This window comes from Heloderma suspectum, chromosome 3 (genome assembly GCF_057233095.1).
Source record: "Heloderma suspectum isolate Gila_16-S chromosome 3, 16-S_ref, whole genome shotgun sequence".
NCBI classification, from domain to species: Eukaryota; Metazoa; Chordata; class Lepidosauria; order Squamata; family Helodermatidae; genus Heloderma; species Heloderma suspectum.
The window spans coordinates 20727900-20970180 of record NC_139460.1 but is presented as its reverse complement, the minus strand read 5'-3'; the positions used below and the strand labels follow the sequence as shown (position 1 = coordinate 20970180).

General features: G+C 45.1%; 2 protein-coding genes and 1 non-coding gene across 4 annotated transcripts; 1 reads left to right on the top strand and 2 right to left on the bottom strand.

The window, feature by feature from the left end:
• The first annotated feature begins 24251 nt into the window (after window positions 1-24251).
• On the top strand, window positions 24252-138221 carry LOC146349396 (uncharacterized). Its single transcript, XM_084845409.1, has 4 exons — window positions 24252-24391; window positions 26649-26774; window positions 35507-35868; window positions 137240-138221. The coding sequence occupies exons 1-4, from the start codon at window positions 24252-24254 to the stop codon at window positions 137377-137379; spliced, it is 768 nt and encodes a 255-aa protein (XP_084701535.1). The 3' UTR covers window positions 137380-138221.
• Window positions 138222-151514: 13293 nt separating this feature from the next.
• Window positions 151515-151682, bottom strand: LOC146349395 (U1 spliceosomal RNA). Its single transcript, XR_014789773.1, has one exon. It is a non-coding gene; the product is annotated as a U1 spliceosomal RNA (small nuclear RNA).
• Window positions 151683-164498: 12816 nt separating this feature from the next.
• Window positions 164499-241316, bottom strand: DEUP1 (deuterosome assembly protein 1). 2 transcript variants are annotated; one of them, XM_084841612.1, is made up of 13 exons: window positions 241040-241316; window positions 239860-239920; window positions 230834-231005; window positions 227477-227572; window positions 225017-225151; window positions 223748-223861; window positions 212142-212396; window positions 202660-202805; window positions 199527-199632; window positions 198443-198640; window positions 184239-184438; window positions 168922-169210; window positions 164499-164898 (listed from the first exon to the last, which is right to left on the bottom strand). In XM_084841612.1, exons 2-13 carry the CDS (start codon window positions 239901-239903, stop codon window positions 164725-164727), a joined length of 1929 nt encoding a protein of 642 aa, XP_084697738.1. In that variant the 5' UTR covers window positions 239904-239920; window positions 241040-241316; the 3' UTR covers window positions 164499-164724. The 2 variants fall into 2 exon arrangements, with proteins under 2 accessions (XP_084697738.1, XP_084697739.1); XM_084841613.1 differs by lacking the exon at window positions 168922-169210 and having other exon boundaries at window positions 241040-241233.
• Window positions 241317-242281: the final 965 nt, after the last annotated feature.

Sequence of the window (242281 nt, the reverse complement as noted above, 5' to 3'; positions counted from 1 at the left end):
ATGGATTCACCACCCCACCGAAATCGGAGCCAGCAACCTCTCCTGGCTATAGCACTAACCAAGGAATTGATATGTATTTAAGGTGCTTCCTTGTTCGAAGAATGAAAAGCTCCTGCAAGTTAAGTCATTTCAAAATCCAGAAATTTCCTTTAGGCAGAGGTGGGGTCCCAGGACCTCATATTGGGAGCACTGCACAAACACAAAGGATGTGGCTTTTCAACGTGACCTTTCTTTGGTTTTGTCTTTACATCAATGCAAAAAGAAAGCTTATTAATCTTTTGCACTACCTTGGTGGCAGTTCTCCCACTGTTATGCCAGACAATATAGTTTTGATTGCTTTTGCTTCCTGCCAAGCCTTCCAACAGTAAAAAATGCATAATCTAAAATGAACAGAGGTGTCCAAAGATGAATGTATTGGAGGAGGTTAGGATAGAAAAATCTGGGGGTAATTAGGGACCTATAAAGGAAATAAAAGCTGGCTGGGGCATGCTGGAAGTTGTAGGCCTTTTTTCCGTCTAAATTTGCATAGGATTGCACTCTTAAGTTAGCAAAGGCGGAAACGATATGATGCAAACGGAGAGAGGGTTTCCATTGATATAAAGGCTCTAAGGAATCTTTTCGCCCAATGCCGAAACAAATGTAAAATATTTTCTGTAAAAGCTGTGGTAAATAGTAAGAGCACCTAAGCTGACTCTTTTCTGTTCCTGTGCCCTGTTGCTATAATGATTATTATGTGCTTTGATCTGTAGGTAATGAAGCAAGAAAGAGAGGCAGAGCCAGAAGTGAATGCCAATGACCACATTTATGATAAATTAAACAATAAGGAATGTTGTACTTGTTTTGTGATTTGTGTTGTTAAAAAAAGAAAAAAACATGGGAGTGCTTTCAAATGTGGAGTGGGCAATGGTTGATCCACCTCCCCCCACCGCCAAGTTGGATCTGCAAAGCAAGGTTGGGCCAGGAGCAGGGCTGTCCCAAGAAGTTTCACTGCCTGAGGCAAATGATGACAAGCTGGCATCCCACAGTTTATTTATTTATTTAAAACATTTGTATCCTGCCCTATATCATTAAGATCTCAGGGCAGCGTACAGATAAAAATCCATTTTAAAAAGTGTAAAACAATAAATAATTTAAATAGCTAAAGCTATATGACGCCATCAAGCTAACTAATACTAATTTAAAATCTAAAAAAATAAAACAGTGAAAACGGTGTGCAAACTCAGGGAATGCATTTAGCCCTCAAAGGCTTTGGTTAAAAAACCATGTTTTAACTTGGTGCTGAAATGAAACCACTGTCTGCATCAATCAGGCCTCCAAGGGGAGTGCATTCCACAACCGGGGTGCCACAGCATCCCATGTCCCACCATAGTGTATGTCTCCCGCTGGTGGGATGCAGAGGAGGGCTCCTCCAACAGATTTCAGTCCTCAGGCAGGCATATATAGGGGGAGGTGCTCCCTCAAATATCGAGGTCCCAAGCCACTTAGGGCTTTAAATGTCATCACCAGCACCTTGAGTTCCGACCGGAAACGTATTGTCAGGAGCGCCCTAGCGGCCTCTTTCAGTCTACTCCAATAGCCAACTCAAGACACAGACAAAAGGATTCTTTTCAAGGCTTTAATCCTTTTACAACTTAATGACTCTTTCAGATGCTAATCACCAGCGACTAAGCAATGAACAGCAGAGTAGCCTATGCTCCGGGCTAGGCAGTTGGTCCCCGTTTGAAGGAGAATCACTTGCAGACCCTGAACTTATGGGCTAGGGAGAGTTCCTCCCTCTTTCCCTTGGATCCTCGGGACATGACCATTGTTTGCGCGCCAAACAAGCACTACGCCTCCTTTCCGTGCCCTCCATCTGTCATTGCTCCCTGTGTCTGCGCTGAGCATCCAGCCAGCCCCCCTCCAGCGTTCTCTCACTGCCAGGGTCACTATCTATCCCAGGAATGCTGGCAGGAGGTATCTCTGCCAGCTGCTGTGCCTGTGAGAGATGAACGAGCTCCTCTCCCACGGATTGCTGTTCCTCCTAAGAATCAGAACTACTCTGGGGTTCTATGGGCTCAGTTTCCACCCTGACACGTATTGGCAGCCAGTGCAATTCCTTTAAGACCAGTGTTATGTGATCTTTACGTGATGTTCCAGTCAATAGTCTAGCTGCTGTATTTTGCACTAGCTGCTACTTCCGAGTTGTCTTCAAGGGCAGCCCCACGTAAAGTGCATTGCAGTAGTCTAACTGGGAGGTTACCAGCTCATACTGTGGCTAGATTATTCCTGTCCAGGAAAGACCGTAGCTGGTGGATCAGCTGAAACTGGCCCCAAGTACTCCGGGCCACGGAGTCCACCTGGGGCTCCAGTGACAGAGAGGGATCTAGGAGTACTCCCAAGGTGTGCACCTGCTCTTTCAAAAGGAGTGCAACCCCATCCAGGACAGGCCGCTTACCCAATTCCCAGACTTGGGAACTACCAATCCACAGAGCTTCCGTCTTGTCAGGATTCAGCTTCAGTTTATTGGTCCTCATCCAGCCCATTACAGCCTCCAGGCACTGGTCCAGCATCTTCACTGCCCCAGCTGACTCCGACGACAAGGAGAAGTAGAGCTGAGCATCGTGCTGAAAGGGCAGCAAAGCATTCCATAACATTCCAGTGATGTCTTCATTTTATGTGTTATATGTTCAGATGCTCTGTTTTGGCCCACTCTGATTTAGAAGCAGAATACGTAATTCCAGTATTGGGTGTACCAGTAATTGAGCTGGAATGGGATCTCAGAGATGCAGTCCAATACCCTGCCACAAAGGAATATTGATCGAGGGTTTTCAATTTGTGTTCTGGGTGGGCAGTGGTATAGCACAACCAGGGCTCACAGGGCTGAAGCAGCAGGAACGACCATCTGCCAACCCCTTGGGCTTCCTGGTTGCTCTCTGAGCTGAGCTGCAACCCCCAGCAACAATATGTTGTTGTGAGCTATCCCTGTTGTAATGCCAAGTATTATGGGGTGGCTTGATCTTGAATGGGCAATTAAGGGCGCAAGCCTATGGACTGCGCCCTCGCTGCTCGGAAGGCTCCAAACTCAGAGGCTTCTGAGATTCCTGTGCCCTGCTGGGCTGAAACCGACAGGGCGGGAGGAGAAGCAAAGACAATCTTTGCCTCCTTGTCTCCAATCTCCTTTATTTTTGCTGGATGGGCTTTACAGCCTGTCTAGTGAGGATGCTTTGGAGGGTGAGGGAAGGAGGCTGGAGGAAGCTGAGGATAAACCGTGTCCTGGCCTATCTGGTCTCCTCCCCTCCCTGCCCATCAGAACGCCCCCTTCCCCCCACCTCCGAGGTAGATTTTCTGACCTCGGAGAGGCAGCCTGCACAGTTCTCTCCACACCAGCTGAGAGGCGGCAGGGTCAGGGGTCGGATCTCCAACTCCCCCTTGCAAGGTTGGAGTGTTGTCTCCAACCTCGGAAGGGGTTTTCCGAGCTATCCTGTGGTCGCTGGGATGCTCACTCAGGGACCACGGGATTGCTCTCTAAGACCCTTTAGCTTTACAAAAGAGCTGCTCCTGTGGAGTTGAAAACTGCTAGAACTGGTTTGCTCATATGAATCAACACAGATGCCTGCATTTTGGGACTCTCATTGGGGACGTGGCTATGATGAGTGCCTGCACTTCAGATTTTATCCCTACACCACTGTGGATGGGACCAGAAGGGATGGAGCAGGATGGTCTGCCACTTTGACTTTTAAACCAGCAAATTATGGGCAATCCAACCATTCACTGAATCAGCAGAGCAAAACGAATAAAACATCAAGAGACTAATTGCAATCACAATATAATCATAAGTATGTAGTGATACAACTAGAAAACAGGTACTGGTGTCTAATTATCCTTATTATCCTATGCAGCAATTTCAGTTTGCAGAATGGGACTGACAAATCAAATGCTATTAATTGTAGAGACAACAAAACAACATGCTCTCATTAGTTCTCCTTTGTTTTTAACGTATACTTGCTGCCTTCAGAAACGAAGGCAGGTGAAGTTTGCTTGGCTATTGTGGCCACTTACCCATTGCCAAAGAACAGGAATTGCATTGCTAGCAAACAGGACAAACGAGGACACCAATTTGCAGACACACATTCATATGTGCAAATTTAGAAATAATAATTTCTAATAATATCTGTCCAGCTCAGGTGATACTGCTGAGATGATGGTAGCTTCCAGATGGAAAGCACCTTGTGATGCCAATCAAAAGGCGTTGTGCTGCTCTTCCAACTTTTTGTCCTTGATGGATTTTTTTCCTGGTAAGAAAAATGGCAGAAGATACTGTTGGAAAACACAGGAGGGCTACAGTTGGATGTTGTTGTGTGGGCCTCCCATAAATTCTGCAAATGAGGATGCTTCCAGGCTTTTATAATGCCATCGTCCTGCCTCCTTCACAGAATCTTACAGGGGGTCCGGATGACGTAGTATTCCACTCTTAACCCACCCATATTTTTTCCACTGCTTCTCCCATCTCTTTTCTTACCACAGAAAATCCACGAAGGAAAAAAAGATGAAATTGCTGCACAATGCCTTCTGATGGGTAGTGCTACAAGCCTTCCATCTGGAAGCACCCCGAGGGAGCAGAACTGTACAGTAAAAACCTTGTCTTGAAGTACTGTGTGTCACTTGAAGAATTGGTACATGAATTTGCTTATTTTTCTCTTCCCTCCCCATTCTTTTTTCCCTCTGCAATGTATCTATTAGATTGTGAGCCTCCAGGCAGAAACTGTGGGTGTTTTGCCAAGTGAGGTATTTATTGTGCAGTCACCTACCTCATTCATGGAATTTTACAAGAGGCTGAGAAGACCTGGATCACACATAACACTAACCCGCGATTTAAGCCATAGTTTGTTGAATTTTGAGTTGTCATGACATATGAACCCAGCCATATTAACCACAAGCCACCCAGACAGAGAACCCATGCTTTGTTGTTGGGTTGTGAACTCTGGGTTGTTTAAACCATGGGTTGTCATTACATGTGAGCCCAGAACCATATGTTGTTCATTGGCTGTTTCACCAAACTATAGAGGCAGTGGGCAAGAATGCTAAAAAAACCCAGCCACTCACATGCCAGTACTACAGCACCACAAAAGCATTCGGGATACAGGGAGGAAGCAGTTGAAGGAAGTGGGAACAAACAACCCTGGGATTAAGAAAAGGAACTGTGGTTTGTTTGATTGACTTCCAGACAAACCCTTCGGTAGGGCAAAAAACCATGGTCTAACCATGGGTTAAATGAACCATGAGTTAGCATTATGTGAGAACCAGGTCATTGTCTTCAACTTGTAGCCTTCCTGTGTTTTTCCACCACTTTGTCCATCTTTTTTCTTACCAGAAAAAAATTATGTTAAGGAGGAAAAGACAGGATAGTGGCACAATGTCTTTTGATTAGGAGGATTAGTAGCCCTCCATCTGGAAGCACTCTATCCTCTTCTATTATCTCTGTGCAGCGCTTAGTACATTTTAGGCAGTTTATAAGAGAATAATAATCATAATAATACTGTGCAGCTGTTAAAGTTTATATCAGTACTTAATGCCAGATAGAAATTCCTCTCCATTTTCCATGCTGAGGTGGGGCTATTGTATCCTTCAGTTCTTGCCTCTGGGAGACATAAATCATGAATCCAAACTCAAATAACTGACTTCTTTTTAATATAAATGTGGGATTAACTAACTGTTGTGCTCTCCCACTGAGTTCAATGCAGCTGAAGAATACTAAATAGGCAAGGAGCATGAAATAGTAACAATAGCCACTTGTAAACTTCTTGTTTGAACATCTGCCACCAGGCAGATAACCACAGATGATGGATCGATGAGTGCTACTTTCTCTTCTCGCATAGTGCTGTTAGCTGAAACATTTCCAGGTAATCCATTTACATGGCTATAATCAAAGTTGTGTGTGCAATGTTCTTTTTTAAAAGAGGAGGAGGAGGAAGGCACGACAATGGAACCAATTACCTGGGGAGGTGGTGGGCTCTCCCACACTGGAGGCGTTCAAGACGGGGCTGGACGGCCATCTGTCAGGGATGCTGTGACTTGGATTCCTGCATTGAGCGGGGGGTTGGACTTGATGGCCTTCCAACCCTACTATTGTATGATTCTATGAAGGTGCGTATTGGGGGTCAAAATTCAGCAGCAAGGAAAGTCAGGTTCCACACCAAACAAAGCTGAATCCTAGAATGTGTATAGATTATGCAAAACAGGGTTGCTTACACTGTATTTTTATTTATTTATTTATTTATTTATTTATTTATTTCATTTCTATACCGCCCAATAGCCGAAGCTCTCTGGGCGGTTCACAAAAATTAAAACCAAACAACACACAATAAAACAATTTAAAATATATAGAACATTAAAACCACAATATAACAATACACTGTATAGTACATTCTGCTATTCGTGGGGAGGGTAGCAGGGTTTTGTGGGGAAACCTCATTTACCTTATTTATTTATTGCATTTATATCCTACATTTCTTCCACCATGGAACTTGAGGCAGGCACACATGGATTCCAAGTGTCCTCTCATCCAGGCATACCTGCTTAGGTTCAGCAAGTTGGCTGCATCATGTGACCTCAAGAGAGCCCATTTATATTTAAATGATATCTTATTTATTTATTTATTTATTTATTTATTTAAATCAAAGCTGAGGAGCCAGAAGAATATGCAGCACTTGCATTTGCAATTCTGTTTTGTTTGCATGGCCTTGCTTTAAGCTGTGTCATTCTAGGTCAGTAGTTCGAGATGTATTTTCAATCCCTTTCACTCCTGTTGTATCTTATCTTTTTCTCCAAGCATGTCAGGCAAGTACACAGTATTGTCTGGGAGCCTGGACTAAGCGTCCTACTCAGATATGCCTCTTTCCTGAATTCCTTTCCAGCAAAGGTCAGATTTGCATGGTGATTTAGCTGTTACACTTTAACTAAACAGAACCAAATACTATATTTGGCTCCTAAAAACCGCCTGACTGTAAGGTTACAAATGAAGGCTATGGTTTTCCTTGCTGTGAACAGTACTTTGGGAGTTCAGTGCATCCGTCCTGTGGAAGAGGCAACGTTATTTACTGTACCTGAGAGCCAATCTCCACATTTACAAAACCCAGTGATACAGCCCTCCTGGGACTTCAGAATTCAGCAGGGGAATGGGGGAGCATTCAATCACACAACTGAGCTGAGGTGGTACTGTCCCAGATGGCTTATACCATGTGATTTTACAAAAATATAGATCACCCCTGACATATATTTTATTCATTCCTTGGAACTGGTAACTATCTAATCATTGTAGCTTGTTCTTTAGACTTCAAGTCTGATTCGTGCTTATTTCTTACTTCCCTGATTTCATATTCTCTCTTCTATGTTTTTTTTTCTGAAGAAACTCTTTCATTTATTTAAGAATATACTTTGATTTGGTGATTCAGAAGCGTTGACCTATGCCCATATAAACAGCACCACCTACTGCATGGTTGCTACGCTAGCTAGATACTAGATACTAGATACGCTAGCTAGATATCTTGATGAGACTGGACACTGGCTATGAAGACATCCCTGTGTTACAATCAGATAGGGTGTGTAGATGTCACAACAGTATTATTTCTAAACACATATTTATCCCGCCTCTTAGGACTTCGGGAGGGCTGATAAACCATTCGAATACAGTTGTTTTCCATCTCAGTGGAGGATGTAGATCCTCCACCTTCCGCATGTAGATCACCTAGCCCAAAACATATCAACAGACGTCCTCACCCTTGAAAATGAGGAGGGTGGCCAGACATCCTACTTTACAGAAGACAGTACTCTGTTGGAAGGTGTTCTCTATTTGATGGGCAGCCAAGTCAAATTCGGGTTTTAAGTCAAAGGACTATAAGAATGTTCTACCTTTAAAGGCAGCCTAAAATGATTTTTTTAAATAAAAATACATACAGTAAATAAGGAAGGGACGTAGGATCATAGGAAGCCACTTTATACTGTGTCAGACCATTGGTACATCTAGCTAGGGAGCCATCTAGCCATCTACCATCTAGGGTGGTGGTGGGCTCTCCCACACTGGAGGCATTCAAGATGAGGCTGGACAGCCATCTGCCGGGGATGCTCTGACTTGGTCTTGTAGGGACGCATTGAGCAGGGGGTTGGTCTCGATGGTCTTGTAGGCCCCTTCCAACCCTACTGTTCTATGATTCTGTGATTCTAGCCAAGTCTTGTCAATGCTCCAGGGTTTAAAGCAGGATTCTTTCCTAGTCTTACCTGGAGATGCTGGGGACTGAACCTTCTGCATACAAAGCAGGTACTCTGTCACTGAGCTACGGCCCTTCCAAGCAAAGCAGGGGTCTTGAACTTGCCTGTCAAGAGTCAGTACCAGGACAGCAGACTGAGCAGGTACCAGACAGGTCTTTGGGTCATGGTCTTCCCCGCTAGGGTGAGATGTATTGTATTTCTATGTAAATTATAGTCATTATTTCCATGTTTGCATTTGTGCATAGAAATTAGCATATGCCAATGTTATGCAAATGGTTGCCCTCACTCTTTTGCAGTGATCCATTTACTCTTTTTTTTGGCAATGCGTAAGTGGCCACCCTAACTTTGCCCCAGTGGCTGGGAGGGTGCAACCGGAGGTGACATGAGGCGATTCAAATCTCAGCCACTGGGGCAAAGTAAGAACCTAGTTTTCAACCCTGTGCTTGACACACATGCTAGAGAGCTATGCCAGTGAGGCAATACCCTTTGGTGTCACCCTCCAGTGATGGCTCAGCAGCTGCAGTGGGGCAAAGAGCAAGTCCTGGATGGAACCACACACACTCCGTCTCTGACCAATCAGGAAGAGGAGCAGAAAACAATGTTCATGTAAGGGTTGCTCCTGTTGCACATTTATTCTCACAGGCAGCTGGCTTTCATGTGAACAAGGTATCCTGGTTGTTTTGATGTTTATTTTATGTGATTTTTTTTTAAAAAAATTCACATTGCTGATTATTTTGTTTTTAAGATGTCATGAAGTCCACCTGGTGGAAAAAGTGGAATACAAGTTCATAAAAATAAAATAAAAATAAATGCCATAATCATATATTTAGATACAGATAGGTAAGGCAATGGCAACAGTTCTGAGTTTATGTGCCAGTGTGGATGTTTTACATCCTCTCTTGTGTATTAAAAGTCACCCAGTTGGGGCTGCCTTTACACTAAAGAAACCCCCCACAGTCCTGTTCTGGACCCTTTCCGCATTTATCGCGGGCTCCCAGACAGCGACCACATGACTGCTGAGAGGGAAAGCTTTTAATTTTCAATGTTCCATAGACCGCAATGAAACAGCACCATCTAGAGGCTGTTTTAATTGCATTACATTCCAAGTTTAAAAAATGGTTCATTAGTTCTGAATCTATTTGGGATGGAGAATCCAGGAAATACCTCTGGATGTGCCCAGGAGGTTGACAACATCATGAAAAGAACCCACAAAGGACTTCTGGTTGGAACTATTGTCACCCTCGCATCATCCCACGGAGTCTCTGCGGGATGCTATCTCAGACAGCTTTTTAAAAGGTTGAAAAACCTTTTCATCTCCCCCCTGGAATTAAAAGGGGGGGCAAGGCAGCAGCTGGATAACATCATGGAGAAAAGAAAAATACTCCCCATGAGGCAGTGGGGAGGGGGATTAACCATCGCAAAAAGCTGTGCTGAAACTCCTATTTAATATGAGAAAACAGGGCTGACGTGTTCCATTGTAATATATGGATTAAGAAATATCAACAACACCTGAGGGATGGTTTAAGAATATCAACAATATTTGAGAATATTTGAGGACCTGCAAGATTTGTTTGAAGAGAAACATGGCTACACTGAGGAGAAGGAAGGGGACTGCATCACCGCTCACTCCTCCACTACCTCCTTTGCCAAAAGCTCCAAGAACAGAAGATATAGGGGAATTATTTACTTTGATAAAAACTTTATCTTCGCAATTTGCAGAGCAAGTGAAGAGGTTGGATTTAATCCAAAATTCCATCACTGCCCTGCAAGGAGCTGTGGATTTAATTAATGCTTCCTGGCAAAAAATGGAGATGAAAGTTAACAAGCTACAAGATAGGCTCACAATGAATGAAATTACAACACAAGCTCTTTTCAAAAATATATCTTCCAGAATTTCCCAACTGGAGGCCTTCACATGCAGATCCAATGTACATATTATTGGGATTAAAAATCTGCCTACTGATGTAAATTTGCCTACTTTTGTGGACAAGCTTTTGCATGAGATACTCCCTGTACCATCTGATTATTTACTAGATATTGAGCAGGCATTTCATGTACCAAATGCTAAAGGGACTGATTATACCATCATAGTTCAATTTGCAAGAGTCTCCACAAAGAATTATATCCTGCGTTTGGCAAGAGAGAGTGGAAGTCTTTTTTGGAAACAAGATAAAGTTATGTTGTTTCCAGATTATATCACAGAGGTGGCGAATAAGAGAAGGCAATTCATCAAGGCGAAGAATATGGCAAAACAAATGAACATACAATATTATTTAAAATATCCTGCTACATTTTGCATTGTTTCTGAAGGTCAGATGAAGAAGTCCCTAAACCATGAAATGGTGGAGGCATGGCTGAACGTAAAAATGCGTGAGATCTCTGTTCCAGCCCCATGAACTGGAATTTTAAATAAGCTTTGTTAACTGTTTATGTTTAGTCTACATGATTCAGGCTAGGCCAGAAGATATCTGATTATACATATATTCGTTTACTTTCTTTCATTTTTCTTCTCTTTTTAATTTTTCTTTAAATTCTCTTTTTCCAAAATAGATATGATATGCTGTATTTAAATATATTGTTTGAGGGTGTATTGTGCACACTCATTTATATATCTAGTATAAAATATATCACTGGTTGTTGTAAGGTTGCTTTCAAGCTTTATTATTATATAACATTATAATTTCATCTTTTTAAAATCACTATTATTATTATTATTATTATCATTACTATAAGATTACTCAGTAAGATTTTTGGTTGGTTGAATTGTTAAGCTTCATTATTACTATTATATTTTAACTTAAGGGCAATATATGGTTACTGGGAATTAATTGTAGGCCTGCTTTCTTGTTATAAGATTGATGATATGATATTGAAATGTAAGGTTGATTATTAAATTGTAATACTGCTAGTGATATAGGTATAGTTTTTAAAATAGAATGGCATCTGAAGCCCGTGGGTATTGGAGTTTAAATTTAACCCTTTAAAAGAGGAGAGGGAAGAGAAGAGAGGGAAAAGGAAAATTTCTTTTTTTCCCCTCCCTTTCCTTTCCTTTCCCTTTCTTTTTCTTTTTGTTATTGTTGTGTCCTCATAAGAATATTGCATTGTTGGGAAACTGTAGTCATTGATCAGATTGTTGGTATTGTTTATTTCATTTATAAAGACAAAATAAATAAAAAGTATTTTCAAAAAAAAGAAAAAAAAGAAAAGAACCCACAAACTTCCGTGAGTGAGCAATCTCAATAGCAGGATAAAAGCTCTGTGTGAAGGAGCTCTGGGTCTGGGTTTAAGAAGTGTGTGCTGGCTCCCCTGATCCCATAACAGAGAGCAGATGTGATGCAATGGCTAGCGAACAGGGAGACTTGGGTTCAAATGCCTGGTAGACCACGAAGCTTACTGGGTTATGCTGGGCCATTCACTGTCTCACAGGGTTGTTGTGGGGACAAAAGGTGAGGAAATCTATATACATTACCCTGAGTTCCTTGGAGGAAATGTGGGATAACTGTAATAGTAAGTCTGTATACTGCTAGCAAACCCATCCTCCACTTACCAACACTTACGTTGCAAAAATGGCACCATCCACGCACAAGATGGTGGTATCAGTAGGATTGTAGTAATCCCAAGGTTTTCAGAAGTACAAAAAAGCTTGAGAAGAACCCCACCCCCCAGGGAGGGACCCTCAAAAACAGCCCAATCAGCATGCTCAGTAGCCATGAAACATTGAATGTCTGTTCGGGGTGGGGGCAATGGAATGGAATATCCAGGAAAAGGGTATGGCTGGCACCCTGAATAATAGCACTCAACACTGCAACATTTTGTTGAAGGTCCCACTTCTAGCAATTTAACAATAATCTATACACACTCCAGCCACACGCATTGATCAGGCCAAAGGTTGTTATCATGAGACCGTGTTGCGCCTGGAACCTCTCATTTTAGAAATGATGCACTGGTCTGGTTCCTTTCTAGCAAATCCTAGCGATGCCTCGTGACTTAAGCTACTGCCACATCCCTAACTTACATATATGATGGTGCAAATGGAACATGCCCAACAGTTGAGGATAATTGGTGGGAGGAGCTGTAGCTCAGTGGTAGAGCACCTGTTTTGCATGTGGAAGGTCCCAGATTCGATCCCTGGAATCTCCGGGTATGGTAGGAAAAACTCTTGCCTGAAACCCTGGAGAGCTGTTGCTGCCAGTCAGTGTCAAGAATACTGGGTTAGATGGACCAACGGTCTGCCTAAGCGTAAGGCAGCTTCTTATGATGCCTAAGAACAAAAGAAGAGCCCTGCTGGATCAGAGCAAGGGTCCATCTAGTCCAGCATTTTGTTCACACAGTGGCCAACTGGCTGTCGACCAGGGACCCACAAGCAGGACAAGAGTGCAACAGCGTCATACCTATGACACCTGTGGTGTACATAGACAGACAGACACACATTGCTTCCCTTCTGATAAATAATGAGCTATTGAGTGGCCTGTATTGCATGTAAGTGTGTGCATTGGTTATCAGGAAGATGCCGGATGCAGTGTGATCATTTTAAGGGGTTTGGTTTTATTGTTGTTGTTGTTGTTGTTCAGTCGTTCAGTCGTGTCCGACTCTTCGTGACCCCATGGACCATAGCACGCCAGGCCTTCCTGTCCTGCGCTCTCTCCCGGAGCATGCTCAAGTTCATATTCATTGCATCCGTGATGCTATCTAGCCATCTCATCCTCTGCCGTCCCCTTCTCCTTTTGCCTTCAGTCTTTCCCAGCATCAGGGTCTTTTCCAGAGAGTTTTCTCTTCGCAATAGGTGGCCAAAATACTGGAGCTTCAGTTTCATTATCTGTCCTTCCAATGAGCACTCAGGGTTGATTTCCTTTAGGATGGACTGATTTGACCTCCTTGCAGTCCAGGGGACTCGTAAGAGTCTTCTCCAGCACCACAGTTCGAAAGCATCAATTCTTCGGCGCTCAGCCTTCCTTATAGTCCAGCTCTCACAGCCATACATTACTACTGGGAAAACCATAGCTTTGATTAGACGGACCTTTGTCGGCAAGGTGATGTCTCTGCTTCTTACTATGCTGTCTAGGTTGGCCATAGCTTTCCTCCCAAGGAGCAAGCGTCTTTTAATTTCATGGCTACAGTCACCGTCTGTGGTGATCTTGGAGCCCAAGAAAGTAAAATCTGTCACTGCTTCCATTTCTTCCCCTTCTATATGCCAGGAAGTGATGGGGCCAGATGCCATGATCTTCGTTTTTTTAATGTTGAGTTTCAAACCAGCTTTTGCACTCTCCTCTTTCACCCTCAACAAGAGGCTCTTGAGATCCTCTTCGCTTTCTGCCATTAGGGTGGTATCGTCTGCATATCGGAGGTTGTTGATAATTCTCCCAGCAATCTTAATTCCAACCTCTGATTCATCCAACCCGGCATTTCTCATGATGTACTCTGCATATAAGTTAAATAAGCAGGGTGACAATATGCAGCCTTGTCGTACTCCTTTCCCAATTTTGAACCAATCGGTTGTTCCATGTCTGGTTCTTACTGTTGCTTCTTGACCCTCGTACAGGTTTCTCAGGAGACAGCTAAGGTGGTCTGGTACTCCCATCACTTTCAGAATTTGCCACAGTTTGTTGTGATCTACACAATCAAAGGCTTTAGCGTAGTCAAAGAAGCAGAAATAGACGTTTTTCTGGAATTCTCTTGCTTTCTCCATGATGCAGCGAATGTTGGCGATTTGATCTCTAGTTCCTCTGCCTCTTCGAAACCCAGCTTGTACTTCCGGTAGTTCTCGGTTCGCATACTGCTGAAGCCTAGCTTGTAGGATTTTGAGCATCACCTTGCTGGCATGTGAAATGAGCACAATTGTGCGGTAGTTTGAACACTCTTTGGCGTTGCCCTTCTTTGGAATTGGAATGTAAACTGACCTTTTCCAGTCTTGTGGCCACTGTTGAGTGTTCCAGATTTGTTGACATATTGAATGCAGCACTTTAACAGCATCATCTTTTAGGATTTTAAACAGCTCGGCTGGAATACTGTCATCTCCGCTAGCTTTGTTGTTACTAATGCTTCCTAAGGCCCACTTGACTTCACTCTCTAGGATGTCCGGCTCAAGTTCAGTGACTGCACTATCATGGCTATCAGGGACATTAAGATCTTTCCTGTACAGGTCTTCTGTGTATTCTTTCCACCTCTTCTTAATCTCTTCTGCTTCTGTTAGGTCCCTGCCTTCTTTGTCCTTTATCATGCCCGTCTTTGCACAAAACGTTCCCTTGAGATCTCCAATTTTCTTGAAGAGATCTCTAGTCTTTCCCATTCTGTTGTTTTCCTCGATTTCTTTGCATTGTTCATTTAAGAAGGCCTTCTTGTCTCTCCTTGCTATTCTCTGGAACTCTGCGTTCAGTTGGGTATATCTTCCCCTTTCTCCCTTGCTTTTCGCTTCCCTTCTTTCCTCAGCTACTTGTAAAGCCTCCTCAGACAGCCACTTTGCTTTCTTGCATTTCTTTTTCTTTGGGATGGATTGAGTTGCTGCCTCCTGAACAATGTTACGGATCTCCGTCCATAGTTCCTCAGGCACTCTGTCTATCAGGTCTAATCCCTGAAATCTATTCCTCACCTCCACTGTATATTCATCAGGGATATGATTTAGGTCATACCTGAAAGGTTTAGTGGTTTTCCCGACGTTCTTCAATTTAAGACGAAATTTTGCAAGAAGCAGCTCATGATCTGAGCCACAGTCAGCTCCAGGTCTTGTTTTTACTGACTGTATGGAGCTTCTCCATCTTTGGCTGCAAAGGACATAATCAATCTGATTTCAAAATTGACCATCTGGTGACGTCCATGTGTAGAGTCGCCTCTTGTGCTGTTGGAAAAGAGTGTTTGCTATGATCAGCATGTTCTCTTGGCAAAACTCTATTAGCTTTTGTCCTGCTTCATTTTGTACACCAAGGCCATGCTTGCCTGTTATCCCGGTGATTTCTTGACTTCCTACTTTAGCATTCCAATCCCCTATGATGAAGAGGACATCTTTTTTTGGTGTTAGTTCTAGAAGGTGTTGTAGGTCTTCATAGAACCGATCAACCTCAGCTTCTTTGGCCTCAGTGGTTGGGGCATAGACTTGAATTACTGTGATGTTGAATGGTTTGCCTTGGATTCGTACTGAGATCATTCTATCATTTTTAAGATTGTACCCCAGTACTGCTTTTCCCACCCTTTTGTTGACTATGAGTGCTACTCCATTTCTTCTAAGGGATTCTTGCCCACAATAGTAGATATGATGGTCACCTGAATTAAATTCGCCCATGCCTGTCCATTTTAGTTTGCTGATTCCCAAGATGTCGATGTTCAATCTTGCCATCTCATGTTTGACCACCTCCAGCTTACCTTGATTCATTGATCTGACATTCCAGGTTCCTAAACAATATTGTTCTTTACAGCATCGGATTTTCTTTTCACCACCAGACACAGCCACAGCTGAGTGTCCTTTCGGCTTTGGCCCAGCCGCTTCACTCTTTCTGGCGCTACTTGGAAATACCCTCTGCTCTTCCCCAGTAGCATATTGGACACCTTCCGACCTGAGGGGCTCATCTTCCGGCGTCATCTCTTTTAGCCTTGTGATACGTTCCATGGGGTTTTCTTGGCAAGAATACTGGAGTGGGTTGCCATTTCCTTCTCCAGTGGACCACATTTTGTCAGAACTCTCTGCCATGACCTGTCCGTCTTGGGTGGCCCTGCACGGCATAGCTTATGGCTTCACTGAGTTACGCAAGCCCCTTCGCCACAACAAGGCAGTGATCCATGAAGGGGTTGATTTTATTACAATTGATTAATTCATATGGGCTTACTGAATTTCCCTTTTAAAGTAATTGAACGCAGTGGGACTTTCTTCTGAGTGGACATGTGCTTAGGATAGGTTGTACAGTGGAACCCTATGCATGTCTACTTAGAGGTAAGTCCTATGAACTCCAGTGGGGCTTGCTCCCAGGTAAGTGGAGATACGATTGCAGCCGTAAGACAGCAAATTGTTCCTGGGGTGGGGAGGTGGAAGGTTAACGTCAATTTCACGGCTGAAGATTGACCCACAGTGTAAAGCAACGGCAAACACAGCCTCTGTGTGCTATGCATACAGGTTGGCCACTCTTCAACTCCTTTTCAGTTTTAGTGACAGTACAATTATATCTGTATAGCTCATTCAAATTTTCCATGACAACAGCCTGCACTTCACATCTAGCCAGTGGTGTTCCAGAAAACAAAACACGGAAGAATACAAAGAAACTCTCATAGCAACAGAACAACAGTAAGAATGTTAAAAAGGCAAAAATTAGGTAATGCACAAAGCAACAGAGCCTGTGCACGTAGATAATTGTATTAGCATCGACTCAGCGCAACAACATCGGCTCTGTAAACACAAATCCCTTGCATGGCTGGTTTCCCTGTGGGTGAGACACACTGCATTCGGTCTTTCTTGTTCGCTGAATTTTTAGAGAAGACAACTCCTACATGGATATGGGCAGTGAAACAAGTCCTAAGATTTTGAATGGTCATTTAGGAAGGAACCAGGCATAGTTGCAAAGTATAGGTTGGTACAGCCCTCCCCAACCTGGTGCCCTCCAGATGTTTTGGACTACAACTCCCATCAGCCTCAGCCAGCATGGCCAACTATCAGGTATTTTGTTTGCCTTGTCTGTATGCTTACCTCTGATTCTGTATTGGATATTTTGTTGAGCAAACCAGGTATTTTGAGTGGGGGAGTCATTTGTTAAATTGCTCCTAGACTGCATCTGCCCGACCCTGCCACCTGTGACACGCCCCTAAATGCCAGTCTCTACCCCCTGACATGTCGACCCCTTCTGGCTTCACCTCCTGATGTGCCACAAACTAATAGGCTCCACTTTCTGAGCTCCAACAAATGACATTTTGTAAATCACTTTTTAAAAAAAATTTGTAAAAGGGGCTGATAATTTCTTATTAGAAATGCAGAGCTGTTTTATGGAACTATGGAGATGATGGCTGTCTGAAATAGGTTTACATTTGTAGTGTAGGCAATGGATTGAATCAATGCTTAGCCGTGCTTAGAGTAGACCTATTGAAATCAATGGGTCTGCTATAAGCATGACTAAGCATGATGTATCCAAAGGTTTGTCTCCTCCCATGTGTACCTGCTGGACCCCAGTGGTCCTTGTCTCGAAGCCCCTGCCAATGGAAGTGAGGCAGATGGCTACCAAGAAGAGGGACTTTTCTGCTGTGGTACCCCAGTTGTGGAATGAGCTTCCCAGAAAGGCTCGCCTGGTGCCTATGCTGTGCTCTTTCTGGTGCCAGGTGAAGACCTTTTTATTGTCCCAGGCATTTTAGTCTTTTAGCTCTGTTGTTTTAAATTTATTATTGTGTTTTAAATCTCTGCATTGCTGCTAGGTTTTATTTGGGATAGTACTTTTATACTGTAGTTTTACACTTTTACATTTTATATTGTATTCTATGAGGTAACTTGTGCTTTTAATTGTTGCAAACTGCCCAGAGAGCTTCAGCTATTGGGCAGTATAGAAATGAAATAAATAAGTCTAGATTCAGCCCACAATCTATGTATAGTTATTATGGACCTGGACCGTAAGTTGCACTCTCATATGTAGGGTACATCCAGATAGCAATTTACAGGAATGGGAGACTGTAGCACATAGCCAGACACATAGGATATATGTGCTAACAAATGTTCAGGTAGCTTTGGTTCTGAGAGAACCCACTCCCCCAATGCTCACTTCAGGAAGGCAACCATATATGTATTCAGGGTCTGCACTGACCACAAGATTTGGCTCGGACCCCAATTTGGTGATTCAGAAAACAGCCCGATTCAGCTTGGCCTGAATCAGAGGCTGCCCACTTCTTTTCGGGCCCAAATCTGAATCTCAGTTCGGAAATCCAAATCTTCACACCTCCCATTGACTATCATTGGAAACCAACAAATTGCTATACCTTTTTCTGTTTGCCAGAATTTGATGAAATTGTTAGCCACAGTACTCCCTCATGAGGGGATTACACCTCTCTGATTTCAGACAAATAAGTGCAGGAGGATTTGCACTGTGAACCTTTGCATTTTTAAGGCAATAACTTTTTTTTAAAAATTTCTTGACAGAATTGGATGCAGCTTGCAGGGATAGTTGTCCCTTCTGAGGGGATCAAGCCCACCTAATTTCAGTTGAATAGGTTTAGGGATCTTTGTGCAAGAGCAACCTTTACAGTTTGGAGGTTTCCAAAAAACATGTGCTTATCCCCCACCCCTATTTTTTAAAAATAAACTGTTATGAAAATGGCATATAGCATAGAGGTGACCCTTGTTAAGAAACCTGAAAATTTTCAGAAAGATAGGTGCAACTTTTTTTTGTAGATGGGGATTGTTCAAATCTTTTAGAGTGTAAGACTTTTTTGTTTTCTGCTCAGTCGGCGCCGAAGTCAAAGGAAGTGTAATAGGACAGGAGTCTATGGGCATTTCTACACCAACCTAAAATCCTACATTTAAAACAGGGCTTTCTGCTTCCATTTTAAATGCAGGATCACAACAGACTCCATTTACACACACTCCCTTTCCCTCCCTCCCCTTCTCCCCTCCTTCTCTCTGTATCTGCGTCTTCCATTATCTTTCATTGATCTCGCTCCTCTTCTTGCTGCTTTAACTCCTTTCACAGAGGAAACTGAAATGGAACATAACGGGGTAATTTGATAGCTCATTATCTGCGATCTATTTAAAAATGGAACATTTTTAGTTTTAGTGCGTTTAGTGCGGGAGGGTCATGGTGTCATGTAAAGAGACCGCAAACTTCTGTGAAGGAGCAATCTCAGTCGCAGGATAAAAGCCTGGTGTGAAGGAGCCCTAAGGCTTCACGAGTGTTCAGATTCAGTCCACCTCAGAGGAGCCTTAATGCATCTGGAGGACACCAGTGTTGGGAAAGGCTGCCTGGAGAAACATCTCAGCCTTCCAGGACACTGAGTAACTGACCTTAAAACTAAGGAGGTTCAGTGGGAGACTGCAACGTGAAATTGCTGAATGATCATCTATCATGATGTTTAATTCTATCACCTGTGGCTTGAACTGAAATAAACATTTATTTAAATACCCACTCTAATGAGCTTAACAATCCCAGATTTGGTGATCTTCCACTAGTGGAGGCCGGTGGCTCTGATGTCAGTGTGGTGGTGAATCCACTCTGGGTTTCAGTCAGAACTTTAAAGGAGCTATCTCAGTGCCTTGGATAGCTCCTTTAGAGTTCTGACTGGTTTTGACTGAAACCTGGAGTGGATTCACCACCCCACTGACATCGGAGCCGCCAACCTCCACTGGCTTTCCACGGTTAACAACGTAGAGGGCTGGCTGAAGTCCTCCTGCTGCCGTGATGAGGTGGGTGGGGTATGAGCTGCTGGCACTGCCGTAAGGAGGAGGACGGGAGGAGCCTGCACTGCTTCTGGGGTGGGGGGAGGCAGGAGAAGCCCTGCCAGGGAGGTGGGGAGAGGAGCACTAGCTGCAGGACCTGCTGCCACCACCCTCCCCCTCTTTCCCTGTCTTCCTTTCAATACCTCACCCTGAGGTGTCCTTCCTGACAGCAAGGCTTTGGCAGGGAGGTGGTCTGGACCCCTCAGAGCAAGGCAATTGGGCTTTGTAGAGAGCCGCACCAGGAAGCTGCTGGTATGACTCCCCAGAGAGCCTACCTGTCAGGATTCCTTTAGCCCCCACTCTATTTCAGTGTCAAAAACAAACACAGACGAGAAGCTTCAGTCTACAGCTTTTAATCCATTACTTCACAGGGTCATACAGATGCAAATGCTCAGTGACTCTCAGTCTACAAAGGAATGCTTTCAGAGGAACTCAAATGGAAGTTTAGAGAGTTGCCCGCCATTTGAAGAGGAAGGCGGTCTCACTAGCCTAACTTAAGGGCGGGGAGGTACCTCTCCCTCGTGAAGCATCTGAACGCAGCTTCTCACGCAAGGCCAGTTGGGTAGACCATCTAAGTTCTGCCCCTGCCTTCTCTCTCTTGGCTCTGCGCCTGCGCCTGGCATCTATTAAATCAGTCTCTCCAACCCCACCCCCTCCTTCTGTTCGCTGTTTCCATCAGGGATGTGTGAAAAGGAATCCTCATCCTCAGCCAGTTGGGCATTTGTAACCTGAGCAGCTGGCCCAGTCATGTCTGAACTAGCCTGGGAAAACACCTCCCCCATGTCTGGCGAGAATCTGAACTGCTATCCCACTCCCTGCACTCAGAAACACCCGACGCTACCCGCCTGATGCCTCACTCTAGGGGTGTCCTCAGAGCGAGGCATCAGGTGACAGTGCTCTGGGGAGCCACTTCAGGCGCTCTTCCTCTGCAGCCTTTACTGCAGCGGAGGAGTAGGCCAGTGCACTTGTCTGGAGTGGCTGGCCACCTATGTAGGGATGTACGAATCCCTTACCTGGCTCCGTGCAGGGGCATCCGCAGTGGGGGGGAGGTGCTCCGTCCCTCCCCCCAGAATCCTGCCTGGCCGGCTCCGCTCCGCGGCCAAGCCACGGAGCCACTGCCCGGCTCTGGCCACCCACAGCTAGACATCCAGCTGCTGGGCAGCCCTGCAGGGACACAAATGGCGGCTGTCGTAGCTGCTGCCATTTGCGTCCCTGTATTGAGCCGTGATAGGCTATGTAAATATGTACGTAGCCTATCACGGGAGGGGGAAAAACCCCAGTGTACACAAATGGCGGTAGGTGCTTACATCCCTACACCTATGCCTCACTCAGAGCAAGGCATGGGGTGGGTGGGGATTGCACCAGCTGCTCCATGGAGCCACAATGGCTGCTTTCCTGCTACAGCATTTCCTGGAGCAGGAAGGTGGCCAGCAGGGCTCTCCAGAGCGGCCACCTGCCCTATGCCTCATTTTGACAGGCACAGGGTAACTGTGGCATTGAGACCCACAACCCTCCCACCACTAGGGTGTGCTAGATTCACCACCCTTCCAGATCTGCCGCCTGAGGCAGGGGATTTACCTTGCCTCATGGGAGGGCCAGCCCTGATGATATCATTCTTACTGTCTATTCCTTCTGCATTTCATTTCCCAAGGGCTGGCCCTACTATTAGGGAGGATGAGACAACTGCCTCAGGTGGCAGATGTTGGGGGACAGCAATGGCCGTCCCCCGGCCATTCCTGTTTCTTGGAGGACATCCTGCCTGCAGCCCCTAAACTAGCCTGCTGCCTTCAGGTGTAATGTGGATGCTGTCTTGTGAGTGCTGAATTAAGATTCACCTGCCAGTCACACGTCCGGTCGGGACTGATGTCGCTCTGGTAGCTTCCCACGGGGCTCCGTGGGAGCTTCCTCAAACAGCTTTTTAAAAGGTTGAAAAACCTTTTCATCTCCCCCCTGGAATAGAAAGCGGGGGCAAGGCAACAGTTTTGGACAACATCTTGGAGAAAGGTAACTCCCACGCAATAGTGGGGGGGATGGATTCCAGGATTACCTCTCCAGAGCTTTACCAACGCAAAAAGCTGTACTGAGACTCCTATTTTATAGGAGAAAACAGGGCTGATGTGTTCCATATGCTTTAAGAAATATCAACAACCTTTGAGGGATGATTTAAGAAATGTTAACAATATTTGAGAACATCTGAGGACCTGTAAGATCTGTGTGAGAGAAATATGTCTGAGCCGAGGAGAAGAAAGGAGCTGGCATCCACTCCCCCCGCATCCTCTGTGTCCAAAATGTCGAAGACAGAAGATATAGGGGAATTATTTACGCTGATAAAGACTTTATCTTCGCAATTTATGGAGCAGGTCAAGAGGCTGGATTTAATCCAAAATTCCATCACCGCCCTTGCAAGGAGCTGTAGATTTAATTAATGTGTCACAACAAAAAATGGAGACAAAATTAATGAGCTTGAAGACCGTGTAGCTGGAAATGAAACTACGACTCAAATCGATTTTAAAAACACCTCTGATAGAATTTCTCAACTGGAGGCTTTCACGAAGAGATCCAATGTACGTATTTTGGGAATTAAAAATTTGCCTAATGATGTAAAATTGTTCGTTTTTGTGAATAAGCTTTTGCATGAGATACTCCCTATTTCATCTGATTATTTACTTGATCTTGAGCAGGCATTTTGTGTGCCAAAAGCTAAAGGGACTGATTACACCATCATAGCTCAATTTGCAAAAGTCTCCACAAAGAATTATATCCTGCACTTGGCAAGAGAAGCTCAAAGTCTTTCCTGGAGACAAGATAAAGTTATGTTATTTCCTGACTACATCAAAGAGGTGGCAGATAAAAGAAGGCAATTTATCAAAGCAAAGAACTTGGCAAAACAAATGAACTTACAATACTACTTAAAATATCCTGCTACTCTTTGCATTATGTCTGAAGGTCAGATTAAGAAGTTTCAAAATCATGAAATGGCGGAGGCTTGGCTGAGCGTAAAAATGTGTGAGAATCTTGTTACAACTCCATGAACTGGAATTTTTAAACAAGCTTTGTTAATTGTTTCTATTTAGCCTATATGATCCAGGCTAACTCAGAAGATAAATGATTATAAAGACCCTGATGCTGGGAAAGACTGAAGGCAAAAGGAGAAGGGGACGGCAGAGGATGAGATGGCTAGATAGCATCACTGATGCAATGAATATGAACTTGAGCACGCTCCGGGAGAGAGCGCAGGACAGGAAGGCCTGGCGTGCTATGGTCCATGGGGTCACGAAGAGTCGGACACGACTGAACGACTGAACAACAACAATATATATATATATATATTTGCTTATTTTCTTTAATTTCTTTTTTCTTGTTTTTTCTTGCTTTTATTTTAAAATAGATAATATATCTAGTATAAAACATATTACTGAATGTTGAAGGTTTATATTGTTTTATTATTATAATATATATATATATATAATTTTATTATTATTATTATTACTAATAATACTAGGCTTTTGGGAATGAATTCTAGACCTCTTTCTTTGATATAAGATTGATGATATGACATAGAAATGTAAGGTTGTTTATTAAATTGTAAGATTGTTAAGGTTATAGATACAGTCTTTAAAATAGAATGACATTGGAGACCGGGGGAGTGTTAGAGCTTAAACTCAATTCTTTAGGGGGGAGGGAGAGGGAGGGGGGAGCGAGGGGGAAAGAATTTTTTTTCTTTTTTCTCCGCTTCCTTTCCTCCTCCCTTTTCCCTTTATTTTTTTTCTCTTTCTTTTTTCTTCTCTTTTTGTTACTGTGGTGTCCTCATCAGAATATTGTATTGCTGGGAAATTGAAGTACTGATAAGGTTGTTGGTAATTTTGGTACTGTTTATTTCATTTATATAAAAAAAAATAAAAATATATTCAAAAAAGAAAAGAAAAAAAGATTCACCCGCCAGTCCAGTTGGCTTCTGTATGGAGGAGGGACAGTGTTATCCTTTGCTACATGCAGCATACGCTCTTGGGCTGGCCATGCATTTCCCGCTGCCTTTACTGGGTTGTGTGCAATTAATCCCTCCTGCCAATAGGATGACTTCTGTCAGTGGAATAGTGATGGTGGCATTTCTTCTCCCCTGCAGCCTCCCATGTGCCCTCAAAAATCTGCTGTAGAGGGTTGGAGACCCCTCTGTACCAGATTTGAGGAAGAGGCACACAGGACTACAGGGACGGTATGGAAGGGAAAGTTCTGTAGTCCACAAAAGCTTCTGCCACAATACATTTGCTAGTCTTTAAGGTGCTAGGCACTTCGTTGTTCTTTCATGGAGAGAATTCTGGAGATTTGGGGTGTGCTTGCGATATTGGTTTCTTACAAATATAGAGAGTGAGCAGCAGAGAGGGAGCGAGCAGGCAATGCCAGTCCCAACGTAGTGTCAGTCCCCAGACACAAGACGATGCCTTTGCAGGCCCTCGAAGCTGCTTCTTGCCAGCGGCTACAAAAACCTCAATTTGTTTCACCCTTTGCCCAAATTCAAAGCTGCCTCTAACACAGGAATAGAGGAAGGTGCCTTATAGCAAGTCAGACTCCTGGTCCACCTAGCTCAGGGGTGCAGAATTACTTTTGGGCAGGGGCCTGGATGACCGGAGAGATTGGGCCCAGCACCTCTGCCAAGGCACCCCCAACAGACATGAGTGATTCAGAGGCTAAGGGAGAGGTGGTGGAGGGGTTTGCTGAAGTGCCAAGGCTGCGGGAGACGGCAGTCCCAGAGCGGAAGTCGTCTCGCTAAACAGCTGGAAAGTAGCTAGCCAGGGTCCTTTTCACCTGTGGGAATACCGGAGCAGGAGCGGGGGGAGTTAGAACTAACAGGTCCCAGGGTGAGATGTCAGACTAAGCGAGAGGAGCAACGGCAGCTCATAGGGCGCTCCAAAAGGCTGGCTGTGCTGGTAAGATCCCTCTGGAAAGTCCCACTCTAAGGGAGGGCTTGACGGGCCACTCAGGTTGTTGAAGAGACAGGTGCTGCCAGTTTTCATTGCAACTACGTAACGTAGTTCATTAACCAAAGGGAGTTGCTTGTAGCCTATGTGGTCCTGTATTATGCAAAGCTGTTTGGAGAGTTGATGGCTGTACATGGATTCCGATTGTAAGCTGAGACACTGCTAATCTAACTGTAGTTTGCATAATAAAAGCAACTGTTTCGCACTTTGACTTCTCTGTTGGATCACAAAGAAACCGGGCACTTGACAATGACTCCCCACCCAGCCCTCCATGGGCCACACACACCTGATATCATTTGCTCCCTGGCTTCTACCTGGCATGGGGGACAGGGACCAGGCTTTGCTGTGCATGGGCTTTCCTGGTTAGGGAAGACCTGCACGCAGCAAAGCCAAACCGGACTAGCCCCCGTCACTCCTCCGGAGACTAGGTCAGCTCTACCAAATCTTTGTGCACCCTGTCTCCTTCCTCCATTGCAGGAAGGAGTGGGGCATGCAAAAGAGAAGTGTCTGAGTCCTGTTTGCTTCTCCGAGGGCCGATCTACATTGTGCCCACCATTGCAATGAATTTGGTGTACCATCAGGTTAAACGCTCTTGCATTAAAACGTGATTATTCACACTCACCCATTTTCCCCGTTGCAGTGCTTCATCGAATGTGCAAGCTCAGTTCACACTCGAGTGCTGTGCTGTTTTCCTGCTGTTTTCACAACTTCGAAGCTTCGAACATCATGCCTCAATTAGAAAAAAAAACATCGCAGAGAAGCCCCGATTCTGTGAGGATAACGCCTTAATTTAAAAAAAGCAAACATCCGGAGCAGGGGATAGGAGGGAGTAAAACTTAATCTCATTTGAAGGGATACAACAACCTCCTGCTCAGTGCAGGAAGCCTGATTCCCAGGTGGTCTCCCATCCAAGCACTGATCAGGACCAACCCTGCTCAGCTTCTGAGATCAAACAAGCATGCACACATCCAGCCCTTTGCTTGTTGCTGAGGAAATGGGGGCTACTGAGGAAGCTGTGTGATCGGTAGCCGGAAGAAGACATAGGGCTGTCGAGAGCTGTGATTGGACAGGAAGGAAATACAAACACCGCCGCATATGGACAGGCGGGGGGGGGGGACTACGACTAGATATGGTAGCAAAGGCAGACAATCAGAGCACATTAAGGGGAAATACCAGGATATTAGGGTATTGAAAGCGGGAGCACGGAAGTGGGAAATTCCGGTTCCAATTCGAGGCGGCTACTGCGTAGTGTGAAAGGTGGGCAGTGAAACCTCATTGGAAGCGAAAAAAGGCGGTAAGTGTAGATCCAGCCTGACAGAGGGGCAGCAGGGACTCCACTGGCACTGTGCACCATTCTTCCTTCCCCCAGGAAGGAGTGGGGCACATGAAGGAGAAGCAGCTTTAATTTAATTTAATTTATTTACAATATTTGTATACCGCTCCATGTCCAAAACAGATTTTGGAGTGGTGAACACGAAAGATAAAACACCAAGAAAATAAAAAGATTACAACACCACCTTAAAATCATGCTTTTATAAAGACAGTCCTCTTTGCTTCTCCAACAGAGGAGCAAAGGGGACTCACTTGATTCACCAGCTCCGCCTCCTTCTCCTATTGCAAGACGGAGACTGGGCAGGCAGAAGGGGACTCACCCGCTGCTTTCCCCAGTGAGGGGAGGGCCCCGCACCGCCCCCCATCCCCACTGTTATCTCAGATTGGAGTTAACAGCAGGGATGAGGGCTGTTGGGACTCACCTGTAGGTGGGGAAAGCAGCTGCTTTCTCCAGCGTTGGCGAGTCCCAATGCCACCACCTCCAGCTATCCCCGACCAGAGATTGGAGATAACAGTGGGGGATGCCCTCCAAGGAGATGCCTCCAGTGGGTTGGGCTTGAAGCCTAAGCACCTGATCTAGCCCAGTATTGTTTACACTGACAACAAACTACTTTTATGATGATTTTTTTGGTGATGGCGGTTTCTGTGTGATGCCAAAGCCCTGTTCAGGCTTGAACACAAGAAGAACTCCCTTTCAGACCTTGCAGATTCAGCACAACAAGGTCTGCACTGAAGGAGGTGGAGGCGGGGGCAGCAGCACACCCCAAGACACACGTGTGGGGCCAGAGTGCACAGCTCAGACTCTCTAACCACTTAAACCCTGACACGGTCAGGTAAATCCGTGAACAAGGCTCAAGTTATGTGTATTCCAATTTACCAGTGTTACAACTCTTACCAGGTGGAGTGGCTTCAAAGGTCTAGAACCTGTTTTGTGACATCTCCCCCCTTTCTCCCCCCACCCTTCTCCTTCTCTTGCCTTCCTTGCCTTTTCCTTGCATGGGTTTTGATCGGATTTGCAAGCAGGAAATCTGTGATTTTTGAGGGAGGATGCTATTTTTTCTTGTACGCCCAGACAGCTGCACAGCTGTGAATAACCACACAATTTATTCTTAAACTTGCATTCCTGCACAGCTGCAAAGGTGCGCCTGTAGTTACTGGACTTGGGGAAAAAAGCATCCTGAAATGGCAGCATGACTTCCCCTCCCTCTCCCCCAGCCCGCCTTTCTCCTCCTCTTTCGTCACATGAATTTTGTTGGGATTTGCTGACAGGAGCTCCACAATTATTCTTTTTTTGCAGATTTTTTTTACTGCGCACCTACACAGCAGTGCTGCTGTGAATAACCACTTAATTTATGTTTAAATCTGCATTCCTCCACAGCTGCGAAGGCAAGCATGCAGTTACTGGACTTTAACAGCAGCAACGACAAAGCATCCTGAGACAGCAGCATGATCTACACTTCTCCCCCAATTGCCGCAGTATTCTGTGGCTTGTGGTATGTGCTCGTGCTATAAACACAAATGATAAAACACACGCGACATTTCAAACTCCTCCTACTTCCCCACAATTACAACACTAGGCATTGGGGAGTGACATTTCATCTGTGTGGCACACAGTGTGTATTGCACTTTATTAATAGACATGGGCCCACAGAGCAACAATTGTGTTTGAAAAACCATACCAGCACAAAGGAAAGGGGCTGCAATGTAGATCCTCCACCATCCTTCTTTATATTTCTCATCTTTTGCTCTGGGAACAAAGCAACAAGAGCTTTCTCTACACCAACCTCCTGATGAACATTGCCTCATAGAATGCAAACAATTCAGCTGGTATTCCGAGGAGGCCAGGGGAATTAAGTCTTTAATCATATATTTATTGTGGTTGGACACAGAGTGGAAAATCCTATTTGACCCTGTAGAGTGTTTGGTTAAGGGCCAGATGTGGATTTGTTTACATTTCATAATTGAGATTGCTCTGGTGACACACAGACTTGTTGACATAAAATCTATGCGGTCTTCACCTGAACGTTGAATGCGCAGCAATAAGGATTACAGGTCACCATAACAGCTGAAAATGAGAGAACTTACTCTCTCGCTGAGCAGCTTCAGCTGTTATTGGAGAACTGCACCTTTAATAAGGCCAAAAGCTTGTATTAATACCGAGCTGAGCTCAGCTCCATATTCACCAGAAATTGCACAGCAGAGTCCTTCTTGAACTGTACCATTTCAGACTGCAGGTGGAAAACTGCATCTTTAGAATGTTCTCCAAAACCAAAACAAAACTTCTTGCATCCCGAAATCAAGCACGTTAAGGCAGAATGGCTCTAGTTCAGCTCATCCCTAATGCGCTACTTTTCTACATGCAGGGAATGTTTCCTGAGGGGGTGGGGTGGCCGTGGCGAAGCAATGTAGCCAGAAGTGTTACAGTTCTACAAGGACTCTACTACGTGATTTTACTGAGGGTGTAAGTCAGTTTTTCTATGGCTTCACACATTATAGCATATAGGCTCCAGATGAATAGTAGCACAGCTACAAGAAGAACGCAGGAGCCCTGAAGAACGTAGGAACACAGGAAGCTGCGTTATACTGAATCTAGATTGGTCCATCTAGCCCAGTACCACTGACACTGACTGGAAGCTGCTCTCGGGATTTCAGGCCAGATCCTTTCCTAGCCCTACTTAGAGAAACCATGGATGGAATCTGGGATCTTTTGCATGCTAAGCGTGTGCTCTACCACTGAGCTAAATTCTGGGCCTCTTGCTCATTGCACCACATTTCCTGAAGCGGGCCCAGTTTTGTTTGAAGATCAAAGTGCTAACATATTCTAAGAAGATGCTGCTGCTAAGAAGATGCTGCAGTGGAAATTCCTCCACGGGGGACATGGGCAGAAGTTCTCTGTCCAAATATAGGGACATTATTCTTTCTGTGACTGAAGTTGAGTGCCATTGCTTACATAGCCAAAATGGTGCCACCCATTCACAAGAGGGAGGTATCTTAGTATCTGGGAAACCCCAAGGTTTGCAAAGAAAAAAAAGAGGGAAAAAACTCTTTTGAGAGGGGAACGCCCCCCAATGATTGATCACTGTCCATGGAATGTTGATTGTCTATTCTAGGGGGGATAGAAGAATTGAAGGGAGTATCTGGAATTCTGAACAGCAGCATTCCATACTGCAACATTTTGTTGCAGGTCCCACTTGTTTTACTCAACAACACAGGTCAATGCTGGAACATGTCACCAAGTAATAAAAGTGTACCCCTGTCTCCTAACCAACCACAACCCAAATGTATCTGCATACATCTGGGAATGGGCACAGGGCTTCCAGATCAGACTGTGTGGTTTGGGCCTTTGTCATTGGAAATAAGGGGCTATCTGCTATGTTTTCCTTTGACTTTGTAGGAAGGGATGTTTCAATGAAATAAAGGACCATTGGCTAACTAAAGGATGACTGGGAGGAGGGATCTGCAAAGAGGAGACTGAAATGAAGAAACTGGGAGCAGCAGGTGAAATGGAGGGGTTGGTTGGACAGCCTACTCTTATTATTTACGGGTCAGGTTAAGGGCGCAGTCCTGTGGGGACTTGGAGCCTCTGAACTTGGAGGCTTACGGCCATCCAAAGCGGAGCGGGAGGTGCAACAGTGGCGATCTTTTTTCCCCGCTCTGTATTTTCACTGGATGGGCTTTTTTGCCTGTCTTGCTGAAGCATCTGGGAGGGGGAGGGAAGGAGGCTGGGGAGGCCTGGGGATATGGCATAAATTGTCTCGGCCTCTTCCCGCCCCCGCCCAGCACATCCCCTTTGTGACCTTGGAGAGGTAGCAGGTGCAGTTCTCTCTACACTGGCTGGGAGGGGGAGGGGGAGGAATTCGGGTTCCTGGGTCCAGGGGAGGCCAGTGGCTCCAATTTTGGTGGGGTTGTGTTCAATTCTGGGTTTTAGTCAGAGCCAGCCAGAACTCTAAAGGACCTATCCAAGGTGCTGAACCCCAAATTGGGGGGGTTGACACTGGGTTCAGCACCTTGGATAGCTCCTTTAGAGTTCTGGTGGTTCTGACTAAAACCCAGGGTAGAATCACAGCCCCACCGAAATCAGAGCCACCAGCCTCCACTGCCTGGGTTCAGGAATCCCAACTATCCTCCCCCCCCCGCCCCCCGCCATAAGATTGCTCTCTAAATCTGTGTTGTTTCCCCCAGGGCTTTTGTTGGGATACAATCAGTGGTGTAGGGTAGATTTTGAAGTGGAGGTGCACATTTTGGCAGTCCCCAGAGCTATGCCCCCAGGAGAGTCCAAAATTGCAGGTCCCTGTGTTGATCCATATCAACAAACCAGTTCTAGTAGTTTTATCTCCACCAGGAGCATGTAAGCAGATGGGTCTTAACTGCCAATTCAAGACCAAGCCATTGCAAAACACTTTGCATTACAACAGGGAACAATATATTGTTGCTGGAAAAATCCATTTCCTCCCAGCTACTGTGAGAATTGCAGATAAGCTCAGAGGGAACAGGGAATTTGGAATGTCCCTGCCAATAAAAATGTTCCACCCCTGCATCCACTGCACCATTGGATATAATATGGAATTGCTCAGATCTTCGCCCATATGAATTGGGCATTAGAGAGGCCTTGCTCTGTATCCAATCTTTAGCGGGCATTCAGTTGGTGGGTACCAGGAACTGGGTCTTCTCAGTGGTAGCACTGCAGTTCTAGAATTCTCTCCCCAGGGTGATCTGACAAGCTCCCTTTCTTCCCATCTTTAGCTGGATGCTGAAATTTTGTTTCATTCTAGCAGGCATTTTATAGCTATGTTCTGCTGTTCTATCAGATAAGTTGTCTCATGCAACCACAATTTTTTCCTTACTATATTTTTAGTATGTTGTGTTGCTAGTATATTTTTATTTGTATGTACAAGCTGCTTAGGTAAAACAAGGGATATAAATAATTTGACATAAATAACATAGAAGTATTTTTAGTTCAAGTATTTTTAGTTACTTCAGCAAAGGAGATCGTTACCTTGTCGTGGTGCTGGAGCTTGAGCACCTCAATGACGTCATGAGCTAAACCATGAAGGGACACCCAAGACAGGAAGGTCATGGCAGAGAGGTCAGACTAAATATGATCCATGGGGAAGGAAACGGCAACCCACCCCAGTATTCTTGCCATGAAAACTAAATGGATCAGTAAAACAGAGATATGTTGGTATACCATCGGAAGATGGGACTCCCAGGTCGGAAGATGGTCAAAATGGTACTGGGGAGGAACAGAGGATAAGTTCAACTAGCCCCAGATATGATGACGTAGCTAGCTCAAAGCCGAAAGGATGGCTAGCAGCTGATGGTGCTGGTGGTGAACGACGAATCCGATGTTCTAAAGATCAACACACCATAGGAACCTGGAATGTAAGATCTATGAGCCAGGGCAAATTGGATGTGGTTATTGGGGAGATGTCAAGATTAAATATAGACATTTTGGGTATCAGTGAACTGCAATGGACCGGAATGGGCCACTTCACATCAAATGACCACCAGATCTACTACTGTGGACAAGAGGACCACAGAAGAAACGGAGTAGCCTTCATAATTAATAATCAAGTGGCTAAAGCAGTGCTTGGATACAATCCAAAAAATGACAGAATGATCACAATTCGAATTCAGGGTAAGCCATTTAACATCACAGTGATCCAAATATACGCCCCAACCACAGATGCTGATGAAGCAGAAGTAGATGAGTTCTATGAGGATCTGCAGCACCTACTGGATAGTACGCCAAACAAAGATGTTATTTTCATTACAGGAGACTGGAATGCTAAGGTGGGTAGTCAAACGACACCTGGAATTACAGGCAAGCATGGTCTGGGAGAACAAAATGAAGCAGGACATAGGCTGATAGAATTTTGCCAAGACAACTCACTGTGCATAACAAACACTCTCTTCCAACAACCTAAGAGACGACTTTATACATGGTCTTCACCAGACGGTCGACACTGAAATAAGATTGACTACATCCTTTGTAGCCAACGGTGGCGGACATCTATGCAGTTGGTAAAAACAAGACCTGGAGCTGATTGTAGTTCAGATCATTAACTTCTTATTGCACAATTTAGAATCAGACTAAAGAGAATAGGGAAGACCCACAGATCAGTTAGATATGAGCTCACGAATATTCCTCATGAATATGCAGTGGAGGTGAAGAATAGATTTAAGGGACTAGATTTAGTAGATAGGGTCCCAGAAGAACTATGGACAGAAGTTCGCAACATTGTTCAGGAGGCGGCAACAAAAAACGTCCCAAAGAAAAAGAAAACCAAGAAGGCAAGATGGCTGTCTGCTGAGACACTGGAAGCAGCCCAAGAAAGAAGGAAAGCAAAAGGCAAGAGTGATAGGGGGAGATATGCCCAATTAAATGCAAAATTCCAGAGGTTAGCCAGAAGAGATAAGGAATTATTTTTAAACAAGCAATGCACGGAAGAGGAAGAAGATAATAGAATAGGAAGGACAAGAGACCTCTTCCAAAAAATTAGAAACATCGGAGGTAAATTCCAGGCAAAAATGGGTATGATCAAAAACAAAGATGGCAAGGACCTAACAGAAGCAGAAGAGATCAAGAAAAGGTGGTGAGATTATACGGAAGATCTGTATAGGAAGGATAATAATATCGGGGATAGATTTGATGGTGTGGTCAGTGAGCTAGAGCCAGACATCCTGAAGAGTGAGGTTGAATGGGCCTTAAGAAGCATTGCTAATAACAAGGCAGCAGGAGACGATGGTATCCCAGCTGAACTGTTTAAAATCTTGCAAGATGATGCTGTCAAAGTGATGCAGACCATATGCCAGCAAATTTGGAAAACACAAGAATGGCCAACAGATTGGAAAAAATCAACCTATATCCCCAATCCCCATACCAAAAAACGGAAGCACCAAAGAATGTCCAAACTATCGAACAATGGCACTTATTTCACATGCCAGTAAGGTAATGCTCAAGATCTTGCAAGGTAGACTCCAACAATTCATGGAACAAGAATTGCCAGATTTACAAGCTGGGTTTAGAAAAGGCAGAGGAACTAGAGACCAAATTGCCAATATCCGCTGGATAATGGAGAAAGCCAGGGAGTTTCAGAAAAACATCTATTTCTGTTTTATTGACTATTCTAAAGCCTTTGACTGTGTGGATCATAACAAATTGTGGCAAGTTCTTGGTGGGATGGGGATACCAAGTCATCTTGTCTGCCTCCTGAAGTATCTGTATAGCGACCAAGTAGCAACGGTAAGAACAGACCACGGAACAGCGGACTGGTTTAAGATTGGGAAAGGAGTACGGCAGGGTTGTATACTCTCACCCTACCTATTCAACCTGTACGCAGAACACATCATGCGACGGGCTGGGCTTGATGAAGCCAAGGCTGGAGTTAAAATCGCTGGAAGAAACATTAACAATCTCAGATATGCAGATGATACCACTTTGATGGCTGAAAGCGAGGAGGAGCTGAGGAACGCATGACGAAGGTGAAAGAAGAAAGTGCAAAAGCTGGGTTGCAGTTAAACCTCAAAAAAAACCAAGATTATGGCAACCAGCCTGATTGATAACTGGCAAATAGAGGGAGAAAACGTGGAGGCAGTGACAGACTTTGTCTTTCTAGGCGCAAAGATTACTGCAGACGCTGACTGCAGCCAGGAAATCAGAAGACATTTACTTCTTGGGAGGACAGCAATGTCAAATCTTGATAAAATAGTTAAGAGCAGAGACATCACACTGACAACAAAGGTCTGCAGAGTGTGATGTCTCTGCAGACCTTTGCAGACCATAAAGCAATGGTATTCCCTGTAGTAACCTATGGCTGTGAGAGCTGGACCATAAGGAAGGCTGAGCGAAGGAAGATAGATGCATTTGAACTGTGGTGCTGGAGGAAAATTCTGAGAGTGCCTTGGACTGCAAGAAGATCAAACCAGTCCATCCTCCAGGAAATAAAGCCAGACTGCTAACTTGAGGGAAGGATATTAAAGGCAAAACTGAAGTACTTTGGCCACATAATGAGAAGACAGAATACCCTGGAGAAGATGCTGATGCTAGGGAAAGTGGAAGGCAAAAGGAAGAGGGGCTGAGCAAGGGCAAGGTGGATGGATGATATTCTGGAGGTGACGGACTCGACCTTGGGGGAGCTGGGGGTGGCGACGGCCGACAGGAAGCTCTGGCGTGGGCTGGTCCATGAAGTCACGAAGAGTCGGAAGCGACTGACCGAATGAACAACAAAAATGTTTAGTTGCCTGCTATCATGCAACGCCGCGTGTCTACAAGTTTCCTTTGTTCTTACATTTGTTCTATTTTAAAACTCTGTGTGTGTGTGTGTTTTTAAATCCTTTTATTTCTGATGTTCCGGTGTGAGTGCTGTTGCTTACATAGCCAAAATGCCACCATCCATGCACGAGAGGGAGGTATGGGATTCCAAAAGGTTTCCAAAATGCAGGGAAACCCTAAGGTTTGCAAAAGTATAAAAAAAACTTTAGGAAAAGAAAAGCCTAAGGAGCCCCCACCCTGACACCCGCCAGTCCAATAAAGACTGAGCGTGCTCTGTGGTCACAGAAGGCTAACTGCTGGGGATGGCGGAAAACCGGGTGAGAGGGGGAATGGAATGGCGTGTGGGCCTGGTTGATTAACTGGAACAGTGAACAGGAGCTCTCCACATACTGCAACATTTGTTGCAGGTCCCACTCATATATTTTACTCTTCAGTTTTAACATTCACATGAAAGCAGCCTTAAAAAGGATGGGCAGAAGGTAGCTCTCCAGATCTTTCAGCTTTCAGCTCCCAGAAGCCCGTCAGCTCCCAGAAGCCCCTGTCAGCATGGCCAATGGTCAAGAATGCAGGGAATTGAAGTCCAAAACTTCTGGAGATCTACTTTCTGCCCACGCCTGCCTTAAAAGACCAATGGCTGGGAAGGGGGTGGGATTAGAAAGGGTTTTATTAAATTAAAATTCATTTGGGTTTTCTCCATGCTTACCTCTTTCTTACACTAATTTTTAAACGGAAATTTATTTGTTTTTTAAATGAGAAGCGGTATATATATATTCGTACATAAACAAACAAATAAATGAGAGAGAGCCAGTGTGGTGTAGCGGCTAGTGTTGGGCTGGGAGTTGGGAGATCAGGGTTCTAGCCCCCACTCAGCCATGGAAGCTCACTGGGTGACTTTGGGCACAGACTCTCAGCTCAACAGGGTTGTTGTTGTGAGGATAAAATGGAAGAGAAGGAGGACTAGTGGGCTCTCCCGCACTGGAGGCGTTCAAGATGAGGCTGGACAGCCATCTGTCAGGGATGCTCTGACCTGGATTCCTGCACTGAGCAGGGGGTTGGACTCGATGGCCTTACAGGCCCCTTCCAACCCTACTATTCTATCATTCTATCATTCTATGTACGCTGCCTTGGGTTCCTCAAGGAGGAAAAAACGCGGGATATAAATGTAATAAACAAACAAACAAACAAACAAACTAGCAGCTGGCATTCTATGCATGTTTGCTCAGAAGTAAATCTCAGCGGCTCGCTCCCCGGGATGTTTTAGGATTTCAGGCTTTCTTTCTTTCTTTCTAGAAAAGAAAAGGAAAGGCAGCGGGCGGGCTGGCGGGGAATCTTTCTACGGCTGGCAACGCAACAGGAAGACAAGCCCGGCTTAGTCCGGGGAGGAGAAGCAGCCAGACGGGACCAGTTCACACGGCCCGTGAAGGACGCGGCGGAGTCGGCCGGGCAGCGGGTCCAGGCGGCCGTCGCTCGGCAGAGGGCGTCCCGCTCGCGGCTAGCGCGGAGCCGGGAGGAAGTTCCTGCGTGGCGCGGCTCCGCTCAGTCGAGGAGGGGCTGCTGTTGCCGCCGCCGCCTCTGCCACGTCCTCCGGGCTGAGCCGAGCCGAGCCGAGCCGAGCCGGGAAGCGGCAGGAGCGCGCCGGCACGTGTTCGCCGGTGAGTCAGTGCGGGGCTCCGGGCTGGGAAGTTGGAGGAGGGAGCGCGGAGCTCCCCACCCGGCCTCTCCAAAAGCCCAGGACAAATAGCCGAAGACTCCCGGACAGCGGCTCTTGCCGGGACCCCGTTGCCAGCTCCGGATCCCGGGGGAGGCGGGTGGAACAGACACGGCCGCTGCACCGCGTGCGTGCGTGCGTGCTTCCTCGCGAGTAAATGCATGTCGTCCGGCCGGGGTGTGCGCGCGGTGGTGGGTGGACGGACTTCCTCGCCTCCGCACGCCGGCCCTTTTGGCAACTCTCTTGACTCGAGAGCAGGTCCGGGCGCGCGCGAGCCGGGGCCGGGAAAAGTGCGCTCGGGATCGCGGCCGGCGTGGACGCGAAAGTGGGCTCGCCTCTGCGCGCGGGCGGGCGGGCGGGCGAGGGAGGGAGGGAGTGCGCGTGGGCTTCGCGTCGCTGGGACTTCGCCCCGCGTTTGCTGCGAGGGAGAGCCGCGCGGAGTTCGAGGGCGGAGAAGCTTCCTCCGGAGAGGAGCGCGCATGAGAGAGGGTCGCAGCCTTCAGTGTGTGGGGGAGGGCAAGGAAGGAGGGGGGGTAAGGGGTCGGAGGGGGCCATGCGTGGGGCTCGGGGGTCCCGGTGGGGAGGCAGAGAAGGGGAACTGGGGTAGGAAGGGGCCGCGGAGGCCTCTTTCGGTTGGCAAGGAAGGAGACCGGTACCCGATTGGGACTTCCGAAGTGGTCGGAAGAGGCGTGCGCGCGGCAAACTGAGAGGCGCGGGGACCAGGCCGGGGCGGGGGGGATCGGGGTTCAGCCCTGGCCGCGGCTGGGGGTGTGGAGCCAAGGAAAGGGGGGGGGTCGCAGTTTGGCCCTTGGGAAAGTGTTGGGGGGTGCGCTCCGACGGCCCCGCCTCTAAGCAGGGGAGGCTGGTGGCTCCTATTTCAGTGGGGCGGTGAATCCGCTCCGGGTTCAATCAGAACCAGCCAGACCTCCAAAGGAGCTATCCGAGGTGCCGAACCCTGTCCCCCAAATGGGCTCAGCTCCTTGGATAGCCGCTTAGAGTTCGGACTGACATCCAGAGCGGACATTGAGCCCCACTGAAATAGGAGCCGCCCGCCGTCGCTGCCCCCTCAGTCGCTTCCAGGCGCTCAGCTGCTCTGCTTTGTGAGCCCTCTGGGAACGGAAGCGGGTCGTAGACACACGTTTGCTAAGCGGGTCGAAGCGGAAGGCGCGTGGCACCAGAACTTCTTCCCGAGTCCCGGTCCCGCGGGAAAAACATCCGCACCCTAACATCTGCCCTGAACTAAAGGGAAACTAGTCTCCCCCCCCCCCCCAACCGAGGGCTAAAACAGACATGAGTTTAACTTGTGTCTAGCAACTATGATTCCGCTCCCATTTTTACTATACAGTAGGCGCAGGCGGGCCCATCGGGATTTTAAAAGCCCCTCTATCCCCCATGCTAGTGTCCTGATGCGCACTATTTCCCCCGCTATCGCCTTGGCCAGTTTTAGTGGAACGTGGGTGCAGGTTTTGGGAACAGGGGTTCATATGGAGGCGTGTGGATCATGCAGCCCCCCCCCCCCCCCGTACATGTTTTACTCGGAAGCAAGGCCGACGGTGTTCAGTGGGGCTTACTCCTAAGCGTGCAGCAGGAGATTTTGTACAAGTGTTGGGAGAAGGGAGCGCCGTGTTTCGGAGACCTTAGTTTAAAACGAGGCATTTGGACCTGTGTAAGGAATAGTGGCAGCAGGGTGAGAAGTGGGGCACTTCACTTCACTTTCTTCTTGGGGCTTTAAGAAATGTGAGGAAAGGGAGGCAGCCCTTATATAATGCCACAAGAAATTAATAGAATCATAGAATAGTAGGGTTGGAAGGGGCCTATAAGGCCATGGAGTCCAACCCCCTGCTCAGTGCAGGAATCTAAGTCAGAGCATCACTGACAGATGGCTGTCCAACCTCATCTTGAATGCCTCCGGTGTGGGAGAGCCCACCACCTCCCTAGGGAATTGGTTCCATGGTCGTATTGCTCTAACAGTCAAGACATTTTCCCTGATGTTCAGCTGGAATCTGTCTTCCTGTAACTTGAGCCCATTATTCCATGTCCTGCACTCTGGGATGATCCAGAAGAGATCCTGGCCTTCCTCTCTGTGACAACCTTTCAAGTACTTGAAGAGTGCTATCCTATCTCCCCTCAGTCTTCTCTTCTCAAGGCTAAACATGGCCAGTTCCCTCAGTCTCTCCTCATTGGGCTTTTTTTCCAGTCCCCTGATCATCTTCGTTGCCCTCCTCTGAATCCTCTCCAGTTCGTCTGCGTCCTTCTTAAAGTGTGGCGCCCAGAACTGGACACAGTACTCCAGATGAGGCCTAACCAGTGCTGAGAAGATGGGAACTAGTACTTCGCATGATTTGGAAGCTATACTTCTATTAATGCAGCCCAAATTCAGGATAATAGGAGGTGTATGGACAGCAGACTTTATTATTCTACCCACCCCTGCCACCTAATAATGGTGAAACTGGTTGCTACTTTTGTGCTATGAACATGACATTAGTTGTTCATTGCTTGCACATTTAGTTGGATAATATTATGCTCAAGACAACTTCTTATTATTTGCATTGATATTACACCTTTCCTCCAAGGAGCATAAGACGGCATATATGGTGTACCCTTCTTCTTTGTCCTTGCAACAACCCTGTGAGGTAGGTTAAGTTGAGAGATAGTGACTGGCGCATAGTCACCCTGTGGGTTTCATGGCTTCGTGGGAATTTGAACCTGGGTCTCCCCAGCCCTCTAACCACTATGTACACTGGTCAAGAAGGTGGCTATAGAAGAGAATGTGGGTGGGGGGCAGGTAGCTTGAAAAAAAAGCAGGGACCCAAGGGAACTTGCGCATTCCCATGTACCAAAGAGTTGTTTTGGTACTAAAATTTAGCACCAAAGAGTTAATAATGCTCTGCCATGTTGTACCATTTTTTCATTTGGAGAATTTGTATTCCAGCCTTTCCCAACCTCCTACCCTCTAGATGTTTTGGACTACAACTCCTATCAGCCCCAGCCAGCATTGCCACAGATCAGGGATGATGGGAGTTTTAGTCCCAAAAATCTGGAGGGCACCAAGTTGGGGGAGACTGCTGTATTCTCTGGTGCTCAGGGCTGGTTCCTGTTTTGGGAGCCCTTGTTTACATGCTCCTTGGGGGCCCTTTTCTTCCCCAAACAGCTCTGATGGTAGCAAGGAATGCCTGATGCCTCCATTCACTCACCTGCTCACTCAAGGCAGTGCGGCACAGAGGAGAGGGCCCCCAAATCTCCCAAGGGGGCCTATTTTGCTACCAGCAGCAGTGGCGGCGGCTGCTTCTCAGTCGCTAGTGGCCAAGAGTCAGGACCAGTGGGCCCTCCTGAGGCATTGGGGGGCCTTGGCAGCTGCCCAAGTGCACCGACATCTGGTGCCAGCCCAGGTTGTGCTTGTGATGATGGCAGGGAACTGTGGCAAGAAGGGGCGAATGAGAGAGGATTTTCTCGAGAAACTTCATAGTGCGAACAGCATTGGTAGGCTAGGCACCCTGCGGCCTGCAGGCCTAATTTGGCCTGTGGAGGTCACCCATCTGGCCTGCGGAGGCTTGGGTCGACAGAGTCGCCCATCCACCTCTTGAACTTCAGCACGGTTGCTGTATTGAAAGTTTCTAGAGTCTGACAACATGGCTGTGGTACCTTTAAGACCAATGTGGGCCTAAGCATTTTTGCTGACCTAGGCAAATTGAGATTTTGCTCCCTGCCCTGATTTTATTGGATGCTGAGCAGCCTAACAATAGCACGTTAAATGATCCAGAATTTAATGAAAGACTATTTTCTCACTTCTGTTTTTAATTTCAGTAATTCAACCAGTGCCCCATTGTGCTCCACATTACTGAGCCTGGAATAAGTGCTACCTTCAGATTTCTGGGCGCCATCAATTACATGGATTCAGAACTTGCTTTTCACTTACAAGCATGCATGGGAAAAAGCGGATACGTTTAAAAGCACAGGCAGGGGCTCTGTCCCAACGATATTTACATGGCTACAGCCAGCACTGCTGGCATTTTGGCAGCCCACGCAGTTGCATAGCTGGCCTCGATGGTTGGTCCGGCCTTGTTTAAGAGTTGCATATAAGGGGAAGTCTGTTGCTTCTGTGGTTATTGAACCATCTTGCGTTGTGGTGCTAAGGAGGCAAGGAGCGTCTGGAAGCAGTGGAGTATTTCACATATAGATTTTAACATACGAAGTGTCCATATACTGGATTGGATCCAGTGTTAGTTCTACTTCGAGTGGACCCATTGAAATAAAAGGGACTTGAGTTAGACAAAAAGTGGATGCAGCCCACTGGATGCAATTCACTGAATCAGATCATTGATCCCATGCTGGCTGGGAATGATGGGAGTTGTAGTCCAAGCCATCTGGAGGGCCCCATGTTGGGCAAGGCTGTTCCAGACAAAGTTGGCAAAGAATCCCGGTATTTTATTGCTGGCGACAAAGTTGCTAATCTGGAATGTGTATGCAGATTCCTTGTTTAACTATTTGGTGATTGTCTAAAAATAGTTCTAAACACTTTGAAGAGATTAATCCAGACTTACTCAAAGAGAGAGAAAGGAAAAAGAAAGAAAAGAAAACTCAATTGTTAAGCTTTAGGAATTAAACTCCCTAAATCTCCAGAATTGTTGTAATTGAAAAATAAAAAAAGATTATAAGGGTCTTTTAAAACAGCCTACCAAATAATGTTGGGAGAGTATTAAAACGAAACCCTAATAATTGGCAAGATAACCCATTTTAACTGTGAGTAATGCAGTCCTGCCTGAGTTTCCAGACACAGTTTGGCAGTTTGTTAGAGGGCACAGACGTGAACTGTTTGTTGAGCCAAATTTAATTTGCAGCTTTCTGTTCGGAGTTGACAAGTACCTGTAAAAGCTAATCTGTTCCTCCCCCTTTGCATTACAGATCAAGGGGAAGCACCCACCCACCCCAGTATATTTGACAAAAGCCACCAGGAAGCATTTGGCCTGTTGGATATGTGTGAGTCCTTGTGGCTGCTATTGTAACAGTTTCCAGCGGGTAGCCATGTTTGCAGCCAAAACAACACAGAGTCTTGTGGTACCTTAAAGACTAATGAATTTATTCTGGCATAAGCTTTCAGACTATAGTAAAGGTAAAGGTGTCCCCAACCAGTCGTGTCCGACTCTAGGGTGTGGTGCTCATCTCCATTTCTAAGGCGAAGAGCCAGCGCTGTCCGAAGATGCTTCTGTGGTCATGTGGCCGGCATGACTGAACACCGAGGTGCACGGAACACTGTTACCTTTCCCGCCGAAGCGGTACCTATTTATCTACTTGCAGTTTCTTGCTTTCGAACTGCTAGGTTGGCAGGAGCTGGGACTGAAGACGGGAGCTCACTCCGTCACGCAGCACTCGGGTCTCGAACTGCTGTCCTGCCGACCTTCTGGTCTGCAGTTCAGCATCTTTGCCACTAAGCCACTGCGGCCCCTAACTTCAGACTATAATGCAGTATTATGGAGAGTTTCAGGTTTATATACAGTATAAATGGTGGGGGACAGGTGGGAAAAATGATCAACAATGATGTCAGCTTTTAACAGTGAATGACCACTGTTCGTAATGTGTTTGTCACTGTTTACAATTCTTCCTCCACCCCCAATATGTACTGTATATAATAAACCTGAAACTCTCCTTAATCCTCCATGCATCTAATGAAGTGGGCTCTTGTCCAAAATCATGTGCCAGAAAAAATTCATTGGTGTTGTTCTTGTGGCCCCTAATGTCTCAAGTCGTGATATGGCCAGTACCAATTCCATCTGCTGTTGGATCATTCATTTGGACTGGTGGTTATGATACTCGGGCGATCAAGTGTCACTTGTACTCATCAGCTTGAGGGATGTGGCTCAGTGCCTTAGAACTGTAAAGGAAAACTGCTTTGGTCCATTTGGTTTACATATTGGAATAAACAGGCTTGCACAATTCCCCTCTCACCAAGCCAAATACGACCTGACAACTATTTATTGTTGCCTGCCAGGTGCTTGACTATTCCCCCACCCTTGAAGCAGCAAAAACACATCTCAGGTGGGCTGCATTCAACTGTGTATGTGTGTGTGTGAGAGAGAGAGAGACACTCAAAAGTTAGAAATCTGTATTTTCATATATACATTTCATATGTATGCATTGAAACTGATATATTCAAATCTATGTAGCCACACTTTCTGTCTGTCTGTCTGTTAGTCTGTCTGTTAGTCTGTCTGTCTGTCTTTTTTTCTTTCTTTCCTTTTGTTGAAATTTCATAACAAAGAATAAGTTTTTAAAAAGTTACGCAGGCCTGCCTCATCTAATTGAAGCTTGGTACCTCCTGCCCTATGACTCATTAAAGCACTCTTAGGTTGGAATCAGGGGCTGCCAACATACAAGAGGCCTCCGTTTTAAAAGGTCTGTGGAAAAGAACTTGATTGTCTGAAAAGCTGCTTCCTGATAATTAATGTAAGGGGTTGGATCCAGGATCTGCCTTCTGCTGACAGAAGGGCTCTGCTCACACCACCGTAGCTCACCTCTTTCAGCAGGGTCTTGACCCTCTGAGTAGCTGGAGGGGCAGAGGTGGGGAGGAGGTCTGGTGGGAGGGGCCATAGCTCAGTGCTGGAGCACCTGCTTTGCCTGCAGAAGGTTCCAGGTTCGATCCCTGGCATTTCCAGGGAGGGCTTGAACAATTCCTGCCTGAAGCTCTGGACAGCAGCTGGAAGTCAGCGTTGACAATACCGGGCTAGATGGACCCGTGGTCTGACTCAGTATATGACAGCTTCTCATGTTCCTCCATCTGGATCCAACCCAAGGAAGGATTTATCATCCTATTAAAATAGATTTGGGGAATTGGGAGGAGGAAAAGCTGTGGCCACCCTGTGTTATCATACAAGCACCACTTGATACGGTGCAGGATGGGTTCTGCCGAAAGTCAGTGAGGCTGTGCTTACTCACATTGCAGTTTCTTGATTTTTCTGGCAAGCGCCACCCATGTTGTTGTCTATAATAATAAAAGAGGATGAGTTCCTGTCTGTCTGTCTGTCCATCTGCCAGTGTTGTAGTACCAAGACCATGAAATCTAGACACCTGAAACTTGGCATGCATACTAAGTGGATCCTAGGGGTGTGCACTTCAGGGTTATTTTGTTTTTAGATCACATTAATTAATTTAAATTAAGTTAAACGTGTCCATGTGGTTGAAGCCTGCAGTAACATCTTCAGCCACTAAGGACAGATTTCTCTAACCAGCATTCAGCTTTGCAGTCCATACAGTCTGAAGCTGTGGGAAATTAGTAGACCGAAGGACAGAATTGTATGCCTGTCCTCTCCCTGCTTCTGTAGGGCAGGCCCCCTCAGGGGAATGGTGTGGACACACCCCTCCCTCAGTGGGCTATAGGGATGCACCATGACAGGGGCCTTGCCTAGGGGTGCTAGTGGGTGTGCCTTCGTTTGGAGAAGGCACAATATGTCCAGTTCTGTCAGCTGCATACATTTGCTTGAAGGCTTTGCTGTATCAAACTGAGGGCTATTCTAACCGGGGCAAAGCCAGCTCCATTCACTGGTGTGGTATATTTCAGCCTTCTGATGTTGTCCAATGTGTTGGACAACAACTCCCATCAACCCGAACCAACAACTGGTGTCCTATGTACACCAGTGGCTGGGGAACATGGGCGGGAGGGAGCCGTTGCATGTCTTGCTTGTGGGTTTCCCATCAACAGCTGTTTGGCCACTGTGTGAAGAGAATGCTGACTAGGTTGGCTCTTCTTGGGTTCTTAGCAGGCAAAGGCTGGTATATTGCCTCACGGGCTGAGGGCTGCACAAATCCAGTGCCTCGGACAAATCTTTTGCTGACATTATCTTTACTTTCCCATTCCAAGAGGGTCTTTTACTGTTCTTCCAAAGCTTCCTGGTGGAGTTCATAGAAGTGACTTGCATAACTAGAATTGCTTACATATGACTTGGTGCCTTCCAAGCCATATAAAACGGCCGTAGGTGTTTTCACTGGATAAATATTGGAGCTTTTGTAGAGTCTTGCAAAGAAGTTCCCTATAGTTAATAGCCTGCAAACAGTTTATTGACTAAGCTATGAAACAGGATATTCTTGATTTGAATTTAATTTCTTCCCTGAATTCATTGGGTGGTGTTAGGGAAGCCTTTCTCTTTCTTTCTCAGCACCCGCCTCCCCTGCTCCCATCTTCAACATGGGGATAATGCTAACCTAACAGGATTGTCGTAAGGATCACAACAAGATAATGCACGTGAAGCACTCTGAATACTCAAGAGCTCTATACAAATGCTAAGTATACATACCTACTTTTTTCATTTGTGAAATAGGGGAAAAAAGCTAATGTTTGTGTAGCTTTCTCTGCCTGGTCACCTGGAGGACGATGCTTGTTCGCCATAGGCAATGAGGCAAGCGGCTGTTTTTAAGCAAGGGTATGTATAATATGTTGCCCACCTCTTGGCCCATGTTCTACAAATTGGGGAATAGCCCCAGTCCTCGTAGCTTCCCTTCCTTGTGCTGCTTTTTGGTTTTACATCGCAATGTGCCCTACCCAAGCATTGGAGAGAGAAGACATAGGCTCGTGGGATGAGCTAATTTACCCTCCGAGTGCTTAATTGGGCACTGCTGGGTACGCTTTGAAATGCAGCAGCCATCATGTGGCAGTAGGAGCAAAACAAGAGGCAGACTAAGCAAGGTAATTACTTTTCCAAAACCGGCAGCCTGGGTGAGTTTGCTAGCAGTAATATACCCAGAAATGTTTGTCATGCATCAGGATATGAGACAGTGAAATGGAATCTTCTTGCATGTAGATGAAAGAGGCATGCAAATGAGGAGCTGTGTTCAGGTAGACCCAATGCAATGTAGTTCTGTCACTTTGCTGAAGGCAGCCTAGGAAAGGACAATATGCCCATTGCCCTGCGCCCTGCACCTGTAACAGGGCGACGGGCGTTTCAGCAAAGAGATGTGCTTGAATACAAGGAGGTCATAGGCAGTTAATTTGAGTTGGGTTTTCTTTAGTGTTTTGAACTTAGCCCCCTCTCCTAAAGTTAGCATGCCTCCCGGGCCTTTCTCTTTCCTGCACTCTGCATGGTCTGTGAACATGTGGAATAGCATGTATCCTACTTCTGCTATGGGAGGATCTGTGGATGGGGGCAAGCAAACGTTAAATATTATGAGTTGTATCCAATGATCATCCTACTTAGAGTAGACCTGTTGGAGTGAATGAGACTTAAGTCAGACTAATGTTGGATTCAGCCCTCTATTAGCAGGGTTGATACTTTTATCCCCTGCTGCTATTACCTATTCTCTTGTGGACTACGGGGCCCATGAGGTTGCTTCAGGCTAGCCTTCCCCAACCTGCTGCCTTCTAGATGTTTTGGACTAGTGGTCAGGGATGACAGGAGTTGTAGTCCAAAGCATCATGTTGGGGAAGGCTGCCTCCCCTGTGAGGTAGGTTAGGCTGAAAGGGAATGGCTGCCCAAGGTTACCTAGTGAACTTCATGTCTGAGTGTGGATTTGAATCCAGGTCTCCCAGTCCTAGCCCAATGTTGCTGCTGCTGCTGCTTGCCAGGTTCCTGCACAGGGTCTCAGAGAGGAGGAAGGGTGTGCATGTCCTGACCCACTGGATCCCTCCAGTTGCAGTGGATCCTCCAGTTGCAGTGGATCCCTCCAGCTGGTATATTCTGAACCCTGATGGTGTCCCAACCCGCAGTTTGGGAATCCAGGGACTATGGAAATAATGCACCAATTGGTGCCTGTGAAACAGAAATGATATTCCATGTTGTTTGCCTCTATTTGAGTCATTCATGCTATTTTTTATTTGATTTATACCCTCCTTTTTACCAAGGAAATGGCACTCAGTGTGGCTATAACCACAATAAAAACTGAAATATAAAGAGTGTTGGACTAGGAGCTGGGAGATCCGGGTTCTAGTCCCCACTCGGCCATGGAAGCTCACTGGGTGACTTTGGGCCAGTCACAGACTCTCAGCCCAACCCACCTCACAGGGTTGTTGTTGTGAGGATAAGATGGAGAGGAGGAGGATAATGTAAGCCGCCTTGGGTTCCTTGCGAGAGGAAGAAAGGTAGGGTATAAATGCAATAAATAAATAAATAATAAATAAATAAAACAATAATAAAACAAACACACTAAAATACAGCAATAAAGGAATAAAAACAGTACCCAGCTCAACAGACCAGCTTGCATGCCAAAAGCTTGCTTGAATAAAAAACGTCTTTGACCATCAGCTGAAGGACACTTTAGAGGGAGCCAACTCAGCCCCCTCGGCAGCAAGTTCCAAAGTGTGGGAGCAGCCACTGAGGAGGCCCTTGCTAGATCCTTCCAAAAGGGCTAATTGGTCCAGGATTCTGCTTCTATAAGTGGCCAGTCATATTATTATTAGTAGCAGTAGTATTAGTATTAGTATACTGTCTTTCCACAGATGCACTGTCAGTGGTTTTTATTTTATAATAGCATGCAAAGAGACAAGATACAAAAGGATAATCAGATGGGGAAGGGAAAACCAAGCAACTCAAGCCATTCATTTTAACATAGTGTTACACAATTGTTATAAGGACTTCACACAGTGCATGGTTAAACTATGGGATTCGCTACAAGTCTTGATGGCCATGTGCTACCTCTAGTACAAGAGGCAGTGAGCCTATGTGCACCAGTTTCAGGGGAACATGGGTGAGGGGGCACTGTTGCGCTCATGTGCTGCTTGTGGGTTCCTGGTCGACAGCTGGTTGGCCGCTGTGTGCACAGAATGCTGGACTAGATGGACCCTTGGTCTGGATCCAGCACAGTGTTCATGTTCTTATGACTGGGTGGAATGTCCACTGAGGGAGTCAGATCTGGGAGAAGACGAGCCAAAATGGCTTCACTGGGACCATGGCCATGTGTACTTCTGCAAACCTTTGGGTTCTCACGAGCATGCGGACTCTTCCCTCTTGCTTCTCAGTGGCCCTGCTTTGGCGACAGTCGTGTCAGCACTCGCCACCTGTGTTTGCTATTAGAAGGAGCAATGATACTACCTCTGTACATGGAGATGCCATTTAATTATCTTGGCTAATAGCTCTGGACAGACTAACTGTGCATGAGTCTCATGTAATCCTTTTTTATGATGATGATAATGATGATTAAAAAGCCACTAAACTAGTGGACATCGCCAACATTTACGGTAGTGAATTAGATAAGTTAATTAAGACCAACTTGGCCCACTTCTTAAGCAAGGCTGAGCTTTGGCCCTCTGTACTTTGCCAAAGTCTCTGTGGACATCTGGCTTTCTCATATCCTATCCCTTTTGCACAATTTGTCAGTCCTCAACTACTCTCCTCACCTCCTGTTTAGCGTAGATTGTAAACTCTCAGAGCAAGGGCAGAGAGCAGCCCTCCCGTATAATACGTAGGATTTAGTAGGCTTAATTAGATGCTGTGTAATAGCAGGCGATTCCCTTCCTCCCATGAGCCTTTTGATTGCTTAGATTCACATTCCTCTCTGTTGCAAGGACATTCCCTCTGCACTTTGCAGAGATCCTTGTGTGCAATTCTGGGATTCTGTGCCCAAACCGTTGTGCCTTGAGCTGTAGTGATTGCCTGCAGTGATGAGAGCTTCCAGATTGGCTTGAGCTTGTGAGTTATTTTGGAAATAAGTTAGTCTCTTGGTTGTTGTCACCCTGTCTATTGAAGAGCTAGCACAGAAGGCCCATCAGAGAGAGAGAGAGAGAGAGAGAGAGGAAAAGGACAAATAAGGACACACCTTGGCAAGTTTCTACCTCTGTGATAGACCAGGGGCTTCCTTATGCAGAGGATGTGAGCCTTTTGACTGTCATTAAAAACACACACATAAAGAGTACCTGGCTGGATCAGTCTGATTCTCCAGCAGTGGTCAGCTAGATCTGGGGAACCTCAGGCCTGGGGGCAAAATCCCAGACGGCCCTGCCCCCTTTCCCTGGCCCTGCCCCTTTTTCCCTGGCCCTATCCGCTTTCCCCCAAGCATCAGTAGTTTGGTGATTCCCTGCCTTTTATGCAGTTTTTTCCTCAATCTAAAAAGTAGAAATGTCTCTTTGAAGACTTAGTTTCTGGCAGTAAGAGGTTTAATCTAAAACATGCTGGTATTTTATATATTTTTTCCCATCCCTTTTGCACCACTGGAATGGGCCCTCCAAGAGCTTCTTCAAAACTGAATTTGGCCCTCAGGCTGAAAGACGTTCCCCAACCCTGAGCTAGATGCTTCTGGGAGCCCAGAAAGAAGGACTTGAGTGTGATGTCCCCAGCATCCAGTATTCATGGGGATACTGCCTCTGAAAGTGGAAGGCAAAAGGAAGAGGGGCCAACCAAGGGCAAGGTGGATGGATGATATTCTGGAGGTGACGGACTCGACCTTGGGGGAGCTGGGGGTGGCGACGGCCGACAGGAAGCTCTGGTGTGGGCTGGTCCATGAAGTCACGAAGAGTTGGAAGCGACTGAACGAATAAACAACTACCTCTGAACATGGAGGATCCATTTTAACTAAGCTGAGGGTCCAATCCTGTGCATGTTGAGACAGAAAACAGTCCTGCAACTCCCAGCATTCCCCAGCCAGTATGGCTGGCTGGGGAATGCTGGGAGTTATAGGACTTCTCTCTGTCTCAAAGTGCATAGGATTGGGCCCTAACAGACCTACCCTCTGTGAATTTGACCAGTTCAACTTAAAGTCATAGAAAAGAATTTCCATCACTGCATCTTGTGGCAGGGAATTCCACAGGCTCACTACCCAATGTCTCAAAATCTTCTGTTAGTCCTGAATCAACTGCCAGCAAGCTTCACTGATAAAAGGAAGGAGATTTCCACACACCCCCTCTGTCTCCACGCTGCTTCTAGTTTTATAAAACTTCTACTATATCACCTCCATGAGGGGCTGAAAGGGTTGCCAGAAGCAAAAGAGCCCTGTGGCAACACCAAGAATGGAGAGAAAAGGGGGCTGGGTCCAGGAATTGCCAGTAGGAGCTTGAAGCCAAAAGTTGGAGAGGCTGGGACAGCCTTGCCCAACATGGTGCCTCTGGATGTATTGGGACTGCAACTCCCATAATTCCCGGCCAGCATGGCCAATGGCAGCATGGCCATTGGCTAGCATAGCCTTGCCCAATGTGGCATCCTCCAGATGTCTTGGGATCTCAACATCCCAAGACATCTGGAGGGCAACATGTTGAGCAAGGCTGGGCCAGGAAGACTTAACTAGGCCAGAGGACAGAGGTCAGGGGCAGACTCGGTGGCTACTGAATATAAAGAAGTAAGCACTGGGTCCCAGGAAGTAGGTGGAAGCGGAGACGTTGGGGTAGTGGTGGTAGAGAGAGCGAGATAAAGAGAAGGCGCAAGAGCTACAGAGTGGGCAGACGGAAGAAGGCATGCAGGGTTAGGCTCTGTTCAGGTGTTGTAATCCCCCACGTGAGGGTTGGGGAATCGGTGGCCCTCTAGATGTTGAGTCCCAGCTCCCATGAGCCCCAGACAGTATGGTCAGTGGTCAGGGATGATGGGAGTCGGGAGTCCAACAACATCTGAAGGGCGGCGCCAGTTTCTCTCCCCTGCCCCACGTGATTAGAATCGCATGAGGAGAGTGGGGACTGAGCATGCTTGCTCCACCCTCTCTGCCGCCATCCCACGAGGCAGAGGAATTGTGGAGCCAGGGTGTGGATGGATGCCGCACCGGCACTTTTCTATTAGCAGGGGCGCTGAGGTCGTCCGCCACTCCCCTCGGAATTCCCTGTTCCCCCTGACCTCAGCTGCAGTTCTTGCAGTAGCTGTGGGGGTGGGTGGGGGAGGGAATGAATTTTCCCAGCAACAATATATTATTCCCCGTTGTAATGTAAAGTAATTTGGGGTGGCTTGGTCTCGGGAAGGCAATGGCAAACCACCCCGCTATAGTCTGCCATGAAAACGCCAGCGAAAGCAGCGTCCCTCTAGGAGTCAGCAATGACTCGGTGCTTGCACAGGAGGAACCTTTCCTTTCCTGGTCTCGGAATGGCCAACTAAGACCCATTTGCTTTACAAAAGACCTGTTCCGGGTGGAGATGAGAACGGCTAGGACTGCTTTTTGAAGTGGATCAGCACAACTGCCTGCAATTTTGGACTCTCCTTGGGGTGGCTCCGGGGACTGTCATGACGAGCGCCTGACCCTCACACTTTGCCATCACACCACTGCCCTGAAGGGCCCTAAACTGCGCCAAATGTTTGCCTGGGAAAGTACCGGTGGCAGCAGTGGAGGGGCTGGAGCCAGCATGGTCCTCCCCCCTGTTCTCCTTCGAATCGCGCAGGGGATTAGAACACCCAAACAGAGCTGCACTTTAGCCAAGACTAGAAGGCGGAAATGGGGAGAAAGAATACCTTCCCCCAGCCCAGTGCCCTTCAGATTTTTAGGACCACAGCTCCCAGCATTCCTGACTATTGGCTATGCTGGCTGGGGCTGATGGGATTTGAAGTCCCAAACATGTGGGAGGCAGCAGGGTAAGGAAAGCTAGATTTCTTGCCGTTGACGGGCAAGAGATAAAAGCAAGAGTCGCTTGGTGCCTAAGAGGAAGGTGCATTTCAGGACCTCCGATGAGTGTTGTGCAGAAACAGGGTGAGTCTAGCCAGCTTTCCCCAGCCTGGTGCCCTCCAGATGGGGCCATTATGGGACTTGTAGTCCAACACATTTGGAGGGCACCAAATTGGGGAAGGCTGGTCTGACCAAACCAGTGTTGGTTTTTCTGTACCAAAGTTGGATTGCGTGGTCCTCCAGATGTTGGATCACAACTCCCATCATCCACAACTATTGGCCATGATGGCTGGGGCTGATGGGAGGTGAAGTCCAAAGCATCTGAAGGGCACCAGGATGGGGAAGGCTGCTGTTTGCTAACAGTGAACTGACTCTCCGAGTGTGGATCCTTATATAGCCAAAACAGCACAATCCATACACAGGAGAGAGGTACTGGCAGGACTGGGGGAACCTCAAGGTTTCAAAAAATACAAAAATATTGTAAGGGGGAAAAATCTGAAGGGGGATTGCCTTGCAAACCAGCCCAATGAGGACTGAACGTGCTCAGTGTCCATGGAATGCTGATTGACTGACTGGGACATGCATGGAATGGAACAGAGTATCCTGGAAATTGCTTGGCTGGCTGGCTGGCTAGAACCCTGAACAGGAACATTCCATGCTGCAACTTTTTGTATTATTATTGCATTATTATATTTAGAACACCCAAGGCACTATATAATATATGTGTGACTATATATTCTTAAATGCTAATACCATGCCTAAAAGCAGCCACCGTAGAGGGAGAAGTGTTCTACTTCTGTTACCTAGTGGGATAGCTCCCAATATTATTTTTGCGCTGACATCTTCCAAACTGAGTCAGAACAACAGAGCTAAGTTCTGTTTGGACCAGGGCCTGTATTTCCCCCCCCCCAAAAAAAAAACTTTATGGAAGCACCTGTAAGGAATGATCAAATAAATCCATAATCCACTGCTTAAAAAGTTACTTTCTAAATGGATAAGAAATCAGAAACAGTCAGGTGGAAGGGAAAATTCAGTTGCAGGTTTTAAGGAAAGTGTAGGGGCTCTGTGTGTGTGTGTGTGTGTTTTGCAAGTAGCGGAACTGAAAATGTTTTTAACGTTTACTGAGAGACAGTTCTTGTTAGGTGGAATGATCTGTTTCCACATTCTGTCACACTGTGGTGTGACAAAGGGATGTAAAACCCAGGTGGGGCTTTGCTAAGGAACAGACAGGGTTGAAGCAGGCTTAATTCTCAGAGGCGGGGTCACTAGGGACTGGGAGCAGTTCTAGCTCTAAATATGTGTCCCTGGGAAAGCCTTCCCCCATTTAATTTTTTCTGTATAAGTAAATGGTTGCCATTCATTGTTACAGCAAAAATGAATTGCTGTGGGTAAAATGAGAACCTGTGTAGTGTAGTGGTTTGAGTGTTGGACTGGGACTCGGGAGATCCAGTCCCCCCCCCCCCACTTGGCCATGAAGCTCATGGGGAGACTTTGGGCCAGTCACTGACTCTCAGCCTAACCTACCTCACAGGGTTGTTGTGAGGAGAAAATGGAGAGGAGGAGGAATACTGTAAGCCAACCCGGGTTCTGGATGAGGAAAAAAGGTGGTATATAAATGTAATAATAAAACAAACAAATAAAATAAAGTGCTCCTTTGAGGAATACTGTTGTTTAAGTGAGGGCAAAATGTGCCCTTCACCCCTGATATGAAGTAGCCTGAATGTCACTGACTGGGAGTGCAAGCACACACAGACATTGCAACCCCTCATAAATCTTTGCAATATACAAGCTCTCCATTCCCTCTCTTGCTCTCTCTCACACACACCCTCCATAAGGATAGGCACTCCCCTAGCCTGTTTCCCCTGTCAGATGTGTTGGACTACAACTCCCATCACCCCCACCTGGCTGTGGATGGTGGGAGTTGTAGTATCACCCATCTGGAGGCTGGGACTAGGTTCGGCTGTACTCTACTGGTATCTTTTTAATATGCACGCACTGCTGCAAAAGGCTGGGAGGCATGAATGTTCTGTTTGGGGCAATGTGTTTGAAGGCCCTTCCTAATCTTCCACAGGTGATTCAGGGTTGCTGCCGGCCACTGCAGAAGTCTGTGATATTTGTAAGATTCTTACATCCTTTTCACCTTTATGGTGAAAGCCTTGATTGTGGCCTCCAATCAAGGTGTCATATATTCTTTTAGGTGTCATCTATTCTGTATTTGTGTACCTGAGCCTTCCTACTGAATGCAGAATTTTACATTTGTCTCTGTTTGAAATCTGTTTTGTTAATTTTAGCCCAGTTCTTCATCCTGTCAAGATCATCTCGAATCCTTCTTTTTGGTCTTCCGAGGTATTACCTCATCCAGTTTGGTGTCATCTGTAAATTTGATGACCATCCCCTCTACTCCATTGTCCCAGACATTTATAAAGATATTAAACAACATTAGGGGTTGGATTGAGATTCAGTCATACTTAGAGTAGACCCATTGAAATCAATGGGACCTCAGTCATGACTAGCGAGTGCCATTGATTTCAGTGGTTCTACCTTGACTAAATCTGGATCCAACTCTGGGATAGGATTTTCAGGCAACCTCCTGGAGAGAAGTAACAAGTGGGGTCTAAAAAGTACTATAAATAGTACAAATAGTATTGAGCTAGGCAGACCAATGGCCTGACATTAAAATCAGAAACGAATGTGCTTCAGCTATTAAAAGCTTGGGGACAAATTTAAGTGGAATGAAAATCTAGATAGGCTGCAATCCTGTATACTGGGGGTGTATAACCTTTTTGGCCCCAAGGGCTGTATGTGATGCTAGCTTGGGTAAGGGACTTCACACACACGCACACATAAACATGTGCACAAATACACACACGCCCCAGCAATCCTGATAACAGATAACCTTTGCATAAGAACATAAGAAGAGCCATGTTGGATCAGACGAAGGGTCCATCTAGTTCAGCATTCTGTTCACGCAGTGGCCAACCAACTGCCTACCAGAAACCCACAAGCAGGACACGAGTGCAACAGCACCCTCCCGCCCATGTTCCCCAGCAACTGGTGTACATAGGCATACTGCCTCTGATACTGGAGGTAGCCATCAATCACCATTTATAGCTTCATCCTCCAGGAAGTTTTCCAGTCCTGTTTTAAAGCCATCCAAAGTGGTGGCCATCACTACATCTCCTTACTTTTCCTTACTGTTAGCAGCGAGGAAAGAGCGATCTCTGTCAGGTTTGCTGGGGGAGGAAATTTGATGGTGGTGGGGAGGTTAGAGTACCCTTGGGGGCCACAGTCAAGGCTTTGGAGGGCTCCAGGTTGTGTATGCTTTACACATTTACTAGGAGTAAGTGCCATTGAACTCACTAGGGCTTACATCTAAATAGATATGTATAGGATTGCACTACAATAATTTTGTTATAATTTGGCTGGTGTGTTCTCTTGGCCTGGGTATCTGAGACTGACTGGCATCTACTCAGGATGTCTCCTTGACATATGCACGGAGAGACAGGCATACAGACAGAGACTTCAAATGGCACAAATAGGAAATGGTTTACTGTCTAAAATCCAAAGATTCATCTCGAAGAATGAAGATGAGTGAGTATATTAGTCATTACTTACTGATATGTATCTTGTGATATACCAGAAAATCACATCAGCTCTTTTGAGTTGCATAACCTTTTGAGTCAGAGGTAATAAGATGTGCAAAATCTATTCACCTTTGAGAAACTTTCAGGAACTCCTAGCAAACCTAGCATCTCCAAATACCTCATTTCTGGATTTTTATTGAGCTGTTTTTAAAAAAACTTGATGGTAAGCTGGTTTTTCCGGAAAAAGTAGATAGAGATATCCTCCCCTGCCATTCCCTCTCACGTAATGTTAGAACTTGTGGTCATGCAGTGAAATGGATTTGGCAGTAGATTCCGGACAAAAGAAAAGCATTTCTTCTCATGGTGCATAATAAATTTAGGGCACAATCCTATTCAGATAGGCAGCTGCCTCTGAACTTGGAGGCGACCGCCTATCCAATGCAGGGCAGGAGAAGCACGGAGGGGATTGTTCCCTCCGTGCTCTTCCTGCCCTGCATTTTCGGCTAGACAGCTGATTGCGGCTGTCCAGCTGCACGAGGGCTGAGCGGGGGAGGAGGCTGCTGTACGACACATTGGATGTGTTGTACAGGCATTTCCGCTCTCCCTGCCCTGGAATGCCTACTGGAACACCCCTTTCCGACTGCCCTGCACTCCTCTTCTGAACATGGAGGATGGTGCTGTTCTGCTCTGCCTCCAAGGCAGTGCAGAAGTTGGGGGAGGTCAATTCTCCAGGAACCAACCTCAGAACGCAGGCTCTGAGGTCGGTTCCTGGAAAACAAGATATCCTATGGCCATCTAGCTGCTGTCTAGCGGCCGTAGGATTGATCTCTTATGGAGTATATTAACTTATGGCAGCCTGCCCCAGCCTGGTGGCCTCCAGATATGTTTTGGACTTCAACTCTTAGTAGCCCCACCTAGAATGGCCAGTGCCAGGAATGCTGCAAGTTGTAGTCCAAAATATTTGGAGGGTTCCAGGTTGGGGAATGGTGAGTTCTGGAATTCAGTGCTGCAGGAGGTGGTCGCAGACAATCCCTAAGGTGGCTTTAAATACATATAAATAAAAGGTAGATATAGATGTAAATATTCTGTGATCAAAAACCCTGCCAGTTTAAGACCAGAGTTAAGGCTGTCTTATGTTGGCTCAAGCTCCACAAAGCCTGGAAATTGGAAGCTAAGGCTGATGCCTTAACAGATGTGCCCCTTGATCAGTAATGATGTTATGCAATGTCACAAATTGTGCTTGCTTAGAACCTTTCCTCTATGCACCCACACTTTTGGGGGGTCTTTCAGCCCCCCAAGGATGGGAAGGATGGAGTGTGTGGGACCTGCAGAGATGCCCCACGCTGTCCTGGCCCTGTATTTCTTGTTTTATTTATTTATTTATTGCATTTTTATCCTGCCTTTTTTCCTCCGAGGAACTCAAGGCGGCGTACATAATCCTCCTCGTCTCCATTTTATCCTCACAACAACAACCCTGTGAGGTAGGTTGGGCTGAGAGTCTGTGGCTGGCCCAAAGTCACCCAGTGAGCTTCCATGGCCAAGTGGGGACTAGAACCCGGACCTCCCAGCTCTCAGTCAAACACTCTAGCCACTACACCACACCAGCTCTTGTGTTTACGTGTATTGTATTGTGTATTGCTTCATGCAGCATCTGAATCTTACTGTATTGCTAGAGGAATCCTCCTGTGAATTGACCTGTGTCTGTTTCTTGCTTGTAAGCATAATTTGTGACATTGCACAACATCATTACTTAAAGGGGTACGTTTGTTAAGCCATAAGCCTTAGCTTCCAATTTCCTGTCCTTGTGGAGCTTGAGCCAACATGAGCTAGCTTTAACTCTGGTCTTAAACTGGCAGGTTTAACTCTGCCCCTTTTCAGCGTGCAACTCTTTTGCTGAGGGAACTGCACTGGTTACCTATTCACTATGGGGCCAGGTTTAAGGTATTAGTACTAGTGTACAAAGCCCTAAACAATTTGGGACCAGGATACCTGAGAGAGCACCTTCTTCCTTACCAAAGTGCCTGGACACTGAGGTCATCAGGGGGCATGTTCCTGGTGGTTACACATGGACCCATAGCCCGGATGGACTCTACCAGGAAAAGAGCCTTCAGTGTGGTGGCCCCTTTTCTATGGAATTCCCTGCCTTTGGAGGTCAGGCAGGTACCAACGTTGTGTTGCTTCCAGCGCCTCCTGAAATTGTTATTTCAGGAAGCCTTCTTTGAATGACCAGCCGCGGTTTATTAAATTAGGTCTCATCAGAACTTGCTTCTTTTTAAAATGCTTTAATTGTTTTAACATGGTGCTTTATTCTTTTATATTTGCTGTTCACCACTCCGAATTCTTTTTATGTGGAGTGGTATATAAATATTGCAAATAAATAAATCACTGAATTTCCCTTGCTTTTAAAAAGGAAATTTATTATGACAGCGTCTTGAAAACAAACAAAGCCAGAAGCAAGTTATTAACTGAGTAGATGTGTACAAATGAATCGATATGTCCTTATATGTTCAGAATAGCTTACTTCTGAGTAAGCCTGCACAGGATTCCAGCGTATTTTTTTCCTTTTCCTCCCTCTCCTCATCAGTGATCTGGCTGTGTGATTCCCTCAACCTTCAAAATTACCTCACTCTTATCTCCATTGAGAGTTCCCTGCTACTGTTTCCCTCTGTCAGAACGCTGACCGGAACTGCGGAATTCAAAACACTGGAGTCCTGGCAGCATTCAAGCTTTGGAGTGAAACTGAGAATGCGTGACATAACTTTGCCAGCAGTTGTTGCCACAGGGTTTCATGGGGCAGAAAAACCTTGATTTTTTTCCTTCAATTTTTTGTGAATTTTAAGAAAACAAAGCAAAATTAACAAAACCAAAAAACACACACAACAAATTCTAAAATCCTCAGTTTCAAATATGACAATATTCTGGGGAGAAAAAGAGAGAGAGAAAGAATAGGTTACACGTAAACTTCAGTAAAAGCAGACCAGATAGCCAAATATAAGTCCATTTGCAAGTTATGCCTACATACCACTGTTTCAGATGTTGCTAGCGTTGTTAAGTCCATTGCATTGTAGGCAGTGAGCTTTTATCCTTCCAGTATCGTAGAATTGTCACATTGGTTAGACCGGATTTAATCCAGTAATCCAGGTGGGATTTACTAGAAATAGACAGAGGGCTGATAATCTTAGATAAGTCGTTGATCTAATCGCTTTAGGGAGCAATCCTACCAGGATAAGCGGCCGTCTCCGAACTCAGAGGCGACCGCCTATCCAATGCAGGGCAGTAGAAGCGCAGAGGGGATCATCCCCTCCACACGTCAGCTGCCCGGCATTTGCAGCTAGAGAGCCGATTTCAGCTGTCTAGCCATGGGAAGGTGGAGCAGGGGAAGTGGCTGCCGGACAATATGTTGGATGTGTCGTACCAGCATTTCTGCCTTCCCTCCCCTGGAACGCCCCCAGGAACACCCTGTTTTCGCCGCTCTGTGCTCCTCTTCCGAGCGTGGAGCGCAGGGCTGTTCCGATCTGCCTGTGAGGCAGTGCGGGAGGGGGGGAAGGTCAGTTCTCAGGGAACCGACCTTGGAGCACAGGCTCCGAGGTTGGTTCCTGGAAACCAACCAGGTTTCCAGTTATGACTAGTGGCCGTCATAAGTCATTCATAAGTCATTCCAGTTATTTATTATTATTATTATTATTATTATTATTTATTATTCCAGTTATTTATTATTATTTATTATTATTATTATTATAATTTATTATTATTATCCAGTTATTTATTATTCATAAGTCACTCCAGTTATGACTAGTGGCTATCATAAGTCATTCCACTTATGACTAGTGGCCATAGCATTGCTCCCTTAAACTCCCTTAAACTCTGAAATAACTGACCAGGCAGCCATCATTTCCGTGGATGCAGAAAAGACCTTTGACAAAATTCACTGGAAATTTATTTTTACCACACTGACTAATTTTAGTTTTCCTATAGAATTTTTGAAATGGATTAAATCTTATATTCAGCTCCAAGAGCAAAAGTAATGACTACTCAATTACTACTAAAAGTAAAGACTATTCAATTACAAAAGTCTGGCTATTCAATTAATTGGTCAAAGTCGGAAATAATGCTGATTGGAGATAGGGTATACTCTAGTGCATTAGCCAGATGGCAATTTCAGTGGTGCCAAGAATCATAGAATAGTAGGGTTGGAAGTGGCCCATAAGACCATCGAGTCCAACCCCCTGCTCAGTGCAGGAATCCAAGTCAGAGCATTCCTGACAGATGGCTGTCCAGCCTCGTCTTCAATGCCTCCAACGTGGGAGAGCCCACTACCTCCCCAGGTAATTGGTTCCATTGTCGTATTGCTCTAACAGTCAGGACGTTTTTCCTGATGTTCAGCCAGAATCTGGCTTCCTGTCACTTGAGCCCATTATTCCGTGTCCTGCATTTTGAGATGATCGAGAAGAGATCGTGGCCTTCCTCTCTGTGACAACCTTTCAAGTACTTGAAGAGTGCTATCATATCTCCCCTCAGTCATCTCTTCTCAAGGCTAAACATGCCCAGTTCTTTCAGTCTCTCTTCATAGGGTTTTGTTTCCAGTCCCCTGATCATCTTTGTTGCCCTCCTCTGAACCCTCTCCAGTTTGGCTGCATCCTTCTTAAAGTGTGGTGCCCAGAACTGGACACAGTACTCCAGATGAGGCCTAACCAGTGCTGAGTAGAGGGGAACTAGTACTTCCCGGGATTTGGAAGCTATGCTTCTATTAATGCAGCCCAAAATGGCATTTGCCTCCTTTGCAGCCACTTCACGTTGTTGGCTCATTCAGCTTGTGATCGACACCAATTCCAGGATCCTTCTTGCTTGTAGCGTTGTTGAGCCACGTATCCCCCATCTTGTAACTGTGCATTTGGTTTCTTTTTCCTAGGTGCAGAACTTGACATTTATCCCTATTAAATTTCATTCTGTTGTTTTCTGCCCAGCACCCCAGTCTATCAAGATCACTTTGAATTTTGTTTCTGTCTTCCAAGTTTCCCGCCCAGTTTTGTGTCATCTGCAAATCTGATCAGCATTCCTTGCTCCTCCTCCTCCAAGTCATTAATAAAAATGTTGAAGAGCACTGGGCCCAGGACTGAGCCATGCGGTACCCCACTCGTTACCTCTCCCCAGTTTGAGAAGATCCCATTGAGAAGCACTCTTTGAGTCCGATTCTGTAGCCAACTGTGGATCCACCGGATCATTGTTTCATCTAGCCCACTTTGAGCTAGTTTGCTCATCAGGATATCATGGGGCACTTTGTCGAAAGCTTTGCTGAAGTCGAGGTATATGATGTCCACAGCATTCCTACAGTCCACAAGGGAGGTGACCTGATCAAAAAATGAGATCAGATTTGTCTGGCAGGATTTGTTCTTGACAAATCCATGTTGGCTTCGAGTAATCACTGCATTGTTTTCAAGGTGCTTACAGGCTGATTGCTTGATAATCTGCTCCAGAATTTTCCCAGGGCTTGATGTCAGACTGACTGGTCTGTAGTTCCCAGGTTCCTCCTTTTTACCCTTTTTGAAGATGGGGACAACATTAGCCCTCCTCCTGTCATCTGGCACTTCACCCGTCCTCCATGATTTCTCAAATTAATACACAGTGGTTCTGAGAGTTCTTCTGCCAGTTCCTTTATTACTTTAGGGTTCAGTTCATCTGGCTCTGGAGATCTGAACTCATTCAAAGTATGACAATTTTCCCAGGGATTGATATTTGCTGACCTGTACTAAATTTTGGTCTTTTCCACTCAAGGTTTGATTTTTAACACTTGGTCAGTGTTAGAATCTTCTTGTCTGGAGCTGCTTTCTAAATGGATAGCATTAGGTCCTTGTGATATTAAGGTAGATAGAGCTCCTCCCACAATCTTGGCAGTTGGAGATATGTGGAGTATAATGTCACCCCAATTACAGTTTGACCCATTTTCCCATGCCAAATTGACTTTATGGGGAAATCCAGATTTAAGAATGGGAAAGAAAATGTTTTTATGGTGGATCTGGACAGATAAAATGATCTTTACCCTGGATCAGTTATTGGGTGGTGATGATTTGGTTTGCCTGCTACAGTGGAATGGCAATATTTGCAACGGAAACATTTCCTAGTGTCTAGATTCGGTCCTGCTGCTTTTACTGCCTCAGAGTCTCCTTTGCCATTGGAAACAGTTATTGAAGCTGACCAGATATATTGACACACAATTCATGTTTACCAATATTTATTATCAATGAAGAAAAACCTTGATAATGTTTAAGCTGATGCTCAGAATTTCACCAAACCAATGAAAGGCACACCTCTTCGACAAGCCTGAATAAAGCATACCAGTAGTTTCCCACAGAATTCGAAAGAAATATATGATATGCTGAGTTGCAGCTTGGAGTAAAAAGTACAAATGTGTAGGGATATATGGCCTGTGTAAAATCCACTCCGTCTGTGTTTCGCTGATTGTCAGGTGCCTTTTGTTCCTTCCTCCCCTCACAAATTATTATTTTTCTGTCATGTGGAAAAATACACAAATAATTACATAAGAGGTTTTGTAACAATTTACATAATTTACCTTAGTACTTAACATTTAGTGTATTGTCCCCAACCCATTCAACTTTTCCTCGGCAGAAACGTGCATATCTTCCTACGAATAAATATACATACATTTTGGGAAAGTAAAAAAATATCCGAAAGTCCACAGACTCTGCATGGTCTGAGGGGGTCGCTCTGCAGTGGATTCCGCAGGTCACATTCTTAGAAATCGAAGCTCATTTTAATCCATCTCAAATTTCTATAGCATCCCTACAAATGTGTCAGTTTTCAGCATATTTTAACTTGCCGTATCTGTGGCAATCTGTATTGGATTCGTTTGAAATTTTGCACAACTGTAGACCTCATCAGGTAGATTACGGATGCTATGTTTCAAATTATTAGCTCAACAAGCAGTAGAATTTTGAGGTTTATAATTTTGGAATGTTTTGTTTGAGACTCAACTGAAGGGGCTTTCCTGTGTCCCTGCAATTAATATATCTCAATCATATATTCTGAGCCCCAATGCCATGCTCTAACCACTACACATAAGAACATAAGAAGAGCCATGCTGGATCAGACCAAGGGTCCATCTGTTCTAGCATTCTGTTCACACAATGGCCAACCAGCTATTGACCAGGAACCCACAAGCAGGGCGTAAGTGCAACAGCACCCTCCCACCCATGTTCCCCACCAACTGGTGTACATAGGCTCACTGCCTCTGGTACTGGAGGTGGCACATAGCCATCAAGCCTAGTAGCCATTGATGGCCTTTTCTTCCAGGGATTTGTCCAACCCCTTTTTAAAGCTCTCCAAATTGGTGGCCATCCCTACATCCTGTGGTAGCGAATTCCATAGTTTAACTATGCGCTGTGTGAAGAAGTATTTCCTTTTTTCTGTCCTGAATCTCCCACCAATCAGCTTCATAGGATGACCTCATCAGGTTCTAGTATTTTCAGAGAGGGAGAAAAAAACCTCCCTATCCACATTCTCCACACCATGCATAATTTTGTAGGCCTCTACTGTGTCTCCCCTTACTCTCCTTACACCACACTGGCTCTCCAGCTTAATGCAGAAATGAGGCAGAATGGAGTTATGAATGAACACATGCGAAAGTGGCATGGACCAGAAATAGACTGTGCTGTCTGTCCCTCTGATCAGAGCCAGAATGGGTAGTAAGCGCAGGAGAGGGTTGTTACCTTCAGTTCTGGCTTGTGGGTTTGCCAGAGGCATCTGGTTGGCCACTGTGGGAGGCAGAATGTGGGACTAGGTGGGCCCTTGGTCTGACCCATCAGTGCTCTTTACGTGTCTTTCAGGACTGTGGGCTATGTCAGTTTGAGGTCCTGTTAGCCACAGATCAGCTTGTGTTGCAACGGATCATTGACAGGCTCAGATTAATTGTAGTTCCACATATAATATGTCCTGCCTGTGATGCCCTGTGGCTTTCAACCCAATGGGCTGAATTCCATTTCAGAGAAGCTATCAGGGGCTGTGTTCCAGTGGTGGGCGGAGTTGAAGGCAAAAGAGGGCATGGCCAAAATACCGGCATATTGTGGCTTCAAGCTGTTACTGCCAGTAATTAAGCCTTAGGAGAGGCATTTCAAACTGGTAGAACTGGGGAAAAACTGCACAAAACCTGGAAGCCACCAGATGATAGGTAGTTGGGGGACAGTGGGGTAGGGCCAGGGAAGGGCCCAGAGTGGGCCCAAGGGAGGCTGGATTTGCATGCAGAAAGTCCCAGATTCATTCCCTCACATCTCCAAGTAGGGCCAGGAAAGATCTCCGTCTTAGACCTTGGAGCACCATGGGCATTCAGTATAAACCAGGGGTAGGCAACTTGGTGGCCTCCAGGTATTTTAGACTACAACTCCCATAATCCCTGGCCATTGGCCATATTGGCTGGGGCTGATACGAGCTGCAGTTTAGAAGGTCTGGAGGGTCTCACGCCATCTGTGCCTGGTGCGTAGACAATACTGAACTAGATGGACGAATGGTCTGACTCAGTGGGGCTGTTCACACATCACACTAAGCCATGTGTGGGTTGTTGTTGAACCGTGGGTTGTATGTTGAGCCATGAGTTAGCATGTTGTCTGAACCTAGGACATTTTCCACAGGGTGGTTTGCTAACCATGCAGTGTGGCTTGTTAACCACCCTGAATAACCCAACAACAAACCAGGGCTTCACAAGGTGGCTTGTTCTAGAAAAATAAGCCACATTGCATGGTTAACAAGCCACCTTGTGGAAAATGTCCTGGGTTCAGACAACACGCTACCTCACAGTTCAACAGGCAACTCACAGTTCAACAACAAGCCACACTCAACCAATGAGTGTGGGTTAGCGTGTTGTGTGAACCCGGTCAGTATAAAGCAGCTTCCTATGCTCCTAATGGCTGAAAAGAGGTTGTCTGATGATAACCTCTTTAGAAAGGTTATCCTGTTTTTCCAAGTAATATCTGAAGCCTCGACTTGTACATGCTTTCCACAGGGAGTGCATGCATGTATGAAAGAGGCATAGGTTGTCTCTGTGGATGTTACATGAACATCCTAAAAGCTACATGAACATATGAAGTTGCCTTATACTGGGTGGCTACCAGGAAGGGGGCCTTTTCTGCTGTGGCACCCCGGCTGTGGAATGAGCTCCCTAGAGAGGTTCACCTGGCGCCTACGTTGTACTCCTTCCAGTGCCAGGTGAAGACCTTGTTATTCTCCCAGTATCTTAGCATTTTGGCTTCCTAATCTTTTAGCTTTGGTGTTTTAAATCTGTATTTTAAATCCTTGCATTGCTGCCAGGTTTTATTCTGGTCGTACTGTTATATTGTGGTTTTAAGATTTCATATTTTATATTGTTGTATGCTACACTCTTGTGGTTTTAATTTTTGTGAACTGCCCAGAGGGCTTCGGTTATTGGGCGGTATAGAAATAAAATAAATAAATAATACTATTAGTCCATCCAGCTCAGTTTGATGGCAGCTGTCTGAGCTTATGGACAGCTCTTTCTTTCTCAGCCCTGCCACCTGAGATTTTTTTACCTGGGGGAATGTGGGATTTGAACTTGGGACCTTCTGTATGCAAAGCATGTGCTTTATGACTTAAGGCACAATCCTATGCATAGGATTAGATAGAAAAAAGTCCTACAATTCTGAGCATGCCCCACCCAGCATGGCTGGCTGGAGGGATGCTGGGAGTTATAGGCCTTTTTTTTCCTGTCTAAACATGCATAGGATTGCACCTTTAGCTATAATCCCTGCCTGAGAGGCTTCTTAAATATACTGCATGCCTCTTGAGACTTACTTTCAGCGTGGATTGTATGACTTCCCCTTTCAGTTTCTTGTAATATTTCATTTTCTGCACCCCTAATTGTATTTTTTTCCTCTTGGCTTCATATTAACTTATCCCTCTGTCCCAACTGTTCTCTATTTGTCAGTCTTGTTCAGTGTTTGTTTTGTTTTTGGAAATCGCTTATCTCATGCTTTTTGCCACTTTCCCCCCACTTTTTCCCTTTCCACTTTTTAATTTTGTTTATGCTTCAATTTCTTGGCTTTCATCTCCTTTATATTCTCTCTCTCTACCCCACTCCCCCTGCCAAACTTTCAACTCTTATCCTCCTAGGGAAGCCACAGTAACTCTGAGGCCTGCCTTCCCTTTATTGATTGCCAGCCTTGCTTTTAGCGAAACTAATTTGCATTCTTGACTCTCATTGTTTCTGACACAGGACGAGTGATTTCTGAATAAAGCTTTTACTCCCCTTCCTCCCCACGTCACCCCAAGAGGCATTTGCTCAAAATTGTCTCTGTTTGCACAAAGAAACCACAGAGAATAAAGAGTGATAGCAACGGCTTTTTTTATTTATTTCTTTATTTTTAAAGAAGAAGCTGTTTCTGCCTCAATCAATGTGCTAGCGGCTTTGTCACTGGGAAAGTAAGAATATAGTAACTCTCGCTCCAGGGGCCCAAGTGATTTGATGGAGGTAGGAGGAGGGTTGAAACAATATAGTTACTTGAACAGTATTCACATTGTAATGTATATCCTTTGGAAAAAATTCTCTCCCTGCTAGTTTGACTGGGATTATTACTGAACATGTGTGGTGTCTGTCTCCACCTGCAGCTGGGAGAGATGGGTCTCTGTTCTACTAAGGTTGCCACTTCTCCCCCAGCCCCCCGCTCCACGTCCCTTGGTGGAGCATCTGTGCATTTAACACAGGCAATATGGATAGATGTTTAACAGGTGAAGCTTTCCTACTTGGTGCACCTCCAGACTGGAGAAAAACCTGTTGATTTTCTGCCAGTTTATGTGTTTGTTAAAGGGACAGAGGAATCCTGCCCGGAGACAAATGGTAGTCCGTCAGCCTTAGGAGGCTGAGCGCTAAGCTAGGAACACAGGGAGCTGCCTTATACTGGGCCAGGTCATCGGTTCATCTAGTTCAGTATTGTTGACACTGACGAGAATTTTGTTTCTGTTCACAAGTCATGTGAATGTGTCCTGTTTGCAATCCTGAATGCGAACATGAGCAGGAGTGTTATTTGGGGGAGAAATATTATCAAGTTCCCGAATTTGTGATCATGTTCAAAAATGTTTTTTTTAAATGCGAACTTTGAAACGCGCATTTTTTTAAAATAGGCATTTTCACACTTTAGTAATCAGGGGGAAGTGTGCATTTTTGAAAAAGACACACAGAAATGTGCACTTTCCCCATTCAAACGAGCTGAAAAACAGGTTGAAAACGAAAATGGGAGTGAACCAAAATGAGCTTTGAAGTGATTTTTGGAGGAATTTAGGTGACCTTAAAAATCACTGGTTTTCCCATCCCTAACACTGGCTGGCAGTGGCTCTCTGGGTTTTCAGGCAAGAGTCTTTGCTAGCCCTACCTGGAGATACTGGGGATCAAACCTGGGGATCAAATCCTTCTGTATGCAAAGCACGTGCTCTACCACTGAGCTATGGCCTCTCCCTGAAGCTCTGCTATCACCAGTAGGTATGATTATTGTCAGCTACCATTGACTTTGTCCCTAGTATACTTTCAGAATCAATCTCCAGCTTTGCTTTGCTGCTACACAAATTGCTCTGTTTTTATCTTAATATTTCCCCATATGAACCTGCCTGAGCCCTGAGATTGAAATCTGAGGCCCTTCTCTCTCTGCCTTCTTCGAGAGATGTTTTGGGGGTGAGGGTGACAATTATGGAATGCTCCCGAGGGAATCTCTTGGTGCCAACCTTGCCATTGTTTGGCACAAGGCGAAGATGTTTCGCTTTCCGCAGGCATTTGGATAGTTTAATGGTCCAGCCTTGGTGGCTATTTTTGTTGTTCATGTTGAATTGGTGGATGGTTTTAGGTGGTCTTTTGGATGGACACTTTTAGTAAATTTCTATGGTTTTAATGAATATGCTGTTACTATATATGCATGCATGCATGCATGTATGCTGTTTTGTACAGGAACTCCTTATGTGCAGCGATATATACATTTAATAAACTAAGTATGCACATTTAGCCAGAGAAAAGTTCTACAACTCCCAGCATCCCTCCAGCCAGCCATGGCTGGGGCACGCTGGGAATTGTAGGACGTCTTTCTGTCTAAACATGCATAGGATTGCACCCTTAATTAACTAAACTCCCCCCTTTTTCATTTAGTGTTTTCTAAGGGCTCTGTGAGGCCTGAACAGAGGTGAAAGCATGGACATTATTTATCAGTAATACTTCTATACCACTTAATATAGTAAAATCTCTAAGCGGTTAATCTCTAAGCAGTATGTACGTGCGAGACATACATTTTTTGTATGCCCATGGGGGAAACACACACCTTTTTCACTTGCTGCTTTGTCCCTGGAGGCCCTTTGGGTATTTGCCCTTTGGGCAATTTATCTGTGCCCACATCTTCTATTTAGGTGCTGAAATACCTGTATCTCCACGGTTGGCTGCAAAGAGCAGCTGATGTGACGTGGGGTTTATACGCTTATGAACATATGGTTCTCTCTCTCACTCTCTCATTGCTCCCAGTGAGTGGCAAGAGTATATTTGTTCAAGCAGGCAGCTGGTGTTGGATAAGGTGGCACTTTTGGGGTTTAAAAAAAAAAAATCTGCAGTTTTGTGTTGTTCTTTAAATGAAGGATTGAGAGGCATCCTATGGTCCCTAGACAGCATCTCCTCTGAGGCCAGAGATGGAGCTCTTCCTCAGAGATCCGATCATGGATCTCTCCACCCCGAATCCCACTCCCCACCCAGCCACTGCAGAAAGCTCCACGGTAGCTCCTGTCCTGTGGTCTGAGCATTGACCTCGGGAAGGGGAGGGAGGGGCATGCTGGTAGGAGGGAGAGGAGAGGCTGTGGATCCACAGGCCTTTCAGCTCCTGTACCGCCCCCAGCAAGGTGGGTGAGTTAGATGGGCTCAGAGTCTGAGCAGACTGTACTGGGCTAGATCAATATGGGAAGGGCAGTTGCTCAGTGGTAGAGCACCTGCTTTGCATGCAGAAGGTCCCAGGTTCGATCCCCGGGATCTCCAGGTAGGGCAGGAAAAACTCCTGCCTGAAACCCTGGAGAGCCACTGCTGGTCAGTGTCGATCAGGCAACCTGGGGCCTTCTAGATGTTTTGGACTATAACTCCTATCCAGCATAGCCAATGGTCTGGGATTATGGGAGCTGTAGTCCCAAACAGCTGGAGGGCAGAAGGCTGACTGCCCCTGGTGTAGACAATATTGAGATAGATAGCCTTGGTCTGATTTGCTGTAAGGCAGCCTCCTACATTCCCAATGGTCCATCTCCATATTTTTTCTCTAGTTTTATATGTTTACCCTGGATTTTGGTTTGGAGCATGGTAAAGTTTGGGTTAATTGATGCTACTGTTTCTTTTTTCCATATTGAAGTCAACAGAAGTTGATTGATTTCCACCCACTGCACAAGTATGTTTGAGCACGATGAACTGGTCTTGCAGGTGGTCCAGTGGCATGGAATTTTAAGCTTTCCTCCAAGTTCACAATGAGTGCATAGAAAATGGGAGTTGCTATACTAACTAACCCAATTGAAAGAAAAGTTGCTTTCAGCAGAGAATGTTACATGCTTCTTAGCTCTGAAGAAAACCCTTTCCAGCTCATACTGACCAGGGGAATTTAGAAGAGCAGAATGCAATTACCTGAGCTGAATTGTAGACAATTGTTGATCAATAGGTATTTTCCTTATAATCAGTCAGATTCTCTTGTTTGGTTTAGTCAGTGACAGACTCTAGTTCGAGGAAATCAAATTGCAATCTTGAAATCCACTGTCTCTGCTGTCGCCTATCAGGTCTTCGGAGAATGCAGTCTTGACTCTTAATATCTTCTGGGCAGATTCTTGAGTTGGAAAAACAAGTGTGATTGCTGGGCTGATTCACTTTCTGTGGTTGAAGGATAATTTGACACACTGGCTGCTCGAAACTCTGGTTTTAAAGTGTGAAGCAGAGTTGCACATCTCCAAACATGTGGTAAATGTGCCTCAGCCGATGGTTACTTCCTGTAGCATGACCGCCAGTGTGTTTAGAGATGTTCACTACCCCTTCACAGTGCCCCTTCACATGCGCAACAGACACATAAACATAGCAAATGTCACTGCCGCCATGAAGTGCAAATTGTTCCGTAGTGTGACTTGTGCAGATGCATTTGTGTCACGCTAGCTGTGTTCAGATGTAATATTAAACCATGTTTGTTTATTTATTTGGTTTTTTTAATTATTATTACATTTATATCCTGCCCTTTTTCCTCTTGCAGGGAACCTAAGGCGGCTTACATTATCCTCCTCCTCTCCATTTTATCTTCACAACAACCCTGTGAGGTAGGTTAGGCTGAGAGTGGCTGGCCCAAAGCCACCCAGTGAGCTTCATAAACAAGTGGGAGCTAGAACCTGGATCCCATTACACCACACTAGCTCTCATTGTTGTAAGAATTAGTCTAGTCTCCCTCTGGGCTCACATGCCCCTCCTCCCTTATCTTCTGGCACAGCTGTGAGGAGGAAATAGGAAGTTTCCATTTTAGATTAACTGCAGTTTAGTGTGTTGTCTGAAACCTAAACTGTGGTTAATCTTAGCTATGGTTTAATGAAAACAACTCAGCTTCATAAATTATGGTTTGAAGGTAACATGTTTCTACAAACCATTGTTAAAACTATAAAAGTAAGAACATTAAAAACGGTAAAAACATCAAGCTACACATTTTAAAAGCCTCAATATTTATTACTAGTAATATGGAATGTGGCAATTCATGCTGAATCTACCAGCTATACCAGCAAAAATGAGAAAAGCTCAGGCAGCTGGCAATTTATAGGAGTTTAGAAATTGGTTTTTGATGCCTAGAAAGTGGAAAGACCCCCCCCCCCCCCGTAGTCTTTGTCATAACTATGAGAATTTCTGTCTCATTTTTTTCAAAAGGGAAAGTTACTGGTCTTTATGGTCACAGAAAGATTTTGAAAACATGCAGGATGCTTTGCTAAGTATCTTGAAAAACTAGGTTGGGTGTGAGGCTTCTGGTGGTCAGTAAAAAGAACAATTAAGGATGCAATCCTGTGCATGCTTAGATAGCAAAAAGTCCTAAAACATCCAGCATTCCCCAGCCAGTGTTGGCTGGGAAATGCTGGGAGTTGTAGGACTTTTTTTGTCTAAACATGCACAGGATTGTGTCCTTAGTTAAGCAGAACTATCAGCCATTATGCTCTCTCCGCCCTGCCCTAATGTCCTATCCCTTGGCTTTTTTGTTCCTCTCTGCCCTTATACCAGGTGTGGAAAAATTCCAGGCTTGATCATGATAAGTGATCACTGTCAAAGTGTCTTGGAGTTGTGGGAGTTGAAGTCCAACACATCTGGATGGCACTGGGTCTTAGATTGATGCAAACCTCCACTGACTAGATCAGTGAAAACCAGCTGCTTGATAGGAATCTAGGAATCCAGAATCTAGGAATTTGGGGTCAAGGCATTTGCAGAAACTGTCACAAAAAGCTTGCCTCAGGGGAACTGGTGTTTATACATTATATTACCTATGAGAGCTAAAGGTTCTGTAACTTGGTAAACTTCTTTTGTGTGATGGGCCTTGCATGTCAGTGAATTATGGCTAATAGTTAACTTGGTCTTCATCTCCCGAAGTCATCCACATAAGACTTGCCAAACGTCAAGTCCTGAAGTCTTGGGAAAGAACCTTAGCTCAGCGGTGGAGCATGTGCTTTGCATGCAGAAGGTTCCAGCTGGTGGTGATGGAGGATTTACACAAATTCTCACTTGCACTAATGCGCATAAGTCAAGTGGAACAAAATTTTTGGATGTCCCTAAAAACAATCTGATTCCGTGGATGAGCAGATGCTGGAACAAAAGGCTCCTGGCAACCTGTGAAACACGGATGGAATGGATTTAACAAAATCCATACATCCCTAGTGGCAGGTGATGTGGAGGATTTTTCTTGAGGCCCTAGAGGCCTCCTGCCATTCAGACGAGACAATACTGTGCTGGATACATAGAGACCTCATATAAAGCAACTTCCTCTTTGCCTATGTTCCTGTGTGTGTGTTGATCAGTAGTGTAGTGGCAAATTCAGAAGTGCAGGGCCCCTTCATGATAGTCACAGCTATACACCCTCACAGCCATGCCCCCTTCTATAATTATACAACCTTGTAAGATTATACAATACAAATGAGCTTTCAGTCACGTTGTTTGGCGTATCTGGTCACCCAAATTCAGAATTATTAAAAGGTCCATTTGAAAAGAAAACACACGTACGCACACACACACACACACAAAGTCATGTCCAGCAACTTGCTAGAAAATATTATTTAGTTAATCATAGAATCATAGAATAGTAGGGTTGGAAGGGGCCTATAAGACCATCGAGTCCAACTCCCTGCTCAGTGCAGGAATCCAAGTCAAAGCATCCCTGACAGATGGCTGTCCAGCTTCATCTTGAATGTCTCCAGTGTGGATTAAAAAGGTTAGTCCTTTTTAATTCAAGAAACGTAATAATAATAATATATAGTATATTTATTATTAATTATTAATTATTATAGTATATTTATTATTAATTATTATTATGAAGAGCCATTGCAACCAGATGTGAAGCAATGCCCCATTAAAATAAATGGAAATTAGCCTGAGGTGGCCCACAACTCCTTTAAGGCTGCGATCCTATACACACTTATTTGGGACTAAATCCCATTGAACATAATGGTACTTACTTCTGAATAGACAAGTAGGATTGCCCTAGAAGGCTACAAGTATAACTACACTCACTAGGGGAGTAAACTGAAATCCACATCAGCCCCCCCATCAGTAGCCATGGATGTAGACAAAACACACTTGAGTGGTGGGTTAGGAACAGGCTTTTACTGGATATATAGGAAACTTACATCTCAAGGTAAGTTGGCTGGGGTCGGCATCACTTGCAAGAGGAAGAAGGAAGAAGATAGGAAAGTATCAAAGGGCCTTTTCTGTGGTGGCCCCCACTCTGTGGAACTCCCTCCCTAAGGAACTCTGTCATGCCCCCTCTTTAATGAGCTTCCGCCGTGCATTAAAAACGTGGTTGTTCAGGCAGGCATTTGGGGTGGGTTAGAGTATTTTAGAAAAAAAAATTATTGTAGAATTTTATTGTTTTAAACTGTTTTATTATATGTTGTACATCGCCCAGAGTGGCTGGGTGACCAGCCAGATAGGCGATTAAATAAATAAGTAAGTAAGTAAGTAAGTAAGTAAGTAGAGGGAGGAGACAAGGAAAAGACAGAAGAGGGTTCTCATTCCCTCCCACCTTATTCATATTAACCCTTGAAGTTCAGGTTAAGTGACTCACGGCTCTAGTCCCTCCAAGATAAACTCCACTGAACACATTGGGACTTCCTAGTAAACAAAACTAGGATTCTACTGTCAACCCGAGGGGTTGGATCCAGCCCCAGGCCCCCTCCTGAGCCTTGGGGGACAAACTTGATGTGCAAACAAACAGCAGATGAAAACGTTTCACTGCATGGTGCTAAAACATTATCCCCTGCTAATGTCTGCATATCAAGCACGCTAGAATCCCTCTCCTACACACAGCAAACCCCACACATAAGCATGAGCAACAGACAGTGATGGAGGCACCCCCCCCCCCACGCTCCTTCTCCTGCTGTGGCCAGCAGCCACCGCAGCCCTGAACAGGTGGCCGGTGCTGCAGGATGACGAGGGCAGTGCTGGGTGTGCGGGCACGGAGCGGGGATGGGCAGCAGGGTGGGAAAAGGTCAGGAAGCAGAGGGGCTGGCTGGGGATGGTTGAGTTGCGAGGCGTGGCGGAAGGCGGAGAAGCTGAGAGCTGAGGAGGTGAACAGGGGGTGCCAAGAGGAGGCTGCAGAGCTCCCTCGGGCTCCCTCTCTCGCCCCCTTTGTCTGGCCGGTTCTGGGTGGTAGACGAGAGGTAGCCTCCAGTCACCCGCACTCCCTTCCTCTGCTTCCTCCTCGTCTGCCCTGCAGCAGCAGCAGACGGCTGGCTCCAATAAAAGTGCAGGAGCGGAATGCCAATGCGACCCCAGAGCACTACACCCCTGCAGTTGATCACACGAACATCCTTTCCTTCCTGATAAACACTTTGTATACTTCTAGCACAGAGTTCTATATTGCCTTCCTCTACCAGTCAGAGCCCCCAGGATTAAGAGCACAGGTGGCCCTACCATTAGATAGAGCGAGGCGGTCACCTCAGGCGGCAGATGCTGGGAGGCGGCAGCAACGTGTTGGGGGAGAGAGTTGCGGGCTCTGTACCTCCAAAGCTAGGCTTTAGTGTGTTGGAGGATACCGTTCCATTGCCAGAGCTGAAGAAAGATTCAACTACCAGTCCAGTCTGCTTTTTTATACGTGGAATGGAAGAGGGTGCTATCTTGGTCATTGCCTCAGGCTGCAAAATGTCTTGGCTCTGCTAAAGAGGCCCAGCTGAGCCCAAGACAACAAATACTTAGGAAGCAGTTAAAAGAATCTGGGGGAAAGAATTCAGGGAAGTTCTTCAGGCTGAGATATTTTTAAAAAATCGTTGCTTAATTTTTCATTCATTTCATTTTTTCATTGATAGTTTTGTGATTTAGCTGTGTACATTTGTTATGTTATATAGATTTTTCATGTATACTTTTCTGATTTTTTAAAATGTAATTTTGTGGCTTATAGTTTTGTATTTCCATTCTTATGGTCACGAGTACTTATCCTGTACTTAAAGATAGTGCTTCCTTTTGTAATTAAGAGTGTAATGTTTAATCTTGCTGATTCTCATGATAATTTGAGGAGAGCTATATTCTATTCTTCTTGCATGGCAGATAATAAATTAATAAATTAAACATAGTGCTAAAACTGGCTTTGCTTTTTTTGGCAATTTTTCAACGTTTGTAATGGAAAATAAATAATTTTTTAAAGATTAACAAAAGGTGTTTGAGCATTGCACTAGACTCTGTTTCCTCTTTCGTCTCGGCTTTCTGTCTTGATCACTGGGGCACCATCTCTGGAGCACACACTTCCTATTCCATGTTGTGCTTCCATCTGTGAAGGGAAAAGACTTGTCACTGGGGCAGAAGAGATGTTTGGGGTTTCCTTAGAAGTGTGTGTTTCGTAAGTAAAAAGTTCTGTTGACCGTTGTGAAACAGCACTTACTAGCTCAATGGAAGTACTAGTTGGGGGAGAACTGCATTTTCCCTGTGCCAAGTTATTGTGATTTGAGTGCTAGGAAGATGTGATAATTTGGCAACAGGAATGTTTCTGAAAGGAAGACAACTGGATCACCTGCAACAAATGAGTAGCAATTGTACAAAACAAACTACCTGTCTCTTGGAATCCCATGCTTAAGCATCAATAACACGAGTGGGCAACCCCTAGTGTTTGAGGGGAACACATTGTCCCCTGGGCCTTACTGGGGGCTGCCCCTGTGCCCCAGCTGCTTCCACACCGCCAGCAGGAAAAAAAGCCCAATTTTAATAGGGAAAATTGGCAGTTTGTCGCTGAAATGTGATGGCGCAGCAGTGGAAAAAGGGGGCCTTAATAGCCCCCCCCCGCCATGTCACTTCTGTGCTGCCCATTTTCGGCAACAAACTACCAGGTTTTTCTTCTTGCTGAATGTTGGCATCAAACTACAGATTTTTCCTTTTAAACAGAGCTTCCCCCCCCCCTGCTGCCATCATGTTGCTGTATTTCATTGGGGGGGGCATGTGGCCCACATATTGCCTGCTCCTGATCTATAAGATAAGGCTGCTGAAATGTAATAGGAAACCTTGGGGAAATCATTTTATCAGTTCCAACCTAAGGAGAGGCTGGGTTCATACAACGCTCTAACCCATGATGATTTGTTTTCTGGAACAACCCATGATGGGTTAAGATGTTGTCGGTGGGATGTTCCCCCCTCCCCACGGTGGGTTATTTTCCCAAAATAAGCCACCCTGATAACCCACAGTCTGCAGTAAGTGTTATTTTACCTATGGCAGGTTAGCGTGCAGTCTGTCGCACCAGCGTAGGTCACGGAGATTGCCTACAGAGCTGCTTGGCAAGAGTGGCCAAAAATGCTGCCGCCCCTCTGCTCTGCTCCTCGGAATCGATCTCTGTTCTTGCCACAAAGGAAGCTGGGATATCTGCCCAGCCGGGCGGGAGGACTACAGGAGGAGGAAGGGCGAGAGTGTGTGTGAAATAAGCTACTCTGTGTAGCTTGTTTGCCTGATTGTCTGGCGGGAGCACAGTAGGCTGTTTGCATAACCACCTACCCAGCATAGCTTGCCACCCTCCATGGGTTAGCGTGACATGTGAACAGCCCCAGAGCGTGTGTAAAATGCAGCCTCATTTTTAAGTGCTAGCCTGGTAGCCATAGGTGACAAAGTATTGCATGGAGGTGGGAGCATGGAATTCTATGCTGGAAGAAGAGGGACTGAGTGCTCTTTTCCTCCCCTGCTGGTTCCCAGCAGAGAAAACTCACTGGAAAAGACCCTGATCCTGGGAAAGATTGAAGGCAAAAGGAGAAGGGGATGGCAGAGGATGAGGTGGCTAGATAGCATCACCGATGCAACGAATATGAACTTGAGCACACTCCGGGAGAGACAGGAGGACAGGAAGGCCTGGTGTGGTATGGTCCATGGGGTCATGAAGAGTCGGACACGACTGAACAACAACAACAAGATATTAACTTTTGTAGGCTTGTTTACAAAGCTGGTGTAACATTAGTTATATAAATCAAATATTCATCACTGCAAGGCCCATTCAAAACCCAATCCCCTGTTGGCAAACTAATACAGTTAAAACCTTGGCCGGGTGTGGAGATCAGCTGTGTTGAATTGCTGGCTTATCTGGGAAGTGCACTAGATTGAGAGCAGCACTTTCTCCTGTGAAAGGGTGTTATTCATTCCAGCTAGACACGAGGTTGAGCAGTCAAGTGATACTTGTGCAATACGTTTCAAATTGTTTGACCTCTGTGCCGTAACCCCTTCCTCCTTTCACCCTTCCATTTGGCAGAGCTGTGTGTAATGCAAAAAAGAAGGGGTGTCGAGGTGCTTGGTTTCCTTACAATGAAACCGCTGCGGGCACTTTCCAAGTCTGAGTACCGCTTGCTATCAAAAGGAGATCGGCCCTTTAGCTGCAGTGAGCCTTGAAATACCAATTGTGAACTAAAACAACTCCCACCCCCCCACAAACCCAAACCTAGAATTCTTGTTGTATGCAAAACAAGGAACAATTGAACTTAGATTTCTCTCGAATAGGATTTAGGATGTGGATTTCTGTCTTGACCAAACGGATTGCCTAAAATGCCATGAATATCCCATAAGGCGGTCTCCCCCAACCTGGTTCCCTCTGGAATTTTCCAGATTCTCCTGTGAGGGGCAAAGCTTGTGGGGGGGGGGAGGGGCGGGGGGGCAAAAGGAAAGGATTAACCAGTGGAGGCTGGTGGCTCCAGTTTTGCTGGGTTTGTGAAACCATTCTGGGTTTCAGTCAGAACCATCCAGAACTTTAAAGGAGCTATCCAATGTGCTGAGCCTATTTTGGGGCTGGGGTTCAGCCCTTGGACAGCCCCTTGAGAGTTCTGGCCGGTTCTGACTGAAAGCCAGAATGGATTCACAGCCCCACTGAAATTGGAGCCACCAGCCTCCACTTGGATTCAACCCCGCCCCCCCTTCCACCAGTGTTGTGGCCATATTGGCTGGGAATTATGGGAGTTGTGGTCCAATACAACTGGCAGGCACCAAGCTGTGGTAGGTAGTCATAATGGGAAGATACGGAAATAGAGACACCGCTACCCTTTCACCCACCCAGTATTGTTACTAGTCCCCAGACGGACAATGCTGGTTCATACCAATATGTGTGTGTGTGTGTGTGTGTGTGAGAGAGAGAGAGAGAGAGAGAGAGAACACACACACATCCATACATATATATGAAATAACCATTTAAATTTGTATTTTTACAGTGTTTATTAATTTAAAGTGCAATCCACACACCCCATGAAAATGTTTTGCACCCCTGTTGTAAGAAAAACACCCCCTAAAATCACTGCACAGTCTTGAATTTGGATCCATGATCAAGGTGTGAATCAAAAGATGACGCATGGAATTCCTAATTGCCTGAGTCCAGCAGGCTGACTGTTACATGCACAGCTGGTTTGAAGACAACTGGGAGTTTAAGCCAGTGTTAAGCCCCATTCTACCTGTTAGAGAAGTTTTTTTTTTTTTTATCCCCCTCCCTCCCAGCCAGCCTTGGAGCAAGATTAAGGCACCAGCCAAGCTTGAAGAAGTATGATAGAAGTGTAGTGCATCAGTTGTGCTCAGGAAGGTATATATGAGGTTATCTCATTATTGCAACAACCACTGTGATGCCAGTGCCTGCGTGGGACCTGTATATCCTTTTGTGAGAAACAAATGCCAGCTTGTGCCAGGGGATGGGGGGAGGCTGAGGGAAAAGGATTAACCCCACTTCCCCAAGTGCTGTGGTCTCCATCCATTGGGTGGGCAGGGTGGGGGGTCCCTGTTCCTGCTTTGAACTTTTTAAAAAACCCATGAGCCAGATCACTGATCTCCTGGAACATAGCAAGTTTGGCCACCCTCAGAGACAGTGACTACATCTCTCTTTATGGCTAGAGCATTCAGATGTACTGCTCTAATACTGCATTACACTTATAGGACCCTAAGCCTGGATTATACATAATGCTAAGCCATGGTGTGGTTCGTTGAAATCTGACTTCTGGTTACTTCTCAACCCATCCCTACAAACAAACCATGGCTTGTTAACCACAAATAGAACCCATAGTTTGTTGTTGGCTTACAAAGCCTGGCTTGTTTAAACTATAGCTTATCATAATGTTTGAACGTTGAACATTGCACACTCCTGCAAAGTGTGTGCAATGTTTGTTTTCTTGCCTGAGAACAACATGGCCTACACCTGCAACAAGTGCAAGTTGATCACGCTGCTGGAAGAAAAACTAAGAGGACTGGAGCGGCGACTGTCGACCCTCCGGGGAATAAGAGAACACGAAGTGTTCTTGGACAGAATGGGGGAACTACAGCAGCAAAGGGAAGACCAGAAGCTTGAAGAGCAACAGCAAGATGAGGCAGAAGTGGGAAATGCTGAGGTGAGGAAAAATGGAGTAGAGGATACTCCTTGGAAAAGGGTGACAGTTAGGAGAAGAAGAACTAGATGCCACTCTGCACCAGTGGAAGCAGTGGAGCTGTGGAACCGATTCCAGGTACTTGCAGATGAGACTGGAGGACAGCCTGCAGAGGAAGAATCAGGGGAACCTGCATGATAGTGAGCAAGAGGCTGAAGGTCAGTCAAGGAGAGGCGATGAAACCCAGGCCTACAACAAGAAGAAGAGAAGAGTGGTAGTAGTGGGAGTCTCCTTGCTGCATGGGATCGAGACCCAAGTATGTCACAAAGACCCGTGGACTCGCCAGGTATGTTGTCTCCCGGGAGGACGAATTAGGGACGTGACTGAAAGGTTACCTGCACTCATAAAGCCCACTGACAGGTATCCCTTCCTTCTCATCCATGTGGGAACAAATGATACTGCCAAGCGGAGCTATGAAGAAATCACGTCAGACTTTGAAGCTTTGGGAAGGAAACTCAAGAACTTTGGGGCCCAGATAGTTTTCTCATCCATCCTTCCAGTAGTTAGAAGAGGGATAGAAAGGGAACGAAAAATACTTCAGGTGAATAACTGGCTACGAAGGTGGTGCTGATGAGAGAGATTTGGATTCTGGGACCACAGGCTATACTTCCTGGAACATGGGCTGTTGGCAAGGGATGGGTTGCACCTCACAAAGGATGGGAAGAATGTGTTTGGCCACAGCATGAAGAACTTCATCAGGAGGGCTTTAAACTGAATCCTACGGGGAAAGGAGATGTAATGTTGGGGGTAACAATGGACGTAGGCACATGCACTGCAGTGGAGAGAACAGCTCTGACAGCGCCCAATAATAGTCTTCAGACACATGTAGGAAGAAAGCCAGACGATGAAGCACATGGATACAGGAGGGAAATTATGACTTGATAGGTATAACTGAGACTTGGTGGGATGACTCTCATGACTGGAATACAACAATGGAAGGATAGAACTTGTTCAAAAAGAACAGGAGGAACAGAAAGGGAGGTGGGGTTGCATTGTATGCAATTGTATGCATTGTAAAAATACATATCTCTGCACAGAAATACAGGAGGATGAGCTTGGTAGCCCCACCGACAGCATCTGGATCAAAATAAATGGAGCAAAGAATAAAAGGAACCTGGTGGTCGGAGTCTACTACCGGTCTACTACCGGCCACCCAACCAAGGAGAAGACAAGGATGAAACTTTTGAAAAGCAAATAGCCAATGTTTTAAGGAAGCATGATGTAGTAGTAATTGTTGTTCAGTCGTTCAGTCGTGTCCGACTCTTCGTGACCCCATGGACCATAGCACGCCAGGCCTTCCTGTCCTGCGCTCTCTCCCGGAGTGTGCTCAAGTTCATATTCATTGCATCGGTGATGCTATCTAGCCATTGTAGTAGTAATGGGGGACTTCAATTTCCCCGATATTTGTTGGGAGGCAAATTCTACAAAATATGGCCCCTCCAGGAAATTTCTGACTTGTGTGGTGGATAACTTCCTCCTACAGAAAGTAGAGGAAGGGACTAGAGGATCGGCTATCCTTGACTTGATCCTAAGCAACAGAGATGACTTAGTGGATAAAGTAGCAGTTACAGGAACTCTGGGGGAAAGCGACCATGTTGTACTTGAGTTCTTGGTTCTAAGGGAAGCAAAAGCCGAGTGTAGTCAAACACGTACCCTGGATTTTAGGAAAGCTGATTTTAATAAACTCAGAACAATGATCAGTAAGGTCCCATGGCAAGCGACTAACGAGAAAAGGAGTCCAAGATGGGTGAGAGCTTTTAAAAAAGGAAATTCTCAAGGCACAATTACAAACCATTCCAACAAGAAGAAAAGGTGGAAGACAACAGAAGAAGCCAAAGTGGCTTCACAAGAAGCTTAGGGATGACCTGAAAACAAAAAAGGACACATATAGGAAGTGGAAAGAAGGCCAAGTAACAAAGGAAGAGTACAGGCAGGTAGCACAGAATTGCAGGGATGGCGTCAGGAAGGCTAAAGCTGAGAATGAGCTGAGGTTAGCGAGAGATGCTAAAAACAACAAAAAGGCTTTCTTCAGCTATGTGCATAGTAAAAGGCAGAGGAAAGAAATGGTTGTTCAGCTATTAAATAAGGATGGCAAAACGATAACAGATGACAAAGAAAAGGCAGAGGTGCTCAATTCCTACTTTGGCTCAGTCTTCTCCCAAAAGAGGGTCTATGACCCCCCTGGCAAAGGCAAAGTACAGGCTGAAGGGGCAGGATTGCAGCTTGAGATCGATAGGCATATGGCCAAGGAACACCTAATTACTTTGAATGAGTTCAAATCTCCAGGGCCAGATGAACTGCATCCTATAGTAATAAAGGAACTGGCAGAAGAACTCTCAGAACCACTGTCTATTCTCTTTGAGAAATCATGGAGGACAGGGGAAATGCCAGATGACTGGAGGAGGGTTAATGTTGTCCCTATCTTCAAAAAGGGTAAAAAGGAGAAACCTGGGAACTACAGACCAGTCAGTCTGACATCAAGCCCTGGGAAAATTCTGGAGCAGATGATAAAGCAATCCATCTGTAAGCACCTTGACAACAATGCCGTGATTACTCGAAGCCGACATGGATTTGTCAAAAACAAGTCCTGCCAGATGAATCTGATCTCATTTTTTGATCAAGTAACCTCCCTTGTAGACCATGGGAATGCTGTAGACATAATATACCTTGACTTCAGCAAAGCTTTTGACAAAGTGCCCCATGATATCCTGATGCGCGAACTAGCTCAAAGTGGGCTAGATAAAACAATGATCCGGTGGATCCACAGTTGGCTACAAAATCGGACTCAAAGAGTGCTTATCAATGGGACCTTCTCAAACTGGGGAGAGGGAACGAGTGGGGTACTGCAGGGCTCAGTCCTGGGCCCAGTGCTCTTCAACATTTTTTATTAACGACTTGGAGGAGGAGGTGCAGGGAATGCTGATCAAATTTGCAGATGACACAAAGTTGGGCGGGATAGCTAATACTTTGGAAGACAGAAACAAAATTCAAAGTGATCTGGATAGACTGGAGTGCTGGGCAGAAAACAACAGAATGACATTTAATAGGGATAAATGCCAAGTTCTGCACCTAGGAAAAAGAAACCAAATGCACAGTTACAATATGGGGGATACATGGCTCAACAACACTACAAGCGAGAAGGATCTTGGAATTGTTGTGGATCACAAGCTGAATATGAGCCAATAATGTGATGTAGCTGCAAAAAAGGCAAATGCTCTTTTGGGCTGCATTAATAGAAGCATAGCTTCCAAATCCCGGGAAGTACTAGTTCCCCTCTACTCAGCACTGGTTAGGCCTCATCTGGAGTACTGTGTCCAGTTCTGGGCACCACACTTTAAGAAGGATGCAGACAAACTGGAGAGGGTTCAGAGGAGGGCAACAAAGATGATCAGGGGACTGGAAACAAAGCCCTATGAAGAGAGACTGAAAGAACTGGGCATGTTTAGCCTTGAGAAGAGAAGACTGAGGGGAGAGATGATAGCACTCTTCAAGTACTTGAAAGGTTGTCACAGAGAAGAAGGCCAGGATCTCTTCTTGATCATCCCAGAGTGCAGGACATGGAATAATGGGCTCAAGTGACAGGAAGCCAGATTCCGGCTGAACATCAGGAAAAACTTCCAGACTGTTAGAGCAATACGACAATGGAACCAATTCCCTAGGGAGGTGGTGGGCTCTCCCACACTGGAGGCCTTCAAGACGAGGCTGGACAGCCATCTGTCAGGGATGCTCTGACTTGGATTCCTGCATTGAGCAGGGGGTTGGACTCGATGGCCTTGTAGGCCCCTTCCAACCCTACTATTCTATGATTCTATGAACTCAGAACCATGGCTTATCCCTCACTTGTTTGTGCTGCTGTTCAACCTGAAACAGAGGCACCCAGCAAGAGCAGTCTGAAAATGAAACCACTCTGCATGTTGGCAAAATAGGTGGGAGAGAAACAGGGAAAGCAAGCTGCAATTTGTTGGCTCGTTTGCAAGATGGTTCATGGCTTAAGCAACAAACCATGGTTAAATAAACCATGGCATAGCATTATGTGTCAACGCAGTCATAGGGGCTGTTCAGACAATACGCTAACCCACACTCAGTGGTTGAGTGTGGCTTGTTGAACCGTGGGTTGTTAGTTGAACCATGAGTTAGCATGTTGTCTGAACATCCACAGGGTGACTTGTTAACCATGCAGTGTGGCTTAGTTTTCTCAAACAAGCCACCTTGACAACCCATGGTTTGTTGTTGGGTTCTTCAGGGTGTTTAACAAGCCACCCTGCATGGTTAACAAGCCACCCTGCGGACATTCAGACAATACATTAACCCACAGTTCAACAAACAACCTACGGTTTAACAACAGCCCACACTTCACCACTGGGTGTGGGTTCGCATGTTCGCTGAACAGCCCCATAGAGTTGGGAGGGACCTAAAAGATAATTGGGTCCCAACTCCCTGCCGATGCAGGAAATCCTCTTCTACAGCCTCCCTGGTAGATAGCCATCCAGCCTTTGCTTTAAAAACCCAAATGAAGGAGTGTCCACAACCTTCTGAGGCAGTCTGTTCCACCACCACGCAGCTCGTACCGTGAGGAAATTCTGCCTAATGTTTAGTTGCAAAATCTACTTTCTTGTAATTTGATCCTGTTGGTCCAGATCCTACCATCTGGAACAAAGGTAGCCAACCTGGTGTCCTCCAGTTGTTTTGCATCACAGCTTCTATAGTCCCTGCCTGCTGGCCATGCTGGCTGGGGTTGATGGGGGCTGTAGTCCAGAACATCTGGAGGACACGAGGTTGCCTACCCCTGATCTGGAGCAACAGAAAACAAATTTGCTCCCTCATGTATGCGACAGTCCCTCGAATATTTGAGGATAACTATCCTATCCACTCTTCATTATCTCTTGCTTCCATACTGTTCATACACTGTACTGGCAAGAGGTGGAGGATGTCTAGCTGTGGGAACATGAACAAACACTTGAGTACAAATGCACACTCCTTTCAAAAAAGGCATTGATCCTTTGGTGTCATGTGAACCCTTCATAAATCCGCGTTCTGTGCTCAGTTCACCCTGCTTGACTCCTTGCAGGCTTCCTTTTTAGCAACTTTTCCTGCTGCCCATTTATCCTTGTATATTTGGGGGCTTTCTATTCCCCCTTTCCCTCCCTCCTTTTGTTTCTGATGGAGATGAATTTTGATCGCAGTTGCCACAGTTGTTTCTTAAACATTTTCCACTTCTTACCATTGGTTCCCGATGAATTATTTGGATTCCAGCCAGTCAGCTTTCATTTATTTTGCATTCCTTCTAAGTGCATTTTGTTCAAGTCTTTATACTGTTTTCAAGACAGGATTCCTCTACGGAGACCGGTCAGCACTTTAAACCAAATATTGCTATGCGCTCACTGGAATTACAGGCGACTCTCCTCCCTTTCTTGGGGACTCTGAGGGTATTTCTACATGAGGCTTTTATCGTGTGCTTGTGATTGGTCACTCATTGACCTTTACACAATGTCATCAAACTCCAGGGCCTCTCCCTCCGGCATTTTTTCTTGAAGCGCTGCAACAGCTGTGTGTAATTCTGCTATTCTGCTATACCACAGTGCTATCTAGTGGCTGTATAATGAAACATAAAGAACTTGCAGAGAAAGGAAATCCCTGAAAAAAAGCATGTGTAAGCACGTGTAAAGGAGCCAATCCCGCAAAGAGTCTGGAAATACAAGTCCGCGTAAAGGTGCAGGATAAAACCCTGTTGTAGAAAAGCCCTGAACCTCTGGTCTTCAGTCTTTCCCAATCCTGGATGAGCATTTTATTCCCAACCTGTAAAATGGGACCTGCTTTTGGAAAGGGCCATATGGTAGAGCACATGCTTTGTGTGCAGGAGATCCCAGTTTCAATCCCTGGCACCTCCAGGTATGGATGGGACAACCCTGTCTGAAATCTTGGAGAACCACTGCTGGTCAGTGTAGAGCAGGGGTAAGGAATATGTGGCCTTCCAAATGTTGTTGGACTGCAGCTCTCATGAGCCCTAGCCATCATAGCCACTGCTTGAGGGATGATGGAGTTTTAGTGGAACAACATCTGGAGGGCCAAATGTTCCCCATCCTTTGTGTGGAGTACGTTTCTATATTTTGACATCTTACCATATTTTTCTTGTTCTACTACCTCTCTGTCTTTCTCCTTTTCCCTCTTTCCCATCTCTCTTGTTCTGAAAGATAGAAAGACTAACAACAGAGTATTAAAAATATATTTTAAACTAAACGTTTTGGCTCCTGCACCCATCAGTAGCTGTGCTGTTAACAGGGTATCAGGAGTGCCAGTTTGGAATGCCTGGAGATGAAAATTCCTTGGGAGAGAAAACAGAGGTACGTTTGGTGTAATGCTTATGAATTGTCCTCCAGATTAAGACCATTTAGACTAAGAGTTCTGAATCTATAGACCCAGAAATTTTCCCTTTTCTCAAGCATATCAGGGTCTTTTGTTTGTTCTGTTGGAACCAACTGTAAGTCCAAGAGACTATGTGTAGGATAGTTGAAATGTCTTGCAACAGGCTGCTCTAGTTTTTTTTAATAAGAATTGCAGATTTGCGGTTACGGAGTCTTGTTCTTAGGTCCGTTGTAGTTTCCCCTACATATTGCATACAACATCCATTTTTTAAAACATGCAGTTAAATTAACTACGTAAGTAGAAGTGCATGGTAATGACTGTCTAATGCAATATGCGTTGTTAGTAATTGTGATCCTGAAAGGAGTGTTTTCTTTGACATAACTGCAGGTAATGCAACACAATGATTTACAATGGTATGATCCTGGGAATTTTGCTGTTGTGCCGCTTTACACCAACCAACCAACCAACCAACCAACCACACACACACACACACACCTATATCTCTATCTCTATCTCTATCTCTATCTCTATCTCTATCTCTATCTGTCTTAGACTGAGTGTCATCCAAGTTCCATCTGGTCCTGTACTGACTGTTCTGACTGGCAGTGGCTGTTCAAGGTCTCAGGCAGAGGTCTGCTACCTGAGACCATTTTAAGTGAGGATGCCCAAGATTGTACCTTGGACTTCATGCTTGCAAGGCATGCCCTCCACCATTGAGTTGCAGTCCTCCATTAGGGAATGATGATGCGACCTACCTTAAGTCAGGGCCCAGTTCTTATTTCTAAGCACACACTAATATTATCTCATTTCACACCTTCTCGCTTTCTGTCAGCACCTTTTCTTCTTTGCCCATCTATACAGCCCTGCGCCAAAAAATGGACACTTCAGAAATGATCCACATGAGCACATCCAGGATGGTGAGGGGGTCTGGAAACCATGTCCTATGATGAATGGTTGGAAAAGCTGCATATGCTTAGCCTGGAGAAGAGAAGATTAAGACATGATAATGGTCTTCAGTCATCTGAACTGCTGTCACCTAGGAGATAGTGCAGACTTGTTCTCTGTCGCTCTAGAGGGCATGACTAGAACCAATGGCTGGAAATTGCAGGGAAGAAGGTTTCAGATAAACATTAGGAGAAACTTCCTAATGGTAAATGTGGTTCAGCAGTGGGACACTCTCCCTTGGGAGGAGGTGGGCTTTCCTTTGCTGGAGGTGGCTAACCAGAGGTGTCATGGCCATCTGCCAGGGATGCTGTACTTGCATCCTGCATTGCAGACCCTGCATTGAGCGGGGGTTGGACTAGATGATCTCCAAGTTCCCTTCTAGCTCTAACATTCAATGTCACACCTAGTGTGGGTCATGATCCACCAGTTGAAGACCAGTGGGAGCTGTAGTCCGACACATCTGAAGGACACCAGGTTGGGGAAGTCTGTTTTAAGGCAGCTACATATGTCCCTATGCAGGGATCCACAATTGTTGGCTAGCCTTGCTGATCTAGCTGAGAACTGTGATCACCAGGACCTGGCTGGGCTCTGTGCAGCTAAGGCACTTGGGTTTTGTCGACCTCGCGGTGGCTGAAGACACCAAACATCAGCAAATAGCAGGCAAGATGGTTTGACCTGCACTAAGGGAGCATTCTACATTCCCAATGTTTTCTCCTTGACATAGAGCAGGCTTCCTCAACCTGGGGCCCTCCAGCTGGCTGGGGGATACTGGGAGTTGTAGTCCAATATAGCTGGAGGGCCCCAGGTTGGGGAAGCCTGGCATATAGCGAAGCATCTCCAACAAAAGTTACTTTTGTTTTTGTTTTGGAAGTGGGAGTTTCTCAACCTTTCCCCCTTGGTCCTAGTGGCAGTTTTGCTGAAAAGCACCTTAATTTGGGATGCCAGCGATCCTGCTTTTGAGAAACCTCATCAATATACGCCAGGCGACAGAAGTCACCGCAGGAGCCTGGGATAAGCCTGTCCTCCCTTAACACCAGAAGAGTTCCCATGATTAATATTTATACAAAATGCTTTCATGTTTCCACAGTAAAATTGTCTTCCTATCAAAGGAAGCGGTGACTTTTCCCCGTTGAATCAATGAGGGTGTGTGTGTGTGGGGGGAGGCCTGCAAAAGGGTTTTTTCAGGATCTGAGACTGACATCAAGCAGGGTGGGGGTGGGGGGAGAATCCAGGCCCGTCTCTAATTTGGCGTTTCATTTTTGCTAAATTGCCTACTCGGAGAAAAAAATAAAGCATTTTCATGTATATTAACCAATGTTTGCTGGCTCTTGGAATGATTCCAGCTCTCTCAGGGCCACACAAACACTCTGAGCTGAATGAGTGATAATCTACTGTTGTCATTCCTAATTTATGGATGGGTAGGAAGAGCAAGTGTTTGCCATTTCAAGTTGTTCAGAATTTGGAACGTTATCTCTGCGGTGTTGGCTTTCAAAACCAGAAGAGACGCTGCCACGTGTGTGTTACCAAACAGCTGAGTTAGATGCACTTAAGGACCGATTTCTTAGCACGCTTGTCTATTACTCAGGCTGTAATCCAATGCATGCTTACCTGGGAGTAAGTCTTATTGAACACAGTGGGCCTCACTATTAAGTAAACATGCCAAAGATCACTCTGCACATGAGCTGTAGCTGGATGTGGGAACTGCCACTATTGAAAAGTATTGCAGCGTTCATTTATAATAATTTTGTTTGTGGTGTGCATGCCGTTAGCTGTGATACGAAATGATATCTGCTAGCTGTAATAGGAAAATGCTGTCTGTAGTGGCTTTTTTCACACATGCAAGTGATCATAGATGAGAGTCATGGAATGAAGGAACTGACATCTGTGAACTGTTACTTGAAAATTGTGTGAGATGCCCAGAGAACTTTTTGTTATGTGGTGGCCTATAAATAAAGAGGCTGTGGTGAACTGAAAAAAACAGGCTTAGGAAATGAATTTTGTGGCAGCCCTCTGGGGACTACAGAATCTCTGCATTTGGGGGGTACACAGTAACCCCCCCCCAGCTTGGGTTTAAAGTTCTCCACAGAACTTCCTGTAGCTTTTAGCTGGATGTGCCCGATCTCGTCTGACTCGTAAGCTAAGCAGGGTCAGCCCTGGTTAATACTTGGTTGGGAGACGTCCTGGGAATCAGGCTTCCTGTATTGAGCATGGGGTTGGATTCGATGGTCTTATAGGCCCCTTCCAACCCTATGATTCTAAAGGAACAGCCCTATTGAATTTTGTACCCGGTTGGTGTGAGAGTTTGAGATATAACTTTCTAATGTTTTTGCCAAATTTCGACCTCAGAAGGTTCAAAATGATTGGAAGAGATCTGTAATGTATTGAAATTATTGGTGGGAGCATTATGGAAACAATGCAGAGTAGGCTTCAGAATAGACAGCAGTCTTCCCCAACCTGGTCCACTCTAGGTGACTTGGACTATAACGTCCGGCATTCTTTTGGCCATCCTGGATGGGGCTGATGGGAGTTGAAATCCAAAACATCTGGAGGGCACCAGTTTGGGGGAAAGTCTGGTGAGACTCTGTGGATTTATTGATTTATTGGTGCTCCAAAGTGAGTGATTCCCAGTCACGTCTGACAATGGAAAGCGACCGAAAGCAGCTTGCTTTTTAACACGTTGCTAGAAAGTACCAGATCGGATACATGCTGTTCAGCCCTGCATTTGTATGCACAGTGGGAAAGACTATGTATTAAAAAAAGAAGATGCTGCAGACTCTGATATGGCAAACGCACACCCGGAGCTGTCCTGATTTCCATACCTGGAGCCTATTGGACGGAAGTGTTTCGATGCGTCTTGCCTACCAAGCACTGCGTTCCATCTGAGAATTCTATTCCTGGCAACAGATTACCGCAGCAACCACCTGTCCATAGTTCATCTTTTGTGGCTGAGAACTCCATCAATTAAGCATCTCTCGGTTGACAGGCAAAGATAAAAGTCGGAACCTCTAGTTCAGACCTTGTGTCCACTTGTAGGTTGGTCTGTCTGTACATATATTGTTTTATTAGGCAGGGTTGGGATTGTTCCCGGTACCGCTAGATAGCTCAAACAGTTTATGGTGACACCGAGGAATTAAGAATATTATTTCCTTTAATCCTGTTATAACCTGTTTGCAAGATGAGACCTTGCTTTTATATAATAACTGTTGAAAGTGAGTTTTATATTTTGCACTATGGTTGAAGCTGCCTTCAGTCAACACAGGTTTTTTTTTTAAAGGCCTAAGAAAGATATTTCCTGTTGCCCTGGAGTTATTCTGTGAGGTATCGGTAATAAAAAACAGTAGCAGTAGAACTACCTATGAAGTGTGTTTTTGTGAGGGCTGTACTGGAATAGAAAGAAGAAAAATTTACCACAGGCTTTGAGATGTTTTAAATGTGCTGTTAGAGAAAGTGGAACATAAAATGTTAGAAGTTAAGAGTCCTTGAGTTGTATTATTGTATTCAAGGAAGAACAAGAAATTAATGGTGTGTTTTTCCAAACCTGTATTTGGGGATATGAATGCCCCATCTTCCCGCTGCCCAGGTTGGATAGAGATAAATATTTTAATAGTGCAATCATGTATGTGTCTATTCAGAAGTAAGTTCCATTGAATTTATTGGAGCTTACTTCATTGGCAAGTGTGTATAGGATTGCAACCTAAATTGCTTCTCTTTTCTTTTTATTAAATGATCTTAAAATATAGTTTTAGAGATGTTTTAACTCATGAGTGCCCCCGGATGCATCAAGTGGTGTGGGCATTGGGGGCGTTTGAAAACTGTCGGCCATGCAAGCCATGGCTACATCAGTGGCCTGGTTCAGGCATCATGGTTTAGCTACTGGCACCATACTTCGGACTTGCATCATCTCTCTCCTTCATTAATTTAATAAATTACCTCCCAAGAGCCAAAGCTCTGTGGGTGGTTTACAAAGATTTCCTCTCATGTATCTCTAGTTCTTCCCAATCACTTCCTGGTTCCCCATAACCACAGTTTGCTTTGACATCCAACCAAAGTTTCAACCATGGTTTGGAGGCAACTGTAATTTGCCTGTTTTGGATATTGTAGCACATTACAGTTTGCTCAAATTGGGGAGTGAGTGAATCAGTATGTGTGAGATGAGGGAAAGGGAAGGGGTAGTGCACAAGCACAAAGCCTATTTATGATGGCCAGACCATGGCTTGGTCATTACATCAGAACTGGGCCACTGCATCAGGCCTGCACTCATATCTGCTTTCTTCCTGGCTCAGTAGATAAGATGAGAAGCCATACTATATGGCAGGCTTCCCCAACCTGGTGCCCTCCAGAAGTGTTGGACTATGGCTCCTGTTATCCCAGGTCAGCAAGGTCAATGGGCATGTTGGCTGAGAATGATTGGAGCTGTAGTCTAACACATCTGGAGGGCACCAGGTTGGGGAAGGCTGCTAGGTAACAAGTGCAGTATTGTACACTCTACTGACCCTCTCCCATGCAGTAGACTTGATTTATGGTGCATCTGCTAAAAGGTTGTCTGTAACTACACTTTCACAGCAGTTTGTTTATCGTACTGTGATACTGCAGAGACCAAGTGTGTATATATCCTGTATATTATGATTTTTTAAAATCAATTTTAAATACTACAAGTAATACTGACCTGGTTTGCACATAACACCAACCCATGGTTTATTTAACCCATGGCTTGTTGAATTCTGGGTTGTTGTGATGTATGAACCCAGCCATGCTAATAAACCATGAATAACCCAGAAAGAGAACCTATAGCTTGTTGTAGGGTTTGTTTGTTTGTTTGTTTATTTATTTATTTCATTTCTATACCGCCCAATAGCCGAAGTTGTGAACCCTGGGTTGTTTAAACAATGGGTTGTTGTTACATGTGAACCCACAACCATGGATTGTTCATGGGTTTGTTTGCCTAGCTACAGAGGCAGCAGGAAAGAATAGAAAACCGCCCAAGTGCTTTATGTGCCAGTACTACAGCACCATGAGAGCATTTGGTTTACAGAGAGGGAACGGCCGAAGGAGGAGGGAAACAAACAACCCAGGGATTGAGGAAACAAACCATGGTTTGTTCAATCATCTGCTAGACAAACCCTGAGTAGGACAACAAACCATGGTTTAAACTATGGGTTAGCATTCTCTGTAAACCAGGTCAATGTCTGTGGGGCTTTGATCTTGCTAACATCTGTTTTCCAGTGCTGCTTAGAGCAATGTCCTTGGAGTAACTTGTTTGTCTTTTTCTCCCCTTTTCCTTGCAATTCATTTATACCGAGGATAAGTATCCAGGAAGTAGAATGCTCAGTGTCTTCTCATAGAAGCTCATTTTTCTCAGTTTTGTTTCCATCATCTGATACTCAGAGACACTCCCTCTGGCTATGGATGTTCCATTTAGAGAAGGATCATCCTATGAATCAGAACTTAGGTGACTTCTAGCAGGAGTTGGGGAATCTTGCCTCATGCACCCACGATACAGCATAAGGTTGTTGCTTGGTGTGTGTGAGTGACTGAGTGTGTGTGAGAGAGAGCCCTGCTATAGACTTGATCACTGGAGCATTGTCATTGTACTTCACATACTTGTGGATCTAGTGTGCTTAGGTTTATTTGAGGCAGGTAAGTTTGGTTCTGCTGATAGCATTTTGGTTATGGACATGCATGACCGCAATTCAGATCTTAGCTCAACTATCAAGTCACAGTCAGTTGTCAGACACTCAGATCCATGGGCTGGGAGTAACGGGAAGACTGGCCATCAAGCAAGTGAATAGTCCAAGGAATAGCTGCTTGGTGGTCTCCCTCAGTGACAAGTCGTTCAGACTGAGGGAGAGCAGCAGATCTGGGAGCTTTACAGCAGGCAGTGGCAAGCAATTGCTTCTCTGCAATCACCTGATTCCCAGGACCAGGAGGATTCTGGGTCATGGTGTAATGGCCTGCCTCAAACTGCCTACAGTTCCATCCTCTGACCAGAGGCACAGCTAGCAGGGAATTGGTATGTGACCCATGGGGACTCCTGGTTAGGCTTGATGGTCTCGGTTTTCCTGTCTGTATAATGGGAAGAATGACTGACTTCTCACGGGCTGTTGTGAGGATGAATTAGTGAAATCATGATTATTTATTGTGTTTGTGCTCCAATCATCTTCCAGGTCCTCAGTCACCCAGGATTGTCCACCAGCCCATATTTTAGTGGTCTGGTAAAGGAAACAATGTTCTGTCAGGCAACCAGGATTTGACAAGCCAGTCAAGTCCACATTTTGCCCTGACTCCATCCCATTGCCTACCAGGTTCTGTCGTCACACTGCTGCCCCTTGGCCCCACATTGGGCAGGGGCAGTTTTAAAAAAAAAAGGCAGCCTTGTACGTAGGGATCTCAGAGAAATCTGCAACGGAATCAAATGAGTTTGGTTTTCTATGAATCTGACCCACAGAGTCCGCAACGGCCTGCAATGGTCGCACGGATTCTGCAGACTGATTTTTTTACTTTCTGGGATTTTATGCAAATTTGGTCATAGAAAAATACGTAAAATAAAAAAAAACACTGGCCAAAAATGCACATTTCCCAATAGGCTAAAGTATGAAAATGCGTATGGGGAGGATTCACACATTTGCACAAATGAGAATTTGCCCAAATGTGAATTTGTGCAAATTTGGGAAACTGGAAAAAAAATCTGATTCCATCAATGGGTGGACAGAACGAAAGGCACCTGACAATCCATGAAATACAGATAGAATGGATTTTACAAAATCTGTACACCCGTACTTATAGGCCAGACGCAACTTGGCTGCTGGAGCTAAATAAGTCTCTCTCCTAAGAGCAGAGAAGGCACCGCTGCAGAGCCAGTGGGGTTTGTTTTCTTCCATTGGCAGGAGAGGGAAAAAAGGGAGCTGCAGGATTTCATTGCAAACCTCCTGTTGTTCTTGTTAGAGGGCAATTATGTGAGGAACATTTCTGCCTTACCTGTCTGCACCCGTCGGTGTCCTGTTGCTTGCTTGCTTCTCCCCCACCCCCCTGCCTCCTTCCTTTAAGGTTTTCTTAGGAATAAATTTCAGCAGAAGGCAGTTCAGGTTACAATTGTGCTACACTGTCTTTATGTGCAGAATTAAGGGAAACCAACAGGGATTTGATCAGTCATATCCTCCTCTGTTGTAATTATGTCCTGTCTTAAATAACAGAAAATGGGCGCTCTATTAATTCAGGCAGAGGAGAGAGCTGGTCTGTCCCTGGGTGGGATTGTTGAGTGAAATGGAACAGCAAAGCAGGTTTAAAGGATGATTAAAAGGAAGGGGCTGTTCCATTCTTCTCTATAATTATATAGCTCACAGTTGGAGAAGGGGGGAAAGGGATAGTTACTTGTTTTGCTACTGCTATGAAGTCCTGTGATACTAGTGGTGGCCAGAACATTGGTCTTGCAAATTGGGAGCCATGTTGTTCTGACCTGAAGATCATGGGCAAATCTCGTGCAATTGCTCTCCCAGTACCCAACGTACCTTATAGAGCTGTGGTCAGAATAAAAATGTGACATCCACGTGGCCTTAACACCACGTCAGACTATTTGTCCATCTAAGCCCAATCTTGGCTTCTTATACATTTCATTACAACCCCCATCATCCCCAAGCCATTGATCTGCTGGCTGAGGATGATTGGACCTCTTGTCCAACAACATCTGTGGGACCCAAGGGTAGGAAAGGCTGCTGCTTTGACTGACAGCAACTCTACTGGGCCTTGGGCAGAGTTTTTTCCCCATCACCGTCTACTTGATATCCTTTTAACTGGAGATGTCAGGAACTGAACCTGGGATGTGCTCTAACACTGAGCTATGGTCCCACCCACACCACACATGCAAACATGGATACAAATAGAAGAGTCCTGCTGGATCAGATCAAAGGCCTATCTAGTCTGGCGGTTCTGTTCACACAGTTGCCAACCAGCTGCCTGTAGGAAACCCACAAGCAGGACATGAGTGCAAGAGCACCCTCCCGCCCATGTTCCCCAGCAACTGCTATATGAAGGCATACTGCCTCCAATACTGGAGATAATATATAGTAGCCATCGTAACTAGTAACCATTTATAGTCTTCACCTCCGTGAATCCGTCTAACCCCCTTTTAAAGCCATCCAAATTGGTGGCCATCACTACATCTTATGGTAGCAATTTCCAGTTTAACAGTGTGCTATGTGAAGAAGTCCTTCCATTTATCTTGAATCTCCCACCATGTAGCTTCAGTTGATGAACCTAGGATTTCTGTCCCTCAGTCTATGTTACCAAGTGTCTGAGGGAAGGATGTTGGTTTAAATCTGTCATTTCAAAGTTGTGTGGCAGTATGGTTGGACTCAATAGTCTTATAGGCCCCTTCCAACCCTACTATTCTATGATTCTATGAAACAAGTGTGCCACAAGAAGTAGATTTAATGGATTTAATGAAATCATGAAACGCTCCTGTGAGCCCAAAATAACTCGCTTGCAGAAGATGCTGCCCAGGGCACGCTGGCTCCCCTGCTTTTGCTGAGGCTGGGTAATCCTATTGCCTCCCTCTGAACACAGTGTACCTGGATCGTGCAGTCAATTCTATTGCAGACACAGCAGTATTACCTGCCCTCAGAGGAGGATGCAGGTTGAACCCAACAACAAACCATGGGTTCTCTTCTTGGGTTGTTCGTGGTTAACAACCCATAGTTAAACCACAGTGCAGGGTTCACACGTAATGACAACCCACAATTCCAAGACAACGTATGATTCAACAGCAATCCATACTCTGGGTTGCCATTACGTGCGAACCAAGCCATAGAGTCAGTGTGCTGGGTGTGCCTGCTTCCAGATGGGCCACACCAAAAACTTGACTCATAAAGGTAAGTGATAGAGAGCGGTCTCATCTGTGAGTGGGTAGTTCTTGTACTTCTTCACTCCCTAAAGGTAGATTCACTTGGACATAAGAATTGAGTGCTTCTGGTATTGGAAATTGGGGGGGCAGGGGGCTTGATTTAAGCAGTAAAAACATTTTTCAAAGCAAGGGTCTCCATTGTAAAAAAGAAAAAGAGAAGAACCTTCAAACCACTCTCATCTACCCAAGAAGCACCCATCCTCTTTAACCTTCCCCACCCCTAATTTGAATGTTTCTTGGGGCTAACCTACATGTACAAATTGCATCAACTAATGGGGCTCATAATTAAGGGGAACTGAGAAGACACAGAGGAGCTATTTCACCCTTTCCTCCACTGATGTGGTCTTGAGGACAGTCCCTCTTCTGAAGCTATATTGATTATTCATTGATTTGATTTATATCCTGCCTTTCCACACGCACAAAAATATGGCACTCAGGGCAGCTAACAGTAATAAAACCAAGATTAAAATAAATGGTTAATACAATCATAAAAATAAATAGATTTAAAAAACCGTTAAAAACAGAACAATAAAAGGAATAAAGTAACAACAAAATAATTTTGTGTTCAGATATTTTCTTCGGGATTAGGGGAGGAAAGAGTTCATAGAATAGTAGGGTTGGAAGGGGCCTATAAGACCGTCGAGTTAAATCCCCTTCCCTTTCCATGCCTACTCTAACCCCATTAAATATCAGCCCCCACCCTCCCTGACCAACTGATGCTGTTTGCATTTTTTTAAAAACCTGCCAGTTACGGTACAATCCTGTGGGGATGGCCATTTGCCTCTGAACTTGGAGGCTTATGACCATCCAATGCAAAGCAGAGGCGTGGCAGAGTTGATCTTCTTCAGAGTTTCCAGGAATTTGAACTATCGTATCCCCCCACCCCCCCGATGCTGCCATTGGGCCATAGGATTGCTTTCCCCGATGCAAAAACACCACTTGTGGTTTTGGTCCTTTCCCTTCCCTTCCTTTCCTTTGCTGCTTATAGAGAAATTCTATGTTCAGAGGTGGATCAATACCACTGGACAAGGAGATTCCATATAGCTGTCATGTAACAGCCACCTTGTAATTTCTGCAAAAATACCTTTTTATTACATCCCTTCCACATAGCACAAAACCTGGGGGAAAAGACAGTGTTTTCTCTCCCCTATGCCTGCCCAACCAATTTGACAAATTGTATGTAGGAGACTAATCAAACAAGGCTTCCTCCCAAAGTGGTGTTTCCCTGTGGGCAGGACTTGGCAATTATGGTTCAGTTCCTCTGATTGAGAGGAAACTCCTTTCCAAATAAATTTAACCATGTGCCTCTGGTAATTCGGCTCACACCAGACAGTTGCACATAGAGAAGGTATCAGGTGGCCTATAATTCTGCTCTGGTCTGCAAAATCCTTTGCCCTCGCTTGCACAGAGCCCATGCTGAGTGGTGACAGGCCTTGGCAGAGTGCACAGCATATAAGCCTTGAATAAAAAGGATTGAATGCTCTCCCATATTTTCACCCCCACCCAACTTCCTGCTTATGAAAAATTAGATGCCAAGGAGAAAGGTTTCTATGTAACGCAGGCATCCCCGACCTGGTGCTTTCCAGATGGGTTGGACTACAACCCCTATCATTCCTTAATCTTTGTAAACCACCCAGAGAGCTCCGGCTAAGGGATGGCATAGAAATAATAATAATAATAATAATAATAATAATAATAATAATAATAATAATAATAATAATAATACCACCCAGCCAGCATGGAAATGGAGGCTAGTGATTTTTTTTTGATTTTTTTTTGCAGAGGCTACTAAGTGTTGTGGGCTTCTTTACAAGGTTGTATCAGTGGCTATTGGTCATGACAGCTATATGGAATCTCCGTGTCCAGTGTTACAGATCCGCCTCTGAACAGGGAGATTCCATGTAGAAGGGGAGGGCAATCCCCGGTCTGAGAGGTTGCCCATCCTGCCTGCAGAGACTTGGGCTCCCTGCATGGGCTGTGCCCACCCCCCTCCCCAAGCCCCACTGCCTGGCCTAGAGGCTACCAGGGAGAGGGGGCTTTTTGAAGAGGCAGGGAGATGAATCCTGTATCTCTGATCTGTGACCAGAAATAACAAGGGGATTCCCCTTCGTGCTGCTCCCCTTCCCAATGAGGGGGAGCAGGAATCCCCTTGTTATCTCTGATCACAGATGGGAGGTAACAAGGGTATTTGTTTGGTATTTGTATTTGTGGGAGTGGTATCTCTATGTCCTTTCCCCGATGGGAGAAGGCACAGGGCAGGTGAAGTAGCTTCACTGTGCATGGGCCTTCTCCCGTCGGAGGAGACCCGTGCGGCGAAGCTGGTTCATGGCAGGCTCTCTGGAGGTTCGTGTTCCCAATGCAACCACTGTAACGAAATGACCTCAGGGGAGATAGCCACGCCCCTTGATGTCAGTCAGCCCGTGGAGGGCAGGGTGGGTGGGGTCATCCAGCCCCCACACCATTCTGGTTGCCTGCCCTGCCATAAAGCCATCATGGTTATAGTAATAAATGCAGCCTTGTAAATAAGCCCCACGCAAGTTACTAGCCTGCCCCCCTCCCACAAAAGGGCTTATGATGCTGGATCAGACCAAAGGTCCATCTAGTCCAGCATTCTGATCACACAGTGGCCAATGAAGTGACTCTGGGAAACCCCCAAATAGGACATGAGTGCAATAAGACCGTCTTGCTCATGTTCCCCAGCAACACTGGCATTCTACCTCTGATACTGGGGGTAGCATATGGCCATCAGGACTAGTAGCTATTGATAGACTTATCCTCCACGTATTTGTCCAATCCCCCTTTAAAACCATCCAAATTGGTGGCCATCACTGCATCTTGTGGTAGCAAGTTCCATCATTTAACCAAGCGCTGTGCGAACCAGTCCTTACTTAGTATCTATCCTGAATCTCCCATCAATCAACTTCATGCAATGGCCCCGGGTTCTAGTATGATGAAGGAGGGAGAAAAATGTACCCCACTCCACTTTTTCTACTTTCTTCCTAAAGGTATGTGGTTGGACACTGTGGGAAAAGGAACGCTGGACTAAATTAATCTTTGGTCTGATCCAGCAGAGCTCTTCATATGCACTAATGAGTTATTTTTCATGGGGATGCCTTTAAACATGCAAACTCCATATCCTTCAGTTTGCAGTGATACAGTCCAGGAACAGTTCTACTATTTGATGTCATGTCATCCCTAAGTGGTCCTGTGTGTGATCCCAGTAGATTAAATAATTGGCTGTGGGTAGCCATGACAAAAACAGCCATCTGAGATGTCTCTGAGCCTGACATTTCTCATGCTACCTGCATTATATTGTTTCAGTTCAGTCTTAGTCACTGGCAATGCACAGTTTTTTAACATTTGCATTTATTGGACTGGATTTATGTGGAATAGCATTGGGAGTTCGCAGGGGGGAGGAGGGAGAACTGGCCAGTCTTAGAGGTTTTTGGTGGCTCTTGGCCTAAAATCCTGTTTGGTTCTGTGATTTTAAAATTAACAGTCTGTTTCTGCTGTGGGCACAGTCCTGCCAAGTGGAGAACCTGAAAGAGATTTTTCTGTGCCAGAATTTTAATGACCAACTGAGATTGCAATGGATGAACTGGGAGTTCTTCTGCTGGGCTGTGTTTTTGCAAAACTGTGAAGGAAAATGGGTAAATAAGGTTGATAAATGTGTTGCACAGATGCTACGTTGCATATGCGCAGGGGCGTTGCTAGGTTCTTAAAAGATCTGGGGCATAGGCCCATAACACAAATTTGCATCTATCTATCTATCTATCTATCTATCTATCTATCTATCGAATCCATCGATCATCTTTCTATCATTATAATATATCCAAGTCTAAGTGCACCTCTAATCTATGTGTGTGTGTGTGTGTGGTGTGTGCATGTGGTATGATTGCATGTGTGTATAGATTACATAGATTACATACATACATAAGAAGTGTGCACTGACCCCCCACCCCACTTCCACTCAGATTCAGCATTTTGGAAAACATCCTGCTTCTGCTCAGGCCAATGTGTAGCTGGACCATTTTAGCTCAGCACCAAATCTGGGTCAAGGTTTGGAAAAAAGAGTCTTTATGCTTCCTGTTGCCTGCCACTGGAAATTTTTAAAAAAACTGTAACTTTTTTCTCTTGGTCAGAACTGGATGATAATTTCAAGCATAGTAGCCCTCTAGAAGGGGATTGCACCTGCCCAATGTCAGAAAAATAGGTGAAAGGTTTATATTTTGATTTGATTTTAAAGGGAACTGCCAATAAAAATTTTTATTACTTGGAAGAATTGGATACACATTTCAGGATTCATTGCCTCATCAGAGGAGATCATGTCTCCAATTTTCAGAATGATAGCCACAAGGATTTTTGTGCAAGGGTGGGCTTGACATTTTGAGGTGTCCAAAAGAGGACATACTAATCTCCTTATTTTCCTTGTGGACCATTGTTCTGAAAATTACAGAAAGCCTAGGGTTGTCCCTAAGTAAGAAAATGTTTCCAGTTTTTTAGCCCCAAAGTTGTATTGCTCCTATAAAAATATTTTTGAGGTGGGCTGCCTTTCTTCATCGTTAAATAATGCTTAAATTACCATGAGTCCTAAGCCTGGCAAGGATCATACTTACTGTGCTATCGGCCTATATCATTAATTAATGTAGATATCAATATATTAACTGCTATCTTGGCTGACAGATAGCAACAAGTCATGGCCACATTGGTTAGACTGGACCAGGTGGGATTTATTAAAAACAGACAGGGGGCTGATAATCTTAGATTAGTTGTTGACCTAGTTGCTTTAAGCTCTGAAAGAACTGACCAGGTGGCCATCATTTCCTTGGATGCAGAAAAGGCCTTTGACAAAATTCATTGGAAATTTATTTTTACCACATTGACTAATTTTGATTTTCCTGTAGAATTTTTCAAATGGGTTAAAATCTTATATGCAGCTCCAAGAGCGAAAGTGATGACTAATGGTTTATTTTTGGCTTTTTTTTTTTTTTATTTGGGTGGGGCACCAGACAAGGTTGGCCACTTTCCCCATTGATATTCAACTTATGTTTGGAACCCCTGGTGTGTGCTATTAGACAAAATAGTAGTATTCATGGATCTGTCCGTTTCAGCTTAGAATTTAAAATTAGCCTTTATTCTGATGATCTCTTGTTGTTCATCTCGAAACTCCAGTCGTTGGTTTCAGCTTTGATGGAATTGATTAATACTTTTGGTAAATTGTCTGGCTGTTCAATTAATTGGTCAAAGTTGGAAATAATGCTGATTAGAGATAGGGTATACACTAGTGTATTAGCCAGTTGGCAATTTCAATGGTACCCAGAGTCTATTACTTACTTGGGAATTGTTATCCCTAGAGATATGTATCTCAAATGATTAGTTTAAATTTAAATAAGTTGATTAATGATGTTTCACGACATATAGATAGATGGGCATCTTTGAAGTTGAGTTTATAGGGTAAGGTTAATACACTTAAGATGAATACTATGCCTCGAATTATTTAAGTTATACGTGGGATCCCTATACTTATACCAGGCAAATATTTTCAGAAACTTAGTGCTTTGTTTCGTAAATTCTTTTGGGGTTTCTTTCCACCAAGAATATCTTTGAAAAGGATGCAACTTCCAATTAATGAAGGCAGGTTAGGTTTTCCGGATCTAGCTACCTACCATCAGGCTTATTTGCTGACATGTACCAAATTTTGGTCTTTTCCACTCAGATTTGATTTTTCACCTTGGTCAGGATTAGAATCTTCTTGTCTGGAGCCTCTCTTTAAATGGATGGCATTAGGTTCTTGGTACATTAAGGTCATCATCATCATCATGGCGATCACTCGTGACCGAGTAAGATTGTCTTCCGAAGATAGAGTCTATATAGATAACTCTTTAAAAGGATTAGAAAGATTCATAGAAGATAGGTCAATCAACACATTCATCTCTAGTAGTGGGTCTGCAGGTTGCTGTAAAGGCTGATTCTGGATCTACACAGCCTCCCACAGTGAGAACATAAGTTTCCAGGTGGAAGGCGGTCACAGTGAGGGTTTGCTTGATGTGCCTTCCACTGTGCTCATTTCTCCCTTTCGCTCTGTACTCGTGCTTCTTCAAAGTCCATAGCGCCTTTAATATAGGCTGACCTCCAGTTGGAACGCTCATGAGTTAGAGCTTCCCAGTTCTCAATGCTTATGTTACATTTTTTTTAGATTAGCTTTAAGAACATCTTTAATCTCTTTTGCTGTCCACCAATATTCTGTTTTCCATTCATAAATTGGGAATAGAGTAACTGCTTAGGAAGACGATAATCAGTCATTTGAACATGGCTGATCCAGCGAAGTTGATGTTGGAGAATCATTGTTTCAACGGTGGTGGTCTTTGTTTCTTCCAGTACGCTCACATTAGTCGGTCTGTCTTCCCAAGTAATTTGCAGAATTTTTCGGAGGCAGCATTGGTGGAATTTTTCGAGAAGTTGGGAGTGGCGTTTATAGATGGGTCCATGTTTCACAGGCCATGTTTCACTACCAACCAGTAAGGTTGGTAGTACAATGGCTTTATAAACAAGCATTTTGGTCTCCCTGTGAATGTCCCAATCCTCAAACACTCTACGCTTCATTCGGGAGAATGCTACAGTCGCAGAGCTCAGGTGATGCTGAATTTCAGTGTCGATGTCAACTTTTGTGGAGAGATGGCTGCCAAGATAAGAAAAGTGATTGACATTTTCCAGCATCACATCGTTTAGCTGGATTGATGGCGCTACAGCGGGATTGGTTTGTGCTTGCTGGTAAAGCACTTTGGTTTTTTGTAGGGATGTACAAAATTGGCCTTACCTGGCTCCGCCGGGTTCCACTGGGGGGGGAGGTGCTCCGTCCCTCCCCCCAGAATCCTGGCCAGCTGGCTCCGCTCTGCGGGGATTCCGCAAAGGCACCGGCCGGCTTCGCCAGCAGCCGGACATCTGGCCGCTGGCTAGCAGGGACGCAAATGGTGGCGGCCATAACCACTGCCATTTGCGTCCCTGTAGTCAGCCGTGATAGGCTACGTAAATCTTTACGTAGCCTATCACGTCTGACTTTAAAAAAACAACAACGTGCGTACGCAAATGGTGGTGGCTACAGCTGCCGCCATTTGTGTTCCTTATTTTGGCCCGTCTTAGTCTATGTAAATATTTACGTAGACTAAGATGGCGAAAATAAGGGGAACGCAAATAGCGTAGCGGACGCTATTTGCGTTCCCCCTTATTTTTGCTGTCTTAGTCTACGTAAATCTTTACGTAGACTAAGACGGGCCAAAATAAGGAACGCAAATGGCGGCGGCTGTAGCCCCCGCCATTTGCGTACGCGCGTTGATTTTTTTAAAAAGTCAGATGTGATAGGCTACGTAAAGATTTACGTAGCCTATCACGTCGTTGTTTTTTTTTAACCTAGCCATGATAGACTACGTAAATCTTTACGTAGCCTATCACGTCTTTTTTTGTTTTTTTTTAACACTGGAAATGGTGGCGGCGGCAGCTGGTCAGAAGACTGGCCGCTGCCACCGCCACCGCTGCCCGGAACATCCGCCCCAGGTAAGTCTCATCCCGGGGGGGATCCGCGGGGGGGCGGGGGGTGGCAGGCCATTCCGCCACGGAGTTCGGGGGGCCGAATGCACTGGCATTCGGCCTCACCGAGATCCGTGGCGGAATTCTCTGCCATCCCTAGTTTTTTGGACGTTAAGCAAGAGGCCGAGCTTTTCATATGCTTCTGTGAAGATGTTTAGAATAGTTTGAAGATTTTCATCTGAATGTGCACAGATTATGTTATCATCAGCATATTGAAGTTCTATGACAGAGGATGTAATTATCTTACTTTTTGCTTTCAGCCTACTGAGGTTAAAAAGTTTTCCATCTGTTCGATATATGATTTCTAGACCAGTGGGAAGTTTCCCTTCAACAAGGTGTAGAATCATAGCAATGAAGATAGCGAATAAAGTTGGAGCAATGACGCATCCCTGTTTAACGCCTGATTCCACTTTGAATGGATCACTTTGAGAGCCATTGTTATCCAAGATTGTTGCTGTCATGTCATCATGGAGGATCCGCAAGATGTTCACAAATTTATTAGGGCATTTGGTTTTCAGAAGGATGGTCCAGAGAGCAGTACGATTTACAGTGTCAAAGGCCTTAGTCAGACCAATAAACGCCATGAACAGGGGTTGGTTTTGCTCCCTGCATTTTTCTTGGAGCTGTTGTGCGGTGAAGATCATATCCACTGTCCCCCTGGAAGGGCGGAAGCCATTTTGGGATTCAGGGAGGATGTCTTCTGAGATAAGTAAAAGGCGGTTTGTGAGGATCCTTGCCAGGATTTTGCCTGCCGTAGCTAGAAGGGAGATGCCTCGATAGTTTCCACAATCTGTTCTATCTCCCTTTTTAAAGAGAGTGATAATTATGGCATCCCTGAAGTCTGCTGGGATCTCCTCCCTCATCCAGATTTTTTCGATGAGCTTGTGAAGCTGTTGTGTAGCTTCAGGCCCACCTTCTTTAAAGACTTCAACAGGGATCCCATTGGGTCCAGTAGCTTTATTATTTTTTATTTGGTTAATGGCTTTACTGACTTCCTCCAAACTAGGGGATACTGCAAGCTCATCTCTGGTTTGTTTTTGTGGGATTTGTGAGAAAACTTCATCAGCCACTATAGAGTTACGGGTAAGGAGGTTGTGGTAATGTTCTTTCCAACGCAGTGCAATAGACTCTTTGTCCTTTAGAAGTTCAACACCATCTATTGAGCGTAAGAGGTTTGTACCATGGTTTGTTGGTCCATAGATGGCCTTGTGGCATTAAAAAAGCCCCATGCGTCACGGGCCTCTGCAAAGTGCTGGATTTCTTGAGCTTTCTTTATCCACCAGGTGTTCTTAAGTTCTCTAGTTCTTCTTTGGACCTCAGCCTTTGCACTGGCATAGATTTTTTTCTTAGCGGCACAGTTGATGTCTTTTTGCCATATTTGGAAAGCTTTCCTTTTCTTATCAATAATATGTTCATTCTCCCTATCATTCTCATCAAACCAGTCCTGATGTTTCTTAGTTTGGTATCCGATAGTTTGTTCACAGGCTGCATTAATGGAAGTCTTCAGTTTATTCCAGTGTTCCTTGACATTTTCAGGGGTTTCCATAGGTAGATGTTCCTTGAGGGTTGTTTGAAAGCAGGCCCGCTTAATAGGGTCTTGAAGGGCTTGGGTGTTCATTTTACGCCTTGGCTTTCTTCCTTGGAGCCTACGTTGAGGAACAATCTTAATGGCCATCGTGGAACGAATTAATCGGTGGTCTGTCCAGCAGTCGTCAGCACTCATCATGGCTCTAATGAGGAGTACATTGCAGCGATCTCTGGCACGGACAATTACGTAATCTAGAAGATGCCAGTGCTTCGACCGAGGGTGCTTCCATGATGTTTTAAATGTATTTTTCTGACGAAAAAGTGTGTTGCTAATGGCAAGATTATGCTCTGCACATTTAGTCAGAAGTAGAATTCCATTCTGGTTGCTGCTGCTGACTCCTTCTTTCCCAATGGTCTCTGGCCACAAATCAAAATCATGCCCAACTCTTGCATTGAAATCGCCCAGAAGGATGATTTTATCCTCCTTAGGTATCTCTGATAAGATGGTGTCCAGTTGGGGGTAAAAATTTTCTTTGATGTCTTCATCAGCATCTAATGCTGGTGCATAGGCACTTAGAATAGTTGCCTATTGGGTTTTGGCAAGTTTTATTCAGAGGGTTGAGAGTCGTTCATTAATGCCAGTAGGAACTTCTGACAAGAGCGTCATAAGATCATTTTTAATAGCAAAGCCTACTCCAGGTATTTCTCGTTCTTGTTCAGGCAGTCCTTTCCAGAAGAAGGTGTAACCTTTTTCTTCCTTCAGTTGTCCCTCTCCTGCTGTTCGAGTTTCTTGGAGTGCTGCTATGTCAATGTTAAAATGTCTCAGCTCCCTTGCAATGATGGCAGTCCTGCATTCAGGGTGTTCACTATCTGTACTGTCCAGCAGTGTCCGTATATTCCATGTTCCAAAGTTCATTTGTCTTTTGTGACCGCTAAGTGGTGACCCCACTGGACGCAGTAATCCAGTCAAGGAGAAGATGAGGCAGACCTTTAGGGCACCTTTTCTAGCCCCCTCCCCATATGGGGTGAGCAGAGTGGATCCTGAATAGGACTGCTCAGTCGTGGATACAGCTGTTGAACTACTCAACTGCCTTGGTCCTTGAGTCAGGACGACTGAATCTGTATCCACCGCCCATGTGCTCGTCCATGACTAAGGTCTTCTGGATTTCACAGTCCTGCCCCTATTGCCATTTGCCGATTGCCATGGAACTTTTGGTTGTTGGGTTTAGATTGGAAGATGCCTGTGCGTGAATTTGTTTTATGTGTGGAGATCAGTGCACAGTGATCAACACACAGTATTCACAGAAAAGGCTCTAATTCAGTGGCATGAATATCATGACAATTGGTGGTCCTTTATCTGCTGCAGCCTTCATCCACCTTCTCAGCTTGTTATCTTCCGCCTGTTCTGCCGTTGAGGACTTTCTTGGATTGTTCTTTGTCTGGTTCCTCTCCCTTGACCTTGCCGCCATGGGTGACCCTGCTGGGAGTACATAACTCCCGACAGCTTCACTCACAGGGTTCATTGGAACACACAAGCCCACTCACCACAGCAAGGTGATGATCCAACGAGTAAGACATTAAGGTAGACAGAGCTCCTCCCACAACTATGGCAGTCAGAGATGTGTGGCGTATAATGTCATGCCAATTACACTTTGATCCATTTTCCCATGCCAAATTGACTTTATGGGGAAATCCAGATTTAAGAATGGGAAAGAAAATGTTTTTATGGAGGACAGATAAAAGGATCTTTACCCTGGATCAGGTACCCTGGGAAAGGAGTATGGCAGGGTTGTATACTCTCACCCTACCTATTCAACCTGTATGCAGAACACATCATGCGACGTGCTGGGCTTGATGAAGCCAAGGCTGGAGTTAAAATCGCTGTAAGAAACATTAACAATCTCCGATATGCAGGTGATACCACTTTGATGGCTGAAAGCGAGGAGGAGCTGAGGAACCTGATGACGAAGGTGAAAGAATGTGCAAAAGCTGGGTTGCAGTTAAACCTAAAAAACCCCCGAGATTATGGCAACCAGCTTGATTGATAACTGGCAAATAGAGGGAGAAAACGTGGAGGCAGTGACAGACTTTGCCTTTCTAGGCGCAAAGATTACTGCAGACGCTGACTGCAGCCAGGAAATCAGAAGACGTTTACTTCTTGGGAGGACAGCAATGACAAATCTTGATAAAAGAGTGAAGAGCAGAGACATCACACTGACAACGAAGGTCCGCATAGTTCAAGCAATGGTATTCCCCATAGTAACCTATGGCTGAGAGAGCTGGACCATAAGGAAGGCTGAGTGAAGGAAGATAGATGCTTTTGAACTGTGGTGCTGGAGGAAAATTCTGAGAGTGCCTTGGACTGCAAGAAGATCAAACCAGTCCATCCTCCAAGAAATAAAGCCAGACTGCTCACTTGAGGAAAGGATATTAAAGGCAAAACTGAAGTACTTTGGCCACATAATGAGAAGACAGGATACCCTGGAGAAGATGCTGATGCTAGGGAAAGTGGAGGGCAAAAGGAAGAGGGGCCAACCAAGGGCAAGGTGGATGGATGATATTCTGGAGGTGACGGACTCGACCATGGGGGAGCTGGTGGTGGTGACAGCTGACAGGAAGCTCTGGTGTGGGGTGGTCCATGAAGTCACGAAGAGTCGGAAGCGACTGACCAAATAAACAACAAGCCCTGGATCAATTAGTGGGTGCTGATTATTAGTTTTTGCTATTTAAAACTTTGTGAGATAAATTTGGTTTGCCTGCTACAGCGGAATGGCAGTATTTTCAACTGAAACATTCGTTAGTATCAAAATTCAATCCTGCTGCTTTTACTGCGTCAGAGTGTCCTTCGTTACTGGAAATACTTATTGAAACCGACCAGATATATCGACCTATGATTCATGTTTATAAATACTTATTATCAATGAACAAATATGATACTTGTGGTTTACAGAGGAATGGAATAGGGAATTTGGAATGTCCTATTTTGTTTAACCAATGGACCGTCATTTTGGCATCTGTATCGGATATCTCTATGGAACTTCGGCTATATCTTATTCAGCAAAGACTTTTGCTTCAGGTCTGTTGGACACCACAGCATCTCTTTAATAAAGTCTTGTCAAATTCATCCAATTGCTGGAGGTGTAATGCTGTCAATGCTTCTCTTATTCATATGTTTTGAAAATGCCCAATAGTTGCCTCCTTTTGGTAGGAAGTTATTATACAGATAAATTTTGTATTGGAAAGCTCTTTTATATTTATATAGAATGTAAACGTTCTTTTTAATTACCTGGGTTTGGGAATGTGACACATAGTCAGCATAAATGGATCTTTCACACCCTTTTGGTTGCTAAAAGACTAATACCATGATACTGGAAGGATAGAAGCTCACTGCCTATAATGCAGTGGATTGAAGACTTAACAACACTAGCAACATTTGAAAGAGTGGTATATAGGTGTAACTTGCAAATGGACTTCTATTTGGATATCTGGTCTGCTTTTACTGAAGTTTATGTGTAACCTATTTTTTCCTCTTTTTTTCTTCTAAGAATGTTGTAATATTTGAAACCGAGGTTTTAGAATAATGTTGTGTGTGTTTTTGGGTTTTTTTTAATGTTTTTTGTTTGTTTTCTTGTTTTGTTTGGTTAAAGTTCACAATAAAAAATTGATTAAAAAATCAGTTGTGTGTAACATCCTGCCAAGTGGCAAATTTCTAAAACTTTTCTGCTTCCCCAGGTCAGCTGCAGAAGTGTGATTTATAATCTCTTCACCTGGTAGAATGTTACAGCTAAGACCGGCTTACCAACTGGGGATATTCACAGGCCATGTTTGGATGATCACATCTCTGCTTAATAAGCTAAGATATACAGTGGTGCAGTGGTAAATTTTGAAGTGCAGGCGCTCATCATGACAGTCCCCAAAGCCACACCCCAAAGGAGCGTCCAGAACTCCAGGCGGCTGTAGCAACAAGCCAGGTCTAGCAATTTCCATCTCCACCAGGAGCAGGTCTTCCATAAAGCTGATGGGTCTCAATTGCTTATTCAAAACCAAGCCACCCCAAAATACTTTGCGTTACAACGGGGAACAATATATTGTTACTGGGAAAATTCATCCCCCCCCCCACAATTACTATGAGAATTGCAGCTAAGCTCTGGGGGTGGGGGTGGCAGATGACATCAGTGTCCCAGCTAATAAAAAGGTGCTGCTGCTGCATCCCTGCGAGCCCTGCTTCACTACACCACTGGAGATATGAACCAGCCTTCTGGCCACGCACGCAGCTCCTTCACTCCTCCCCTCACACAAGTGAGCAATCAACCTGGGAAGGCTTCCACTAACTGAAGTTAGTGGGCTCAACTTACAGGAATCTCACGTTACAGGAACCTGAGCCATAATGGGCTCAAGTTACAGGAACCAGATTCTGGCTGAACATCAGGAAAAACTTCCTGACTGTTAGAGCAATACGACAGTGGAACCCATTACCTAGGGAGGCGGTGGGCTCTCCCACACTGGAAGCATTAAAGACGAGGCTGGACAGCCATCTGTCAGGGATGCTCTGACTTGGATTCCTGCATTGAGCAGGGGGTTGGACTCGATGGCCTTGTAGGCCCCTTCCAACCCTACTATTCTATGATGTCTCCTGTTTCATCTGAACCGGCTAACTATAGCAAATGGCTTTGGAACAAGCCCAGTCATGAAGCCATGGTTTGAAGTTGGCTTAGGGCTGGCTGGGGCATGCTGGGAGTTGTAGGCCTTTTCTCTATCTAAACATGCATAGGATTGTGCCCTTAACATCCTGGCTTGTTCCAAAGCCGTTAAACAAAGTTTCCAAGTTCAAACAAAATAGGAAACTATAGTTGACTGAAGAATTCCTGGTTGGTTTGCTTCTGCTGCAAACGGGCTGTGTGTAGACAGACCCTCAAGACTCATTCATATCTCAGTTTACGAAACTGAGATACGGTTGCCTGAATAAGCCCACATGACAGCTTGATAATCTGTATCAAGCCATTCGCAAGGGACATCATGGGGGGGGGGGGAGGAATCAATTTTTTCAGGTGAGCAACAGTCTGAACGTACCTTCAAATGTTAATGTTAGTTCATTACCTTTTAAAGTTTTCTGTTGTTCGTGTCTCATAAAAATGAATACTTGTGGTTCTTGGTTTGTGTCTGCCCTCACTGTGTCCCTTTACTGATAAGTCATAAGTGGTTTAAATTTATTTTGTCAAGTGCAATAGGTTATTGTTTTTTTGTATATGTGTACTGCTTTTGAGGTGAGGATTGAACTTGAGCAAATAAATGCACCATTAAGATAAATTTCCTGTTTTGAAAGGAACACTGACAGCTGCTGTAGATTTAAAGGGAAAAACACCGAGCAAACCTATGTTCAAGTGGCCTTGCGTGCTTGATGTCATGCAACATCCTGCAGTTAGATTTAATAATCTCAGCATAGATCAATAGAAAACTGCAAATTGTTTTTTGCTTTATGTTGCCAGCTTCCCTTAAAATGGGCTTTTTATGGCCAAACAGATGTGCTGATGGATTTTGCACAGTGTAGATAAGAGAAACTGGTTTTTAAAAAGTGTGTTTGTGCGTGCGCTTTATAAATGGTCTGCCCACCTTCTCTGTGACTTATGCCACCTGTTGACCAAGGAGTTGCTTGGTTTTAATTGGGCACGAAATCGCACCAAAATGGTTAGACCCCCCCCCCCCAGTATGGAACCATTTCTGAGTATCGCAGTTGGGAATTTCCAGTAGAAAAAGTCTCGGTCTCCAAGGGAACAATATTCTTACTCATTGAGAGGTTGCTCCGGGCCACTTCACACCCAGCGGTTTTTCCATGCAGATGTGATATTTATGTAGAAAGGTGTGCACACCGTTACTGTGACTCACCCTATCTTTCTCCTTGAATTGAAGAACAAGTGTAGCTTGCTATAAAGCAATCATTACCTTGAATTTTAAACAGATGTCTTGCAGGTGGTTGTGCGAAGTGAGGAAAGGAACAAGAGGGCTTTCCTACATACAGGGGTGAATACCTGAGGTATCCTGGATTTGTGTTTGTTTGTTTGTTTGTTTGTTAAAGGGCCCTCTGGTACCCACTGGGACTGGGGGTTGTTCAGGAACAGAACATGGGCAACAGAGATCAATGCAGAGCAGGGATGAGCAACTTCGGGGTGGGGGGTCTGGGGAGCACTTTTACCCCCCATCTCCCCTTTGTAGGCTCTACTGTTGCCACTGCCAGCATCCTGTTGAAATTTGCAGACCAGCAGCAGCAAAAGAATGGTCAGTTTGCCGCTGAAATTTGGCAGCAAACCATTATGGAGTGGTAAGTAGGTCAAATTTAGCTTGTTCTCAAGCTAAATTTGACACTCTAGACACAGGGTTTAAGTGGAAAATTAAAGCGAGCAAATCATAGCTAAAGATATTTACACAATAGCGCTAAGTGATACAAAAGGCCTTAAGAGAAAATTAAAGTTGCAAAATTTATTTATTTATTAATTACATTTATTAATCGCCCATCTGGCTGGTCACCCAGCCACTCTGGGCGATGTACAGCATATAATAAAACAGTTTAAAACAATAAAATTCTACAATAAAAACATTTTCTAAAATACCCTAACCCACCCCAAATGCCTGCCTGAACAACCACGTTTTTAATGCACGGCGGAAGCTCATTAAAGAGGGGACATGGCGGAGTTCCCTAGGGAGGGAGTTCCACAGAGTGGGGGCCACCACAGAAAAGGCCCTCTCCCTCGTCCCCACCAGTCTAGCTGTCCTGGCTGATGGGACAGAGAGAAGGCCATCCGAGGCTGATCTTGTTAAGCAGCCTGTCTGGTGTTGCTGGAGGCGCTCCTTAAGATAGGCTGGGCCGGAACCATATAGGGTTTTAAAGGTCAAAACTAACACCCTGAATTTGGCCTGGAAAACAACTGGTAACCAGTGCAACTCCTTCAGCACTGGAGTGATGTGATCTTGCCGGCGGCTGCCTTTAATTGGGCGAGCTACCACGTTCTGTACCACTGCAGCTTCCGAACCGTCTTCAAGGGTAACCCTACGTAGAGCACATTACAGTAGTCTAAACAAGAGGAGATCAGGGCATGTACTACCGATGGGGGCAGATGGTCGGGAAGGAAGGGACGCAGCCACCATATCAGATGGAGTTGATACAGTGATGTCCGGCTCACAGCTGACACCTGAGCCTCCATGGACAGCTGGGAGTCCAAAATGACCCCCAGGCTGCGGACCTGGTCTTTCAAGGGTAGCCGTACCCCATTCAACACCAAGTCAACATCCACCAAGTCAAAACCACGTTCCTTTACCCTAGCTGTACTTAGACTTCTCCAGGCTGCTTCTTCTTGCTCTCTCTTCATGTTCTTGTCTCCCTGACTCTGCTCTTTTGTTGTTGTTGTTGTTAAGTCGTTCAGTCGTGTCCGACTCTTCGTGACCCCATGGACCATAGCACGCCAGGCCTTCCTGTCCTGCGCTCTCTCCCGGAGCATGCTCAAGTTCATATTCATTGCATCCGTGATGCTATCTAGCCATCTCATCCTCTGCCGTCCCCTTCTCCTTTTGCCTTCAGTCTTTCCCAGCATCAGGGTCTTTTCCAGGGAGTTTTCTCTTCGCATTAGGTGGCCAAAATATTGGAGCTTCAGCTTCATTATCTGTCCTTCCAATGAGCACTCAGGGTTGATTTCCTTTAGGATGGACTGATTGGACCTCCTTGCAGTCCAGGGGACTCGTAAGAGTCTTCTCCAGCACCACAGTTCGAAAGCATCAATTCTTCGGCGCTCAGCCTTCCTTATAGTCCAGCTCTCACAGCCATACATTACTACTGGGAAAACCATAGCTTTGATTAGACGGACCTTTGTCGGCAAGGTGATGTCTCTGCTTCTTACTATGCTGTCTAGGTTGGCCATAGCTTTCCTCCCAAGGAGCAAGCGTCTTTTAATTTAATGGCTACAGTCACCGTCTGCGGTGATCTTGGAGCCCAAGAAAGTAAAATCTGTCACTGCTTCCATTTCTTCCCCTTCTATATGCCAGGAAGTCATGGGGCCAGATGCCATGATCTTAGTTTTTTTAATGTTGAGTTTCAAACCAGCTTTTGCACTCTCCTCTTTCACCCTCAACAAGAGGCTCTTGAGATCCTCTTCGCTTTCTGCCATTAGGGTGGTATCGTCTGCATATCGGAGGTTGTTGATAATTCTCCCGGCAATCTTAATTCCGACCTGTCATTCATCCAACCCGGCATTTCTCATGATGTACTCTGCATATAAGTTAAATAAGCAGGGTGACAATATGCAGCCTTGTCGTACTCCTTTCCCAATTTTGAACCAATCGGTTGTTCCATGTCTGGTTCTTACTGTTGCTTCTTGACCTTCGTACAGGTTTCTCAGAAGACAGGTAAGGTGGTCTGGTACTCCCATCACTTTAAGAATTTGCCACAGTTTGTTGTGATCCACACAATCAAAGGCTTTAGCGTAGTCAATGAAGCAGAAATAGATGTTTTTCTGGAATTCTCTTGCTTTCTCCATGATGCAGCGAATGTTGGCGATTTGATCTCTAGTTCCTCTGCCTCTTCGAAACCCAGCTTGTACTTCCAGTAGTTCTCGGTTCGCATACTGCTGAAGCCTAGCTTGTAGGATTTTGAGCATCACCTTGCTGGCATGTGAAATGAGCGCAATTGTGCGGTAGTTTGAACACTCTTTGGCCTTGCCCTTCTTTGGAATTTGAATGTAAACTGACCTTTTCCAGTCTTGTGGCCACTGTTGAGTGTTCCAGATTTGTTGGCATATTGAATGCAGCACTTTAACAGCATCATCTTTTAGGATTTTAAATAGCTCGGCTGGAATACTGTCATCTCCGCTAGCTTTGTTGTTACTAATGCTTCCTAAGGCCCACTTGACTTCACTCTCTAGGATGTCCGGCTCAAGTTCAGTGACCACACTATCATGGCTATCAGGGACATTCAGATCTTTCCTGTATAGTTTTTCTGTGTATTCTTGCCACCTCTTCTTAATCTCATCTGCTTCTGTTAGGTCCCTGCCTTCTTTGTCCTTGATCATGCCCGTCTTTGCACAAAACGTTCCCTTGAGATCTCCAATTTTCTTGAAGAGATCTCTAGTCTTTCCCATTCTGTTGTTTTCCTCGATTTCTTTGCATTGTTCATTTAAGAAGGCCTTCTTGTCTCTCCTTGCTATTCTCTGGAACTCTGCATTCAGTTGGGTATATCTTCCCCTTTCTCCCTTGCTTTTTGCTTCCCTTCTTTCGTGAGCTACTTGTAAAGCCTCATCAGACAGCCACTTTGCTTTCTTGCATTTCTTTTTCTTTGGGATGGATTTCGTTGCTGCCTCCTGAACAATGTTACGGACCTCCGTCCATAGTTCCTCAGGCAGTCTGTCTATCAGGTCTAATCCCTGAAATCTATTCCTCACCTCCACTGTATATTCATCAGGGATATGATTTAGGTCATACCTGAACGGTTTAGTGGTTTTCCCGACGTTCTTCAATTTCAGCCGAAATTTTGCAAGAAGCAGCTCATGATCTGAGCCACAGTCAGCTCCAGGTCTTGTTTTTACTGACTGTATGGAGCTTCTCCATCTTTGGCTGCAAAGGACATAATCAATCTGATTTCGATATTGACCATCTGGTGACGTCCATGTGTAGAGTCACCTCTTGTGCTGTTGGAAAAGAGTGTTTGCTATGATCAGCGTGTTCTCTTGGCAAAACTCTATTAGCTTTTGTCCTGCTTCATTTTGTACACCAAGGCCATGCCTGCCTGTTATCCCGGTGATTTCTTGACTTCCTACTTTAGCATTCCAATCCCTTATGATGAAGAGGACATCTTTTTTTGGTGTTAGTTCTAGAAGGTGTTGTAGGTCTTCATAGAACCGATCAACCTCAGCTTCTTCGGCCTCAGTGGTTGGGGCATAGACTTGAATTACTGTGATGTTGAATGGTTTGCCTTGGAGTCGTACTGAGAGCATTCTATCATTTTTAAGATTGTACCCCAGTACTGCTTTTCCCACCCTTTTGTTGACTATGAGTGCTACTCCATTTCTTCTAAGGGATTCTTGCCCACAATAGTAGATATGATGGTCACCTGAATTAAATTCGCCCATGCCTGTCCATTTTAGTTCGCTGATTCCCAAGATGTCGATGTTCAATCTTGCCATCTCATGTTTGACCACCTCCAGCTTACCTTGATTCATTGATCTGACATTCCAGGTTCCTAAACAATATTGTTCTTTACAGCATCGGATTTTCTTTTCACCACCAGACACATCCACAGCTGAGTGTCCTTTCGGCTTTGGCCCAGCCGCTTCACTCTTTCTGGCGCTACTTGGAAATACCCTCTGCTCTTCCCCAGTAGCATATTGGACACCTTCCGACCTGAGGGGCTCATCTTCCAGCGTCATATCTTTTCGCCTTGTGATACGTTCCATGGGGTTTTCTTGGCAAGAATACTGGAGTGGGTTGCCATTTCCTTCTCCAGTGGACCACATTTTGTCAGAACTCTCTGCCATGACCTGTCCGTCTTGGGTGGCCCTGCATGGCATAGCTTATGGCTTCACTGAGTTACGCAAGCCCCTTCGCCACAACAAGGCAGTGATCCATGAAGGGGGACTCTGCTCTTACTGCTTTGGTATTTCTGATTCTCTCTTTCTACACCTTCCTCCCTCAAATCCAAAAGTACTGTTTCAGACCTGAAGAAATGAAATTTAATTGGAGAAATGGAACTTCAACTTAACTGGGAAAATGAAACTACTCGTCTCAGAGTGCAGGACACAGAATAATGGGCTCAAGTGACAGGAAGCCAGATTCCGGCTGAACTTCAGGAAAAACCTCCTGACTGTTAGAGCAATACGACAATGCAACCAATTCCTAGGGAGGCGGTGGGCTCTCCCACACTGGAGGCATTCAAGACGAGGCTGGACAGCCATCCATCAGGGATGCTCTAACTTGGATTCCTGCATTGAGCAGGGGGTTGGACTCGATGGCTTTGTAGGCCCCTTCCAACCCTACTATTCTATGATTCTATGATTCTACTCCTCTCAGGGATACCCCCTCCCAACAAAAAACGTAGGCCTCTAAGCCCGACCTTTTTCCCCCTTGCCTCTGTAGGCCTCAAACCTTCACAGGCGCCCACGCACTTTTCCCCACAGCCCAGCTGATCAGACTGTGGGGAAAAGTCCCCTGCTACAACAGCACTGGGACCACAATCCAGATTAGGAGGTAGGGGGAGGCTTTATTCAGCACTAAGCAGGGAACCCTAATTAATTGGGATTGGAGTGATCAGAAATGAGTGATCTGAAGGTATTTGAACTTTAAATACACTGCTTTTTAAATATCTTTAAATTTTAAGAACTGAGCTGAGCTGTGCATGCCCAAAAGCTGTTGCACTGGGGTTTACTTCTGAGTGGACATAACATAGAATGGAGCTGCGCTTTGCATGCCTAAAAGATGCTGTACTGGGGCTTACCTCCGAGTAGATATGCATAAAATTGAACTGTGCTTTGTATGCTTAGTGGGAAAATGTCCAAATTTGTAAGAATTGCATTTGTAGGATATGTGTGCTTGTGTGTGCGCGCGTGAACATGCTTCAGATGTGGACATTGGAGCCTAAAAGGTTGTGCGCCCCTGCTCTAACATGATATAATAATATTTGTGCTGTTGATCTGCCCCAACCTTACAGGTGTTCAATACCACCTAACCCAGCCTTTGTGAAAATTCTCTTTTATATTTGCAGCAGCTGGAGATTGTAAATTCATTCCACACTTATTCCTACTGCAACTTACTTTGGTGCCCATATTGTGAGCCCATAAGTCTCTGCCCTTGATTTAGTGGATGACTGGGTACTGTTTAGGTTTAGGAAATGTTATATTTTACTCAAGGGACTCTTTGGCACTTGATAACTCTTGCTATGTTTTTCAAATACTTTCGGTTTTCTGGCAAGTTGTGTTTGTCTGCCTGGTACATTCAAGAAATGCCTAATTTGCAAGAGGGAATAAATGGTGGTCTGTGAGTCATTTTAATAAGTACATTGTTATAAGTTAATAAATTATTCCTTGGAATTCACACATTCATGGAAGAGCACGGTCCTTTCCACACTTTCAGTGCACACACTCAGTCACTGCACAGAAGGGGGATTTAGGGCAGGCTTGTGTGATCAGAGATCCTATTAATGTGGATGGTCCTATGTATGGATAGGTGTGGCACAGCCTTTCCCAGCCAGGTGCCCTCCAGATGTGTTAGACTACAACTTCCAGCAGCTACAATTCCAGTGGCTGGCAGGGGGATGCTGGGAGTTGTAGTCCAACACATCTGGAGGGTACTAGGCTGAGGAAGGCTGCTGTAGCATGTATTTATTTATTTATTTATTTATTTATTTATTTATTAAATTTATTAATCGCCCATCTGACTGGTCACCCAGCCACTCTGGGCGATGTACAACCCACCATAAACAATTTAAAACAATAAAATTTTACCATAAATTTTTTTTTAAAAAATACCCTAACCCACCCCAAATGCCTGCCTGAACAACCACGTTTTTAATGCACGACGGAAGCTCATTAAAGAGGGGGCATGACGGAGTTCCCTAGGGAGGGAGTTCCACAGAGTGGGGGCCACCACAGAGAAGGCCCTCTCCCTCGTCCCCACCAGTCTAGCTGTCCTGGCTGATGGGACAGAGAGAAGGCCATCCGAGGCTGATCTTGTTAAGCGGCCTGTCTGGTGTTGCTGGAGGCGCTCCTTAAGATAGGCTGGGCCGGAACCATATAGGGTTTTAAAGGTCAAAACCAACACCTTGAATTTGGCCCGGAAAACAACTGGTAACCAGTGCAACTCCTTCAGCACTGGAGTGATGTGATCTCGCCGGCGGCTGCCTTTAATCAGGCGAGCCGCCGCGTTCTGTACCAGCTGCAGTTTCCGAACCGTCTTCAAGGGTAACCCCACGTAGAGCGCATTACAGTAGTCTAAACGAGAGGAGACCAGGGCATGTACTACCGATGGGAGCAGATGGTCGGGAAGGTAGGGGCGCAGCCGCCGTATCAGATGGAGTTGATACAGCGCTGTCCGGCTCACAGCTGACACCTGAGCCTCCATGGATAGCTGGGAGTCCAAAATGACCCCCAGGCTGCGGACCTGGTCTTTCAAGGGTAGCTGTACCCCATTCAACACCAGGTCAACATCCCCCAGCCTCCTCTTGTCTCCCACCAAAAGTACCTCGGTTTTGTCAGGGTTGAGCTTCAGCTTATTCCTCCCCATCCAGCCACTCACCGTCTCCAGACATTTGGACAGGGATTCTACGGCCAACCTTGGTGAAGATTTGAATGAGAGGTAGAGCTGCGTGTCATCCGCATATTGATGACACTGCACCCCAAACCTCCTGATGATAGCCCCCAGTGGCTTCACATAGATGTTAAATAGCATCGGGGAGAGGATGGAACCCTGTGGCACCCCACAAGTAAGTGGCCACGGGTCCGAAACCTCCTCTCCCAGTGCTACCCTCTGGTATCTGCCAGAGAGGAAGGACTGGAACCACCGCAATACAGTGTTTCCAATGCCCAACCCCTCCAGGCGGTCCAGGAGGATACCGTGGTCAACGGTATCAAAAGCCGCTGAGAGGTCGAGGAGAACAAGGAAGGAGCATTCACCCCTATCCAGAGCCCTCCTCATATCATCCACCAAGGCGACCAAGGCCGTTTCTGTCCCATGCCCAGGCCTGAAGCCCGACTGAAATGGGTCTAGATAATCAGTTTCTTCCAAGTGTGCCTTCAACTGCACCGCCACCACCCGCTCAATCACCTTGCCCCAAAATGGCAGATTTGAGACTGGGCGAAAGTTGTTCAGAACTTGAGGATCCAAGGAGGGCTTCTTTAAGAGCGGTCTTATCACTGCCTCCTTGAGGGCTGATGGCATCACTCCCTCCTCAAGGGAGGCGTTCACCACCGCCTTGATCCCCTCACCCAGTCTCTCTCTGCAGCTCATAATGAGCCAAGATGGGCAAGGATCAAGTAAGCAGGTGGTTGGCCTTACAGATGAAAGCACCTTGTCCACTTCATCAGGAGGAAGAAGCTGGAAGCGATCCCACAAAACCGGTTTGCCACAGGCCGCCTCTTGCTCACTAACTGTATCCACAGCGTGCAGAGTAACACACCTAATCTGATCAATTTTATCTGCAATGTGCCTTGCCAAGGCCTCACAGGAGGCCTTAGAATGCTCCAGTGGTTCCGGAGCCACAGGACCGACCAGGCTCCGGACCACTTGGAACAGCCTCCTGGGGCAGCACTCTGCAGACGCGATGGAGGCAGCATAATATTCCTTTTTTGCTGCCTTCACCGCCACGTGATAGGCTGAAGATATAGCTCTAGCCCGTGTCTGATCGTCTTTGGAGCGAGACTTCCGCCACCGGCGCTCTAGCCGTCTCACCTCCTGTTTCAGAGCTCGTAACCGCGGATTGAACCATGGTGCAGTCCGAGCCCTGTTCAGGGGGAGAGGGCGTTTCGGAGCCACCCGATCTAATGCCCCAGTGATTGCGGCATTCCAGCCACCCACCAGGGTCTCGACCGAGTGGCCGTTGGCATGCCCCAGAGAATCCCCAAGCGCGTTCAGGAATCCATTTGGATCCATAAGACGCCTGGGGCGGACCATTTTAATGGGTCCTCCACCCCTGCGGAGGGGTTGTGGAACCGAGAAGTCCAACATCACCAGATAGTGATCTGACCATGACAAGGGGGTGGTGGATATACCCCCGACTTCCAGATCACTCCCCGCTTCTCCAGAAACAAACACAAGGTCTAGTGCATGACCGGCTACATGGGTGGGCCCAGTTAGAATATGGTGCAGCTCCCAGGAGGCCATGGTCTCCATGAAGTCCCGAGGTGGTCCTGTGAGGATGGCCTCCGAATGTACGTTGAAGTCCCCCAACACCAGTAAGTTAGGGGACTGTACACGCACATCAGAGACCACCTCAAGCACCTCGGCCAGGGAGTCAGTCGTGCAGCGGGGTGGACGGTACACGAGCAGAATCCCCAGACTGCCCTTCGGGCCCAACCTCCAGTACATGCACTCAGCAACCTTGGTCTCCTGGAGAGGGGGTCTGGTGAAGACCAAGGACTCTCGGTAGATAACAGCCACTCCCCCTCCCCGATCCCCAGCCCTCGGCTGCTGTGCATACGAAAATCCAGCTGGACACATGGCTGCAAGGGTTGGAGCAGCAGCCTCGGCCAGCCAGGTCTCCGTAATACATGCCAGGTCTGCACCCTCATCCAGGATCATGTCATGGATGAGGGAGGTTTTCTGGGTAACAGACCTGGCATTGCAGAGCAGCAAACGAAGGCCAGAAGATGGGGTCACGCCTCCCCCAGCCATCCTTTGGCTCTGGACAGGCCCGGAGCAGGGGACAGATACTACACATCTCTCCCTTGTTCCCCTTAGCTGGCATGGCTTGCCCCTAGCGCTCCGCCAGTGCCTGCCACCCAGCCTCGGTATGCTCCGGCCCCCAACACTCCCCCCACTGCCTCCATCAGGTGGACACATGCCCCCTCGCTCCCGCCTATCAGGCAGGCTACCCACCCCTAAAAACACAACAAAATCCCCCCCAACAAAATAAAAACAAACAAACAAAACAATTAAAATCCCCTTAAAAATGCCAGGCAGGAGTCCACAGGGAAGGCCTGGTGGCGGTGGTAGCGGCGACGGCGGCAGCAGGCCCAGCGGCTGCAAGCACGCCTCTTCCCCAGTGGTGGTGGTGGTGGCTTCTCCTGCAGGCCCTGGCTCTCCCAGGCCACCTCAGCCAGCCAGCTTATGTAGCCCCTCCAGGGAGGGGCAGGTGGAGCAGCACAGCTGGCTCGGTACCTGGGGGCCTGGTCCTGCAGGGACTGGCGGTCCGCCAGGCAGAAGTCCACAAGGAAGGCCCGGTGGTGGTGGCAGCGGCGGCGGCAGCAGGCCCAGCGGCGGCAGCAGCAGGCCCAGCGGCGGCAGCAGCAGGCCCAGCGGCGGCAAGCACGCCTCTTCCCCGGTGGTGGTGGTGGCTTCTCCTGCAGGCCCTGGCTCTGCAGGAGCCTGCAGAATGTAGAAGCCACATTAACACTTATGTTGGATGTGGGGCAGAGAGCAGGACCATAGCTCAGTGGTAGAGCCCTGCTTTGTATTGAGAAGGTATCAGGTTCGAACCCAGCCATCTCCAGGTAGGGCTAGGAAAAAGTCCTGCCTGAAACCCCAGAGAGCTGATACCAGTCAGTGTCAACAATACTGGGCTAGGTGGACCAATTAAGGCAGCTTCTTATGTTCCTATGACCAGTGGGCATGATCCTGTTCCTCTCCTCCATATGTTGACAATGCAGATATTGAAGCTATGAACTGGACTTCTCTTCCAAAGGGAAAGATACCTCAAACATTCTTGTCTGTTAAAATTAGGGCTGAATAGAGTGAGGTCAATTATAAGAACAGACTAAAAATCTTACCAAGACCTATCCTTCACCAGCAACCCAAATTAATATCTTATCAGGATTCATATCTTCTTGTGTTCTAGCTAGCATCATCTTTGTACCTTATGTTCTTCAGTGTCGCTGAAAGGAGCTAGCAAAGCTTAACAAAAGATGTCTGCATAACATTCAGTTACAATATGAAATCCAAACTGTCCTTTGCTTTGCTTTCCTCACATTGTTTTCATAGGATATACTTAGAACCATAGAATCATAGAATAGTAGGGTTGGAAGGGGCCTCTAAGACCATCGAGTCCAACCCCCTTCTCAATGCAGGAATCTAAGTTAAAGCATCCCTGACAGGTGGCTGTCCAGCCTCGTCTTGAATGCCTTCAGTGTGGGAGAGCCCACCACCTCCCTAGGAAATTGGTTCCATTGTCAAATTGCTCTAACCGTCAGGCAGTTTTTCCTGATGTTCAGCCGGAATCTGGCTTGAGCCCATGATTCTGTGTCCTGCACTCTGGGATGATTGAAAAGAGATGCTGGCCTTCCTCTCTGTGACAACCTTTCAAGTACTTGAAGAGTGCTATCATATCTCCCCTCAGCCTTCTCTTCTCAAGGCTAAACACGCCCAGTTCTTTCAGTCTCTCCTCATGGGGCTTTTTTTCCAGTCCCCTGATCATCTTCGTTGCCCTCTTCTGAACCCTCTCCAGTTTGTCTGCATCCTTCTTAAAGTGTGGTGCCCATTTGATTCTTCCGCTCTGGTGTAAATAAACCTATTAACTGCACAGTTCCAAGAGGATTGGATTTGATGTGGTATATAAATAGTGGTCTGGTATTAAATAGGAAGACTCATTTCGGAAGGATGTTCATTTTAATTGCTGTAATGCAACCCAACCAGGAGAGTTGTAACAGTCGTACTGTGCATGTAGAGTAGGCTTTGGATACTTCCCAAAAAAGAAATTCTTGGCTGTGTTTTTATCACTTTTGTTGCTGTTCTTCAACACCAGTTACTTGGGGTATGCCAACTTTCCCGATACATGTGATGATGCTGTGGGCGTTACCGTCATGTGTGACATCATCTTGTGCGTATGTCTGTTTTATTCCTTATGGAACCTCCCACAAATTATTTATTTATTTATTTATTTATTTCATTTCTATACCACCCAATAGCCGAAGCTCTCTGGGTAGTTCACAAAATTGTGGCTACCCAGGACACATGTTGGTGTAGTGAGGACTAATTTGGTGTAGTTGTTAGTGTTGGACTGGGATCGGAAAGATCTGGGTTCAAATCTCCAGTTAGCTATGCAGTTCAGTGGATGATCTTGTTGGGCCAGTCACTGTGTCTCAACCTAATCACTACCTCACAAGGTTGTTGTGAAAATAAAATGGGGCAGGGTGTGGGAGAAGAACCACACATGCCAGTCCGAGCTCTTTGGAGGAAGAGTGTGGTAAATATATAATAAATAAAAAATAAAAAATAAAGGGTTGTTTCCAATCCTGCTGGTCCACCAGTGGAACAGAAACAACTGGCAGAACAAATCCCCCCTCTGCACCCTCTCATCTGCTCTGGATGCTTGGGAGACCCTCCAGAGCAGATTTGGGGTATATGCAGGGAGGGGCTATAGTGGGGAAAGGAGAGCATGGGGGTTTCTGTTGCCACTCATGTGATGCTTGATGGAACTCCAATAGAGTAGTAGCCAAGAGTGCTATCAGCTGGAATCATAGAATAGTAGGGTTGGAAGGGGGCCTACAAGGCCATCGAGTCCAACCCCCTACTCAATGCAGGAATCCAGGTCAGAGCATCCCTGACAGACGGCTGTCCAGCCTCGTCTTGAATGCCTTCAGTGTGGGAGAGCCCACTACCTCCCTAGGGAATTGGTTCCATTGTCGTATTGCTCTAACAGTCAGGAAGTTTTTCCTGATGTTCAGCCGGAATCTGGCTTCCTGTCACTTGAGCCTATTATTCCGTGTCCTGTACTCTGGGATGATCGAGAAGAGATGCTAGCCTTCCTCTCTGTGACAACCTTTCAAGTACTTGAAGAGCGCTATCATATCTCCCCTCAGTCTTCTCTTCTCAAGGCTAAACATGCCCAGTTCTTTCAGTCTGTCCTGACAGGGCTTAGTTTCCAGTCCCCTGATCACCTTCGTTGCCCTCATCTGAACCCTCTCCAGCTTGGCTGCATCCTTCTTAAAGTGTGGTGCCCAGAACTGGACACAGTACTCCAGATGAGGCCTAACCAGTGGTGAGTAGAGGGGAACTAGTACTTCCTGGGATTTGGAAGCTATGCTTCTGTTAATGCAGCCCAAAATAGTATTTGCCGTTTTTGTAGCCACATCACATTGTTGGCTCATATTCAGCTTGTGAGCTACAATGATTCCAAGATCCTTCTCTCTTGTAGTGTTGTTGAGCCATGTATCCCCCATCTTGTAACTGTGCATTTGGTTTCTTTTTCCTAGGTGCAGAACTTGGCATTTATCCCCATTAAATGTCATTCTGTTGTTTTCTCCCCAGTGTTCCAGTCTATCCAGATCACTTTGAATTTTGTTTCTGTCTTCCAAAGTATTAGCTATCCCGCCTAATTTTGTGTCATCCGCAAATTTGATCAGCATTCCTTGCTCCTCCTCCTCCAAGTCATTCATAAAAATGTTGCAGATCACTGGGCCCAGGACTGAGCCCTGTGGTACCCCGCTCATTACCTCTCCCTAGATTGAGAAAATCCCATTGATCGGCACTCTTTGAGTCCGATTCTGTAGCCAACTGTGGATCCACCGGATCGTTGTTTCATCTAGCCCACTTTGAGCTAGTTTGCTCATCAGGATATCATGGGGCACTTTGTCAAAAGCTTTGCTGAAGTCGAGGTATATTATGTCTACAGCATTCCCACGGTCTACAAGGGAGGTTACTTGATCCAAAAATGAGATCAGATTCATCTGGCAGAATTTGTTCTTGACAAATCCATGTTGGCTTCATGGAGAGCGCCTAGTTCAAATAACGTCTCAGTAATAAACATAAGCAAGGTCTTGTCTCTTCCCCTCTATCTCCCACCTGGACTGTACGGATTTTAACACTGGCTGAGTTTACCATACGGGTGTCGAACCTCTTTCAGCCCAAGGGCCAAATTGAATTTCAGAGAAGCTCTGGGGGACCACATTCCAGTGGTGGGTGGAGCCAAAGGCGAAAGGGGGCAGAATCAAAACACCAGTCCATTTTAGCTAAAGGGTGCAATCCTATGCATGTTTAGACAGAGAAAAGTCCTACGTCTCCCAGCATGCCCCAGCCAGCTATTTTGGTTGGGACATGCTGGGAGTTGAAGGACTTTTCTCTGTCTAAACATGAATAGGATTGTGCCCTAAGGCTCTTATGGCCAATAACTAAGATGCAAACCCTAGGAGACCACTTGAGCATGGAGAAGGGAATGTGGCCATCTGGGTAACCTTGAAGGGCTGGGTTTGGCCCTAAGCAGGCCTGTTTTAGCCCATGGGGCTGAGATTCAACCCCTCTGCCTTACAGGAACGTGGGTAATTGAGATGATGTGTGTGAAAGGGCTTTAAACACTCAAAAACTGTAATACAAATGCTAATAACTAGTATTGTGCGTGTGAGGTGGTGATTGGGGCACGTTTTTCTTCCTCGGCCCTCATACCCAGCTGTAGTGGGAATGTCACCTACGAAGCTGTCCCCGAGGCACTGGGAATTATTAAAACCTTGTTGAACCACTCTTTCTACCTCCTGTCATTCTGGGAGAATGCAGACATGATTTTCATTTTTCCAAATGCAATCGGAAAGCACGGAAAGTCTCAAAGCTGCACTTACTGTAAAAGTGATGTTTTGCTAATGGCGGGTCAATTTTGATTTAGGCCTGTAATTTGGCAGGGGGAAAAAATACCCATCTGCAGTCTGAAGGAGAGTAATTTCATGTGCTTCCTAATACTCCCAGAATTGCCTTGCATATAACTAAAAGCTTTTTACCCTTGAAAATACAGATCTGGAGAGAAGAGATCATAATACTTCAATAGCATGTAATGGGCTGTTGGAAACTTCAGTGATATGCTAGAAAATTTGTCTCCACACGCTGGAGGAAAGAAATGATTTTTTACAGCAAGCAGAGTGATACCTCAGAATCAACTCTGTACTCCATGCGGACATAATACTGTCAGTCGCCGAACCATTGTTAGGTGATAAGAAGCATATCGTGGGCTCCCCAGCTTTCTCCCCTGCCCTTTGCCCATGTAAATACCCTTCCCTTTGTTTTCTGTAGTGCAGCATTCCATCGACCCCAGCATTAACCAGCTGTTTGCAAACCAGCTCTGATTCCCCTTTTGCAACCCTGGTCTAAAAGCTGAGTGTTGGGAGTGTCAGTGCAGATGTAATGTTGCACCATAATTAACACTTCCCAGAGGAGGGAGTTTACAAGCCCACAGCACGCTCACCATCTCCCAGCCATGGTTAAGGGATCTCTAGCATTGCACCTGGCGTGGGGCAGGATGTCACAAATACAGCGACTGGGGAAGTCTCATGAACTTCTAAATATGAGAGCCAGTGTGGTGTAGTGGTTAGCATGTCAGACTGGGAGCCAGAAGCTCCAGGTTCGAGTCCCCACTCAGCCATGAAGCTCACTGGGTGGCTTTGGGCCAGTCATTGACTCTCAGCCTAACCTGCCTCACAGGGTTGTTGTGAGCATAAAATGGAGAGGAGGAGGATCATGTAAGCCACCTTGGGTTTCTTGCAAGAGGCAAAAAGGCAGGATATAAATGTAATTTAGATTTCTTCTAAAATCTGCCTTACTGTAGTAAAACTAGAAGACAAGCTTCAGGGAATGAAAATAAGCTGGGTGCTCCTTCATCAAATACATCATTTTATTTCAAATCCTTCATTAAAACAAACTATGACTAGAAGCATGACAAAATTCTTCGAACAAATGGTTCAAATGAAAGGATGGGTTTCAAAAACGTATTCACAAATCATTGAAATAGATAGGAATATGTCAGACGGGCTGAAAATAATATGGTAAGATGTTATTGGGATGCCAGTAGAGCAGAAGGTATGGGATAAAGTATGGGTGACATAATCGAGGAAAACTGTTTCACTAACTCTCAGGGAGAATATGTTGAAATTGCTACATAGATGGTATATCACGCCAGTACGTCTGGCAAGAATAGCCAACACAAAATGTTGGAGAAACTGCAATCAGCAAGGTTTATAGACATAGACATAGAATTATAGGGTTGTAAGGGGCCTGCAAGACCATCGAGTCCAGCCCCCTGATCAGTGCAGGAAGCCTTATTCCCAGGCGGTCTCCCATCCAAGTACGAACCAGGGCTGACCCTGCTTAGCTTATATTCATATGTGGTGAACATTTATTTTATTTATTTATTTACAATATTTATATACTGCTCCTCATCAGAAGATTTCGGAGCGGTGAACAACATGATAAAAGAATAAAACAATGGTTAAAAAAGTTAAAACATGTCCTATTGTGTCACAGTTTTGGAACATAGTATTTTTAGAAATGGCAAATATTACACATCAAACCATACTCATGACACCAGCGTTGGCCTTATTAACAATATGGAAAGAACAAAATGCAAAAGTGACAGCTAAAGATTTAATTGAGTTCTTGCTGATAACAGCCCGAAGAGTCATAGCTAAAAGTTGGAAAGCTGCAGAACTTTTAATATTGAAACCACGGTATATGGAATTATCGCAAATAGCCATGGCAGAAAAATGGACATATCAACTGAAGGCTAAAGGCAAAGGCAAAATAGCTGACTTTTGTACAATATGGCAGGATTTTATTCTATATACTGATTTTGGAAATTCACATTAGTATTTGTCAAAGCCTTTCCTCAGATTATAGAGAAGAGATGGAAGGAGCAATCCTTTGGCCGCTAGTCAGCGACTAGATGGTCATAGGATATCTTGTTTTCCAGGCTCCAACCTCGGAGCCTGTGCTCCGAGGTCAGTTGCTGGAGAATCGGCCTTCCCCCCCTTCTGTGCTGCCTTGGAGGCAGCGCGGAACAGCCCTGTGCTCCATTCTCACAAGAGGAGCACAGAGCGGCCGAAACGTTATGCAGTCTATAGATTTCACTTATGCAATCTGTAAAAATTGGAAAAATAGTAACAGATGTTAAATAATGTATTTCTTTTAATCTGTTTACTTACTCTTTTTTCTTTTTCTTGTTTGGTTGATTTTGTTTTTGAAAACTAATACAATCTTTTAAATAAATAAATAAATAAATAAATGTAATAGTAATAAAGAAATGAACTCTAATGTTTAGCACACAAGTTAAGAGTGCCCTTAAGCCAGGGAGTATTAAATATATTACAGCTGAGGGCCAAATTCCATTTCAGAGAAGCTCGGCGGGGGGTGCATTCCAGTGGTGGGTGAGGCTAAAGGGAAGAGGGACAGAGCTAAAAATGCCACCATATTTTAGCATAAAGCTCTTACTGCCAGCACCTAATCCTTAAGAGAGGCACTTCAACCTTATAGAAGGTGGGGAAAACTGTATAATAGCCAGGAAACCACCAAATGATTGGTGGTCTGGAGAAAGGGGGTGCAGCCAGGAAAAGGGGGCATGGCTCTCTGGAGAGCCTCAGAGGACCGGATTTGACCTCCAGGCCTAAGATTGTACATCCCTGCTATAAGCAGTTCCCATCAGGTTTTGTCTTCTCTGTGTCTGATTCTACAATAATTTTTTAATAAGATGTCACAAAGAATTATTTTTTACATCCAAACCCTATTGAGTTTGATAAATATTTTTTTTTAAAAATCAGTCATTTCTGTATAATGATTTACCTCTGAATGTACAAATAGCTGCTCCATCTTCTTAAAAAACAGTCACTGGAACTATTCCTGTCAGTTCTTTATTTGCTTGTTCGCTTATTTACTTTCAGCACTGACGGGCATTCCCTTCTGGCCTGAGCTGGCTTTTTGGAGAAACTAAGCCTCGGGCACCAAAGGCCCCCTCTGGTTTGTAAGAACTTCATAATGCAAAGGAGAACTTCCCACTAGAGGTAAGCTTCCTCCACCCCAGTAGACTACATTGATAGTTCCAGAGCTTAAAAGCTCTTGGTAATGCATTCACAAGTGGCAAATTTGTGGAGAGCATTTCATTCCTTGGGGAGGTTGTGGAATTATTCACTAGGTCTTTAGGGCCAGGGAGCTTAGTATGGCAGCCACATTAAGTTGACTACCCCCACAAAACATGCCAAATAATTTTAGTGTTTACTTAAATCTTACACAAACGTGTGCATGAGCGCACACGTGCACAGACACAGAGTTTCAGAGCTCTGAAATTGGTCCCTATAAACACTTCATACCAAAACCTTGAAAAATATTGTTACATTTCAGTTCTTTAAGTTCTCAGACCCCAATAGCTAAACAAACCATGAGTTACTTGTGCTAACCAGGAAGTGTGAGAATTACCCATAAAGAAAATATAGGTTATAACTTAAAATAATGGGTTGGATCCACAGTTGACCTTCCGCAAACCTTTTGTTGGCAGAGGGAACTGGGATCCAGCACAGAAGGGGGTGGTAGCAGTTTTCACCAATTCCTTCCTCCTGCAAGCCCCAGTGCCACCTCACACTCTGTTCTGGAGAGTCCCCTAGGGGCATAGAGGGCTTGGAGGGGAAAGAGAATTGGCAAAAATCAACTTTCCCTTACCTTTTGCCCAAAGGAAAATCCAGTTTTCTGGGTTCCACTCTACACAACTCTGGATTGAAACTAACGTTTACTTCATTTCACATCAGTATTTCCAAACAATATTTTTTTGAAAGCAAGGCTCTTGACCTTAGACCACATTTCAATTTCCTTCCTTTGATTCCAGTGTCTCTGTTAGCTTTAGTATAAACTGCTCAAAATAGTGTTTATTTTTCAAAATATTACCTTGGATCTTCTTTCATTTCAGCACCATAAGCAAGGATAGGATTTTTTTTTTTTACTAACTAGTTCTTCCATGGAACTCGTTCTTCTCAAAGCAATTTTTTCTCTCCCTTACCACTTCCAAGAGATAGTAAGATGCTGAAACACAAGTGAGCTAATTCCAGTTTTATTTGTCTCTATTTTAGAAACACTGAGATGACAGAAAAATACCTAACTAAGAACAAGGGGGACATAAGACAGTTAACTAGAATGAATTACGCTAAAATGAGAGTGAATCTCATATTTTCCCTCAGTATTCTGTGCAAATATATTGACAACTCTAAGCTTAAGGTCATAAAGTAAAAGATTATTTGGCGGCAAGTTGCTCAGATATAAAATTAAGAAAGGCACAAGATGCCAGAATAGGGGTACAATAAGGAAGAATGCAAAAGCTTTTGCATTGAAAATGAATCTATTTTTCTCTGATAACATAACCATGTAACTTTTGGTTCAGCTTTAGATGTGGGATACAAAAATGGTTAATAATTATGACCTTGTGACAACTGAATTTTAATCATGAGGGGCATTTAGATGTTTGTATGTTTGAACTGCTATTTATTTATTTATTTATTTATTTATTACATTTATATACTGCCTAGCAGCTGAGGGCCTCTGGGCAGTTCGCAGCAATATGTGTGTTCACAACAGTCGTTCACAACAGTTTTGTGTTTTTGAACTGCTTGACGTACACTGACCTGGAGCCAGCGTTCTGCGGGTGAAGTCCGCTCACGCAATGGGACTTCCCCATCCTCTCCTCCTCCTCCAGAGCAGATTTGGGGGGCTACTGGGGGGGGGGGGAGATACGTTCTGCTGGCTTCCTCTCTTCCACTGGTGAAACACCACCATTGCAGAGAGCCAGTGTGGTGTAGCGGCAAGAGTGTTGGACTGGGAGTCGGGAGATCTGGGTTCTAGTCCCCACTCGGCCATGGAAGCGCACTGGGTGATTTTGAGCCAGTCACAGACTCTCAGCCCAACCCACCTCACAGGGTTGTTGTTGTGAGGATAAAATGGATGAGGAGGATTGTGTAAGCCACCTTGGGTTCCTTAAGGAGGGAAAAAGGCAGGATATAAATGTAAATAAATAAATACATACATACATACATACATACATTGCATACAGCCCACTATCTTAGTGATGCTTAGAACAACCCTGAAAGGTAGGGTCAATATTATTATCCTGAGGAACTAGTGACTTCCCTAAAGCCATGCACTGAGTTAATGGTTGAGATAAAATTTGAACCCGGGTCATTGTGGCTCAAGAGTTTTAGCCACTATTGCTACACAAGCTCCCAGGCTGGTGATCACTGGATTTAGTTAAATTTAAATAAGGAATTGCCTGCAAGCTTTTTATCTCTAAAGTCCCAGCTATGAAAGCCAAATAATATGATAAACCTCTTGAGATATTATGTATGGATATCAGAAAGTCCAAATTGGCAGTAGTAAATTGCCTGTGAGATTCTGCCAGCATTTTGGTCTTATGGTGCAATAATTTGTGTTCCAATATCTTAGCTGTTAGTTAGTGTAGTGTAATTTAGAGCTCCCTCCTCTATGTGTCTACTCAAAAGTAAGTCCTATTCAGTTCCACGAGGCTTACTCCCAGGAGAGTGAGTACAGGATTGCAGCCTTAATTTGCCATAATTAGATTCCGGCTGTGATATTTATTTTGAAGAGGCTCTAAACAATTACTGTTCTGAGTCTCTAGTTCGCTAATGAAGGCTTTGCAGCAGAGAATCAGGCATGTTTTCTACGCTTCTCTTTTTTGTTTTTGTCTTGCTGTTAAAAGAACTAATTGGCGTCATTGCAGCCCATTTCTTAAAGTGGAAGGGGAGGATGACTCGGGGCTTCCTAGTTTACCATTTTCTGTGCTGTTCTAGATAATGCCAAATTTAAATCTCCACTTTGAGAACCAGTGTGGTATAGTGGTTAGAGCAGCCTCCTCTAACTTGGAGGCCTTCAGAGGTGTTGGACTGCAACTCCCATCATTCCCAGCCAGCATGTTGGCTGGGAATGATGGGAGTTGCAGTCCAACACCTCTGGAGGGCACCGGGTTGGGGAAGTCTGGGTTAGAGTGTTGGACTAAGATCCAGAAGGACTGTGTTCAAATTCACAGTCTTTATGGAGCTCACTGGGCAACCTTGGGCCTAATCAACCTCACCAGGTTAATCTCAGGATAAAATGGGGGAGTGGGAAAACCTTATATTCTGCCTGGAGCTCTTTGGAGGAAGGGTGAGATAAAAATGTATTATTACTTTACATATGAAAATAGGAAGAACATCGAATTTCTTGGGTCATCCTCAGTGTCAGGGTGGAAACTGAGCCCAGAGAGCCCCAGAGCAGTTTGGATTCTGAGGAGGAACGGCTATCCGTGGGAGAGGGGCCAGCTCATCCCTCCCAGGCTCAGCACCTGGCAGAGATTCCTCCTGCTGGCATTCCTGAGATAGATAGCGACCCTGGCAGGGAGGGAATGCGGGAGGGGGGCTTCTTAGACGTTCAACGCAGACGCAGAGAGCAATGAGTGATGGAGTGCGCGAAAAGGAGGCATAGCACCCGTTTGGTGCGCAAGCAACGGCTGCCTCCCATGGACCCCAGGGAAAGAGGGAGGATCTCTCCCTAGCCCATAACTTCTGGGTCTTCAAGTGACTCTCTTTCAAACAGGGATCAACTGCCTACTTGGAAATTAGGCTACCCTGCTGTTCCTTGCTTTAGTCGCTGGTGATTAGCATCTGAAAGAGTCATTAAGTTGTAAAAGGATTAAAGCTTTGAAAAGAAATCCTTTCGTCTGTGTCTTGAGTTGGCTATTGGAATCTACTGGGAGAAGCCGCCAGAGCGCTCCTGACACTCAGGAAATGCACTCCCTCCCCCTTCATCTCAAACTCTCCCTTCCCTTTTTGGCCTTAACCATGGTTTAACGTTGGCATAAATCCAATATACCGTTAACGCAGGGCTGGGCAACTTGTGACCATCCAGATGTTTTGGCCTGCAGCTCCCATCAGCCCTAGCCAGCATAACTAATGGTGAGGGGTGCTGGGAACTGTAGGACAAAACATCTGGAGGGCCACAAGTGCCTCACCCCCATGTTAGTGGAAGAAATTGCACAAGCGTTAACAGACCACTTTGGAAACCCAGGATCTGCAAAGTGGAAGTTTAGTGGGATTCTCCTGTTGCACATCGTTTGAAACTTGGTTTGCAGTAGTGCAGTGTCATTTGCGCTGGTGGAATGACACAGCTGGATGCAAAGCATTGCATCTACTCCACAGATAACCATGGTTAAGGATAACCAGGGTTCCCATCTTAAGCAGCGTTTTGAGAACAGGATTGAAGTGGATTTGCTAACCCTGGTTAAGAAAAAACCGGGTGAGCATTAATAATTGTTCATGCTGGTACATCTGTAATATTAAACCTGACAAAGAAAGGAAGCGGGGGATCCATACTGGACTGGCTTGACAATTCCTAAAGTAGAGAAGCCAGCTGGATGACACAGTTGGCTCTTGAGGAGCATCTTTGGAAGTGTGTTAGACAGCAGGGAGTCGAGGGAGGACTTTGATGAATTTGCAGGATCTTGCTACTGCCAATGCACAGAAAACAGCTTGAATCCCACAGTCCATATCTGAACTGGCGGAGGCAACAGAAGAAATACCTATCTACTAAACAAGTTGGTTGGCAAGGCAGAACAGGGATTGGATACCAGGATGTTACCGCTTGTGTGCTGCTCTTCTTGGAGAGTGAATTGGGAGGAAATCCTGGAGGTGGGACAATTCAAGGAACAATATCCCAATTAGTGTTTGACTATTGAAAACTTACTGGAAAAGACCCTTTTGCTGCGAAAGATTGAAGGCAAAAGGAGAAGGGGACGGCAGAGGATGAGATGGCTAGATAGCATCACGGATGCAATGAATATGAACTTGAGCACACTCCGGGAGAGAGCGCAGGACAGGAAGGCCTGGCGTGCTATGGTCCATGGGGTCACGAAGAGTCCAACATGACTTAACGACTGAACAACAACAACAACAAAATTGAAGCCGAAAGTCATGACAGGAGAGTATATGAATGTCCTGCTTTAGACATGTACTATATGCTTTCAGTGGGCAAAGTGGTTTTGTAATTGTCAACTTGCCACTACTTTGAGGTAGGTCTCTCTTTCCTTTCCCCTTACAGAGGAAAAGGAGAGGGAAGCTTTGCAGCAGGAATGCAGAACCCACAGCCCGTAGGCCTAATCTGGCCCACCATGGCCTATGGAGCCATGGGTTCTTCCAGGGGACAGGGCTTGGCCATGGGGGAATCCCTGCTGTTATCTCTGAACTGAGATTGGAGATAACCACAGGGGTTCCTCTGCATGCAGCATTCCCTCCAGCAGGGAGGGAGATTTTTGACTGGAGATAACAACGGGGATTCCGCTGGCAGTTGCTTTTCCCAGTGTTGTTGGCTGAGTCACTTTGCACGTGAATTCATGGGGACGCCTGGCACCGCACAAACCTGCTCTGTCCTGAGAGAGGCATGGAACTCCGCATGGAGAAAGGCTAAAATGGGTGGGGTGAGGACATTAGTGGGTGTGGCCACACCCACTGACATCTGGCCTGCAGAGATCCTGATAGGGGAGAGTCTGGCCCCTCACCCATGTATAGTTCGGCACTTCTGCTTTACAGAGCCAGTGTCCTGTAGAGATAAGAGTATTTGAAGACTGTTGCTGCCTTTACATTAAAGAAGAACCTGCAGTCCTCTCACTGTGGAGCCTTTCCATGTTTACGGTGGGCTCCCAGATGGCAACCATGTGATTGCTGAGAGGGGAAGTTTTTAATTTTCAAGGTTCCATAGAGATCAATGAAATGGCGCCATCTAGTGGCTGTTTTAATCACGTAACAATCCGACTTAAATAGATAGTTCATTATTTCCGGATCTTTTTGAGACAGAATAACCAGGACATACCTCTGGATGTGTCCTGGAGGTTGACGACGTCATGAAAAGGACCCGCAAACTTCCATAAGTGAGTAGTCTCAATAGCAAGATAAAAGCTGCATGTGAAGAAGCCCTTGGTATATGTACCATTCTGTCTGTTTGTTGTTGTTCAGTCGTTCAGTCGTATCCGACTCTTCGTGACCCCATGGGCTATAGCACGCCAGGCCTTCCTGTCCTGCGCTCTCTCCTGGAGTGTGCTCAAGTTCATATTCATTGCATCGGTGATACTATCTAGCCATCTCATCCTCTGCTGCCCCCTTCTCCTTTTGCCTTCAGTCTTTCCCAGCATCAGGGTCTTTTCCAGAGAGTTTTCTCTTCGCATTAGGTGGCCAAAATATTTGAGCTTCAGCTTCAGCATCTGTCCTTCCAATGAGCACTCAGGGTTGATTTCCTTTAGGATTGACTGATTTGACCTCCTTGCAGTCCAGGGGACTCGTAAGAGTCTTCTCCAGCACCACAGTTCGAAAGCAGTCTGTCTGTTTATGGATGTACAATTGAGCAGGCATTGCAAAGGTGCAAAAGGGAAGCAGTCCCAAAGCAACATTGTCATGCCTAAAATCCCAAAGGTTACTTCTGCTTGGCCCAAATCTCCTCTGGCGACTCTTTTACTGGCTCCAAAACTCTTTCCTTTTTCAGGTTTCTTAACATGTTCTAGGCAAATCAGTTTCACAGCCTCCTGCTCATGTGTACATGTGTACAAACGACTGAAGTACTTGAGGTGACCTGCTGCCTCTTAATAAGAATTCATTGTTATTACTATCCCATGCCAAAGCTAAAGGGCGGGGGGGTTCAATGAAAGGAAAGCATCCTCTAAACCAATAGCAAGCTCATTTCTCTGACTGTGGATCCCTTTGTAGCCAAAACAGCACCACTCATGCACAAGAGGGAGTTCTCAGCGTACTTGGGGGAATCCCATGGTGAAATCCAACATAAGTCCTACTTAGAGCAGACCCATTGAAAGAATTGGACTTAAGGTAGTCATGACTGATTTAAGTCTCGTTCATTTCAATGGGTCTGCTCTGAGCCGGACGTATGTTGGATTTAATCCCCAAGGATTTCAGAAGCACAATTTTGGAAAGAAAAATAAGTCCTTGGGAGAGGGACAACCCGAAACAGCCCAATGCGGACTGAGCATGCTCAGTGGGCATGGAAGACTGACTGACTGACTATGGCATGGAAAACTGAAATATCTGAGTAGGAAATGGAATGGAATATCATTAAAGTGGCTATGCTTGGCTGCTGAAAGCCTGAACAGGAGCACTCCACCCTGCAATATTTTGTTGCAGGTGGCTTCTAATACTATTGCCCTAATTTAGTGATAGGGAGCTGAAAAGCATGTGCTCAAAGCCATCAACTGAGCCCGTAGCTGAGCTAGGATTTAAACACGAGGGTAACAGGGACCTACCATGGAGACAGCTGCCTAGAGTGGCCAAAACCTCTGCCACCACTCTGCTCCGCTCAGCAGATCTCTGCGGCCGAGATCTGCCCAGCAACAGATGGTGTGGCTACTGGGATCCTCTTTCTGCCACGGTGGCCATTGGGATGCGCGGCTGCTCGGCGGGAGGACTCCGGTGGGGGTGTGCCTCAGGGAGGGAGGTAACCTGCACTGTGCGGTGTGGTTGCATAGTCATGTCTGTGTGGGGAGGCCCGTTGTTTCGGTAATCCCCTCTGCAGAGTGGGTACCGAACCACCATTGGCTCCCGTGTTGTCCAAACACATCCATTGCTTCCCATCTTGTATACACACATTTGTTTCATCTCTCTGTTATATCAGGTCAAAGAGGTTTTGTAGGCTTTTTAACAACACAGAAACCTGCAATGCCTGTTTACTGGAGGCTTAAGTGGGATAACTGTACCCACAACCAGCAGAGAGATCTCTTTCAAATTGTTAAAACTCTGGGAAAAAAGCAACAACAATCGTATGCCTTCGAAGCCAAGGGAAAATGTCTGGACTCTCTTGCTCTCCTCTCTTATATAAAATATGTGATTCTGTCACTAGATGCTTAAAAATTCTAAAATACTGCTATTTCCTTCTTGTATATGGATTTCCTTTTTTATATAAATATATATAGATTTCTTTTTTATTACCAGTAATTTAAAACAAAACAAACCCCAGGAACCGGGCAGTTAAGTATATGATGGAAGGTGTTTGGTTTCCATCAGTTTGGCTTACGTTAATTTTCTTCTCCGATCCAATTTCTGTTATGGATGTTGTGTTTCCATACATCACAAGATAAGTACGGCAGCGCTGCAGCTGGCTTTGAACAACAAACAGTGTGTCTTGGCACTCACACAAAGTCTCCAGAAATCAACTTTATTGCTACTTAAGGAGTAGATTGGAAGATCTTTTCGGAATCTCTCTTCTCCCGTGGATGGACTCTGCGATTCATCCTTTCTTAATCTTAGCAATCTGAGTTTGGTTTAGCTTTCTGCTGTCAAGATAACATTGCCTGCCTGAGATTTTTTTTTAAAGCTTGTTATAAAACTTAATGATTTTTTTTTTTTAAAGTTACTTGCCACATTTTCTTGCCACTGGTTAATGTTTATGCAGATTACTGCTCTGTCAGAAGGCTTTCACTGGTATTGCAAGCGAAGTTGTGTGCCGTAATATGCAGCAAAAAGGACGGAATTTAACAGTGCAGTTCTTCCTCCCACCATATTGCCTTCATGCACTGATACCAAACCTCATCTTCATTATGAGACCAGACAAAGAGAATTTATACTGCAGGGGTGCAGAACCTCTTTCAGCCCAAGGGACAAATTTCATTTTGGAGAACCTCTCAGGGGCCACATTCCAGTGGTGGGCAGGAACAAAAGCAAAATGGGGTGGGGCCAAAAATATACAAAAACACCAGCATATTTTACCTTGAAAAGCTCTTACTAAGAGACTAAGTAACTAAGCCCTAGGAGAGGCATTTCAACTTTTTTAGAATGGGGAGAAAATGCACAAAATCCAGGAAACCAGCAAATGATGGTTGGTCAGGGGAAAGGAGGTGAGTCCAGAGGAAAGTGGTGTGGCCATCTGGGGAATCTTGAAGGGCCAGATTTGGCCTCCAGGAGGGCATGATTTGGCCCCTGGGTCTTAGGTTCTCCACTCCTGTTGTACCAGTTTGATACAGGAATGCACGAAGCACTTGTATGTTCTACATTTCAAACATTCCAAGTTCTATGCCAGACCACTGCAAATTCATCATCATGGTCTTTGCATGGTCCTCCATGATGAGTGTGCAGCCACAGCATGGAACTTTCTAGACCACTAACAGGGTCGGGAGTAGAGAGGTAAAATTCATGGAAATGTTGTGGAAAAATTAAATATATGCAATATTGACTTTCTTATCAAACCTAAACTTATTGCTTTGACAACATAAAGTGCATCACTTATAACTTAGTTAGCATATAAAATTGTACTATTTGGAGACATGGCTGGTTCCAGGAGGTGGCAAGGTTGCCTTCACAGTGCTGTCATCTGAGCTGTGCTGTGACTATGACACAGCAGGCCGTGTTTATGACATTATCAAATGCAATTTCCTCTTTGACACAAGTATTCCAGGTACAGGATTCTTGCCCTGCTAGGCATGTGCTCATCCTCTGATCATCAGGCTCATCACTATCAGTTTATTTGCATGCCACTTTACCATGGTAAGAACATAATAAGAGCTGTGCTGGATCAGACCAAGGGTCCATCTGGTCCGGCACCCTGTTCACACAGTGGCCAACCACTGTCCATGGGAAGCCCCCAAATAGGACATGAAGGTGACAGCACCTCCCGCCCAAGTTGCCCAGCAACTGGTATACATAGGCATATTGCCTCTGACACTGGCAATACCATATAGCTATCAGGACTAGTAGCCATTGATTCCCTTCTCATGAATTTGTCCAACCCCCTTTTAAAGCCATCCAAAGTGGCGGCCATCATTATATCTTGTGGTAGCGAGTTCCATAATATCATTATGTGTTGTGTGATGAAGTCCTTCCTTTTATCTGTCCCGAATCTCAATTTCTCAATGAAATATGTTCAAGGCAGCGCACAACATCACAAGAGTTTACATCAGCCTCCCACAACCTGGCCCCTTCCAGATGTGTTGGACTACAACTCTCAGCATCTCCAGCCAGCTGGGGCTGCTGGGAGTTGTAATCTGGCACATCTTGAGGCTGATTTAGATAATATCACAGCACATTTAAAAATTGTGCAGATATAAGAAATGCTGTTAAACAATCTGTTGATAGTTCATACTAGGGTCTAACAACAGAAATGCAAAAACATAACCCAAATAGCCGCAAAAATAATAATAGCCTTATCCAAGACTAAATATCCCTGTCACCCGCACAACAGCCCCCTAAACCAGACTCCCCCAACCTGGTGCCCTGCGGGTGGTTTGGGCTTCACCTCCCAGAAGCAGCTGCCAGCATGGGAAATGGTCAGGAATGCTTGGAATTATAGTGCAAAATATCTGGAGGGTACCAGGTTTGAGAAGGTTGCCCCAAACTCTGATGGTCCAACAAACTAGCTTTAGTAGTTTTCATCTCTACCAGGAGCAGGTCTTTTGTAAAGCAAATGAGGCTTAGTTGCCCATTCAAGACCAAGCCACCCCCAAATACTTCACATTAGATCAGGGAACAATATATTGTTGCTGGAAAAATCAATTTCTCCCCAGATACTGTGAGGATTTCAGCTAAGCTCAGAGGGAACAAAGAAGGTGTGTGTGTGTGTGTGTGTGTGTGTGTGTGTGTGACTGACATGGTTTGCATGATCACTGCAGCCCCCCATGACTTATTAGCCGTGGTGGGTTGCAGCACCCATGAGTGTCAGGTTGCTGATCCAAGCCCCCAACACCGCGACTTCTCTTTACGTGTGAACCCAGTGACGGTGAGTTGTTGGGGTGGTTGACAAGCCACCCAGAAGCCATGGGCTGTTTGAAGTTTAGGGATGACCCTGTAGCACCCTGAATGTTCAAAATGGTGGCCGCCCTGTGACGAGAAGACCTGTGCAGAAAGTCACCCACGGTGGCTTGTCGTTACTTGCAAACCAGGCCTGTGTGTGTGGCAGATGACGTCAGCACCCCTGCCAATCAGAAGTGCCAGCCCTGCATCTCTGTGAGTCCTGGGTCTACTACACCACTGAGCACAAGTCCTTGACTCAAATGGTTGGAATGTAACTGACTCTTCCATTCTGCCCACTTGTCACTAGATTCTCCTTGGCCATCAGGCCTCTCACACAAATGGCCCCCTTGCCTTGCCTTGCCTTGCCTTGCCTTGCCTTGCCTTGCCTTGCCTTGCCTTGCCTTGCCTTGCCTTGCCTTGCCTTGCCTTAGTAGGCAACATCCCTTCCCCAATTTTGCATACTGAGGGAAGTAACAGATTCCTGGGGGTATATCAGACAGCCTGTTTTCCCTGTAAGCGGTAACACACTAACAAGCTTCTTTGCGAGCTGTTTACCTGAAGCTCAGCAAAGGGAAAGATACAAAACCTTGTAATGCTTGTTCAGCAGCTCCCCCGGTACCGCCTGGACAATCATTTTTCTAATTTTCTCTTTTGCAGGTTTTCATACAGGAATCCATCAAAAGCAGAAGGGGAAAACTTTGCTGCCAAGAGGCTGGCCTGGGTTGTATCGTGCGGAACTTGATTTTTGGTTTGGTGTTTTTGTGGAAATCAAAAGGCCCGAAGGAGAAGGAGAATGAGACAGCTTAAAGGGAAGCCCAAAAAAGAGACATCAAAAGACAAAAAAGAGAGAAAGCAAGCAATGCAGGAGGCCCGGCAGCAGGTCACAACTGTGGTGCTTCCTACGCTGGCTGTGGTTGTGCTTTTGATTGTGGTATTTGTTTATGTGGCAACCCGCCCAAACACAACTGAATGAGGTGGATTTTGACCTCTGTAACTTTGGGCAGTCATGTTCATCTACTATTCTGCCAAGAACCAAAAACAAAAAAGGTCCCCAAGAAAAAAAGAAATCTTCTGATCTCTCAATGATTAATAATCCTTTTACAAAGGAATCTTCTTTCTTTGACTCGATTCAAGCGCTGCAGTTGCTCTCTTGGAATGTTATATAGAACGCATTTGTCACCATGGGGGAAAAAATACACAGAAAAACGTTTAATGTCCAGCTTATGTGCCTTTTAGACTTCAGCAGTGGGTGATTCTCCTTTTTAGATCTCTGTATCATAAAAGTGAATTCTGTTGCTTTTGAAATTTGTATAAATTGCCCATCAAGTTATCAACAAACATCGCTAGTGTCATTTCTGTGAGTCTTGTACCTTGGCTTTACAACTTCCAAAGAAGTGAAATTTCCCTGGCCTTTGTGATTATATAATGGAATTTGAAAACCTTTGACTAAAATATTTATTTTTGGAATAAAGAAGATAAATCTTACATAAAAAGCCTTCATCATGATTTGCTCCCAAAAGGGCTCTGAAACATGACCTATATTGTGTAATATTTTCCATCACACACTAGCCACAGTACAATCCAAAAAAGTCCTTTCTTTCCTGCGAGGCTTAATCAGTGAATAATTTACGATAATGTTGAGACCTTACTGGATGAGTTTGTCCTGGCAAAACAGCTTGTAGGAACTCGTGGGAAGTAATAACACCAGCTTGTGCAATGTTTTAAATATGTTTCTTAAATAATTTCAACCTGTAAAATGGCAATTTTTAAAAAAAATGTCTCCACATTTTAAAAAACATTCTGTACTACCATCCCAACATCATTTACTGAAGGGCTGTTTAAAACAAGGTGCAAAAACAACATACATTGAAACTGAGGACAATGGAATGTAGGAAAAGGACACATAGTAGGTTAGACTATTGTCCATCTAGCCCAGGGATGAGGAATCTCCGACTCATGGTCCAGATGCAGTCCCCAGAGGTTGCAATCCCATAGAAGTATGAAGCAGTAGGCACAAGAACTGAATAAAAGCCAGGAGGTTACAACCTGGCAATTTATTCTTAATAAATGAACCACCTGGTAAGTCAAATATGCTACCTCCAGTATCAGAGGCAGCATGCCAATGTATGCCATTTACTGGGGAACATGGGTGAGAGGATGCTGTTGCACTCATCCCCTGCTTGTGGGCAGCTGGTTGGCCACTGTGCCAACAGAATGCTGGACTAGATGGACCTTGCCTGATCCAGCATGGCTCTTATGTTCTTAAATGATTAGTGGGGCAACCTGGTCTTTACATCTGGAAGGCTAACAGTGAGAAAGCAAGCCCATCCTCTGCTAAGAGGGGAGTTGGAAAGCCCCCGTGTGGCAACGGAGACGGCCTTCTCCTGTGACGCGTGGGGACGTACAGTATGTCTGTCCAATCTTGTTGGACTGCAATTCCCATCAGCCCTAGCCAGTGCAGCCAATGGCAAGGGATGATGGGAGAAGCAGCCTAGCTACATCTGGAGGGTTACACATTCCTCATCCCTCTCCAGTGCCCCAGGCAATTCAGGTGTTGACATGATGTGAAGAACATCTTCAGATCTTAATGTATGAGCATATAGGAGAAGGGGCTCTTTAAGGTACCTTGGTCCCAAGCAGTTTAGGGACCCTAAATTTGGTCCACTGGCTAAATCCTCTGGGGTTCTCCAGATGGCTACACACATTTCCCCTGGCCTCACCCCCTGTCCCTCGGCTGCTGATGGTTTTGTGACTTCCTGGTCCCACCGCCCCTTCTAAAAGGTCGAAATGCCTCTCCTGAGGCTTAGTGACTGGCAGTAAGAACTTTACGCTAAAACCTGCGGGTGTTCTTGGTATTTTGGTCCTGCCCTTTTGCCTTTGGCCACGCCCACCAGTAGAAAGAAGCTTCTCTGAAATTAAAAGCAGGCCTCTGGCTGAAAGAGGTTTGGCACCCCTACTTTAAAGGTTGTTACCAGCAATTTAAATTGGGCCAGGAGGCTGACTGGCAGACACTGAAGCCATTGCAATAAGAGAGCCGCGTGCTCCCAGGAACTGGCTGCAGTCTGCACCTGGGCTGCAACATTCTGTTGCAGCTGAAGTTTCCAAGCACTTTTCAAAGGAGTCCTGTGTAGTGTTCTGCCTCGCTCCATTCTCTTCCTCTCAACTAGTTGAACTTGAAGAAACAATGTGGATGAAGGGTATGCATCCAAATTTGCTCAATCTCTGCTATTTAGGGCCAAAGATTTTCTCGGTGCAGAAGTCAAAGAGATGCTTGATGTTCTCAGTAAGGTATGCTGAGGTTCACTCCAGAGTTCGAAAGGGGTGGCGGCGGGGCTGTTAGTAAACCAAATAGATCCTGTTGCATCCACTTGAGAAGGTATGAAACTGCATTAGGCTGAATGAAACTATGGATCCATTTAGCTGGCATTGGCTTTGCCAGGAATGCCAATATAATCCAGATGTCAGCCCAACACTTCCCCTCTCCTGCTTGCCAAAGGTTGCCTTGCGTTGTGGCAAGGGGATCTGGTTCTTATACTTCTAGTTTTTCCGACTATCCCTGGAAGAGGGGAGAACTCCCTCCTCCTCCTCCTCTACTCAGGAAAGCCTACCCCAACCTAGTGCACTCTGGTTGACTATATCTACAATAATCCCCCAACTCCTGTAGGGCACCAGGTTGGGAAAAGCTGTTCTATAGCAAGAGAAAGGCGCTGGCTGAGTGACTGCTCCATCTGACTATGCTGGGTGTAGAGATGTGACGGCCCAGGAAAAAAACCAGAAAAATTCAGGGGGAAAACGGTTCTTTTCCGAGGACAGTTTTTGTATTTTTCTGAAAAACTGAACAGTTTTGGATTATGAAATATTTTCTTTTAGAATTTAAGACAAAGTATTATATATTGTTACCTACTCTTTACTCCCTACCCCCAATGATTTCTAAAAACTATGTAATAAGAACACTTTTATAGAAAGACTAGAGATGTAAAATATCTGGAAATAATGATGCCATGTGGAAAAATACTTTTAATCCTCTCTGTAAGATTCCCAGCATAGTTAGTTCTTTCATTCTTTATTAAAATTATTGATCTAAAGTATATCTTACTGATAGACACTGATGCTCAGTTTCCCAACATGTGAGGAGAGTCACTGTTGTGCATTCTTGACAGCTTGGGTTTTGTTCTCTAGAGTCCTGTGTTTTTGATGCTGTAGCAGTCATCTAATGTCGTTCTAATCCAGTCAGACAATAATTACAAATTTACTAACCGAGTTTACTTTTAAAAGTTTTAAAACATAATGATAATTTTATGAGCAAACTAATTCATACATAAAACGAGTTAAAGAACATAAAGGCTGCTTTATGTACCTAAAGCAGCCCTCCCCAACCTGGCACCCTCTGGATGTTTTGGACTACAGTGTCCAGTATCCCTGACCGGTGGCCATGCTGCTTGAGGCTGATGGGAGCTGAAGTCCAAAATATTTAGGGGCATCATGTTGGGGAAGGCTGTCTTAAAGCAACAAAATGATGCTAAAAAAAATAGTATTGCATATTTTCATTTCCCCCCCCCAAATTTCCAATTTTTCAGACCCCCCCAACCCCCGGTTATTTTCCATGGCCTCAACATTTCTGGAAATTTTACATCTCTAATTGGATGGGCAACTTCAGAGGGTCTGGTGGCCATTTTCCAGCCCCCAGACCCCCTTCCCACAAGCAACACTCCTGCTGCCATGCACCACCAAAATTAGCTAATTTCAAGCAAAATATGTCATTTTGAAGCCATCGTAGCAGGCTGCTGCTGCTGCTTCTTCTTCTTCTTCTTCTTCTTCTTCTTCTTCTTCTTCTTCTTCTTCTTCTTCTTCTTCTTCTTTGACACCCTTACGATACACCGTAAAGCTCTTTGGTAATTTTATTTATTGGTTTATTAATTACATTTTGGGCAGGGCAATCTTATTGTTGCAGTCCAAGCTCTCTGAGGTCAGAGCGCCCAACATATATCTAACAGCCTGCCAAGCTTCTGCGGGCAGGGCAGAAGTGAGGGAGAAGCTGCGTTTGCTGCCCTTCTTCCATTTTTTTAAAATAATGATTTCAGAAATCCTTTACTTCAGCTCCAGAGTTGGTGTAAAGTTTCCCCTGGATTAGGAAGGACTTTGGATCCTTTGAATCTAAAGCATCCCCCTCTGCCCATGCCATGTCCCCGATCATCTCCCATTCCCCACTTCTGATGTCAGCAGTGAGGGCCGCGGAACTTTCCACAGAAGAAGGGAGGGGGGATCCGAGGGCAGTTCTCCCACTCCACGGTTGGAGCTCTCCAGCCTTGGAGGAGGAGAACTGATCTTTCCTATGGCCTGTTGGAATGCCATCTCAGGCACTGTAGTTTTGCACCATAAACCTCCCAATAACCGAAGGTCTCTGCATGGTGTACAAATTAAAACAGAAATATGAAGTAAAAATAACACAAGTATAATAAAGCAAGTGAGATAAAAACAGGATTAAACACAGCAGTAGAAGGTGATAAAGCCAAAAATAAAATCAGCAAAGGGGGTAAAACAGTGTAATGAAATAAAAGTACTAAAAACAGTTACTAAAATGTCTGGGATTTTTTTTAAAAAAAGATCTTCACCTGGTGCCAGGAAGACTATAATGTGGGTTCTGGGCAAAGTTCTCTGGGGAGGGCATTCCACAGATAGGTGCCATCAGCGAATAGACCCTCTCTCTCATAGCCACCTGCTTTGGTTAGTAAAGCTGTACCGAAAAGCAGCAGTAATTGCAAGCAATCAAAAATGTCAACTTCCAAATTTGCTGGTCAAATTTGCTATCACTCTTTTTTTTTAAGTTGTATATATTATCCCAGCAGAAAACTTTTTAAAAGTGTTCCAGCAATAGAGGATTTCAAACTGTTTCTGGGCATGAAGTGACGACAAAAGAATAGAATGATTTATTAGAATCATTTTAGCAGAAAAATCACACTGTGCTATTTCTTCCAACCCCCATCATGTGATCAAGCCACCAAAGGTGCTCATTACCCGATACAGCTACTTTACATATATTCTACCAGCCCTTCCTTTTTGCACAAATCCATTTATAGCCATGATTTCATTAGGAGCGAAATTTTCTTAGCATGAATCCTGTCTTGACTCAGAATGTTTTAAGGGCTCAGGCTTTAATGGAGTTCTTGTAAATTTTTTATTTTGAGTTCGAAGAAAATTAAGGGGCTGCGGGGAGAGAATATTTTATTTTTACAGTCGTGAAAAAAACCTGGCTCTTTCAAACAAGGTCCGCTTTGGTTTTTGGGTTTTAATGCTGGAACAATTTGAAAACTGCCCAAGGGCTCAAGAGCTTTTTTAAAAAAAGGTGGGTGGGGAGAAGAAGCTGCAGGCGTTAGGAAGGTGTCAGAATATTTGAATTGCAAGGGGGGGGTCACCTTGCAAATTGCAAATGCACCTTGTTATTTCAAGCATTTTGCAAAAGGTACTAATGAGAACCAAATAGTGGGAAGAAATGGTTGTGCTTTTTAGTGTAGGCTGGTGGCTGCAATGTCAGTGGGGCTGTGAATATGCTCCAGGGTTTCAGTCAGAACACTGAGTTCAGAGGCTTCGGAGAAGCAAGCATAATCCTGTGCATGCCTAATCAGATTGCATTCAATGGGACTTATTCCTGGGTAAATGCATATAGGATTGTAGTTTAAGAGCACCTAGATCTGTAGTCAGCTCACTTCCCATGTAAATAGGGATGTACGAATCCCACTTACCAGTACGCTGCCTGGGTCTGCTGGTGGGGGGGAGGCGATCCATCCTCCCCGGAGCCCTCCCGCTGCCAGGCTGCTGCAGCCGCAAATGGTAGCCAGCGTAGCAGCCACCATTTGCGTCCCTTGCATTAGACCGTGATAAGCTACGTAAGTATTTACGTAGCCTATCACGGCAAAAGGCAGGGATGCAAATGGGATTCTAATGCAGGGACGCAAATGGTAGCTGCTACGATGGCCACCATTTGCGGCTGCAGCAGCCCGGCAGTGGCCAGAAGACGACCCGCTACTGCCGCTGCATCCACCGCCGCCGCCAGGTAGGTCCGTTCCGGGGGGACTTCACGGGGTGGCGGGGGGGATTGTTCCGTTCCGCCATGGACTCTGGGGGTGGGGGCGGATTCTAAAGAATCCGGCCTCACTGGAGTCCATGGCGGAATTCTCCAACATCCCTACATGTAAAATTACTGCTGGTGGTTCTTCATAATATGTGTACAGTTCCAGATATTTATGTATTTGGGAGACGTATATCCTACTATTTCACTGTCAAAATAGCACTCAGGGTGGCTTACATCAGTTTAAACACAAAATAACAATATTCCCTTAAAACACTGATGACAGTCAAAACCAAGGCAGCTGCAGCTGATAAAAACCAGCTTAGAAACACAACAGAATCAACCATTAAAATCAAACAAATAAGCTAAAAGTGGGGCTGCTATGGAGAATATATGAAGTGCCACGTGGACATTTTAATCCCATTCTCAGCTGACAGAGGAAGAGCAATGGGTCAAGTATGCAATGGTTGGCATCAGGGCTGGGTCAAGCGTAGGGATGGTTGGGCCCCTGCCAAGGGCCCCCACTCCAGCAGGGGCCCACTGGTAAGAGCCCCTGGAGTTGTCTGGCCCAGAAAACGGTGGTAATGAGAAGGAGGGGCAATAGACGCCACTGCTGACTTGCTCACTGGTTCTCTGCCTGTCAAGCAAGCAAGTGGTAGCAATGATGAGCAAGAAGATAAGGAGCAATAGCAGCTGGTGACACTGGCAGTGAGAAGGTAGACTTACCGAGGGAGGGGCCCAATGATGTCTGTAGAGGAAAACCACCGGCAGACTATTGCATACTGAGGAGATAGGGATGGTGTGCCACTATTGTTCCTTCTATTCCCATGTCTCCTGGAAGACCTTAAGACCTGAGCCTCCTTAAGCCCCTTGAGGTCCTCTGGCTTGAAATCTGTTTTCCAAGGTCAGTTGCTGGTTGGGATGGTGATGGCCTTGGAAGGCAGGAGGATACCATAAACAGTGGAGCTGGCTGCTGTCCACTTGCTGGGCTTGTCTTTTGGGTGGTACAGCCATGTAAACACATCATCATGAGGCCTAAATACAACAGGTGTGATTAATTGAGGTGCTGTCCTAAGCGGCAAGTAGCACTCCAGGTCCTGGGGTATAAAAAACCTCGTAGTTCTGCCCAAAGAGAGCTTCGACGCAGACCTGACCGGGAAGGTGCTGCATGCCAGCCACAGACTGGGGTCTCCTCGTTGTCATCCAGTGGGGCTCCCGACAACTGATTGAGGCAAGCTTGCTTGGTATTTGTCAGGAGTGCTTTGGCGGCCTCTCCCAGTAGATTCCAATAGCCAACTCAAGACACAGATGAAAGGATTTCTTTTCAAAGCTTTAATCCTTTTACAACTTAATGACTCTTTCAGATGCTAATCACCAGCGACTAAAGCAAGGAACAGCAGGGTGACCTAAGCTTCAAGTAGTCAGTTGATCCCCGTTTGAAAGAGAGTCACTTGAAGACCCAGAACTTATGGGCTAGGGAGAGATCCTCCCTCTTTCCCTTGAGTCCATGGGAGGCGGCCATTGCATGTGCGCCAAACGGGCGCTACACCTCCTTTCCGCGCCTTCCATCGCTCGTCGCTCTTTGCGTCTGAGTCGAGCATCTAAGAAGCCCCTCTCCCTCATTCCCTCACTGCCAGGGTTGCTATCTATCTTAGGAATGCCAGCAGGAGGAATCTTTGCCAGGTGCTGAGCCTGGGAGGGATGAGCTGGCCCCTCTCCCATGGATAGCTGTTCCTCCTCAGAATCCAAACTGCTCTGAGGCTCTCTGGGCTCAGTTTCCACCCTGACAGTATTGTATATTCTTAATATCCTTTTGCCTGCTTTAGAATAAAATTCTTTGACTTCAACTCACTGGCGTGCTCATTGCTTCTGAATCCAAAAAAGAACTCTTGCCTTTGGCAAGGCAACGTCTTGCACAAGGGCCCTCAAAATCCTGGAGCTGGCACTGGTCAACGTCCTGCTTACTGAACTTAATGGGACTTGCTTTTGAGTAAGCACACGTATGCCTGGATTGCAAATCCGTGATCCGAAGTGTCCATCTAAACAAAGTTCTGGTATCTTTTGCAGCATAGAATCCTAGTAAAACAAAATCACTCATAGGGGGGAAATGTGCATTCAAACAGTGCAAGCTGAGTCAGAAAGCTATAGCGCAGGTCTTGTGCAATGGACTTTCAGCTTAATTCAACTATGTTTAATATATTTATGCTCCTCGAGGCTGTGTATTAATGACTCTGTTTGGGGAGTAGTATTAGTACATGCAGGACTGGGCATTTTGTTTCATTCTACCAACTCAGCCAGCCAGCCTTGACCTCGCACGCAGGTCATCCGCGCTGGCTCTTATTGCTGCAGCCAACGGTTTCCTCAGGAAACTGCGACTGCAGAAGGAACCTCATCGGTAATTGCTTGCTCTATATGCAGGGAAACCGTAGCCGTTGGACATGGAAGACTCTTTCCAGAATATTGACATAATGAAGGTCTCTATGACCAACTCTCTACTAGAAGAAAAGCACTGGTGGAAATAACTCTATGGCCTGGTTTGCACACCATGAGGGTGGTTAATATGCCATGGTGGCTTTTTAACTAATCCTGCGTATGCCTGTCATATGCCAGTCGTTGCCCATAAAAGTCTCTCATCCATGACATGATCCGGGATGAGGGTGCAGACCTGGCATGTATTATGGAGATCTGGCTGGCTGAGGCCGCTGCTCCAGCTCTGGCAGCCGTTTGCGCGGCTGGATTTTCATATGCGCAGCAGCCAAGGGCTGGGGGTCGGGGAGGGGGAGTGGCTGTTATCTACCGGGAGTCCTTGGTCCTCACCAGACTCCCTCTCTGGAAGACCAGGGTTGCTGATTGCATGTACTGGAGGTTGGGCCCGAAGGGCAGCCTGGGGATTCTGCTGGTGTACCGTCCCCCCCACTGCACGACAGACTCCCTGGCTGAGGTGCTTGAGGTGGTCTCTGATGTGTGTGTGCAGTCCCCTAACTCGTTGGTGTTGGGGGACTTCAGTATACATTCGGAGGCCATCCTTGTGGGGGCACCTCAGGACTTCATGGAGACCATGACTTCCTGGGAGCTGCACCCTACATCGAGGCCCACCCATGTCGCCATTCATGCGTTAGACCTTGTGTTTGTTTCCGGAGAGGTGGGGAGTGATCTGGAAATTGGGGGTATATCCACCCCCCCTTGTCATGGTCAGATGACTACCTGGTGGGGTTGGACTTCTTGGTTCCACAACTCCTTCACAGGGGTGGAAGACCCATTACGATGGTCTGCCCCAGGCATCTTATGGATCCAAATGGATTCCTGACTGCACTTGGGGATTCTTTGGAGCACGCAAACGGCTACTTGGTCGAGACCCTGGTGGATGGCTGGAATGCTGCAATCACTGGGGCATTAGATCATGTGGCTCCGAAACGCCCTCTCCCCCTGAACAGAGCTCAGACTGCACCATGGTTCACCCCATGGTTGCGAGCTCTGAAGCGGGAGGTGAGATGGCTAGAGCTGTGGTGGCGGAAATCTCGCTCCAAAGACGATCGGACACGGGTAATAGCTGTAGCTTCAGCCTACCATGTGGCAATAAGGTCAGCAAAAAATAATTGTTATGCTGCCTCTGTCGTGTCTGCAGAGTGCTGTCCCAGGAGACTGTTCCAAGTGGTCCGGAACCTGGTCGGTCCAGTTGTTTTGGAACCAATGGAGCATTCTAAAGCTTCCTGTGATGAGTTTGCAAAGCACTTTGCACATAAAATCGACCGGATCAGGAGTGCTATTCTGCGCACTGTGGATAAAGTTAGTGAACGAGGGGTGGCCAGTGACAGGCCGGTTGTGTGGGATTGATTCCAGCTTCTTCCTTTGAAGGAAGTGGACAAGGTGCTTTCATCTTTAAGGCCAACCACCTGCTTACTCGATCCTTACCTGTCTTGGCTTATTATGAGCTGCAGACATAGACTTGGGTGGGGATCAAGGCGGTGGTGAATGCCTCCCTTGAGGAGGGAGTGATGCCATCAGTCCTCAAGGAGGAGGTGATAAGAAGCCCTCCTTGGATCCCCAAGATTTGAACAATTTTCGCCAGGTCTCGAATTTGCCGTTTTTGGGCAAGGTGATTGAGTGGGTGGTGGCTTTAGTTGCAGGCACACTTGGAAGAAGCTGATTATCTGGATCCATTTCAATCAGGCTTCAGGCCTGGGCATGGGAAAGAAACAGCCTTGGTCGCCTTGCTGGATGATATGGGGAGAGGTCTTGATAGGGCGAATGCTCCTTCCTTGTTCTCCTTGATCTCTCAGCGGCTTTTGATACTGTTGACCACAGTATCCTCCTGGACCGCCTGGAGGGGTTGGGCATAGGGGACACTGTAATATGGTGGTTCCATTCCTTCCTCTCTGGCAGGTACCAGAAGGTATCTCTGGGGGAGCAGACTTCAGACCCATGGCTGCTCACTTGCAGGGTGACACAGGGTTCTATTCTCTCCCCAATGTTATTTAACATCTATATGAAGCTACTAGGGGCTATCATCAGGAGGTTTGGTGTGCGGTGTCACCAATATGCGGATGACATGCAATTCTACCTCTCATTTAAATCCTCGCCAAGGTTGGCTGTAGAAACCCTGTCCAAGTGTCTAGAGTCGGTGAGTGGCTGGATGGAAAAGACTAAGCTGATACTGAACCCCGACAAAACCAAAGTATTTTTTGTGGAAGACAAAGGGAGGTTGGGTGATGTTGACCTAGTGTTGAATGGGGTGTGGCTACCCCTGAAGGCCCAGGTCCACAGTCTGGGGGTCATTTTAGACTCCCAACTGTCCATGGAGGCTCAGGTCTCAGCTATGAGCTGGGCAGCTCTGTACCAACTCCATCTGATACGATAGCTGTGCCCCTATCTCCCTAACCATCTGCTCCCATTGGTAGTTCATGCCCTGGTCTCCTCTCGCCTAGACTACTGTAATGCGCTCTATGTGGGGTTACCCTTGAAGACAGTTCGGAAGTTGCAGCTGGTGCAGAATGCAGTGGCCTGCCTGATTAAAGGCAGCCATCGGCAAGACCACATCACTCCAGTGCTGAAGGAGTTGCACTGGTTACCAGTTGTTTTTTGGGCCCAATTCAAGGTGTTGGCATTGACCTTTAAAACCCTATATGGTTCCAGCCCAGTCTATCTTAAGGAGTGTCTCCAACAACACCAGAGATGCTGCTCAATGAGATTGATCTCGGTAGGCCTTCTGTCTGGCTCATCAGCCAGGACAGCTAGGCTCATGAGGACTAAGGAGAGGGCCTTTTCTGTGGTGGCCCGCGCTCTGTGGAATTCCCTCCCTAGTGACCTCCGCCATGCCCCCTCTTTGATGATCTTCCACCGGGCTTTAAAAACCTGGCTGTTCAGGTGGGCATTTGGGTTGGGTTAGGGCTTTTTAGAGCAGTGTTGTTTTGTTATGTTGTTTTGTTCAGTTGATTATGTAAATTTCTTATTACTATTGTATGCCGCCTACTGGGTAGCTGACCAGATGGGTGGCTAATAAATCTAATAAATAAATAAATAAAAATAAATAATTACCCTCACCAGGCACAGGTTGTCATGATGTGCGAACCTGGCGAGGGCAGCTGGCTGGGGTGGTTAACAAACCACCCAGCAACCCTACAACTGAGCACGGGTTCTGGGTGGTTTGTTAACCACCTCAGCCAGCTGCCCTCGACAGGTTTGCACGACATGACAACCCATGCCTGGCGGGAAATGGAGGGAGGGAAATGAGCCAGTGCATGACTGGCATGCGTGGGGGTGGTTAACAAGCCACCGTGGCTTATTACCCACCCTTGTGTCATGCGAACCTAGTCACTGGCCAGGTCCACACAATCAGCATGGGAAACTATGCAGTATGGGTTGCTTCCCCTGTCCCAGTGAGTGCCACTGGCATGCCCGTCATTTCCTTACGTACCCACACTGCGTCGTGGGTTGCCATGTTGTCTGAACCCGGTGTGTGGCGCAGTGGGGGTGGCTTCTAATCCACCCCACCAGTGGGTTAGAAGTTACCTCTGCTGCGTCGCATGCTGGGTTTGGATGACACAACAGCCTGCTATGTGGCATGGCTAATTAAGCAAATGGTGGGGGAATAGTGCTTAGTTTCCCCCGCTGATCGTGTGAGCCCCAGCTATATCTTTCCATTGGTTAAAAAGACTATCCAGATGGACGACCCTACCTTATGGATAGCTCCCCTGCTTCCTTATGGATAGTTAGCAGAGAGAGACCATTTACCTTTGCAGGCAAATATTGTGGGCAAGGTTCGAAGTGATCGCAAGACCCCATTACTAGCAGGGGCTAAGGACTGAGGGTGTTGGCTGACAGCAGGATGCAGACGCCACCTCTCAGCCGGCAGGGCCTAGGGCATAAAGGAGAGGGGAAATTGGACTCCTGGTGGAGCAAAGGACCATGGCGGGGCCATCTGGCCTTACAGAATGCTCACCACAGAACCATAGAATCATAGAATAGTAGGGTTGGAAGGGGCCTATAAGACCATCGAGTCCAACCCCCTGCTCAATGCAGGAGTCCAAGTCAAAGCATAACTGACAGGTGGCTGTCCAGCTTCATCTTGAATGCCTCCAGTATGGGAGAGCCCACTACCCCCCTAGGTGATTGGCTCCATTGTCATATTGGTCTAACAGTCAGGACATTTTTCCTGATGTTCAGCCAGAATCTGGCTTCCTGGAACTTGAGCCCATTATTCCGTGTCCTGCACTCTGGGATGATCGAGAAGAGATCCTGGCCTTCCTCTCTGTGACAACCTTTCAAGGACTTGAAGAGCGCTGTCATATCTCCCCTCCTCTTCTCGAGGCTAAACATGTCCAGTTCTCCAAGGCCAGTTCCCCATCAATACGATCCTTTAAACCAGGGTTGGGCAACCTGCCAACCTAAGACAAATTTCACTCTGGAGCATCAATCCATGCCAAAACTACTCTTTGAAAGGGCCTCTCTGGTTCAAAAGAGGTTGGCCAAGTGGAGTTGGAGGGTGGGTGGAGGTCATAGTGGTGGGGCTGCTGTTTAAGAAACTCATGCCCCTTTGGGACACACAGAATGAAAATCCTGTCTCAAAACTGGGCTGCTAAAATCAGTGGAGTCTGGTGGCTCCGATTTTGGTAGGACTGCGAATCCATCCTGGGTTTCAGTCAGAACCAGTCAGGACTCTAAAGTGATCTAAGATGCTGACCCCCCCCCAAGTAGGTTCAGCACCTTGGATAGTTCCTCGAGAGTTCTGGCTGGTTCTGACAGAAACCCAGAATGGATTCACAGCCCCACCAAAATCGGCGCCACCAGCCTCTATTGGCTAAACTATGAAATATCATGAAACTGAAGGAGGTAATATCCTGTGCAAAGGGTATAGAGACCATGTTGTAATTTCTGAAATAATGTCAGACATGATTGTACAGTACAGGAGAATGTACTTTCCACATTTTCTACTTTTCATAATGTTTTTTAAAAAAAACTTCCTATTGTACCTTGCATTTTTTAAAAAAACTTTCAGCAACTAGCAGCATTTTTAATAGCTTTCAGAACTGTATAAAGCAAAGCCTGCTTGTTAAAAGTTTATTCCTTTATATTTCCCAGAATTTTGACATATGGGGCAGTAGTGTTTTTTCCTCCTCTGGATTAAAAGTGGTGTCTCACTCCCTCTTGCATCCTGAAAATGTCCGCCAATTAATTTGTTTGTTTGTTTGTTCGTTCGTTTGTTCATTCATTTCATTTCATTTCATTTCATTTCATTTCATTTCATTTCTATACCACCCAATAGCTGAAACTCTCTGGGCGGCTCACACCAATTAAAACCACAGAGTGCAGCATAAAACAATGTAAAATATGAAAGTTTAAAACCACAATTTAACAGTACAACCAGAATAAAAACTAGCAGCAATGCAGAGATTTAAAATACAGACAGTCTCCCACTATCACTCACAATTCATATGGGGAAATCGCAGGGGTCAGTACACCCGGAGTGCAACAGAAGAGCCTCACCCTGGGAAAACCTCCTTCATGATCAAGGTGCTTCCCCTGCCAGGTAAGTATTGTTGTGACTTAATTTATTTATATAGCATCATCAGTATACCACTTTATAGTTTAATCCTGTAACTTGCTTCAGCCACCTTTGGATGTCATGCCAAACTATAGTGATGGAATGGACATAAGAACATCAGAACAGCCCTGCTGGATCAAACCAAGGGACCATCTCATCCAGCATTCTGTTCACACAGTGGCCAACCAGCTGCCCATGGGAAAACCACAGGCAGGACATGAATGCAGAGCACCCTCCTGCCCATGTTCCCCAGCAACTGGTGTACATAGGCATAATGCCTCTGATACTGGAGGTGGTATATAGCCATCAGGACTAGTAGTAATTGATAGCCCCTTGGGTTTGCAAGCTCCCCCCTTCCTCTCCTCCAGTGTGGCCACAATGACACTGCAGGCTTTTGCTTCAATTTTGATTAACCACAGTTTAGCATTACACATGAATCCTAAATTGTGGCTAATCCTAACTGTGGCTTTGTTGAAACAAACAAGCTTCATAAACTGTGGTTTGAAATTGGCTTATTTCAAACAAACCCTGGTTAAGGCCAACCACAGTTTGTTTGGTTCAACTGATGCCACATACTGTGGTTAATAAAAAATGGAAGCAAAAGCTTCTCATCTCCTCCTAATGGCCGCTTTGGAGGAGGAGAAGGTAGCATTGAGCATTTTGACCCTGAGGCTCACTGTGGCTTGTTCTTGTCACTCTACTATGGTTTATCACAATGGTATCAAACCTCAGGTCAGCAGGGCAAATCCCAAACTAGCTCTCTGCGGTTCACCAGATGGCCATGCCCTTATCCCCAGACTGCCAATCATTTGGTGATTTCCTGGCTTTTGCATATTCTCCCCCCCCCCCCGCCCCGTGCCCCCTGGTCCCATCTAAAAGGTCATAGTGCCTCTCCCAAGGCTTGGTTACTGGCAGTAAAAGTTTTAAGCTAAAATTGAATTCAGCCCTCGGGCTGAAAGAGGTTCGACACCCCTGGATTACCATGACATCCAAACTGATCCTTGGTGTTTTTTCAGATGGAAAAGCAGATCAAATCAGCAATTGCTCAACCTTAGAGGAACCCACCCCTGAATTTCTGTGACAGTCACTTTTGGGGGTATTATTTATTTTATTTATTGCATTTATATCCCACCTTTTTTACTCCTTAAGGAACCAAGGTGGCGTACATAATCCTCCTCCTCTCCATTTTATCCTCACAACAACAACCCTGTGAGGTAAGTTGGGCTAAGAGTCTGTGACTGGCCCAAAGTCACCCAGTGAGCTTCCATGGCTGAGTGGGGACTAGAACCCAGTGTCAGGGTGGAAACTGAGCCGATAGAACCCCAGAGCAGTTCTGATTCTGAGGAGGATCAGCAATCCGTGGGAGAGGAGCCAGCTCATCCCTCACAGGCAAAGCAGCTGGCAGAGATTCCTCCTACTGGCATTCCTGAGATAGATAGTGACCCTGGCAGTGAGAGAGTGCTTGCTAGATGCTCGATGCAGATGCAGGGAGAGACGAGCGATGGAGGGTGTGGAAAGGAGGTGTAGCGCCCGTTTGGCATGCAAGCAACGGCCGCGTCCTGTGGACCCAAGGGAAAGAGGGAGGGTCTCTCCCTAGCCCATAAGTTCAGGGTCTTCAAGTAATTCTCCTTCAAACGAGGACCAACTGCCTACCCGGAGCATAGGCTACTCTGCTGTTCATTGCTTAGTTGCTGGTGATTAGCATCTGAAAGAGTCATTAAGTTGTAAAAGGATTAAAGCCTTGAAAAGAATCCTTTCATCTGTGTCTTGAGTTGGCTATTGGAGTGTACTGAAAGAGGCCGCTAGGGCGCTCCTGACACCCAGATCTCCCAGCTCCCAGTCCAACAGTCTAGCCACTACGCCACGCTGGCTCTTCTTTGGAGAGAGGCATGCTCAAAGTAGGGATTTCTACAGAGAGGGAGGGATGCTCTGTGTGCATGGATGCTTTGGTGCTGACAGGAGCCTTTCCTTTGTTTCTCACAGTTTAGCATTTACTGTGTGAGTCTGCAGGTATAGTAGGTGGAGCGTTGGACTACAGCTTAGGAGACGTGGCCTCAAATCCTGGTTTGGCCACAAAGCTCAACAAGTGACTTTGGGCAAGTCACTACCTCTCAGCTTTAGTACAAGTCACTACCTCAGAGGGCTGTTATGTATATTTGGTCATTTCTATGGCTTGCAAATCACCTTGAGTGCAACAATGTAGAAAGTTGGTATGCAAAATAAAATAAAATGAAGCAAAACATTTGTATGCCACTTTAAGTTCCTTGGAGGAAGGGTGGTAGAAAAATAAATGTAATTAATAACCATTTCTGACCTATTATTCTTTTCCCCTTGCTGCTATTCAGGTCTCCGTCGCATTGCAAGTCAGCATTAGCTCTAGGTTATTGTTCCTTCTCTACCAATCTCTGGATTACCTTTTGAATAATAGAATACTCTTTCTACATTTTTGCACTTACCTTCAGGTGTCTACTGACGCTGGGTCACATCCCCTTTCTGAGTACATCTCTCCTTGACTGTAAAAGTTATCTCCTGCAGGTCCTCATTATTTTTATCTCTCAGTTATTATTTCTGTATACCGCAGGTCCACAAATCGTTTTCTCAAGAGAGCCACTAAACGCTGTCAAAAAATGCAATACATTGCCCACACAGTTCTCGGCTTCTTCTTGGCCTTTGCAAACATGACCCGGGGAAATCCGGTTTGCATTATTTCTGTGCCGCGTTCCATCAATCAGGAAAACATTTGATTCATGTATATATATTAAAGGTTTTGCTCCACGATATGCAGGCAGGCTTGCATTGGCCTTTGAAGCGTGTACAGATCCATTATTTAATCCTCTTGATCCTCACCTTCAGGATCCACCAGGGTGGCATAAGGAATAATTCCCCATTAAAGACATTCAGAAATCAGCACACAAGTGGCCTGCCCTTTACACGCCCCAAAGGATTTTTAAATTATGTAAGTACCCGGGTTGCATCCAGATTTAGGCACGCGCAGTTGAGCTGATGGAATTGGACTTCCCTGCTCCCTCTTGCCCGTGGCAGCTCCAGATTTTTGAGGGCCCTTGAACAAGACACCCTCAATGGTCCCCCCTCTCTCAGGGACTCTGCCCTCTGATTGCCATTGTCACCAGCTGCTATTCCTCCTCTTCCTCTTCCTGAATGTTGCTACCACTTGCTTGCTTGAGAGGCAGAGAGCCAGTGGGCAAGTTGGCCGTGGCATCTGCTGCTCCTCCTCCGCGCCACCACCGTTGCCTGGGCCAGAGAGAGAGGCAGGTGAACAAGCAGGATGCAAGGGTGAACAGGAGGAGCAAGTCCAGGGGGCTCTGGTCAGTGGGCCCCTGCTGGGGTGTGGGCCCTTGGCAGGTGCCCGGCCGTGCCTACTTTGGATGCCAGTCCTGGAGTCATGGGGCCCTGCTGAATGGGGTGAGCTGTGGTGTGCGTAGGCAGGGTATCCCCCAAAATGGAGCAGAGGCACCTTCAGTGAGTAGCCCTCCAGTCAATGGAAAGTAGATCCTGGATTCAGTCCCCTGTATTTTTCAAATCAGCCTTCACTTTTGTTCAAGTAAGGGTTTTCTGGAGCTTCCTCAATCTGTCGCCCCATCATAGTCAGGCCAGAAGAAGTGGGAGTTGCTCTTAAGTATTCCTGGCTCCTCCTAGGAAGCTTGGCACACCCAAGCCGCAACTATGGGCTCTTTTATATTGTTACATCTTCCTCTGAATACCGGTGATGATGGGGACATCAGCAGGCGAGGCCTATGGCCTTTATGCCCTGCTTGCAGGATTCTCAAAGCCATATGTTATGGCCACTGCAGGGGGCAAGAGGATGGACTCAGTGCTGTTTCAGGTTTTAGGGCCCCTTGAGTGCAGCACCCTCCGAGGGCTTCCCTAACCTGAAAGAGGCCGGACATGGAAACCAAGATTTTTTTCTGGCTGCATCTGATCTTAGATACTCTGGGCAAAGTAGAAATGGTAGTGCTGTTAGGATAATGGGTCCTCTGCTGGTGTTGGGGCCCTGGGAAATGCCCAACTGCCCTATCATTTGGAGCCAGCCCTGGCTGGCCTAGTTGGACCTTTGGTCTGATCCAGCAGGGCTCTTCTGATGTTCTTTTGACTTGGACTGGGGAAAGCTGGGTTCAGATATAGCTCAGCCATGTACAGATAATATTTAGCACCTTGCACGTTTTTGAGTATTCAAAACACTTAATTCATCCTTATAAAAGCTTTGTGAGGTTGATGAGGAGCCTTATACTCCATAGTGCAGATGAGAGATGGTAGCTTTCCTAAGGCCACTTAATATGTTCATGGCCGAGGAGATATTTTAGTGGGGATTTCCTGGGTCACAGTTCATGCTTTTAGACATCATACCAGACTGGGTGTAATAATGTAAGGGAGCAAACATATGCCCCCCAGACAGTGTCTGAGGGGTGGGCATATGCTATTTCTGTTTCCTGGCTCCAATGTCGGAGACAGGACTCTGACCTCAGAGCCAGGAAACCATGCTCCTTGCCCCCTCGTAGCCAGCGTGGAGAGAACAGCGCTGGCTACCTCTCCATGTTCAGAAAATGGAACTTGGAGATGGGAAAAAGGGGGTGTTCCCAGGAGTGGGGAGGGGAGAAGACTGGGGTGACTGTGATACAACAACTACTATGGCTGTCCCAGCCTCCTTCCCATCCCTTCCAAGGCACCACCACTAGATGGCCGAAATAGCCCATCTAGCAGAAATGCAGAGCGGCTGGAGCACAGAGGCGAAGATCACCTCCACTGTCCCCCCACCCTGCATTGGACATTCGGCAGCCCCTGGGTTTAGTGACTGCTGGCAATCCATACAGGATTGCGCCCTAAGTGAATATTGTATATATTCTAATTCTAATTCATTTCTTTTGAGAGCTGCTGCTTATGTTGCCTTTTCTTTGTCATCTAACCGATGACAAAGAAAAGGCAGAGGTGCTCAATTCCTACTTTGGCTCAGTCTTCTCCCAAAAGAGGGTCTATGACCCCCCGGGCAAAGGCGAAGTACAGGCTGAAGGGGCAGGATTGCAGCTTGAGATTGATAGGCATATGGTCAAGGAACACCTAATTACCTTGAATGAGTTCAAATCTCCAGGGCCAGATGAATTGCATCCTAGAGTAATAAAGGAAGTGGCAGAAGAACTCTCAGAACCACTGTCTATTCTCTTTGAGAAATCATGGAGGACAGGGGAAGTGCCAGATGACTGGAGGAGAGCTAATGTTGTCCCTATCTTCAAAAAGGGTAAAAAGGAGGAACCTGGGAACTACAGACCAGTCAGTCTGACATCAATCCCTGGGAAAATTCTGGAGCAGATTATCAAGCAATCCATCTGGAAGCACCTTGAAAACAATGCAGTGATTACTCGAAGCCAACATGGATTTGTCAAAAACAAGTCCTGCCAGACAAATCTGATCTCATTTTTTGATCAGGTAACCTCCCTTGTGGACCGTGGGAATGCTGTAGACATCATATACCTCGACTTCAGCAAAGCTTTCGAGAAAGTGCCCCAAGATATCCTGATGAGCAAACTAGCTCAAAGTGGGCTAGATGAAACAACGATCCGGTGGATCCACAGTTGGCTACAGAATCGGACTCAAAGAGTGCTTATCGATGTGACCTTCTCAAACTGGGGAGAGGTAACGAGTGGGGTACCGCAGGGCTCAGTCCTAGGCCCAGTGCTCTTCAACATTTTTGCTAATGATTTGGAGGAGGAGGTGCAGGAAATGCTGATCAAATTTGCAGATGACACAAAATTGGGCGGGATAGCTAATACTTTGGAAGACAGAAACAAAATTCAAAGTGATCTTGATAGACTGGAGCGCTGGGCAGAAAACAACAGAATGATATTTAATGGGGATAAATGCCAAGTTCTGCACCTAGGAAAAAGAAACCAAATGCACAGTTACAAGATGGGGGATACGTGGCTCAACAACACTACAAGCAAGAAGGATCTTGGAATTGTTGTGGATCACAAGCTGAATATGAGCCAACCATGTGATGTGGCTGCAAAAAAGGCAAATGCTATTTTGGGCTGCATTCATAGAAGCACAGCTTCCAAATCCCAGGAAATACTAGTTCCCCTCTACTCAGCACTGGTTAGGCCTCATCTGGAGTACTGTGTCCAGTTCTGGGCACCACACTTTAAGAAGGATGCAGACAAACTGGATAGCGTTCAGAGGAGGGCAACAAAGATGATTGGGGACTGGAAACAAAGCCCTATGAGGAGAGACTGAAAGAACTGGGCATGTTTAGCCTTGAGAAGAGAAGACTGAGGGGAGATAGGATAGTGCTCTTCAAGTACTTGAAAGGTTGTCACAGAGAGGAAGGCCAGGATCTCTTCTCAATCATCCCAGAGTGCAGGACACGGAATAATGGGCTCAAGTGACAGGAAGTCAGATTCCGGCTGAACATCAGGAAAAACTTCCTGTTAGAGCAATTCGACCATGGAACCAATTCCCTAGGGAGGTGGTGGGCTCTCCCACACTGGAGGCATTGAAGACGAGGCTGGACTAAGGATGTACGAAAATCACTTACCTGTTTGCGGATTATGTTTATGGGGGGGGGGAGGCATTCCGTCCCTCCCCCTGGAATCCTGGATGGGGGGGGAGGCGCTCCGTTCCTCCCCCCTGGAATCCTCCGTGGCTGGCTGTGCTCCGCGGCAGCTCCGCGGAGCAGCCAGCCAGGCCCAGCCAGGCCAGAGCCGTCCACAGCCGGATTTCTGGCTGCGGAGGGCTCTGGGAAAAAAACAAAAAAACAAAATGCGTACGTAAATGGCAGCGGCTACGGCCGCTGCCATTTGCGTTCCTTATTTTTGACGTCTTAATCTACGTAAATATTTACGTAAACTAAGACGGCAAAAATAAGGGGAACGCAAATAGCGTAGCGGACGCTATTTGCGTTCCCCTTATTTCCGCCGTCTTAGTCTACGTAATTATTTACGTAGACTAAGACGGCCCAAAATAAGACGGCCATAGCCGCCGCCATTTGCATACGCCTTTTTTTTTTACCCAGTCATTTTAGGCTACGTAAGTTTTTACATAGCCTAAAACGTCTGGGTAAAAAAAAAAGGCGTACGCAAATGGCAGCTGCCGTAGTCGCCGCCATTTGCATACACCTTTTTTTTTTCTTCCCCCAGACGTTTTAGGCTACGTAAAAACTTACGTAGCCTATTATGTGTGTGTAAAAAAAACAACAACTGCAAATGGTGGCGGCGACAGCCGGTCGGAAGACCAGCCGCTGCTGCCGCCGAAGCCACTGCTGCCCGGAAGATCCGCCCCAGGTAAGCCTCGTCCCGGGGAGATCCGCGGGCGGGGGGCGGGGGGGCGGCAGGCCATTCCGCCACAGATTTTGGGGGGTCGAATGCACTGGCATTCGGTCTCCCCGAGATCCGTGGCGGAATTCTCTGCCATCCCTAGGCTGGACAGCCGTCTGTCAGGGATGCTCTGACTTGGATTCCTGCACTGAGCAGGGGGTTGGACTCGATGGTCTTGTAGGCCCCTTCCAACCCTACTATTCTATGATTCTATGTAGCCAAACTGACAACAGTTGCACACAAGAGGGAGGGATCAGCAGACTTGTGGTAACCTGGGGTCTGCAGAAATGCACATTTTTTTAAGGAAAAAAACACTGTGGGAGGGGACCCTCAAAACAGCCCAACAATGGCTGAGCATTTGAGAAGGGGGAAAATGAAAACAGGGTGGGAGGGGCATTGTTGTTGTTGTTTACATTTCTATACTGCCCAATAGCCGGAGCTCTCTGGGCGGTTTACAAAGATTAAAACATTAAAATTACAATATACAGAGATTAAAAACAATTTACATAAAAAACACATGAACAGACAATATACACAAAAGAAACATATATCTAAAACAACTTCAGACAAACAATCTCAAAACCAAACAATCATAATCATGAGACATTCCAGGATCAATTAAACATGTATCGAATGCCTGGGAGAAGAGAAAGGTCTTAACCTGGAGCTGAAATTATAACAGTGTTGGCTCCAGGAAGCATTAGAATGTGTTTGGAAAAGGAGGATGGAGGAAGAGGCATGTAGATATAAAACATTTAGAGAGAACTATCTCATTGTCTGGATAGGTTGTTTTCTGATTCAGTCTGAGAAGCTATTTTTAAAAATCTCCTTTTATATGGAAGTGAGAGTTGCCCATAGAAATCCGTCATGAAATCCAAGTTGTTAATGCACCAGCCTGTTCTCTTTGCCCTCCTCCCCCCCAAGTTGTAGCAGGGCTCCACTTATGTTTACTCATTTTGCCTTATTCTGCTTTTTGCAAGTCTGATTATTCTGTCAGTCAGTCAACCTGAGTCCCTCCCTCCAGCACCAGTGCTTAGAGCAGTGGTAATCAACTGGCAGTCCATGGACCACCTTTTTCAGTAGTCCACATGAATATATAACTGTATAAAATTAAATATCGATACCATTGTCAGATAAAGTTTGTGGGTGTCTATATTTATACAGTTCGAATAAAAATGTTTTAGAGTTGGCGTGTTTATACAACTTAACCTTCTTTACAGGGGGAAAACAACACAATAAAACCCATTATTTACATTTGTACACTTTCATACAACAGAAGCACCACTTAACAGCTGGGCCACAACTAAAAACTTGATTTTGGTGGGAAGGGAGTGACCTGTGTAGTTTCTGAGTGTAGATCCCGCTGTCGTGCTGAGTGGTTATCATGTCATTTGTTCTGTACTAAACGTGCTGTTTTAATTGAAATTCTGTTGTAAAATGTAAGTTTGCATACAGTTTTCAACTTTATGTTCATTTATTACACACTTTTCTATTTTGTTTGTGGGGTTCCTGTATGGAGATTTTACATTTGTTGAATTCATCAGGTTGGCATGATTTTGCAACCCAAGACATGTACAAGCAGTCGACCATAGAGAAATTTTGGGCCAGCATGATCGGGAGTTACCCAAATCCATCAGCTCATGCAGTCAGATTTCTTTTGCCATTTGCATCAACTTCTATGTGTGAGATTGGATTTTCATGTTTGTTGCACATTAAGTCCAAACAGAGGAATTGGCTTACAGTGGAAAATGATATTCGTTGTGCATTATCAAGTACGCTCCAAACATTGAAAAGCCTGTCAGTGAGAAGAGAATCCAAACATCTAATAAATAAATACATTTCAAACCAAAATATGTCTGCTCTTTATAATCATGTCTCAACCAAAAAGAATAAGAAAATAAAAAGGAGGTGGTCCACAAACATTTTTGGATTGGCCTGGTGGTCCATGGACTGAATCGAATTGAGAACCACTGGCTTAGAGAAACGAAAGCAAAAGATGATATTTTTAAGACACACAGACTGCCTTTCCATAGCCAAATTGTGAACAAAGCCATACAGGGTCCAGCTTTGGTTCTGGGCACTTCAGAGAGTTTTATCATGGGAAGCACCAGAAATGGTCCAAAGGCACCCAATTCAGCTTGGGCTTCAGCCAAATCAACAGGTGAAGCATCTCCACACATCCAAGGGGACAGAGCAGTTGGATTATTCCCTGCTGTACAGGTTTTGAAAGTGTGGAGGTCCTTCAGGGCAGGGTAGGGTGGGGAGGTGGTATTTTAGGCACTGGAGCCATGCTAGGTTACCTTACTTGTAAGCAGATAACATTTCCTGAAGTAGTCAGAAAGGAACTTGGTTGCTGAAAAGTTTGCTTGCAAAAATAAATCACTAGTACATTGGAATAATAGCTCGCCGTGCTTTTTTCCCTGCTGTCCTGCCCTTCTTTAAAATGTTGGACCCTAATTAATTTTTGCTTAAATCCAGGCTTCTGTAATTGACTGAAAGTGTTCCTACATTTCTGTGCTGGTTCAGTGAAAACTCCCAGATATATCATGTCTCCATAGGAAGATTTTTGGCTTGACAATGTTCAGATACTCGTTCATTTTCTTTTCCTTGGACTTCTGTTCCTCTCTCCAGGGGTTTCTAATTATCTGCTGGAGCCTTCCTGTGTGTAGTTCTTTGATGTCCTCATTACGGCAATTCATTTTGTACAAAATGAAGCAGACTTGAAACTTCCTGGTGTTCACAAGGAACTTGGAACACATGGCAAAATCCTAAGTGCTGATGAAAACACAGGGAGAAGGCCATAGCTCTGAGGCAGAGCATCTGCTTTGCATGCAGAAGTCCCAGGTTCAGTCCTCAGCATCTCCAGGCATGGTAGGGAAAAACTCCTGTCTGAAACTCCGGAGACTTGCTACCAGTCAGCATAGACTGGAGGTGGGGGAGCAACTTCTGTGACCCCCCACCACTGCTGCCAAAATTTATTTGGCAACATGGTGGGCAAAAAGCCACATTTTCCCTTTAAAACAAAATTGTGCTCCTCGTAGCCTTGGTGGTGTGTTGATGGCAATTTCATCAGTGGCAGCGGCAGGGGGAACTGGCCCCTGGATGCCCAAAGGTTGCCCACCCCAGGTGTAGATCATATCAAGCTAGATGGACCAATGGTCTGACATACTAAGGCAGCTTCCTAGGATCCTATTTTTTGGCATCTTTTAGTGAAAACCTGCCAACTTGATATACCAGCATTAATTTTGAATGCTGCAGTTGCAAATATTAATATAGCAATAATAAGGCTTAGCACATGCACGTATGTAAGGTTTGTGCCAGCACTTGGCATTATTGGGCCAAAGGCTCAATTTCCAAACCTGGTTTCAGATTTGATATCCTGTCAGTGTCAGGCAAAGATATGTTTTAAGTTGCTCAGACCTCCCAGCATGTCATCTGAGCTGATTTTAACAGATGGTTTTTATTGCATTTTTGCTGGTTTTTAGTGCTCTCATCCGTTTTTACTGATTCTGCTGCATCCATTTTATATATAGTTTCAACTGATGTGTTGGTATTGTCTTATACTGTCACGAGCTGCCTTGGGAATTTTGACAAACTGATGGGCGGCATAGAATGTTTTAAATGTGGCTGGGGTATGCTGGGAGTTGTAGGATTTTCTTTCTGTCTAAACATGCGTAAGATTGCACCCTAACTAGCTTTAAAGATCGGGGGAGTGGTGCTCTGGGAGAGGATGTTGTATCTGTTCCATGACCTAAATCCCCACTCCCACCCCAGCCAAACTATTGGTTTGGGTCACTCGTCACAACTACCCATAGGTTGTTTAAATCCCGAGTAGCTATGAATGAGCAGCTATGACCTGCTCCCACGCTGGCTCCTGCCTGACCGCTCCTGCTGAACAAATGTTCCAATCTGGATTGCTCCTTCCACAACAACCCATAATTCTGGGTTGTTTAGTGCAGCAGGAGTAGGCAGCCGGGTGGGAGCCAGCAAGTTCACTCATTACTGGTCATTTAAGACTGTCCAGGGTTGAAACAACCCTGGGTAGTCGTGAAGTGTGAACCAGGTCATTAGCTCCATGGGGGAGAAAAGATAAGATACAGGTACTACTACTCTTTTCCCCCACCCACCGTGGAAGTTTTGGAAGATTTGTTGGGCCGAAATTTGCATATGCAATTTCACATTTTAAATTCACTGAAATCATAGCACGATTACAACAGCGGGAATAAAATGGAGTTTGCTTCTGCTGCCCTGATGCTAAACACATTTACTTGGGAATAAGCCCCATTTTGTTGTAGAAAAGGATAACAGATTTTAAAAGTAAAAATAATAAAGTGAGCATCTGCTGGGTGAATATTAACATCTTTAAAGATAAGGATGTTGTGACAAGCAGCATCAGCCCCAATGAGTCACATCACCTGCCACTCTCTGGGTGGGCATTTGGGTCCTGCTGGGTTGCTAGACCCTGGACTTTGGCCCTGAGATCCAGCCTAGCTACACCACTGGGTACATTCAACCGTTTTTATGATTAAGGGCATATGAATGTATACACTCGTGGAGTTTTTTTTTTAAATAGGTCAACATTATTCTTCAAATACATGTGTGTGTGTGTGTGTGGTTCAAATATGAATTACATTTTTTTGAAAGATTTGTTGTTCTAGATGAGTTCTGATTACATAAATTGGCATTATAACAGCAACACATTGAAATGTGAGAAAGGTAACTTGCCATCCTAATTCTAAAGATAGTTGCATTCTCCATTTCTCCAAGTGGCAGCAAGTTCCATGACAGCTTAACAAGGTTCGTTTCTTTTGTACGAGCAAGTACTGTAGACATGAATGATGTCTTGTTGTATCTGCTTATTTTCAGATGTTCAGGCTAAGTAGCAAGTCAGCCTGGTGCAGGCAGTGCTAGCCTGAAAGTCACACCAGTCTCCCAAACAAAACAAAGGTACAACACTCCCTATCTTCCCAGGTTCAACAGTTGTAAGTCGTTGCAAATAGCAGCTTCAAAGGAGTGATTTTCCTCAGGACCACAGCAGGGGGTTAAACTCCCTCTTCTTGTCTGCCGATATCCCAGTAATTATTAGCCCTCCAGCAGCTGCTATTTGCATTAAATGTGCATATTAAATGCAAAAACACATTTAATGTCATGCCATGCCTAGCTGGGCCCAGAGAGAAAGAGACAGAGAAGGGGGTTGTGCCAATGTGGTACTTCCACAACATTTGTGTACTTCCACAACATTTGGACTGGGTGTGGAATCCTCAGGATCAAATTCTTGCTCTGCCACTGGATGGCCTGTGTCTCAGCCTAACCTACCTTACAGGGTAAAGCTAAAACAGTTTTTAGGACCTTGGAGATAGGGTTGGATAAGTGGATAGAGCCTTGCTGGCTTTTGCGCTCTCTTCATATTTAAGTATCCACTAAGGTGGGTCGGGTTTTGTGAACAGGGTGCATTTTAAATAAGAGTACAATATATGCACATCCGGTATGGATTAAAAATTTCAAAGGTTTTATATTTAATTTCCAGATTTTTTTAGACCTCTGCAATACATAATATTTCAAATTCATGTTGAAATGAAATCCATGGCCAAACTATATACAAAATCTCACATTACAAACATTTCTTTGTATAAAGGCATTTTTTTGTTTGCTTAAACGGCAGCTGATGATTGATGCTGGGATTGTCACTACATTTTAGCTTTCTTTTTCAGGCTCATCTGTGTCGGCTTTGCTTGAGACTGGCATATTTCTTTAGGGTATTCTCTGACTGCCTTTGCAGTTCTTCAATGTGAGAGTTCAAAACCTGTTCAAAGTCTCTTGCTCGCTTCTCTTCCTCTTGTAGGAACTTCTCCGTTGCAGTTGCAAGAAACAGAGTCTCCGGGGAAGGCTGAACACACAAAATTGGCACAGTTAGGATGGGTATAATTAGCCAGCTTTTCTTATTAGGTCACTGGTGATATTCCACTGGTGGAACGATCTTCTCTTTTGCTCATGTACGTATTCTGTTTTGCAGAGTTCTAAGCCCCCCAGTGATATTACATCCTATTGGAGCGAGTCCAGGTCTATATTGAGATACTGAAGAAGCAAAACTATAGTAACAATGCTTGGATGGATCCATGATATGAGGTTCTTTACTATAAAAGTGCAAGCACATCAGTGTTTTAATATTACTGAAGCTCAGCATAATGTTCATCTTACATTTTAAGACACGGTTTATGTCATTCTTATTCTGGAAAATACTATCTTGTGCACTGCTCTGAAGCTATTGTTTTTTCACTCTCTGGGTCTTGAAGCTAAGGGCTAGTTCACACATGTATGCTTATCATTTTTTGACTGTAGCATCAAGTGCTGACTCATACAGTGCTTTGTATAAGTAATCACCCCCCTTGACTATTCCACATTATGTTGTGTTACAACCTGATATTAAAATGGGTTTATTTAGGATTGCTGGTCAGTGATCTACACAAAATAGTCCATAATGCTGAAGTGGCGAAATGATTTACAAAATGATTTACGAATAAAAAATGGAAAAGTCTGGATTGCTTAAGTATTCACCCGCTTTGTTGTGGCACCCCTAAATAAGTTCTGGTGCAACCAACTGCCTTCAGAAGTCACATAATTAGTTGAATGGAGTCCACCTGTGTGCCGTTCAAGTGTCACATGACCTCAGATTAAATACACTTGTTTCTGAAAGGCCTCAGAGTTTGTTGGAGAGCATATCTAAACAAACAGCATCATGAAGACCAAGGAGCTAGCAAAACAAGTCTGGGATAAAGTTCTGGAGAAGCACCAATCAGGGTTGGGTTATAAAAAATAATAATCCCAAACTATGAACATGACCTGGAGCACCATTAAACCCATTATTACAAAACGGAAAGAATATGGCACAACTGCGAGTCTGCCTAGTGAAGGCCGTCCACCAGAACTCAGTGACCAGGTAAGGACGGCATTCGTCAGAGAAGCACCAGGAGGCCAACGGTAACTGAAGGAACTGGAGAGATCCACAGCTGAGATGGGAGAAACCATCTATGGGACAACTATCACCTGGGTGCACCACAAAGCTGGGCTTTATGGAAGAGTGGTGAGAAGAAAGCCATTGCTGAAAAAAAACTCATATAAAATCCCATTTGGATTTTGCCAAAAGGCATGCAGGAGACACAGCAAACATGTGGGAAAAGGTTCCCTGGTCTGATTACCACAAAATACTATGTGTGGCACAAAGCCAACAGTGTTCATCACCCTGAGAACACCATCTCCACAGTGAAGCATGGTGGCGGCATCATGTTGTGGTGATGCTTTTCATTGGCAGGAGCTAGGAAACTGGTCAGGACTGAGGGCAAGATGGATGGAGTCAAATACAGGGCAATTCTAAAGTTCAGTCTGCAAGGGACCTGGGTCTGGGGTGGAGGTTCATCTTCCAGCAGGACAATGACTGTAAACATACAGCCAAAGTTACACTTGAGTGGTTTAAAAACAACTTGAATGTTTAAGAATGGTCCAGTCAAAGCCCAGACCTCAACTGAGAATCTGTGGCAAGACTTGAAAACTGCTGTTCACCAATGATCCCCATCCAACCTGACAGAGCTTGAGCAATTTTGCCAAGAAGAATGGGCAAAAACTGCACGATCCCCATGCACAAAGTTAGTAGAGACTTACCCCAAAAGATGCACAGCTGTAATTGCTGCCGAAGGTTCTTCTACCAAGTATTCACTTGGGGGTGAATACTTATGCAACCAACAAATGCCAGTTTGTTTTTGTTTAGTTAACTTTTGTACCACAATACAAATATTTTGCGCCTTCAAAGTGTTAAGTATGTTGTGTCATCAAATGGTAAAATTGCCAGTTAAATCCATTTTAATTCCAGGATGGAACACAACAAAATGTGGAAAAGCCAAAGGGGGGTGAATACTTATGCAAGGCACTGTATGTATGTATGAGCCATTACGAACTAATCACCAGACGAGATGTTTATATCACTTGTCACCTCCAAGACACTACTTTTCAACAGAGACACTTCACATATTTGGTTGAGAGTCATCCAGCGATGAGAGCTCAAGTGAAGTAAACATATTTGTAGACTTCTAAGCAACTATAGATACACAAACTATCCTGTACTTGAAATTCTAGGACCTATCAATGGAATATTTTAATACAGTTAAACAGTTCCATATATTGGATGAATTGTTTTAGTGCTTACAAGAGTCTTCCAATCTGGGTTGATTACAGATTTCTTTACTGATTAGCCATCTGGCTTTTAACTGATTACAAAAATTAAAGAAATATTCCTATTATCAAAACTGGTATATAGCCACCTTCTTGGGAGTACGGAAGGAAGGGAACTAGTTCCAGAGTTTCCCATTTTCCTCCTTCCTCCTAATCTCTTTTCTTTTTGTATCATGTCTTTTAGATTGTAGGCCTGAGGGCAGTGAATATCTTATTACTGTTCTTTGTACGATGCTCTAGGAGCTATTTTTGGCTGAAGAGTGGAGTAAAAATGCTTGAATTGACCAAAAAACAATAACAGCTACTGCACATTATAAGATGGGAAAAGCATATTTATTATTTTCTGCTTCATCACTTTGATTATCTGAAATACAGAATAATTCCCATGACAGAAAGGCATCGGAGCTGATGTGGTTTCAAATATGAGCAAGTTCAAATGTCATCAGTATTGTGAAACATCCAATTTTAAAAGATATGGTGACATTGATTTCAACCAAACAATGTCAGCTTCCATTGTCTCTGGCTTTTATTGAATGAAGGAAAGTCATAATACAGCCAGCATCCTATGTAGAAGCCAGAGGTGTGCACAGATAATACAGTAGTTTTGTGTGCAATGCTGCACACAGGAAGAATGGGTAGATCCAGAGATCCGCTTTTCATATGTGTCTCTTTGGCATGGGAAGTTGCTGTATGTGGGGATTGGATGCACATGCACAGCGTGATGAGGATGCGCATGCCAGACTCATTGGCATTGCCTAGCAAAAAACAATTTGCCTTCCCATCCATCTTGTGATATGGATGGGAAGACATATCTGTGCCAGTTGCATGCAGAACCTTGTTATGATTGTGGCCATTGTTGCTTTGCCTGAAAATGTAACTAGCCTGGAATACAATCTGGAGGCCATCTTCAACTTTATTTCCCCCAAATTTGGCACAGCAAGCAGTGAGAGTCAGTGCAGCCTATGTGGCTATGCAGATGTAGTCTGTGATTAAAGCTCTAGCTACCTTTGAAAGTTAAATCAATTAAGTCTTACCGCACAAATTCTAATGCTATCTTTTATCGTCCAGAAACTTGGGGAAATAAAAGTCCTTCTGTTTAAGTCTTGGTTCTGCACTGGCTTCATGTTGACAATCAGCACTTTGATGTGGTGTGGTTCTGCACTGGCTTCATGCTTGCAATCTGTGGTATTTGCTCTGCACCATGATTCCAAGGGGGAACTAGACCCAAGGATCCACAGCACAGATATGCAAGATGGCTGGTGCCACTACGCAACAGTAGTCAGCCAGTAGTCAGTGTTAAAAGTAGGCTACTTTGCACTGCACTATCACCTGGGGAGGGCAGGTTGTAGGGAGAGGAGTATAAATGGGTTACATCCAACAGATATGCAAGTGGAATGCTGCTTGTGCAGTGGTTTTCTCTAGTTCCCATTTGTGGGAGCTGATTTTCCTCATTCTCCCCTACTACTGCAGCCCTCCAGGCCTTCCCTGAGGGTCCAGAAATGGGTTTGCAGAGAGTACAGGGGCTGCAGTGGGGAGGAAGATGGGAAACCCCCATTGCACAAACAGCTTTCCACTTGGGTAATCTTTGGATACGAACCAATGTTTCACATAGGGAAGTAAGTGAAATATTAACCAGAAGAGTGAGATTTGACCTCTGTCTGATAAAACAAAGCCAACAGATTTTTACCATCTGATTTTCTTCCACAGCGTAGACGTGGTTCAGTAACATTTCGGGCTTATTCCTTTCAGGAAAGCAGGTGATGTAATGTGCTGGATATACCTCTGGTGGAGATGGAGATCTACCATCTGCTCTGGGTTCACAATCTCTGCTTGGCCTTTGAGGAGGCAAATTGCAGCTGCTTTCAGTGCTGACAATATCGCCTTGGCCATGCCAAGCAGGAATTTGTATTCTGTGGTGTCCAAAGTTTTCATATGTTGGAGATTGTGGTGCCCATTCAATTTCATTCTGCACAAGTCTAAAAGATCAATTAAAAGGTTCACAAGCTTAAGGTGCCAGTCAGTGCCACGAAATATCTCTAACAGGTGACATATTCTGGTCCAAACTGTCTATGTAACTTTGTTTTTCTGAGAATTTTGGGCTGCTGGTGGTGAAGAAAACATTCGGCTTTGAAACTTAGTCCAACTTTGGACTCATTCACACTCCAATGTATTCCGTATACAAGTTATCAAACACACGTTTGAGAGGGAAATTGCCCAGAAAATCCAATACAGCCACGTTGTGAAGTCAGAGCTATGTAACCTAGGACAGAATCCAATGGGGCACTATGCCCCCGCTGACTCTCTTACATCTTATCAACTCTGTTGAACACGTGGCCCCCAGCACTTGTGCAATGGCAATTTAGCACTTCTGGGGTAACCAGAAATGAGCAGAAACACTGGTTTCTGGAAGGAGGCTGGTTGTGGCAACTCACATAAAGGAGCTTATGTGAGCTTATAATTATGGAAGCTTACAAGAGGAAGTACTGCTCATTTGGGAGCTTCCTCTAGGAAGTGCTAAATCTCCCTTGCATAAGCAGTGGGCCCCGCTTGTGCAATGGAATTGGCGGGACGCTGCTCACAGAATAGAACTGGTGGGGGTGTAAGTGCCCTGTTGGATTCTACCCTAGTATTGCCCATGCTGAGTGGCAAAGGTTTTTCAGGAACACTAGCAGAGGTCTTCCCCAGTTCTTGAGACCTTGGGTCCTTTAAACTGGGGATTGCACCTGAGATCTTCTGCATGAAAAACATGCTCTTACCACTGAGTTAGAATCTCTTCCCAAGTTCCTCCATCTGAGCCCATCAGCCAACCAAGGTACTTGGCCACCCTTGGGTCTGAATGTTCGACACTTTATACTGGATGGGAACAGACTGCTGTGGACAACCCTGCCCTGACACTGCAGTTTTTCCCAGCTGTCTTAACAACATAGGGAGGATGAGCAGCAGCACACTGCATATCCAAGAGGATGGTCCAAAGGTACATGAGGCAGCCACCTTGCTGAAGCTAAGCAGGTCTGGTCAGTGTTTGGGAGGGAGACCACCTGAGAATCTCACATAAACACCTTGAGTTCCATGATGGAAGAAAGGTGGGTTATAAATGTAGTAATAAATTACTGGCTGAGTGGGTAAATGGAGTGGTTAATGCCTCCCTTAGTCAAGGCAGAGTTCCAGCCTGCCTGAAGGAGGTGGTGGTGAGATCTTTGTTAAAAAAAAGCCCTCCCTGAACCCCACCATATTGGATAATTATCGGCCAGTCTCCAATACTCCATTTCTGGGCAAGATATTGGAGTGGTAGTGGCCTCCCAGCTCCAGGGATTCCTGGATGAGACAGATTATCTAGATGCATTTCAATCTAGCTTCAGACCCAGTCGTTCAGCGGCTTTCAATACCATCTACCATGGTATCCTTCTGGGCCGCCTTTCTGGGATGGGACTTGGAGGCACTGTTTTACAGTGGCTCCATTCCTTCTTGGAGGGGCAGACCCAGAAGGTGGTGCTGGGGGACTTCTGTTTGACTCCCTGGCAATTGGCCTGTGGAGTTCCTCAGGGTTCCGATTTGTCTCCCATGCTATTTAACATATACATGAAACCATTGGGAGAGGTTGTCCAGAGGTTTGGGGTTCGGTGTCATCAGTACGCTGATGACACCCAACTCTACTTTTCCTTTCCATCTAATTCCAAGGAAGCTGTTGTGGTGCTAAACCAGTGTCTGTCGGCAGTAATGGACTGGATGAGGGCAAACAAATGGTAGCTTAATCCAGACAAGACAGAGCTGCTTCTAGTCAGTCGAAAGGTAGATCAAGGAATAGGGATTCAGCTTCTGCTGGATGGGGTTACACTCGCCCTGAAGATGCAGGTTTGCGCTTGGGTGTACTTCTGGATTCAGCCCCGAGCCTGGATGCCCAGGTTTCAGCAATGGCCAGGAGTGCACAGTTAAAGCTAGTGCGCAAGCTGCGCCCATTCCTTGAGATGTCTGACTTGGCCACAGTAACACATGCTTTAGTTACATCCCATTTGGATTACTGTAACGCGCTCTACATGGGGCTGCCTCTGAAGAGTGTTCAGAAACTTCAGCTGGTTCAAAGAGCTGCTGCTAGACTGTTGACTGGGGCTGGCTACAGGGAGCATACAACTCCCCTGCTAAAACAGCTTCACTGGCTCCCAGTCTGTTTCCGGGCACAATTCAAAGTGCTCGTCATGACCTATAAAGCCCTATATGGCTTGGGTCCAGGTTGTCTGAAAGACCATATTCTCCCCTATGAGCGTGCTCATGCCCTGAGATCTTCAGGGGAGGCCCTTCTCGCGGTCCCGCCACCATCACAGGCTCGCCTGGTGGGAACATGGGAGAGGGCCTTCTTGGTGGCTGCCCCAAAGCTCTGGAACTCCCTTCCCAGGGAGGCAAGAGTGGCACCCTCCTTGGTATGTTTCCGCAGGCAGGTAAAAACTTTTTTGTTCTGGCAGGCCTTTGGGGATAGTTAGTCTGGAACTGTGAGAATATGATGGATTGATACTATGGTTTATATTGTTTGTTGTCTTTTAAAATTTTAATATTTTATACAATTTTAATATTATTGATGATTTAATTATATTTTTAACTTTTGTATATTTCTATTTATATGTTTTAACTGTATACGTTTTTGATGTTGTAAAGCTGCCTTGAGTCCCAGTATTGGGAAAAAGGCGGGATATAAATAAATATAACAACAACAGCAACATAAAATCATTTAGGTTAGATACATATTTCGGATGGCCTAAATAAAACATTTTGAGTTCGATGCAAATTCATTCATCCTTAGAGTAGACCCACTGAAATCACCGTAAGTCCTGTGGATTCATTTTTTAAAGGCTGGTCAAAACGTTGACTAGTTCAATGTGTAATGATCAACATACCACAACTGTGGTATGTTGATCCAGAGCGTGCACTTGCGGAGTGTCAGACACCTGGTAGGCTGCGAGCTTTTGTCTGATTAGTAGCTTTCTGCCACCACATCCCCTTTTCTTCTAAGTCTTGCCAGGGAGGAAAGTCCAGAGCTCCAAGATAATTATCCACCTTAGAGAGGTAGCTATGACACCCCTCACCCCTCCCATCAACATGGATCGCTTTCCTCTTATTTCCTCCTAGGCAGAAGAAGGTGAATCTGAGTACCTAGGCAGGTTGGAAGAGAGGCCTCTCTTGGGATTGTCAGTAACTCATGCTCAAACTTCTAGTCCAAACTCAGGGAAGATGCTTATTAAAGACAATAAGAGACAAAATGGGAAAGCAGAATAGGTATTTGAAAATAAACAAATTGTAAAAAGTTTGTTAACCTATGCTAAACACTTGGAAGTAAAATATTCACAATGCAGGAGTCACCTGAGGAGTTTCAGCATATTTGGATGGTCAGAGAAGGTGACTAGATTGTCAAAAGAATAAAGAACTATACTTCATTTTTATTATGTTTCACTAGGGTGGGTGACCATCCAACATATTTCACCAATCAGATGAGTGGGATGTAAGCAGGAAGACTCTCTTCTCATCTTTTTGGGTCTAGAAAAGCCTACCTATCATCTTTGGGGCTAGAAGATAGGGCTAGAAAAGTATTAATTAAAAAGGATATGGCTTTGGCTATGTCTGGCAGGCTTATTACATCTAAAGGTTTTGTGTTTTGTGGTACTGGAAGGTTTGGGAAAGACACGTGATATTCCAAATGGGCTATGGATGATAGCTTATCCTGTTCAAGGATGCTTGCAATTTTAAAGAAACAGACACTGAAGGGCCTACTCAGGGTTGCTTCTGTGTAGGAGTGGTGTTCATAGGGTAGAATAGTAGGGTTGGAAGGGGCCTACAAGGCCATCGAGTCCGGGTTAGAACTATATGGGGAGCAGAGCAGGATCTTCTTGGCAGCTGGCCTGAAATGATGAAATATGTAACTTTGCAAGACCAGTCAATTCTCTATCCTGCTTTTAATAAAATGTCCAAGTCATTTTTAGTTAGACCAGGCCTGTAAGTTGTGACCCACCAAGCTAAACACAGCCATGTACAGTAGCCCACCATGGCCATAATAGGAGTCCTGTTTTGTAGCCTACTAGTGCTTGACACTCAGCACCTTACTGTGGCCCTGGTGGGCTTCCATGTGTGGATGCTGAGTTGTGTTCAGCTTGATGAGTTGCAAGTTATATAGATCTGGTCTGACAGCCTTTCCAAGATTTTTAAGAGCTCTTAAACTTGTAGGCAGTCATCTGTCAACATATTTTAAAAGATGGTCGGTTGATTGGCTGGCTCTTATAACATTTTGTCTATAAAGTGGCTTTATAAGCACTTTGTATTTTAATTGGCAAAGCTGAAAAGGTTAGGAAATGGAAACAAGTGACTGGAGAGAGAGCACTTTGTTTGTGTTGGAATATTAGTTGCTTTAAACTGGTTTATGTTGCTAGTGAGTAGCAACTCAATGTTTGCCTAAGGATGTTTTTTGTGTTGCATTTTAGGACTGTTCCTTGTGACCAAGTTATTCCCTCTCTTTTATGTGTGGTCAGATCGCATAATTGGCATTGAACTGAAAAGGTTGGAGAGGAAGGTCTACAAAGAAATGAAGCTTGAGAATTCTCAAAGAAATGGGTCTGTTGTTGTTAGACGCGTGGCCATAATGAAGGCCACAAGTGTTGCCTTGCCCATGATCCAAAATGTACTCAAGGCTCCTGTCCATGCTAGTTGCTCATACTGTCATTGTTGTACTACGTTTTCACATGTGGGTGGATTTTATGACTGCACAGCTTTGTCTTAAAGATGTAATAGAAGAATATAAGAAAAGTCCTACTCGATCAGACCAAAGGGCCATCTAGTCCAACATAGAATCACAGAATACTATCATAGAATAGTAAGGTTGGAAGGGGCCTACAAGACCATCGAGTCCAACCCTTAGACATTCTATCTCTAGTGTCAGCCCACTGGATGCCTCTTATAAGTTCACAAATAGGAGGCTACAGCTCTCTCCTGTTTGTCCTTGGCACCAGATATATTGCCTCTTACATGGAAGTTTTATTTAACTTATCCTGGCTAGTGGCCACTGACAGACCTATCCTCCATTAATTTGTCCAAACTCTTTAAAGTGTCTCTATCATCACATCTTGTTGCAATGAAATCCATACATTAATTTTGTGTCAAGAAGTACTTTCCCTTGTCTTTCCTGAATCTATTGCCAATCAGTTTCACTGGGTGAGAAGTGGCCTTCAGCAAAGTCAGCTATACATCTCATACTGGGGCTTCCTTGGAGGATATACATTTTAAATGCTAAGTGACCACAGTCTGGAGCAAACACAGGTAATGACATTACTTGCATTTATTGGTTTTTTTGGTTTTCCATTGGGCAAACATTACCAAGGAGCGTGAACATAAATAGCATGAACACATTAGCATGGCATCTGGAAATTGCCAATTATCGACCCCCACTCCCCAAAACCCCACCACATGTTTTCTATTTTTACTATCGCAAAGATGTCTTTTTGCCCTTCATTCCTTGGCATAATTGCCATGGAAACAGAACAGCAAATTAACATAGAAAAGCATGGTTTATGTTCACAATAAAATAAAATATGCTCTAGAGTGAAAATAAGCTAGCAACAATAGCTTGGTTCATCTGCTTCTGTTTGATGTTTGATAATATAACAGTGGTTTGCTGGGAAAATGTTGGTGCCTTTCACAATTCACAAAGTCAAAATCGGCATCAAACAATGGACTCAATTCCTAAGATTTCTGGCATGGAATGCACATTTGTTTTCATGCTGGGACACCACAGTTTGTGCATAAGCTATACTTGGCCCACACACCTGCATTATACCAATACAAATTCATGTTTGCTCAGTAGCCTATGACGTGGTTTTAACAATCAAGTCCAGAACGTGTGCTTCATGAACAATGCCAGTTATGGGTCCATATTCACATGACAGCATGCTGTCAAAGTCAACCACTGAAACTTCAGACAGCTCAACCCACACAGTCTATGGAACAGTGAAGGGGCTATTAGTCTCACTTAGGAGATCCAACACAAAACCATTCTGAGAACCAGCCAAAATATTTTGCCAGAGAGGCCTCCCTGGGCCAGAGAGGGAAATAGTGGTCCAAGTAAGAGATCCTAACATAGCGTTTCTGCCTACCAATCAGCCTAGCTCCAGCACGTCCTTTCTAGTTTTGCAATGGAGAAGGAATTAGTAGGAGATGCTGAAGTGTGGCTGTTTTTGACAGCTAGTCAACGTATTTTGTTGCACGAATTTTGAGGACCCGGCTCTGGTGGCTCACATGTGGGAAGTTCAAGCAAAGTTAAAGGAATTCTAGTAAGATTTTCTGGGTTTCAATCCGCATTTGGAAGACAACTTGATTCTGCATAATGGTAACTTAAAAGTGTAATAGGAGTTGACAAATCAAGCAGTGGGTAGAGAGGGCTCTGTGTGAGGAAGGCATGAGGACTAGGAATTCATGCAACTTTGGAGGGGAAGACATCACTGAGGTCTGACAACAACTTCAGAGGATCTGCGGGAGTAAGATTCAACTGGATTTTCAGGGGCAACTGCAAAGTCAGTTATCTGCCCAAGAAAATCAACACCCTGTAGAAGCTGTTATGTGTTAACAAATCCCGAACTGAGCCTCTCTTACTTTGATGTGTCTCAGACTTGGGGTCTGTCCAGATAAACACTTTTGCCACTTTTCATTTTAGTTTTGTCCCTCATGGCCCTGGTGCTAATTCCCATGTTTTCATCACCCAGAACAGCATGGCTGGGTTTTCTTCACTTCTTTCCTGAAATGGTTCTAAATTTGTGCGATTCCAACCATCAGTACAGCTGATGGAACGTGTAAAGGAAAGTGGGGAAGACTTCTGCACACCTAAGGGCCAAACTATACAGTACATGTAAATGTTCATCAGAAATCCTGATAGCTAATTGGCAAACAAAAGCAGCTTGGGGAAGGGGTATTTTGGTGCAGAGAAGTAGCAAGGGTGAAACAACCTCCTCTTTCTTCCACCATAGGTCTTCACTGTCAAGCTGCTCCACTCCCTTAATGGGGTACCAGTCGCATGTTTTACCTTGCAAACACTCAGAAAAGGTTAAGCATCCTCTTCCCTCACTACTTACAGTACAAAAACACTGTCACCCAAATCTGTTTAGTTTACAGAGACTGGCAGGTGGGACATCATCACATGTATTTGCATGAAACATGACAAGACATAAGCGATCTGATATCCTGGTCTTCTCCTTTCCCTTAAAAGCATATGGGGAGAGAGAGAATTGGATGGGAGAAGCAGTACTGTAGGACCGTGTGTTTAGCCCTTTCTCCATGATATTTTCTCAATCTACAAATTCTTCCCATGCCCTGAAGCTGCTGATTGCTCCACTGGGGAAAACATATACTGTCTATTATGGAGCTGTGAGCAAATGGCCTCTCAAATGTGGACAAAAAAATTGTGATGGTGGTGGAGGACCATTTCACCACATTTCTTCCAGGGGAAGAAGAAATTCTTCATCCATTTCTCCACTAGCAATGGCAGCAGCACAGTTTCTTTCTTTTCCCTAAGTGTGTATGTATGTGCTACTGCCACATGCAGCAGCAACTGTGTTGGCAGGCTGGCCACCATTTTGTATCCTCCACATTGCCTCAGAGATCTATGTCATTCCAAAGCACTGTGGGGGTAAAGGGTGGCTGCCAGAAAAATAGTGCAGAATCTTCTGAGGAAATCCTGCAAAGTGGCCTTCTTCTTCTGGGGGTGGGTGAGTGGGGAAAAGAAAAATCTCAGAAATTTTCTCAAAAAAATGTCTTCTGAGAAATGTCACCTTTGCTCTAGTCTATTGTCCCCAGAGGATGTGTGTGTGTGTGTGTATGATTTAAATTGGGGGAAATGGGTAAGCACCCCCCCCCCCCCAGTGCTGCTATGGCTGTCCAACTGAAGGCCTCCATAGCTGTTTTAAGTGAAAATCAAAGTGATCGGATCACGGATCTCCTGCACAACAAGTAGCTTGGCCCTTAAAGCATCCAACCATATGTAGCAATAAACAGGAGGTGGAGAAGTTCATATTAGCTTTTAATTTAATAATCTTCTATCTTTGAATTAAGTTCTAGCCAACGTGGAGGGTAAATTTGTGAGTTCCAAAATAACAATGATAAAATCTTTGGAATACATCCAAAAAACTGCTTCCCAGAACTGTATAAATGTGTCAGTGCATGAGCTCTTCAGGCTGCCATTTAAAACATTTCATTTAACCTGAACTGGATCTGGCTCTCTGCCATTTTCAGAAAGTGGTTGAAAATTATTCTTAAACATTCTGGGTCAGCGTTTAGGATATATCTGAGGCGATTTATTATGTGATTGGCTAAAAACAAGCGGGAGCCAGAGATATATTTACAAATTATTTCTTTCTATTTAGTGAAGGATATGTTTATATTTTGTACTATTATTTTCCCTCACATTTGAGTTTAATGTGATAGTAATTCATTCCGTATGATCTGAAACGCTGCAATTTTTCATACTGAGTCAATGAAGAACAACAACAAAAAATCACAAAAAGCACTTTTAATGAAACTTCCCAAAATTGCAGCTAGCGGAAGAGAAAGAGATGTGATTCAAGGGGTAGTTCAAGCTGCTTATTAGAATAACCTGCTGAGCAGTTTACACCACACACTGGTTTCTCTGGTCCCCGTGTACTTTTTAAAAAGATGGTATTATCATATTCAGTATGGTTTGTTAAATTAATAGCAAGAGGTGAACAAAAATGGCAAATTACAAAGGGTTTAAAATGTGATACTATGGCACAAAAGGCCCCGGTAATCACTGGTTGCATTCACAGGAAAATCTTTCAAAGATTTGGAAAGACATAAGACAACTTGACGCATTATTAAAGACCCCTTCTCAAACGCTATCCACAGGTCTGGTCTCAAGTTTTATTTATGATAAACCCTAGAAAATGGCTATATGAGCAGATCCAGATACCGTTAGGGAGGTTGTGGAACTTACACACACACACACACACACACACACACACACACTATAGGACATTCTATTTTATGGCAGAAAGTTTGAACTGGGTAATCTATTGTTTCTCTTAACTTTACAATTAGTTAAAACTGTATAAGTAATAGCACAATCCTATGATGGTGAGGGAGGGATAATTCATGATAGAAGAACCACCACTTCCTGGGTGCTGCTGGGCTCCAAGGCTGGTGAAGCTTTCCCCCCATTCAGAGGGTGTGTTTGTGGAATGAGGGGTCAGTGGATCGAAAGCACCTCTGATCTGCCCCTGATGCCCCACTGGAATGCCCCTTTTTTGCCCTTACTACTGGTGCAGTGCTGTCAGCAGGACCACAGTATCCTATCTCCTCCGGGGCACCCTTCCTGTGACCATAGGATTCCATCATAATACCATTTTATAGTGCATATAAAGATACAGGAAAGATTCTTTTGAAGGTAGTGCCTTTAAAAAAAGCTCTTCAGTGAGAATCCTTAAGTCCTGGAGAAGCTTGAGCTTCAATAATGTTAACAAATCCATAGCAAAAATGGGTAGTCTGACTGGTGATATTCTCCTTCATCCCAACTCTTGAAAAAGGAGAATTGAAGGAAAAGGAAAGCAGCTGGATAGATAGCATAGCAGGGTAGCTATGTTTCTGAGTAAGAAACAGAAAGTGACCAAAAAACACAGAATTCAATCAGCTTTGTTCATCAATATAGCGAGTGGCGGGCACAAAACCTCCCGAGCCAATCAGAACACAGAAACAACTGGTCTGGGTAAAAAGCTTGGGAGGAATAATTATCCAGATCTTATTAGTAAGGCCAGGCTTGCATCTATGTTTCTAATGTCTGCGGTATTACTAGTTTCCCCCAAACAGGTAGATACCCCTGCTTCTTCCATGTACAGATAGAAAATTACTGTTCTGGGAGAAGAAGACAAAACCAGTTTTCTATTAAACATTTTCAGCATCAGGAAAGCTTGCGTGTATGTATAGCCCTAAATTCAGATACTGCTTAGAATTATGCTACAAAAAATGTCATCCCACACAAGACTGCTGAGGCTCCAGGGGCTACGCTTGCTTTACCATCTGTACAGAGGGTTCGCCTGTTGCAGAGGTAAGGCAAATTTATTATTATTTAGAAGAAATCCTAGCACAATGCCTAAAAGCAAGAAATAGCAGATGTTTAAGAACACAAAAAGGTAACTTAATGAAAGCAAAACTTTATGTCCCAATATGTTTTATCTCCAGACAGCAGAGGGGTTTCATGGCTTGGTTTATATATGTCATTTTCTCAGAGCTTCCTCATCTACAAGTCTATGGACGTCTCTACATTAAAGGAAAATCTGGGAGCCCCCCAGAGCATTTTCTTCCATCTCTGTGGCATGATGAGAACTGGCTCATTAGACGAAGAACGCAACCAAACGTCCTTTCTCAGCAGCCCATGTATCTTGCAATGGAAAACTGCACCATCTAGTGGCGGAAAAATGGTGGTGCACCCCGTTGTATTTAAATACCTCATTTAAGGGTGCAATCCTATGGGGATAGTTGGCTGCCTCCGAAGTTGGAGGCGACTGACAATCCAATGCAGGGCGGGCGGAGCGCAGAGGGGATCTTCTCTGCTGCGCTCCAGCCGCCCTGCATTTGCGGCTAGTCAGCTGGTTTTGGCTGTTTAGCCAGAGTGGCTCGGAGTGGGGGGTGAGGCTGGATGGCACATGGGAAGCGTCGTACTGGTGCTTCTGCCTTCCCCGCCCCCAAGAATGCTCCCTTTTCCTCTGCTCCACTCTGCTCTTACAAGCGCAGAGCTGGGGACAAACTGTGCTGCCTATGAGGCAGCGGGGGAGGGGGTGGGGAGGTGATTTTCTGGGAACCGACCTCAGAGTGCTGGCTCTGAGGTCAGTTCCCAAAAACTGAAAAATCCTATGGCCGTCTAGCCATTGTCTAGAGGCCACAGGATTGTGCCCTAAACTGCTTAAAAAAACACTACACTTTTTGCCAAGGATAGCACAGGAAGGGCCCTGGATGACGACAGCATCATGTAATGGACCTGCAAACTTCCATGGGTGGCCAGTCACAAGTGCACTATAAATTCCTCATGTAAAGACAGCCTGTATCTAGAACGCAGAGGTGTGCTTCCAGCCTCCACCGTTAACCAGTTCCTATACAGATTATCTACTATATTATCTACTATGTATCCAACCCTGATGGAGTTGTGAAAACGATAACAGTGTGCAAGGCAGTATTAATGCAACTGTTGTGAAAGTCACACTCTCTCTTTTACATGTATTTGCAATTTTGCACACTTTCTGCTCTGGAAGAAGCACATTACTGAAAAGCCGTTTAATAGGGGCAAGGCAGAGGTCCTGAGCTGAGCAATCCCATCAAAGATGCATTTTCTTTCAGGCCATGAAACCTATTACGAACACATTATAATTGCTCCGTGACTATTATGGAATAGCCTGCTTCCTTGGTTAACACATGAAGAATAGCTGTGTGCTCAGCTTCACTGGTTTGCCCCCTGCTATAATTGATATAATTCCAACCACATCATCAGAGAGAGCCTCCAATAAACTACAGTGACCTAAAGTGTCATTATAGAAGAGCAAATGGGGGCAAGCTCACTTTCAATATGCTGTCATCTGCAGAGCTACAGGGAAGGGCTGAAAACAGTAACATCAGACTTTTTGCAGAGTCATTATAACATCTCCTTGTAAGAGGCATTCAACATATTGTAGAAGATTCCACCCCATAGTTAAAGGTCCTACCTCTGATGAAGGAATTGTTTCTTATCTCTCTGAATATCATTCCCTCTAACAGTGAAATCAGGTGGATGAGCGCCTATCTGTTTGGAAGTGAAAGAGGGCCACTAAAAATAGGGTAATGGTGTTTACATACTCGCGGGACTCAATAGGTACACAGAAGCATGTAAGCTTGAATATTAAAAGAAAAATAATTATAAATGAAACAACCCCAAGAGGCCTGACAAGCACCAATGAGCTTCCAGGTCTTACAGACTGGGACTATACACCAGAGGGGGGAAATAGCCTATAGTAGGGGCACACAAACTTTTCTGCACTGACAGCCACATCCGGTGTCTGCTGGGGGGCTCCACATATGTGCGCGTGTGCGTATGCACACAAGCCACCACTAGCAGGGTGTGTAGTTTCTCTACCACCACTAGCAGGGTGGGGAATCTTTTTCTACTCATGGGTAAGCCAGGCTGAATCACCCAGCAGCACCTTCAAACAGCTTCCCAAATACCAAGCCTCTGCATGTCTACTCAGATGTAAACACGACGAGCATCTATTCAGAAGTTAGCAGGACAAGCTTTTGCATGTCTGCTCAGAAGTAAGCAGGAATGAATTAAAAGAACTTTCAAATAGCATCCCAAATACCAAGCCTCTGCATGCCTGCTCAGAAATAAGCATGAGTAGCATGCTTACTCACAAGTAAGCATGGCAAGCCCGCACGGAGGTAAGCAGGACCGAATCGCTCCACAGCTTCCTCCTCAGGCCCTGTCCTCTATCCCCAGCAGGGAAAGAACTCTGATCCCTGATCAGCAGGTGATCAGAAGTACAAACTTTTCTCTCTGCAAGGGAAAGAAGTAGGATAGGGCCCGGGGAAGAAGATGGCAGGCATATCAGGACTGTGGAAAAAAGTGGGTGGGCTGCCACTGGCTTTGTGGATGGCTCTGGGAGTGTCAAGAGGGAGCTGAGCAGCAACTCCCTCGTGCTCCAAGAAGCCCTCAGGCTAAAAGAAGGCACCACACTGTACTTAAATAAGGGATGCTACCTTCTCATTCTCAAAATGCCTGCCTGTGTCAAGGCAAGATTTTTGTCACTTACGAAGTGACTGCTGATTGAAGTCCAACCCAGTAACAAATAGTTGGAGGAACAGTGCCCTCATCTTCCTGCCCTCTAAAAGAAGTAATCCTGCTCAACTTAAGAGCCAGGATTATGGGGCCTGACAGGTGACAGAAGAGCTATCAAAACAGGCCAAATACAGAGTGAAAACACCATAGAATAGTTGCAGACTTCCGCAGTAACGAGGGAAAGAGGAGCAATGTCATCCTATTGGCCAATAGGGGTATTTTCAGTCTCTCCCCAGAACTGCAGTTTTCAGCTAACTTTAAAGTGCTTTTTAATAAAAACGATAATAGCTAGAGTAATCATTCTTTTCTTTCTTTCTTTCTTTCTTTCTTTCTTTCTTTCTTTCTTTCTTTCTCTATAGCTACTGACTGAGTGATTGTTAATAACACACTGAACTTTGCAATTTAGGGGAAATCCCCATTATTCCTTTTTATGTGCCCTTGGGTGGATCTCACTGATCTCAATGGAACTTATGCAGAAAACTGCTATACCCTCCTCCAGCCTTTCTTCCCAATGGGAAATGCTTGCAATGACACCAGAGGGGAGAAAGGAATCAAGCCGCAATACCTGCATGATCTATTCCCTCCATCAGACCTCTGATTTTGGGGTGGGAGAGTGTGTGTGTGTATAGTGTTTGTGGGTAAAGGGAGCCTTTCCCTGAAGGGTGTAAATTGTGAATGTGTGCGTGCGTGTGTAACAGAGCTGCAATTGGGGAGTGTGTGCATGTGCGCACACAATGGAGCTGCAGTTGGTGTGTGTGTCTGTAAATGGGAGACCTGATTGGGGAGAAGAGTGTAAGGGAGCCATGATTGGGTGGGGGAAGATAGGAAGAGAGCTGTGAAGTTGGGGAGAAGGAAGAGAGAGAGTAAAAGAAGAGCGCTCTTGTGATGACCAGTGGTGTAGTAGAGGCAGGGCTCACAGGGACGCAGCCCCGGCACTTTTTCATTAGCAGGGACTCTGATGTCATCTGCCAGCCCCCTCAGAATTCCCTGTTCCCTCTGACCTTAGCTGAGATCCTCACTGTAGCTGTGGGGGGAAGGAATTTTCCAAGCAACAATATATTGTTCCATGTTAGAATGCAAAGTCTTTGGGAGGACTTGGTCTGGAATGGGCAATGAAGACCTATTCACTTTACCAAAGATGTGCTTCTGGTGGAGATGAAAATTCCCAGAACTGGTTTGTTGATATGGATTGACACAGCTGCCTGAAATTTTTGGACTGCCCTTGGATACTGTCACAATGAGGTCCTGCATTTCCAAATTTACCACTACACCACTGGTGATGACGGACAGAGCTGAGTGAGGGAGCTGCAATGGTGGGTGGTCAGGGGAGAAGAGGCATGAAAAGAGAGGTGAGACTGGAGTCCAAGGGCACCTGTGCCTGAGGGCCCACAAAGACCTACAGCTGGACCCTGGACACAGACAAAAGGAGGTATTCACACATTGCACATTAATGTATGGACTTCACCAGCACAAGATGTGGTGGTGGCCACTGCATTAGAAGGTTTTCAGAAAAGGATCGAAAAGATTCCTGGAGAATAGGCCCATGTGTGGATATTAGCTATGGTAGCTAAAAATCCCATCAGGCTGCAGCAGAGGGAGAAAATGGAAGCAGGGCTATTCCATCAGCAACGCTGAGAGACAAGCTGCCTCTGGCTCTCCGTCAGCAGTCACCTAGCAGTGGCAACTGTTTCCATCCCAGCAGGTCTTTGTAAGTACTGGAAGTTTAAGAACTGGTGCTGAGTTTTCTTTTTTCCCTCCTCCCTCTGCAACCCTTCTTCCTTTTGTGTCGCATCTTTTAGGTTGTGAGCCTGAGGGAGGGGCCATCTTGTCTTTTATTGATCTGTAAGCCATCTGGGAGCCTTTTCAGCTGAAGAGCAGGGTGAAGATGCTTTAAATAAATAAGAAATAAATAAGACACCTCCACATATTTAGTGGTAGTATGCCTGTGAGTATCAGATGCTGGGATCAAACAAGAGGAGAGGGCTGTTATTTTCATTCCCTGTTTGTGAGCTTCCCAGAGGACCAGGCTGACTGATTGGTTGTATCCAGCAAGGCAGTTCTTATGTTAAATCTTAGAATTCATTTCTCCTGCTCCCCATGAAGGCATGAGGGGGGAAAAACAGCTAAGAAGAGATAAAATAAGAGTTATTTGTGCACAGACATGTACCTACCTCTCTTCCTTCTCTTGCATTGTTACTGAAGTCTGGTTGGCACGATTTGTTCCACAGTATGTAAAGGGCTTCACCGGCAAAGGTATTTCTGTGTTTGTTGGCAATTTAACAAGTTCATTCTGTAACCTTTCATCCTTATGCTTTAGCACACCAGTGGTTTCCAAATAGGTCCTGTGTTCCTTATTAGACAAATCTATCATCTGTTGAAGGAAATTTGAAAAAAAAAAACAGTTTATTTACAACTTCATCATAATTGAATTCATACAAATCAACAAAGAAACAAGCACAAGGCAACATTTTTGCTACTTATTTACCATCTGTAATCATATAGCATTTATAGTAAATGATAATGCCAGTAGAATTGCCTCCAGAAACAGCAAACAAGACAAATGGGTAGAAACGATAATAGCCTATACAACATAAAAATATTGTATTACAATTGTTCAATGAATGCTGCATTCAATGTAGTAACCATGTTTTTTTAAATCACTCAACATATTTGAATTACTTGCCTTTGAAGTCTTAAAGAGGCACAAAAGCGATCCTTAGCTGCCAGAATTGTAAATATTTTCATTATAATGCTCCCTCAAGTCATGTTTTCACAAAAGGAAAACATAGAAAAATGCTGAAGTCATTACTACATTATTCTTTGAAAACCTATATATGCATAAAATTACAATATACTAGAAGAGAAAAATGTCTTAAAAAAATCCTGGTAAATGAAACGCTTTAAGAGGCTGCTTGTCCAGCCAAAGTTAGATTCCACTGATCTAAATGGAGCAGACACATGGGTTAGATCCAGACTTAATCATACTTAGAGGGCCAGTTTGCACCATAAGCCACCCTGAAAATAAGCCACGATGGGTGGGTTGTTCACTCGCTAATCCACATTGCTCAGTAGCCTACTCTGCTAAAGAGCGCAAATGCGCTAAATAGCGGACTAGTTTATTTTGTAGATTTTTTTCCCCACCTTTGGGAAGATTTCTGCATATTTAGAATTTTTTGCACCTTCAGAGAGATTTGCGCAAATATAACTTTGTTTTTTTAAAAAAACTTTCAGAGAGCTTTGCGCAAATTTGCTAAAGTGCAGTAGTTGCTGTGAATTTGTGCAAATCTCCCCAAAGGTGGGGAAAAATAATGTTAGATTTGCGCAAATCTCCCCAAAGGTGGGGAAAAATAACGTTAAATTTGCATAAATCTCCCAGAAGGTTACTAAAAGAAGTAGTTATAGCTGTCAAGGGAGGTGACAAAGTAGAGGAGTAAACTGACTAGTGTCATTTCAAGATGTCACGTTTCCCTTTGCCCCTGCGGTAAAACTTCAAAAGCCAAATCAAAACACAGACAAGAGACTTCAGTTCCAAGGCTTTTTATCCACTAAATTCGATGGGTCATTCAGATGCTATCAGTGACCCACAGTCGACAAAGGAAATCCCTTCAGGGAGTTCATAGGAAAACTATGAAAGTTGCCCACCATTTGAGGAATAGGTGAGCATGCTGTCCTAACTTAAGGCGTGGGGGTGGGGATCTGCCTCTATCTCATGAGGACTCTAAGCACAGCAGTTTCCACTGGGCCAATCGGGCAGATCTCCTAAGCTCTGCCCCTGCTATTTCTCTGTTGTCTCTGCATCTGTGTCTAGCGTCTAGCGTCTAAGAATTCAGGCTCTACCAGCCCTCCTTCTCCCTGTTCACTATCTCTCACAGGGATGGGTGAAGAGGGGCCCTATCCATCCAGCTGTGCCTTTGAAGCTTGAGGATTAGGCCTATCCATCTCTGTCCAGGCCTGGGAAATTTCCTTTCCCACGTTTTGCAGTTCCTCTTCAGACTCTGAGCTACTCTGCCAATCATAGCACTCAGGGGCAACCCTGACATAAGATGCAATACAGAAGGGATATCATTAGCACGATCATGAGGGGCAACCAGTTTTTTTTTTTGCTGCTCTTGCCAGGTGGCTCTGTAGCCCTTTCTGACAAGCCATGCACAAGCCACTGTGCCAGGTTTGCATGTCACGACAAGCCACTTTGAAAAAAAGCCACCCTGAACAACAACAAGCCATGGGTTCCCAGGGTGGCTTGTGCATGGTTAACAAACCACACCGAGGAAATTGCACTGGGTTTGGATGTCATGACAAGCCACCCTGAAAGAAACAAGGCTGACAACCCACTGTGGGTTGTCATGTCATGAGAACCAGGTCAGAGTAGAGTAGAGCCACTGAAATCAATGGGATATATTAGTCATGACTAACAACTCCAACCGATATCAGTGGGTCTACTCTGTATGACTAAGTGCTTCTCTCTCCCATCAAAATCAATTGGACTAAGAACATAAGAGCATCCCTGCTGGTTGACTCCAAAGGCCTATCTGGCAAGCATTCGATTCACAGGGGAGGGAGAGTCAAGAGGGGAGGGAGAGTCAGCAAGAACTAAGAGCCAGTTCTAATCTCACTTTCAGAAGTCAGCTGGATGAAATCTAATGTAGGAGCAATTGTTTGTTTTAGAATCTAAGGCTGCAACCCTCTGCCTCATCACACACATTTAAGACCCACTGAAATCAGTAGTGTATAAGTACTCATAACTCCGTACAGGGTGTACACACAGAACTCCTGCATGGGCAAGAGGTCCACAATTCATTTCTATGGAGGAAACTGATCCATTTGCAGAAAGGAATGCCCACATCAATTGGCTCCCTCCATTGCACAAAGAAATGCCCCTATCGATTGGCTCCTTCTCATCAATTGGATCCTTCCATTGTGGGCGAGGTGAACTCCACGTTGATGCTGGAGCTCCAGTGTATGTTACTAACTGTTATATACATCAGCTCTCATGATATATTTTTAGAATTCGAGGTAATGAAAAGGGGAATGGAAAACTGAACAAAGACACAGAACACTGCCTTCAGAACAACTTCACTTCACTGGGTAACTAGAACCTAACATGAGCTGTTTAACACCTTAAAGAATTTGGTTCTAGATTAAGAAATTAACATATTTAAAGACATCTATTACCTTAGTTAGGTATGAAAGCAAACTCTGTTAGATGAGAGATAAAGATGCGGTAACACATGGGACAGTGGGATTTAGGTGTGAGGTCTTAGTCATTTTTTTAAGTAAGGAGAGAGAGAGAAAAAAGGCAAGGGTGGATTTGGATTGGAGACAAGTATAATTCCTCCTTTTGTGAGACTGAACTGAGGTGGAAATGTCTTTTTCAAAGACATGGCCAGCTTTTTCAAAGGCAGGTAACTCTTAGTGCATGAGAATATGGGTTTCTTCTCTTTTTCGCAGAGAGGAATAATAAATAAATGACTTTCAACTGAATGAAACAATGTACAGCAGGGGTAGGCAACTTGTGGTCCTTCATTTGTTTTGACAACTCCTATCAGCCCTAGCCAGCATAGCCAATGGTGAGGTATCATGGAAATTGTAGACCAAAACATCTGGAGAGTTACAAGTTGCCAATACCTGCTGTACAGGATATGAAACCAGAGCTTGAAGCTGGTTAGCAAACTCTGGTTCAGAGAGAAGTTAGTTACAGTAGCATTAAACCATGGTTGACATTGGTGCTGGTGTAATGCTTAACCACAATTAAGGTTTCTCTGGGAAAGGGTGAGGAAAGCATGCACCAGTGAAGAGAAGGAAGGGGACGGGAGGAGGCAGTGTGTGAGTCTGTGGCTCAGTCCCAATCTCTTAATCTTGTCTAAGACATTCCCAGCCCTGTGTCTGTACCAGTCCTTTGTGTCTAGAGGGATATCTCCTTAAACTGGTTTAATAATCCCCTTACCCTGGGAACTGTAGTTCTGTGAAGGGACAAGGATCTCCATTAAAGAATTCCCAGCACCTTAAAGAAACTACAATTCAGGCTTTTTGGAGTGGGAGGAAGACATGTCAGTTAAATAGTAAGTTTGTAGTGCTGCTAGGTCCTAGAATTATTTCTCACAGGGTGGGATATAAAATAAGTATTGGCCATATTGATGTATCTATTTTGTAAAGCAATCAACTCCTCACACCTCAGTGGGAGGTAAAGAGAAAATAGCTAGAGTTCTGTTCTCACATACTCTATTATCATTTGATTGCTATAAAAATGGTGGACCTGAACTTGGAGTACTTTGTATAACAGCCTAATCTAGCATACACTTAAACCGGAATATCTGAATCTAAACTGATATAACTGATTAGGATTTACTGTGCAATCCTAAGCACGTTTATTCAGAAGTACTGCAAGTCCCTCTGAGTTCAACAGAACTTATTACCTAGAAAATATGTTTAGGATTGCAGCCTTATTTTCTCCCAGTCCAAAGCCTCCCCCATTATGGCCTTGTGCATTTTTTCACTTCTTATAGAATGTGAACAACACTAGTTATTTCAATGGGAAAAGCACTTCAGATAAAACATTGTGTTTTCGTAGGTTCTTGCACTTTATCTGATCAATGGTGCTTTTATCAAATGATAGACAAAAACATGAATGCCAGTGTGCTGTCCAAAGCTCTATTACTGGCTGTTAAGGACAAACATATGATTTAGAGTCTACATTTCTTTTCCAAGTTGAAAAGCTGCAATCTGTATAGGTTGGCCCAGTAAAACTTCTATTCTAGGCTATGGTATTCAATTTCAAACAATGGCCATTGTAATGTACAATTGTTTGCTTGGAGAAGCCTCACTGACAATGGGTGGTTTGACAACTCATAAAATTGGCTCTATGAAACCATTTTATAATGTGAGTTAAGAAAAAGTTTATGGCCATAATGGCCATTCAATGGTGCAGGGATAAGAGTTTGCTCTTCATTTTTCTGGATTTATACGGTCATGGCTTCTACCAAAGAATTAAGAGAACTGCAGTTTAGTGAGTGTTCTGTGCTGAGAGAATTCTTAGCCCTTTGCCACCCCCCCCCCCACACTCCCAAACAATTCCCAAGGTTCCCTCAGGTGAGGGAATTACTGCCTGTCCAATTTAAGTCTCTGTACACAGACCCTCTGTGTGGCTTGATCAGAATCCTCTCAGGATTCTTAATCTCTATTCCTTCTCCCTCTCCTTTCTCCCTGGCTTTTATAGTTCTGAAGAAAATGCTGGAAACATATGAGCCATTTCTATTAACACTTTGAAAATAGTTCATCTGTTGGTTTCCGTGGTGTGGCTCTTTATTTGCCATATCACCAACGCAACGGAGGATGTAGAGTCAGTACTGGCTCCAGGTTTTTGAGGGCCTTTGGGCAAGACACCGGCAATGGTCCCCCTCCCTCAGTGATTCCCTTCCCTTCTCACCATTGCAGTCACCAACTGCTATTGCTCCTCATCCTATTTCTCATCATTGCTACCACTTCCTTTCTTGACAGGCAGAGAGATAGTGAGCAGGTAGGCTGTGGCATCTACTGCTCCTCCACCTGACCACCACTGATGCCTGGGCCAGAGGGCGAGGTAGGTGAATAAGCAGGTTGCAATGATGAAGAGGAACAGCAGGTCCAGGGGGCTCTTGTCTGGGGAACCCTGCCATGGTGTGGGCCCCCCGCAGGTTTCCAACCATGGCTACCCATGACACCAGCCCTATCTAATTATTTTTGTCTTCCTCTGCAATGTGCAGCTTTACTTGCTCTCTTGAGCTCTCTTGTGCTATCTAATCTGTAGGCACTTATCTGTGGTGTACCTTTTTTTCATTTGTGGCCCACTGCAGCACAGTTCTGGGTGAAAGCCATCCACCTCAAATTGGAATGGGCTGGGTCTTTCCAAGCTTTTGTGGGAGAATTTTCAGGAAAAAAGTACCTCTAGATTACATTATCTATGCCCCCTACTCCCTTGTCTGTGTTACAAAGCACTCTTCTAAATATCTATGCCCCCTACTCCCTTCTCTGTGTCACAAAGCACTCTTCTAAATATTAGCGCCCATTGAGGAACATCTCCTGAATATCTCAAGCTAGTAACATTCCTTTGTAAAGTTCAAGACTCTGGCCAGGACTTAGATCAAGCAAACTCACAGTGATAGTCCTAATCACAGCAATCTAACAGCAGAATCCATAGCTATACCAAATTCTCAGAGAAAATAGCAACAGAGGTGGCAGAAAACTCTCCACAGTGCAGTGCTGATCCACGCTCTCTGTAAAGACAACTTCTAAGCATGCGCAGAGCCTGCATTGCCAATAGGATCTTTGGGAACTACAGTTGTTGTTTTAATTTCAAGGTTACTCTTCCAGGCATTTACATCAGCAATACTCAGATGTCTTCACTGCAGAGAGTGAGCAAGAGATCACGTTTCTTGGCTGTCTGACACAACTAAGTGAGTGTGGGGGGGGGAATATGATAAAATTATGCATTGTATGGGGAAGGCAGATAGCTTCCTGGAGGCATCTGGTTGGCTACTGTGGTGGGTGGGATGCGAGACTGGATGGACCATTGCTGTGCTCCAGGGGGACTCTTATGTTCTTCTTTTTCTCCTCCCACTTGCTACTCAGTAATTTTGGGGAAGTGTGAGAAAGGTGGGGAGGAGACTGGCAGATGAGAGGGTTGTGCCTAGTGATTAGGACCCACTGAGCCAAGCAAACTTTGTAGAACCATCGGGCTTGCTTGACTCCTAACAGTTTGGGGATAGCTGAACTGCAGCAATTTGTTTTGCCCAGTGGAACTGAGGCTGTTTGTTCATTTCCACTTGTCTTCAGTGTCAGAAAAAAGTGACCAGAATGGGGCTGTAGCTGGGAACTTTTGGCTCTGAGTGTGGTGGCCGCAGGTGGCGAGAGCCAGTGTGGTGTAGTGGCTAGAGTGTTGGACTGGGAGTCAGGATGTCTGGGTTCTAGTCCCCACTCGACCATGGAAGCTCACTGGGTGACTTTGGGCCAGTCACAGACTCTCAGCCCATCCTACCTCACAGGGTTGTTGTTGTGAGGATAAAATGGAGAGGAGGAGGATAATGTATGCTGCCTTGGGTTCCTTGCAAGAGGAAAAAAGGTGGGATATAAATGCAATAAAACAAAACCACCCACCACCACCCCTGCAGGTTGGCATATCTTCCTGACAGTAAAGTGTTCTCAAATTCTGGGTAGGCTCCACCCACCCAGGCTGACCATTGGATCTTCCTGTATAGGAAGGCCTATAAAAGGCTTCCAGTCTGGACTGGGACCTTGCCTGAGCAAAGAAGTCTTCCTGGCTCTGGTATATTTCTATGCATTCCTTGGCTCTGGCTCCTGGCTTGGTCTCTTGGCTCTGACTCGTTGGCTTGTTTCCTGGCTCCTGAATCACCTCTGACAGTTGCCCACAGCTCATCTTTGACAGCCTCTGAGTGCCAGTGGGAGAGGAGTGTGGGAACAATACTGGGAGAAGGCTATTACCTTCATGGACTGCTTGTGAGCTTTGGTTAGCCATTGCATCTGGTTAGCCATTGCGGGAAACATAATTCTGGATAGATGGATAATTGGTCTAATCCAGCAGGGATCTTTTTATATTCCCTCACTCACATACACTTCAAATGTTTTCCACTGCTACTGTGATATGGATGGTATAGGTTAATCTGTAGGGGCAGCTGGTTTTGCAATCATAGAATCATAGGGTTGGAAGGGGCCTACAAGGCCATCGAGTCCAACCCCCAGCTCAATGCAGGAATCCAAGTCAGAGCATCCCTGACAGATGGCTGTCCAGCCTTGTCTTTAATGCCTCCAGTGTGGGAGAGCCCACCACCTCCCTAGGGAATTGGTTCCATTGTCGTATTGCTCTGACAGTCAGGAAGTTTTTCGGCATGTTCAGCCGGAATCTGGCTTCCTTTCACTTGAGCCCATTCTTCCGTGTCCTGCACTCTGGGATGATCGAGAAGAGATGCTGGCCTTCCTCTCTGTGACAACCTGTGAAGTACTTGAAGAGCGCTATCATATCTCCCCTCAGCCTTCTCTTCTCAAGGCTAAACATGCCCAGTTCTTTCAGTCTCTCCTCCTAGGGCTTTGTTTCCAGTCCCCTGATCATCTTTGTTGCCCTCCTCTGAACCCTCTTCAGTTTGTCTGCATCCTTCTTAAAGTGTGGTGCCCAGAACTGGACACAGTACTCCAGATGAGGCTTAACCAGTGCTGAGTAGAGGGGACTAGTACTTCACAGGATTTGGAAGCTATGCTTCTATTAATGCAGCCCCAAATGGCGTTTGCCTTTTTTGCAGCCACATCACATCGTTGGTTCATATTCAGCTTGTGATCGACAACAATTCCAAGATCCTTCTCGCTTGTAGTGTTGTTGAGCCACATATCCCCCATCTTGTAACTGTGTATTTGGTTTCTTTTTCCTAGGTGCAGAACTTGGCATTTATCCCTGTTAAATGTCATTCTGTTGTTTTCTGCCCAGCGCTCCAGTCTATCCAGATCACTTTGAATTTTGTTTCTGTCTTCCAAAGTATTAGCTATCCCGCCCAATTTTGTGTCATCCGTAAATCTGATCAGCATTCCCTGCACCTCCTCCTCCAAGTCGTTCATAAAAATGTTGAAGAGCACTGGGCCCAGGACTGAGCCCTGCGGTACCCCAGTCGTTACCTCTCCCCAGTTTGAGAAGGTCCCATTGATAAGCACTCTTTGAGTCCGATTCTGTAGCCAACTGTGGATCCACCGGATCGTTGTTTCATCTAGCCCACTTTGAGCTAGTTTGCTCATCAGGATGTCATGGGGCACTTTGTCAAAAGCTTTGCTGAAGTCGAGGTATATTATGTCTACAGCATTCCCACGGTTCACAAGGGAGGTGACCTGATCAAAAAATGAGATCAGATTTGTCTGGCAGGATATGTTCTTGACAAATCCATGTTGGCTTTGAGTAATCACTGCATTGTTTTCAAGGTGCTTACAGGCTGATTGCTTGATCATCTCCTCCAGAATTTTCCCAGGGACTGATATCAGACTGACTGGTCTGTAGTTCCCAGGTTCCTCCTTTTTACCCTTTTTGAAGATAGGGACAACATTAGCCCTCCTCCAGTCATCTGACACTTCACCCATCCTCCATGATTTCTCAAAGAGAATAGACAGCGGTTCTGAGAGTTCTTCTGCCACTTCCTTTATTACTCTAGGATGCAGTTCATCTGGCCCTGGAGATTTGAACTCATTCAAAGTAATTAGGTGTTCCTTGACCATATGCCTATCGCTGCCTTTTTGTTGCTTTTAGCATCCCTCGCTAACCTCAGCTCGTTCCCAGCTTTAGCCTTCCTGACACCATCCCTGCAATTCTGTGCTACCTGCCAGTACTCTTCCTTTGTTGCTTGGCCTTCTTTCCACTTCCTATATGTGTCCTTTTTTGTTTTTAGGTCATCTCTAAGTTTTTATGAAGCCACTTTGGCTTCTTCTGTTGTCTTCCACCTTTTCTTCTTGTTGGAATTGTTTGTGATTGTGCCTTGAGAATTTCCTTTTTTAAAAGCTCCCACCCATTTTGGACTCCTTTTCTCGTTAGCGTCGCTTGCCATGGGACCTTACTGATCATTGTTCTGAGTTTATTAAAATCAGCTTTCCTAAAATTCAGGGTACACGTTAGACTACACTCAGCTTTTGCTTCCCTTAGAACCAAGAACTCAAGTACATCATGGTCGCTTTCCGCCGGAGTTCCTGTAACTGCTACTTTATCCACTAAGTCATCTCTGTTGGTTAGGATCAAGTCAAGGATAGCCGATCCTCTAGTTCGTTCCTCTACTTTCTGTAGGAGGAAGTTATCTGCCACACAAGTCAGGAATTTCCTGGAGGGGCCATGTTTTGTAGAATTTGCCTCCCAACAAATATCAGGGAAATTGAAGTCCCCCATTACTACTACGATGGCTAGATAGCATCATCGATGCAATGAATATGAACTTGAGCACACTCCGGGAGAGAGCGCAGGACAGGAAGGCCTGGCGTGCTATGGTCCATGGGGTCATGAAGAGTCGGACACGACTGAACGACTGAACAACAATTACTACTACATCATGCTTCCTTAAAACATTGGCTATTTGCTTTTCAAAAGTTTCATCCTGGTCTTCTTCTTGATTGGGTGGCCAGTAGTAGACTCTGACCACCAAGTTCCTTTTATTCTTCGCTCCATTTATTTTGATCCAGATGCTCTCGATGGGGCCACCAAGCTCATCCTCCTGTATTTCTGTGCAGAGATATGTATTTTTCACATACAGTGCAACCCCACCTCCCTTTCTGTTCCTCCTGTTCTTTTTGAACAAGTTCTATCCTTCAATTGCTGCATTCCGGTCATGGGAGTCATCCCACCAAGTTTCAGTTACACCTATCAAATCACAATTTCCCTCCTGTATTAAGAGTTCTAGTTCATTCTGTCTGTTTCCCATACTCTGGGCATTAGTATATAGACATCGAAGACCATGTGCTTCATAGTCTGGCTTTCTTCCTACATGTGTCTGAAGACTATTATTGGGCGCTATTAGAGCTGTTCTCTCCGTTGTGCTGCATGAGCCTTTGTCCATTGTTACCCCCAACTTTACATCTCCCTTCCCCGTAGGATTCAGTTTAAAGCCCTCCTGATGAAGTTCTTCATGCTGTGGCCAAACACATTCTTCCCAGCCTTTGTGAGGTGCAACCAGTCCCTTGCCAACAGCCCATCTTCCAGGAAGTATAGCCCGTGGTCCCAGAATCCAAATCTCTCATGTTGGTACCACCTTTGTAGCCAGTCATTCACCCGGAGTATTTTTCTTTCCCTTTCTAGCTCTCTTCTAACTACTGGAAGTATGGATGAGAAAACTATCTGGGCCCCAAAGTTCTTGAGTTTCCTTCCCAAAGCTTCAAAGTCTGACGTGATTTCTTTGTAGCTCCGCTTGGTGGTATCATTTGTTCCCACATGGATGAGAAGAAAGGGAAACCTGTCAGTGGGCTTTATGAGTGCAGGCAACCTTTCAGTCATGTCTCTAATCCATCCTCCCGGGAGACAACATGCCTGGTGAGTCCACGGGTCTTCGTGACATACTTGGGTTTCGATCCCACGCAGCAAGGAGTCTCCCACTACTACTACTCTTCTTGTTGTTGTAAGCCTGGGTTTCATCGTCTCTCCTTGACTGACCTTCAGCCTTTTGCTCACTCTCATGTAGGTTCCCCTGTGATTCTTCCTCTGCAGGCTGTCCTCCAGTCTCATCCTCAAGTACCTGGAATTGGTTCCACAGCTCCACTGCTTCCACTGGTGCAGAGTGGCGTCTAGTTCTTCTTCTCCTGTCACCCTTTTCCAAGGAGTATCCTCTACTCCATTTTTCCTCACCTCAGCATTTCCCACTTCTGCCTCAGCATGCTGTTGCTCTTTAAGCTTCTGGTCTTCACTTTGCTGCTGTAGTTCCCCCATTCTGTCCAAGAACTCTTTGTGTTCTCTTATTCCCCGGATGGTCGACAGTCGCCGCTCCAGTCCACTTACTTTTTCTTCCAGCAGCGTGATCAACTTGCACTTGTTGCAGGTGTAGGCCATGTTGTTCTCAGGCAAGAAAACAAACATTGCACACACCATGCAGGTCACCACCACTGGAGAGTCTTGTCCTTCCATAGCCTCTTTTCCCTTTTTGTGTCTAGCTTTCTGATTGTTCTAGACTAGCCTGTCCCTGCTCCTCTACTCAATAGAGGTTAAAAGCAGAGTCCCACTGGTGTGGAAGTGTGTCTTACAAGACAAATAAATGAAAAAAAAAAGTTTGTTAATAAAGAAAAAAAATTGTTAGGGGCCTCCCCCTTGACTTCCCCTGCTGAACTCCCCTGACCAACTCCTGTTTGCTCCCCCTGTCTGCTTGCTCTGGTCACTTGCTCTCTGGGAGCTTGCTTGCTTCTGTAGTCCCTGGACCAGCTGGAGCAGCTTGCTCTGCTCTGCTCCGCTCTGCTCAGTTGGGAGGTGGGAAACAGACTGAAGCTTCCTGCCCACACAGCTGCTGGGAGTACTGTGCTTAACTTCCTCCACCCACCTCTTTGGCACAGAAGGGTTGAACTTAATGGCCTTTTGGTAAACTCTTATGATCTTACAATCACCAGGGAGACCCTTTCTCTGTCTAACAGACTTTATATACCCATTTATTTATTTATTAGATTTATTAGCCACCCATCTGGCCAACTACCCTGCCGCTCCAGGTGGCATACAGTACAAATAACAACACAAAATACAACACATTTGCATAATCAACTGAACAAAACAACATTGCTCTAAAAAATCCTAACCTACCCCAAATGGCTGCCTGAACAGTCAGGTTTTCAAAGCCAGGCAGAAGCTCATCAAAGAGGGAGCATGGTGGAGGTCACTAGGGAGGGAATTCCACAGAGTGGGGGCCACCACAGAAAAGGCCCTTTCCCTAGTCCTCACCAGCCTAGCTGTCTTGGCTGATGGGACAGACAGAAGGCCTTGCGAGGCTGATCTCGTTGAGCAGTGTCCCTGGTGTTGTTGGAGGTGCTCCTTAAGATAGACTGGGCCAGAACTATATAGGATTTTAAAGGACAATGCCAACACCTTGAATTGAGCCCAGAAAACAACTGGTAACCAGTGCAACTCCTTCAGCACTGGAGTGATGTGGTCTTGCCGATGGCTGCCTTTAATCAGGCAGGCCGCTGCGTTCTGCACCACCCAGAATTTCACCCACCCACCCAACCTCACCTGCCCCACAACACTTCTTTCCCAGTTCCCACCCCAAAAAGTACAAACACAATATTCCAAATTCTGGGAAAGAAATACCCAAAGAAATAATGCAACTGTTTGCATTATGGATGCATGCAAATGAAGTATTATTTACGTAAGCTGCCCAAATTGCAAAATACACACCAAATCACAGAACTTGGGGTTTGTGGCTAAAGATGGAATGGGAGGAAGTTTATCAGAGATTTGAAAAGCTCCAACTGGAAGCCTTACTAGGCAGTTTAAACTATTCTCTGGAGTACATCATTCTAACAGATTAATTTATTGCTTTAAGATCAAGAACCATATTGCTACACCTTATATTTTCCAAGGAGACATGAAGTAATCACCCTAAAAGTATCAAGTAGAAAAGGTTTATGTAACATCTTCAACCCCAGACGTTCTGTAATTTCTAATCAAGTAATGTCCCAATATAGGGTGGTGTGCAAAGTAACAATTTTTGCTAGGCAACATGAGTAGCCATTCTGCTGCTACTTTACAAAGCAACCTTGTCCATATTATAAACATAATGAACTTATAAGATGCCTTGTACTATATATGTCCTAATTTCCTATCCCCTTTTTCAAAGCGGATTCAGGCGCTGTCCACACGAGGGCTGCTTCAGCATGGTGTAATCTCACACTGCAGAGTGCAGTGTGTGTGAATAATGTGACTGACCCAGCCCATGTGATCAGGTTATGTAGGCTCCTTCCGGATGAGGCTTTTATGGCACCATCACCCTGCCTCATTCACAGAAGTTTATGGGCAGTCCAGATACTGTCATCTTCTACTCAAGACCCTCCCATGTTTTTTTTTAACCACTTCTTCTGTCTTCTTCCTTAATCCAGAAAATTAAGGGGAAAAAGACCTAACAGCTGCATAGTGCCTTCCGGTTTCTAGTGCTACAAGACCTCTGTCTGGAAGCATCATGCATGTTCTCCTGCAGTGTGGGATCACGCTATGCTGTAGCACCTCCCACCTTGCCAAACATGCCTGTGAGGGGAATCTCAAATGTGCCAAAATAGCACTTCAGCAGCACTTCAGAGTGCATTTGGGAAATCGCATTTAAATGTTGACCGGTGTAAAATAACCCCTCCCCACATGGAAAACCACCATGTCAGATAGGAAGGATTTACACTTCTCCTCAAAGTACAAGCTTTTTGTGAAGCCTTCCCCCACTTTTTTGCTTTTGTTTTTCCATAGGGGAGCATTCAAACATTCAGCGCCTCCTTCTGCTCCCCACAATTTCAAATGGTGCACTTCAGGAATGACGGTAACATTTTAACAACTACTTATTAGTATAATGTTAACAACAAGCTGTGCTGTGCCCAGATAACCTTAACATGAACTTTAGGAAAGTTATGCTCATTAGAAAAGAAAACTGCTAAGAAATCACACAGATATAGGAAGAAATGTAGGCAGGACTGCTGGAAAGCTTTTCATGTATTGTAATGATACAAAGTTCTGATTATTTGGTCCTGTATGATTTGGTAAGATTAGTGTTATTCCAAATTGTCTTATTTCCTGCCTTTGTCAGGTTATTTTTCCCCCTCTTATATTCTGTGAGGTAATAGCTCTCTTAGACATCAGTAGGTGCTAATCTCTGTAATGACCAAATGACCTGTGCCACTTTTTATTCTGTTTGCATACCTGTTGTTTTCCTAACATTTTCTCTTTTATCTCTAACTCCATTTGTAACTGCCTTTCCAGTAGAACAGCTTTCTCCATGATAGTTGCTATAGTAATCTCCTTCTGATGAAGCTCTTCTGTCAGATCAGAGATTTCTGTTCTCATTCTTTCCACCTCAGAGCGATGGGACTGTTCTTCCTGATAAAGATGGTCTCTTATCTGCAGCAAATGTGGCCCAAAAAGGAAAGAATGAGAGCCACCATTTCAGATTGTATCATTCATCACCTACCACTGACTTTTGGGGCGCTCTGTTTCCAATACACCAACCCTTCCAACCATACTAGCGGTAGCAGAGAGGTTTAAAAAGTCTTACAATCCTCCAGCCACCAGTCAGTCTAGGACACTTCACCCGTGGAGCTGCTTCCTCAAGCCACTGGGGAAGGCACTGCTTTGGTGAAGCCACCTGATTGAGCAGGGGGCTGGAGGGGCACTCCTCCAGCTGCCAGCTCAGCTGCATCGGCGTTGCCTGCCCTCTGTCTTCTCCCCAGTGGGAGAAGGCATGGGGCAGGTGAAGTGGCTTCTCCAATGGGAGAAGGCCCACATGGAGCAAAGTTGGTTCTTGGTGATGTAATTGCAGGATCATCTTTCCAACACACCCACTGGGGACCCAATGACATGAAGGCCACTTTACCTTCAAATCCCTCAATAGCCTTGCCCCGTTTATCTGTCCTCTCTTATATCCTGATACATCCCTGCCTGTGACCTTCACTCCTCCAGCTCCTCCAACATCCAAAGATCTGCTCCCACAAAAGATTTTGCCTTTGTTGCTCTGTATGCTCAGAACTGCCTCCCAGAATACCTGCATGATGCCACCTTACTTCCTTCAAATCTCTCCTCAAAACCCACTTTTTTCTGTAATGCCTTTAGGTTAACACTCCTAAGATCCCACAAGCCTAAGAATGTGCAACTGAAACAATCAGATATTGCTTTCCTGATTACTCCAACATGCTCCAGTGTGCTTTCATAGCTTGGGTCATAATTTTGCCTTAACTGTGTCCCATAAAAGAAGATTTGTAATGATTAGAATATTTGTAAGAGAAAATACCTGATTTAACTCTTTCTGTTGATTTTCCTGCTGCTGTTCCAAAGCAAGTGTTTGAGCTTTCTTTACTTCCAAGTCCTTAACACATTGTGCATAAGCTGACTGAAGCCTTTAAAAAAGAGGAATTAAAATATTACAAGCTCAGGTTCTCCCTTTTAAAAAAATCCAAATAAGCCAAAGTAAACAAAAAAAATATCAAAATAGAGAGTATCTACTTCATAGAAAGAAAGAAAATGTAGGGAACTTCTTCTTATAAGCAAGTCTACTGGGAATTGTTCTTATAACCTCCAGTTTCTGGGATTACGGCATACGTGTTTACTCCTAGAGTAGTTGCTGTGCTTCAGATTTCCTCTCATGATCTCCTTTCTCATTTATTGACAAATCATGGGACTGTATCCATAATGTAGAAGTACATCTAATGTTTTCTTGTGTTATAAGAGAAAACAAACCTGACTTGGGATGGTGAATGCTAAAATTCAGTACCCATTCTGTTTTTATGATGCAAGTTTTATTTATTGGGTTTTATGGCTATTTTTTAATTGTATGGAATATATTACATTATATTTGTAAACCACCACACAAGTCTTTTTGGCTAAGGCAGTAATTCCCAAACTGTGATGGCACATGCTAGTGTGCCATGAGAATTAAATTAACTGGGAACAATGAAAGGCTCCTGTAAGGCAGACATTCCAGTCAGGACAGGTGCCACACCCAAATGAGTGGACTCATGCTGAAACAACAGGGGGTGAGCTCCTCTGAGGCTGGGTAATTTCACTGTGCTAAACCATTTTGGGCATAAAAAAAGCCCCCCCATTTTAATTCAGAAAGAAAGTGTGTTTTGGTCACCAGTGGTTTTGGAATCACTAGGCTAAGGTGTATTGTCTAAATTTTAGAAGTAAAATATTAGAGACGATAGGGAAAAATTAAGGCTGCAATCTTATACATCCATACCTGGGACTAAGGCTACAATCCAGAACCCATCGATTAGGGAGAAACCCTACTGAACACAGTAAGACTTACTTCTGAGTAAACAGGCACGGGACTGCACTGTAAGTCCCACTGAGCGTAGCAGGACTGATGCCCAAGTCAACACATATAGGATTGTACTGCACACTTTGTAACACCTGCTTGGCTTAAGTAATGAAGCTTTGCAACACATTTCAGAAAGCTGTGGACAGTGCCTGCTCCTGGTTTTGGGAAGTTCTGCGGCAAGCCCTCCATGGGCCCACCTTTGCCTCACTCTTGGCCATCCATTTACCCTTTCCGCGTTGGACCAATCTGCAGCAGTGTCTAGTGCTGGAAGGATAAGCAGTGGCTGCTGTGCTTTCTCCTTGCTCCATAATTTATCCATAGAGGACAGGTCAACAGGCAGCAGCAGTAACGAGGAGCAGCAGCAGTGGCTGGGGTCTTCAGGTGTCAGCAGCAGGCTCTTTGTTGGGTCATGAGCTCCAACAGGTGTTTGACAATACTGATCCCTGAGGATGACCCAGGCTATGGAAAAGTCTCTGGCTCACTAGGCATTCTACCATGAGGGAGAAACATCAAGCGTATAGTACAAAGCCTGCGCTTGTAAGCACACTGTCTTGATGTGAGCAAAAAAAGGCAAAATTAAACAGCGTTGGTCAGCAGCGCATTATTTCAAGCCTGAATTTTTTATTTTATTTATTTATTAAATTTCTTAATTGCCCATCTGGCCAGTCACCCGGCCACTCTGGGTGATGCACAGAAGTACAATTTAAAACAGTAAAATTACACATTAAACATTATTTAAAAATACCCTAACCCACCCCAAATGCCCGCCTGAATCCTTGAAGACCCCAGTTGTCTGCATGATATCAAACTCCTCCTATGATTCATTATCTCACATACTATCTAACAAAATATGTGATATAAATACATCTGTTTGACTGCCCACAGACACAACATTCAGGGACCTTTTTGATGAAAGCTCCCCCACCCAACCCCATATTTGAAATCATACTATAAACAAAGGTTAGCTACTCCTTTTTATTTAAAAAGTATGAGAATCAAAAGAGTAATAGGAACAATCCATTATGAAATTCCCTTGCTCCCATTCTTGAGCTCCACCTCCCATTCACTTCAGTGGGGTTTCCCCTACAATTCAACAGGACATGAACTTCCCACACCTATTATATGAATACAGTAAAATTGATCTTGCTAAGCATGTAGCTATTGTTAAATTTCGGACATATGTAGCTGGCTTATACTGAATCAGACGACTTCTCAATCATCCCAGAGTGCAGGACACGGAATAATGGGCTCAAGTGACAGGAAGCCAGATTCCAGCTGAACAGCAGGAAAAACTTCCTGACTGTTAGAGCAATACGACAATGGAACCAATTCCCTAGGGAGGTGGTGGGCTCTCCCACACTGGAGGCATTCAAGATGAGGCTGGACAGCCGTCTGTCAGGGATGCTCTGACTTGGATTCCTGCATTGAGCAGAGGGTTGGACTCGATGGCCTTGTAGGCCCCTTCCAACCCTACTATTCTACGATTCTATGACTGGTACATCCAGGCTGCTATTGTCTGTTCTGGCAGAGAACAGAGAACTGCCACTCACCCAGTATTTCAGCAGGGCCCTCTCTCGGCCCTGTCACCTGAGATCCTTTTACTGGAGATGCCAAAGACTGAACCTGGGACCTTCTGCATGCAAAATATGTGTTTCCCCAGTTATAGCTGCTTTTCATACAATTTGAATATTGCTCCAAAGATGGAAAATAAGTTGAAATTCTATTCTATCATATTACTTAATACACCAAAGGTGCAGTTCAGCAAAAGAAAAATCCCACTGAAGTGAATGTAGTTTGCCTTTATTTATTTTAGTAACTGTAATACTGTACTTAAAATTTCTCTGGATCACACTTTAGATCTACCGGATGCAGTGAAAAAGTAACTAAGGCTAGGATGCTATGTACAATTACTTATGAATAAGTAACATTGAACTGAGTGGCATTTACTGACATATTGATTGTACATCAAGTCCCAAATCATCAACTTTGTAATCATCTAATCTTTGTAAACTGCTCAGAGAGCTTTGGCTATTGGGTGGTATAGAAATGTAATAAATAAATAAAATTAACTCCCACAGCCCAGACCTATATTTCTAAAACATACTTCACTTGATTTTCTTCCTTATTTTTATACTCTTCAATTCTGGCTACTTCTTTACGCAACTGTTGGCATTCCAGTTCCACCATATTCAAGAGATCCTCGCGTGACTGCAGTTCATTCTTCACTTCTATAAGCCTGGCTTCAATGTTCTAAACAGATCCAAAGAGCATATTCAAAATAGCTTATTCAATGATAGCTTGACACCATGCCTCTACAGATATATTAAGAACTCTGGTGTGTACACTAATTCTTATGTTCTATGGAATGTAAGAAGCTTCATTTATTTGAAAAACAACTTTAAATTTCATCCCACTCTTCGCCTCTTTTTGATAAGATTTTCACTTGCAAGCCTCTCCCAGCAGAAATGTCACTTGGAAATAAAACAATTAAGTATTCAATCCTATACACACTCACCTGGAAGTAATCCCATAGAATGAAATATGACTTCCTTCTAAGGAAGTTCACACAGGATTGGGCTGTTAGAACAGCATGGCATTAAAAACCTATGTCATGACCATAGGAACAATGTTTTGGTATGCACAGAAATTGGCCACAATCCAGGTGGAGTTAACCTTAGGACTTGTTTTGAAAAGTTTCTCAGAAAGATTACTTCTCACCTGTTACATTCAACACCCAACTCACATATCTACACTACAAATGTATATTGGTTTAAAACCAGTTTAACTGTTATGACTTCTCCATAAGAATCCTAGGAATTGCAGTTTGGTGAGGGTGTTGAGAATTCTCTGCTACAAATCCCTAGTCTTCCCTCGCTGTCATGGTCCAGGATCCTGACTCCTTATCCTCAGAGGATGAGGCCCTGAGTTAACAGATCAGGGAAAGGGCTTGGTTATAAAACAACATTATGAAATTTCCACCCCTTTAGGACTTAGTTCCCCAGGAGGCCCCAGGGACCAGCTTCTGTGTCCAGAAGAGGTTGCACTGCTATCCTCAGATTCTTAGAGCTCCAGCCATGAAAATACTACCATGCCATAGCACCTCCATGCCGTTGCAGCCCTAAGTTACTGAAACAGACTAGGCCCCTTTAAGGGAGAAGGCCTCAGTCAATACGGGGGTGGAGCTACCCAGCCTAAAGAAAGCCAAAACCATACTTAAGGCTCAGTTACAATGTGCTGCTTGCTGGTACAACATACAGGCAAGCTTGTTTGGCTTCCAGCCCCAGCATCACTCACAGCTCTCTGTGGTGCTCTATTTCCTGTCTTTCTGACTTCTGCTTGATCAGAATGCTCTGAACCTGAGTCCTGGCTGTGAACTGGACCTTATTAATTGTGAACAATGACACTAGGCCTTCATTGCAACAGGGCACGTGAGCTGATGCTCACAGATCTACAGTTCCCATGGTTTTCTGGGAAGAGAGAATAACAATGAAACCAGTTTAAGTCTTTAATGTAGATAACCCATCTCCCAAACAGAAATGCATTAAGCCCCTGTTCTGACATAATGCTAAGCCATGTTGGTTAAGCATTTTGAGCTTCCACAGCCTGGAAGCGGCCACCACAAATGCCATCTCTCACGTTGACATCAAATGTGCCACTGAAGGCAGTGGTGTTGAAAGAATGGCCTCTCCTGAAGATCTTAAGACCTAGGCAAGCTTGTATGGGAGAAGGTGGTCTTTCAGTTAGCCTGATCCCAAGACATATAGGGCTTTATAGGTCATAACCACGACTTTGAATTATACCCAGAAACAGACAGTGAAGCTGCTGTAGCAAGGGAGTCACATGATCTGTGTAACTGGCCTGGCTGCACCATTCTGGACCAGCTGGTTTCTAAACAGTTTTCAAAGGCAGCCCCATGTAGAGTGCGTTATAGTAGTCCCCGTCTGGGGATGTAACTAAGGCATGCGTGACCATCAGACATCTCTAGGAATAGGCTTGTTTGTTTATTTATTTATTACATTTCTGTACCACCCAATAGCCAAAGCTGGCTACTGGCAATCCTGGCCACTGCCAGAACCTAGGCATCCAGGTTCAGGGCTGAGCCTAGAAGTACACCCAAACTGGGAGCCTGAGTCTTCAGGGAGAGTTTAACCCCATCTAGCACATGTTGTATCCCTATTTCCTGATCTGTCTTTCGACTGACCAAAAGCACCTCTGTCTTGTCTGGATTAAGCTTCAATTTGTTTGCCCTCATCCAGTCCATTACTGACATCAGACATAAGATTTAGAACTAGAACAGCTCCCTTGGATTTAGAAGGAAAGGATAGGCCCCTTTAAGGGAGAAGGCCTCAGTCAATACAGGGGTGGAGCTACCCAGCCTAAAGAAAGCCAAAACCATACTTAAGGCTCAGTTACAATGTGCTGCTTGCTGGTACAACATACAGGCAAAGGAAGAGCCAGTGTGGTGTAGTGGCAAGAGTGCTGGACTGGGAGCCGGGAGATCCGGGTTCTAGTCCCCACTTGGCCATGGAAGCTCATTGGGTGACTTTGGGCCAGTCACACACTCTCAGCCCAACCTACCTCACAGGGTTGTTGTTGTGAGGATAAAATGGAGAGGAGGAGGATAATGTAAGCCGCCTTGGGTTCCTTGCAAGAGGAAAAAAGGTGGGATATAAATGCAATAATAAATAAATAAAATAAATAAAGGATAGAGTTGGGTGTCATCTTCATACTGCTGGGACCAAACCCCCAAACTCTGGACAATCTCTCCCAGTAGTTTCATGTATTTGTTAAATAGCTAGGGGGATAAGATGGAACCCTGAGGGACACCAAGGGCCAGCAGCCACAGTCTTGAACAGGAATCCTGCAGCACCACCTTCGGAGATCACCCCTCCAAGAAGGACCGGAGCCACTGTATAAGTGCCTCCCAGTCCCATCTCAGACAGATGCTGCAGAAGGATACCATCGCCAATAGTATCGAAAGCTGTCAAGAGGTCCAGCAGAACCAACAGGGCCACACTCCCCCTGTCCAGTGCCTGGTGTAGTTCATCCAACAAGGTGACCAAAGTCCCTGTCCCATAACCAGGCCTGAAACCAGATTGAAATGGATCGAGATAATCTGTTTCAGCCAGAAATCCCCCAGGCCGAGAAGCCACCACACACTCTAGCACCTTGCCCAAGAATGGAATATTGGAGATGGGCCAGGAATTATCCAATGCAGTGGGATTTAGAGAGGGTTTTGTTTTTTTACAAACGTCTTATCACTGCATCTTTTAGGCAAGATGGAATCACACCTTGCCAAAAAGAGGCATTCACCACTACCTTTACCCACTCAGCCAGTCTTGTCTTGTCTTGTCCTGTCCCCCCCCCCCCCGCTTTTATAAGCCAGGAAGGGCAAAGGATCCAGAACGCATGGTATTATATTGCTATAAGTGACAACAGCATTATCCACAATGCAAGCCATAGCATATGACAGTGACAAACAAAATCATACCATCATCCATCAACATTAAATAAAGGTTACAGATTTCAGTATTAGAAGTTCAGAATATGTAAGTGTGGGAGTTATTGCTTCCATTTATTTGAGTACATTTCATACCTAAATGCCAAACTTCTAAAAGCTGCCAAATTGGTCATGGTGACTCATAACTCCAAAAATGATCCACTGCAAACATTGAAAACAAGTACCTTGAGACAGAGAGACTTTTTGGAGCTCGTTCTTGAAACTCTGGAATGCGATCTGTCTGGCTGAAGGTGGAAGGAATTAACTACACTGAATGAACCCACTACGCATCCTTCATGCAAATTAACGAAGACTCAATCCATTGACCTCTGCCCTTCTACAGTTCAATGGAGCTTTGACCAAGCCCCACCCAAACATAAGGGAGCTGCACAGAAGCATAACTCAGGAAACTCCATCCCTTGTAGGGTGGCCAGGTGAAAAAGAGGGCAGGGCTCCCACATCTTTAATATTTGTGTAGAAGAGGGAAGCTACACCTGCTGAAATTCCATCTTCTACACAGCTATTAAAGGGGCAGGAACCCTGTCTTCTTTTTCATCTGAACATCCTACCCAGGATTCATTTCATTTTATTGATTTCATTTCTACAGCATTTCTAAAGCTCTCTTGGTGGTTCACAAAACTTACAACCCCAAAATACAACATAACAAAAACATAATATAAAAACATTAATACACAAAATTTAAAAACAATTTGAAACAGTTAAAAACTGTTTTTATGAATATGTTTAGAAAAAATATATATGCCTCTTTAAAGGACACTCAGCTGTGGATGTGTCTGGTGGTGAAAAGAAAATCCGATGCTGTAAAGAACAATATTGTTTAGGAACCTGGAATGTCAGATCAATGAATCAAGGTAAGCTGGAGGTGGTCAAACATGAGATGGCAAGATTGAACATAGACATCTTGGGAATCAGCGAACTAAAATGGACAGGCATGGGCGAATTTAATTCAGGTGACCATCATATCTACTATTGTGGGCAAGAATCCCTTAGAAGAAATGGAGTAGCACTCATAGTCAACAAAAGGGTGGGAAAAGCAGTACTGGGGTACAATCTTAAAAATGATAGAATGATTTCAGTACGAATCCAAGGCAAACCATTCAACATCACAGTAATTCAAGTCTGTGCCCCAACCACTGATGCCGAAGAAGCTGAGGTTGATCGGTTCTATGAAGACCTACAACACCTTCTAGAACTAACACCAAAAAAAGATGTCCTCTTCATCATAGGGGATTGGAATGCTAAAGTAGGAAGTCAAGAAATCACTGGGATAACAGGCAGGCATGGCCTTGGTGTACAAAATGAAGCAGGACAAAGGCTAATAGAGTTTTGCCAAGAGAACACGCTGATCATAGCAAACACTCTTTTCCAACAGCACAAGAGACGACTCTACACGTGGACATCACCAGATGGTCAATTTCGAAATCAGATTGATTATGTCCTTTGCAGCCAAAGATGGAGAAGCTCTATACAGTCAGTCAAAACAAGACCAGGAGCTGACTGTGGCTCAGATCATGAGCTTCTTGTTGCAAAATTTCGGCTTAAATTGAAGAATGTAGGGAAAACCACTAAACCATTCAGGTATGACCTAAATCATATCCCTTATGAATACACAGTGGAGGTGAGGAATAGATTTCAGGGATTAGACCTGATAGACAGACTGCCTGAGGAACTATGGACGGAGGTCCGTAACATTGTTTGGGAGGCAGCAAGGAAATCCATCCCAAAGAAAAAGAAATGAAAGAAAGCCAAGTGGCTGTCTGATGAGGCTTTACAAGTAGCTGAGGAAAGAAGGGAAGCGAAAAGCAAGGGAGAAAAGGGAAGATATAGCCAACTGAATGCAGAGTTCCAGAGAATAGCAAGGAGAGACAAGAAGGCCTTCTTAAATGAACAATGCAAAGAAATCGAGGAAAACAACAGAATGGGAAAGACTAGAGATCTCTTCAAGAAAATCGGAGATCTCAAGGGAATGTTTTGTGCAAAGACGGGCATGATCAAGGACAAAGAAGGCAGGGACCTAAGAGAAGCAGATGAGATTAAGAGAGGTGGTAAGAATACACAGAAGAACTATACAGGAAAGATCTGAATGTCCCTGATAGCCATGATAGTGCGGTCACTGAACTTGAGCCGGACATCCTAGAGAGTGAAGTCAAGTGGGCCTTAGGAAGCATTACTAACAACAAAGCTAGCGGAGATGACAGTATTCCAGCTGAGCTATTTAAAATCCTAAAAGATGATGCTGTTAAAGTGCTGCATTCAATATGCCAACAAATTTGGAACACTCAAACAATGGCCGCAAGACTGGAAAAGGTCAGTTTACATTCCAATGCCAAAGAAGGGCAAGGCCAAAGAGTGTTCAAACTACCGCACAATTGTGCTCATTTCACATGCCAGCAAGGTGATGCTCAAAATCCTACAAGCTAGGCTTCAGCAGTATGCGAACCGAGAACTACCAGAAGTACAAGCTGGATTTCGAAGAGGCAGAGGAACTAGAGATCAAATCGCCAACATTCGCTGCATCATGGAGAAAGCAAGAGAATTCCAGAAAAACGTCTATTTCTGCTTCATTGACTACACTAAAGCCTTTGATTGTGTGAATCACAACAAACTGTGGCAAATTCTGAAAGTGATGGGAGTACCAGACCACCTTACCTGTCTCCTGAGAAACCTGTACCAGGGTCAAGAAGCAACAGTAAGAACCAGACATGGAACAACCGAGTGGTTCAAAATTGGGAAAGGAGTACGACAAGGCTGCATATTGTCACCCTGCTTATTTAACTTATATGCAGAGTACATCATGAGAAATGCCGGGTTGGATGAATCAGAGGTCGGAATTAAGATTGCTGGGAGAATTATCAACAACCTCCGATATGCAGACGATACCACCCTAATGGCAGAAAGTGAAGAGGATCTAAAGAGCCTCTTGTTGAGGGTGAAAGAGGAGAGTGCAAAAGCTGGTTTGAAACTCAACATTAAAAAAACTAAGATCATGGCATCTGGCCCTATCACTTCCTGGCATATAGAAGGGGAAGAAATGGAAGCAGTGACAGATTTTACTTTCTTGGGCTCCAAGATCACCGCAGACGGTGACTGTAGCCATGAAATTAAAAGATGCTTGCTCCTTGGGAGGAAAGCTATGGCCAACCTAGACAGCATAGTAAGAAGCAGAGACATCACCTTGCCGACAAAGGTCCGTCTAATCAAAGCTATGGTTTTCCCAGTAGTAATGTATGGCTGTGAGAGCTGGACTATAAGGAAGGCTGAGCGCCGAAGAATTGATGCTTTCGAACTGTGGTGCTGGAGAAGACTCTTACGAGTCCCCTGGACTGCAAGGAGGTCAAATCAGTCCATCCTAAAGGAAATCAACCCTGAGTGCTCATTGGAAGGACAGAGACTGAAGCTGAAGCTCAAATATTTTGGCCACCTAATGCGAAGAGAAAACTCTCTGGAAAAGACCCTGATGCTGGGAAAGACTGAAGGCCAAAGGAGAAGGGGACGGCAGAGGATGAGATGGCTAGATAGCATCACGGATGCAATGAATATGAACTTGAGCACGCTCCGGGAGAGAGCGCAGGACAGGAAGGCCTGGTGTGCTATGGTCCATGGGGTCACGAAGAGTCAGACACGACTGAACGACTGAACAACAACAACAATTTCACAAGGTTACGGGAGATCATATAAAGGTGGGATGTCTGGTTGTTCATGTCTTCCCACTGTGAAAGAAGGGAGGAGGGAGCACTTAAGCCCAAGGCCCATTCTTGAACTCTCCATAGATACAATCCCAAGGGGAATAACTATGTCTGATCACACCCTATCAGCAAAGCCAGTCCAGGGTATTCTACTGCCACAGGCAAAAATTACCCTTCTACTCCAACTTAGTGCATGTGCAGCCAGGGGTTTTCTCTTCAAACGTTTTCCCAATTCCAACCTGTTTTCTTTGTTCTGAAGGGAAGGGCTTGTATAGAATGAAGGAAAAAGGGATGCAATCAGGAAAGCTGGAAGAGGGGGCCTCAGATTTTGTTGTTGGAAGGTGGGACTGTGTTCTCCCTAGATATTTTTCTTGATTCATCTGGAGGCCCTGGAATACTGCCACCCCAGGTCAGCCTACCCTATGAGAGCTTCAGTGAGGTTTCACTAACGCTTTTGATCCATCTTATACCTTGCAGTATTTGAAATGTTAGAGTCTGCGTCTGGAGTCAAATGTAGAAGTTGTAGCTTACTTTCTCATCTTGTAAAAAAAAAGAAGAATTCCTATTCATAGAGGCAAATAAAAGCTTGGAGCGGGGCGGGGGGTATCCTTGCCAGTATTTGCCACTTTGGTTTTTAAAGGATATCTGTGGTACACAGAATGGGCCTCTGAATGAATAACAGACAGCATATACTTTTTGAAAGATTATAAAATGATGCAGGCATGGTAGGGGGAAGATTCTATGCTTGTCAATATCACAGATAGAGGTTAATAGTGACATTTGCACTGTACAAATTATGACAATAGCAGTGATAAATAATGTGTTTTGAGTTATGGGAAAATGAGATTTTGGTATTTATTTAAAACATTTATGAATCTACCACCACCTAAGTGGAATCTATAGTGCTTTCTTGAAGGGACATGTCTGGATTCTCCTCAACGTTAGGGTGCTTCCAGATGGAAAGCTGCAAGCTATCAATCAAAAGGCACTGGTGGGTTTGCACATAATGCTAGGGTTGTTAAGCCCTATATGTGAGACACAATCAGGGATGTAATATCTTGAAATGTGGTTTTGTGGGAAAGGGGTGTTTCTAAACCAGTGATGACTACTGTGTGCAACTCCCATCATTCCTTACTAAGCTGGCTGATGGGAGTTGTAGTCCACCAACACTTGGAAGGCTACACATTTCCCGCCCTCGTTCTAAACAGTGAGAACGGCAGAGAATATTGGCAGAATTGGTTGGATGCACCATAAGGAATTGAGGACTCGTCTCTGAGGCTGGAACGTGATATTAGAGCAGTCCCGCATCTTGCTCTCACCCCTCCCAGATAATTTTTATTGATACAGAACACATGACACAATGCTACTACTATGTGAGCTCTTTCCACACTGGGAGCAGCAGCCAATAAAGTGAAGTGGGGGAGTTTGCAATGCAGTGATATGTCATGTCGTGTTTTGTATCCCTAGACATTATTGGGGACAGGAAAGGAAGAAGAGATGTATAGCTATTTCTGGCAGCAGCCCTGAGTTGGTAATAATACCTAGTTACAGCCTCAGCCTCTTCCACCATCTGTATCCAGACATTGTTTGGGGCAGTTGATACTACTTCTCCCTCTGCTGTGCCTTCTATTGTATCTAAGTGCATTCCTTCCCCCCCAACCCCCCCCCCCCACAGAAAACAGCTGAGCAAATACCCTTTTGCTATAAACCTGGCAGGAGGCACAGCTGTCTTTGGTATACATTTTACACAGTTGCAGAAATAACAGAAGAGACAGATGGTATAAATCAGGGACTCAGCAAGAGTAATGTGGGACAGAGATGTGTTTTTTTTGTTAACGCCCCACCCCAGCTTTAACCAGGGCACCCCTCACAGCAGGCCAGTTCCAATGTGTCTATTTTCCTCCACAGAAGAATACATATGAAAAGCCTTTTATCTTGCATTGCAAAGCCCACATGGCTCCACTGGAAAGATCTGCAGAAGCTAGTAGGAGATTACTTTCCTGTCTGTATCTGCTCACAGATCCATCTTGCAAGATCTGGATATATTTCACATTCAAACTTTATCATTTTCCCAAGTCTTTTTACTCTGTGGTTAAGGTTTCAGGGTGGAGGGGGGAGTGTTGCATTAGAATCACCGATGAGAAGCAACAAAGAGGTACCAAGCTCCCTAATTTCCACCTCCTCTGGACACTGCCAGCCACATTTAAATATAGTCCAACCACTGCATGCCCCTCCTATCCTCATTAATTGCCAGCACTCACAAGCCGCACCAAATGTTTTATAACCCACTCTGGGCAGATGTGTTACACATTATTCACACCAAATATTCCAAAGCAACGTCCTCGTGGACAGCAACTCCTACAGTTGCTGGCTTTTTACCTGGCACTTTCTTTGGTACATTTTTACTTCCTGCTGAAGCTTTAGGTTTTCCTCTTGCAACTTGTTCCTGCTCACAGCTATTTCGCTCACAGTTGACTTAAGTTTTTCCATAAAGCATTCATTCCTGTCAGTGGGCTCAAGGAAAATGTCATGTGGAAGGCTGAGGTGCTCAGTTTTGCATTGGCTGCAAGTACCTGCTTTTTCCTGTTTGGGCTTTTGACCACGTATCTGTATATGACAATTCTGTGCCTGTTTCTGGAAAACAACGAAATAGTCACATGTAACCCATCTCTTTGGGCAGAAGCATCCCTTCTCTTCTGTGAATTGGCATGAATACACTGATGAAATAATTTTGACACTTGACAACTGGAGATTTTACTTATTAAGTTTCTATTAGCAGGCTCACCCAAAATGTCATTTGTATCGTACTGGACACACACACTCTCTGCCTACTCCTGGCCTCCACCATGTAAAAGATCGTACCACAGGTCCAGTGGTCCCGTAACATCAGACCATATGGAGATAAACTACACATGATAGTGGCAGACCTGGCTTTTGCATGGTCCCCCCACCCCCTTTCTAAAGTTTAAATGCCTCTTCCAAGGCTTTCTTTGCTGACAGTAAGAGCTTTAAGCTAAAATTGGCTGGCCTTTAAAAGAATTTTTGCCCCCACCCATTTGCCTTTGGCTCCACCCCCTATGCTCCCACCCATGACTGGAATGTGCCCGCCCCCCAGAACTTCTCAAAAATTGAATTCAGCCCTTGGACTGAAAGAGATTTGCCACCCCTGCTACAAAGTGAGGGTGGGGACAAAAATTAAAGTACTGTCTGGCGCTATCCCTCCCCAATTACTTCTGCCCAGTAATTTTTCTCCCAGTGAAGCTCTTTGGACCAGAAGTAACCCTCCCTGAAGAAAAATGGCTGGGGAGTAGCAGTTTCAGGGAGACAATTGGGGGGGAGTAAGTTTTGGCTTCCCCTCCTCCTGGGCTTTAAATACCCCCTTCCTCCTGCTTTGTAGAAATTTGGAACATCCTGGGCTGGGTCATGCCACTGTCTTGTCTAGCCACATCCTCAGAACACATCCACATCTGCCACTGCTGCCAGGTATGGGGGAAGGCTAACGTACAGTTAATATCAAATAATAAGAGAATGCTAATGCAAATGTGACAAAAACATATGACCATATATAATTAAATATATAGAATAACACAGGTATATAATTTAGCTATATAAAAATAAACTCTGGGTCATCTGCCACCTTGTTTTGTTTTGATTGCATTCTATTGATTTCACCAAAAGCACCTTAGGTGCTTTTAAAGACAAAAATGCACTAGTGACGAGCTGATTAACACCCAACAAACCAGACGCAAAAAACTGTTACTATGGTAATTATGCTTCTCTGAGAACATTGGACATCTGCCTTCTCCATATCAAAGGCAGAGTCAATTACATCACACAAAATATGAAAATGTGAGTGACCCAGCCCATTATTCTCTAGCTTGTTCTTCTAATGTAGTATTCCATAATTCAATAATCCCTGCTGGTTGTCTTGAGAAAAAAAAGGAGGGTGAGGGCTAATTGAGCCCAAGTCTCATTCATTCATATATATATATATATATATATATATATATATATATAAACACATTTTAAGAGCATTCAGACAGCATGTCTGTATGAGTTATTTTCACCTAATGTTCTTGCCCCATAAACTTCATGGAACGCATGCCAGTCTTTACCAAACTTCTGAAGCACTTTCCCAGTTGAATTAAAACTGGAGGCTGGCTTCACTTTCATTGCAAAAGGTTTACTTTCTGAGTGTGTAAGGGTAAAAACTACCAGCCCTTAGGGGTGCCCATCTCATCTGTTTTTGCATGAGTCACTCTTCTGGGCTTGCTTCTTCTAATTCTGCTGTATCTCTCTACAAGGGAGATGTATAGATGGGGCAGAATGACCTGCCCCTAGAGGACGCTGATGAGAAGGAGGCAAGGCCAGAGCAATGGATCGTTCCGAGAATGCTGCAGGCAGGCTTTCCTCAGGTTGGGTAACTCATGTGAGAGGAAATAAGTGAATGTGGCCTGAAAACTCCCATCACCCCAAATGGAAGGCACTGTATCTTTTCCTCCTCAGGTTCTGATTACCACAATCAGCTGGAAACACAAGAAACTCTCATGCAAAGGAACCCAAAATGCAAGCAGTATGTCTATTGTGAATGGCTTTAGATATGAAGTGTTGGGGAGTGAACAAAAAGCCATGAGAGTCTCACAGTTTTGTCTGAAACACAATTTTTGCACTTTTCCTGGCTCAGGCGATGCATATGATGGAACAAGGTACACAAAATGTAAAATAATTCAGATGAGATGGTGCCAGACACTTATACTTCCTGTTCCTTCTTCAACACATCAAATCCCAAGTCATTCTCAATCTAATAAAGCCAGCATTTTTAGACTTTTGTGTGAAAATCTCTATTTTTCTGTTAGGACTTGCCCAACGTGAACAACCAGCCCTTAAGATCTTCTTCTGAAGCCCTTGCCTAGACACTCCTCCCAGGTGAGGTACGGTGGGGGACTACTGGGGAAACGGTATGTTCAGTGGTGGCACCCTGACTAGGGAATCCTTTCCTCAGAGAAGCTGACCTCGCACCTACCTTAACGTCACTTCAAACATCTTTTTATTTTCTCAGGCTTTTAAAACTGTTCCTGCTTTAAACTAGCTTTATCTGGGCTTTCTTATGCTCAGGGGCTTTGCCAGGTTCTTAAAAGATCTGGGGCACAGGCCCATAACACAAATTTGAATATATATATCTGAGTCTAAGTGCACCTCTAATATGTGTGCGTGTGTGTGTGTACACATACACACGTGTGTGTGGTGTGTGCATGTGATGTGCTTGTGTGTGTGTACAGATTACATACATACATAAGAACTGTGCACTGACCACCCACCCCACTTCAACTCAGACCCCAATTCAGCATTTTGGAAAACATCCCACTTCTGCTCTGGCCAATTTGTAGTCAGACCACTTCAGCTCAGCACCAAACCTGAGTCAAGGTTTGGAAAAATGAGTCTTTATGCTTCCCGTTGACTACCATGGGAAATTAGAAACAAGCGGTAACTTTTTTCTCTTGGTCAGAACTGGATGGTAATTTCAGGCATAGTAGCCCCCTAGAAGAACCATCCCTCCTCATCCTATCATCCTCTAGCAACTCTTCACAAAAACAGATGTCTTGTTTTGTGTAACTCTCCTCTACCTCTTCCTTGTTATGCACAAGCTTTCATTGTATCTTCCTCCCCATAACTTCATTTGTGCCAAGACTTCACCAGGATTCAGCCAATGAGTCTGTTTTCAAAACTAGGGCTAAGTTATGGAGAAATTCTGAGCATGTACTAAGTGCCTTTCCCTCATCGCTGAAGCTAGAGTTCATGCAAAACACACACATGCACGTGCACGCGACAAAACATGCATAGGACTGAGCTGAAAGGGTGGTCAATTCATTAGATGGAATTGGGTAGGCACTGTATTAAGCTTGCAGTACCATACATACAGCTCAGGACTTATTTCTGAGTAAACATGCAGAACATCAAGGTGCAAATCCCCCTGCAAAAGTAACTTGTGCTGGAAACCTATGCACACTTTCTTGAGGGTAAGCCTCATTAAACATAATGGGACTTCTGAGTAGGCATGCATAGGATTGCATAAATTAGTAATATTTATCTCCCCTCCACTTAAAAAATAAACCAAAACCTCCTATTTTAATTAAAGCTTTCTGTTCACAGGAACATAGGAAGCTGGCTTATACTGAGTCAGACCCTGGGTCCATCTAGCCCAGTACTGTTGACACTGACTGGCAGCACTGGCTCTCCAGCGTTTCAAGCAGCATTCTTTCCTAGCCCTACCTGGAGGTGCTGGGGATTGAACCTGGGACTTTCTGCATACCAAGCATGTGCTCTGCCACTGAGCTACAGCCCTTCCTGCTGCTGGATAATGGCAACTGACAAACAAAATAGCCCCAGATTTGTTCCTCTGCAACCATGTGAACCCACTTTTCTCAAAGGCTTGAGGGAGGAGAAGGGGAAAACCCAACCCTCTTGTCTGTTTGTATAAAGTCAAATACAGTTCTGAACTTCTGTTGCCCACCGAAGAGAATCCCCCAAAATACGGTCTGGGTGGAATAAAGAAGAGAAAGAATGAACAGGATAGGGGAGGGAAGAAGAAAAGAATGGTAATTGGAAATGTGGGGGGGGGGGGCAGGTAGAGAGAATTCCCTAAGCCAAGTAGCTCCTTTCAGAGAGGTAGTACTTCAGAGGAATTTAGGAGGCTGTAGAGGGTTTGTAAGGATTGCACATACTTAACTTTGAGAGGTGAGGTGGCTGAGGGCTTTTTCTGGCTTTTTTAAAACTGTAGAACCTACTGAAGACCCCCAGTAGTTTCTCGATCATGATGCCACATAGTCCTAAACCTCCTTTCGGAATAATTTGAGTCCTACAGCTATTTAGCAGAAATTAAAGTGGAGGGGGAGAAAGAAGTTTGTGGAGGCTGATTGGATCCTTTTCTGTACTGAAGCTACTAAACTTCTGCAGAAACCAAAGGTTCCAGTTTGGGGCAGTAAAATCAGACGCTGTGTGAAATACCAGTATTTCCAGAGATTAGGGATAGTGATCTCCTAATGGTCATCTTAAACACCTTCTGATTAGGATCACTAATCCCCTGTGTGGCTTGACAGTTTTTACTTTTTGTTTTAGTCTTTGAGAAAAGGTAACTTTATGCATAGCTAGCACAAAAGCCACTGACCTAGCTGTCTGAAATTTGGCAGGTTCAGTCAGAACAAAAAAATGGAAGAAAAAAAATTATAGCTTTTTGCTTTGACACATTTTCTTGAAAAAAGTAAATTTTACCTGTGGCTAGCACAAAAGCCACTAGGCCTAACTGTCTGAAATTTGGCAGATTCAGTCAGCTCTATAGGGGCTGCTAGGTCCCCAAACTCTATGCACTTATGTGGAAGCACAAAAACATTATATGTTTTTGGAACATATAATCTTCCCCCCAGTGGAACTCACCAGAGGGGAGGCAACCTTGGATTTAATCCTAAATGGTGTTGCCCAGGACCTAGTACACGAAGTAAATGTTGAACCAGCTGAAAACAGAGATCACAGTGCTATCAGATTTAATAAATATTTAAGTGGAAAATTGCCCAGGAAATCCAACACAGTCACAAAAGATTTCAAAAGACAAAACATCTCTAAAATGAGGGAACCGGTGAAAAGGAAGTTAAAAGGTGGAGTCAAGAGGATTAAATCCCTTCAAAATGCTTGGAGATTACTCAAAACCACAACAGAAGCCCAGCTAAAAGGTATACCACAGGTTAGGAAAGGTAGCACCAAGTCCATGAGGCTGCTGGCATGGTTAACAAGCAGTGTTAAGGGAGCTATTAGAGAAAAGAGAGCTTCTTTCAGAAAATGGAAGCCTTGCCCAAGTGAGGAAAACAAAAGGGAGCACAAGCTTGCACAAAGGCGATGCAAGCAATGAGATGCAAAAAAGCATTTTGAAGAGCATATCGCTAACAACATCAAGGCCAACAATAAAGAATTCTTTTAAATATATCAGAAGCAGAAAACCAGCCAGGGAGGCAGTTGGACCACTGGAAGACAATGGAGCTGAAGGAGTACTGAAGGAGGACAAGGAGAGTGCAGAGAAGCTGAATGAATTCTTTTACTTCGTCTTCACTGCAGAAGATATAGGACAGATACGTGTTCCTGAACTGATGTTTTCAGGAGGGGAGTCTGAGGAACTGAGGTAAATAGTGGAATGCTAAAGTAGGAAGTCAAGAAATCACCGGGATAACAGGCAAGCATGGCCTTGGTGTACAAAATGAAGCAGGACAAAGGCTAATAGAGTTTTGCCAAGAGAACATGCTGATCATAGCAAACGCTCTTTTCCAACAGCACAAGAGGCGACTCTACACATGGACGTCACCAGATGGTCAATTTTGAAATCAGATTGATTATGTCCTTTGCAGCCAAAGATGGAGAAGCTCTATACAGTCAGTCAAAACAAGACCAGGAGCTGACTGTGGCTCAGATCATGAGCTTCTTGTTGCAAAATTTCAGCTTAAATTGAAGAATGTAGGGAAAACCACTAAACCATTCAGGTATGACCTAAATCATATCCCTTATGAATACACAGTGGAGGTGAGGAATAGATTTCAGGGATTAGACCTGATAGACAGACTGCCTGAGGAACTATGGACGGAGGTCCGTAACATTGTTTGGGAGGCAGCAAGGAAATCCATCCCAAAGAAAAAGAAATGAAAGAAAGCCAAGTGGCTGTCTGATGAGGCTTTACAAGTAGCTGAGGAAAGAAGGGAAGCGAAAAGCAAGGGAGAAAAGGGAAGATATAGCCAACTGAATGCAGAGTTCCAGAGAATAGCAAGGAGAGACAAGAAGGCCTTCTTAAATGAACAATGCAAAGAAATCGAGGAAAACAACAGAATGGGAAAGACTAGAGATCTCTTCAAGAAAATCGGAGATCTCAAGGGAATGTTTTGTGCAAAGACGGGCATGATCAAGGACAAAGAAGGCAGGGACCTAAGAGAAGCAGATGAGATTAAGAGAGGTGGTAAGAATACACAGAAGAACTATACAGGAAAGATCTGAATGTCCCTGATAGCCATGATAGTGCGGTCACTGAACTTGAGCCGGACATCCTAGAGAGTGAAGTCAAGTGGGCCTTAGGAAGCATTACTAACAACAAAGCTAGCGGAGATGACAGTATTCCAGCTGAGCTATTTAAAATCCTAAAAGATGATGCTGTTAAAGTGCTGCATTCAATATGCCAACAAATTTGGAACACTCAAACAATGGCCGCAAGACTGGAAAAGGTCAGTTTACATTCCAATGCCAAAGAAGGGCAACGCCAAAGAGTGTTCAAACTACCGCACAATTGTGCTCATTTCACATGCCAGCAAGGTGATGCTCAAAATCCTACAAGCTAGGCTTCAGCAGTATGCGAACCGAGAACTACCGGAAGTACAAGCTGGGTTTCGAAAAGGCAGAGGAACTAGAGATCAAATTGCCAACATTCGCTGCATCATGGAGAAAGCAAGAGAATTCCAGAAAAACGTCTATTTCTGCTTCATTGACTACACTAAAGCCTTTGATTGTGTGGATCACAACAAACTGTGGCAAATTCTGGAAGTGATGGGAGTACCAGACCACCTTACCTGTCTCCTGAGGAACCTGTACCAGGGTCAAGAAGCAACAGTAAGAACCAGACATGGAACAACCGAGTGGTTCAAAATTGGGAAAGGAGTACGACAAGGCTGCATATTGTCACCCTGCTTATTTAACTTATATGCAGGGTACATCATGAGAAATGCTGGGTTGGATGAATCAGAGGTCGGAATTAAGATTGCTGGAAGAATTATCAACAACCTCCGATATGCAGACAATACCACCCTAATGGCAGAAAGCGAAGAGGATCTCAAGAGCCTCTTGTTGAGGGTGAAAGAGGAGAGTGCAAAAGCTGGTTTGAAACTCAACATTAAAAAAACAAAGATCATGGCATCTGGCCCCATCACTTCCTGGCATATAGAAGGGGAAGAAATGGAAGCAGTGACAGATTTTACTTTCTTGGGCTCCAAGATCACCGCAGACGGTGACTGTAGCCATGAAATTAAAAGACGCTTGCTCCTTGGGAGGAAAGCTATGGCCAACCTAGACAGCATAGTAAGAAGCAGGGACATCACCTTGCCGACAAAGGTCCGTCTAAGCAAAGCTATGGTTTTCCCAGTAGTAATGTATGGCTGTGAGAGCTGGACTATAAGGAAGGCTGAGCGCCGAAGAATTGATGCTTTCGAACTGTGGTGCTGGAGAAGACTCTTACGAGTCCCCTGGACTGCAAGGAGGTCAAATCAGTCCATCCTAAAGGAAATCAACCCTGAGTGCTCATTGGAAGGACAGAGACTGAAGCTGAAGCTCAAATATTTTGGCCACCTAATGCGAAGAGAAAACTCTCTGGAAAAGACCCTGATGCTGGGAAAGACTGAAGGCAAAAGGAGAAGGGGACGGCAGAGGATGAGATGGCTAGATAGCATCACCGATGCAATGAATATGAACTTGAGCACACGCCGGGAGAGAGCGCAGGACAGGAAGGCCTGGCGTGCTATGGTCCATGGGGTCACGAAGAGTCGGACACGACTGAACGACTGAACAAAGATGAAGTTCTCAACCTTATTGATAAATTGAAAACAAATAAATCACCAGGCCCAGATGGTATCCATCCTAGAGTTCTCAAAGAACTAAAATATGAAATTGCTGATCTTCTGACCAAAACATGTGACATAAGATCAGCCTCTATACCAAAGGACTGGAAGATGGCCAATGTAACACCAATTGCCAAAAAGGGATCCAGGGGGGATCTGGGAATTTACAGGCCAGTCAGCTTAACATCTGTTCTGGGTAAAATGGTTGAAGGCATTATTAAAGATAATATTAGTAAGCATATAGAAGGACAAGCCCTTCTGAAAAAGAATCAACACGGCTTCCGCAAACGTAAGCCCTGTCTCACTAACCTTTTAGAGTTCTTTGAGAGTGTCAATAAACATATAGACAGGGGTAATCTGGTAGACATTGTTTACTTGGACTTCCAAAAGGCTTTTGACAAAGGTCCTCACCAAAGACTCCTGAGCAAACTTAGCAGTCATGGAATAAGAGAACAGATCCTCTTATGAATAAGTAACTGGTTAAAGAACAGAAAGCAGAGAGTAGGAATAAATGGTAAATTCTCCCAACAGAGGGAAGTAAATAGTGGAGGAATCTGTATTAGGACCAATACTTTTCAACCTGTTCATAAATGATGTGGAATTAGAAGTGAGCAGTGAAGTGGCCAAGTTTGCAGATGACACCAATTATTTAGGGTGGTTAAAACAAAAAGGGATTGTGAAGAGCTCCAAAAGGATCTCTCCAAACTGGGAGAATGGGCATTGAAATGGCAAATGCGGTTCAGTGTAAGCAAGTGTAAAGTGATGCACGTTGGGGCAAAAAATCCCAAAATCAAGTATAGCCTGATAGGACTGAACTAGCGGTGACCGACCAGGAAAGAGATCTTGGGATTGTGGCAGACAGCTCAATGAAGATGTCAACCCAGTGTGAGGCTGCTGTAAAACAGGCAAACCCCATCTTAGGCATAATTATGAAAGGAACTGAGAATAAAACTGCCAATATAATACTGCCCCTATACAAATCTATGGTGTGACAAGACTTGGAATACTGTGTACAATTCTGGTCACCACACCTAAAAAAATATATTGTAGAGCTGGAAAAAGTCCAGAAAGGGGCAACTGAAATGATCATGGGGCTGGAGCATCTCCCCTATGAGAGAAGGTTACAACAGCTAGGATTGTTTATCCTGGAAAAAAGGAGGGTAAAGGGAGACATGATAGAGGTCTACAAAATTATGCATGGTGTGGAGAATGTGGCCAGGGAGACATTTTTCTCCCTCTCTCAAAATACTAGGACCTGGGGTCATCCCATGAAGCTGATTGGTGGGAGATTCAGGACAGATAAAAGGAAGTACTTCTTCACACAGCACAGAATTAAACTACAGAACTCGCTACCACAGGATGAAGTGACGGCCACCAATTTTGATGGCTTTAAAAAGGGGTTAGATAGATTCCTGGAGAAGTCTATCAATGGCTACTACTCTTAATGGCTATGTGCTACTTCCAGTACCAGAGGCAGTGTGCCTATGTACACCAGTTGCTGGGGAACATGGGTGGGAGGGTGCTGTTGTGCTCATGCCCTACTTGTGGGTTCCTGGTCGACAGCTGGTTGGCCACTGTGTGAACAGAATACTGGACTAGATGGACCCTTGGTCTGATCCAGCAGGGGTCTCCTTATGTTCTTACGTAACCATTAATTAACCCATGGTTGGTTGGGGCTTTGCGGGAGCAAGTGAGTGTGCTGCTCCTGCCTGCTTGTTGCTTCTGCTTTGCATCCAGGGTTGTTGAGGGGGAAACAACCCAGAGTTTTAACCCAACAACAAACCATGGGTTTGATTCCCCCTGTCAGCTATCAGCGTTCCAGGTTTGCATGTCATGCCAAACACCCAGGTTGTTTCAACCAACACCTGGGTTGTTTTCTAAACTGGATACAAAGCAGAAGCAGCGAGTGCACAAGAGGCAGCGCACTTGCTCATTCCTGCATGGCCCCCACAGCCCATGGGTTGTCGTTACATACGAGCTGGATCTGTAAGTCTGAATTGCTCGCATATTCAGACTTAGAAATTAATACATGGGTGGTGGCAGAGATATCCAGGAGTAAAGAGCAGCTGTAGCCTGTCCTTCTTTGCAGGAAGGGGAAGTGTACATGCATGTAATCACACCTTACATGTAATCAACACTTGTTCCCTATTCCAGGGAACTCTTTCTTCTTCTACACTTTCTCCATGCCTTAGGGTCCAACTACATGAATGTCAGAGATCCCTGATTTGATCTCCCAATGCCTTTTTCTCTTCCTAAATCAGATATGGGGGCTCTACAGGTGTATCAGGGCTGTGGCACAGGAGGGGTGGTGGTAACTCTCTTCCTTCGCCAGATCTCTGCTGCAAATCCCCCTTTCCCTCTGAAGCAGTTATTAGCTACGAAGTGAAAAACATACAGGTACTTAGACTTTTTTTTTCAGGATATCTGATCATGGATCACGCAAATGAGAAACATATATGTGCTTTGCGAGTACATCATCATAAGCTTCCCCTGCCCTGCCAAAATGGCTCTCCTGGTTACAGGGGCACTAGTGAACATTGATAAATCTTAGGGATGTCAGAGAATTCTGCCATGAACTCCAGTAAGATCCGGAATCCGTGGCAGAATGCCCCCCCCGCCACCCCGCGGAATCCCTCCGGGACGGAGCTTACCTGGTGGCGGATGCGGCGGCGGTGGCTCCGGCAGCGGCTCCAGCTGGTCTCCCGGCCACTGCCGGGCTGCTGCGGCCGCAAATGGCGGCCGTCGTAGCGGCTGCCATTTGTGTCCTTACAGTCAGCCGTGATAGGCTACAGAGCGGGGATGCAAATGGCGGTTGCTATGCCATTTCTGCCCCCGCTCTTTGCCGTGATGGGCTATGTAAATACTTATGTAGCCTATCATCGCTGACTGCAAGGACACAAATGGTGGCTGCTATGACGGCCGCCATATGCAGCCACAGCAGCCCGGCCACTGCCGGAACTCCGGCTGTGGCTGGCCCTGGCCAGTGGCTCCGCAGAGCTGGCCGGGGAGGATTCCGGGGGGAGGGATGGGGCGCCTCCCCCCCACTGCAGATTGTCTGGCGCGGAGCCAGGTAAGACTTTCATACATCCCTTGGAAATCTTCAAGCCCACACCTCAAGATCAAGACACTTTCATTTTTATGTAGTGTATTATAGATACTTTGTCTACTTATATAAAAAAATCATTTAACAGTACTACATGGTTGGAATTTTCAAACATTATGGGCCTGATTTGCAATGATATAGATACGGTCATTTATGGTTTAGAAAACTTGTGATTTTAGTTAAGTATTTATCCGGATCTCATGGTTCATTTACTTCCAGTTCTTCTTTGAAAACAGAAGGAACAGTACCTGAAACAGACTACATTTCTCAGACAATAATTTTCGCTGAGCATCTAAAGAAACTAGATGGTTTTGATAGAGTGTTTCTTGTTTATCCCACTCTCTTGATTTTGCTCTAAATTCCTGGAAATTAAATAAGAAGCAGCACAAAGAAATTAATCACATTACAGACTATTTACATTCTCCTGATACGCCCTGAAAAAGAAGGAATGGTGTAATTGCAGGTATAACCCCCTTTTGATAATTAGCAACAAATCTTGGGTGGGTGGGAGAATAAACATACATGGGAAAATGCAAAACTGAGAAGCTGAAAAACATGATAAAACAGTATATATAGTTATTCAGGTAAAACTTGGGAGCACTTAAAGTTCTTGCATTACATATTAGCAATTGATATAGTACTTGCCAGATGCAAAGCTCTTTGTCAGCCATTGATAATATTTAGCACTGAAGTGTTCAAAATGCCTTGCATGCAAAAATGTGCTCTACCATTGAGCTATGGCCCCTCCCCTATGAGTGCTTTAAATTACTTTGGACCACATGGGGGCCCTGTGCAGAGGTGTTTTTTCACATGCCCCACATCTCATATAAATCAGCTCTGAGGAACAGTGCTGGGCTGCAATTCTTCTGGCTTAGTTTGATGGTGTGGCTCTCACACGGCAGCTAGGCATTGCTGTGATGTCAATATGCAACCTTCCCTAGGTGTACAAAAGTGTAAGGGCTGATCCATGGGCCCAGTGAATGGTCTGAGAACGCCTGATGCTAAAGTTAAGTGGCTGTGGACCTGCTCAGTATTCTGGATGGGAGACTACTGGGAGCCCCATGTAAATATAATAAATTTAATTTTCAGGTAAAAAGTGGGAGCACTTAAAGCATCTATTTGCTAGTCGGCAGGCAAATAGGTATATCATCAGATATTAACCATCATACCTACATAGAACTTTTATAGAACTACATAGAACATAGAACTTTCAAGCTATGCCCCTGTCCTTTAAAGGGGAGCGCAACTCCATCTGGGATAGAATATATGCCTAATCCCCAGACAAAAGAACCACCTATCCACAGAACCTTTGTCTTTTTGGGATTCAGCTTCTGTATTGATTCTCATCTATCCCATTACCAAATCCAAACCTCAGTTCAGTTGACAGTATCAAAAGAGATCAAGGAGTATCATCAGGGTTACGCTCCCCCTGACTCTCCTCCAACAGAGGTCATTTTGCATCGCGGGGGAGGGGGAAATATATGGGAGAAGGCATTGCTTCAGATAGATATACTTACCTCCAATTTCTGATTTAAACTGCTTAGCTGAAAACGAGTCTCTGGGTTTTCTGTACATTTCTCCATAGCATGAGCTTTATTTTGTTTTAACTGGTGCAGCTGTAGCTTTTCATAGCTTTGTGTTAGCTTGGCAAACTAAAAATGAAATGAGTGTCAGGAACATCTTATTTCATCCTTAATACTGAAGCCATACTTGACAAAGACAGTTAAGCTTAGACATTCTAATTAGTCAATCTCTGTAAAAATAAAGACATTTTACGTTACCAGTTAGTACAACAAAACAGTTTAAGGATGAACAAGGCTGAGTTTTCACGTAGCTTGTGCTGTTAATTAACTGCACTGTTAAACACTAATTGACTTGATAGTTGCTTGATGCTGCCATGCCATGTAAAAGGATTCTTGCCCAAGTGATTGTATGAATTGTTTTGCATTTGTTTAGTGCCATCTTGTGTTGACAGTTTTAATGGTTCTTCAGAATTGGAGAGCTGGATTAACTGCTTAATCCAATAATAGCAGCTTCCCTCCTGCAGCAAACAGCGATTTTTGCCAGATCCACAGCATGAAGAGGGAGGGCTAACTGCAGGCCCAATGCAGAGCTGCCCCCTCTGTGGCTGCTATTTAAAACAACAACGCACACACATTAAACGCTATCATGTATTTAACATGTAATTATTGGTATATGTAAAAACATCATGAAGATTAAGGACAGAATTTCAATTATAATGAAGACTCTGGTAACATTAGAGATAAAGTACTGCTCAGAGATATTTTTTTTTAAATATGGTAAGCAGTATATAAATTTATTATAAATAAATAAATAAATAAATAAATAAATCTGACATATGTAAAAAGGTGATTTGGGGCACATGCGTCATCAAGCGTGATTATTAAAACTTTAAGCAAGATTTTTTAAGATTTTAATACTACTGGAAGAGACCAGGAGAAATACTGCCAAGGGGGGGGGGCGGGGCGGGGCGGCTGGCTGGCTGGGACAAAGAACAGCTGTCTGGTGTTCTTTTAACACCATAAATTATGGAAATCCCTTCCTGCAGTTTTGTGCCTTATACCATCGGTGCTGGCCTTTAAAAAAAAGTGTTAAAAGCTTATTTGTTCAAATTGGGCTTTCTTAGTGGTTAATGTGTGTTCTATTCTCAACACTCAAACTTGGTTTAATTTTCCTTGATTCTCATAGTACTGTTTTTGTATATTTATATGAACTTGTGTCCAAAACCTTTCTTTGAAGTTGCTTTGTGGGGGTATATCTCTGAAAAGTGGTGTGAGTGAGTGAGTGAATGAGTGCCTGTCTGTCTATATGAAATATGGATGAGACAGGCAACAGAAAGCAAGCAAGAGTAGACTCCAGCAGATAATACATCTGGCATATACATATACAGCACTATTCAAAGTATTCAAAGCATTTCACATATTGTCTCTTATTAATCCTTACAACAGCCCTATAATGTAGGTCGCTATTATTGTCCCCACACTGCTGGTGTGGTGGCTAAAGCTGAATGTGTCTTGTCTAAGCGCCATTTACTGCAGCTTGTTTTCTGGGATTTATTCCAGGAACAACTAATGTTGTTTGCACCAGATCCCAAGTAAAGTAATTCTTTAGGGCAGGATGGAGAACCTTTTTTGGCCCAAGGGCCAAATTGGCTCGGGTTATGCACGTCAGGAACACATCTCACCAGTGGAAGAGGCCACAACCGAAAATGGCATGGTCACTCACTGCTTACAAGCAGCCCCCAGTGTGCTTTGCTGGACACCATTCACACATATACACACTCACACACCCCATTCACATAAACACATGAACATTTGGCTTTGCTCACCCCTCGTCTTTCCCAATCAGGAAAGGTGAGGGGCAGGCAAAGCCTACTGAGCTGCCACCACAAGGAGCACTCCTCAAGCGTCCCAAGCTTCTCCCCTCCGAGGAAGGAGACACTACTCCAGTCTCGGAAAGGGGAGTCGGAGATCCATACACCCCTCCCCCTCACGGCCAGTATGGAAAGAACCATGCTGGCTGCTTCTCTGAGGTTGAGGTCAGAAACTCAATCTCAGAAAAGGGGAAAAGGGAGCATTTGAGCAGGGAGGGAAAGAGATTGGAGAGGCCGGAATACAATTTATCCTCAGTCTCCTTCCCTCCCCCTCTGAATTGCCTTTGCTTGACCAGCTGAAAAGTCCGACTAGCAAAAAAGCAAAGAATGGAGGACAGGGAGATAAAGATCGCATCTGCCACTCCTCCCTTTCTGCCGGCTTCAGCCCAGGAGGCCATAGGAATTTTGGAAGCCTCCAAATTTGGGTCTTCTGTACAGCAAGGCCGCAAGCCATAAGATTGTGCCCTTAATGCATCACAACAGAGACAAGCAATAAAGTTAGACACAAAGCAGTCAATAATTTATTAAACTAACCTTGAAATATTGCAAGCATTATAAAATAAGAATCTGACTTTTTCCTTACTTGAGTTTTCAGGGCTTGAAGTTGCGAATCATAGTTCTGAGCCATCTCATATTTTGTCTTTTGCAAGCTATCCAGCTTCTGTCTTAGTAGCCCAACCTGTATTTGAAATGGACATTAATTAGAGTACCCAAAGAGTTCCAAAAGCCAAAGTAATTAAAGAAGGACAAAGATAACACCACAAAATAATAATAATCAGCATGTTATTAACATAAAAAATTAAATGTATTAAAAAGAAGCCAAGGAACCATCTTCCACCACCATTACACTGGGATGTATACACCCATAGAAATTTAATGTATGTAAGCATTTGGATTTAATTTCTTATATGGTTATGGAAGGAAGAATTCTTTGCATTACAGCAGTTCCTGAGCAGTTCCTGAGTATCCTACCTGGCAGTAATTTCATGCAATCTGGTAAGAGCCTACATCTTGGAACCAGAATAAATTGTGCAAAACATGTGTTTTGTTTATTCTCTGCAAAAGTTAGATTTATTTGTGGTACAGTCATAGGAACATATAGTTCTACCACTGGGCATAGAATATATTATTATCATCCCATTCTCTGCAGTGGAACAGTGAGAATTTTACTACCTCTTGATCAAAGAAGGCAACTGTAGATCTCCCAAAATGCTGCATTTTTTGTGTCTGGAAACCTTCTACATTTGATTACGGCTGAACTCATTAAATGTCTTACTCTGAAGCTGTCTAACCATAGTTAAAGAGACCGCTTCATAAGAAGTGGTTCTGAAAGGTATATTGAGAAGATATACGAGTACAACCAAGATTATACGAATGGCAAGTAGGGTCACAATTTAATAAATACCCTATTTCTTCTTTTTATATGACTATAAAAATGTTATGCATTTTAATTGTAGAAAAAATAGCAGCTTGCGGGGGGTGGATTTTTGTCAGGGCGGTGGCAGAAGGGGAAAGATTTATCTCTCCCTCTCCACTCTTGTGGTCCCAGTCATGGCCAGGCCCCAAGTGGCTGTTACTTGCAGTTGTGAAAACATTCATGCACCTTAAACTGACACATTTAGCAACATGTGTAGTTTGGCCCTAAGGGTGCTCATGAAGTTCTGGGCTTAAAACCAATGTTTGCAGGTACCAGCTATATGCAAGTTAAATCCTTAAATAACATATGGCAATACAGGGCACAAGGATGTTCTTAAGAGATGCCTCTCTTAAGGCTCCGAGGGTGTGTGCACTCCAACAGCAATCCTCTCTCTTGCTTGAAAAGGAACTGATACTCCATGTGATGTCAGATTTTCTGCAGAACATCAATGGGAAAGTGAATTTGTCTTCAAAGAGAAATTTAAAGGCAATGTTCACCTGCAGAGCGTGTGCTGCTGTTCCTTCTAAAAAGTCGTATTTTTGAGTTCTCAAAAGAAACGGAAGAAGTGTGGGAAAGGCAGGAGAACAATATTTGACGATCATATCAGGTGGGATGCTTCCAGATAAGCCTTTTATCATGCCATTACCCTGCCTCATTCACAGAAGGGGGATGGGGAGAGAGAGGATGCTGTTGTCCACTAATAACCCTCCTGTGTTTTACCACCACTTCTACCAAGATTTTTCTTGCTGCAGAAAAATCCATTAAGGAAGAAAAGACGGGATAGCTGAACAATGTAATTTGATTGGCAGCATGAGGAGCAATATGTCTGGAAGCACCCCCCAAAGCGAGTGGATCCTCTGCAGGATTCCAGTAAGTTTGGGCCAGACCATTAGTGTCAGGGTGGAGGGAAGGTTTTTGTGAGGGTGGAGACTGAGCCCATAGAGCCCCAGAGCAGTTGTGATTCTGAGGAAGAGCATAACCTGTGGGAGATGAGCTCGCTCATCGCTCACAGGCGCAGTGGCAGGGAGAGATTCCTCCTGCCTGCATTCCTGAGAGAGACAGTGACCCTGGCAGTGAGACAGCACGGGATGGGGCCTTGTTGGACGCTCGGCGCAGACACAGGGAGCGGCGCCAGATGGAGGGCGCCAAGAGGAGGCACTCTGCCTGCTTGGCGCGAAAACAACGGTCGTCTCCCAAGGACCCAAGGGTAAGAGGGAGGACCTCTCCATAGCCCATAAGTTCAGTGTCTTCCTGCTCTCCTTCAAACGGGGACCAACTGCCTTCAATCTTTCCCAGCATCAGGGTCTTTTCCAGTGACTTTTCTCTTCGCATTAGGTGGCCAAAATATTTGAGCTTCAGCTTCAGTATCTGTCCTTCCAATGAGCACTCAGGGTTGATTTCCTTTAGGATTGACTGATTTGACCTCATTGCAGTCCAGCGGACCCATAAGAGTCTTCTCCAGCACCACAGTTCGAAAGCATTGATTCTTCGGCGCTCAGCCTTCCTTATAGTCCAGTTGTCACAGCCATATATTACTACTGGGAAAACCATAGCTTTGATTATATGAACCTTTGTCAGCAAGGTGATGTCTCTGCTTCTTACTATGCTGTCTAGGTGTGCCATAGCTTTCCTCCCAAGGAGCAAGTGTCTTTTAATTTCATGGCTACAGTCACCGTCTGCGGTGATCTTGGAGCCCAAGAAAGTAAAATCTGTCACTGCTTCCATTTCTTCCCCTTCTAAATGCCAGGAAGGGATGGGGCCAGATGCCATGATCTTAGTTTTTTTAATGTTGAGTTTCAAAGCAGCTTTTGCACTCTCCACTTTCACCCTCAACAAGAGGCTCTTTAGATCTCTTCGCTTTCTGCCATTAGGGTGGTATCGTCTGCATATCTGAAGTTGTTGATAATTCTCCCAACAATCTTAATTCCGACCTGTGATTCATCCAACCCGGCGTTTCTCATGATATACTCTGCATATAAATTAAATAAGCAGGGCGACAATGTACAGCCTTGTCGTACTCCTTTCCCAATTTGGAACCAATCAGTTGTTCCATGTCCGATTCTTACTGTTGCTTCTTTTGGTCACATTAGACGGTGGCAAAATGTTGGGAACTGGCACAGACAGACAGACACACGCACGTATGCGTGCACGCACATGAAACATGCTGGTCCATGTAATTCCTCCCACCCAAAACTCTATGCGGTGAACAGATCTCAGGCATAATACTGTTTCAGACATGGACTGGATTGCATAGCTGGGGAGATCCCACATTCAAATAACTGAACCTCCCAGTTGAAAAATTAGATTCTACACACACTGATGCACATGACCTAGAGACCTGATTCTGATCTCACCATGCATACAGGTTCCAGGGGAATAAACTTATGTGTACTTAAGTGTGCATTATTGGGTACAGGATCGTGGCCTTTGATAAGTGTACTGAACAAGTATATTCATAAAGCAAACTATTAAGTAGCTCCTTCAATTCAATGCTATATCAACAAAAGAGATAGTATACCATACCTCTTGGCCTTTCTGATCTAACTTGCTTTGGGCACTTGCTAATTCCTGATCCCGAATAGTCATTCTTGCTTCTAACGTTTGCATCTTCTTTTCCCATTCTAGTTTCTTGTTATTTACCATTATGTCAATTTGATGCATTAGTTCTTGAAGCTCAGCATCACAAGGGACAGATCTAAAAATAAGTTCATCCATATTTTTATCCAGGTCATGGCACTTTTTCTAAAATGAGTTTATCTTTGACTTCAGAATAACTGGATCATGTATTTGAATGTTTTTTTCTTAGTTAAAGTTTCTTTGGCCCAATTCAGACATAATGCTAAACCATGGTTTAGCTAAACCAGCCTTCCCCAACCTGACACCCTCCAGATGTTCTGGACTTCAATTCCCTTTAGCTCCAGCCAGCATGGTCAATGGCCAGGAATGCTGGGAGATTTAGTCCACAACTGGCTGACTGGCAGCAGCAGCACCTACAGGCAATTCTGTGGGTGCAGGATTGAGGGGCACAATCTACCACCCTTCGAGAACCATTGCCTGAACAACATGGGTCATTATGGCTGATGATAGAGCTGGCCCTGCAGAGCATTAACTTTCCCAGCCTTATTTCTGCAGCTGGCCAATGGCAAGAGAACTAGAGACACGGCAATGCCTTTCCAGTCCTCCAGCTTTGGGATAGCACCTGGGTATTCACAAAGGTGGTGGGGTGATGACAACAAAAAGTGTTAAGGAAAACTATAGGTTTTAAAAAAAAAAGTAAGATGGATCCTGGCTTATTCAATAAACCATCATTAAAGCAAACTATGGTTTAGTGTTATGGGTGAACTGGGTCTTTGTCTTATTTCATTTCTTCATAGGCATAGTAGAGTACTGTTCAATGGATCTGCATCTGCAGCAACAGAGGTTTTAAACCAAAGGCTCTGGAAGTGCCATAGGATAAAAAGCTATTACCTTAAATACATCCTTGAATCCCATGCTTGGGATTCCCCACTTCTTTTTTTAACCAAAAGCAGCCGTGGAAGCTCCTGATCGCAATCGAGAACGTGGCACAGGGGAGAGGATTTAGCCTCTTCCCCCAGTGCCATTTTCCCACTGAAAATTGTCCCCCCACCAGCTGCTATATGCAGCAAATAGCAGTTTCACAAACAAAGGGGCAAAGAGAACCAGTTGTACTAGGACTGGGGGACCCAGGTTCAAGTTACAACTCAGTCATGAACCTCACTGTGTGGCCTTTGGCCAGTTGTTGTTGTTAACAGTATTATTTTAAAACCACCCTTCATTGTTGCAGATACTAGGGTTCTCTACAGATCTAATACAAATAATACATTATACAACAAACACCAAAACACATCAACATAATAAAAAAAAAGAAGGCAGCAAATACAATAGAACAGACAAAATCATCTGTTTTACAAACAGACAGACCGAATGGTCAGTGGGTTGGAAGTAGGAGGCACTATATTCTGACTCAGTGCCTGGGCATGGTAATGGACTGGATGAAGTCCAGTAAACTCAAACTCAACCCAGACAAGAGGAGTTACTGTTAGCGGGTGGTTCATCTGCCCGGCTAGGTGATATTCAACCTGTTCTGGAGGGGGTTGCACTCCTCCTAAAGCAACAGGTTCGTAGTTTGGGGGTGCTCTTGGATCCAGAACTGTCACTTGAGGCACAGGTGAACTCAGTGGCACGGAGCACTTTTTATCAGCTTAGGCTGGTATACCAACTACACCTTTATCTGGACAGAAATAGCCTCGCTACAGTTATCCATGCTCTGATAACCTCTCGTCTGGAATACTGCAATGCGTTATATGCGGGGCTGCCTTTGAAAACAGTCTGGAAACTTCAGCTGGTCCAAATTAGGGCAGCAAGGTTGTTAGCAGGGTCTGGCCAACAAGATCACATTACAACAGTACTTTTCCAGCTGCACTGGCTGCCAGTCCATTTCTGGGCCCAATTCAAAGTACTGACATTAACATCCAAAGCCCTTAACGGCTTGGGGCCAGGTTACCTGAAGGATTTCCTCTTCCCATATGTGCCTGCCTGGACCCTAAGATCATCCTCAGCAGTCCTTCTCCATGAGCCCCTGCCAAAGGAAGTGAGGCGGGGTGGCTACCAGGAAGAGGGCCTTTTTTGCTGTGGCACCCCAGCTGTGGAATGAGCTCCCTAGAGAGGTTTGCCTGGCACCTACATTGTACTCCTTCCAGTGAAAAAGGTGAAGACCTTTTTATTCTCCCAAGTATTTTAGCTTCCTAGTTTTTTAGCTTTAGTGTTTTAAAACTGTATTTTAAATCTCTGCATTGCTGCTAGGTTTTATTCTGGTTGTACTGTTATATTGTGGTTTTAAGCTTTCATATTTTATATTGTTATAATATATCTAACAATATTTTATATTGTTTTATGCTGAGCTTTGTGGATTTAATTTTTCTGAACCATCCAGAGAGCTTTGGCTATCAGGTGGTATAGAAATGAAATAAATAAATAATACAGTGGTTCCACTCCTAACTACAGGGTTGCTACCACAGAGAAGACATTGGGAGTCTTCTGCTCAGCTCCAGGAAGTTATATTGTGGGGTCTCGCAAAATTCTATCGTCTTCCATGTTATTTAACATCTATATGAAATCACTGGTGGTGTCGCCTGGAGATTTGGGGTGTGGTGGCACCAATATGTGGATGACACTCAGCTCTGTCTCCATTCCATCTGAATCAGGTGAGGCTGTGCAAGTGCTGTACCAGTGCCTGAAGGCAGTGGTGGGCTGTATGCAGGCCAATAAACTGAAGCTATATCCTGCTAAGATGGAGGCTCTGTCGGTAGGTGGCTTATAGGCCTGGGAATTAGGCAGATGGTCTATTCTGGATGAGGTAGGACTCCCCCTGATGGAACAGGTCCGTAGCCTGGGAATACTGTTTGATTCAAAGCTGTCACTAGAGGCCCAGATGGCCTCGGGGGTGAGGAGCGCTTATGGCTGGTTCACCAGCTACGGCCGTTCCTGAACAGGATAACCTGGCAACAGGAGTCCATGCTCTGATAAGCTCCTGATTGGACTTTATCAGTCCTCACAATGTGGGGCTTCCCTTGAAGAAGCCCTGCGTAGGGCAAGCTACAGCCAGTGCAGAAGGGCGCTGCTTATGTGTTGACAGGGGCTGTGAGATGTTAGCATATCACATATGTGAGCATATCACAACAGTTTTGAAAACTCTGCACTAGCTGCCAGTGATCTACTGAGCCCAGTTTAAGGTGTTGTACTAGTATACAAAGCTGTCAGTGGCTCAGGATCCAGGTACCTTTCCCACTATTAACTAATCCGGGATTTAAGATTGGATGGGGAGGTTTTGCCCTGTGATCACCTCGAGGAATGTGGCCCGTGGGGCAACCACATGTGACAGGGTGTTTTTGGTGGTGGCAGCCCAGCTGGAGACTCTGCTGTCACCCATGCAGTGGTAAATTTAGGCACCAGTTAAAGACATATTGATTTGTGCAAGCTTTGGGGGTATAAGCAAATATCCTGTTTGGGTTCTTTTTAGTGTTTGTACTGATGGTTTTATGGCATTTTATTATACATTTATAAGGTTAGAGTTATGAATCTAATGTTTATGTGTTTTGCTGTATTTTATGGAAGTTGTTAGCCACCCCGGGCTCTTTGTGAGGAAGGACAGGATGTAAATCAAATAAATAAATAAATAAATAAAATCAACCAATGATAATGCCTGGAAAAACAAAAAGGTTTTGAGCTGCTACCCCCAAAATTGCAGTGTTGGCACCAGCTGCAAGTACATACAGAGGGTATTCTATAGTTGGGGCCCCTGATCTGACAAGGTTCTCTTCCTTGTTGAGACATACAGTTAGCTCAGTGGCTTGTTAACTACGTTGCACGTACCAGTCATGTAGCAGGGGATTTGCATAATTACTTCAGCAGCGCAGCTTGTCATGTTGTGCTAACCTGGCCAGGGTGGCTTGTTGCTATGGGTATGACATGACAAACTGTGCTGCCAAGGGATGTAACTGCCATGTAACCAGCATCTGCAGCATAGTTAATAAGCCACTGTGGTTTGTTAACAGCCTGCTGATTATGCAAACCCGGTCTATAGCCCAGTTCACACTTAACGAGAAGCCACTGTGGGTGAATTTCTCTGTGGGGCTTCTCATGCGGCACACCATAGCTTGTTGTTATGTATGAACCTGACTAGGTGGGTTGTTGGGGTGGTTAACAAGCCACACGCAACCCTAAAACAGCCCATGAGTTTTGGGTGGCTTGTCATATAACAAGCCGTGGCTTGAACATTAAAAATGGCGGCAGCCACAACAATGAAAAACTCTGCAGGGAAATTTATCCACAGTGGATTCTCATTACATGTGAACCAGGTCAATATGTACCCAAAGTCCTTGGAGAAAGCCTTCCCTGACGATCTTACGTGTGGACAGGCAGGCTAATATAGATAGTTGCTATCTCTCAGCCTAGCCAACCTCATAGGGTTGTTGTGAGGATAAAATGGGCAGAGGGAAAACCATACAGCTCACTCTGAGCTTCTCGACGAAGGGTAGGTTAAAAATGTGATTAAGGGCACAATCCTATGCATGTTTAGACAGGGAAAGGCCTACAACTCCCAGCATTCCCCAGCCAGCCATGCTGGCTGGGGAATGTTGGGAGATGTAGGCCTTTTATCTGTCCAAACATGCATAGGATTGCGCCCTAATACATTTAAAGACCCCTACTCTTTGCATCACTAAGGCAGCTTGGCGGAAGAGAGAGTCCATAGCCTAGTATTATCCAGAACCCTTGGGTCCAACCACTACAGATGACCAGAAGGAAACACTGACGCTTGCTGACTAAGAGACTGTTAGGTGCCACGCAGCCAATGGGATTTCCCTGTAAAGTCTCCAGCACTGGCTTGAGCAATTTGCCTTTAAAGAAGAGACCAAGCTGTTGCCAGCTTACAAATTCCCAACCACTTGTATGTTTGCCCAGCCAACTTCCCCTTCCTCAGCCTGCTGCATGCTGGCAATCAGCCTTGCGCCTTGACTGTGCCTCCTGATTTAACTGGCCTGACACCGTCCATCTGAGAGCTCTGCAATTAAGAGCAGAATGAAAACAGGGCTGTGTGTCCTTGCACCAACTCTCTTTGACATCTTTTTCTCAGTGCTCCTGAATTATGCTTTCAACAGCCACAGCGGGGCTCTGTTTGCACACCAGGTCGGATGGCAAGCTGTGCACAGCCACGACCTGCTGTGAAAATCTGACAGCACAAAATTGCTAAAGGAAATGAATTAAAGCAGCCAAGTATGCTAAAGAAGGAAAGAAAAAAGAGGGAACTCTTCCCAGAGGAAAATGCAATTGCTAAAACTATCCTGGTGCACCCACAATTACTTCTGTGGTCTTGGTGTAGTAATTTTTTTACAGAAGAAAACTACTCCAGGGCCAAAGCTGAAGGTGGGCATAGTTTGTTGCAGCAGGTTCCATATCAGTGACATAAAATTTCTGTCTTTCTATTCGTACTTCTTCAGTTTTTGGATTTGGGCAACGTATTCTTATGAGCTAGAGCAGGTTAGGGAGGAATAGGCAACTTTGTTCTTTGTTATGTGCCAAGAGATTTGGTGGTGGTGCTGAATCCTCTGGCAGAGATTGGCTAAACTACCCTAATGTTAAAGGGGGGAAAGGAAGGCAGAAGGAGCTCTAGCTGTCATTAGTTGGGCTGCTCAGGTCTTAGGGTGCTTGCAGATGGATGGCTCCTAGTGCCAGCAATCAGAAGGCACTGTGCAACTGTTCTGTCTTTTCCCCCTTAATGAGTTTTCCGTGTTAAGAAAAAAGATGGAAGAAGCCGTAAGAAAACATGGGATCGTCATGAGTAAAGATGACAACATCTGGACCCCCCCCCACACACTTCCATGAATAAGGCATGGAAAAGCCTCCCTCGTCTAGAAGCACCCTTAGAAAAAAGCAGGGATGAGGCAGGCAGAAGGGACCAGGAACAGTAGTGGTAGAAGACGTAAAGGTGTAGGAAAGAAGGATGCAGCAGGCCAAAAGAAGCTGGAGTGGCAAGAGGGAGAATGGCAAGAGAGAGAGGTACCGAAGAATGAGAAGAAATCATAGTTTAGTGGCAGAGCACGTGCTTTGCACAGAATGTCCCAGATGTAATCCTTGGCATCGCCAGTTAAAAAAAGGACTGGGTAGCAGGTGATGTGAAGGACCTCTGCCTGAGACCTGGAGAGCCACTACCAGTCAGAATAGACAATACTGGACTAGATGGGCAAATAGTATGACCAGACAGAAGGCAGCTTTCTAAGGTGTTAGGAGAAAGCAAAAAGGAAGTGTCTGTGGGAGGAAGGAGAACTGGGAGAGAGAACAAGCAGAGAGGTGAACTACATACACATGATCAGGAACTGCAAAGGTCAGGAATGCCATTTGCACAGACTAATTTGCAAATCACCAGCCAAATCCTTGACTAGGCCTCTGATTGGACTATATTACTATAAGACTGTATTCCTATTTACTTGGGAGTAAATTTCACTCAGATCAGTAGGACTTACTTCTGAATAAGCATACATAGGAGCATACAGCTACAAAATATTACAATTAATTTTTAAAAAGAAAAAGAAACCTTAAGCAGTTCATTGGCTTCTCCTCTGCAGAACTGTTTCTTTTTCTTTTAATCCTCAGGCATCACAAAGTGTCTTCTTTATGATACACTAATCTTACTTCATTTACATTACGGTTTCTGAAGTACTCTAATTAGGTGCTGATTTAAAAAAAAATCTTTTCAACAAGATTCTTTTGACAGGGGTGAGAGTTTTACAGTGCAATTTCCAGATCATAACATTTCCTAATTAGGAAGGTTATGCATGCTAAAGGTTTTAAACAAAAGAAGCTTCTCCTGCTCTGACCATGCTTGAAAAGTAATTTCAACAAGAACTGCGGGTCAATTAAGGATGCACACTTCATTAAAAGCAGTAAGTCACATTACTGCTTCATGGTTTGCCTAACAAATGAAATCTTAAACTGATCGGTGTGAAGCACAGTGGCTATAGCTAACAGATTTATTTCAGTTATCCATTTGAAATAGTGGCACAATATGCCTTCTTTCTAAAACTCTAGAATCTCCCACAATCCTAAGGGGCTGCTTAAGGTATATACACATGGCTATTTCACATTCTCTTCTCGTTTATTCCTATTTAGCTTTTCTCACAGTCAAAGCTATGCAATGGCACTGAGGTTAATAAGATTTCAGTTCAAGAACACCCCCCCCTTAGAGTAATCAATATAGCTCTGCATATTTGATTTTATCCAACCTTCATGCATAGTCTACAGAGAGACTTTCCAATATTGCATCCTATTTAGAGAAAAGTGGAATAAATTGAATGGTCACTGGCAACTGTAGTTACCAGAATAGAGTCATGGCTGAAAGCACAGGCTATGAGCCAGCTCAAATCTCAGCTCAACCATACTGAGGGGAAGACAAACCATTAGCTCTCAACCTCAGCCCCCGCCATCTATACTATGATAAGAGTCTTACAGGGCTCATGTAAGAATGAGGTAATGTATATGAAGTACTTTGGGAAAGTATTTCATAAATACTAAGCCTGCAATCCTTTGCACACTTATCTGGGAGCAATCCCCATTGAATGTAGTGACCCCTTTGGATATAACAATCCTGACTTGTTAAACTATAGTTTAGCAAATTGGGAATAAGTGGTAAGCTATTGTGTTCCTCCCTCACCTCCTCCCTTCAGGTGCCAGCTTCAGCACTTCTGGTCTGTAAAAACCAGAGTTCCCCATTATATCTAAAGTGGCGGACTCTAGTTCAATATTGGTTTACAAATCAGGATCATAAACCAGGAACAAACCATATTTTAAGATCCTGGCTAGTAAACTGACATTAGTTTTTAGATAATGACAATATGTTTTCCCTACCCATCCAACACGCCCTACAGGCTATGTGCTGGAGTTGATAAGAGAATGAGTGGAGGCTGTAAGGGAGAAACTGGTAGGAAAGAGATTAGCATTTAGCTATACTGCATGCTCCACAAACTTGAGGATCTAGACCAGAGGTGGAGAACTTGTAGTCCCATAAACTTCTTGAGGACCACAACTCCCCAAATCCCTGTCCATTGGCCATGGTGGCTGGGGCTGATGGGAGCTGGAGTCCAACTTCTGGAGGACCTGAGGTTCCCACTACTGCTCGAATCCAGACCAAGGATAGCCAACCATAGGCGGGGGAGCCAACTCTGCCCTACAAACCAATTTTATCTGGTCCCAGAAAACATAATTTCAATCAATGCATGATCAAATCCCCCCCCCCCGCCCAGTTTTACTTGTCAAAGAATTGTCTTCAGAAATGTTGAGAGAGATATTCCATGCGGCATCTCTTCAGATTTTGATTTTAATGCCTTTGCAAATAAATATTCAGAGTAGCAATGGGACACCTCGTGTATTTCTTATAAAATTTTAACAAGAATAATACTTAATATTTGTATAGTGCTTACAAGTGGTTTCGCAGGCATTATCCAGTTACCTTACAACCCTGTAAGGTAAGCCTGCTCACTCTCTTAGCAACTATGCTACACCAGCTCTACTGTACTGCTTTCTGACGTACGTTTGGGGAAGGACAACTGCTAGATTCCCTCTTGAGAAGGTCTTTTGTGAAGCACATCCACACATCATTCCCCAGCATGTGATCCTATATCACCTAAATGCACCTGCTTTATGCAGCAAAGTCCGTTGTACTATACAGTGCAAACTTTGTTACAAAGCTGACCAACTGTGAGGGGATTTGGTTGCATGGTAAAATACTCTTCTGGCCCCCAATCCACTGCCAGAAGAATAAAGCAGCCTCTGAGAAAGCTGAAACTGACCTTTCTTGCTCCAGACAGCAGCTCCCTAAGTGGTCCAAGTGGGTGTTCTTTCTGACAGAATAGAGGCAGCAATGATGAAAGACCAAAGAACTTTGCCATCTTGCCATGTAAGGTTTTATGTTCTACATCTTAATGAACATACACACATATCAAGAACTACTAAGAGCTTATTGACCATCAACGTACCTAGTCATCATTTGTTCCTGGAGTGCTTCTAACTTCTTCTCCATTTTAGCATTTATCCCATCTATTAAAATGGAGTGAGGGGGGAGAGAAAAGTTTTGTATTTACTTCTTCATTTATATAGAAGACCCGTAATTAAAATCAGAGGCATATTCAGAGGGGCTGTTTTCAGACTCTTTCAGTACTCTGCTCTGGAGCATGTGAGAAAGGAGGGGAAAAAAGAGTGCCTCTGACCATAGGTAGAGGGCTTTCTTCAGTTGCTCGCAGTGCTCTGCTCTGGAGAATGTGCAAAAGGAGGGCTGAAAGAGTGCCTTTGAGCATAGGCAGAGAGGATTTCCCCAGACGTTCTCAGTACGCTAGTCTGGAGCATGTGAGAAAGGGGCGGCGGGGGGGGGGAGGTCCTCTGACCATAGGCAGAGGGGCTTTCTCCAGATGCTCTCAGTGCTCTGCTCGGGAGAATGTGCAAAAGGAGGGCTGAAAGAGTGCCTTTGAGCATAGGCAGAGAGGATTTCCCCAGACGTTCTCAGTACGCTAGTCCGGAGCATGTGAGAAAGGGGCGGCGGGGGGGGGGGGAAGGTCCTCTGACCATAGGCAGAGGGGCTTTCTCCAGATGCTCTCAGTGCTCTGCTCTGGAGAATGTGCAAAAGGAGGGCTGAAAGAGTCCCTCTGAGCATAGGCAGAGAGGATTTCCCCAGACGTTCTCAGTACGCTAGTCTGGAGCAGGTGAGAAAGGGGCGGCGGGGGGGGGGGGAAGGTCCTCTGACCATAGGCAGAGGGGCTTTCTCCAGATGCTCTCAGTGCTCTGCTCTGGAGAATGTGCAAAAGGAGGGCTGAAAGAGTCCCTCTGAGCATAGGCAGAGAGGATTTCCCCAGATGCGTTCAGTACACTGCTCTGAAGCATGGGAGAAAGGAGAAGGGGGAAGAGTGCCTCTGAGCATAGGCAGAGGGGCTTTCTCCAGATGCTCCCAGTGCTCTGTCCTGGAAGTTGAGGGAAACGAGGTGGGGGAGGGGGGAAGAATGGAGAAAGAGCATAAGCATGAGGTCCTTTCTCTCGACGGCTGATGAGCCGCTGCCGGCCCGGCCACATCTGAGCGTCGGAGCCGCGGGAGCAGCCCTCCAGCAAGGCGTGAGCCCCGGAACCTTTCCTTTTAGGAACGAGGCACGGAAGGGGCGAAGGGGTTACCTGGGTGGGCTCGTCTCCGCAGCCCTTGCGCCTGTTGCGCGCGGCGGCTCCGCTGGCTCGGGCGGGGAAGGAGCCTGTCAGCCCGGTCACCCTCCAGCCCTCCCGCCGCGGCTACCGCCTCTCCCCATCCCCGCCCCCGGCGGCCCGGCGGCAGTTGCGGGAGCGGCCTGCAGGCTTCTCCCGTTGCCAGGGCAACGGGGCGGCCTGGCAGAAGGGGGCCTGGGGAAAGCCTGCGGAGGGGCGGGGCGGGGCGCCCTGGGGCGGGGCCCGAAGCTGAGGAGGGGGTTGTCGAGGAAAGGACGGGCGGGAGGGGCGTCGCACAGACCCCCCCACCTCTGTTTGACTGTTATTATTAATATTATTTATTATTATTATTATTATTATTATTAATAATAATTAATGTGTTTTTTTTTTGCCCTGCTTACCAGCCTTGCCCTACCTGGGGCCCTCCAGATGTGTTGGACTACAACTCCCATATCCCACAGCCACCCTTACAGCGTAATCCAATGCCAATTCACTCAGAAGTAAGTCTCATTCACTTCAACAGAGTGAGCTCCCAAGTAAGCGTGCGCAGGATTGCAGCCAGGCAGGTGCAACCCTGTGTATCTTTACTCAGGAGTAAGACCGCCATCCTACGCACACTTGCTTGGGAGCAGGGCTGTTGCTAGGCGCGTTAAAGATTTGGGGCCCAAACACTCTTATTGTTATCAATGGAAAGTTTTTTTTTTTCCTCCTGAAGCTTAATTAGAGCTAGGTCTTGACTCAGGGTACAGGTTCTGAGGAATCAAAGTGTCTGGATTCACATAACATGCTAACCCACGCTCAGTGGCTTCTTTTTCTTGAACAAGCCACCTTGAGAACCCATGGTTTGTTGTAGGGTTGTTCAGAGCGGTTCACAAGCCACACTGCATGATCAACAAGTGCTGCATTCAGACAACATGATAACACACACTTCTATGACAACCCACGGTTCGACAACAACCCACACTCAACCACTGAGTGTGGGTTAGCGTGTTGTCTGAACCCAGCCATTGTCAATTATTTCATTTATTGTTGTATCTTTTACTACTGGTGGTGGTAAGATCAGAATACTAGTTGGATTTTCTGCCCATCCTCCAAGATCTTTGCCTCACAAGAGCCAGTGTGGTGTAGTGGCAAGAGTGTTGGACTGGGAGCTGGGAGATCCGGGTTCTAGTCCCCACTCGGCCATGGAAGCTCACTGGGTGACTTTGGGCCAGTCAC

Excerpts from the sequence above, each read along its gene's own strand:
- LOC146349396 (XM_084845409.1), top strand. The coding sequence starts at position 24,252 with ATGACCGGAGAGATTGGGCCCAGCACCTCTGCCAAGGCACCCCCAACA. Across the intron at positions 26,775-35,506 it reads TTAAACCCTGACACGGTCAG|AAAAGAAAAGGAAAGGCAGC; the intron begins GTAAATCCGTGA and ends CTTTCTTTCTAG. Across the intron at positions 35,869-137,239 it reads GCGCCGGCACGTGTTCGCCG|GTTTTCATACAGGAATCCAT; the intron begins GTGAGTCAGTGC and ends TCTCTTTTGCAG.
- DEUP1 (XM_084841612.1), bottom strand. The coding sequence starts at position 239,903 with ATGGAGAAGAAGTTAGAAGCACTCCAGGAACAAATGATGACTAG. Across the intron at positions 231,006-239,859 it reads CAGGAACAAATGATGACTAG|ATCTGTCCCTTGTGATGCTG; the intron begins GTACGTTGATGG and ends ACTTATTTTTAG. Across the intron at positions 225,152-227,476 it reads TTCAAGCCCTGAAAACTCAA|TTTGCCAAGCTAACACAAAG; the intron begins GTAAGGAAAAAG and ends TTTCATTTTTAG.